The 288,358-nt window shown below is 41.1% G+C and overlaps 3 protein-coding genes, 3 non-coding genes and 2 pseudogenes across 26 annotated transcripts; 5 read left to right on the top strand and 3 right to left on the bottom strand.

The window, feature by feature from the left end:
* Positions 1-68,666: 68,666 nt before the first annotated feature.
* Positions 68,667-86,014, top strand: LOC140469170 (uncharacterized). Of its 4 annotated transcripts, XM_072565481.1 has the most exons (7): positions 68,668-68,728; positions 71,503-71,720; positions 72,250-72,320; positions 73,397-73,560; positions 74,451-74,607; positions 82,293-82,434; positions 85,597-86,014. In XM_072565481.1, the coding sequence occupies exons 3-7, from the start codon at positions 72,317-72,319 to the stop codon at positions 85,832-85,834; spliced, it is 705 nt and encodes a 234-aa protein (XP_072421582.1). In that variant the 5' UTR covers positions 68,668-68,728; positions 71,503-71,720; positions 72,250-72,316; the 3' UTR covers positions 85,835-86,014. The 4 variants fall into 4 exon arrangements, with proteins under 4 accessions (XP_072421583.1, XP_072421582.1, XP_072421584.1 ...); XM_072565482.1 differs by lacking the exon at positions 71,503-71,720 and having other exon boundaries at positions 68,667-68,728; XM_072565483.1 differs by lacking the exons at positions 71,503-71,720; positions 72,250-72,320 and having other exon boundaries at positions 68,670-68,728.
* A 2,251-nt stretch (positions 86,015-88,265) lies between these two features.
* On the bottom strand, positions 88,266-88,348 carry trnaa-ugc (transfer RNA alanine (anticodon UGC)). Its single transcript has one exon. It is a non-coding gene; the product is annotated as a tRNA-Ala (tRNA).
* A 4,400-nt stretch (positions 88,349-92,748) lies between these two features.
* trnar-ucg (transfer RNA arginine (anticodon UCG)) lies at positions 92,749-92,821 on the bottom strand. The gene has a single exon. It is a non-coding gene; the product is annotated as a tRNA-Arg (tRNA).
* Positions 92,822-97,202: 4,381 nt separating this feature from the next.
* On the top strand, positions 97,203-148,253 carry polg (polymerase (DNA directed), gamma). 15 transcript variants are annotated; one of them, XM_072565167.1, is made up of 24 exons: positions 97,203-97,221; positions 97,510-97,570; positions 100,680-101,290; positions 102,912-103,107; positions 106,599-106,766; positions 108,488-108,634; positions 112,213-112,292; positions 113,785-113,967; positions 114,578-114,720; positions 116,134-116,263; positions 116,735-116,959; positions 118,343-118,460; positions 120,700-120,775; positions 121,597-121,721; positions 126,447-126,607; positions 128,461-128,514; positions 130,595-130,712; positions 135,997-136,132; positions 140,025-140,271; positions 141,346-141,468; positions 142,883-143,051; positions 144,166-144,374; positions 144,951-145,111; positions 147,734-148,253. In XM_072565167.1, exons 3-24 carry the CDS (start codon positions 100,701-100,703, stop codon positions 147,802-147,804), a joined length of 3,630 nt encoding a protein of 1,209 aa, XP_072421268.1. In that variant the 5' UTR covers positions 97,203-97,221; positions 97,510-97,570; positions 100,680-100,700; the 3' UTR covers positions 147,805-148,253. The 15 variants fall into 15 exon arrangements, with proteins under 15 accessions (XP_072421268.1, XP_072421266.1, XP_072421265.1 ...); XM_072565165.1 differs by having other exon boundaries at positions 97,204-97,221; positions 100,677-101,290; XM_072565164.1 differs by having other exon boundaries at positions 97,205-97,221; positions 97,510-97,657; positions 100,677-101,290.
* fanci (FA complementation group I) lies at positions 148,006-214,249 on the bottom strand. Of its 4 annotated transcripts, none has more exons than XM_072565156.1 (39): positions 214,232-214,249; positions 210,325-210,416; positions 209,872-209,988; positions 209,128-209,200; positions 208,479-208,609; positions 207,057-207,210; positions 206,817-206,874; positions 206,177-206,218; positions 205,944-206,067; positions 205,608-205,693; positions 204,883-205,015; positions 203,728-203,820; positions 201,946-202,082; positions 200,793-200,973; positions 199,638-199,725; positions 198,849-198,979; positions 196,406-196,476; positions 194,435-194,549; positions 193,487-193,609; positions 192,974-193,042; positions 191,494-191,595; positions 188,093-188,278; positions 185,485-185,606; positions 181,121-181,285; positions 178,954-179,133; positions 178,332-178,498; positions 176,121-176,200; positions 175,828-175,944; positions 171,369-171,420; positions 170,723-170,850; positions 163,952-164,020; positions 163,036-163,132; positions 162,103-162,287; positions 160,322-160,378; positions 155,336-155,395; positions 153,163-153,252; positions 152,437-152,532; positions 150,186-150,308; positions 148,006-148,162 (listed from the first exon to the last, which is right to left on the bottom strand). In XM_072565156.1, the coding sequence occupies exons 3-39, from the start codon at positions 209,953-209,955 to the stop codon at positions 148,097-148,099; spliced, it is 4,035 nt and encodes a 1,344-aa protein (XP_072421257.1). In that variant the 5' UTR covers positions 209,956-209,988; positions 210,325-210,416; positions 214,232-214,249; the 3' UTR covers positions 148,006-148,096. The 4 variants fall into 4 exon arrangements, with proteins under 4 accessions (XP_072421257.1, XP_072421256.1, XP_072421259.1 ...); XM_072565155.1 differs by lacking the exon at positions 214,232-214,249 and adding an exon at positions 214,155-214,228; XM_072565158.1 differs by lacking the exon at positions 214,232-214,249 and adding an exon at positions 214,155-214,228 and having other exon boundaries at positions 163,036-163,129.
* Positions 214,250-215,186: 937 nt separating this feature from the next.
* On the top strand, positions 215,187-215,259 carry trnar-acg (transfer RNA arginine (anticodon ACG)). The gene has a single exon. It is a non-coding gene; the product is annotated as a tRNA-Arg (tRNA).
* A 23,138-nt stretch (positions 215,260-238,397) lies between these two features.
* On the top strand, positions 238,398-253,996 carry LOC140468997 (UDP-glucuronosyltransferase 2A2 pseudogene; annotated as a pseudogene).
* Positions 253,997-263,876: 9,880 nt separating this feature from the next.
* Positions 263,877-272,485, top strand: LOC140468996 (UDP-glucuronosyltransferase 1-2 pseudogene; annotated as a pseudogene).
* Positions 272,486-288,358: the final 15,873 nt, after the last annotated feature.

The raw sequence follows: 288,358 nt of genomic DNA, 5'->3' as shown, positions 1-288,358 counted from the left end.
TTCATGTAAACTTAGCAACATGCGATGTACACTCTTTTATTAATACACTGTGTTTGAAAATTATTATGTATATAAGAATAATGCAAAGGAAAAAAGTATATATTGACTGGGCTTCCTTCTGGTTAAAAGCTGCAGTTATAATTTTGTGGAAAGCCCAGCCTGCATGGAATTTCGAATAATGATTTCACATCTCCTGATTGTGCATTTTGATTGCAGTTTAATCCTAGTTTTACATCCACACAGTGATGCTCAGAACATTGTGTAGTGAAAACAGCTTCAATCAAGATAAACCTGAGCTCGCAGCAGCACAGAAAAATACAATCTTCTCCAGGCACTCCCTCTTTGGAAAGAATGTTTGAGATGGCAGTATTATACCCAAAATATTATACAATATAAATAAATAGATGCCACAAAACTGGATTAGATAACTAGACAGGGCATAAAAACCTCCTTCCTCACAACTCACATTATTTCTGTAATCACAGGTACAACGATTACCTCATTAACCTATTTTTAAAAAAGCACAAGACAATGACGTTGTTTTGAAATTTTGGCTCAAGCATTCGAGAGCAGGTGGTTTAAAAATAAATCTGAACATGTGTTTTGATTACGCCTGCAAAATCCTCCATTTCCTCTGCCGTATTCGCATGTCCTCAGCATTCTGTCACACAGCAAGCCAAGCCAGACATGTTACAAAGGAATGGGAGGGATGCACTGGACACAATCACTTGCTCTAGATTGAAAGTAAACTAACCACCTGAAATGTTCTTGATTACTTTAGGCGAAATGCTTAGAAGGGTACACCTTAATTAACCATTAATTGCAGAGCCCACAACTGATGCCATTTAACAAAAGATGTAGTCGCAGATCATGGTTTCATTAACGGTTGATTCACCATTTCGCAGAATTTATTTCAGCCTTGACACCATGAGAGAGAACACTATGATGACCTAAACATTTTCTCATGGCAATGAGATGGCCACAAAGGTTGAAATTCCATCTCGCTCTCAACCAACATTCACGATGCAACCACAGTACAACCAATGTCCTTGGAGAAACTTTTCCAGCCACCTGGTTGGTGTATGTGAATACTATGTGTTGTAAGATCATCATATCCCAGAGAGAGACACACACATGCACAATATTCACAAACATTCTAACAATAAGCAAAATTTGAGAAATAAAGAATTTCCATCTTTTTGCAATTGACATTTATTTTGTTCTAAGCTTTATTTTCTTGATTAAGCATCTATAACTGCAGAAACTGGAAGGTCGGGAACTAATTTTGCAATTAAATAACTTCAGATTTTTCATATGAGGAGGAAAAATATAATGAAGGAGTTGCAGTTGATGTCACATGTTCTGCTCTAACAGTCACAAAAAATCAAATGTTGGTATGGAAAAAGCCTGTAGCATTTACATAATCTTTATAACAGACTATGAAAGCACAGAGTCAGCAAGAGCATCAGCTGCTGTAAAAACCAACACTAACAGCTGCAATTAAGAATAATTATTCTTAATGATTACAGAGAACCAAACCGGAAGGTGTGCATTTACTGTAAGTCTCACTGCCCTTACATCCAGACCAACAAGATGCAAGGCTCACTGATGAAACAGAAGACGGGTCATGTCAAAAAAAAGCAGCAAAATGTACACCTATATTTCTTGGATTCAAGATCCCGCATTTAGCAGCTACATGCCAAAGCTCTGGACTTATGCTGACAGAAAGGGCTTTATTTAGAAACTATTTCTTCCCAAAAGATATTTGAATTTAGTTAAAACATCTACTTTGGACAACACAAGCTACATTTATTTCCTTTTGTGAATATTTGGCTGATTTTTAGTCAATCGCAGAATGTTCGTTAGAGAATATTTTAAAATATTTCTTTGTTTCTGACCTAGACCAATTTTTAAGCCACAATGTTTTGTTAAAAAAAATACTTCTATGGTAAGTACTGATATCAATATTGAATTGGCTGCCAATCTGTAAAAATTAGGGAATTTTGTCTATTCTTTTGCTGCTAAACAAAGACCATATTAAATTTCAAATCTAAATTTAAATTTTAAAATAAACATGATGAAGTTCAGAATGGTGTAACGTTAAATAAATGTTCGACAAGTACAAATGATGAGGGTGACAAAGGAGCTACTGTTGTTTTAATTGTTTGTTCACAATCTGCTCGCCAGCGGCAGTAAGCTCACTCCATGTAATTATGTTAATGTACGGTAGCTTGTCAGGATTTTGTTCATTAGAGGCAGTTGTTTAACTGCTTATATTTTTTTCATTATCTCTTTGATAATCTCCGTGTGATCAGGGCCGATGTTTACAGTCTTGAAACATGGATGATCGCCACAGCGTCCCAGTTTGCGCTGGGAACCCTCACAATCCAGGTTGCCAATCATGAGAATGTATTCTCTTTGTTTAATTTAGCTGTTTCAGCTTAAATTAATTCTCCCCTCCCACCGCAACACTCACATTGCGCACTCCCCCCCGACAACCAACCAACCAATCATGCACCCGTACCATTCTCATGGTTAAAAAAATCTGGTAAAATATTGAATAAATTCCATTTCTGAGAAATTGCAAGGTTTTTTTGTTTATTTACAGACATTTTCTCCACCTTCAAAATGAGTTTTTAAGTTTCTTCTTGATTGAGGCACAGGGGAAACATCTTAGGAGGAAATCAGACTCAATAAATCTGTCCATTTCTGCAAGCAAATGGGGACAAGATTTGGTTCAGGGCAGAATAATAAAAATCTCACAAATATGTCATTTGAAAACATCTTATTCGCATGTTCTTTGTGACAGCTCTGCATATCTACTCTGGGAGAGCAGCTGACATTTTAAATTGAAAGACAAGGTCTGTTCAACGTATAACAAGGTAGGGCTTTTAAAAATATAACTACAATAGACCCTCAAGATTTGTTCATATTCAGGGGGCATTTTGATATGCAAAAAAACAGAACATTAAAAATAAATTATCATTTATGAAATTAATATATTGATTTGTACTTAACTCTTGCAGAACCACATGAGAGTCTGGACAAATATAAACTCTTTCTCTTCAATGTTCCACATTAACTCAAAGAAATAAAGTTCATAAAGCTGGCATATTGGCTCAAATTTCTATTGGTATATAATTATTGTAACTACAAGAAGTATGTTGTTAGTGCTTCAAAACAGATTGGCCTGATTAATGGATATGCATGAGAAAATAACTCTTCTAAATGTTTAAAATTCAGCAGAATCTAAACTTCACCCTTAGAATAACTGTGTTGTGATCTCATGATTATAGTTAATTGTTTCTAGGTCTGATTCTTAACTGGAACCAGAGTCCTTCACTTCAATGCCTGAACTGTACAACTTGTTCATAATAATTATGTCAATGAAATTACAGATTAGCGCAAGATGAATATTCAATCTATCCAAAAGATGTTATAAAAAGCCATGGAGTTATATAGATTTAGTATCAATGCAGCAGAATATTCCACATATCCCTGAGCATTCACCCCTTGTATATTTCTCACTAGAAAGGCAATTGTGACTTGTGCAAAATAATTCTACAATAAGTCAGAAGTACACAGAAAAGATATGGGCCTCAGAACTTTAAAATTGGGTGAAAGTAAAAGTGGGACTGTTATATATCCATCTACATATAATATTTATTTGGCACAGTTTTAGTCACAAAAGAAGAGCAAAAGGATTATGATATGAAACAGGCATTTTTATGTTTATTTGGGGGCATGGAAATTCTGGAGAAACCAGGTTGTCCATGCATGGTAGGCCTGCAGAGACATGGTAGGCCTGCAGAGACAACACCTTACAAAACTGGGTTGTATTACATTGTTGATGAATTGTATAGCAACATGCGAATGCCCTTTCGTTATTCAGAACATTTTTTCCACTCCTGTAAGTCAACCACAATGGGATGGCACTTCTAATGCAAAATGATCTTTTTCTGCTAAGTAAGCATCATAAAAACCATCTCCCAACATATGCTTCACAAAATTGGAAACCTATTCTTTATTAATAAAAATCTTCCCAGATGATTCCTAGTCAATATTCAATTATCACATTCTTTCAAAAACAGTCTTACAAACCATACTAAATTACTGTTCAATTTTTAAAAATCTGAGATTGCTGTTATTTTTCAAGTAATGTACTTGACTCTGTTTTTCAAAGGCCCTGCTCTATTTATAAATTATTATATGAAATCATAAAAGAGCAGCAACACCAAAATATTAATGTCTGTAGTGCTGAATATCTTCTATTCATTCATCACAATTGCTCTCTGTACAGACAGTAGAAAGCTTGCTCGGCCCAAGGTTGTACATCATGACTTCTTCACAAACAGCATGTTTAGCCCTTATATCCAACATCAGGCTTGGTACAGGCAAACAGTCTCATATTTATTTCTAACTCTTTGCCACCAAAGAGAAATGTAGGTTAAAACATTACTTTCCTTTCCCTCAAATTTCAGATAGTTGAAAGTGGTGGCTCATTCTCCAAATGACCTCTTGCTTTCCCGCAAAACCCCAGTACACCTTCAAAGTGATCATTTTTACAGGCACTGTGTAGCATTATCAGCTAAATTACCTGCATTACAATTGTATCCAGTCCTCTTCCCATCCAATACCCACAACCACTCAGTGTCTGCATCCCAAGGTAATTAAAATAGAAAGGTATCTGAATTTCTGCTTTCAATTGTAATCCTGCTCTTCCCACAAGCAAATTGGGTAGGTGTGGGCATTGCATGAGGATAGGAATGCATCCAGTTGCAATGATCCTGCCATGGAATAACCTGTTGATGCTCAGATATGAAGAATGAACACCTGGGTGGTTCTGCAAACCAGATGATGCATGTGGGCCTGTGCTCCCAGCAACAGTCAACATCTTCAGAATAGGAGAAAGGAAGAAAATTGCAAGGAAAGGATGTACATTCGGCAGTGGGCAGTGACAAGCTGGACGTCTTATTCACAGTGATGAACAGGCAGCCATTGATTGTCAGAGTGTACAGTACATCTAGGACAGCGCCTTTCAGGTTTCAACTATAAATAAAATGGTGAGACTTCAGGGCATTAAATGGCATATATTTGTTAAAAACATTTTATGTGTGCATACTCTGGAGACAGGCTCCCCATGAGACAAAGTGCCATGACGTTGTTATGACAAGTTGCTAGGAATCTTATGACCCTTTAAGGCAGCAGTCACTGTTGACCTGGGTTGACTTGCTTCTAAAATATGCTACTCCCTGTACCAAAGCTTCAGTATGTAAATAGTTAATGATGACAAAATATCTATTTTAGTTACGTTCTTCAGAAGGTATATGAACATTCATTAGAAACATTAAACTTCAAAAATTTCAGAAAGGAAACATTCTTGAAAGGAGGAACACCAGGCATTAAAGAGGTAGGCTGGCCAAGTGGTCAGCCAATTTTCCTGATCCTGAACTCTTTCCCATGGCTCCAAGCTGAAGGTTGTGCAAGGAGACTACTGTGGTCTAATGCAATGATCCACATGTCTGATTGTCCTGCCAACCATCACCTTTTGGGCTCATTTACAAAGAGGTGACACCTGTGCCAGACCCCAGCAAATAGCTGAAGTCTAGAGAACATCAAAAAGCCAGCAGACAGTGGAGGATAGGGGAAAATCAGCATAAAATACCGTGTATTGTGAAAATCTTTGGGTACAGAAACAGTAAAAGAAAAACAGTTGAATAATTACTGTAAATAATCATAAAAATCTAAGAATTGCTGCAGTTTCATTTTCTGTTGCATTTCTGTTTTTCTTTGATTTTTATTCAAAAGTCCACTTTTAAAAATTCTATTTTACCTTAAAAAACCCCAATTATGTTATTTCTGTGCAATGCTGTTTTTACAATCACTTTAATGTATCAAATTAAGGTGGGAATGAACAAAAGTCAAAAATGTTTACACAGCACCAAATGATCTTATTCACTGCAATTGTACAGAACATGTTACTCAGCATCCATTGAGAAAAGAGATGGAAGAAGTCGGAAATAATGTTAATTAAATTAAAATTGAGGCCAGATTTTCTGCTTGAAGGAATACGAGAGACGGGATTGGGTTACTCGAGCTTCATTTATCGCTGCTTGCTTAGGTAATTAGTGTAATCAGAAAGTCGGGGGTGGGGAGAGGTATTAGTGGAGAGCGTGAATGTGTATTTGATAATTGCATTGCCTACCTTATGCCCACACTGAGTGGCGTTCCATCCATTTTAGACGCTGCAGGAATCCCCCCTCAAGATGGCTGCAGAGCAAAGAGCTCTCTGTACACAAAATGGCACCTGACTGGCCACTCAGGCTGGCATTCCCTTGCCTTCTGCCATGATGCTGTGCATGACTTACAGCGGCTGCTTCACATTTTCAGATATTCACAGTGCTGTCTCACCAGGGGAAAAAAGATCGCAGTCTTCAGAGAGGATTTCAAGGCTGATTTGTTTTTTTCATGTCGAAGGATGTGCTGGAAAATAGGAGCAATGATTCTGTTATTCTCTCAAGCATTCATGTCTTGCCCTAGCTCTGCTGAACTGCTGTTCTGTATCGCACTGATACACGGCCTCACTGGGAGGTGAGATTCTCAGGAATAGGCAGGGAAGGAGAATTAGAAAGAAGTGGGGGCCAAATGTCTCTTCATTCTGCAATCATACCACATAATACTTGTAAAGATTCAATAATAAATTTTGTTTCCTAATTAATAAATAAAACCAAACTCTGTGGGAAAATTCTTGAATCTGGGTCAGAAAATTGAGCTTGTGGAAGAAGGAAAAAGTGTTGATGATCGCAATTTTGTATAGAGAGTCACAAATATGTCTGAATGCAGATATATTTATCACTGCATATCACTGCTTGTTTGGGGTGGCATAGTGGCTCAGTGGTTAGTACTGCTGCCTCACAGTGCCAGGCACCTGGGTTCAAATCCAGCCTTAGGTGACTGTGTGGAGTTTGCACATTCTCCTGTTTCGGTGTGGGTTTCCTCCCACAGTCCAAAGGTATGGAGGTTAGGTGAATTGGCCATGCCAAATTGCTCATAGTGTTCATGGATGTGTAGGTTAGGTGTGTTAGTCAGGGGTAAATGTAGGGGAATGGGTCTGGTTGGGTTAATCTTCAGAGGGTCAGTGTGGACTTGTTGGGCCAAAGGGCCTGTTTCCACACTGTAGGGATTCTTTGTTATCTCATAGCAGAAATATGAAATTCATTGATTCATGATGTTTGACTAAGACTGCCATCATAATGTTTGAAAACATGTTGGTATTCATTTCCTCAAATTCCTTATTTTCCTCAACTCAGAGTTCTTGCTTTTGTGTGTTTCACCAGGTACCAAGGATTTTCTAATATATTACTCAGATGCTCTGTCTTGGTAGTCAGTGTGGAGAAAGTGAGGACTGCAGATGCTGGAGCTCAAAGTCGAGAGAGTAGTGCTGGACTCAAAACGTTGATTCTCCTGCTCCTCGGATGCTGCCTGATCTGCTTGGTGGTCAGTGTGAAAGGGTGGGGGAAAAGGACACCACAGCCAAGCATATATTTTAATATTCCAATGCTGCCCTATTGCCATTCTTCTTACTCTTCTCCCCTGCCACTGAACATCAGCACACCATCCCCTTCCCCACATTCCCGTACCCCACCATAGACAGCAGAGCCTAACATGGAACTCCTTGGTTAGACCTTCCCACCTCATTGCTTTTGTTAGCATCTTCAAAAATCTTCAATACACCTACTACTTTTACCCATCTTCACCTTTTGTTATTACCACCCAAATCGTCTTCTACAACAAGCAGCGAATGCTGGAGAAACTCAGGCTCTGGCAGCATCTGCGGGGAGAGAGAACTGGAGTTAATGTTTCCAGTCCATTATGACTCTTCTCCAGAATTCCTTCAGTCATGCCAGACTCAAAACATTAGCTGTGTTTCTCTCTCCTCAGATGTTGCCAGACGTCCTTCATATCTCCAGCATTCTCTGTGTTTATTTTAGATTTCCAAAATCTGCGGTATTTTGCTTTTACCTTCCTTCTGCACCAGCCCATCCTCATCAAAGCTGATTATCCACAATTGACTGACACACCTAACTTTTCCAATGGGAAGAATATTTGGGACGTTTGCTACATTGAAGTGCAAGTTGTTGAGTTTGATCTAAATCCTGTTCTCACATTTTTAATATGGGTTTTTCTGGCAGGAATCACCAGAGCAGGAAAGACTGGATGAGTTTTCTATGCTCTAACACAGCAGTCTTAGTCAAGCTCACAAATTCTTTGCCCCAAAAGCGTGTGACCCTTAAAGAAATAACCCACAGCAAAAATCAACTGCTCGTAAGAGCAGTAGAAGAAATAGGTTGCCTCAGATACTGTTATATATGGAATATGAAGGCACATGTCAATAGCATTCAGGGCTGAATTGGCATATGCATCAGCTGGATGAAAGCCATCCAAATTTAGATGGTTTATTCACCAGGAATCCTTGCACTCTGCCCCAGCCAGAACCTGCTAAATCAGGGGTTAGCGATGTTAGTTTCCTTATCGAAATGGCTCATATCAGACAGTGTATTTATAAACTGAGTGATAATATATTGGAGGAGGGTATTAGGGTAGAATGTGACTGGCATTGATATAATGGGTCAAGAGTGTGGTGCTGGATCCAAGGAGCAGGAGACCAGCACCACATTCTCGACTCGGATCTCCAGCATCTTCAGTCCTCACTTTCTCCTAATTGATATAATGGGCCATATTTTAGCATTCAGTAAAATTTGCTCACATGAAAGACCACAGACCTGAAACGTTTTCCTGTTCACAGACACTGCCTAACCTACTGAGCATTTCCAGCATATTCTGTTTTTATTTCAAAGTTCCAACTTATTACGTAATTTTTTGCTTTTGTTTAAAAAGTGATTGGAGAAGTACTGTTTTCACAACAGGCAAAAGTAAAAGTTTTATGCCTTCCCTCGACCAGTATTCTTTATTTTATTTATCTCAAAAACTATCTTTAATGGTACCACTTCCGAAGTGAGGGTGTAGTTTGTTACCTGATTCCCAGCACAGTCATGCAGAGGAATCCAAATGGCATTTAAACATTGTTTCCAGTCTTAGTGAACAGATGTTTAACATCGTTGTAATACATCCTTCTGTCTATTTGAACCATTTCAAGCAGGTTAATGTTGATTCAGAACAGTAGACAGAAGTATATCAACAAGTGTTAATAATACAAATATGAATTCCTGGTTGTTAGTTCATACAATAACAGGCTGTTAGATTGTTTCAATTATGACATGCAGTGAAAGAAACAACTTAATTGTCGCAGGTTCCATAATATATATATATATATATATATATATATATCGAAATTTCAGGAAAGGTATAATAATTACTTTCTGTTTTCTTGCCCACTGCATATTATGTCACACTCTATCTACTGCCAAGTGAAGTTGCCAGGACCCTATGAATATATTCTGAAAAGCCAGAATGTATGTTCAAGGGAATAGGCTGATTGAAACTTAGAATCAGGACTGGGGACATGTGAGAGAGTGTTCATGGGATAAATTTGTAATCAGGAGTGAGAGATGTGAGAGAATGAACTGAGTATTTTCTGGGAGATGGCTCAAGAGATTTTAAATCTTTGCAATTATCTACCCCAGAGAGCAGTGGAGACTCAAACATTGAGTTATGCATAAAGCAGGGATTGACAGGTTTCTAAATACCCATGATGGAAAGGGATCTGGGGGATAGTAAGGGAAAAAGGCATTGAAGTGAATGATGAGCCATGATTGTATTGAGTAGTAGTGCAGGCTCAATGAGCTGAATGGCCTACATCTGTTCTTACGTTTTTAAATGGTTTCAGAAAATTGGTCAGTATGAACTGGAATCATGTGTGAGGTGATTAGGAGCAAAACCCACCCTCACTTTTCTGATTTCTCTCTTTCACCACCCTCATGATTAGGTCAAGAGATTTGTTGACTTTTTGTTGGCTATTTGTTGAACCCCACCATCTGAATTTCTTACCTGATGTAATGCTAAGCGATGTTCTTGATGCTTATGTTCAAGGAACACTTCTGACACCCCAGCCAGTCCTTGCAAAGGTCTGTCAACAATGCCAAAGAAGCCTAAATCAGAGAGATAGGAAAAAGAATGCCAAACCAAATGGTGAGCTTCATATTTGTGAATGGAATTAGCTGAGAAGGGGAAATCTCTAACACTGATACATCGTGTAGACTTAAGGTCCAATGTTCTAACTACTTGGTCTAAGCACATTGCACTTGGCAGGCACTAGGCAGAAGTCAGCTGATTGCCTGTTCTTTGTTTTCCAATAAGGAAGGCAAGGTGAAGAGAAAGGGTGAGGAAGACTAACAGGGATTTTAAGAAATGGAAGTTCACCACCACCTTCTCAAGGGCAACTAGGGATAGGTAATAAATGCTTACTTAGTCACAAGTGAATAAAAGAAAAAGTGGCTTTGGACACAAACATGCATTGAATACTCAGAAGAAAGTGAGTTACAGACTCACAGAGTCTTAGCATCATAAAGCACAGAGACAGACTCTTCTGGCCAACAATGCTATGCCAAATATAATCCTAAAATAAACTTGTCCCACCTGTCTGCTCCTGGCTCTTATCGCTCCAAACCTTTTCTATTCATATACTTATCCAAATGTCTTTTAAACATTGTAATCATATCCACATTCACCACTTTCTCAGGAAATTCATTCCATACACGAACCACCCTCTGTCTAAGGAATTGCTCCTCATGCCTTTTATTCGTCTTTCTCCTCTCACAATAAAAATGCTCCCGCTACACTTGAAATCCCTTATCCTAGAGAAAGGACAACTATCAACAATCATCTCAGCACTTTGGGCAGAATTTTGGCAGAGAAGTAGCACCTATTTCAACAAGTCCTGACAAATCTATCCCAATAGTCACTGCATCAGAGATCAGATCAGCTTTCCTTCAAGTGAATCCAAGGAAAGTGATGGGACCAGACGGAGTATCATGCCGTGCACTCAGAGCTTGTGCAGATCAACTGGCAGAGATCTTCTCGACATCTTCAACCTCTCCCTGCAGCTGGCCACTGTTCCTGCCTGTTTCAAGAGGGCCAACATCATCCCTGTGCCTAAGAAGGCTCATGCAGCATGCCTCAATGACTACTGCCCAATGGACCTAACTTCGGTGGTCATGAAGTGCTTTGAAAGGCTGGTCATGGCATTAATCAACTCTAGCCTCCCACTACTCTTGACTCACTCCAATTTGCCTATCAGACCAATAGATCCACATCAGATGCCATATCACTTGCCCTTCACTCCTCCCTAGAACATCTTGATACCAAGAACAGCTGTGTAAGAACCCTATTCGTTGACTACAGTTCAGCCTTCAACACAATTATCCCCTCGAGACTGATTACTAAATCTTGGATTAAGCTCCACTCTCTGCAACTGGATCCTCAGTTTCCTGACACACAGGCCACAATCAGTGAAGACTGGGGACAATATTTCATTGTCACTAACACTCAACACTGGAGCCCACCCAGAGTGCGTACTCAGCCCCCTACTGCACTCACTGTACACCCATGACTGCATCGCCAAATACCAGACTAATGCCATTTACAATTTCGTTGATGACACCACTATAGTCAGTCAAATCTCAGATGGCAATGAAACAGACTACAGATGGGAGGTGCAAAACCTGGAAAAATGGTGCACCGGGAACAACCTAGCTCTCAATGTCAGCAAAACCAAAGAACTCATTATTGACTTTCAGCGGGATGTTACTCATGCCCCCTACACATTTACAGCACAGAGGTGGAACAAGTGGAGAGTGTCAAACTCCTGGGAGTGGTCATCCACAACAAGCTTTCTTGGACTTTTCATGTGGATACACTGGTTACAAAGGCCCAACAATGTCTCTTCTTCATCAGGCAACTGAGGAAATTTGGCATGACAGCGAATACCCTGGCCAACATTTATAGGTGCACCATCAAGAGCATTCTGTCTGGATGTATCACTACCTGGTATGGCAACTGTACCATTCAAGCTGGGACACGGCTACAGACAGCGGTGAACTCGGCCTGGACAATCACAAAAGCCAGCCTCCCATCTATAGAATCTATCTACCAGGCCTGCTGTCAAGGAAAGGCTGTCAGCATTTTCAAAGATCCATCCCACCCTGGCAATGTTTTTCTGCAATCTCTACCATTGGGGAACACATGCACCAGCTGGTTTAATAACAGTTTCTACCCTACTGTTGTTAGAATACTGAATGGACTCACAAATTCTTAACATTCGCCTGTACCTGTGTTTTTGTTTTTACTGCTGTTTACCTACTATTTACTATCTATATTACTTAACTCTGTGATCTGCCTGTATTGCTCACAAGACAAAGCTTTTCATTGTGCCTCGGTACACGTGACAATAAATTCAATCCAGTTCAAAATCATTAACTCTGTCGATACCGCTCATGATTTTATAACATTCTATAGGGTCACCAATGCTCCGGTGAAAAATGTTCCAGCCTAATCATCCTTTCTTTATAACTCAAGCCTTTCATATCCAGCTTTCATACCCAGTCAGCACCAAATATTCAAAACCCATTACATGCTGCAGGATTGGGAGAAAGGTATAGGTCTACCTTTGCAATACACATTCTCATATTTCAAGCTCTGGAGATTTTGACAGAGTTTTGGAGATAGATCTTTGATGTTGTGAAATTGGAATCTTTTTATTTCGATATAGTGGATCACATTACAGTAAAACACAGGATTTTACATTATGCCTATACTGGGTTCATGTAGAGGCTTCAGGTGACATGTGAACCATAGTCACCACATTGCAAGAGAAATTAGAGTACAATTAGTACAATGCACCTATTTTCTTTATGCATAAACCTATTCAGCATTTTCTTAACCCCCCCCAACTCCTTATTGAATATGCTGACTCTCAGTGGAATAAAATTTTGTTGGGTACTTTACATCATGCTCTAACTCATCCAATAGGCCATTCTACAGATGCTAGCCTAGACAATGACATGCATGCCAATTGTCAGCCTTTTATCGTTGACAGGTTCTGTGTAATGGGTACAGCTGGTGAGAGCTGCATATCCAGTTCTCCGAATCTGGCTTCTTTTGGTCCAATTCCTGTCCCCCTGGCATTGTCCATAATGCTAATGGAAGTGAGTTTGGATAATGTATGATATAGATAGAAATTGTCACAGAATCAGGTATTCATGCTGTATACAGGGGCTTATTTCCATTAGAACAGGACTAAAGGAGGGAACATCATATAGAAAATAAAGAGGAAGCAAGCTTGAAATGGATAATAATGTAGGGAAGTGAGAAAGTGGGAAATGAAAGAGTGAGAAGTGTGTAAGCATAAACCCTGATTGAGGGAGATTGAATGTCAACTGGGGAATTGCCATGGTTGGGGAAAGAGTGGTAGTGTCAGCGAAACGGAGGAAGAAAGTAAAGAGAAGCTGGTACAATAATGGAGAGGACAAAATAGAGAAGAACGCCATTATGAATTGAGGAGAGTTAGAGGAGAGAGAGTAGTTTGGAATATCTTCCATTGCTTTCCTTGGACAGAAAGTTAGATTGGTCTCAGCTGTCCTCCCCCACCAGAATGATTGCAATAGTCTTTTCCCCTTTTTCATTAATTATCCTTTAACTGGTCATCATTTCTGTCACATCAGGGACACCCAGAGTTAGGAAAGTGATACTGATGTAATTTCTGGATAGACATCAGCCATTATCACATTTGAAAAATAGTTAGAATGGCTTTGCGTAGGAGAGGTTTTGTCTCACAAATTTGATTACATTTTTTTCAGAAAGTAACAAAGATGATTGATAAGGGTAGAGCAGTGGATGTTGTCTATATACCTTAGAAAACATTTGACAAGGTCCCTATTGATAATCTTCTGGACCAGGCTAAGTCCTATGCAATTAATAATGAATTGCTAAGTTGGACACAAAATCAGCTTGGTCATAGAAAACAGAGGGTAGTTGTGGAGGGGTGTTTTTCTGACTGGAGGTCTGTAACCAGGGGTGTTCTGCAAGAATCAGTGCTGGGATCTCTGCAGATTGTAATTTAGATGAATGATTATTAAGTTTGCAGATGACACAAAAATCGGAGGAGTTGTGGACAGTGAGGGTAGTTATCAAAGGATACAGCAGGATATAGATCATCTGGAAAGTTGGGCAGAGAAATAACAGATGGAATTTAATTTCTTCCTCAGTTCCACTGACACTTCTATTCTTTCGGTAATAACAATGACTGCAGATGCTGGAAACCAGATTCTGGATTAGAGTGGTGCTGGAATAGCACAGCAGTTCAGGCAGCATCTGAGGAGCAGGAAAATTGACGTTTCAGGCAAAAGCCCTACATCAGGAATACAGGCAGAGTGCCTGAAGGGTGGAGAGATAAATGAGAGGAGGGTGGGGGTGGGAAGAAAGTAGCAGAGTACAATAGGTGAGTGGGGGTCAACCCACTTCATTCAAAGTTCATGCATATACACGTTTCACCCTTTTTCATTTCCAACTTTCTCATCTCCCTACATTATATTCATTTCCAGTCTGCTTCGTCTTTAGTTCTCTTGTAATGCTCACTCCTCATACCTGCTCCTACTGGGAATGAGCCCCCAAAAACATCATGCTGGCATGAATTCCCCTGATTCTGTGACAATTTCCATCCACATCATACATTATCCAGATTAATTTCCATTAGTAATCTTGTGAGTCAATGGATTTTGGGAGGTCAAATGCAAGAGGAAGGGCAAGTGTAAAGGGAAGAACCCTTAGGGGAATTGATATAAAGAAAGATCTTGGGGTGCAAGTTCATAGCTCCCTGGAAGTGGCAACACAAATGGATAAGGTGGTAAAGAAGGCAGATGGCATGCCTACCTTCATTGGTTGGGGAATTGATTATAAAAATTGGCAAAAACATGTTGCAGTTATATAAAACTTTAATTAAGCCACATTTGGAATATTGTGTGCAGTTCTGGTTGCCAAAATATAGAAAGGACATAGAGGCTTTAGAAAGGGTGCAGAAGAGGTTACCAACTTTGGAGTGTATTAACTAACCAACTTGGATTGTTTTCACTACAGCAACAGAGGCTGAGGGGTGATAGAAGTATATAAAATTATGAGAGGGATGGATAAGGTGGATCAGAGTATTTTCAAAGGGTGGAAATATCAAATACCAAGGGGCATAAGTTTAAAATGAGATGTGTGAGGCAAGTTTTTTTTGCACAGAGGGTAGTTGGTACCTGAAACGTTCTGCCAGGAGAGATGGTCAAATCAAATTCAATAGCAATGTTTAATAACTGTTTAGACAGACATATGACCAGGCAAGGAATCTAGGGGCACAGACATGTGCAGACAGATAGAATTAGTTTGGAATGGGACCATGGTGAGCACAGACATGGTGTGCGGAAGGGCCTATTCCTGTGTTGTACTGTTCTATGTTCTATGTATGCTTTATTTTACATTTGGCTGTTTATACTGTGCTTAAGTTATTATATAGGTTGTAGTTGTAGCTGGGCCATTCTGCAATGGTCAGTCCTTGAAGAAGATGGTCAGTTTTGCCAATCACCCCATCTGGCATTTATGATTAAGTGTTGGTAGATAGTTAGTATGACAGTAACAGTGCAATAGACCTAAATTTGATCCTATCCTCTGAGTCATTCTAAAACAGTCAGTTTCCGTATATAGACTAATGACATGCAGCTCTACTTTCTTTCCATTTCCTGTGATGCCACTGCTGCCTCAAAAATGTCACTCAGCTTCTGTAGATAAGGAGAAATTAGTTGCAATTAAATCCTGGAAAGGCCAAAGCAATGTGTTCTCCCACATTTTATATTGGAGCCACTGACTCCTTCTCTCTCCCTGACAAATATCTGAGACTGAACCAGACTGTTCACCAACTTGGTATCAGATTTGACCATGAGATAAAATTCTGTCCACATATGTGTGACATTGCTAAATCCACATGCTTCCATCTCTATAACATTGTCCAACTTGCCTCCTGCCTCAACTCATCTACTGAAGCCTCCATTCACACATGTTATCTCTAGGACTTGACTATGCAAACACACTCGTGATTGGCTTATTGCATTCCACTATCTATAACCCTGGTATCACTTAAAACCTTACTTCTCATGTCCTAACTTGGGCCAAGTCTCATTTGTTCATCACCCCTCTGCTGACTGACATTATGTGGCTCACAATCAACTATTATCTATATTATAAAATTCTCATTTTTGTTTTTAATCCTTCTAAGGCCTCTCCTCTCCTTTGGCCTGTGTTCTTATCCAGCCCTACAACACTCTAAGACATCAACATTCATCTAGTTCTAGGCTTTTGATTATTCCTATTTTAGTAATTTCACCATTGCTGGTCATACCTCTAGCTGTCAAAGCCATAATATTTGGAATTTCTTCCCTAAATCTCTCCATTTCTAATTACCTTTCCTCTTTTTTTAAAGGTGGTCCTTAAAACCTACCTCTTTTCCCAAACTTTTGATCACCTCCACCAATATCTTCTTACATAGTTCAGTGTCAGATTTTATTTGTAACCCTCCTGTGAAACACCATCTGTGTCCTTATGTTACATCAAAGGTGCTTTATACCTATGAGAATTGTTGACTCATTTACCACAAAAACACAAGCATTCTCATCAGGGATCTCTACATGGTAATTAAGAGTTGGAACACTGGTTAGGTTTTCCCTCCCTAACCAAAACTAATTGTATTGTGCCATTTAAGTTCACAGATTGAAATCAGTTAACTCATGTCAGAATAGTGGTGAACATGACACTTTCTGAATTGTGTTGGTGACTGAATAATTTTTTTTCAAAACCAACCCAACACAGACTGTTACATCTAAAGGCTTTCAGTGCATAGTCTCACACAGTTAACATGGCATCTGTTTCTACTGCAGAACATTCTACAATGTTGAAAATTCTACAGCTGATAAGAATACGTAGCCTGTTCCATTTGTTTTTTAAAAAACAGCCACATGCCATTTTTTACTAAATTTATTACTTTTAATAATTCACTAACAGTTGTCCCATTTTGTTGCTCATAAGTCAGATCATGAGCTGTTGTGTTAACTCAGCATGTAACACAAAATAGTCAAAAAGTTCCTTAAATCTGCTTCCACTGCATTGCTGTAATATCAAAAGAGCTAGGTAAAAACAATGACTGCAGATGCTGGAAACCAGATTCTGGATTAGTGGTGCTGGAAGAGCACAGCAGTTCAGGCAGCATCCGAGGAGCAGTAAAATCGACATTTCGGGCAAAAGCCCTTCATCAGGAATAAAGGCAGAGAGCCTGAAGCGTGGAGAGATAAGCAAGAGGAGGGTGGTCTTCCCACCCCCACCCTCCTCTAGCTTATCTCTCCACGCTTCAGGCTCTCTGCCTTTATTCCTGATGAAGGGCTTTTGCCCGAAACGTCGATTTTACTGCTCCTCGGATGCTGCCTGAACTGCTGTGCTCTTCCAGCACCACTATATCAAAAGAGCTGCAATGCAAAATCCTGCATACATATAGAGATAGTGACCTTGGTAGTTTTGGTCAAGTTACAGTAGCAGAGAGGAAGTTGATCATGGGAAACTCACCTCCGCGTATTGCTCTGCTTGTAAGATGCAACTGTCACTTTTTAAACATCTAATTATTGTTAAGTAAACACAGCCTGTAGTCAGAATTTACATTACACAGTGGGGGAAATTTGCTGATCGTCAAATGTTTTTGACTTTCAAGATACAGGTAAGTAGCACCTAGCATTAAGAAAGTTGTTTTCTTTTTCTTTCTAAAATTGTCTTGAATGCAAAATAAAGTGTGATGTAAGTGGCTAAAAATACACCTATTTACATACAAATAACAGATCTCCCAAGGCATTGTTCGGTGAGTCAGATAACACCCTGATACCAAGGGGCAAGATGACTGGGTGTGATGTAATAGAGGTGTTCACCTCTCCAGTGAAACAATTATCAAAAAAAACTGTCAGAGGTCCCCAAGACTAGGATTAGTGACTACTGTACTAGGTACTACAAAGAACTTGATGTGCCAAAACAGAACTTGCAAACCAAAAGATCTGTGAGTGTCTAACTTCCAAATGAGCACCCTCCCAGCTTTCAAAAATAACACACAAAAATAAGGAATAATTATTTTGTAGCAAATATTATTATTTGAGAATGAAACAAACCTTATACTCCATGTTTAAAATTGTTTCATATCAGAAGTTCGGAAGTACATAAATTTTAATTTAATCGTTTTTTTATTCCCAGTTTTGCTTCTTTATTGAGTATCTCCACAGCAGTAGCTTCCATATTTAAGTAGAATCTTTGTTATCTTTTAAAATTTATACTATCTGAGATAGGTAGGGCATTGTTTTAGTACTTAACAATAGGAACAATATATTAGTCTTAGTGAAAGTGCCACATAATCTTGTAAACTACTCCCAGGAATGAAGTTTCTTAGTTAAAAGGGAAGGTTACAACGGGAAGCTAGAGACTCATTCTCTTGAACTGAGGAGTCTGAGGGCAAAATGGGCAAGTATTCAAAAGGATAAAGAGAACAAACAAGAGAGGCACAAAATTAGCCATCGATATCTAAGTTAAAGACGAGTGAGTATAGCCTCAAGATAAGCTAATGAATAGGCAAGAAATAGAGGGACAAGGACTATGTGCAGGCAGATGGGATTAGTTTAGAATTGCATAGTCAGTGTAGTCATGGTGGGCCAAAGGACCTGTTTCTTGTGCTATGCTGTTCTATATTCTATCTTCCAAAGTATATGCAACAAAAGGAAGAGAGTAGAAGATATTTTCTCCAAAAAGTTACTATGTTCTGCCACAAATGATGATGGATATTAAAATCTTTCACAATTAATATCCCATTGTTTTCCCATTATTCTTTGCTCAAGCATTTCTAGTCAGTTTTCAACGCTGCTCATGAACCAGCACCATTCTTGGCAAAATCAACATCGTCGTGTATGATGGTGAGCATAACTCATTGCCTCTTTTCATCCCCCTTAATCATCTGCTGGTTTTAGAAACATGGATCATTCATGCTCCTCTGTAGCCATCCCCATTCTTGCTTCCATTCACACGCATCACAACCTAGGATACTATATCTCCTCCCATGACTTCTCTTTCAAGGCTCACAAGAGTCGTCCCTGGTTCATTGCAGGTTTAGAAGGAGCTTCCTCTCAGCAAAGCCAGACAAATATAAAATTCATCATCACCTCCAAAGTGTCCTTTTGGCCTTGAGTTAAGTGAGAAAAGAGTATTTGAGGATCAGGAACACAAACTTGGCTTAGGTCATGGTTTACCAGGCAGCAGCAATTCATCTGCTCCTAAATGCATGAAAGACTTGGATGACCAACTGCAGGCACCTCAAACTGGAGTAGGTACAGCAATGCTCTCACAAGATCCACCAAATCTGGTGGCAAGAAAATGGGTCCAAAACTGACATGCTCTCCCAAGCCAACAAGCCCATCACCAAAGCACCTTCATTACTCAAAGCCAGCTCTATTGGGCAGGACATATTGTGCATATACCTGATACAAGGCTCCCAAAACAACAGCTCAATTCACAACTTGGTAATTTTAGAGAACACCCAGGACAAATAGAAATGCTTGTGACCAAATGGAGAACATTCCTTCAGAAAGGATCACCTCATCAACAGACTTCATTAGGGACAGGAAGAGATTATGTCAAGGCATATGAGAGTGTGGACAAACCTTCAAATCACCCATCTACAATAATCTTAAAGACCACCTGCCTCACATGCACACATTGGACTTAACAATTAAATTTGACCCATCAAACTAGAGTGGAAACAAATCAACCTCAGTCCTGAGGAACCATCTACAAACAAGGTGACTTCAGGGTTCCAACCTTACCAATGTACTGGAAACATAAAGTCAGTTTTTGCACATATTATAAAATTTAGCACGACCTCTCCATCTCTCCTTTTGACTGTTCAGCAGTTGCCACAATCTGCAATTGTCTAGTTAGCCATTCACATTAATTTGGCTGCATTGGTGTCACTCTCACCTCTGGATCAGAAGGTCACGGATCTAAGCTCTGTTTCAGGATTCAAACACATTTACTGGCTTGATATTTGTATAGTATTGTATTTTCCACAATCATAACCTGATGTCTCATCTGCATACTTGGCAGATAATCTCACAATGCCAAATGGAGGAACAGCAGGGAGGTTTTCTAGTATCTGATACATATTACCCCTCCTTACCCTAAACCAGCAAAAATGGATTAACAAATAAAATATTATTTCATTTATTACTTTTGTGGAAATTGGTTATAACCTATGCCTCCATCGCAATGACAAAAACATTTCAAATATAATTCAAGGTCTTCAAAGAGATTTTAGGTGGAAGTTACCATTTAACAATTGAATTTATTGCTTTTAAAACCTGGTGAGCCAAAATAACCTACAGCCAAGGCCAGCAAACAAAAGTAGTTTGATTTCCCCAGTTTCCAGAGACAATTAAATACCTAACTCGACTACATTTACTCTCCCTGCTGTCACCTCTACCGAACCAAAAAATGTAGAACTTTAGCCTCCAACTCAATATCAGGCATCACTCCTTCCTCAAACCCATGTATTATCAAGAGACAAAAAAACTGCAGATGCTGGAAGCCAATGTAGACAGGCAGGAGGCTGGAAGAGCACAGCAAGCCAGGCAGCATTAGGAGGTGGCAAATTCCCAAGACATCGACCTCTCCACCTCCTGACACTGCCTGGCTTGCTGTGTTCTTCCAGCCTCCTGCCTATTTACCTTGTAGTATCAAGGCTGCTTTCCCCCAGGCCTGAAATGAGTCGCACCCATGTTGCTACCTCTCAGTTCTGTCAATGAAATCATTAACCATTCATTTATCATCTCAAGTCTGCCCTTCTCCAATATTCTCCTTGTAGGCTGCTCTCCTTCCACCCTCCACAAACAAAATAATTCAATCACCAGGTTTACTTTCTCACACAGTTCTTGCCAACTGCTGTTGGCTCTCTGTTCCCCAGGGGTTTTCATTCTCATTTTTACACCTTTCTCTGGTCTTGCCTCATCCTACCATGACAATATATTTCAATCGTGAGTCCCTAACCCCATCTTTGATGCCAGTTTTTCTCTCATTCACAGCTTTCTCCACTTTGTCCTTGGCTGGTCTTCAGCTGCAATGCCATTCCTCAACTGGAATTCCTTTCTGCCAGTGTATTCACCTTGTTATGTTCATATTCATCTTAAAAGGCCTCCAAAAGTCTTTTATGTTCATCTTGCTGAGGCTCTCTCTGCCCTTTTCTCTTCCAGTTTTGCCACTCATCACCCAAGACTTCTATCATGAGGAATGCTATAAAAATGCAAGTTTCTGTGGCTTTCATTAACTAGGATTGCTTGGGGAAAATCTAAAGGAACTTGCACTCTGTTTCAGTATCTGACCAAAGCATGAAGGAGATTTAATCTGCAATTAATCCTTGTAATCCTGAAGACCAACAGTAGGGAAGTAGTCAACTGCCTATACCAACTATCTCTTCCCTTGAGAAGATCACAAATCTACCTATTCAAAGAAGGGGACTGGTGCATACACACAAACATATTTACACGCAAGTGAATTAAGACACAAAATGCAAGCAGCCTACAGCAGAACCCAAATTAAATAGCTGTGGGACTTTTGGAAGAATAATTTTGGAAAGTCATTCATACCCTTTTTTTGTTTGGAAAATGACAATGTGTGTCACATCTCCAGAACATTCCAAACCGTTCAAGATGTAATTGGGAAAAAGGTAACTGGCAATTGTTCACTCTTCTTATCATTAACACTGTGACTTTAATTTCGGCTGATATCCATGTCAGCAAAATGAACATGCACTTTGCCTGACAATCCCATCTGCATGTAATCAATTTTCTGATTTTCAGTTATTGTCATAGAGTCATAGAGATGTACAGCACAGAAACAGACCCTTCAGTCCAACTCGTCCATGTCGACCAGATATTTGGGTGGCACGGTGGCACAGTGGCTAGCACTGCTGCCTCACAGCGCCAGAGACCTGTGTTCAATTCCCACCTCAGGCGACTGACTGTGTAGAGTTTGCATGTTCTCCCCGTGTCTGTGTGGGTTTCCTCCCACAGTCCAAAGATGTGCAGGTCAGGTGAATTGGCCATGCTAAATTGCCCGTAGTGTTAGGTAAGGGGTAAATGTAAGGGGTAAATGTAGGGGGTATGGGTGGGTTGCGCTTCGGCAGGGCGATGTGGACTTGTTGGACCGAAGGGCCTGTTTCCACACTGTAAGTAATCTAATATGCTAAACTAATCTGGTCCGATTTGCCAGCACTTGGTCCATATCTCCCTAAACCCTTCCTATTCATATACCCATCCAGATGCTTTTTAAATGCTGTTAATTGTACCAGCCTCCACCACTTCCGCTGGCAGTTCATTTCAATCACGTACCACCCCCTGTGTGAAAATGTTAGCTCCTTAGGTCCCTTATAAATTTTTCTCCTCTCATCCTAAACCTGTGCCCTCCAGTTCTGGACTCCCCCACCCCAGGGAAAAGACCTTGTGTATTTATCTTATCCATGCCCCTTATGATTTTATAAACCTCTATAAGGTCATCCCTCAGCCTCCGACGCTCCAGGGAAAACAGCCCAGCCTATTCAACCTCTCCCTGTAGCTCAAATCCTCCAACCTTGGCAACATCCTTGTAAATCTTTTCTGAAACCTTTCAAGTTTCACAACATCCTTCCTTGATGTCAATGGGAATCAACCAAAATACTCTTCTATAGTTTGAATCATATCTGACATGAAGGAAGATGGTTGTAGTCGTCGGAGGTCAATCATCTCAGCTCCAGAACACCTCTGCAGGTGTTCATCTGGATAGTGTCATGAACACAACCATCTTCAGTGCCCCATTAGTTACCTTCCCTTCATCAAAGGTCCACCAACTGCAAGGCACAAGTCAGGAATGTGATAGAATACTCCCCTGGATAACAGCCGCTCAAACAACACTCAAGAAGCTCGACAACATTCAGGACAAAGCAGCCAACTTGAGTGGCACCACATCCACAAGCATACACATTTTCCACCACCAATGCGCAGGAGTAGCGGTTTGTGTACAAGATGCACTGCAGAAATGCCGCAAGGCTCCTTAGACAGCACCTTCCAAACCCACAACTATTCCCATCTAGAAGGACAAGGGCAACAGGTACATGGGAACACCATCACCTGCAAATTCCCCTCCAAGTCACTTCCGCCCTGACTTGGAAATATATTGTCATTCCTTCCATGTTGCTGGCTTAAAACCCTGAACTCCCTCCCTAAAGGCATTGTGGGTCTACCTATAGGACATAAACAGTTACAGTTCAAAAAGACAGCTCACCAGCACCTTCTCAAAGGCAATTAGGAATGGGCGATATTTGCTGGCTCAGCCCCACCACCAGCATTCTGTGAATGAATAAAAAATGTTACAGGATGAATGAGGAAGCTGAAAGTAGCAGCAGTACAAAAGTAAACCTTTATATAGTTTGTCTAAAAAAATAAGAATTCCAATTTCCAGCACTCCAGAAACTAGAAATATCAGAAAACCATTCTAACTGGGAAATATGGACAAAGTAACTGAGCCTGCAATTTGCTTTTTGACAAAAAAAAATGAATACTGATGGTTTTCAGGTTTGAGTTTTTAAAATTTGATTTACTTATAAGACTTCCAGCTACATTGTACACCCACTGATTCAGCTGAGGTATCTGAAACATGAATTATTTGCAAACATACATGCTTTTTTAGTCGAGATCCAAATATACAGTGCAAGCCTGTCTGGTGGGAAAATATAATTAACGAGAAATTCAGTTACATACTTAATAAATGGACAGAGACTCTTGAGTTTTAAGCACGACTTGTCAGTCAGAGCTGGAGAAGTGTACACAATACCACTATTCAGTGCAGAGGCCTAGAGATTTTCAATTGAATTAAAACAGCACAAAGAAGCCAGATTTTCACAGCCTCCCCCCTTATTGATTATTAAAATCTCCTCACAGTACAGCATAGTGGAGAAAGAAACTAGTTATTGTGAAAGTAGTGGGTTGAAGTGTTAAGGGATGTGGGTAAAAACATTCTAATATTGCACTCTGGGCCTGATGGGGATTACAGGCCAGCATTGAGGGAGAAACAAAATGAGAATCTACAATGTTTGCACAGTGGGGTCACTCAATTTTAAGCCACTTTCTGAATCACAGAATAAAACAACATTGCAAATTTCCCCAAAGAAAATCCCTTTCTTCTTTTTCCCAAGGATTTTCCTCTCCTGTCCTGAAGACACTGACTAATGCCAGAGCACAGATCCATGGTTCCTCAATAGTAAGTATCCATTCTTAAACTGAGCACAGTAATTACCAGTGAGGTATTCATTAGCGTGGGGAGGGGGGGGGGGGGGGGGGGGGTGCTGCTGGACGTGGTGGTGGTGTGCGGGAAACAAGTGGATGAGAAAAAAAATCTGAGTTTGGCAGTGTTCACATTCAAATGCACTTTCCAGCAGAAGTCATTGAAAATGGATCACTGCCCCTGAAGCAGATTGTGATGTTTAGTTTTATGCTTTGCAATGGAAGTAGCTCAATGATTCAGTGCTACTATTTGTTTAAGCGCTTACTCACACTACTGGCTTCTGCTGCTTTTGTACGTGTTCCTGTCTCTCAGTAGCAACTTGGACAGTAAGATATGGAACAACGGGAACAGTGCATGAGTTTGTGTGGCTGATCTCAATTTCTACCATAATGAAATTTGTTCACTGCAGATAGATCCTGCAATGATGTCTTGCCAAAGACTGGTTTCTTCAGCTCCTCTCCTCTGTTGAAAGTAAGAGAATGATAAGGTTATACTTGAAGCATCATTCAGATGCTGCTGCTTTTGTAGTTACTTATCAGTGTTAATTTGGTGCAAGCTTCTTAAGGGGACACCTTTCTCAGAAAATAAAGTGATTTTGGCAAACCTTGCATTGCACAGGACACAAAAAGCATCCAAAAGCATTACCAACACACTTTGCACAGCGTTGTTGTGAGGAATGGAACACAAAGTATTTCTTCAATTCCAAAACACCAATTAAAATGTTGCTAGATACATTCACAATGTAGACTATGCTCTATTAGCATTAGATCAGAAGTCACATGACACCAGGTTATAGTCCAATGGGTTTACTTGAAATCATAAGCTTTCAGAGTGCAGCTCCTTCATCAGGCTCCTTCAACAGCAATGTGGTCATGACCAGACAATTTACGGTGGTTGGATAAATATTTGTCAAGACACTGGAGATGATCCCACCGCGCCCCCCCCCCCCCCCCCCCCTTTCTCCTTCTCTTCACCTGATGAAGGAGTAGCGCTCTGAAAGCTTGTGATTTCAAATAACCTGGTGTCATTTGACCTCTGACCTTGTCCACTCGAGTCCAACACCTGCACCTCCACATCATTAGACTTAGATCTGCAGTGAAAATGTACAGTGTTTGTGTTTCTCTTTAGTTTTATTTAAATTGAATATCAGGCAGGACTCTGTTAGAGTTAGAACAACATCTGTTTCTACCTCTCCAGGTCCTCTGAATCTTCTGATCCTCATCTTTCTCATTTCCAAATACCATCCACTGCCCTAGCTATTCACTGTATCACATCTCCAGCGCATTGCAATTAACATTTGAAAGCATAGGATAGGTAGACACTGTAAACGTCAACTGCTAAATCCCGAGATATATTGCTATTTAAACACCTATTCCCCCAATATCTACCCATGGCTATTTACAGGACATTCACAGTTTTTAAAAAAATGTTAGTCACAGGGTTCAGTGATGGCCTACTCATATACTGAATAGAAGAAGCATATTCAGAACCCAGATGTACAACTTCCAAAGCAACATAAATCACCACATTAGCAAATAAACTTCAAATAATTAAAAACCATTTAACATTTAAAATTAATATTTCAAATAAAGGATCTGCATGCCTACCAATCAATTAAGTCAGACAAAAAATAGACTATTGTCCACCTCACAAACATCCAAATTTATCAAGTCACTCTGCTTAAGTGAATTATGCAATTTATATGGTTAGTGTGATCTTGTACTTATTTTATCCAACATTATGGTTTACTCAGTGAATAACAAAAAAAAATCCAAATGAATGCTCTAATTCCATCCCTGGCCTTTGACACATTCGTGATTTCAGATATAATAATGCTTGTTCTAAGACTTTCTTTAGCGCCCATAGGCTACTGAGGTATATGTTAAAAAGTATCAGTCAAGTTCCTGTTATGCTGGTCAATGGCTCCCACAGTTATTCAACAGTCAGCTTGGTTTAGTCAGCATCACTTGGATCTTGTAGTCAGGAGGTTATGGGTTAAGCCCCACCCTAAGATATGAGCACATAATCTACACTGATACTACAGTGTTCTATTGAAGGAATGTTGAATAGAGGTATCACTCTCTATATAACATATTAAACTGAGGCCCTGCCTGCCTACTCCAATGATTCAAGGACACTGGAAAAGATCTCATAACAGAAGAATAGTAGAAAGAATGGTAGAGAATTCTCCTGATATTTTTGGTCAACATTCCTACCTCAAAACACTAAAAAAAAGCCTCAAGCACCATCCAAAAAGTACAAAGTTGTAATAACTAGTCATTGATCTTACTTGGTTCTTATGTGACAGTGCCATGCTGACGTTGTCTGCTGCACTTATCCACATAAAATGGAAGTAGTTCCTTCACTTCAAAGTAAATGATTGCACGCAAAGTGCTTGAGATAGTCCTGAGGGATTGATAAAGAAATACACAATGTAAGTCTTTCTTCTGTCTCTGCATGCATGTACACATGCATATGGGTGTTAGATGAGAACAGGAATGGACTTGGGTTCTATCAATATAATCTTGCCATGTAGATCCACAAATGAAGAATATTCATTTACATTTGGATAGCAACTGGATATGTGCAGCAAGATCCAAAGAAGATCAGCAGCTTCAGAAAAAAAGGAAAACGAAAGTTTAGAAAGAAAAGAATATTTGTTCTTTTGTCTTTCAGCTTGCAGTCTTCAACATATGGTTTAGGAAAGAAACATTGATGTATATGTAGACTTGGCTACTTTTTTTGTAACACTTGCAGCTATTAAAAAAATATTATTAGCTAACATGGTGAAATGGTGTTAATTCACAGGTACACTTGCCAGTAACTGCAGATAGAAACATGCAGATTTATTTTTAGGGTGTTCTGCTTTTAAATACTCAAAGCGACAGTGAGCAAAGTAAAACTCAAAACTAGATTTCACTGTTCTCAAGAGTTATCCAATTACATTTGAGGCAACGCTGTCATGTCATTTTCCTTCTTGTCCCATAAATAGGAAGAAACTACAGGGAAAGAAATTCTAGTCATCTAGTCAGGGATTATACACAAAGCTTTCATAGATTTGTAGTAATGCTTCACATAAAGTATTGTGACAAGTTGTGTGCATCTGGCCTTCCAAGAAAATTGATTTGGAGAGGGTTGAAAGAAGAGAGGCAGTGATGATTCTAGGATTCAGGCCTCTAAGTTATGAGGAATGACTCAGAACAAAATTTATCTTTTCATTGCAGAAAAATAAAAGCCTGGGTTAGAAAGGGATGTGGATGGTGCAATTTTGCCAAAGTTTATCGGGAGGCCTGAGTTGCTGATGAGAGAAAAAATATCTAGGATTTCCTTTAGTGATCACTATGTTTTGACTGCTGTTGGGCAGGGAATGTACAGCAATTGGGTGAGCACACATTCAGACTCAGTTACCACGTCTTCCAGTTTGCATTGATTTCAGATACTGATCATTTTTGGTTAGACTTGTAAGATGGTCATTTGCCTGAAGTATCAACAGAGGCTGGTAACTTCAACTAAAAGCAAAAGTATTCTTCTATATAAAATGAAGCATACAATTCTAAATGAGGTGAAGAATGTATGTGCATATATCATTGAAGGTAGCAGGACAGATTGACACCATGTTTAATAATCATATGGAATCCTAGGTTTATAAATAAGGACACAGAGTACAGAAGGAAACAGTTATGGTGAACTTTTATACACATTGGTTTTGATTCAACTGAAGAAATGTCTCCAGTTCTGGCCCTCAACATTAAGAAGGGCATGTAAGCATGGAAAGGATGCAGAAACAATTTACGAAAAAACTGTTCCAGGAGTGAGATGTTAAACACCAGAGATTAGGAGCTGGTTAGACATTGTCTGGGCATATACTTTTCTAGTCAGAGTTCTATTTCAAATTCTAAATCACAAAATCCCAATCCCACTCATTCATTTTTCTCCATATACAACTAGTTAGCAGTGCTGCCTCACAGTGCCAGGGACTTGGGTTTGATTATAACCTCAGCTGTCTGTATGTTCTCCCTATGTCTTCATGGGTTTTCATCAGGTGTTATAGTTTCTCCCCACAGTCCAAAGACTGTGCGGGTTATGTAAATTGGCCAATGCTAAACTGCCCCATAGTGTCCAGAAATATGCAGGCTAGGTGGATTAACCATGGTAAATGTGGAGTTACAGGAATGGAGGAGGATGGGTCTGGATGGGACGTTATTGGGAGGGTCGGTCCGACTTGATGGGCAAAATAGCTTTTATCTGCACTGTAGGAATTCTATTTCTATTTCAGTCAAGGGTTCACCCAATTATTTCTTAATTAACACACATCCATCATTTGTCACAAGAACAGAAAATGATGAAGAAACTCAGTACACTGGCAGCATCTGTGGAGAGAAAAACAGGAACATTTCAACTCCAGTAAGACTCTTCTTTAGAACTGTTTTGAAGAAAAGTCACATCAGACTCAAAATATTAACTTTATTTCTCTTTCCACAGATGCTGCCAGATCTGATGAGTTTCTCCAGTATTCAGCATATTTGTTTCATATTTCCAGCATTTACTCCATCATGCTTTTATTGAATCATCATTTTCTCCCTGGTTCAATTTGGCTAAAGGCCAGATCACACTAGATAACATAAGGGAACTCAGTCATGTAGATGGACTGGAGAAACTTGAGCTATTCTCCTTCAGAAAAGGAAGAGTAAGAGGAGATTTGGTGGAGTTTTAGATTAGATGAGATTAGATTAGATTCCCTACAGTGTGGAAACAGGCCTTTCAGCCCAACCTGTCCACACCAACCCTCCGAAGAGTAACCCACCCAGACCCATTTCCCTCTGACTAATGCACCTAATACTGTCGGCAATTTAGCACGGCCAATTCACCTGACCTGTACATCTTTGGACTTATTCAAAATAATGAGGAATCTAGACACAGTAGGCAGACAGAAACTGCTCCCACTAACAGTAGGGTCAAAATCCAGAGGATATTGATTTAAGATGAATGATAAAAGAACCAAAGGTAACAAAAGGAAAATCTTCATGCAATGTGTGGCTAAGATCTGGAAAGCATTGCCTGAGAGTATGGTGAAAGCTGACTTAGTGATGGCATTTAATATAAAATTCCTTGACTATCAGAAGAGAAAATATTGCCTGGATGAGGGGGAAAGGGAGTAATTGAGGTGCTCTCACAGATAGTCAGCATAGTCAGGAAGAGCTGACAGACCTTCTTCTGAGCTATAACAGGCATATAATTCTATATTCATTTAAGACATTGGCCAAAGAAAAACAGATTTTTATTCAGCAGAGATTTCTTTTTGAAAAACTCTTTTGAGTTGTGGGGAAAGGTAACAGCCAAAAATGAAAGCACTTTAAAACTGCTGTGATTGTTTTGCCTCAATGAAAGAAAAAAGTGACTCAAGACATGCTAATTTTGAAAAATTTGTTTCAGATTGTAAACAGACTGCCAGGAAACAATTTAATTGTTTTGAAAAGAAATTTCTGCTTGCTTAAGATGTCTCCCATTTGCTTTCAGTTCCTTGCACACTTTCTTCCCCTTTACCCCCTCTCACCTACTTCTTCCTATCCTGCAAGTTGTTGCCCTCACCTTGCTCCAACTCCCCAGTTGTATTGATTGGAGCCAGTATGAGAGGCCAACCATTTTGAACCAATTCAAATTGGAATATAAAGGGAAAAGGCAATCCTCAATCAATCCTTGTTTGATTCTCTTTGGAGGCAAGGAATGGCGACTTATATTTTACCCTAATTCTCACTTCACTTTCCACACATCCCACCCTCCACACAACTGTCCAAATAGGCAATCATAAGTTGGAAGATGTGAGAGCAAATTCCCTGCGGCAGTGTGACTGGCAAACTGGGAAACTTAGATTTTGATATCCAGTTGAAGGATCATGGGCCAAGACAGGCAACTTCAAGATAAAAGAGGCGACAAGTGAAGAAGAGGCTAATCAAACAAAAAATGGTTAGATGACAGTCTTCTTAACTTATAAATGCCTTTAGATCATCACAGGAAGGGCAAAAGAGATAAAGGGTTCAAGGATCCTAAGGTGCTAGGAAAGAGTAAACTAAAAAAGGAGAGAGATGGCGCTAAAAGTGTTCATTTCAGTGCAAAGAGGAAATAAACAGCGTGTTAGTCTAAATGTATAAGGAACTAGAAAGAAAAATCTGAGTAGCAATGACTATTTGGTAAAATAGAATAAAAAAGAAATTTGAGACAAACAGAGAAAAACAGACTTGAATTAAAGATACACATAGAAAGAGAAGCAAGAAAAGAAAGACAGTGAAAACTAAAGAAAATTATTCATTTGGTTGTGATTCAGCCATTCATCTAACCAGAAATTGCCATTATTGGATCAGTGGATCATCTTGAATCCTGCCTGATTTTATATATCAGTGAAGTCAATGTGATCCCATCAACTTTCCACCAAGTGAGCTGAGTTAAAATTATCCTCAGGGAAAAAGAGAAAAAGATTAGAGGTCAGTTGGATCTTAGGATGAAAATAACAAGAAAAAAATGCAATAGCACTATTTATGTCAAAATAATGTAAATTATGTCTCAATTAGTGGTTTACATTTCTGATACAGTCACTGTGTTAGGTTCTGCAGTCAAATTGTATACAACAAGGTCTTACAAACTGCAACAAGTTAAATAGGCTATTAGTTTAATTTTATTTGTATTCATTGAAACATAACTGTTGGACCAGGGCACTGAGAGGTCTTTAAATAGTAAACTAAGGTCTTTTATATGTATTTGAGAAGTTATATTAGTTTAGTTTAACATCTAAACTACAACTACCAGAAAACAATGTAAGGTATTCATTGTACTGAACTGGAATAGCAGCTGAGATTATGTGCTCAAATTCTGGAATAAAGCTTGAACCCACCATCTTCTAGCTCAAAACTAAAAGTACCACCTTGAAGCAGCCAAGCTGCCAATTGATAATTTAAGATTCAACTCACTTCAGGCAACTTAAAATATAGCCTGTGCAAAATGATGAATTATTGAACATTTTCATTGAAAAGAAGGGAGCACCATTTAAATTTGAAGATACCTTTCATGACTTTTTCTTATTTAGAACCATCTTTAATCTGGATCTGTTGATCATAGATTAGACCTGGTCATTCCCAACAGTTCTAATTTGATTCTTGGTCAGGAATCTCAAAAGTTTCTGTCATTTCCAATAAAAAGTTGACAGCTATTTTGAGTATTTATCTTTATATCTTTAGTCCAACACCAGGAAACAAAGATATTAATAGCTGGCATGAAGTTCCACCAAAATTAAATAGTATACTGTGAAAGCCTGTTGCCCAAATATCACATTAACACCTGAGTCCAGTTTTTTCCATTGTTAAGCACTATATTAGCCAAAAAAGAAATCTAACTAGCCATTGCTCATTATTTTACTTAGAAGGCAGTTATTGAAATTCACCTTGCATAACTTCACACAACGCAATGGATACAAAGCTGCCCATTCATGGTAGATATTTTAATCTAATTTGCTAGATGGGAAAATGCAAAGGACCAAGTGGAACAATTATTTCACATCCCATTCAATGAGAGAAAATCTAACTTTTCCTGCCAGTCAGATATCTGATTGAATTACACACTGTCCTAATTTTACTTTCCAATGAGGCCAACAAATCTTATCAGGCAGGACATAAAACTAACATTCCACCTGGTCATTAGGGGTTCTTTTCTGATGAGTAAGGTTAAGATTGGCATGGTGACTGGCATTTATGGCTCTCATTTGTAATGGGCAACCTCTGGAACTATTGCTCTTGCTATTTAAATGCACTTTACCACCTTTTTTAGAAACATCTCAAAACAATTTACAAATAGTAAATTACTTGTTGCAGTGCAATTATAATTTAGGCAAATTCAGTGGCCATTTTTCAAACAGTATTTTTTTTAACAATGCAGATTGAGAAACGTATCTTAGCCATAACTATCTTCTTCAAAGATTGCATAGAATCATTAGCCGTATGTCAAATAGTGTCTTTGATTCAGTTATACCTCAAGAGAATGAGCCTCCTGTGCAACACTCCCTTAGCACATATGAATGTATCAATCTGGATTAGGTGCTCATGTTCTACAGTAGGGTTTAACACACAGCTATCTGATTCAGAGACAAGAGAACCATCAGGTTGAGACTGTAGGTGGTTGGCATTATACTTCAATAAACAGGATCTTCAAACTCCATTTATTCACAATGCTCATTGTCAAGCAGTTTACAGCAGTTGAGGGAACAACAAAGTTGACATTCCCAATACCTTCACAATCACTCTGGCACTCTTCCTTACATATACTATTTATCTATATATCAGACACAATACCAACCTAACTATACATAGTCAAGTGAATCCAGGATATAGTCAGGCCTGATACTTCAATTCACACCTTCCCAGTTGGGTTGGAGTCTTAACATTCCCCAATCACAGGTCACCCTTCACCCTCACTTCCATTTTATGGAGGCCCATAAAAAAGTTATATTTTTATTGCTTTCTCTGTTTTACTGATAGGGGCAGATGTTTGCTACTCCCCCACATATTTCTGACCAAGCTTTAGGTCTGGCCTGAGATTAGGCCAACTTTACTTTGTTTCACTTTTTACAACTTTTTTTATTGCCTCAAACTGATGCACATCAGCATAACATTTATACCATCCTGCTTGCAATGTATATATTTAATTCAGTTCACCGATTCAATGAGGAATTACACTTGAGAAAATGAACAATGTGATCTTAGAGGTGAGGATGACAAAATAATTGAAATAAATTTCCCCAGACAGGGGTCAGCAAAGTGTGAAATATTTCAAAATGGCAAAACTATTATGAAAGCCCATTCATGGCATCCAAACTACTTGAGCATGCTTTAATTCCTAAGTTAGAAAATTGGTTATAATGTTGCCTGTTTAATAAATAAAAGTTTCCTAGTTGTTAAGGTGTCACATTGGACAGAGATATCTGATTCCTTTTTACCCTATGGTCAGGTAGTCAATCTTTGCTGGGAAGAACCAGACATCATTAGTTTTAGTCCCCGTGCAAGGAAATGCAAGAATATATAAAAAAAAAACACACACAGGCTGGATTCCTGCTCTTTATGATGTTATGTTAACAACTCTTCCATTCTGTCAAATGCATGCTTCTGAGCACTGGAAGTGGCTAGAAGTGAGGTCATACATGTTGCTGCACTCGACGCATATCTACAGTCATTAGGTACTTGAAAATTGCCAATTGGCTGAGGTATCACAGGGGAAGATGCACTCATGGTACAATAACACATTCAGTGTCAGCAGTAACAAAAGAGAACAGAAGAAATTAAATCTGATGGTTAAAAGGAAAAGTTTGAGGGCTAAAGGAGAAAAGATGTTTTAAAGGATTTTATAACATATTGAAATTTCTACTGACAGGCCTTTCCATAATTGACACAGGCCATATACAGCCAAGACTAAAGAGCCCTGCATTCTAATGAAAGTTAGCAATCTGTAAAGTTAACTTTGTTTCTGTCACGACAAATGCTACCTGACTTCTGAGGCATTTTTCCTGTATTTCCTGCTTTCGTTACAAAAAATAACACTGTAGTTACACATCTTATATGTTTTAACTTGAACTACTTGTAGTACGTTCTGTTAAAAATCATTTTAGGATTAACCAACTGAACACTTGAATGAATTTTTTCATGTCATCATGGTAAACACAACAGATTTCAATATTCACAATGAAATAAAGCTGCACTTGATACAGGTAGGAAAATTGAACAGACCAAAGTAGGCACTAAAGACAATAAAGCAAAATTAAGATGTTTAGACCAGCATGCACTGAGAACAAGCCGGTTGCAACAAATGCACTGGGCAGTTGCTTACTTTACTTTAATTTAATTTAATATTTTTTCAGCTCTATTTCAGAGACAGCATATCAAATTTCATGTCCCTTGTCCTCATGATAATTTAACTAAAATCAATCATCAAATCCACTTTTGTTCCAGCATTTGGTTTAAAAGATTGTCACATTGAACAGAAAAAGCACGACTCACTGTAAAAATAAACTGTTTCCAGGATTTTAAAAACTTTATTGTGAGAGAAATCACCAACATGCCTTTAGAACTGCTTAAAGCCCTACAAAGGTCAAAATATACTCTAGTTAAAAAAAATCTAGAAATGCACAGCTGGTGTCTCAGCATCTGAAAGAGGAAGAAGGGTGACAGTATGGGTAAGACTTCTCATCATAGCTTTTTCTTAATATCAGTGTTGCTTTTCTTTTTCAGAAACAAATTATTTGGCTGTGTACATAGTATTTTAAAAAGATGGTTATACATTACAGTACATATTCGAAGGTAACATCAGAAATAAGAGGAGTTGGCTATTCAGCCATTTGAACGCTGTCATCCAAAATGATCATGGCTGAACATCTAACTCACTTCCACCTTCCTGCAATATTCCTATACTCCTTAATATCTGAAATCAGTTTCTGTCTTGAATGTACTTGACAACCAAACATCTACAACTGTCCAATGCACAACCTATTATTCCAAGAAATGTCTCCCCAAAAATAGCAAACAGCTTATTCTGAGGCTGTGATCCCTATAAAATTGTTTAAAGCTAATTTTCCTATTCCATTCTTTAAGGGATGAGCTTTAATGAGCTATATTCCTATCCCTGCCCAAACTTAACATTTTCCAGCCAAGAGTGATGGCTCGTGATCACCAGTGAGAACCCGTCCTTGTAAAGCCAACTGAGATTAATTAGTTCAGTACTTTCCTGGTCTGACTATATCAATACTACACAATTATTCAAGTTAAACTATTTTACCAAATTAAATCTCAGCTGATACTCATAGAGGAAAGACTACCCAAATCTAAAGGCACTGAAATAATTATGTCAATTAATCAGTTTCTCAGAATTTGATATATTCAACATTCTGTTCCCACAGATGCAAATATTCAAAGTTTATTGAACTCCTTCACTTGAGTGAAGTAGGTAGTATGGGGACATTATTAAAAGGCAACAGGAATTTATAACAAATTCACAATGAAAGTTAACATTAAAATGCTTCACCTCAACACAAATCCCAACTGATTTAAGTCACACATTGCTCCTAAGATCTCAACAGCACCTTAATTTAACAGGGACTCTATTCTGTATAGACTAGGGTGATCATAAAATGATCCTTAATGAATAAACATCTGCATTACCTCTGTCCTAATTCAGTTCATTGGGGCTTAGCTGATATTTTTCAAATTAGCATCTGGCTTCTCATCTGCACCCATTTCCACTCAGGTTCAAACAAAACCAGAGAATAATTGGCACTGAACCCAATGTCCAGCATAAGAACCAACCTAAATCCACTAGCTTAAAAACAATCTATGCTGTAAAAGACTCCAAATTACAATCAACGGAAATTACAAGTTACAGTTAGAACATTTGGCCACCACAAACCAAAGGTAAAACCTAATTCCTCTGTGGTTCAGTTACATGAAATGTTATCAAGCAGGACCCACAGGGCAAATCCATGGTTGAGGTTATTTTCATAAACCAATATACAGCCCATCCAATTGAACAAGGTGAAAATAATGGAAACAAATTTTCATTTGGAATGATAATTTTAAACATATTTCAGTTGAAAGTCATTGGTTAAAAATAAAAATTCTGTCAACAGCAATTTACAACAATACATGCTGATTTTGCCAAGGCCATACCAGATGTGGTGAATTAAAACATACTCTAACAAACAATGGGACATTGAACTTTAAGTGAGATACGGGTACCTACAAAGTCAATTTATTTGACTCACAAAAGTATCACTTTGCGTCTCTTATTGATCATCAGGTCGCTTCTATGCTACTGATACAACTTTGGGATAAATAGATGGGAGGCTCGATGGGGTTTAGTTTCTGATGGTTTTGAATTGCATTCCCGAAGGACTAATTGAGAGGTATGGTCGAAGGCAGTTCGGGATCCGATTCCATCCGAACACTATTTTCCTGGGTCCTCACCAGAAAGTGTCTCAGACAAGCTTTCTGGCCGCACGACGGGTAAGACTCGCTTATGTCACTCAACGAACTTCAATGTAAACAGGACCATTTCCCAACCCTAGCCTTTGCTATGGAATCCGCATATCGGGTCGTTCGTTGCAGCATCAATTTAGCTGTACAAAAATAATTAGTCTCAAATTGAACATTGTCCAAGTCCTCTCTTAAGTGGGCCCATCGAAATCAGCCTGCATTCTGCGGGCAAAGAGGAAAACGTGGACGACAGGCCAAAATAAAGACTCGAGTGATGGATGAGCTTTTGAACCTTTGTCAAATTCCAAAATCAAATTTTGGACCAAGTGGAGTAAGCGATGTGACTGCCTGACCACATCAGCGGGAGAAATACTGACTGAAGCTAAATTAAATCAGACTCTGGTATAGTTCCCGCTCTGGAGCAAATTTGTTTAAAAGATTTTCCCCCATGGCTGGCCACCATGAGAATTACTAGCCCAAATTACACAAAAGAAAGTCCCTCTGGTAGATGTGAAACCAATGGGTGCGCATGCCGTAAGTTCTTTAACATTAAAAAAAATTCATAAGTGGTTTTGATTTTCTTTTACCACGGCCAGCTTACGTTAATGCCCTTATTTATTTTATTTTTCATTGTACCTCTTTTTAAATTAAAGTTACGTTTGTTATTACTGGAAATAGGTCAGAAGACTGTTTCTACCCTAAGACTCAGGCTTTATATTCTGTTGTAATATTAAACAATTGCGAAAAAAAACAAGAGCTTTCGCTTCTGCCACACAGACTAAGTCTCTCAGAAGCACTGATTGTGACAGAGAAGAGGTGATTATAGTACTCACAGGATTAGCTCAGACATTCGGTGACACTTTGAGGGGTGGGGGGAGAGAAAGGGAGACAGACAGAACCAGGGAGTGCTCGTCTGAAAGTGGACATCTCATTAGAATTCAGCACCATGTCACTGGCGGATCTGAACGGACAGCTCTCAATGTGGTCTGTCTCTGATGGAGATGCGACTGAGGGTCCCTGACAGCCCCCGCCTCCTTCGAAGTGAAAATAAAAGGAAAGTTGGCGTTATTTCTGCTCCACTTCATCGGTCCTGGATACCCAAAGGCCAGCAACAAACAGCTGTCACCACGGCCTGAAAAGTGACCAAATTATCGAGAACTTGACCTCTTAACGGGGCCAAACTTAAACCCAATCAGAAAGTCTGGAATGCTGAACTGCCTGCACATTCCGCGTCGGTTGGGTTGTGAGTGTAATCTAATAAAGGAATCTCTAATCTATTTAAACCAAAAGGCTGTCCCTCGTGAGGCCCTGGGAATTAAACCAATACTCCGAACCCTGGGATCGGTTCAACACAGTTTTAAGACCAATGCCCCCCCCCCCTCTTTGATTTGACAAATCGCAAAGGGTGGTAATAATTTTAACATTTTATCGCTGCTCGGTGTCTGCTGTGATGCTCCACACCGTTGCCCGCTTTCAAGCGTTTTTACAATGAAGGTTACGGAACTAGCGATGGGTCTCTGCAGCCGAGAGACTTAAAAAAATCAAGAGTTGCTCATTTTATGTAAAGGGAGATGATACTCACGTTGCTTCGCTGCCCGTGTTCCTTTTCTTGTCTCGAGTAACTGCGGTGTCTAATAGTTTTCTTCTCAGACCCTTCCTTTGCATTTTCTCATCTTGCAGTCGAGCTCTCTCTCTCTCTCCTCGAAGCTATGGAAGTGGTTTCTACTTTCGGTTATCTAGCTTTATGATGGATCAGCAATACTCATACAGCTAGATAACCAAAGACAGCAGCCAACTTCCGCCCCACATCCCAGGCGCTGGAAGGAGAGGTCAAGAGGATTTTTCTATCTGTCATCAAAGAAGGAAGAGAGAATGTCAGGTACAAACATCTGGCGGCTCCTCGTACCTCTCCGCTTGCGAACTCGGTTCTCTCCAGGTTTTGCCCTCAGGTTCGGGGGGGGGAGAGGAGGTGGTGGTGTAAGGAAGGGGGTTGGGAACGGGGGATGGGGGGAAACGTTAAGCAGGAACGGGGGCTCAGCAGATTTGCAGGCAGCTCGTGATCTAATCTGAATCTCCCACAGCCTGAGACAGCTCTCTCTCTCCCCCTCTGCCTCTCTCAGTCACACGCCAGATCCACCGCTATTCACATGCTAATTGGGTCTTTCGGCGATGACGACACCATCACGCCAGCCAATCCCCGTCTTCCGCTGGCCTCATTCAAATCACAAAGATTTCCCGCCTTTTTCTTCCGCTTTCAGAATCTGCAGCCATTCAAATGCTAAGGGACGACTGGGTTTTCGGGGCTCGAAGGTGGGTAGGTGTTTTGGGGGGGGGGCGGGGGAAACGAGCCCCGCAGACAAGAACGCAGCAAGCGTGACCACTCTTCAAATAGTAAGAATATATTGCAAACCAATAAGGAGGCCCCCGGGCCAGTGGTGGGAGATTTCAAACTTAATTCAGCCCCCAATTCACTTTAATCATGAAATGATTTTCAGTGTGTAAACGGGCAGGGGCAAAAGCTAAGTAAGACAGGTTGAAACCAAAATCAGCATACACTGACTAATTAGTCAAGCCATTAGTATGAATCTCCCTCCTCACTATATTATTATGCCGTTATGGAAAACAAAGTTGATTCATTTTTTTCGTGTTCAAAATTACCTGTAACTTATCTGATTTCAAGCAGCATCGGAATCCAACAAGGCACAGTGCTTATACTTGTAAAATATATGTTTCACTTTGTTGCTACGATTACAAATTATTCGCCTATTTTCCAAGGCGTGTAAAAACATCCAATCTTTACCTTGCAGTTAATTCAGCTTCGCCACTTCCTCCTGTGGCGGTAAAAGGTTCCAGAATGGGATTTGCAAATGGATTTTACTGGCAAATGAACAGGTTCATTATACACGTTCGACAATTAGAGAAGGAGGCTCGAATCCTCTCAAGAATCCCCAGAGCGTTGCTAAGAATGCGCTTCCTCAAAAATAAAATTCGCAAAACTACAGTATCAGACACTAGCCACATACACGGCGTTCATTTCCACCCAGTGCAACTGGCATGAACACCTTTTTTCAAAGTAAATCAGGTCTATTCATTAGCCAAGAAAAATAACGTCTATTATTTCAGTGGGAAGCAGGAACTGAAAACGTGAACACCTGGCGATTTCTGGATAGAATCCATTAGCCGCCAAAACGTTCAATATCACTCTGACTAAACTAATCAGATTCTAGTCCTGATTTACCTCCTGTAGGTTGCTGTGATTGTAACTACTCTCTCCTGTTTCCATAAAGAATGAGAAGTAAAATAAAAACAGGAGCATAGTAGGACTACTAAATGCACCAATAATGCATCTTTGTAATTCTTTCATAAAAAGCGTTTGCTCGCGGGTGAAGATATAGAATTACTGTTCAGAGAATTAACTCGTGTTAGAGTTGAATAATTCTGCGTTACAGACAGCAATGAACTGTTTTTGAACTTGGTGTGACGTGTAAGGAGTGAGAAGCGGGAAAGCGTTGCTGTTTAAATAATAATAAATTCGTAGATTAATGGAATAAAATATACTCCTTTGGATTGACAAGAGAATTATTTCGCCATTTTGTTCATAATCGATTTCAGGACTGGGGTTAACCTGAGATTATTGATTAGGTAATAGGAGAACAAGATTTTACCTCAGATGCTGACGACCGTGTAACGTCAATTGTGCTAAATATAGTTGGATAGTGTAAGGAATGGACTTGTCAATCTGGGTCACATCCTTCATAATGTCACATTTACCTGGAAAGTTGCATCTGGACCAATCAAGCGCACAATTAGGACAGGGAAGGGGTTTCTGAAATTCGAGTAGAGTTTGTGCAGAACTGCGATTGACAGATAACGCCAATTTCAACCAGATATATCTCAAGATATTGGTTTTACAGGTCTACATAATTGCGGAGAGGGGGCTATAGATGGTCAATCTTTAAGTATGATGTGCATGCTATGAAATGGAGCTTTCACCAGAAATTTATAGGAACATTGAATTGGCATAAGAATCAGCTGGTTAGAAAAAAAAAGAGCTTGTTTATCTTTTAATACGTGGGGTAGCACAGAAATCAACTGTTCTCATTTCCAGCAAAATCCTCACTCGCTTTTTAAAAATTCATTTGAATGTCTAACTTTATCTAGCACACCGCTTCAGTTTAGTTTTCCGATCGGAAATATCACACAAAACAAACAGAAAGATGTACCCAGTCATTAGCGTAAAACGATTTCGTGGAGAAGACAATAGGAAAGTGCCACTACATCTCGAAAATAAAAGTGCTAGGCGCTAGCTCCAGTTCCTGGTTTTGAACTTAATTTGTGGAAATTTGGCATTTTACATGATTTATAAAACAAATTCAAGTTATCCTAAAATTTAACAACAGAATCTCACCTTAATTTTCGTAAAAAGAGAGCGCCTATAAACTCTAACAGCGTTTCAGCTAATTGCTAGGCCCGGTATGACTCGTTTAACATTGGTTGGAGAATCAGTGACAATCTGCTCATAACAATGCTGTTTTGGATTTTATCTTTTCCTGAAATAAATCTTTCGCCTCAAGCCAACATTTTTATGATTATTACAAAGACGATATTACAATGTTATGGAAGTAAAACATGACGTTAAAAACATGACGTGCGCGGGAAAAGACCCAAAGAAAACTGCCCTACTCTCCCATCCATCTGACATTCCAGTATCAGTGAGTTATTCACCTGAACAAAAGTGTCCTACCATTTTGATAATCATACGTACTTTTCACATTCAGTGTCGTATTTTTGTATAAGTAAAACAATCCTAACAAGAGGATCATAGGCCCCTTCAAAATAAAAATTCAGTCTGTGTACCAGCATTTAATGAAAAAATACTTGAAATATGTATTTAGCGGATTGAACACGCGCTTTATATCACAGTGTTGTGTTCTGTTGATTCTTGAGGTGATTTGAGTCCTGATTTTAGACTTTTTGAGGCGTGGGGAGATTGCTGCTGAACAAATCAGAGAGTTTTGTTTCACAATAAGGGCAAGTGGAAATGAATCAATCTAATTTGTCTCCAACGTTTTGATGCAATACGATTCGAGATGGGGCAATACTTCCTCTGATTCCTGCGAAGACTATATATAGCAAGGTTTCCCATGGAAAACTGTTCGATGAATCAAAATGCATTTCTGCTCCTCAGCAATGCACAGTCCCCCTAAAAAATAAATCTATAGATGTAATATTTTATTCAATTCTTCCGACAATCTAAAAAGATTATTTTATTTGTCTTTCAATTTTAGATGGTTGTCAAGACTTCTATAACTGGGTTTGAGCAGTCTAGGTCATTTAGATAAAAGCCAAATCTTTCACCAAATGAGAATGGAGCAATTTAATCGCCATCAGATTGTTTTTATTTTTCGGCTATTCTTCGAGAATATACATTGAGAAACAGCTGAAAACAAATTTGTTTCGTTTTATATTTTTAAAAAAAGGTACATATAAGTCAATCAGGAAGGTATGGGACAACAGTGTGATCTAAAGCTGTGTTCTCCGAGAAGTAACAGCACCTCATGGTGAATTTCAGAGAACAAGGCCAATCCAATCTTAACCACAGCCAACATCCCTTTCAAAACAATATACACCCCTCGACAACCAAAATGACGAGAGTGGAACAAGGTTGGTTTTAGGTGATTTAAGTTTTCCATAAATGTGTACAACCTGAACAATGTCCTTTTACGTTTTTGCGTTTTAAAATCAAACAGCAGCGCGCTGATTGTCAACTATGTACCTGGATCAAGACTATGCCAGCGCTGACGTTCCATATTCAACTTTGAGTGTGCATGTTCAAAACCGTATTTTGTACTGCTTAAGCAGCAACTTTGAAATTCAATCTCTTTCGTCCGAATAAAAGGTAGTGGTGTCAACTGAGAATCGTTAGATAGTCAAATTAAAAACTATTTGATTAGTTGGCGCCTTTATAATCTTTGAGAACCACATTTGAGGGTTGAATACTCTTGGTTGTAATCCATTAGAAACAAAATGGCTGCTTCAAATAACTAGTTGTAATTACCTCGGTATTTCTATAACCATTCAGTGTTTTTTTTTAAATCGGGGCAGGGAGTTATTACAATTCTCGGGACCATTATCGTACTTCTCACAGCGGCTTCAGTTGCGTCTCTGGTGGTTTTTGTGAGTTTGTGATTCAACACGGATTCATTATTAAAAATCAACTGGGAATGTTTTTTGTTTGAATTGCAAGAGAAAAACCTGTCAGTAATACTGTGTGTCATGATGCAACGCTAACATGGATGTTGGTCCAAGCAGACATGCATTTCCAGCTGCTGTCGGCTGGAAAAAACGCGTAGACGTATCTAAGGGAAAGAAATAGAGATGGAAAATAGGAAGTATTGCGTTTATGTGTATAATAAAGGCGCCGATCAAAGAAAGAAAGGAGAAAAATGCACTGACTGTTGTTTTGCAATGCCCATATATAGCTGATCCCATCAGGCAACTATTAATTACATTGGTTGCAACGTTTTACATGGAATTCAAATCGCAATAAATCTGAAGACAGTAGTGTTACAAGTCAAGGCTGCTGTGCCAAATGCAGAATCAAGTCCACAGAAAGCTAATCATTTTCGATAGTCATTATTCAATGATTGGTTCAGCAGTGTAAAAATCTAGTCTCCTCACTTCCTATTCAAGACTTCCTGCCTATGCAGATGAACTGATATTATGTTAAATTAAATTTCTTGCATTACAACAGTAACTACACTGCAGAAGTATTTTCATTGGCTGTGTAGCCCTTTGGGGCGTCCTGGGGTTGTGAAGGGCTCTATGGAATTGCAAGCGTTTCTTTTAACATGGAGAGTAAAGTGGTTTCTTCAATTGAACCGAATATTGTACAACTAGACATTGTAGTTTCTGTTTAAAACAGAATTTTACATCAAGTAAATTATTTACAATTTATTCTGTTCAGAGATGGAATCGATTTGAAGAAAGAACAGTGTTCGGGCCATTTTGGGAACATTTTATCAATATTTTGGATGTGATATTGTGCCAGGTGAAGTGGCTGCTTGTTTTGTGAAAATTCGGGTACACTGTACAGTATGAATAAACGTGACGAGGCGTGTGTGTTTGTGTGTGTGTAAGCATGTGTAAGTGCATCCATAAAAATTGTGGTGAGAGTGTGCATGGACGTTTTAACTTCTGGGATGTATAAAGACCACCTCGATATTTGGAGACAAAGAGACACAGAGAAATTATATTCTAAGGCACGGGTGTATGAACTGTGTCTGCACAAGAATGCCTGTAAGTTTGTGTTTATCGATCTAAATCTGGAGAGAGCATTATAAGTACTCTTCTGTTATTGTAATTATTTCTAATAACAATTAGAATAAGAGTGAAATATTACACAAAACATTCTAACAGAAAGATAAATATCTTGCTTCAGCTGCCCTTGCAAACTCAAGGGTTATCATGCTATCGACGTTTCAAATAAATGTTATTTCTTTCAAAAGAGGAAGTTTTTAAAAATATATATGTATGAAAAATACGAGTATCACGTTTCACAGCGTCAGGTGTAAAAAGGATTAGCATTCCACGGGGTTAAATGTCATGGCGATTGACTTTTTTAAAGGATTGTTAGCAAATACCGACAGCAGGAGCGCAGGGTGTGTCCGGGCAGTTAATCTTGTCTTTTTAAAACATGTGACCTTAATTATTTACAAATATATCCGCAGATTTTGACTGTGAACACAACTCAACCTCTTAACCACTGGAAGAGAGAAGCGCAGCAAACAGAGGCACAGAAACACGGTTGAGGTACAGACCACGGTCTGCATTGGCTCCTCAATGACTGGGCTCTTATGAGTGCACTCCTTTTGTTGGTAGAGTCAGCATGGACTCCACGTTGTATTTTAACTTGAAATCTACATTTCTTGGCCGTTAGCCGTAAACTGGGAGGCTCTCTCACCCAGTTTACAGAGCACGGGGATTACGTTCTATGTGATTTCGTGCACATTTCAAATTTCTAATACAAGAAGGGCGTTGGATGGAGGAAGGAATGACTCTGTACTCAGGAGAGCCCCTCACAATTTAACACCGGCGATTGCAACAATAATCGCAGATACCTCGTGTTCAATACTCATTCATTAACAGACACTATCAGCATTCGGTGCCCTCGTTCTCCCCACCCCCCCAAAAAAGAAAAATATTTGCCTGCAGACCTGCTATTTTCGAACACACGTGTTACATTATTGAACCTTAGCCAATGACTCAGCTTTACAAACACATCAAGCGTCGGCTAATCAGTCTCCTGTTCACATCAGGGAAAGAAAATTAATCACGTTGGGAAGTAGGCACAGTCCCCATCGTACGTGAATTACGTCTGACGCACTTTGATAATTATTACAAGTTATTTTTAGTAAAACCTCAAGTAACCCCCGCTATTTCAATTCCCTCAGATTCTTCTTTTAATTAATGCAATGTATACTTGCCAAAGATCCTGCACTAACTAAATAAAAAAAGGCTTATCAGAAAATGGCACACAAATCGTCTTGTCAACAAAGACTGAGATAATAAGTGACACCTTTTTTTTCACCATGAACACCTCTTATTAACAAGTGTACCTAACCGTCTCTATCATCTCCAAATCTTAAATATAGGCGGCATGCAGCGAGGAATTCAGACTGCAATTCACTTCGAATTACAATTTAGGAGTGTGCGCGTTATGTGTCAAGTCGAGTTGTTTTAAAGATATTTGCGATGCATTCCCGTGATGTCGATATATTGCCCAGAAACTGTTGCAATACGGGGAAGGCTATCTGTTTGAGCAATGAGAAATGGCGACTGGGAATGAAAGGTCAAATCATTCTGAAAGATTCCATGGAAATGAACACCAAACAAACTGTAATTAACAGTTAGCCAAATCGAGCCACAGCCATTGTAAACTAGACTCGCGTTACACACACACACAAAAATCCAATTCTAATTGCGGCCGAATTTCAACTCTCCTTACAGCTCTCACGCACTTTCCTGGTCTGCAGAATAATCTTTTCTACATTTCACAATCTCCTCAGCTGAGGCTCTAAAGAGACGAATTGGACACATTGGCAAAATTGCCGATCTGTCCTAGGTCTTATTAATTTTTGGGAGGGGTTGGTGTGCGGGTTGGAGGGTATGTTGGTGAAGCGAGGGGAAGACCAACTCGGCGGTCGCTGGCTGAAAGGGGCAGCCAGCCGCTGGTGGGTTAGGGCCTGTCCACCGTCACTCAACCGGCGGCTGGCTGTCTCCCCATCCACCCCGTCCACTCCACCATCCCCTACCCCAACACCATCACCTACTCCCTCCCGTCCCGTCCCGTCCCGTCCCTCCCCGCAGCTGGTTATGTGAACGGGAGGAAGGAACATTGAAACAATGAAGACGTGTTCACCAACCTGGTTAACAGAGAGAGAAAAAAAAGGAGTATTCTAGTCGCTGACCAAAATCCGGCGAGTTTAACGCCGCTTCCTTGCCCAGTCGCACATTCAAACTTTAAACAGACCTCTTTCTGTTCTCTCTCTCTTTCTCTCTGGATATCTGCGGCGTACCTTCCCCACGTTGGCTCCAATTCAACCCCCAAAAACTTTAGATACAAAAATCTCAGGGAGATTCACACAGGGCTACTGGCGTGAGCAGGTGAATAGGGAACGTGGGCTTTTCAACGCGATTCAATTCTGAGACAAGACAGCAAGAGATACCGGGAGGGAGTGGGGGTTGCCTGACATGTTCATTAAAGGCAATGGGAGAGTGGGATTCCAAATGACAATGGGGAGGGGGGGGGGGAGGGGGAGTGAAGAAGAGGATTTGGGGAGGGAGTCTTTCTTCTCGGTTCTTGCATTCCCACCTCCCAAACCTCCCCCCCCCCCCCACCTCCCCGCCCCTTCCTTGTGCCTTACCTACCCATCGCTGGGTGATCCTGCCCGTTCCTCCCTCTCTCTTTCTCTCTGTCTCTGTCTCTGTCGGCGTCTCTCTCTAAAACCTGGACCAGCCGCAGCTTCTTCGTGCGCAGCCCCGCACTGACGTCAGGCGCAGCAGTAACCTCTAGACTGCAACCATCCAACATTGAAGGGAGGGAGGGAGGAGAGAGGGAGTGAGAGGAAGAGGGGGGAAAGGGTGGTGGTGGTGGTGGGGGTGGGGGGGGGCGGAGGGTGGGAGGTGGGATCTAACACAAGAGCAATCAATTCCCTCCAAATCCTTCTCACTAATTAGCCCCCTCTTCAACCCCTCCCTCCATTACTCCCACCCTCAACCCCCGCACGCACACACACTGTTCTAGCTCTGGACTGGTTTCCCTCCAGAATCCATTCACAAACCCCCAACACTGACCTGATCCTGCTCCCTTCCATAATAGGAGCCAGTCAACAGAATACAAGGCGGACAGAATGTATAGTCACCACCTGATCGACCAATTCCCCCCATTATTTCTCTCTGTCTCTCTCTCCCCTCCACATCCCACACCCCACCTCCCCCGCCCCCAATCCCCCTCGCTTTCTGTTACAATGAAATATTTCGCAGCGCAGGAGATTACCTTACGGTCCGCTGTTTGCTTCTGAAATAGCGTTAAGTTCAAATCCAAATCATTTGGGTCAATGGGGGTGGGGTGTGAGGGAGAATAAAAAGACCCCGATCGGCCGATATTTGAGCTGTTTGAGGACAGGGGGGAGGGCTTGCCTCGCGAATGTGGACACCTCCGACCTTTAGGGACCCAATGAGAGAGAAAATACCTGCAAACCGCAGGGGGAGAAAAGCTGTCACTTGAACTTGTTTTTTTCTCTCTCTCTCTAGTGTTTAATTGCACTTTGAAATCTAATGAGGAACGGAGTATAGAAGTGGGCTCAGAACAGAAGCAAAAAGCTCCCGTCCCTCCGTCTGCGATGTGTCGCCAGGGCGAAAGGTTGACACCTCCCGTGGTCCTTAAACGGGCAGAAGCAGCGGGGAAGACATCACCGCATGAACTTGCCAGCGGGAGAGGCCATCAATCTGATAGCAGACAACCCAAGTTCATTATCATCCGCCATCCTACCGTTTTAGCTCATTTCACATTCAGCTTCAGTCTCTCTCTCAATCTTTGCTCACGGACAGATTATAAAAACACCGCTATTCACTTGAATCGATATACCTCTTCACAAAAATGCACTTTTTAAAAGGGACGCTCCTTTAAACTATAAAAATATAAAAGCAAAACGACTCTTACCATCAGCATACAGTGACCCAGAACTTTCAGTTAATGTGTAGAAAACAATGAAATGTTGTCTTAGTCATCACCTTTCATACGTAGAAAAACCTCCATAATTCAGTCCCAAAATATTTTTGTTCATTTTCAGTTCCACCAAGAGATTTTCCCCGTTTTGTTTTTACATTTCGCTTCCAAACAATTCCTGAGACAATAAGTTTCCTGAGACTTGATTTCCCCCTAATTAATTTCAGTGTCCAACTTGTGCAGTTCCCTTGTCGCCAGTCCCGCGTTTCCTATTGAATTATATTCGCTTCGCTGCCCCTGAAATAACCACGCCAAGTCAACTCTGCCCCCAACATTTCCTCACAGCCCTCATTCGGGGAGGAGATACGGTGCTCAATTGCAATTTCTTTTTTCCCTCTCATTTCCCTTCGTCAGTGAAGCGGCTGAACGTGTTCTGAAACTCAACAACATCCAAATTCTTTGTTCCTGTCAAATCGGGGCATCCATTGTCCACCCTCTAAGCCAAAGACATCATTTTTTAGCAGCTTTTCAATAACCTCGACATCAATGCGTTCCGCACACTCCGCCGAACAAAATGATTCATGCACCAACCGATTCGGTGTGTGTGTGTGAGGGTGTGTGTGGGTGTGTGTGTGGGGGTGGGTGTGTGTGTGGGGGTGGGTGGGGGGGTGGGGGGGTGTGTGGGGGTGGGTGGGTGTGGGTGTGTGTGTGTGTGTGTATGTGTGTGTGAGTGAGGGTTTGTGGGTGTGGGTGTGTGAGTGAGGGTGTGTGTGAGTGAGGGGGTGTGGGTGTGAGTGTGGGTGTGTGTGGGTGTGGGTGTGGGTGTGTGTGGGTGTGAGTGAGGGTGTGTGAGTGAGGGTGTGTGAGTGAGGGTGTGTGGGTGTGGGTGTGTGTGAGTGAGGGTGTGTGTGTGTGAGTGAGGGTGTGTGGGTGTGAGTGTGGGTGTGTGAGGGTGTGGGTGTATGTGTGGGTGTGTGTGTGTGTGTGTGTGTGAGGGTGTGTGTGTGAGTGAGGGTGTGTGTGTGAGTGAGGGTGTGTGTGTGAGGGTGTGGGTGTGTGTGTGGGTGTGTGTGGGTATGAGTGTGTGAGAGAGAGAGAGACTGTGTGTGTGTATGTGTGTGTGAGAGAGAGAGAGACTGTGTGTGGGGGGTGGGGGTGGGGTGCATGTGCATATGAGTGTGGGCGTGTATCTATGTATGTGTGTGTGTCTATGGGGGGTGTCTATATATGTGCATGTTTGTCTATGTATGTATGTATGGGAGGCTGTCTATGTATATGTGGGGTGTGTCTATGCATGTGAGTGTGTGTGTGTATGTGTGTGGGGGTTGAGGCTCGGGTGCGTGTGCATATGAGTGTGCGTGTATATCTATGTATGTGTGTGTGTCTATGGGGGTGTCTATATATGTGCATGTTTGTCTATGTATGTGTGTATGGGAGGCTGTCTATGCTTATGCGGGGTGTGTCTATGCATGTGTGTGTGTATAGGAGGATGTGTGGGTATGGGGTTGTGTATATGTGTGTGGACATATTTGAGTGTGTCGGTCAGTGTGTGAAGGTCTGTGTGTATCGGGGGAGAGTCTGTGTGTGGGTGTGGGCTGAGGGTAGATGGGTGAATTTCTATATCATTTCACAATATTGGAATATTCGCAATTAAATCCGATTCGCATCACACCAGGTGCGCTCCCTTTCAGTTTACAAGTTCGGCGATTAAAGACAACATTCATAATAGTAATTCCATTTAAATAAATGCTTTCTCGTTCAATTCAACAAAAATCTTAGAAACACGCATTGCATTGCAGAGAAAGTGGACGGCGCTCCTGTTTAAGATCGCACCATTTTAATATAATTGCCCTCCCCAATTAACAACAAAAGTATTTTCTTCCTACTGCGCGCGTCGACTTCTTCGGAAGCAAAGTCGGAGTTTTTCTTACCTTGCTGACAGCACTCCCACCAACGTTGTGTATGTGTGTGTGTGTGTGTGTTAGGGGGGCGGGGAGAGAGAGAGAGAGAGAGAGCGAGAGAGAGCTGGTCCTCCTCGGTCTAATAGCCCCCTTCTCCTGGTGGCGGAGGTACGTTCATAATGAAGGAGTCTTTAACACACTCCCCCCTTCCCAATTCCTCCAGCGCCACCCCCCACCCCTCTCTCTCTCTCTCTCTCTCCCCAGTCTAGGGCTCTCCACGGGCTCCTGCTCGGAAACAGGGCTGGCGAGAGACTGAGGCGCGATGAGGGAGAACGAGAAGTGTCACCCAAGCATTTCTGAGTGTGCCACTGGGGACAAAGCCTGATCACGTCGCCTATACGTCACCTACAAAGTCCACCAACCCCTCGATTCCCCCCTTAATTCTGCGCAATTATTCCGGAGAAACTCACGCACTGATTGCAACAACGAATAGACACATAGAACTGATGCCAGATATTTTTTAAATTGGAATGGTTCAAATATTTACCGGGGAACCCAGTACTGCCAAATGAGACGTTGAGTCAACGTGAAAACGTACGTACGTTGCCAAGCGTTTATAGAGCAAAAGATTCTCATTGAAAAAAAAACTAGCATTTTCTCACTTGGTTTCTGTTACATCTTTTTTTTTAAAGAAAAATACATACAGTGTCGAATTATATTCACCACTTTGCAAATCGATCTGAAGTCTAGGTCTACCCGGAAGAAGACGGCGGTTCTCTGCCTCGTGTTGTCTTGCTCGGTCTGGGCTGTACAATATTTCTCTGAATAAAGGCATTTTACACAACCACACACGCAGAAACTGGAAAATAATTATTAATCCCAATAACTCCCGCGAAAAGTCACCAGCACGAGCGACCTCTCCCCCCCCCCCCCCCCCCCCAGCTCAGTTATCAATAAAATTTAACCTCCCACATATTTTAGGGAGGGTGAGGGCAGTCTTTCTGGACTTCACGCGCGAATATTCCATGCAATGCGTGTTTGCAACACGGAACATTATATCCGAAAGGTTAAACCGGCCATCACATAACGTTGACAGACAGACCTGGCGATTTATTCCAGATTCGTTGTGTTACTGTCCGCCCCGGCTAGTTCTAGGTTCTTTTCCAACTCGGTTCCAGATCTGAAGGTTATCTGCCAGAGAGCAAACTTCAGGTTTAACACGTTGCAAAGGCTAGTGTGAACTGTGTGGACGGGTGAGTGACCGAGGTGTGCGTGTCTGCATGGACCGAACAAGTGTCTCTCTACAAACTTAAGTGCGGTCTCCCCCCTCCATGAAAGAAGTTCAATTCCGACAGACAATCCGTATTTTGTAATATTCTTACCAGAGGAAGCGGACCACGGTAAATGTACGTCATATTTCCAGTTAGTTAGTGTCCACCCAGCAGCATCGAAAAACAAGGTCCCATGTTATTGAATGTCTAACACATCGGAAGCTGTGCTCTCGGATTTAAACCCCTCGCCTGTTCTCCTTTTCTGTCCGAACATGCGCTGCTTGTAAATGGATCTGCGTTAAATTGTCCTCTCCGCTAATCCTTCCGATCCGAATATTTTCACCCATCTGGGTTTCCTGACCGCCCCCCCCCCCCACTTCGTTATAATTTCATGGTTGGAGATTGTGGAATTTAAGAATGCACGCTGCGAGAGCGGGGACAGCTTTTACAAACGCGATGTAGTAAAAGGGTGTTGAAAGCGTGTGGGGAGTCTTAACACTGACCTAATCTGATGTGCTGAATACTCAAGATTTCAAATATTTATGAATTATGGCAAATATTTCCTTCGATTTACAATAGAGAATTAATAGACATGTTTGTAATCCACACGGTAATTACGTTTCATTTCAATAAAATATTCTGCACAGTTATTTTTATTTTAAATAGTTTTAATTTTAAGGAGTGTTCGGATTTCCAATAAGAGTTTAAGTTAATAAGATATTCCATTCACTTCATGAAAAGAAAATTTAGCCTATGTGACACTGTTGCAAAGATGCATCATATTTCGAATATATATTTATCAACCCCAGCCCTGATGTATTAGATATGTATTTGAAGTCCGCACCAGCTCGTCAGATTTACTTTATTGCATGAATCGTTAAAATAAAGCAGCCACATTAGTGTATAATGCAATAACTTTCAATTTCCTGACATCTAAATATCACACGAGCTGTGTAGCATAGAATTGATATCGTTCTGTATCCTGCACATATTCCAAACTCACCTCGAAGGTACAACTTAACGTTTAAAATATATTTTCAGGAATAATTTGCAAACTATTCTCAGGTTAAAATAGCAACTGAAAAATTATATTTCAGCAATTGGCTGTTTAGAGGAAGGATTGAGACAAACAGAAATATTTCCCAATTGTCTGTTTGCTGAGAACAGTCTTGTAAAACCTTTAGACGTAAACCGCCTTTGTCCTTTTATTTTTGAACCTCGCAATTCGACAGTTAATTCATCTTTAGGTGTGGATATTCTGCACAGAAAGTCTCCCACCCTTGCCCCCGGCCCTCACCCCTCCCGCACACATAGCGATAAACCACGTCCTCCGAGTCGCTTCTGCCAAAGTGCGGTCCCAACTCGCTGTGCAAGGGACAACGGTTAAGTTGTTATAATAAGGTCCTTGACCTCAGCCCCTGTTTTGTGCCTCTACTAGTATGGAATGTTTAAAGATGAATGGGAATCCACTCGCTTTGTTTACATTGTGTTATTTAAGGTCCTATAAACAGTCTTTATGACCATTGTTGTGGTTCTTAATTACAAACTTGTTAAGTTAAAATGATGGAGTGCTCTATCCCCTAGTTTCTCTCGTTGGTTCTTCACCCTATCCCACGGGATATTATCACTTCGAGTCCCACTTTGACATTTCAGTGTTGGCAGCTAGTTTTCTTTTCAAAACAGTAAACGATTTTAACAATTTGCTTGTTTTGGAGGGGGAAAAGTGGTGCATTTACAAATAGATAAAACATTTTAACCAAAAAAATGTTGCACTTTTATTTGGTCAAAAGAAGTTTTATTTATTTATGATTTATTTCCTTTATTCCGATAATTTGTGGAAATAATTCCAAAATAGTTAAAATAAAGTGTCAACCGCTATATCAAGGTATAATTCCCGAATAAAGGAAATTATTTGTTTCAAAATGGATTAAGCAGCTGGTGTAGACACAAGCAGAAAATATGTACAAGTTTCGTTCAGAACGGTGACTCTAAAAGTTACAATGCGAAAGAAAGAATGTTCAGGTCTTCTGACACAAGATGAAGAAGGCCATGTATGACAAAGAAACAAACAGGGAGGCAAGAGCACCATCATTAGCAATATTAAGAAAACTAAAAGTCACATGGAAGAAAAGCAGGGGAATAAGTTCATTAATGTCCACATTATCTTGGTAAAATATCCTGGTTTATTTTAAACAAATGTGATTATTTTATGCAATGTAGTGTGGGATTGTTGCAGAGAGAATGCGGTATTGTATTTTATAACAGTTTCGTCTAATTGTAGGTCAGTAAAACTTGGAGCAATTTAGCTAACTTGTTCTCGGACTTTCAATCCAACGCAAGAACAGCTGGACGAAGGGAGGGATGGAGTTGATAAACATATTTTAAATCTTTTCTTTTCAATAATTCCTTGATTTAAAAATAAGTGTCTTCGTTATAATGTAAGCTTTCTCTCCAGTTGTCACCTTAACATATTTTTTCTGTTTGTAGGGAAAATGTTTAAACATGGCATATTAGGAATGATTTTTATTTCTCTTTGATCATTTTCAAATAAAAAAGTGCAAAAATGTTCAACATTGTTCAACAAATGCAAACGGTAGTTTCTGGAGAATACTTAAAATTTATAATTGTTTGTGTACATAGAAATCTGAGAGATTTGCATGGATTTTGTTGATTCCAGTGCAGCTTCTTAAAATAAAATCACAGTTAAAATAAGATGGTGAGTGGGGGAGGGGTAAAATAATATAAAATGGAGACAGAATTTGTCAGTTTGTAGATTAGTGATAACAGGAATTATAATGCGTTTCGAGGTCGACGGCCCGAAAATGGTGGAGACGAGCAGCCCCTAGTGGAGAAAAATGTCACAACAGCAGTTCGGTTCAAGTGGGCTGTGAAGACCAAATCACTAATATAGGGAGCTCATTACAACATAACACAAAAGTTGCATTAAATTGCAGAATATTTCAAACCTATACCCTGTTACCAGGCGTTGCATTAACGACACACAACACATAAAATTGGGACAAGTCACAATTAATAATTGGATTAGTTTCTCATTGCAATCAAATGTCTGAAAATATAGGAAAATATCCGTGAATCCAAGATGGTTGGACATCAAAACTCAGGGATAAATTCTAGAGCAAAAGGTTACCTTATCCTAAAATGTACTGATTTTTTTTGCACCGAAAGTCTATGTTAATAAAACACTAAGTATGGCGTGCGTGAGGAGTGGTTGATGGTTACACAAGTGATTGGAAACAGTCTCTTACTGTAAATCATACAAAAATGTAAATATAAGATGCTTAAATTAATTCGAGACAGCTAGATCTATTTGGATCTTCTTGTAGTTTAATTTGATTTCTCAGCTATTCGGTGAATTTGAATCCTTCCGTAGAACACAAATAAACGATGCGGGATTAAGTGACATTGTTGCTTGATCATTTATTTAATATTTAATCATTGTTGATAGATTTGGTTCACAAATCAAGTTAAAATCAAAATCGTAAATCCCTGGATGGCGTTTGCGAGATAATTCAAGGGTTTGGAAATGACGGTGGATACAGATATACGCAGAGAATCATACTGTAGATATCTACAGCTAAATTTAAAATGAACTCTGTCGGTTCAAGCTCACAGGGGCTGTTATATAATATGACTGACGTGGTTCACAGGTAGTGAATCATACATACCCTGACGGAAGAAGTGATAAGGGGGAGATGGAAGTATTTTGAAACGTGTATATAAAAATCTGTTTTAGACTTCAGTTAATTTGAGGCACGACTGTGTGCTTTCAGGGGAGAGACTTGAAATAAAACTAGCGATTTCTGCATCGATTTAATGCAATTAGTATAACCACAGCAACTTCTGCTCAGATATAGCAGATTGAACATTAATAAACAAATTTAGAACATTGAAGATCTGTAGCTGAAAAGATTGTCGAAAGTTAACCTACAGCCTATAAATGAGCACTGTGTGCATGTGTTAGAAGGATATATTATTGCATTGTGTACGTGTATGCAGCTACATTGATGTGTTCACCTGATTTGTGTTTTGAAATAGATTCGCCATGTTAATCAATATTTTTATTAGAAAACATTGACGGTTTGTAATTTAGAGGTATATGTAATTCACTTATCAGTTAATAGGTGTTCAGCAATAATAAAAAAAACAGTTATTCTCTCTCTTTCTCACACTCACTTATCTATACTATTATATATTATAAACATATATAATATACGGTATGTAACATACATCTAAACGTCATGCATTATGTCTAATACACTAACATAATTTTAAAAAATCTTTATTGGAGCTTCTCGTCCTTATTCATTTTAAAGCTTGTTTTTATTTTGCAAAAAACAGCAAACACGAATTTTAAGTCCGTTATACATTTTGAAGAAAACTCGAGTCCTATCCAGCCTAGATTTAATACTTAGATGTACATAGAGCAGCAGATTCGTCTCTAGGTCCAAAGGAAATGGATCACCTCGAGCGCTCTACCTATAAATATTCAGATGTTCGCAATCAAACTGCTGAGTAGGACCTATTATAGTTTGTTAGAACGTGATAATCACTCGAGATAAGAAACAAATTCGTGTCAACAGAATGACTACTTTCAATAAATTCGCAGGGTCTTTCTGTGAAGGTTTCAGTCATTTTGTTGAAATAGTTGAGGCAGCTCTAGGTTATATTACTTGTTACATTGAATCGAATTGGAATCGATGCTTGTATCGATTTATTCATGGCTTGTACTTGAACAATGTCGATTTCAAAATCCAGCCAGGAATATCGATCCAAATCCGCGCTTTTTTGCAATGAGTAACCAATAATTGCATTCGACCATATATCACATGGATGTTGCATCAAGATTTTTTTTTGTTCAGGTGCTAGACATAGTTTATTTAAAGTGTTGAAACAGCTCTGAGAGACCATGCAGTAATTACTCCGCTTTCAACTTCACCTCCGAGAAATTTGTTATTAAATAGTTGATTTCTACAACATTTTCACATTGAGCTTTTTTTTTGTCTATTATACTTCAATGTTAGGCGCCAGGTAATGCCATTTCACAGTTAATAATATGCATCAGCTTCTGGTCAGGCTGCTAAAATGAATAGTTTGCGGACTAACTCTATTTTAGGTTCAATACAGAGTTGTTCATTGTTTGGCAGAATGCAGCACTTTATTGAGCAATATCTTAACATTTCAAAAATTAAACGATTCGAATTGAATCACGCGTTTAGTTAATTCTTGCAGAACAAATGCAGAGAGGTGCCCACTCAGGAAATGTCTGTTTATGACCATTAATCGAACAATAATTGGACGTTTTATCGGCTTAATTTAAGCAATTGTTGAGTATTGGGCATGCAAGTGTGTAGCATACGAACGATCATTTTTGGTTACTGGTTTTAATTCCTTCCACACAACCACCAAAAACATTAATTTGAGATGTGAAATTAATGGCTTTTGATTCAAGTTTAAAGTTTTGGCAAGAATACACAATCAGCAAGAACAGACAGGATACCTCGTTTACACCGTGAAAGGAGTTAGGGTTTATCCTTTAATGTTGCTCATATTTCGTTCTAGTTAACAATTCTTTCAAGTTCTCGATGTGCATGAGACCAGAAATTACACTGAAATCGAGGCACAAAGCTTCATGATGGAAAGAACGGTGTTGTAGGACTGAGCTAGAATATACTGACTGACCCAAGGATACACATAAATTGAAAGTAGTTGCTTCCATTCCAGGTTGAACTTGCAGCTATTTTAAAATCTACCCTTTGTGGAATAACTGTGAGACAGCGTGCTGCTACACGCTCCAAGTGTAAAACTGAATTTGTTCTCCACAAAACAGGCATTCATAGGGTGTTCATAATTTTGATGGGGAAATCTTGCAACGAGTGAGGCTAACACCAGTCATCGTGAGATTCTATTTGAGTATTTTGACCTGCGATACTTTTGAAATGATTGAACGCACTTCATTGAAAACATCACAAATGGTCTCCGCTTAGATTTTTCCTTAACAGAGATCCCTGTGATATTGCCAGTAAATCTCCCCTTTGCAATGAAGCATAAATCCTATGCAAGCCCCCTCGTCACACAATACTTCCATCCTGAAGGGTGTATTTGTAAAGGTCTACTCACACGCTTCGATTCTGACAACTAACAAATTCACCAGGTAAATAGAACAATCAAAAGCGAATATTTATTTGTTTTCAAGGAAAGCCAGACAGCACAAAAACTGAAATTCAGATACTGAGATATTTTGTTTTTTTTTAAGTATTTAATGCAACAAACCTCTGTCATAGTGTCACCAAAATGATTAAAATGGAATTTAATGCTGTCGCGGTATATGGTCATTTTCAGGCATTTGAGAATGACTGGACTTTCTTTTCTGATTTGCATGAACTGCTTTTCAGGTAAAATCTGGGAACCATCACCTCGTGTTGTGAACTGTATTGGACAGCCAACTGCATCAACTCCTGCTACACCGTGCGCCCATCTACCTGGGAATCACACATTGGAACATCTGATCGGATTTTTAAACACATTTTTACATCAGATTTCCTTTCTCCACATCCTGTGACAAGTGGAGTGTTTTGTGGAGAGGGGGAAAATCATTGCTGTAACGTGGTTAATGTGTATCAAGTGTTCCCCAGACCGACCGAGGGCTGAGCCATCGCAAAACTGCACAGCTTTGTTGTTTCTGACTGTGACCCCACAGAATGCCCCGTTAGAACCCTATCCCATCCGTCCTAAAGAATGAAATGGTTTTGACGGGCTGTGGGAGGAAATTCGCCGCTCTACCTGATTTTCCAAACATTAAAACGCCCACATTCTGTTGAGCAAATGTGTGATCATTTTTTAAAAAAAAATACATAATAAACGTGTAAGCGAAAGGGGAAGTGAAAAGAGAGAAGGGGATAATTATTCTGGATTGATACAAAGAAATAAAGCGAGTTACATTAATGCTGGGATTATAGGATCTTTTTTCATTGATCTTTTCTTGATTGTACATAATCTGGATTTTAGTTAAGTGGGTACTTAAAATCATTTTGTCACGTACGACACCATATGGCGCTATGCACACTGACATCACTCACACTAACCCGCTGCCCGTTTTTAAATTTTCTAATTAACCTGTTCGGCGATGTTACATCACTGGACTCGAACCCGGGTCTCTTAGCCCAAAGGTAGGGATGTCTGCTGCTGGTCTGGTTTGACCAGGTGTAAACAGACTTTGTCCCCCTTTGTTGAAACCCAGGTCTCTCTATCTCTCTCTCACTCACACACACACACACGGCACAATATTCCCCACCCTGGCGTTTCTCGGAGTCGACTAACGATTGGCGGTGAACGCGGGGCTACCTGAACAACATTGTTAGTTGCATCTTCCGAAAACGGCCATGTCTCGGCCACTTGGCAGACGATCTACCGGCTGGAGCGCCACCCGCACGGTACCTCACTGTTCCCCTTCCCACAAATGGAAAAGTGATCAGCGACTCCCCGAGGCGGCTGCAGATTGACTGTGTTGATCCTGTTGCGGACTTTAAGGTCGCAAAGTTAAACTCGCTCACAAAGTTGGCTCTGCAAAGCACTGTTCCGAAATGCTACTTTAACTGATCACATTGATCCCAGCGATCACGGTGACTGACCACTGACGACACCGATCATACAGAGCACAGTGATCATATTGATTGATCGCTTCTTACAGTGATCACATTAACTGACCACTGATCACCCGCGATCACATTGGTCAGATTAACTGGTCACTGACAACACAGACCAGACCAGTCACATGGACTGATCCTGATCACAAAGATCACACTGACGGATCACTGATCGCATAGATCACATCAACTGATCATAATAACTGATCATTGATCACACAAACCGATCACTGATCGCGTGAACTGATCACACTGACTGACCTGCCCTAGATCCTTAATAAAATAAACGATCTTCTCACTGCGCCCCCCCCAAAAAACAAAGTGCCAATTTTATTTTTATTCACAAATGAGCTGTTAGATTTCTGAACCCCATTAAAATAATGATAACAATTAACACGAATCTATTCACTGCATCATAATCTTGCCCACACATTCAAAGTCTCATTGATAAACCACAGCATCAGACTCAGGAATGAAACTAAATATTAACAACGCAGACATACACATACATTCTATTAAACTGCACACACCAACGCTGCCAAGCATCGACACAGAGATGGGAATACGTTTCTGGTCTGTGTTCCATCAGTTGCAAGAGTTTTTCTTTGAAAACAAAATGTTCCCAAAATGCTGTCAGGAAAAAGAAACGAGTTTCTCTGTTTGAGTTGGTCCCAGCAGCCAGCCTGCCCTTGCATCGGATTCTAGTATTTGTTAATCTGGATTGGTCCACATACTGGACCAGTCACTCTGATATACCGGTTCCCATACGGGCTGGGGGAGCTGGTAGCTTCAGTCATGTGCAATACCCAGGTCCGTCACCAACTTCTGCCTGAGCCCAAGTTATTTACCACGGGCTCGGCGCTCGTTCGGACTTTGCCCAAACGGCGGAGCCGCCTTTGTCCTCAACCCCTGGTTCTCAGACAAATGAATCGGTTGGTTTCCACGTTTTAGTCACGAATTTTCCTCTTGTTTTAAAAATTCAGTTTCAATACGACTGCTTTTAACAAAACAAACAACAAATCCCAATTTCCGCAGTAAAAGCAGGACAACTTGATTAGATTTACTCTTACAAACCTGTACACTTCAGAACACAATTGCTGCAAACTTTTAGTAACGTTGCATTTTTTTTACTGAAACGGGCTGCAGCACTCTAATTTTACACCAAAAGTAAATAAAATGAATGTGTGACTGATATTTGTTTACCAAACCTCCACAAAGTTGCAACAATAGAATTACAGGTGTGGATGAAAATCGGTCCCCCAGCTTGCAATGTACAACTTGCAAAATGCATGTATGTTTCTGAACTTTCAAACTTACTGCGGGCTACTTGTCTGTACTGCTCTCCTGTTGCCGCTGTGACTGGCCTGCACTTAGTGACTGAGCCGGGGCGGGGGTGTGGGGAGAATGCTGAGCCGCGGCTCATCGCCGCCATCTGCCGGGCGAGTATTGGAGCTGCAGGGAGGCGAACTGAGCCTTCCCTGAACACTCGAGAGGACGGAGACCCAAAGATGACAGCGAGAGTTTTAAGTGCTGTCGCTTCGCTGCTCCCACCACGGATTCGACAAGCGATTAAAACACAAGGATTTTCACAAAGCAAAAAGAACAGTCCCCCTCCAATCAAAGGCGCTTGACTGACGTTTTTGATTTCCCCATTCCGATGACATGCTGTTGAATGGAAGGATCTTTTAAATGGAGAATTATTTGATTGCTGGTGTGAACTGGTGTCATTAAGAACACCCTGACTCAAATAAGTAGGGTGTTATTTACAGCGGTGCCCATGTGAACAGAGTTCGATGCACAGTGTTCTGTGCACATCAATGTCAAAGTATTAAAAATAAGTTTTATTTCCCAGCAGATTTGCAGTTTTCCTTTTGCTTTAGAGTCAATGAATTTATGTGCACTTCCAACACCAGTCTCAAAATAAAAACAATTACATCTGTTTTGATTTTCCTTCGCTGCGCGAACCAAGACAACCCGAACTTAGTGCCCTTGTCATTAACATGTACATCCATTTCCCACAGAGATTACTCGAGCTCAGTTGGCTGGTTTGTGATGCAGACTAATGCCAACAACGTGGTTTCAGCTCCTTCATCGCTGAGGTTACCATGAAGGACTCTCCTTCTCAATCTCTCCCCTCGCCTGAAGTGTATGCTCCTATAGTCTACTCTGGATAAGGTTACTTTATCTACTAAGGGCAGATCAGGAGCAGGCACTCTGGCTGATTCCTCTCCTTACAAGCTCAGAAACGTTAAGTTCCCCCATTTGAGGTCTGTAGATTCAGCACAGGCCATGAATTAAATGTAGGATTTTAATCTTCCCGTTGTGTATCTTTTAGTTCCATACAGACTAATATTGCCACTGACTGAGACAAGAAAGGACTATCCACAAACAAGATGAAACATCTTGAGTTAAAAACCATTAATGATGACAAAATTTTGAGAATATTACATGATCACACTGAAGTTGTGATTATTCTTTCACAAGTGCAGTTCTAAAGGCACATGACAAAAAACAAGATTTCTTATGATTGATTTACACTTCAGTAAAACACTATTGTGTGTGTGACATTTCAAGAGTTTCTCAGATAAAATTCTAAAATATTTCTGGAAAGTGATGGGTGATAATTTTCTATTCCCAGCTTTTGCTTTTAATGTCCACAAAGGATGGAAATCACATCAATCAGCAGTGAGATTACTAGTAGATTAAAAGTAACATTACTCTCCAATTCCTCTCCAAAACCCTTGAAATGTTGTTGCCCAGCTCATATTGATCTGTTCCGTTTGAATCATGATTGACTATTCTTTTCACCCTACCTGCAACATGAGCACCTTGTTTGTCAATACCCCTGTATTTCACAACTGCAACCTCAGCACACCATGTTTTATTGTACCTTTCCATATCATTTCGTATGGTCCACATGCCAATTTCCTCTATTGCCTTTCTGTCTAATGGAAAAGGGCAAACGAATGGGACAGGTTGAACTGCTCTAACAGAGGGCTGGCATGACGGACCAAGTTGTAACCATTCCATTATTTCACTCTATATTTCATCTGTTGTGATAGTGTCCTTGTAAAATTTGAATCCTCTCTACCCCAACATAGCCAGTCTACCTCCCACAAAGGACTCTATTACCATGTCCATATATGTACCTCTCCAGTATTTCAGGAATCTAATCTCAGGCTGTCTCTCTTTCCCATTTGCATACTGACTGTCAGTGACACTTCCTGATGAAAGTCAGCATCATGTGTACAATGATGAATTTGAACAATGTCTCTCCATCATTCAGAACAGCGACTTTGATGGTAAACTGCCCAACTTAGGACGTAGATCAATCAAAATATCTTTTTTCTCAACATGCTTTCTGCTGACCTAACTGGTCCAAAATTCTACCATTCAGATTCTGTCTCATATATTCTAGGGACTAATCATTCCCTTTTTACTCATTCGGGGGATTGGGTGTCGCTGACTTGGCCCTATTTAGTGACGAACTATCTCCTTGAACCGTTACAGTCCATTTGGTGTAGACACACTCAGAATATCATCTGGAGGGCAATTCCAGGACTTTGACCCAACAACACTGAAGGAACAGTGATATATTTCCAAGTCTGGATGATGAGTGGCTTCAATGTGGTGATGTTCTCAAAATCAAAATCAATGTAGGGCCAAATTGAGGATTGCTAAATGAATAGGGATTGGAAAATATATTCAGTGTCGATATTTCCTCTCAATTCTTTTCATCTGTATATATCCAATCACATTTTGCAGTAAATGGAACACATTTTCTTCCAGACCTTTTACATGGACTATTCTTTGTGAATGCTGAGTGCACTATTAAAATAATTGTATGTGGGGGAGTGAGTTTTTCCTGCTCATCAGTTTGAGAGCATTGGACTGCAACACTTCTCTACTTTGGCATCCAATATTAGTATCAAAGACTTCTGTGTTAGGTCTAGCACAGTAAGATGCAGAGTACAGCACTCTGTATGTCAGAAGTGTGCTGGAAGGGAAGATCATTTTTAGCCCATTTTTATTTTGGAAGACTGAGGGGTGTTAGACAACTATCAGACACATAGGAAAGTAGAAGAAAATAATTGGACAAAAATTATTAGACACACTTAAGTGCCTTTCATATAATCGTGTATATTTAAAGCCATAAAACACGTACAACAATAGTCAATTGATGAACCTGCAGAGGCCAGGAGTTCAGGCCAATGTAAAAATCTTTGAAGGCCTATATTAGGCAGACTTGCAGGTTGCCTGAAATAAGTGCAGGTCTCACTTGTGAAAATGTAGAAATGCCCTGTCCATTTTCTCAATTTATGGTGTTTAAACTTGGATTGTCATTTCCAGACCTTTGTAGCCTAACCAAAGGTCCAAAGGACTCACCACAGTAACAGGTCAGAGGTTAAGAATCCTGCAGTTAATAACTGACCTCCTGACTCCCTAAAGCCTGACCACTAAAGCCTAAATCACAACTACAAGGCACAAGTCAGGAGTGTGAAAGAATACTCCCCACTTGCCTGGATGAGTTCGGCTCCAATAACACTCAAGAAGCTTGACACCATCTAGGACAAACTGGCCCACTTGACTGGCATCATATCCACAAGCATCCACTCCCTCCACCACTAACATTCAATAGCTGCACTGTGTGTACTATCTACAAGAAGCATTGCAGAAATTCACCAAAGATCATGGGACAGCACCTTCCAAACCCACAACCACTTCCATCTAGATGGATGAGGCCAGCAGATGGGAATGCCACCACTTGTAAGTTCTTCCCCAAGCCACTCACCAGCCTGCATTGGAAATATAAAAATGTCCCATCATTGTCGCTGGGTCAAAATCCTGTAATTCCCTTCCTAAAGGTATTGTGGATCAATCTACAGCAATTGGACTGCATTGGTTCAAAAAGGCTGCTCGCTAGCACATTCTCAAGAGTAACCAAGTTAATGGATGCAAGTTTGCTCGCTGAGCTGGAAGGTTCATTTTCAGATGTTTTGTCACCATACAGGTGACATCATCAGTGTGCCTCTGGTGAAGCACTGGTAGTATGGCCCACTTTTTATTTATATGTTTAGGTTTCCTTGGGTCATAAAAATTAATTTTAAAATTGCTCTTGGCTATGAGAAAACCAAAAATTATTTTGTATTTTGTAGAGTCAGAGGGAAGAAATGCACCACTTGGATTCATAAATTGTGGATTAGTGGTGCTGGAAGAGCACAGCAGTTCAGGCAGCATCCAGCGAGCGTGCTCTTCCAGCACCACTAATCCAGTATTTGATTTTCAGCATCTGCAGTCATTGTTTTTACCTTCATAAATTGTGGGGCTACTATTAATTAGGGCTTGATCACCTCCCGAATTTCTCTGTCTATTGAACTTACTGCTAAATCACAACATGAGTCAAATTTTTGAAGGTGTCATCAGATGAATGGTATCAGTATTTCTGTTTTACTTTTAGTGAAGCTTGGGGATGAGTTTGCTTCAGGCCACAGTCTATGCACCAACTCTATGCACTGCTGGAATCACATGAGTTTGGGATTTTAAAAGGTTTGCTTCTGTTTTAACGAAAGGACAGAGCTCGCAGAGAGTGAGACCGCATTTGTAGTATTTTGGTGCCTTTTTCAGATGATTCCGAATTAAATGGCTTTGAAATGCAATGGAGATAAATCAGTGAAAAGGGCCTTTGTTTTCAGGAGCGTTAAGACTGACTGTTGCCGAGAGGGTGGCCTGTGCAGCTTTATCAAAGATGTGCAACTCCATTGTGGCTTCTCTCACTGTACAAATGTTTCAGATGAGTCTCAACAGGTATCTTGTTCAGTTAAAAGGTTTTACACAATGACTGCATTTGAGAAAAAAAAACTCTGTAATATATCATGATGGAAGGAACTTTACTTTCTTTGGTTCAACTGTATGCTCTGTATTTATCACTCAACATGGTGATGCATGTACATCAGCTCTATTGTGACAGTATATGTCATTCTCACATGTTGCCACAATTGCACAGCTCCTCCTTAAGATTGCTGCAATGCATTAACACATACATGAGCTTGTTATCTCTCTCACCTCTTGTCTTCAACCTCTCTCTCACTTGAAATTGTTCCTAAAGATCACTTAAAGACCCAGTCTCAGGTGAGCTGCGTTTAATTTCTCTGCAATCTCACTTATCCCAGCTGAGGTGAATTGTAAGAGCTCATCACCTCTGTATTTGTTCTCTGCTTAACCTTTATTATCTCTCTCTCTATCTGATGACATGAAAAACTATGCTTTGGAAATGATCACAGTGAGTTCTTTGAGGATCAAAAACTAATTACCATTAAGTTAAAAACTAGGTAATCTTTTGTCAAAGTGAATAAAGACACCCCAGACACTCTGACTCAAACATTCCGGCTGCATTTCCTTAACACTTCTTCATTCATATCTCAGAGAATTGAATGTGACATTTTGAGTGGCAGCAAACTCTGACTGACAGGGACTGCACACTAGACATGTCATTTTTGTATTATAGATAGATAACGGCCCATTATTCCTATGAACCTTCCTATACTGTATCTCCCAGTCTCCAAATGCAGTCTTGCATCCTTGCTGTATTGAAATTAGAACTCTTCTCCAGCACAAACTCACACTGTCCCACAGACATCGAGCTACAAATTCTCTCTGGACAACTGGCAGACTTTTAGATCCTAAATAGGCATTAACTAATGATTGTTGCTTTGTTCACCTTGTCCTCTCTCCTACTCCTTTTTCTAACGCTGACACTGTCCTGCAGTTTGGGTTTTTTTCATGGTATACATAGAATCCAATATCCAGATCGTTAACTCCCTGATGCCTGGCATTACACTCAATACAATATATATAGCTTTTGTTAAAAGAAAGATCAAAAATATTTTTCCCCCGCACTGATCAGACTTTAACAGTGGTAAGGATTGTAATCAAAATAGGAACAATTATTTAACCAGGAAGTTCTAACCGTGATAGGGGATGCTGGGTGTGCCAGGAACAAAATTTCAAGTGTGACCGGGAGATCTTTTATTGTTTATTTTTCTAATGTCGCTGCTATCATTGAACCTATTCAGAAATACATTGCATATGCCAAAATGACAAGAAATACAATAAAAGATTTGGTATTTAAATAGGTGATTTGTCCTTGAACTCATTTTTGCTAGAACCATCATTGCTAAGAAATGGAAATGAAAACGCAGTGTCAGCAGAAAATATTTGCTGAGCAGATACAGCATGAGTTATATGCCTCTGCAAAATCTGTGAGTTACTTCAAACTTTCATAGAATCATTGAACAGTGTGGAAGCAGGTCGTTCAGTCCATCAAGTCCACATCAACCCTCTGAGGAACATCACATCCAGGCTGACCCTATCTCTGTAGCCCATCGCTAATCCACCTAATCGGCACTGTACACTATGGGCAATTTAGCATGGCCAGACCACCTAACCTGCACATCTTTGGACTGTGGGAGGAAACCGGAGCACCTGGAGAAAACCAATGCAGACACAGAGAGAGTGCACAAATTCTATAGATAGTTGCCCAAGGGTGGAATTGAACCTGTGTCCCTGGCATCATGAGACAGCTGTGCAAACCATTGTGCCACCAAAGAATTATGTTGCCAGTATAGAAACCATCACAGTCACACTGCACTTGTGCCCTGTGCCTTTCTAATAGCACACAGTGGGTGAAACCTTCACTCCAGCTAGTGAGACATCATTAACACTCAAAGGTTGAGACCTGATAGTATCACTCCAGAATCACCAACCATGCAGACTTGTCCTGTATTCTCCTGCAACTGAAGATTACTCACTTGGGACCACTGGCAAGCTCAAACCGAGGAGAAAAACACAGGCTCATTAGAAATGAGTTGATATTTTCAACTTTTTAACATGTCGTTTTATCAGTTATGTAAAGTTTGGAGATGGAGAATGCAGGGCATGGCATTTGGAAGCAAGATGTCATGTGGTGAAACTTCCTGGTATACGTTCAATTAGAGTTGGCAAGCATTGGTCAAACAGAACCCCAACTCTCATTAAAATGGCAGCTGCATGTTTAAAATGGCTCCTCCTACCAATCTCCCCAAAAGAGGGTCAAAGGTGAAAATCGTTGATTATTTCAGAGTTTTTTGGGGGAGGAAGAAGAATGCATCCCTGAGCTCCATGAAAAATCCCCATTCCACAAATGTTTGTGATTTTTTTTTGTTTAGAATTAGATTAGATTCTCTACAGTGTGGAAATGGGCCCTTCAGCCCAACCATTCCACACCGAGTAACCCACCCAGACCCATTTCTCTCTGACTAATGCTCCTAGCACTATGGGCAATTGAGCATGGCCAATTCACCTAACCTGCACATCTTTTGACTGTGGGAGGAAACCAGAGCACCTGGAAGAAACCCACACAGACACAGGGAAAATGTGCAAACTCACACAGGAATCAAACCCGGGTCCTTGTTGCTGTGAGGCAGCAGTGCTAACCACTGAGCCACCGTGCCGCGTGTTTCTGTGTGTCCCCACCTTTCATGGTTCTTTCCATGTTCAGTCTGATATTCAGTTGACATTGACTCCAAAGTCAGGCCAGGCACTGAAGTGGTCCAAGCCCATGATCACCATTTAGCCCAAGTCAAAGTCAACTCTACTCTGTAAAACCATCATTCAGGCAGTTTGAGCTTAATTTTTGTAGTATAATTTTTTAAAACCCATATCTCATATAATTGTGCTACATAATTCTCCTGGACCATTATTAAAATTAATCTGAGATATCTGAAGTAAAATTCATTCATGGTCCAGCATTTATGACCCATCCCCAAATTTCCTTGAGAAGGTGGCTGTGAGCTATCTTCTATCTATGATCATTTGGCATAGTTACACCCACAATGCTGTTAGGGAATGAGTTCCAGGATGTTGACCTAGTGATGCTGAAGCAACGGTGATATATTTCCAAGTCAGGAAACCTCCAGCTGGTTCTGTTCCCACTGATCTGCTATTCTTGTTTTTCCAGATTGTGGTGGTCATTGATATGGAAGATTCTCTCTAAGTAGCCCTAGTGAATTTCTGAAGTGTATCTTTTAGATGGTACATACTGCCGTTAATGTGCATTGGTGGTGGAGGGAGTGAATTATTATGGATTTAGTGCCAATCAAGTAGGTTGCTTCATCCAGAATGGTGTCAAGGTTCTTGAGTGTTGTTGGAACTGCACTCATTCAGGCAAGTAGAAAAAGTATTCCATCACACTTCTGACTTTTGCCTTGTGAATGGTGGACAGGCTTTGAGAAATCAGGAGATGAGTCACTAACTGCTGGATTCCCTAGTCTCTGGCCTGTTTTTGAAGTCATAATATTTAAATGGTTGGTCCAATTTAGTTTCCTGAATTCAGTGTTGGTTTAGCAATGATTGTGGATTATAGGTTGCTGTCAAATATGCATGCCCACTGAACAAGCATATTTGCTTTGCAAGACTGTGTCACATAATTTGCCTGGCTCAACTGACCCACATAAAGAGGCATCAGACGGATGACCAATCAAAAGATTGGTCAAAAAGGTAGGTGTTTAAACAGTGATTTAAGGGACGAGAATAGGCTTTGGGAAAAGACCATAGTTTAAAGCTTAAACAGCTGAAGCACAATGTCCAATGGAACTGCTTTGAAAAATAGGGGCATTCAGAGGTTAAAGTTGGAGGAACAGTAAGGAGGTAACAGCTATTGGCAGGTAAATTTAAGATTCATGTTTTACACAGAGAGTGATCAGTTGGTGGTAAATATGTCTGGTTTAGTAGTGGACACTAACATTCTGGGAATGGTTAACAAAAAAAGCTCCTTGGATGCTGCCAGAACTGTTGCCCTCTTCCAGCACCACTAATCCAGAATCTGGTTTCCAGCATCTGCAGTCATTGTTTTTACCTCCAAAAGTGAAACATTATGATGAGCGAACTGTAGATTCTTTTTGAATGTTGAGCTAGGATCAGTTGAATGGCCTCCTCTAGTAGTATCTTCCTCATCTTCCTGTTCTCTGGGCATGGTTTCTTACTCCTGCCTAAATGCAATCCTGCTGACATTGCACTATAATAAAACAAAGCTTTCAAAATCACCCTTTATCTACTTAAACTGAGCACTGTAAGTGAGCAGGTTAGGATGAGCAATGCTGGAACATTATTCATCCTGGACAAGATCCTTGCCAGCCAGGTAAATTTAGCAATGTTATGTATAGTCACCTAGCAACCAGCCATGTAAACACAGCCTACTCCATGGCTCAGAACACACCTTAATCGCAGACTGGTGGAATTTGCACAGATTAGTGTGAGTAATTCATCGAATTTTTTTTAAAAAAACAAGTTTTGTTTCGCGAGAAAGCATGCGACTAACTGAACAATACAAGTTAATTTTTAACCTGTAGTATGTTCTATGGTGCTGCTGTCAACACGGTGCTAGCAAGGAGTTTATTAAGTGTCCTCCGCAGCTCGTGTGCTGCTATACTTAGATCTGAGTCAAAGGTTTGTGAGTTCGACACCCCAACTGCAACGTGAACACAAATTCTAAGCTAACCTCCCAGTATTAGTACTGAAGGGGTTCTGCTCTGTCAGTGGTGTCTGCTTCAAAGACGAAATATTAAATTTAGGTCCCCGCTGCCCATTAAGTGAGTGCAAAAGAAATCAGGGGAGTTTTCACTGATGTGTTGGCTATGGTTTATGGCTCAACCAACACAGATTAATAAGAGTGAAACGCTGGAGCTTTGCAACAAAAAACAGAAAAACTCAGATCTGGGGGCATCTGTGCAGAGGGAAACACGGTTAGTATTTTGACTCAGAGAGGACTCTTTCTGGAACTCTGAGAAAGCGTCACTTCACACTCGAAACGTAAACTCGGTTCCTCTCTCCACAGATGGCGCCGGATCTGTCGAGTTTCTTTCGCATTTTCTGTCTTTATTTCATTTAAAGAGGTTACTTGGCCATTGTGGAACTGCTGCTTGTGGCATTTTGCTGTGTCAAAAAAAAAATAGGTTTTCTACATTGTAATGCTGCTCAAAAGTACTTCATTGGCCAAAAAGTAGCTCAGGGTGGCCAAAGGTCATGAAACATGAAAATGATTTTTTTAAAATTATTACACAAATGAACCCCAGCAGTGTTAGAAACAAGTGAGGAAAGGGCCCAGTATTCCTGTTTCTCAATGCCAGAAGACAGTGAAGCTTAACTGTGATATTCAGGACAAATGAAGAACTTACTGGCACCCAGTCTGGGACTGCATGAAAAATAGCATCATTCCTCAGCTATTTAGAACGCAGCTGAGATCTGCACAACTGTACCCCAGCAGAGAGTTGCCACCTCCTGGAGAAGTAATTGCAAAATAAATGCTAAGGTTTTGTAGTGTGTATAAATGAGGTGGCTGTACTGGCAGCTATTGATTTCTATTGGGCTTGCTTAATTCTGTATCGCCCGGATTTGCACTATGCAAAACTTACTGTGATGTCCCTATAAATTCTCGTGAGAAAGAAAGTCTGGAAATAAAGATCCCATCTGGCACCTTCATGGGACTTTGAGTCAAAGTTGAAACAATGCCAAATGGGTCTGTTCAGCTGAGAATGAGTTCATGCAAATGAGCTTGAGTAGATGCATAGAATGCTGTTGATTGGCCGACAAGTACTGTAAAACCCACAATAGAGGCCCAGTTTCACACAGTCACCAGGACCCTTCATTGTTCTATCCTGAAGCTGCTGCTGTGATGGGGGGATATCAAACAGTGACAACGAGACTCACAAGTCTCCAATAAAAATATTAAATGAACACGTTGTTTAACAGTAACACTAAACTCAATGCGGGAATTTATGGCCCCCGTCAGCCCATTATTATCCACCCTTGTATTTTGTTTCCCATTTTCTGAGTGCATAGATCCTGGTCTGACGAAATCCATGATACACTTGGGTTTTTCAGTTCATTAATGCCTAATTGAATTGATTTGGTTGAGTATGAGACTCCCTTGTTTGCATTTTCTGACTGGCAGGCCAGCTGAATGAATTGTTTCCATGTGTGGTATGAGAGTACGGTGCCACCAGTAGGCACACTGGGTACCATGGTTACGATGCAGCAGGCGTGCCAGCATGGTGACATAATTTTCAGTACCGGCGCCTACTGTTGCTGGGAGACTAAGAGCCAGGCTGTGAAATAATTTTTTTTCCCTTAAAAGAGTCTAAAGTATCTCGCTTAGAGTAGGCACAGAATGTCAAGTTGATGCCAAGCAAATTCAACTGATAGACAGACCTGAGACTTAGTCTGTCTCCATCTGCCTAATGTAATAGCACTGTTCATGCTATACTACAATTGAGGTTCCAACGCTCTTCAATCTAAATCTGTTTTACACAGACTGAATACGAATTTGAAACAAAACACATTCTCTATACTACCCCACTCCCTAAGGCTCCCAGGAGTGTGCTGATGACACAGAGGAAGATCCCATATTTGATCCCTAGAGTGTGCCAACCTCAACTGAGGAGACAGCTGGAGATCTATAATTGGTCTCAATCTCCCTGAACTAGGAAGGAAAATAACCAATGAAGGGTTGTATCCAGCTCCTTTTCACTGCACAGTTACAAAAGCCAGGTGAGGATGCCAAGTGAGGATTTGACAGGACTTGAATCAAACAGCATTGCCAGGCTTACATGTGAAGAATGGCCACTTGTCAGACATACATTTGGAATTATTAGGAAGGGTAATATCTTCAGAATAGGCAGTGAGAAATCTGAATGAGGAATATAGGTAATGCAGAACCTAATGACACTGCAGTAACTCAGAGGTGACTTTTCTTTTCTCAACATGTTCCAGAAACACAGCGGTTAACTGTTTCGACCACAATATTTTATTTACATTTACATGATGCTATGACAAGAAAACAGCAATAGAGCTCTCTCTCTCTACAATACCAGCTTGTTTATTCTATCTTCCCCAAGTATAGGCAAGGAACAAGTATCCAGTTCTGTTTCCGGGGAGCTTCAGTCCATGGGGTTAATCTCTCAGACCTAGGCTGAAAATGGCAATCTACTTCAGAATAAAATAAGTCTTTTTACTTTGCATTCTTTTCAGCGGAGACTTTGACGATGGGTGATGGTCATTCCCTGGCAGCTCAGACAACTGTAATTTTTCACATCACCTCGGAGTCCATACATTAAGAATCTCTGTGATGTGTTACCCCATTGAAAGCCTGACTCTGGTCTTCGTCCAATTTTAACTCATACTCCAATCGTGTACTGTCTGTTGATAGTAATCCAGCAGGAACCCTGTTCAATATTTCCCTCATTGAGGTAAGTTGCAATGCTTCCTACAACCATGAGGGCATCGCTGACAAGGATAGCTTTTATTGCCCATCTCTAATCACCCTTGAATGAGGAAGCTTTCTACATGATGTCAGTGGACAGTTAACAGTTAACCCCTGTCATGTATGGGTCAGGTAAAGATGGCAGATTTGCTTTTCTAAAAGGCAAGAGTGAATCAGGTGGGTTTTCACAATGATTGCTTATTATTTCATGGTCACCATAACTAAAAGTAGCTTTATATTCACTGTATTTAAACTTCACCAGTCACTATGATGGAATTTGAATTCATACCAAATTAAATTCATTAGCCTGGTTCTGGAATACCTGTCTGGTGACATTACCACTTAGCCACTCTCTATCCTTGCTACCCAGGGCCTTCACAGTTTGAGTGATATAGTCACATATTAACTTGATCAACGGGTAAACTGCATGTAACTAGCTGACAAATTGATTTCAGGAGCAGGAGCAGGAGCTGCAGAAAGTTAATTTTTCTCACATTCTTTTCTTTTCACAACAGTAATCAAAGCAGCAACTAAAATGAAGAAATTCTCTCCTGGTGGCTCTGTTTACACAGTTCAATAAATATGGGTAATTTTCACATTAATATATGCTGTTGAGATGGCAAATTCATTGTGACAATATGTTGGGCAGGCAGAGGATGTCAAAGTAACCCTAGGTGAGAAAATGGAACCCAAGCTACATCCTGAAATATAACCACAAAATCTCAAAAGATCTGCCGATCTACCTATCTACCTAGATCAGGATAGCAACAGTACAGTTATCTGTCCAACAGTTCTCTGTCCTTTTAATCCATTCTTCTGCCAGTTCCTTCTCCTATGCTCTTCTCTGTTGAAACAAAAGCAATATCTTGCTGGTAATTGAAGTAAGAAAGGAAAATGCTGGTAAATACTTAACAGGCAGTATCTGTGCAGAGAGAAGAAGTTAACATGCCAGGTTGATGATGTCGTTAGAAGATGTTTGAGATGAAAGTGTCTTGTCCCAGACCAATAACCCCGGTATTGAGGCAATAATCATGCACACTCTACACAAGATTCCTGAAACAAATGCTTCATCCTCACTGCTTGCGCTACAACACACTAATTGGAGAAGAAGCATCTACAAAGGCATCAACCCCTCTGAGTGCTACCAAGTGGAACATATGGAGGCCGAGTTTAAGCAGTGGAAAAAGCATACAGAATACAGAATGTCTCAGCCACCCACCTCATCAAACACCACTTGCCCCAGTCATGGAAGAGGCTGTGGTCCAGGATTGGACTATTCAGCCACTGCAGAAACCAGCACCCACTGGAGGACAAGTAAGTTATTCTCAACCACAAGGCACTGTCAAAAGAAGAAGTTAGAGATGATCAACCTTTCAAGTACTTACCAAGCCAGGGAATAGGGTACAGTGAAATAAGAAAAGGGAAAGATCTGTAATGGGGAGACAACAGTCAAGGGTGATGGTGCAAAGCAAAATCATGCCTCTCTACTTATCTGTTGCTTCTTAACTTGTTCTCTTATGATTGCTTAACGTCTTGTATCCAGAATATAACAAAGAAACTCTAATGACTGTCATAATTTGGTAAAAAAGAGAAACAAATCAAAGTGTTGGATTGTTGACAATATTTGCACCCCAACGTTAAATGAAAGTGTTTGAATCTCAGATTTCAGAACTAACCATGAAAATACACTGAACAAAGACTTTCATAGAGATGTGATTCGGGCAAATTATCCCTCAATTGTCGGCCACCTTCAGATGTCACCAGTGTTCTACAGACTTCTCCAAGAAAAAGGAATTCTGTCTGATCAGCAGATCCAAATAATCCAGGTAAAAAGGAGGAAATAATATATCTTAACATAAAGTGGAAATAGTGAACCAATGGAACCAGGCAACAGGTTCTAAAATTGACCGTTATGCCTCTAGACTTTTCGAATTTTAAATAAAATCAATAAGGCTTTCTATCATTGCAGTCACTTGAGCTGATACCAGCAGAAAATGTGATTAGATTTGGTGCTGATGTCACTCAAGAGAAGCTTTTTTTAAAATTCATTCACAGGATATGGGTGGCACTGTCAATACTCAATGACCTTGTGATGCAGTCTCCCTATCTATAAGACTTGGGCTCGAGTCCTGTCTGCCCTAACATGAGTCTCATTACATGCCCAAACAAGTTGGTTTTAAAAAAAACATTCATTGTCCATCCCCAAATTGCCTTTAAAGGTGTTGAGTTGCCTTCTTGAACCACCACAATCCTTAGGGTATAGGTACTCCCACAATGCTGTTAGGAAAGAGTTCCAGAATTTTGACACAGTGTCAGTGTCGGAATGGTGATTTAGTTTCAGGTCAGGTTAATGTGTGACTTGGGGTTGAACTTTCAGGTGTTGTGTTCCCATGTATCTGCTGCTCTTGTCCTTCTAAATGCTAGATGTTTAGAAGCTGTGGACACTCATTGTCTAGCCTCACAGAAGAAGGCTAACAACAAGACTGGGTAACTAAATAGCTGTGGAATAAACCCAAAATATATTAAGCAATTTTAAGAATACAGGAGAGAAATTTGAGTAAGGGAATCAGAAAGTTCACTAAAGTAAACAGAAGATTCATTTGGAAGAGGTGTAAATAAACAATGATTATTTTTTGCTGAAATGCAATCTAAGTTTCTGAATTTCATTGATTTACATTTTAAATTTCATATGGGGTTCCATCTCTTTTTCTTGCAGAAGGAAGGTAGCCAAGAGCTTAAAGTCGCAAAACTGCTTTCACTGTTGGAAGGAGAAGGAAGTTGGGTCTTAGAGCCATTCTCTGAGCTGCTGAATGAGACAGGCTATGTCCAGTTGGCCAAAGTCTTACATGGCACAGGATTAACCAAGTGCCTAGGTAAAGAAAACTAATACAAAGTGCAAGTGTTTTTATAGCAATTGTAATGAAGTCCACCAGGTGGACCTGACAGAATATGAATTCCCTGAATTGGGCTGTTAATCTGGTCCAATCAGGGAGCCCTGGCTGACAGATAAGAACAGGATCATAACTTGTCCCCTTTTGTTTGTTTGATTTATAGATAACATGACTAACTGAATTTGTGATTTAATGCAATATTTATGTTGAGCTGAATAAGTTGAAATTCCATGCCAATAATAAACTGTGGTATCATTTTTGCCCAAAAGTAATAGTTACCCGGATTATTTACATTGCTTACCAAATTGAATAATTTTGAGATGACGATTTCCTGATTGAGACAAACCTAGTCATCATGAAAATATGAATTATGAATAAAACCAGTAACATAACTTGACAAAAACTGGATCATCAGACATCCTGTTTATTCTGAGAGCTGGCTCTGAGGGAGCTGGATCTCCATGTGTTAATAAAGGGTGACTTGATGATGGGATACCAGCCTCTGTGGAGTTATTTCAGTGGCGATGAGAGTGGGATTAATAATATAATCATGAAAAAATCACATACTAGCTGAAGCCCAACTAGACTTCAAACAGGCACTAGAAATGGCTTTATCATTCGAAAATATGGCAATGAGAGCATATGAATTGCAGAGTATTCTGATGGAAGTAGATGACCTTGCCAGTCCAAATGAACGTGGGGGACACCAATTCAGTGAGAACAATTGCATTGCCTCACTCAGGCCATAACGGAGGAACCTGGGCTAGACTGAGAACCTATACCAGGGGACCTTTACAGATTAAATGTACAACTTTGGATCCGGCTTCTCCTGAGAAGTATCTGTTTCAGTTATCACTGATTAAAGCAAAAGGTTTGGGCCTAACCTTGATGGAGCAAAGTTGGTTGAGAAATATTAACCTGGCCTCTATCCTGGCACCTTTGCATGAATTCTTAAAAGAAAACAGGCAGCCTTGGAAATTGTCAAGTAACCAAGTCAAAGCTTTCAGAGAAATGAAGAAATAGCTATCATCATATGAAGGTGTTGGCACACTATGATCCCAAGTGAGAGCTGATATTGAGATGTGATGCCTCCCTGTATGGCATCGTGATAGCATTAGTTCATAGGTGGCCCAATCGAGTGGAACACCAAATAACCTATGCATCCAGCACATTGGCTAATGCAGAGCATAAATACACCCAGACAGAGAATGAAGGTTTGATGGTCATATTTGGAGTCAGGAGGTTCCACGAATACCTTTACAGATGTAAATTTGTAATAATAATGAACCACAAACGCCTAATACATCCACTTAAAGAGGACAAAGCGGTGCTGCCCATAGTTTCAGTCTAAATTCAGTGATGGGCTCTAATACTAAGTTCTGTATATAAGTTTGCTCGCTGAGCTGGAAAGTTCATTTTCAGACGTTTCGGCACCATACAAGGTAACATCATCAGTGAACCTCTGGTGAAGCACTAGTGTTAGTGACCTGTCTTCTATTTATGTGCTTAGGTTTCCTTGGGTTGGTGATGTCATTTCCTGTGGTGGTCAGTTTCTGTGGTGAAGTAAGTTCCTGTTATTTTTCTTAGAGAGTGGTAAATAGGGTCCAAATCGATGTGTTTGTTGATCGAGTTCTGGTTGGAATGCCATGCTTCTAGGAATTCTCATGCGTGTCTCTGTTTGACTTGTCTGAGGATGGACGTGTTGTCCCAGTCAAAGTGGTGTCTCTCCTCATCTATATGTAAGGATATAGTGAGAGTGGGTCATGTCTTTTTGTGGCTAGTTGATGTTCATGTCTCCTGGTGACTTGTTTTCTGCCTGTTTGCCCAATATGTCTGTATGGGGTCTTTCAAGTTCATTAGCTGCTGACTTAGTGTGTTGGTGGGTTTGTGGGCTACCATGATCCAAAGAGGGCTGAGTAGTCTGGCAGTCATTTCTGAGATGACAGCGACAAACTAAAAATGAAAAAAACTAGACCTGCAGAAAAAAACTAGACAAACTCACACAAAATAAACAACACAGAAGCATGGATTAAAAACAAAACTTAACAGACACTGAAAAAGCCAAAAGGATTAAATTATAACTTCTGAGCAGCATGAGAAACAATACTGAAAGACAACAAACTCACAGAAGGAACCCAGCAAACCATCAGACAGACAGTTGCACCAACATTAAGCAGGAAAAAGAAAGGAAACACACTCAATACACAAAAAAGGAAAGTACTAGAAGGACTCAAAAAAGATAAAAATATTGTCATCCTACCTGCAGACAAAGGACACTTGACTGTCATCTTAAACCAAAGAGACTACATTGAGAAAGCGAACACATTACTTGCAGATACCAATACTTACCAACAAGTGGCGATAGACCCGACCCCACAACTAGAGAACCAAATCACAACTCTACTCAAAAACCTTCAGAAATCTGGAGAATTAAACAAGACAGACTTCCAAAAAATGAAACCACATGGATCCAACACACCATGCTTCTATGGATTACCCAAAATTCACAAACCAGGAGCCCCCCTCAGACCAATAGTCTTGCTACCTGGAACACCAACATACACACTAGCCAAGGAGCTACACCGAAGACGAAAACACTTAGAAGACTCACGCCACTCCATTCACTCCACCCAAGAATTACTGGATACCAAAGACACCAAGATAGAAGAAGATGAAATAATGGTCTCCTTTGGCATAACAGTCCTGTTCATATCCATCAACATCACCCTGGCCAAGGAAACACTGACTACACTATTAGAAGAACCAAAGACACATGCACCAAACACCACCAACATCATCAGCAAGGGCAACATTGTCAAGCTAGTGGATGTATACCTTACCACCCACCTTACCATCAACAAAACCGACAGACAAACAGAACACTGAAGGGATCTCCGATATCAGGATTCTTTGCAGAGGCAGTAAAGCAGAGACTCGAACAAACAGCCCTGCCAATCTTCCAACCCAAACTTTGGGTCAGCTATGTGGATGACACCTTTGTCATCACAAAATGAAACAAATTAATGGAAACCTTCAAGACCATCAATAATACCCTTACTGGCATACAATTAGCTCAAGAAGAGGAAAACAACAAACTGCCATTCCTAGAGTCACAGTAGAACAAACAGTCAATGGGGAACTTCAAACCAGCATCTACAGGAAAACACCATGTACGGAACAAATACTGAACTATAGAAACAATCATCTCAACATCCACAAACTAGATTCCATTAGAACATTATTTCAATGAGGCACCACACACTGCAGCACAGAGGGACTCCAAAGAGCAATAGAAAATCACCAACACAGCGTATTAAAAAAAAGGTACCCAATGAACACAGTCCACCGATTTCTCAGCAACAAACCCAAACAGGCAGACAAAACCCTAGCCACTCTCCCCTACATCAAAGACATCTTGGAAATGACTGCCAGACTACTCAGACCTCTTGGCATCATGGTAGCCGACAAACCCACCAGTACACTAAAACAACAGCTAATGAACTTGAAAGATCCCATACAGACAACAAGCAAAACTAACTACAAAATACCTTGCAAGAACTGCAACAGACATGACATTGGACAAACAGGCAGAAAACTAGCCACCAGGATACGTGAACATCAAATAGCTACAAAAAGACATGACCCACTCTCACTAGGATCCTTACATGCAGATGAGGAAGGGCACCACTTCGACTGGACAACACATCCATCCTCAGGCAAGCCAAACAGAGACACACGCGAGAATTCATAGAAGCATAACATTCCAATTGGAACTCAAACTACAAACACATATCAACTTGGACCCTATTTCCCACTCACTGAGAACAGGAAATGACATCACCACAGGAACTGACATCATCACAGGAAATGGCACCACCAAGCCAAGGAAACCTAAACACAGATAGCAAGCAGATCACTAACACTGGGGCTTCACTGCAGGCTGAAGGGAAATAGAATGATTGTTCCAAGTAAAGGTCACTGCCAGATACTGGCTGAACTCCACGAGGGTCATCCAGGGGTTTCCAAACTGAAGATGTTGGCAAGACATTATGTCTGGTGGCCAGGATAGTAAGCAGACATAGACACATTAACACCTAACAATCATGTAATGACCCTCAAGGGCCTCTTTCCAACTTGGCTAAAGTTTCGCAACTACAAATAACAGGTGCATACCTGACACGTAAACCTGCGCAGGCTGCCTGTCAGCTGGAGGGAGGATCCCTCTGTCTGAACAATCTGGTCATGGACTAGAGGAAGGGATGCTGAGAACCTTCCCCACCTTTGCTTCCAAACCTCATGAACCCCTGCTCCACATACCCCCACTTCGTGATAGCCATTTGCTCTTCCTCTTATTTTATCACTGGGTTGCAGCTTTATTCGGGGATGCTGGGGGGTGTTGTAGCAGTAATAACCTCTGTGGTACAGCTGAGTGCTGGGTCTGCCAGCTTCTGATTGTCCCTCTCAGTGAGAGCTGCCAGCCATCAAAGGGTTGCTGATTGGGTGGTACATCGTCTGGTGTCTATTTGAGCACCTGATGGGCCTACCTTCTAAGAATGAGTGTTTGTATCTCAGTGCTTTTGCAGGCAGCATGCCTGACACCAATCCAACAAAGAAGACTCTGTTCTTAAGCTACCCATCTTCTTAGTGGAAGCCACTGAGTAGGCTACATCTACACCTGGAAAACATTAGAATGAAGAGCTGATAACACTTTTATACCAGTCACTTCAATTTCCCTGCAAAGTCCCAAAATTAGTATTCATGGAGTTGAAAACCTAGTTTGTTCCATGCAAGCTGATTCCATAACTCCCTCTGGTTACCTTTGGGCTTTTGTTGAAAATCGCATTTATCCTTTCAACCTTAACTAAACATTCAGCATATTTTTCATTGGCATATAATTCAGGCAGGCTGGCACAGAAATGCCAGTGTTTTAACCACTGAAAAATCTCTTAAAATATAATTCAATGGCATTACCATTGCTCAATACCCCACTCTCAACATTCGGAGGGTTACCATTGACCAGAAAAAGAAATGGCCAACTATTAAAATGCTGTGTTCACAAGAGCAGGTTTGAGGCTGGGGAGTCTGCAGCGAGTAAATCACCTCCTCACTCCTAAAGGCCTATCCACCATCCACAAGTCATAAGTCAGTGATGGAATATTTCCCACTTGCCATGATCAGTACAGCTCAAACAACTTTCAAGAAGCTTGACATTGATCAGCACGAAGCAGCCCATTTAATTGGTACCCCATCCACTACTTCAATGTTCACTCCCTCCACCACTGAATGTACTAGAAGCAGTGTGTACCATCTATATGATGCTCTGCAGTAACTCTTCAAAAGAACCTCCCAAACCTTTGACTTTTACCACTGAGAACGACAAAGGCAGCAGATGCATCGAAACACCACCACCTGTAAGTTCCTCTCCAAGGCACACAACTCCCTGGTTTGGAACTACAATTGCTGATCTTTCACTGTCACTGGGTGAAAATCCTTCTGGACAACACTCTGGATGTCCTGACACCATATGGATCTCAGCATTTCAAGACAGTTCACCATCATTTTCTCGAACCGAAGTTCGGAAATAAATACTGGGGTAGACTGCAGCAGCTATGTCCTGTGAACACATTTTTGTGCATAGATTAGTTATAATTGAAATTAAATTTTTATTGATTCTTCAATATATTAAAAGAAAGTTTTGCATTTATAAAGCATCTTGCATAGTACCAGAGGCTGTACCTCCAATTAACTACTTTGAAGTGAAATTACTGTCGTAATGCAACAGTCAATTCGCACACAGCAAGCTCTCACAACATCCACGCTACAGTGACAAGATAACTTTTTTCAAACCTTCTGATTAAAAGAGATAAACTGTTTAGTTAAATTCATTGAAGAGAATTTCCCTGTTCCTCAAAATAGTGTCATGAGATGTTTGCTCCAGTTTAATGTAGCACTTCTAACAGTGAAACAGCCCCTCAGTGCTATACTGGAGAATCAGTCTTCATCTTTTCCCTCAAGTACTGAACTGGGATTTGAACCTACAACCATTTGGTACAGGAGGGACAGCATCACCAACTGACCCATAATTGGAACATTAAGCAACATTTTGTGCTCAAATCTCCAGAGGGAGAACTGAACTCACAATCCACAAACAAAAAAATTATGAACAGAAATAGGGCATTCAGTCCCTTGATCCATTCAACAAGATCATGTCTGACCAGTCTGTGCTTCAAATTCCAATTTCCCATCTAACCCAATACCTGTTGTTTCCTTTCTTTAGGTCCCTCTACACCTTGGAATTCTGCAGTTATCCTCTACTTGAGCAATACACTGATTTAAAAAAAAATTCTTCCTGCCAAAAAGTGAAAAACTTCAAATTTTTCCTACATTATACTCTATCGGCCATATTTTTGCCTACACACTCAACATATCTCCAGGCTCATAAGGAAGAATGTTCCCATTGACAGGCAAGTCAGATGTTGAAATTTGTTACCAAATCGACAGCAGGCATTCCTAATTGCAATTGGTTCATGTTGATTAAAGGGCTGTATTTGCACTGCCTCTCCACCATTAGAAAATGTCAATCAATGGGTTTCAGTTGGATGAACACCTGTAGGAGAGTCACAAGATGCAAAATGTTGGAAATATGTCAAAAAGTGATGAAAGGATCTTGGAAACTGCTGTCAGCATCCACAACTGCAAGCTGTGACACATCTCCAGTTTGTAACAAGCTAATGAAACAACGTCCAGTTTAACTACAGCAACAGGATTTAACAGATGCGTGGAAGACAACTGAAGATTCTTAGTCTGTTAATTTTAGAAGGAAAGGATTGGTGAGGGAGGCAGAAGGTGAAAATTCGTGAGGCATTGAACTGATAACATACCCAGTATATTGCACATTATTTTGAGACAACTGTGTAGCAAGAATAAAGGATATAAAATGGTATTTAGTGTCCAGGGAAATAAGACAAATTCCAGAGCAGCATTGACTTCATTAATATATTTTCCAAACTAATGGAATCAGAGGAATCAGAGACCATTATTATATGGGTAAATATAGTAGCTATTTTACTCACAGCAGGTGCCACTTATAGCATTGAAGTGAATGATCAGTTAATCTATTTTTGATGGCATTTGTTGTGGGCGGCATGTTACACAGAACATTTCCCTGCCCTTTTCTTGCATAATGTAATAGGATTTGTAATATCTACCTGAATTAGCACAATAGAATTTTATCATTTTATACAAAAGCTAGTGCCTCCAACATTGCAGCATTCTTTCAGCGCTGCAGTAAAATGTCAACCTAGCTGGCATATGCTCAAGCCCTGGACTGGGTATTGAACCTACAACTGTTTGGTCCAGGGAATAATAGAACCAAAGGGAGTGGAGCTAACACCTAAACAGCAGGAAACATTCATGTCTGGGTAAACAAAAGATCACCAAGCACATGACTAAACATTTTCTAATGTCAATTTCTCCATCACCCATCCTGTCAATAACTCAAGAGTTGAACTCCCAGTCATTCCAAAAGGCAGAAGTCCATTTTTCTCAAACATTCTTGAAAATTCTACTCTCATATTTTGTCTATTTCCATAGATATTAATGACTATTATTTTCTATTGAGTTGGATGAAGAGAAATCTCAAATATAATTCTTGTGTGCATCCACAGCAAAGCAGGAAAATCATGGTAAGAAAAGCCAACTATGGAATCAAATGCAAACACTTGAGCAGGAACTAGAGAGGGGTTACATGGAAGAGTCGCTTACCCTCAAAAGAACACTTGAAGACATGAAGAGAGAATATTTACTGCGGTAACGTAACAGCATATTATTATAATTACACTTTAGTACAGATTTGATGATGTTAATGAACACCATTAAATATACTTCCAGTTAAAATTATTTATAACTGTTCAATTTTACAAATTCATAATAACATGTTTAAAGCAAAATTTAAATAATTCTGTTTAAAAAGATGTTGATCGCCAGCAGCATCCTTTAGAAATTAGGATGGAAAATGCTGGAAGTACTCAATAGTTCAGACAGTAACTGTTGTTTTCTTCAGTTATCAAGTTCTGGAAATAATCAATCCCTGCAGGATCGGATCCAATATAAATAGGAAAAGACTGTTAGGCCTATCAATCCTATCACAGACATTACTCCAGCTCCTTTCATTGGCAGTATCCTGACCTTTAACCAGTCTATCCTATCACTGAAAAATACCCTTGTTGCAAACCAGAAAGCCAGGTGTGAAGAATAGAACTGAAGCTAATCTTAAAACACTTTTATAAACATTTATTTATATAGAGACACACATTACAACCAGGTAAAAACAATGTCTGAAGATGCTGGAAACCAGATTCTGGATTAGTGGTGCTGGAAGAGCACAGCAGTTCAGGCAGCATCCGATGTTTCGGGCAAAAGCCCTTCATCAGGAATAAAGGCAGAGAGCCTGAAGGGTGGAGAGATAAGATAGAGGAGGGTGTGGGTGGGGAGAAAGTAGCATAGAGTACAATAGGTGAGTGGGGAGGGGATGAAGGCGATAGGTCAACGAGGAGGGTAGAGTGGATAGGTGGAAAAGAAGATAGGCAGGTAGGACAAGTCATGGGGACAGTTACTGAGCTGGAAGTTTAGAACTAGGGTGAGGTGGGGGAAGGGGAAATGAGGAAGCTGTTGAAGTCCACATTGATGCCCTGGGGTTGAAGTGTTCCGAGGTGGAAGATGAGGTGTTCTTCCTCCAGGCATCTGGTGGTGAGGGAGCAGCAGTGAAGGAGGCCCAGGACCTCCATGTCCTCGGCAGAGTGGGAGGGGGAGTTGAAATGTTGGGCCACAGGGCGGTGTGGTTGTTTGGTGTGGGTGTCCCAGAGATGTTCCCTAAAGCGCTTTGCTAGGAGGTGTGTCCAGTCTCCCCAATATAGAGGAGACCGTATTGGGAGCAACGGATACAATAAATGATATTGGTGGATGTGCAGGTAAAACTTTGATGGATGTGGAAGGCTCCTTTAGGGCCTTGGATGGAGGTGAGGTAGGAGGTGTGGGCACAGGTTTTGCAATTCCTGCGGTGGCGGGGGAAGGTGCCAGGATGGGAGGGTGGGTTGTAGGGGGGCGTGGACCTGACCAGGTAGTCACGGAGGGAACGGTCTTTGCGGAAGACGGAAAGGGGTGGGGAGGGAAATATATCTCTGGTGGTGGGGTCTTTTTGGAGGTGGCAGAAAAGTTGGCGGATAATTTGGTTTATGCGAGCTTGGTAGGGTGGAAGGTGAGCACCAGGGGCGTTCTGTCCTTGTTACGGTTGGAGGGGTGGGGTCTGAGGGCGGAGGTGCAGGATGTGGACGAGATGCGTTGGAGGGCATCTTTAACCACGTGGGAAGGGAAGTTGCGGTCTCTAAAGAAGGAGGCCATCTGGTGTATTCTGGGTGGAATTGGTCCTCCTGGGAGCAGATACGGCGGAAGCAGAGGAATTGGGAATACGGGATGGCATCTAAAGAAGGAGACCATCTCCAACTTCTAACCTCACCAACCATTATTTCCTACACAAATAAGTACAAGTGAATTCACAGTTAATATCCATCACCTAGATACAATTAAACACAGTTAGTATACAATTAACAATCCCTACCCTCCAATGATATACACTATCACTGACTCCATTCCAACCCTTTTAGTATTCTGCAAAAGTTGAACAAATGCCCTTTGTTCTGCAAAAAGTATCTATCAATCAAAACTCCTGAATGTGTCCCTAAGCTTGAATCCTGCATTCTCCATCCTTAGCTGGTTCCCTTCCGTGGCCCAACAATTCTGTCACATTCCACGTATCATTCAGTCATTTCTAATCACCAACAGCTTATTTTTCACTGATATTACATGATAAAATGCAGATTTGGGCATACAGTTATTTAATCCTGAAATGTATTCTGTAGTGCTCCGTGCTAAAATATATTCAAAAAGCAGAATTCTAACTTGTTCAAATAATTCTTTGAATTTAATTTTAGACATTTGGTCAATTCATAAATAAGCTGAGGGAGATTCTGATCTCAGCGTCAACTAAAGAAAGTAAATTCAGTTATGGATAGCAATACAACTTTACTAGTAATGACTTCAATTATTTTGCATTTACTTTTTCTTCCTTTTTTTCATGACTTTTCTGTAAGTGTGAATTATTGCAGAGATTTAGTTCCATGGCTATTCATTAATAGCCAGTCCCAAATCTATACTCAAATAGCTAATCCATATGTTTGTGCCTGGACTGTAAGCTCAGTTTTTCAAATCAGTGGAGAGTTAAATTGAATGGAGTGCAAAATAGGCAATTGACTTGAACTCGCTACAATTCTGCCATGCTGTTCTTTGAAAAAATCAACGTCAACTCCTATTAGGTTCCCATCCAACAATCAAACATGGACAGTAATATATATCGTAACATTTTAAAATGCTTCAAGCTGGTGACCTGGAACATTTTATGATCAAAATGTCATGCAGTGCTGTGAAAAAGACAACAGTTCTATATTGAGTTGATTACTTATAGAAATCTAACCCAGTCATGGACTCCTCTGCAGCCTCCAAGCAAACCTTGCACAACCTCACAACAACCCTGACCTTTACCCACTAAACCCATACCCCACCTCCACCTCACCAAAGGAGATTCTATGCCCATCCATTCTTGTTGGTCCTGGGTATCAGTCCTGTTAACACAGGACTTTAACAGTAGGAAATTATCATTTGCACCTTTCTTTTGGAGGTACCAAATTAATAAACATGACCCCTCATTCCATGAGCTTGCACATGAGCAAGACGTCCAATACCTTTGAGACTGTGCCCTACCAGGTAACAGCACTTGTAAAAATGGGAGAAATATTGCTCTTTGTGAGTGTGTATACACACGTGTGCATATATGGGTATGTGTGTTTGCAGAGGGATAGGGGGAGATCAGAAATAAATGTTGTTTAACAAAATTAACTTATATTTGATGACCCTTAGGCTGCAGGATTTGGAAAATGAATTTGTCTTCACTGAAAGGGAGCGGGATGTGGCCAGAAGGGAACGAAATATGGCCTTGCAGGAGAGAGAATTACTATTGAGAAAAAACAAGGAGCTGCTGAAAACATTAAAACGTGTGCGCCAATCCCTGGAACATCAGGAAAGCAAATGGCATGGAGCAGACCAGTCCAGTCAGGCACTGGCCTATATAGCACCCATGAGAAACAAGTGGAATTAATTTCCAATGGTCCCAGCAAAACATAATATTCAGTTTGTTTTTCCTTAGGTTCATACATTATTCATGTTCTTGCATGAAATCCTATTTGAAAGCAGAAACTCTCTCCTTTGGTATGTATCTAATCTGCATATATATTTTGTATACTGCTGAAATTTTTTGAGCATATTTCCTGATGCTCCTCTAAAGTACAATAAAAATCTCAGTTTGCTAATGTTTTGAAATGATGAGACTTGAATTGTATATTAGTATATAGTATGCACTGGCAGATCGACTGTGCTGCAGTTCCTGATGAGTAGAAATGGATATTATCCACTTGGACTTCCAGAAGGCCTTTGATAAGGTGCTGCACAAGAGGTAACTGAGTTAGATAAAAGTTCATGGTGTTAGAGGCAAGGTACTAGTGTGGATAGAAGCTTGGCTGTCTGGCAGAAGGCAGAGAGTGGGGATAAACAGATCCTTCTCAGGATGGCAGCGATGACTAGTGGTGTTCTGCAAGGGTCAGTGTTGGGACAATTTTTCACTTTATACATTAATGATCTCGATGAGGAAACGTAGGGTATTTTGGCTAAGTTTGCAGATGCTACAAAGATAAATGAAGGGACAGGCAGTATTGAGGAGACGGGAGCCTGCAGAAGGATTTAGACCAGGTTAGGAGAGTGGGCAAAGAAGTGGCAGATGGAATACAACATAGGAAAATGTGAGGTTATGCACTTTGGTAGGAAGAATAGAGGCATAGATTATTTTCTAAATGGGGAGAAAATTCAGAAATTTGAAGTGAAATAGGACTTGGGAGTCCTAATCCAGGATTCTCTGAAGGTTAACTTACAGGTTATGTCAGTAGTTAGGAAGGCAAATACAATGTTGGCATTTATTTCGAGAGGACTAGAATAAAAAAGCAGGGATGTACTTCTGAAGATTTATAAGGGCCTGGTCAGACCACATTTAGAATATTGTGAGCAATTCTGGGATCCATACCTCAGGAAGAATGAACTGGTCCTAGAGCAGGTCCAGAAGAAGTTCACAAGAATGATCCCAGAAATAAAAGGTTTAACATATGAGGAACATTTGAGGACTCTGGGCCTATACTCGATGGAGTTTAGAAGGATGAGGGGATCTAATTAAAACTTACAGAATACTGAAATACATGAATGGAGTGGACATTGGGAAGATGTCTCCATTAGCAAAAGAGATTAGGACTAGAGGCACAGCCTTAGAGTAAAGGGCAGACCCTTCAGAATGGAGATGAGGAGAAACTTCTTCAGCCAGAGAATGGTAAGTGTATGGAATTCATTGCCACAGAAGGCTGTGGAGGTCAGGTCATTGTGTACATTTAAAACAGAGATAGATAGATGATTGTTAAGGGATCAAAGGTTATGGGGAGAAGGCAGGAGAATGGGGTTGAAAAACATATCAGCCATAAATGAATGACACAGCAGACTCGATGGGCTGAATGGCCTAACTTCTGCTCCTATGTCTTATGCTCTTAAGCGTACACTACAGTGTTTGGTTGAAGTCTGAAAGGTGCATTAGTTTCAGGTTTACTCAAGATTGTTTACACACTATATGAATACTGGAGGTGGGTGAAATAAAGAAGTGAACAGGAATGGTCAGTAAATTAATACAGAATAACAACAAGGATTAAAACAAACATGAGCTGAAAAATGTGTTGCTGGAAAAGCAGGTCAGGCAGCATCCAAGGAGCAGGAGGATAGACGTTTCGGGCATAAACCCTTCTTCAGGAATGAGGAGGGTGTGCCAAGCAGGCTAAGATAAAAGGTAGGGAGGAGGGACTTGGGGGAGGGGCGTTGGGAATGCGATAGGTGGAAGGAGGTTAAGGTGAGGGTGATAGGCCGGAGACGGGATGGGGACGGAGAGGTTGGGAAGAAGATTGCAGGTTAGGAAGGTGGTGCTGATTCCGAGGGTTGGGACTGAAATAAGGTGGGGGGAGGGGAAATGAGGAAGCTGGAGAAATCTGCATTCATCCCTTGTGGTGGGAGGGTTCCTAGGCGGAAGATGAGGCGCTCTTCTTTCAGGCGTCGTGTTGCCATGGTCTGGTGATGGAGGAGGCCAAGGACCTGCATGTCCTTGGCGGAGTGATTAGATTAGATTACATTACATTTTGGAAACAGGCCCTTCAGCCCAACAAGTCCACACCGACCCGCCGAAGCACAACCCACCCATACCCCTACATTTACCCCTTACCTAACACTATGGGCAATTTAGCATGGCCAATTCACCTGACCTGCACATCTTTGGACTATGGGAGGAAACCGGAGCACCCGGAGGAAACCCACGCAGACACGGGGAGAACGTGCAAACTCCACAGTCAGTCGCCTGAGGCGGGAATTGAACCCGGATCTCCGGCACTGTGAGGCAGCAGTGCTAACCACTGTGCCACCCAAAAGGAATTAGCGACGTTTAAGAGTCTCGACACTGTGAGCAGGATTCAAACCTGCGCAGGGAGCCCCCATTGGATTTGCAAATCCAACGCCTTAACCTCTCAGCCATCACAGCAGCAGAGTGGGAGGGGGAGTTAAAGTGTTCCGCCACGGGGCGGTTGGGTTGGTTGGTGCGGGTGTCCTAGAGGTGTTCCCTGGGACACCCGCAAGTAGGCAGCCTGTCTCCCCAATGTAGAGAAGACCACATCAGGTGCAGCGAATGCAATAAATGATGTGTGGAAGTGCAGGTGAAATTGTGACGGATATGGAAGGATCCTCTGGGGCCTTGGAGGGAAGTGAGGGAGGAGGTGTGGGCACAAGTTTTGCATTTCTTGCGGTTGCAGGGGAAGGTGCCAGGAGTGAGGTTGGGTTGGTGGGGGGTGTGGACCTGACGAGGGAGTCGCGGAGGGAGTGGTCTTTCCGGACCACTGATAGGGGAGGGAAGGGAAATATATCCTTGGTGGTGGGGTTTGTTTGGAGGTGGCAGAAATGACGAAGGATGATACGATGTACCTGGATGTTGGTGGGGTAGTAGGTGAGACGATTCTCCTGCTCCTTGGATGCTGCCTGACCTGGTGCCCTTTTCCAGCAACACATTTTTCAGCTCTGATCTCCAGCATCTGCTGTCCTCACTTTCTCCTAGTTAAAACAAACATGCCTCTTTGTTATTTTGCTGTGATAAAAAAAAATTGGTGATGCACCACTTTGGCAACTTTCATTTTGGTGAGACGAATGAAGTTCTCACTGTCATCTCCATCTGGTCCATTTCCGACTCCTTCTCCTCTCTTCTCTTCCTCAACATCTGTTTTCATATCCTCTGCAAACCCACTGACCCCACTTGACTACACATCCTCACATCTTGCTTCCTGTAAAGATTCTTCCATTCTGCCAGCTCTTCCATTTCCGTCACAGCTGTTCTGATGATGCCATTTCGACAAGGTGGCCTCTATAAAGTCCATCCTCTTCCTCAACTGAGGATTCCCTATCACCCTAGTTAATGGGGCCCTCAGCTGGATCTGATGCATCGCCCACACTTCAGCCCTCACCCCCTCTCTTCCCTCCCACAACAGCAATAGGGTTCCCCTTGTCCTCATCTACCATCCCACCAGCATCCATATCCAGAGGATCATTTGCCACCATTTCTGCCACCAACAGCCATTTACTTCCTCCCTCATCAGTATCCAAGGACCCAAATGCATCTTCCACGTGAAGCAGCACTCCACCTTCACTGATTCTCCTGTCACAATGTGGTCTCCTGTACATTGTGGAAACAAAGCATAGACTACGTTACTGCTTCGCAGAACACCTATGTTTGTCCACAAAAAGGACCCTGAGCTTCCAGTGCCTGCCATTTCAACACCCCACCCTGTTCCCTGGCCAACATCTCTGTTTCAGGCTTGCTGAAGTGCTCCAGTGACGCTCAGTGCAAGCTGGAAGAACAGCACCTCATTTTCTGCTTGGGAGCGCTACAGCCTTCTGACATGGATATCGAGTTCAACAATTGACGTCTTGAGGCACCTTCTTCTATGTCCTTATCCCAACCCTCACACACCAGGTCTTGTTATCACATGTGGTCAAGATTAGAGTGGTGCTGGAAAAGCATAGTAGGTCAGGCAGCATCCGAGGAGCAGGAAAATCAACGTTTCAGGCAAAAGCCCTTCACTGGGATCTGTCAGATCCAGCTGGGAGCCCCATTCCTGATGAAGGGCATTTGCCTGAAACATCGAATCCAGCACCACTCTAACCTCCAGCATCTGCAGTACTCACCTCTGCCTTGTTATCTGCTATTACACACAACCCATTGTTTACCACTAATTGTCCCCACTAGAAGTTATTCATTCTCCCAGGCTGATTGTTATCCACTCCTTTCTCTGTCCAACTGTTCTCTCTCTTTGGATACTATCTCCACCTATCGCTTACTCCTGAATCTCTCCCACCACCATATCTTTCCTAGTTACCATCAGTTCTGAGAACCTAAAACTCAACTCTAAATTCTCTTTACAGATGCTGTCAGACCAGCTGAGCTTTTACAGTAATTTTTGTTTTTGTTGCTAATGAATGTCCTGTTACAGTCAAGTATGAGACAGCTGAAATTCCTGTTCCCTTTCCATTATGTCTGTAATCAGTCCATTTTTATAAAGGAAGCCTTGTGTGTTTCTTAATCCCTCAGTGTGCGGTCAGTTTGATTTACCTGCAGCAAAATTTTCATGCATATAAATGGAGAGGGTTATGTATTGACATGTCCCTCCCGAGAATCTAATGCAGAGCTGTTCACTCATCACTCACACACAGAGTTGAAGAAATGTTGATATTGCACTTTTATAAGCTACGAACAAAAGGATAATTTGTTAAACATACGATTGGTTCATCTCAATTCAAGCCTGGTGAAGAGTAGGTGTTTTTCCACTCATAAAGAATAGTTTGGTGGATTCAATAACCAAATTTATGCGACCACATCATTGCAAGATTCCCTCAAAGGGGTGGATTTTTCAACAGGGTCACTTAGTTAGTTAGATTTACCACCAGATCAGTCTTCTATGCTGGTGAACTTGAAAAGCAATAGTGTCGCAAGCTCCGGTCTTAAGATATAAATGTTGCTTGCTTTGCTGCTGCAACGTTTTCATGCTGTGTTGTTTGCAGACTGGCTGGTTTCTCCCTGTTTCCTGGAGTAATAAAGTTCATTATCTGTCATCCTTATTGGTTATAATTCCTACGGCAGGTAGAAAATTAAATTGTAAAGATGACATAAATAGCTTGCAAAGGGATATAGCTAAATGAGTGGGCAAAAAAAAGGTAAATGGAGTATAAATGCTGAAAATATGATTGTGTCTACTTTGTCAGGAAGAAAAGTACTATGTCATTTAAATGGATAAAGATTGCACTCAGAGGTACAGAGGCACCCCAGATACACTGTAAATGAATCAAAAGGTTAGTACACAGATAGAAGAAGACAAATAGAATGTTGCCAGTTATTACAAAGGGAATGGAATACAAACATAGGGACCTTTTGATATAGTTGGACAGAATATTGACAGAGGTATTTCTGAGTAGTGAGTATAGTTTTTTTCTCCTTATTTAAGAAAAGATCTATAGGACAACCTTGATTGTCCGAACAAGACGGGCGGGAGGTATCTTGTTCAGATAATTGATCGTTCGGATAATTGATCTGATCGTAAACAAGCAGTAATTTATAACTGCCGCTTATTCAACAATGCATGCCATAATGCCATTTATCTGATAACTGAATGCCTGAGTTGCCTAATACCGTTTTTACAGGACCTTGAGATCTTGTTTGAACAATCCAAAATTTGGATAATTGACGCTCAGATAATCGAGGTTGCCCTGTAGATGCATTGATAGCAATTTGGAGAAGATTCCCTCAAAGAGATGGGGCTCCTCTCTTATGAGGCACGTTTGATCAGACTGAACTAATTTCAATGGAGTTTAGAAATGTGAGACATAATCTCGTTGCAATATTTAAGATTCTGAACAGACTTCACAGGGTGGATGCTAAAAGATTGTTTCCCCTTTCGGGAGAGACTAGAACTAGGGGACACAGCTTAAAAATAAGGAGTCTCTTATTTAAGGTGGGAGATAAGGTAGTTTTTTTTTCTCTCTTAGAGGGTCACAAGCCCTTGGAACTCTCTTCTCCAAAGAGAAGTAGATGTGGGTTCATTGACGATTTTTAGGGCAGACATCATTGGATACTTTCCCAATGGGGGAGTCAATGGCTGTCAAGGACAGGTAGGAAAGTAGAGTTGAGGCCACAATCAGATCATCCAAGATAGATTTGGATGGAGAAGCAGGCTAGTGGCTGAGTCACATACTCATGTTGCTAATTTGTGTGCACACATGTATTGGCCTCAATAATAGTACGTGGACCTATAAAGCCAACATGAAATGCCATGGAATTCATTGCCACAGAAGGCTGTGGAGGCCAGGTCATTGAGTGTAGTTAAGACTAAGATAGATAGGTTCTTGAATATCAAGGGGATCAACAGTTATGGGGAGAAAGCAGGAGAATGGGGTTGAGAAACTTTACAGCCATGATTGAATGGGGGAGAGGACTCGAAGGGCTGAATGGCGTAATTTCTGCTCCTCTACCTTATGACTTTCATGATAAGTCCTCAGACCTACGTCAGCTTCTTTAGTCAACACAATGAATGTTGTGTGTAGTAGGTTGTCAGAAATAGAATGTCACCATCTAAATAACAATGATAATAAAACCATAATAACTTTCAACAAAGGCGGTGAATGTATATTTGAAAATGACACCATGTTTGGGAAAAAGCAGGCTCGAGCACTAAAAGGTAAGAGAAAAATGCAAAAATCTCAAGATTTTAGCCTATTCTGACGAAAGTGTGGGGGGGGGGGGGTGCACCATTTTAATAAGTTAATCTTGACACTGGGACATATGACTCAGGATTTTGAAAATAGAACAGTCCTGAACCAAATCGAAATAAAAATGAAAAGCTTCGACCGCGGCAGGACTCGAACCTGCAATCTTCTGATCCGAAGTCAGACGCCTTATCCATTAGGCCACGCGGCCGACAAATAGGTCAGTGGCAGTAGCTTAGAAAAGCATTCAGACAAGTGATTCACACACCCTACTCTGTACTGGAGTCTCTCTTTACATTCATTGAGGCATGATTTGACATTTGGGTTCTCACTGGAATGTTGCCAATTAACAACAGTTACTATATTTATAATTATTTAATTTGCTGGGATGAAAACAGGGCCCCACACCGCCGCTTGCAGGAACCCGACTTCAGTACACAAAGCTCATCACGGGGAACCATTCCTCCACGTGTAGCGTCCCCTCGAGGAACCTATCCTCAGTACAAGAGTCGCTTGGGGAGCCAGTCCTCCACGCGCAGTACCACCTGGCGGAAGCCACCCTCAGTGCTCGACTTGCAGTCCCTTTTAGGGGCCATTCCTCCACGCGCAGCGCCACCTGAGGTATGTTCGTTCCACTGCAAACGATCTGCATCGAAGAGAGTGGCAGTGACAGTGTGCACCGCAATCTGCAAAGTTCAGTGCAGAAATTCGCCAAGGCACTTTCAACAGCACCCTCCAAGCCTTCGGCCATATAAAAGCCAAAGGAATACCCCTACCTGCAAAATCTAATCACTGTCACTGGGTAAAGATCATGGAACACCCTCCTTTCCACAACTATGGCTGTACCTACACAAGGTGGACATGGTCTTGCCAGTGACAATTCGTGAACAGAGTTTTCATTAAAGAAAGGAACCTAACGGCAGAGAACACTTCCTATAACCTGATTCCAGATTCATTTTGCTGCCTGAAATGCCGGTTGACCAAACAGACCAGGAAGTCTGCTAATTCAATCTCAGATCTGTGTTGGGGGAAACTGTTCTAAGCCAATGGTGGTATGGTGCACTGATTGAGTCTGAGTGCTGTTGAATTAGAGAGGCAACAATCAGCTGGGGTTCCTGGTCCTGTTGCCATCCTGAATCCCATTGCAAAATGTACATGTAGATATGAATTGATTTGATTCATTATTGTCACAGACACCTAGATACAGTGAAAAGTTTTGCTGTACAGGCAGATCATATGTACATAAGTGCATTAGGGTAATAGAACAGAGCGAGGAATACAATGTTAAGGCTGCAGAGAAGGTGCACAAAGAGTGAGGTCAGTATTAAGTGTGAAATTTGAGATGTTCATTCAGATATGAAGAGATACTGTGATCTGGTGTGATAAATAAAAATATCACTGATAAAATATAACTGGCCTGAAATATCTTAGCTGTGGTCCTGAAGACGTCCCCTCTGCAAACTGTGACAGTACAACTAAGACATCAACTTCGACTGACAAAGTGGAAGAGTGCGTGGGTATGTCTTATGCATAAAAAATAGGGCAAATCTAGCACAAAGTTCTATCAGCTTTCTCTAAGTCTTTAGGTAGGTGGATATAACAAGGGACACATACTCATCAATAACATGTTCAATAATACTCAGTTTGGATTTTGTCAGAACCTCACTGATGAATACCCCATCACAGTATTGTCACAGATGTGAAAGAAATGAATGGAGGCCAGAGGAGAGGTAAGAGTAGCTGCCCTTGACATAAATACAACAACATATTCAGTGGAGCATCAAGCAAGTTAGCAAAAATGAAGTATGGGTGCAATGGTTATGGATGGGGTAGGGGAGAGGTTGGAGGAGGTGTTTTTGCGATGGACAGGGAAAACTTTCTTGGGCAGAAGTGTTAACTGACAAAGGAAGATGGTTGTAGTTGACAGAAGTCCAGTATTTCACTGCTTCAGTTCTTCCTTCCTCAATCCATCCCATCCAGGTATTTTAACAATAATATTCTTTCTTTGTTTCTTTTGTAATGTTGACAAAGCAGCAGTCATTGATAATTCCAGTGTTCCAGCCAATTTTCTGTAATGAATCAGCATGTACAAGCCTACAACAGCTTCTTGGAGATCAGTGACTACAGAGGCTGAACTGGACTAGACTTATCAACGTTGCAGCTACAAGAGTAGAGAAAAGACTGGATATCTCTGCTGTATTGAACTTTCTAACCCCTAGTGACTCCCCACTACTTACAAACTGCAAGTCACGACTGTGGTGCTACTCACTCGTCATTTGAGTAGGCGCAGCCACTGCAACACTGTCTAAATTTAAAACATCCTGTGCATAACAGCCCACTTGATCATTGTCCTGGTTACTGGATTCACTTTCTAATACCTCTGATGCTTGGTATATGACCCACACTGTTGCAGTTCATTAGGGCTAGTTCAGCAATATCTCCCATCATCAAATGACTCAATATCCTTGAATTCTCTACAGCAAATTGAAATTTACATGGATGATGGGAAACCAACAAAGCATGGAATAGTTAAATCATGATTAATAGTTTCAGGGGCAGATAAATTGGGATATGGACAAAGGTTAGTGACATTGCAAAGGCAAAGGTAAGCAGACTTTGCATTATTTTTTGGAAGCATATGTTTTTGGAACATATCAGTTAAGATTCAAATAGAGATGGAAAAGTCACAAACAGCTTGATTCAACCTGTCTCAATGACCGAGGAGGATGGTGGTGGGGAGGTCTGAATGAGAGGTGGTTAATGCTGTTTCACCAAATCCCGTAAAGTCCTATTCGGCCTGCTTTAACTGCCCTTATAAAGTGTCACCTTATCATAAGCTGTGTCAGCAATCCACCATGAACAGGTTGTGAGTCCATCTGCACCCCCTCCCCAGACCCCTAGCATAGCTGCATAAAATAATGAGGGAAAGGATTGGGTAAGGGAAGCAGGCTGCTGGGCCTCTTTTTAGTTTCCATCTCTCTGCACTTTGGTCCCAGTGAGTCCCCAGCATCTTGCCATTTGATTTGAAAGATTTTACTTCTTTGAATAAAATAAATACTTTGCATTTGTATTGAACCTTTTCATAACCCGAAGATGTCACAAGGCACTTCAAAGACAGTGATTACTAGTGTAAGGTAGAAAATGAGTTTATGCTTCTTCACCAGGTGGCAATAAAGTATGGAATAAAATCAGTGAGCCAGTGACATTACCCCCCACCCCCCAACCTTTACCTTCAAATAAACAAAAGCATGGTAAAGAGACAAACTCAGTTAACACTGAAAACAAAACTATGCTGGAGGTCACAGCAGGTCAGGCAGCATTTATGGAGAGAAAGCAAGCTAATGTTTCAAGTCCCTAGATGACCCTAATAATCTAGACCCAAAACATTAGCTTGTTCTCTCTCCATGGATGCGGCCTGACCCACTGATAGAGCCATAGAGATGTGCAGCACGGAAACAGACCCTTCAGTCCAACTTGTCCGTGCTGACCAGGTATCCAAAATTAATCTAGTCACATAGATTAATTGCTTCCTATTCATATATCCATCCAGATGCATTTTAAATGTTGTATTTGTACCAGGCTCCACCCCTTCCCGTGGCAGCTCATTACATACATGCACCACCCTCTCTGTGAAAAAGTTGCCCCTTAGGTCCCTTTTAAATTTGCCAGCATTTTTTTGATTTCCATCAATTTTTTTGGGTTTTCAGTACAGATTCCAGTATCTGCAGCAATTTGCTCCAAAACTCAGTTAACAGTTTAGCGATTCATCAAGTTCATTCTATATCTGAAATATTAATCTATTTTTAAGTTAAAAATCACAAAACACTAGGCCAAAACACCGTCCAACAGGTTTATTTGGAAGTACTAGCTTTCAGAGTGCTGCTCCTTCACCAGGTGGTTGTGGAGTATAATATTGTAAGACACAGAATTTCTAGCAAAAGTTTACAGTTTGATGCAACTGAAATTATATATTGAAAAAGACCTGGATTGTTCGTTAAGTCTCTCATCTTTTAGAATGACCATGTTGGTTTCAGTTCTTTCATATGTAAATCCATCTCCAAATCATAATCTGTTTTTGTTTCACATTTACAATCTGGTTTTAACATCGTAAAAAGGATTCACAATTAACTCGGAATGAATAGAACAAGATTAAAATGTAATTTTGCGCAAGAGACATGAACATTATTTAGAAAATTCCAGGGGTGACTATATTCTTTGCACAAGCAGAGTTGATGCTATCTCCATAACCCTACACAAATTTGAATTGATGATTTACACATGAAAGAAGTGAAACTATCACTGTATTCTAACAGATGAAAGGCTTAACATACAATCAATTTTTCAATGTATAATTTCAGTTACATCACACTGCAAATTTTTGCTATAAATTCTGCGTTACGATTGAGCCCTCCACTATCACCTGATTAAGGAGCGTCGCTCCGAAAGCTGGTGTGCTTCCAATTAAACCTGTTGGACTATAACCTGGTGTTGTGTGATTTTTAACCAAGTTTGAATTGTATGCTTCACAGTCCCGTAGATGGCGGTGTAGTGAGAGGCTCTTAATGCTACATCCGAGGCCATCTCTGCCTTTTCTCCTCTGCACTCAGGCTGGTCAGTGTGTTTTGATTGTGCATGTGTTTACATGGCTGCAGTTTAGTTATAGACAGGTATCATTGACTGAGTTTCACATGAACACACTCAAAAGAGTCAGGAATCGGGGTCAGGGCCTGATTGGAAACACATGAAGCAAGATTTTATTCTGCTGAGTTATATATAGTTTAAACCAAGTGAGGATCACAATTTGGTCTGTACATTAGTAACACTGTGCTAAAAATAACTCGGTTTATAGTGAACTGAATGCATTTTAAAAAAATAATTAATTCCCAACTTGTATTTCAGGGACTGGCGAAAGCAGTGGAACTTCACAGCTGCAAGTTGCAGTTGTCCAGGATTCAGATGTGTACGTTTTGCTCCCGCGGGGATGTAGCTAAAGTTCGGGGTTCCAGCTAACTCAGAAGAGGCAGACTCAGCCAGACTTCACCCACGTGTAACATCTCTGCCAAAATGCTAACATGAGTTGTGGGATAAGTATGGACAGAGTGGGCTAGGAGTGACGGGGTTTGGCAGTGGATACAGGATCTCGGGAAAGGGAAGCAGGATTAAAGAGGAGCAAGTGAGGGATCAAATCCTGGGTTCTCCTGGTGCTAACTAAACGCTTTTCAAGCCTCGTTACGAAACACGTCCACCAACTGCCCATGAGTCATACACGGGGAATGAGGCTTTTCTTTTAGTCAACAGCTATGTTTGGTGTTTAGTTTTACATTTTGGAAACTTTTTAGGGCACTTCAAAATAGGGCCTTGTTTAGTCCAAAAATGTTGTTGGTCATGTTAAGTATGTTGAGAGTTTTAACTGAATCTGAGATATGTGAGACTGGGCAGAGTTTGATTAAAACCGATTGAATGTTCCTGTTTATTAAATCTGTCATCACACCAGGCAACCTCATGAAACATGATTAGGGCTTTCTTTGCTGGATCAGCCTGTTAACATATTTCTTTTTGTCCCTGTCTCCTTCTATCATACATCATTCGCAGTTATGAGGGCTTGCAGAGGACCAGATTAGTGACAGCTTGAAGGCATCTAAAGTTGAATCACCCTACCCTACTTCTGCTGAGGAATCTGTTCAATGTTTGTGTTCCACCAGTGTCTGATGGGAATTCCTAGGTGGAGAATGGCATAGTGTTTGTCCCTGCCCTGATTATTACAAGGATTAACAGCAGAGGAGTGGAGTTTGCACTGTGGTCTTTAAGTGAGCTGTCAGATCAGCACAGTGCTATTATTAATTTATCATTGATATTTTTTAATTTGAACATTGCTGGGAAAAAAAGAGACAGGTTTCCAAAGTTTCTCATCTTGTACTTGCCAGGACAAATGCAAGAATGCCAAATTTCAAAAAGTTTACACTGCAAGTGAAAAGGATGTTGATTAATTCATGATTCTACTATTAGATTAAGTTAGATTCCCTACAGTATGGAAACAGGCCCTTCTGCCCAATAAGTCCACACTGACCCTCTGAAGAGTAACCTACCCACACCCATTCCCCTTCCCTATATTTATTCCTGACTAATGCATCTAACATTATTGGCAATTTAGCATGGCCAGTTCACCTGACCTGCACATCTTTGGATTGTGGGAGGAAACCGGAGCACCTGGAGGAAACCCACGCAGACACTGGGAGAATGTGCAAACTCCACACAGACAGTCGCCTGAGGTGGGAATTAAAGTGGGGTCCCTGGTGCTGTGAGGCAGCAGAGCTAACCACTGAGCCACCATGCTGCCCCCTGAGTCACCGTGTCTCCCCCATGTAAATATAACTTTACATTTGGGCAACACATGTTAAACAGCGTTGAGTGTGCTAATATGTAAACAATCAAACTTAAAATAACCAATGAGTCTTCAAAGGCTCATTTACGCTTACAAGAAGCAACTGACATAGGGACCTGTTCTGTGCAAAAGCATGGAGTCTATATTTGCTTGTTGTTTTTCTCATGGCAATGTCTCTCCAATCCAGAGACAATTTGCCAACAAATCAGCACCCTTTCCTCCTGCAGCATAAATTGTCATTTTGAAAATAGTTTAAATTTTGTCACATTCTTGTATTTCTGTGAATGAATTCACAGAAGATGTAAAGCTTAGGTATAGACTCTTGTTTCATAAATATTTTTAATTGTACTGTTGCTGTTTCATGATTTTTGAGAAGCTTTGTGGCTCAGGTTGAGGTTCACGTATGTTTGCTCGCTGAGCTGGAATGTTTGTTTTCAGACATTTCATCACCATGCTAGATAACACCATCCGTGATCCTCCAGTGAAGTGCTGGTGTTCTGTCCCACTTTTGGTTTGCGTGTCTTGGTCTCTTAATGTGGGTGATATCGTTTCTGGTTCCTTTTCTCAGAGTTTGGTAAATGGGGTCCATATTGATGTGTTTATTGATGGAGTTCCAGGTTGAATGCCAGCTCTTCAGGAATTCCCTGCATGACTCTCTTTGGCCTGACCTAATATGTATGTGTTGTCCCAGTAGAAGTGGTGTCCTTCTTTGTCTGTATGTAAGGATAATAATGGTAGCGGGTCGTGTCTTTTGGCGGCTATTTGGTGATCGTGTATCCTTGTGGCTAGTTTTCTGTCTGTCCAATATAGTGTTTGTTACAGTCCTTGTATGGTATTTTGTAAATAACAACATTCATTGTATTGGTTGTTAGTATAAGGTTCTTTAGGTTCATCGGTAGCTGTTTCAGTGTGTTGGTAGGTTTGTGGACTACCATGATGCTAGAGTAGTCTGGTAGTCATCTCCAAGATGTCTTTGTAATGTGGCTAGAGTTTCTGGGTGTGTTGTGTCTACTTGTTTGTGGTCGTTGCTTAAGAATCACTAGTGTCCTTACGTACAGAAGAAGAAGGACACCACTTTGACTGGGACAACACATCCATCCTAGGACAGGATAAACAGAGACTCTTATGGGAATTCCTAGAGACCTGGTATTCAAATCAGAACTCCATCAATAAACGCAATGATTTGGACCCCACTTACCAACCTATGAGGAAAAAAAACTGGAAATGATATCACCCACCTTAAGAGACAAGACACACAAATAGAAAGCGAGATAGAACATCAGCGCTTCACTGGACGTTCACTAATGATGTTACCTAGCACGATGATAAAACATCTGAAAACAAACCTGCCAGTTTGGTGAGCAAACTCACAATCTGTTGCTGCTCCATTTAACAGTAACTGAGTGGGTGTGGCAATAAGTCAGTTAGAGACAAAAAAAGCAGCAGATGCTGGAATCCAACGTAGACAAACCGGTGGATGGACGAACACAGCAAGCCAGGGAGCATAAGGGGTGGAGAAGTCAGTGTTTCAAATATGGCCCTTCTTAAGGTGGGGTAATAAAACTGTCAGGGTAGTAACGAGAGCAATTTTTAAATCATTTTCTGGTTTTATTTTGCTTTTTTTCTTCTCTTCCTTTGAAAATGGAATGTGTAAAGAGTGAAAATCTTCCAAATTCTTGCACAGTAGGAATGATACAAGACGGATAGAATGAACCATCTTGTATTGAAGAGGACGTCTCTGGCAATTTTACTCCCAAAATGGAGGGTTTCACCATCAAGATGGGCCAACACCTGTGCTGCACACAACACCCCAAAAGAATGTTCCAGTCACGAGAAAACACAGACCCGTATGAATCCATTAAATATTCAGATGCTGTCCAGTGGTCTCCATCAGCAGATCTTTGGAGATATCCAGGTTGAGTACTCTGAGGAGGCGGTCCAGAAGAGCATTGAACACCTCAAGTCTCATGACCTCTGGAACCAGGAAATCTCCGTCCTGCCCGATGTGGAACTGCAGCTGCCTAAGCTGTATGGCAGCAACATTGACGAACATTTTCGTACCCTTGCTCAGAAGCAAAACCTCCCCTACTTGGAGGCTGCCAATGATCTTGTGCAGTGTGACCTCCCTGAAATGCCTACAGAGTGGACCTGGGCAGTTGGTTGGACAAAGTATGATCTGGATGGACAAACAAAGCCTGTGGACTTTCCTGATGAGAAGGCACTGGTGTTTGATGTGGAAGTATGCACTTCAGAGAGCCAGTGTCCAACATTGGCTGTAGCCGTATCTCCAACTGCTTGGTAAGAACTTAAAATTGCATTCTCTTATCAATGTTTATGCTCCCTAGTATAAATATATTTCTACATATAAATACCAGGATAACATCACTAGTTAGAGACAAAATGAAGCTCCCTTAACCACCAGACTTGGACCTGCTTCATCTCATGACCATTTGCAGTTTCATTGTGATCTTGGTGTGTACTTTCTTTGCAAAGTGAAGCAGTGGCTATCTGGAGTTAGTCTGAAACTTCCCCAAGTTATTTCACATGGCATTCTTACAATCAATAAAGACTATTTTAATTCTTATCAATTAAGCTTGATGAAATGTAAGAATTAGTAAATTAATTGTCCGTCCACAGTCTCACCCTCTTCTTTGGGACCCTTTTCAGGAAAGAGTGTCATGCATGGTTCCTGCTAGACATTGACCAGTATCTGAAACTGGATGGGTTATCATATTCAGAAGTCTGCAGTAGTCAATTGCTGACACTCATTGTCCCCCTCTTATCCTTGCCAGAGGATAATGCTGTCATTAAGCTATAGCTTTATATAATTAACAGTGCAACTTAAACTGTGTGAGGTTCCAGACTCTCTCCTGGGTGACTGGCTACTTACCACCGAAGCGTTTTCACAATGTCTTGGCTGTTTTATACAGCTTTCTGCTGTCCACCTTCTGAGCCGTTATTCTTCTAGCATATTGGTTCCTTCCACCTCATCTGCTGTACCCATTCTTCCTGCGTTTAGTTGAGGGGTCACCCACACCACACCAGACAAAGCTGACGGACCCTTACCTTGCTTTGAATGGCTACCATAAGAATGTAAGAAATAGGCGCAGGTCCCTTGAGCCTGCTCTACCATTCAATAACATCATGGCTGATCCTTTCGTGGACTCAGCTTCACTTATCCACCTGCTCGCCATAACCCTTGACTCCTTTACTGTTCAAATATCTTTTGCCTTAAAAACATTCAATGAGGTCGCCTCAACTGCTTCACGGGGCAGAGAATTCCACAGATTCACAATCCTTTGGGTGAAGAAGTTTCTCCTCAACTCAGTCCTCAATCTGCTTCCCCTTATTTTGAGGCTATGCCCCCTGGTTCTAGTTTTGCCTGTTAGTGGAAACAACATAGATTCAGGGATGTTATCTATTCCCTACATAATTTTATATGTTTCTATAAGATTCCCCCTTCATTCTTCTAAATTTCAATGAGTAGACTGGGACTATACTCAATCTGTCTTCATAAGCCAATTCTCTCAATTCCAGAATCAACTAATGAACCTACTTTGCACCCCCTATAGTGCCGGTACATACTTGCTCAAGAACCCTGAGGGATCCTTGAAGGCTGATGCAGGGGTGTGCAACAAACCACTTTAAGCGCTGTAGAATTGTGGACACTGGTTTCCCTTACCTGTTCCCATTTTGATTGGGTGCACATGTTGGCAGGGAATCGAGTGTACCAGCTCTCATGTACATCTCCTGTATATTTCTTGTAATTGAAGAAAGTGGATGTTATGGATTGTGTATGGTTTTGAATTACAGCACGCCTCCTTAGTGGAGGAGAAAGTAAAGCCTCAGTTATAATGTCTCCTGTACAAAGTGGTCTTGTGTTCAGATTGGATTCTGCATTAGTCTTACCTTTCCTCAGGTACTCCTGGTGCAGTAAGCGCCTCATTGAGAAGCGTTACACATGGTCCAGTCAACTGACCCTGACCGACCTAGTTCCCCTGGAGACAACTGCAAACTCCACGCGTCCACCAAAAGGTGAATGGCCAGAGAGATTGGTCATTGGCCACAATGTCAGCTATGACAGAGCAAGGGTCAAGGAACAGTACTTTATGAAGGTGGGTCAGCCCGTTAATAAATCTTGTTTGCTAAATTTCTAGTGTTATTGGCGTCCTCAGAGTGAAATGTTAATTGTAAAAGATACTGGCAGGATTCTTGCTACTGAAACGTATCTTAAATGGGCGAAATAGGATGCCCGAATAAATAAGATCCCAGGTTTGACGTTGGATGCTCCTAAGCTGTCAGGCTGTGGACCTCGATATTTTATTGATCTCACCTGCCCTAGCCCAAAGAAGGTTAAAACCATCATCCTGTCTTGCTGATCCTGATTACAACGTGGATCACGTGAACATGGGATTGGTGGTAATACACTAATGTGGAGCGAGAATTGGTTGATAGATCATGAACAGAAGGTTGGAATAAGTAGGCTGTACTCTGAGTGGCAGATGGTGTCTAGCCGTGTACAGCAAGGACCAATACTTGGGTCCTGGCTGTTCATGATATGCATGTAACGATTTGGATCAGGCAACCAAATGTAATATTTTCACGTTTGCTGACAGCTCAAAACTAGGTGGAGTTGTGAGGGGGATGCAAGGAGGTTTTAGTGTGATCAAGACAAGTTGAGTGTGTAGATAAACAAATGGCTCATGCAATATATTATGAATAAAGGTGAAGTTTTTTGGTGTGAAAATAAACAAAATGGCAGAGTCTGATTGAAATGGAGCTATATTGGCAAATGTGGACATACAAAGGGATCTGGGGTCTGTGTATACCAGTCAATGAAAATAGACAGGTAGGTGCATCAAGCTATAAGGAAGACAAATGAGAGGTTATCCTTTGTTACGAGAGGATTTGAGTTCAGAAATAGGGATGCTTCCCTGCAATTTTACGGGGACTTGGTGATACAATCTGGACAAAGGAACGGAAGACTCTTTTTTTTTTAAGTTTACACATGTCACAAAGATAGATGGAGGGGCAGGGAGGCTGCAGAAGGATTTGGGCAAGTTAGGAGAGTGGGCAAAGAAGTGACAGATGGAATACAATATCGGAAAGTGTAAGATTATGCATTTTGTTAGAATAGAGGTGTGCATTATTTTCTGAACGGAAAACTTCACAAATCTGAAGCTCAAGGGACATGGGAGTCTGAGTTCAGGATTCTCTTAAGGTTAATATGCCGGTTCAGTTGGCAGTTATACAAAATGCAATGTTAGCATTCATTTTGAGAGGGCTAGAATACACAAGCAGGGGTCTGTAACGTAATAATACTGTGGTTCTGTTATTGCATGTCTCTGGAATAGGTGAGATTTAAACCTAGGCCTCCTGGCCCAGAGGTAGGCTCACTGCCACTATGCCCCAAGAAGCCTATATTTCTGTGTGTCAGGTGAGGCAGGCATCAGGATAAGCTGTGATGCCCCTTACAGTTAAATATCTTGTCTAAATACATTTAAAAAACAATCACATGTACGAGCTTCCACAGAATTGTAAGACACAGGCAAAATGCAGGTGTCTGAAATCTTAAATACAAAACTGTGGATACATTCAATCAGTTTGGAAGCATCTGAAATGGCCATTCATCTGAAACATCATGATTCATTACTTTGAAAAGAATTCATGTTGTTAGAAAGTGGGTGGGGAAAGTTGGTAGGAAAATTATTTTTTAAAAATGCCCAAAATGGAAAGGAAGTATGGAATGAAAGATTATGTCCCTGTTACTGGTTGATCTCCTGTGGTATGAGAGTCAAGATTAAAATAGTGCTGGAAAAGCACTGCAGGTCAGGCAGCATCAGAGGAGCAGGAAAGTCAACGTTTCGGGCCAAAGCCCTTCATCAGGAGTCAATCCTGATGAAGGGCTTTTTCCCAAAATGTCGATTTTTTTTTTTTCCTGCTCCTCTGATGCTGCCTGACCTGCGGTGCTTTTCCAGCACTACTTTAATCTTGACTTGAATCCCCAGCATCTGCAGTACCCACGTTCGCCTCCCGTGGCATTACACAGGGACAGTCAAGAGAGGAGTGTTGGATGACATGGAGGGTGGGTTATAATTGAATCAGAGCACATGAATATATCTTAGTTGTATGTTAAAACTATCACCTCCATCCTTTTTTCTATAACAGTTTGATTTTTGTATGGTTGCTTACAATTAAATTGAAAAACTTACCACAGTCTTGGAAATGTATGGTTGGAAGAAACAGGTTTCATTTTCTATTGACTGAGAAACTTAAATACATTGATTGCCACTTGCTAGAGAGTAGAAGTACAGCAAACTTTTTATTAACCAGTACTTGTGGGACCAAGAATGTACTGATTGATCAAATTCTAGTTGATAAAGAGGTCCACATAATCAAAGTAAAAGCATGTCTGAGGTAATTGAAACATAATGTAGGGGGTAAACACACCACTGTTATAGAGTCATAGAGACGTACAGCATGAAACAGACGTTTCAATCCTATGCCAAACAAAACCCAAATTAAATTTGTCCCATCTGCCTGCTCCTGCCCTGTGTCCCTCCAAACCTTTCCTATTCATGTACTGTACTTATATTATGTCTTTTTAAACATTGTAATCGTGCCCACTTACACCACTTGCTCAGGAAGTTAATTCCATGCGCGAACCATCCCGTATATAAAAAAAATGCCCCTCATGTTTTTTTTTAAATCTCTCTCCTTTCACCTTAAAAATGTCCCCCCTTGTCTTGAAATCCTCTATCCTCAGGAAAGAAGAAATGCTGACCATTAACCCTATCTATACCCCTCATGGTTTATTTACAACATAAATCACTTTAATAATAACTTATTCGCAGAGAGCCTTCTCACTTGCACCCTCAACTGAATACTCAGACATTACGATGATACAGTAAGCATTCAGTATTCGGGTATACATATTGTTGCTGGTGTATTGAGAGTGCCATTAGGTGCCTGTTAAAACAAAGTTTGTTACACCTTAAGAAGTTTGTATCAGCAACTTTGTCATCAAAAAAGTGTAAATTGGAATTTGTTTTGAGCACCTCTTGATTTAGACATGTGACACTGTTTTGCAATTATGGAATCCATTAGATGTAGGTTTAGTAAAAATTTAATATTTGATCTTTCAGTTGAAATAGGAGTATCAAAAAATGTGGAATATTTACAGTTCAGAAACTGGCCATTGGCCCAGCATTCAGGCTCCACATCAACTTCCCCCCTACTGCTCTTCATCCAGCCTGTCAGCTCCTTTCTCATGCATACATTTATCCAATTTCCTCCTAAATAGATCAATGTTGATTTGAACTACCTTTGGTAACAAGTTGCTCTCTGAAACTAATCCCTGCGGAAAAAAAAACCTGTTTCTTTGGAATTCTCCATTGGTTTTATTAGTGACTATCTAGCATTTATGGCCCCTAACCATTAAACTGAGAGAATCTCCTCACACTCAAGCACTTTTCTTTTATATTGTGTTTTGTTTTTTTTTTCACTAGCTCCCTCCATTGCTTCCTGGTCACTTCCTGCTCTTTGTGTGACTGTAATCCTGATTTGATTGCCCTCAAAATGTGAACTGTAATGGCTGTGTCTGCAGGGAACAGGGCTTCGCTTTCTGGACACGATGAGCTTGCACATGGCTATTTCTGGTCTGACCGGCTTCCAGCGCAGCCTTTGGATGGCGAGTAAAAAGGGGAAGAGGAGGGGTCTGGAAGAAGTAAAGCAGCACATCAAACGGACAACCAACAAATCGAGAAATGTAGGGGTGAGCACTACAAAATAACTGTATATTGTTTGACTTTAAAATTGAAGGCAAAAATAATCAAAAGTTGGGTACAATAGATAAAGGAAATAATGTTAAACTTGAAAGGGTTCAGAAAAGTTTTACCAGGATGTTGCCACGGTTGGAGGATTTGAGCTATAGGGAGAGGCTGAATAGGCTGGGACTGTTTTCCCTGAAGTGTCGGAGGCCATTGGGTGTCCTTATAAAGATTTGTAAAATCATGAGGGGCATGGATAGGATAAATAGACAAGGTCTTTTCCCTGGGGTGGGGGAGTCCAAAACTAGAGGGCAGAGGTTTAGAGTGAGAGGAGAAATATTTAAAAGAGACTAAAGGGGCAGCTTTTTCACCACAGAGGGTGGTGTGTAAGGAATGAACTACCAGAGGAGGTGGTGGAGGCTGGTACAATTACAACATTTAAAAGGCATCTGGCTGTGTACATGGAAGGGTTTAGAGGGATATGCTTCACATGCTGGCAAATGGGACAAGATTGCTTTAGGGCATCTGGTCAGCATAGACAAGTTAGACAGGAGGGTCTGTTTCTGTGCTGTACACCTCTGTGACTCTCTAACTCTGATGCCTAGTGCTATATCAAAAACTGAACATTGGGCAGACAGCTTTAATGTCCAAGAATATTTAGATCCTCCTGTATCTTCCAGGTGACACAGCTCCCTTCTGTAGAATGTCCTGTTTTTTTCAACTTTGTATCTTTATTGAGGGGTAATTAGGTATGTTTCTGCACTTTATACAGGTACATTCTTTTTTAGATGTATTTACTTTGTACTATTCTCTCTTTATCCAAATGTAAATGTAAAAATAAAGTTGACGACCCCATACTGAATTATGGAGCTACTCTCATTAGAGAGAGAGAGATAACTGGTGGTGGTTTAATCTGACAGTCACCATGCCTTAGGTGAGAGAAGATATTGAGAAGAAGTGCTCTTCATTGTAACCTCAGCTATTGCAGGAACTGAACCCATGCTGCATTGCAAACTAAACATCCAGCCAGCTGAGCTAACCACTTCCCGAGGGCAGGTATATACCTGTTTCAAACTACTGTTGCCACAGCCTCTTGGTGAAAGTAACAGGAGCCACTCGTGATGCCCTTTGATACCTCCACTCCCTTATCCCCTCCTCACGGGATGGCGTTTAGAATGAACTTGGACTATGTGCTGTGCTCTGTGGCATTGAACATCCCAGGATTTATGTGGATGGTACGTTCAGATTAGGCAGTAATTTAACAGAAATCCGTGGGAGCTGGGTAGAGAACACATCATGAGATCATTGCAAGCTCCATTTCTGCAGCCCTTAAGAGGATCCTCAGGAGGAATATCAAGGCAATACTTTGGTCTGAAGGTCCATAAACAGCACTTTATCATGGCAATTTCTTTATGATTTTTGTTAAGTGGCCTTCATGAGGTGAGACAACTTCAGGATCTTTATAACTGCATAGTATTTTTGCTCACAAGTTGGAGAGAAGGACGTAAATGAATATTGATATGGAATCTATACCATCTCAGTCATGCTCGCAATGCATGAACAACCAAAACGAAATATATAAATGCGCCTTGGACGTCCTGATTCATTGACATCCATTAATCCTGTGTGTATTCAGCCCCTGTTATTACTTGCCACAAAGTTTGGTGCATTTAATAATCAAGGATTGGGTTGAAGTTTGCTCAACATTGTACCACTGTTGTTGCAGGTTGGAGCCTGGGACTGGGTGAACATCAGCAGCATCAATAACCTCCCTGATGTCCATGCACTCTATGTGGGAGGCAAACCTCTTGAGAAGGAGGCTCGTGAGCTTTTCGTCAAAGGCACAATGAAAGATATTCGGGAGAACTTCCAGGTTTAACAATAGTCTATTGATTACTGTCTTTCTCTGTAGCAGAACATGTATCTTAACAAATGATCCAAACTATTACAATTTTGAAATTATAAATTAATTTATGAATGCCATTAATTAAAAAATATCATTCTTGTTTTCCGAACCCTTCATGGCCTCAATTGTTCCTATTGCTGTAATCTCCTTCAGCCATCCAAAGTCCTTAAGGGAAGGCAATCAGGCATCCATACCTGGTCTATCCTACATATGACTTCAAACATAGAACGCTGTGGTTGACTAATCACTGCCCTCTGTAATGGCTGAGCAAACCATGCAGTTTAAGGGCAAATAGAGTTGGGCGCAAATATTTGCCTTGTCAGTGACTCCTGTAGTTCAAAACAAAATGAAGGCAATTCCACTTGTGACACCCTGAGCATCCCTAATTTTAATTTGAACAATTTGTTGCCTTGCCCTCTGCCAAGGCCTTTATTAAACTCTGGAATTCCTCTCTGTCTCCCTTTTTTGCTTTAAGACTCCGTAAGATCTACCTCTCTCATCAAATTTTCAGGTATTACTACTGTCCGATAATGCACCTGTGAAATCTCTGCGGGCTTTTTACTGCATTAAAAGTGCTTTGTAAATTCAACATTTTAAAAAATCTATTCATGTGGGCGTTGCTGGCTGGCATTTATCACCTGTCCCTAATTGCCCTTGAGAAGGTGATGTTGAGCTGTCTTCTTGAACTACTGCAGTCCACCTGCTGTGGGATGACCCACAATGCCATTAGGGAGGGAATTCCAGGATTTTGATCCAGCTTGGAGGGGAGCTCAAAGGTGGTGGTGCTTCCAAAAATCTGCTGCCCTTGTCCTTCTAGATGGAAGTAGTTGTGGAATTGGAAGGTGCTATCTGAGGACCTTTGGTGAATGTCAGTTGTGCATCTTGTAGATAGTACACACTACTGCTACTGAGCGTCACTGGTGGAAGGAGTGGATGCTTGAACCAAAATCTTCTGACATTTATTGACGTATGCCTACATTGTTAGAAACCATCTTTTCTATGTCAGTCTTCACTAGCTTTGCTTTTGTTGCCATATTTAAAATGGTGATAAAAGACTTAAATATAAAACTTGTTTATTGAGGTAATTTCACTCTGGCAATCCACTCAATCCTGACTGCTGTATCTCTCCATTGGACTGACAAAGGAAAGGTATTGTCTTGCATTCCACAAGCGATTTCTTTGAAAACAACAGCAGGTCACAGTTTCAGAATGGCCTACAAGCTCACATCATGCTGTCAATTGGGATTCTGTGATGCTACCTGATGACCATTAAGATACCTATAGTCACCAAATGTTCTCCCATATGATGCAGGGAAAGCCATTGATAAAGGAGATAAAGATGGCTTGTGCTGAGGATATACCCTAAGGAACTTGTGTAGGGATGTCCTCTGACAGAGATGTTTAAGCTCCACCAATTACAACCATCATCCTTTGTGCTAGATATGAGAGTTGTCCGCCAAATCCCACTTATATAGGTGCTCCTTGATGCTGTACTCTACCAAAATGCTACCTTCATGTCAAAAGTAGTCACTTATGTGTCAACTCTGGAGTTCAACTCTTTTGTTTACGAATGGATCAAGCAATAATGAGGTCAGAAGCTTGGTGATTCTACCAAAACCCAAACTGATCATCAGAAAGCAGGTTATTTCTGAGCATGTGCTGGTGCTGCTTGCTAGCACAATCCTTGACCTCTCTTACTTCGCTGATGATTGAGAGCAGACTGATAGAGCTGTAATTGATTTGACCATTTTCTTTGGACAGGGTATAGCTAGCCAAGTTTCCACATCAGTGTTGTAGCTGTGGTGGAACGACTTAGTCAGGATGCTATCAATTCTGGAACACGGATCTTCGATGCTATTGCCAGAATTTAATCGGGGCCCAAAGTCTCTACACTATTCAGTGCCTCCAGCCATTTCTTACTGTCACATGGAGTGAATCATATTTACTGAAGACTGACATCTGTGATGCTGGGGACCTCAGGAGAAGGTAGAGATGGATCATCCACCTTTCATGTCTGGCTCAAGATGGAAACAACTGCTGTCAGCCTAGTCTTTTGCAATGAGTGTCCTGGGCTGTTCCACCATTGGAGATATTTGTGGTGCCATTCCTCCTGTTAATTGTTAAATTTTCCATCACCTTTCACTGCTTGATGTTGCAGAACTTAAGTATAATTCATTGGCAGTGGAGTTAGCCTTATCGCGTGTTGCTTACGCTGTTTGGCTCACATGTCGTTCTGTAATGTAGCTTCACCATAACCTGAGCCTGTAGCTTCCTAGGAGACGGTGTGGTTTGCAGATGCTGGAGATCAGAGTTGAGAGTGTGTTGCTGGAAAAGCAGCAGGTCAGGCAGCATCTGAAGAGCAGGCAAATCAACTTTTCGGGCTAGAGCCCTTCATCAGGAATGGGCCTCACCCTCATTCCTGATGAAGGGTCCCACCTAAAACGCAGATTTTCCTGCTCCACGGATACTGCCTGACCTACTGTGCTTTTCCAGCAACACACTCTCAGCCCTGTAGTTTCCTAGTCCTGTGACATTACCACTGCCACTGCATTGAGAAATTGATTACTTTTAATCATAAACCTAAAATCCCCATGGCAGAAAATAGATTCTCAATTGGTGGTGCTTTCCAAGATTCTGTTTTATTTTAAACAAAGCTTTTCAGATCAAAATCTGCCTTGGGGAAACTATAGGAGAAAGTGAGGACTGGAGATCAGAGCTTAAAAATTTGTCGCTGGAAAAGCGCAGCAGGTCAGGCAGCATCAAAGGAGAAGGAGAATCGAAGTTTCGGGCATAAGTCCGTCTTCAGGAATCAAGGGCTGAAGAAGGGCTTATGCCCGAAACGTCGATTCTCCTGTTCCTTTGATGCTGCCTGACCTGCTGCGCTTTTCCAGCAACACATTTTTAAGCTTGGGAAACTATAATCAATAACAAAGCATTGTAACTAATGCTTTGTTAACTTGGCTCAGCAAATGACATTCTCTTCTGAGTCCAAAGCTTGTGAATTGGCACTCCCATTCCTAGATATAATGTAGGGTGGCACTTCATTTCAGTGCTGAAGGAGTGCTGCACTGTCTGAGCTGCTGCCCTCCAAATGCAAACTTAGGTGTTGTTTACCTATTCAGATCGATATTTAATAATCTTTAGCATTAAGAACAGAGGCTTCTACCAGCATTTTGGCCAATGTTCCTTCTTCAGTTATTTAGGCAATAATTGTTTTTTTTGTTAATTGTTGATTCTTGTTATGTGCATCTTTGTCACATTTGCCTCTGTAATAAAAGTCGCTGTATTCCATCATAATCAATTGAAGTGCTTTGTCTGCGATGTCATAAAATTATTATATGTCTTAATCTATGTTTGAATCCCTAGCTTAAGTGTCCCACGTTCTCTGCTAAAACAGGCTGTCTAGAACAGTGAGTTCTTATATGAAGTGTTGAGGAACAAGAACATAGGCAACCAATTTATCTTTTACTGGAATTGCTTTGCTTTTAAAATCTAATTTTGTATTTGAGGTTCCAGTGTAATTTTGTCCTATTCACTGATGGCAGGAGCTGATGCGATACTGTGCCAATGATGTTAAAGCTACTTACGAGGTGTTTTGTGAGGAGCTTCCTCTGTTTCTAGAAAGGTGAGTCACCTTTTGTGAGTGACTGCCTGTTATTGTTCTTGTTTCTCTCTTTGATCGCTGAAATAGAATAAGCCAGCTACAGAACAAAAGACAATAGTATCACCCTACATCTCCATGCAACACCGGTTAAAAAAGTGTTGTTACAAAGAATAGTAAAAGCATTGCCTAACAGGGGACAAAGACGCACATGCACACTTACATCCTGGATTTAATTCCCAGTCAGCCCCAACTGATTTCCATAGGATTTTGAGAGATGCATTTCATTGCACTGTCCCTCCGAACTTTGGAAGGGGAAATTTTGGCGAGCAGTCCTGCTCCCAAACACCACCATCCAGGGACTCACTGCTCGAACCTCCTTTATAATTGCTTGCAAGTGCATGGTGATGATTCCCTTCTCCTATTGCTGAATAAATAATGAGTGCCTGCTGTTGCAGATCACCTTTGATTGGGAGGGGGTGGTCAAATTGAGGTTATAGTACTGTACCCTTGAGAATGTTGAAGATAAATTATCATGGATGCATGGGCTGCTGCCGAATGAATATGGAAAGAGGGCCCTGTCTACCTCGAATGTTACTATCTATTAGAGAAGCTGTCCCTCTCTAACACAGCTTGCCATTCAGATGATTTGATAATATAGACAAGATAGTTGCTATTCCCTTACTATGCACTGAAGAGTTATTTTTCATTTACACGTGGGACATGAGTGTAACAGCGGACCAGCAGTTAGTGCCCATCTCTGATGGTTGAGGGTTTACCAGGTCATTTCCGAGAACAGTTAAAGGTCAACTGTATTGCTGTGAGCCTGGAGTCACATGTAGGCCAGACCAGGTGAGGATGTCAGATTTTCTTCATGAAGGATATTAGCAAGCCAGGTGGGTTTTTCTGACAATTGGCAATGGTTTCATAATCATAAGTGGATTCTTAATTCCAGATTTTTTTTTTCTTGTTGCTTCGTTGAATTCAAATTCCACAATCTGCCGTGGCAGGATTCAAACCTGGGTACCCAGAACATTAGCTGAGTTTCTGAATTAATAGCTGAAAATGTGTTGCTGGAAAAGCGCAGCAGGTCAGGCAGCATCCAAGGAACAGGAGAATCGGCGTTTCAGGCATAAGCCCTTCTTCAGGAATCCTGAAGAAGGGCTTATGCCCGAAACGTCGATTCTCCTGTTCCTTGATGCTGCCTGACCTGCTGCGCTTTTCCAGCAACACATTTTCAGCTCTGATCTCCAGCATCTGCAGTCCTCACTTTCTCCTTTCTGAATTAATAGTCTAGCGATAATACCACTAGGCCAGTGTCTCCCTGCATTCGTAGTTCATGCACTTATTCCTGTTCTCGGATATTTCCTTGGCAAGCCAGTTAACAGATAAATAAAAACATGAGCTACAGATGTCAATAGCTAGAGCTCCAGTGAAGGTCATTGGTTACTTCCTGGGTAGGGAACTCACTCTGTGCCACCCAGAGCGCTAACTGTGCCTTCTCCTTCCTGGTTAGGTGCCCACACCCAGTGACCCTTTCTGGCATGCTAGAAATGGGACAGTGCTACCTTCCTGTCAACCACAACTGGAAGAGATACCTGGATGAGGCACAGGGTACGTATGAAGAGCTGCAACGGGAGATGAAGCAGTCCCTCATGAACCTGGCCAATGATGCCTGTCAACTCCTGTACAATGAAAGGTGTGTAAGTTTAATTTTAGAATTTGCTAGGTAGTGAGACTTAATGTAGCGCTGAACGTTTAGTTTAGACTGATAGTTTGGTCCATCAGCGAGGGAGGGTTGTATTATTGGAAGTGTCAGATTTGGGATGAGCTGTTCAGCTGAGTCTCTTCCTACCTGTGCAGGTGGACATAGAGGTCCCTCGGTACCATTTAATAAGAAATCTGGAAGTGAGCTCACCCCATCTACTGGCCATTTGTTCCTCCCTCAATCAATGTAACCAGCAGCAGTCATTGCACTTCAAAGCCTGCTTTGAGATGTAGAATCAAGCTTAACCTGCAACCCTCTAAGAACATTAAATATCACCATTTTGACTTGTCTGCATTTCCTTTATATTTACCAGCTCCTAGCTCATTGCTTCCAAGTGTCAGGATCACTAGTGACTGTGGTTTCACGAGAAATCAAAGATGGACATTTCACTCTGGGGCCAGAGACAGCATATTGTTCAGAGTGGGATTCCTTGAAGGAACAGAGCAAAGTGACCCTTTCCTGTTGCTGTGTTTATATGGTTGATGGGTAAGGCAAGTCTGGTAGTCATTATGTACCTGTACTATGTCTTCCTGATTTTCAGATACAAAGATGACCCCTGGTTGTGGGACCTAGAATGGGGTACCCAAGAATTTAAACAGAAGAAGAACACTAAGAAAAAGAAAAAAGAGCTGGTCAGCACCAGTGAAGTTGCAAATTCCAGCATAATGTCAGAGTTTGAGGAAGGTCAGATTATTTTTTTTTAAGTCACTGTTTGCGCTTGTATATGATTGGTTCTTGTCTGCTACCTGAACCCAATTATTAAAGTTACTAAATTAGAGGCTCGAGAGCCAACATTTTCAGTGTACAGCCCATCTTGATGAGGATTTAGATAGTAACTGTGTTTGGAGGTTCTTGTCTGCTTCTCTACTTGAAAAGACTCAAACAGAATGAGGATGTCCAATCAGATTTCTCAACATTTCAGTGCAAAAGTTAAACTTTTTATCCTATGATATTATAAATGAACACCAGTGCCATACTCGTAACAACACTGCATGAATCTTTAAGATATTTTACCCAGGCATTTTTTTCCTAAATGGCCATCTGAAACCTTGTCTTTTCAAAGTGAAGCACTTAAACAAAGTGAGGAAATGTTCTTGTTATGTGTAGGATCCCAGTGCACTGCTCTATACACAATTTCCCTGCAAACTCTGACGTTGAAATGAAGACGCTTCACACCATCTCCTCTTGCTCTTTCCCAGGGTCATTAAACTACACTAACGCATTGTAATCATAATATTCCTGTTCTCCTGTGATCTAAAGACTTTTAAAACCCAAGTTTGGAGTCCAATTCCATGTCACCTTCTTTGTTGCAGCATGACCTAAGTGCCAACATAAATTAGGCATCAGGTTTTTAGTCACTAGTCCTAATATCTCCAATTTAATTTCAAATTCAATTTTTGTCCTACTATCCTCCTGTGAAGCTCCTTGGAATGCCTCATCTTGTTAAAAGGCATTGCTTAGGTACTGATTGTCATTATTGAATCGTGGAATAATTCATTTGAGTAAAGCAGCACTTTAACTAGAGTCATTTGTGTTTTCAGTTGATGTTAGTGAAGATTTGTTCATCCCTCAGCTCTCTACCTTTCTATTCATTGTTGTACACCTCCACTTGTGTCATTCACTGACTAGATATGGTAAAAAGAGTCTGTTATGGGTTGCTATTTGATTTGTGTTGGGTTAGACCTTTGTTACCCAATCCCCATGTGTTAGAGAGCCATGGGTTTAAGTTCCATTCCAGTGACCTTAGCACACCATCGTATCACAGTCTTTCAGATGTGACGCCAAAGGATAGATCTGGCCCCTCAGGTGACTATTTGAAGGAGAAGAAGGGATTTCCTCCGATGTGTATTCTTCAAACAAATCTTCAAAAAGGTTGTTTGTTTGATTGCGACCTCATTGATCTCAATGGGATTTTGCAGTGCCCAAATTTGCCATCACATTTCTTTCCAGCTGTGAGTAAACAATGTAAGTCCCCAGTGAAATACGGTATAAATGCAAGTTTGATCTTCCTAATGAAGCATATGTGAACACCTATTCCTCACTGGTAGTTTAGGTATTAAAATCAGACTTTGTCTGATGTTTTTAATCTTCTTACAGATCTGGGGCCTCCCTCTGAAGAAAAAGAGGAGGAGATGAAGGCTGCCAAAAGTAGAGCCCTTCTGAATGATCTGCATCAGACAGTCAGTCTTCTCCCAAAGAGAAGACAGCATTTACCAGGCCATCCAGAGTTAGTACATTTGAAAACAAGTTTCTGTTCAATGGCTTTGCTAATGACTCAGTGACCACCTGGAAGATTGAAAGTTGAATTTAATTCTGTGCTAGTTGAGCTACTGTCATTAGTATACATGTCCCTGGGTTATTGTGTGTGTGTGTGTGTGTGTGTGTGTGTGTGTGTGTTTGTGTGTGTGTGTGTGTGTGTTAGACAAGGTGCTACTTAGCTATAACGTCCAATGATACTAATTTCTCAAGACTTGCACACAAAGAATGACCATTTGAGGAAAGCAACACACCATTATTACGCCCCATAACCTTGTAACCCAGCTTCAGCGAGCTTTGAAAATTAGGTTGAAGATTGAATTTAGTCAGAATTGAGCCTAGCAGCCCAGTTAGCTAAGGAATCCAGACGTGAGGTTGCATAGGAAACTACTGATAGAGACTTGTGAACTATTGAATCCATTTCCTTGCTGTGCTCCTGTAGATGGTATCGGAAACTGTGCCTGAAGTGGAATGATCCACATTGGCTGCCAGGGCCCAGTCTCATCAGTCTCCAGATGAGGGTCACTCCAAAGCTGATGCGTTTGACCTGGGATGGATTTCCACTGCACTATTCAGAGAGCCATGGGTGGGGCTATCTGGTCCCAGGAAGAAAGGATAATCTACTAACTAACCCCAGTGACATAGATTCACCTTCTTGCCCATATAGGTAAGGAAATTTTATCCATCAAAGTCTGTAAGCAATTTTCTTTCTGATTGTAGTATGCCAATGCAAGTGAAATGACTTTTATTTCCTGGTTATACTGAAACCAGTTTCCTGATTGATTGGCAGTTCAAGCCAGTATGATATTGGGTTAAACTGAGTAAAATAATCCATTTCCAATCTCCTGAACTAACTGATTAAAATGGCCTTGAGATAGTTAGGGCACTTATTCATGATGAGCATTGTAATAACTCCAATCTCTGCTCATAATGATCCCTACGAAGAGGGATATGTGAAGACACTGAACAGTTTATCCTAATTACAGTCTTAAAAAGTCCATCAGATGCATCTCATCTCAGGTATGCCTTTGTTACCTCTGAGCTTGAGTATTCCGTGTGGCCGACTTCACAATTTCCATCCTTCATAAAACTTACATTTGTCCAAAGTTCTGCTGCCTATAACTACAGCCTGCACTAAGGCTCAGATTCACGTGTTCTCAGTTGAACAATGACCTCTCCCCTCCCATCTCTCTTAACCTTCTGTAAACAGGATTCATGATGGTGCCGATATTGGGTGACACTTCATAAGCTCTCTACAGCCGATCTTATTCTCAAGTTTACTTACAACGTTCTGCACTTATAAACCTCAATTCTAAGTCTGTAAAAATACTGCCCCCCCACCACCACCCCCCCCTCCCTCCATGCAGCCATAACCTTGTATGCCTTGGTCTGTCTAAACACCCTACGATCTATTTGTCCTTGTATGTCACAGTCTGCTGTACTGTACACAAAATAAAACTTTTCACTATACACTGTACACATGAAAATAATAAATCGAATCTACTCAAATGCTGTGCCCCTTTTCATTCTTGTCTTGCATGTATCCCTTGGTTTATTTGTTTCATTATTTAATGGCTGTGCCTTCAACTGCCTAGGCATGAACTCTGGAATTCCTCCCCTAAAACTCTCCAATTATCTAACTCTTTTTTTTTTCCTGCTTCTTTAAATATCTCCTTAAATGATGGCCAAACAGTTGAATAAGAGCTAACGGTTCTAACAGCTCCTTATATGGCAGTTAAGGTTTTGTTTGTTAACAGCCCCACATAGAACTTTGGGGTGGCTTATTACAATAAAGATGCTATGTAAATGCAGGATTTTGCTGTGGGGTATCATATTCATACATCAACTTTACGTCTTTCAACACCACCCCATCACACCATCAGCACCTCCGTGACGAAGAGTCCTAACCAGAATGTCAATGTCAGTTATGTTCTTATGACTGCTCATGGATGTGCTGTGTGTTTCCAACATTGTTGTATTACAAACATCCAACAGTGGCGATGTACAGAGGGTATTCTTTCTATTTTGGCTTTTGCTATTTCTTTGGCAGAACCATTGAGATGGTGCACCAGGAACATTGCAAAAAGAAATCACAAGGACAAACCGATCAATCAGAGGTGTCAGTCAGCAATGATTGCATGCTGACAGAGAATACGATGTGGGAAATGGTGAGAGTTGGGTAAAGTTGCTTTCGTTTTAGAATTAAATCGCCCTTTCTATTGCATACCATATGAACATACAGAAATGTCAGACAAGAAATGACCATCTGGCCTGACCTACATTGTTGTGATATTTAGTGAGTGCCATTCCAAGGTATATGTATCATTGGATATGAAGTTGAGGTAAATTTGAGGTGTACAGCTGGTAAAGTCTGATTGATTGAAATTGAATGGCATACTCCTATTCATCTGTAGTCTCCTGTGAAAGTTAATAAGGTAGATCAAAGACCTTGAAACTATTTGGAACCTTCATTGTGAAATGTTCCACATTTCATACGCAAAATCAAGACTGCACATATGTTCTGGTTGAAACAGGTCAGGTTTGAGCGGAATTCCATGTTATAATCAATCTTGATTCAGACAACAATAAGTATTTCATAATCAGTTTGTGTTACTGCACTCAGCATAGAACAAATCAGAAATTACAAAAGCAAAATACTTCTGATGCTGGTACCATGACACAGGAGTAATGGTAATAGAGCCCTTTGTGATAAAACGCTAAAAAAAAATGCTACAGTCATGTGATCATGCAACTACAAAAGTCTAACTGCCTAGTAAGTCTTATCTGAACTGCTTTCAATGCCAATATATCTTTCCACCGAAATGGTTTCTATAACATCCAACCCTAAATCATTTCATGCTATTTTATTTATTCATCTTGTACTAACAAAGCTACCTCATTAAAGCTAACTTCCCTTGCTATCTGTTCTTCCAAAAGAAAATTTAGTTCCCAGCTTTGATCTCCTTTATAACAATGTCTCCATAATGGCTATGAGATCGTACCCATTAACCTTAATTTGTGCTGTTAATTCAGTTTTGTTCTGCAAACTACGCGCAATTATGTATGAGCTATTAAATTTGTCTTTGCACCATTTTTCTCTCCCTCTGAACTCATTTATTGATGTTGTTTGTATGCTTGTACACTCTGTCCCTTTTTTGAGTACCACTATCAAAATAGTTGCCCTGTCATGCCACCATATCCTTTTGCTTTATAAACCTATGTATCGCCCTCCCAAACCCTTCCTACCTTCATTAGTCTATTGCTGTAGAATTTGATTCACTAGAACATTGCTCCCAGACTTTCATGAGTACAAGTTTCACTCTTTTTTTCTATCTGTACTGTCTTGTTAATAACTTTATCACTTTATCTTTCTGAGGAATCTTGAGTAACAACTTGTCACAGACTAACGATTAATTTGTTTAAACAAAAGCTTTAACTGTCCATCTCGTTTAACTTGTCTATTACAAATTGAAAAGGAGTGGGGGGGGGGGGTGAACAACACAAGTTATAGTAATCTAAAGTTTAAAGATCATATGATGGACGTGCCTGATAATTTGCTGTTTGACATCCTCCATCTGAAATCTGAAACAACAGAAAATGCTGGAAATATTCACTGTTTCAGGCAGCATCTGTGAATTGCAAAACTGTGTTAATATTTTAGAAATTTGTGTTGCAACTGCTTTAAAAAAATCAATTTGGGTTTCAACTCCTGATGATCAATGATGGAAAGTGCATGTGTGGACCTTAAATTGGCATTGATGATACTTTTAATAAGTACTGAAGTAACAACAGCTTACATTTATACAGCAGTTGTAAATAAACCAAGGTGCTTAAAACATGGAACCATCAAGGTAGCTATTAAGATAGGACACCAAAAGCTTGGTCCAAGGGCTGGGATTTAACAAGCCTCATAAAAGAGATGGAGAGGTTTGGGGCAAGAATTCCCAGGCATCTAAAAGCAGAATGAACAATGTTGACCAATTAAAATCAGGAACGCACAGTAGTTAGGAAGATGAGAATTGTGAATTGTAGGGCTGGAGGTGAATACAGAGATAAGGAGGACGGAAGCTATTTAGGAAATTGAAAACAGGAGCGAGAATTTTAAAATAAAAGTATTGTTAGACCACGAGCCGCCATCGATCAGGGCTGTCGATCAAACCTGTCCCAGAGATGATGCTCTCAAATGTAAAAACCCTGTCATGTTTTACTCATCCATCCATGCCTGAGAAATAGCAGCTTGGAACAAGGTAGCAAAAGGAGGATCAATGTTAGTAGGATCGTACTCCAACAAGAGTGAGTATTCCACAGGCAAAGGGAGGAGGTCAAACAGCAAATTGGTTTTGTATAGGAATGTGAGTAGCAGAATTCGTAGGATTTTTTTGTGATAACTTTCTTCATTGCCACCAGGTGGAGGAGCTGAGTCACTTGGAGACTGAACATGAAACTGATTATGGTAATGGCGGTATGAAGAATTCTGCACAGGTGAATGCCTGCTCCTCTTTAAAAGTATTGAACTTTTCTCTGCTTCTGCTTCTTCTGTGATGTGTTTAGAATGAATAAATTACTCCATCATCTGCTATTACCTCACCTGATTGATACAAAAGATTCCAACTGCCTGCCTGAGTAGATGTAAATCTTTCTTAGTGTGCTTCTGCTTGCCAAATGTGGACTGCAGGATCAGACAGACTCCACTGTACCTGTTCACTTGTTTACCTATCATGACGTTTTGTTTTATTCATTCAAGGGATGTGGGTGTTGCTGGCTGGGCCAGCACTTATTACCCATCCCTAAGTTTTGAGTCAACCACATTGCTGTGGTCTGGAGCCACATGTAGTCCAGACGAGATAAGGATAATAGTTTCCATCCCTAAAGGACATGAGTGAGTCAGATGAATTTTTTCAACAATCTGTAATGGATTCACGGTCATAATTAGATTCTAAATTCCAAATTTTTATTGAATTCAAATTTCACCATCTGTCGTGACAGGATTCGAACCCCAGTCTCCACAATATAACTTGTGTCTCCAGAGTAGTGGTAATAATCCAGCAATAATACCACTTGCCCTTCCCTGTGTTATGGGTTTTAAAAATCGTAACTTTGTTAATGCTAAGACATCATGACACCCTCAACAGGTTCCTAACACTGCTTGCTTTTAACCCCTGCAGAAAAAAATACTGTGTCCAAATGATCAGGTGGTATTCAGACTGTTGCCCTGCGTTGTAAATTGTCATGGTTACTGACTTATTCCACAGAATCAGTTGATTTAATTCCTAGTTATTTAGAATGTTATTACTTTCCTTTTGGATCAAAACTGGGAGATACAGCCGTCAGAATTTCTTGAGGACAGCTGTTGCTCGTATCACCATGGAAACGGTCCGTATAATGAGGTCAATGTGCCTGGATGCTGGTTTTTCAGACTTCCACACAAGGTTTGTTATTTTTCCTTCCTGATCTGATAGTTTTACTTTGTGTGATTTTTTAAAAAAATGTTTTGATGCTGTTTGGCTATGGGTCAACCTGATGACACTAACCCAGCTTTTCTCTCCTCATCTCAATAGACAATAGGTGCAGGAGTAGGCCATTCTACCCTCCGAGCCTGCACCACCATTCAATATGATCATGGCTGCTCATCCTTGATCAATATCCTGTTCCTGCCTTATCTCCATAACCCTTGATTCCACTATCCTTGAGAGCTCTATCCAACTCTTTCTTAAATGAATCCAGAGGCTGGGCCTCCACTGCCCTCTGGGGCAGAGCATTCCACACAGCCACCACTCTCTGGGTGAAGAAGTTTCTCCTCATCTCTGTCCTAAATGGTCTACCCCGTATTTCTAAGCTGTGTCCTCTGGTTCGGCACTCACCCATCAGTGGAAACATGTTTCCTGCCTCCAGAGTGTCCAATCCTTTATTAATCTTATGTCTCAATCCGATCCCCTTTCAGTCTTCTAAACTCAAGGGTATACAAGCCCAGTCGCTCCAGTCTATCAGCGTAAAATAGTCCTGCCAGTCCTGGAATTGACCTCATGAACCTACGCTGCATTCCCTCAATAGCCAGAATGTCTTTCCTCAAATTTGGAGACCAGAACTGCACACAATACTCCAGGTGTGGTCTCACCAGGGCCCTGTACAGCTGCAGAAGAACCTCTTTGCTTCTATACTCAATCCCTCTTGTTACGAAGGCCAGCATGCTATTAGCCTTCTTCACTACCTGCTGTACCTGCATGCTTACCTTCATTGACTGGTGTACAAGAACACACAGATCTCTTTGTACTGCCCCTTTACCTAAATTGATTCCATTTAGGTAGTAATCTGCCTTCCTGTTCTTGCCACCAAAGTGGATAACCGTACATTTATCCACATTAAACTGCATCTGCCATGCATCTGACCACTCACCTAACCTGTCCAGGTTACCCTGTAATCTCCTAACATCCTCCTCACATTTCAGCCTGCCACCCAGCTTAGTATCATCAGCAAATTTGCTAATGTTATTACTAATACTATCTTCTATATCATTAATATATATTGTAAAAAGCTCCGGTACCCCACTGGTCACTGCCTGCCATTCCGAAATGGAGCCGTTTATCACTACTGTTTGTTTCCTGTCAGCCAATTAACTTTCACTCCAAATTAGTACTTTGCCCCCAGTACCATGTGCCCTAATTTTGCTCACTGACCTCCTATGTGGGACTTTATCAAAAGCTTTCTGAAAGTCCAGGTACACTACATCTATTGGATCTCCCTCGTTCATCTTCAGAGTTACATCCTCAAAAAATTCCAGAAGATTAGTCAAGCATGATTTCCCCTTCATAAATCCATGCTGACTCTGACCTCTCCTGTTACTACTACTACTGTCGTAATTTCATCCTTTATAATAAATTCCAGCATCTGTCCCACCACTGAGGTCAGACTAACTGGTCTATAATTTCCTGCTTTCTCTCTCCCACCTTTCTTAAAAAGTGGTACAACATTAGCCACCCTCCAATCCGCAGGAACTGATCCCGAATCTATCGAACCCTGGAAAATAATCACCAACGCATCCGCGATTTCTCGAGCCGCCTCCTTCAGTACCCTGGGATGTAGACCATCAGGCCCTGGGGACTTATCAACCTTCAGACCTAACAGTCTCTCCAACACCAATTCCTGGCAAATATAAATTCCCTTCAGTTCAGGTCTTTCAGCCACTGTTACTTCAGGGAGATTGCTTGTGTCTTCCCCAGTGAACACAGGTCTGAAGTACCAATTCAATTCTTCTGCCATTTCTTTGCTCCCCGTAATATATTCCCCTGTTTCTGTCTTCAAGGGCCCAATTTTAGTCTTAACCATTTTTTTGCCTTTCACATACCTAAAAAAAAGCTTTTACTATCCTCCTTTATATTATTGGCCAGTTTACCTTCGTACCTCATTTTTTCTCTGCGTATTTCCTTCTTAGTAATCCTCTGTTGTTCTTTAAAAGCTTCCCAGTCCACCGTTTTCCCACTTATCTTTGCTATGTTATACTTTTTCTCTTTTAACTTTATATGTTTCTTAACTTCCCTCGTCAGCCATGGTCACCCATGCCTCCTTCTAGGATCTTTCTTCCTTTTGGAATGAACTGATCCTGCATCTTCTGCATTATACACAGAAATATCTGCCATTGTTCCTCCACTGTCATCCCTGCTAAGGTATTGCATCATTGAACTTTGGCCAGCTCCTCCCTCATAGCTCCATAGTTCCCTTTATTCAACAGAAATATTGTCACTTCCTGATGGTAATGGCTCTTGGCAGCTTCCCATACCACATGGACAAGCCTCCTTTAATACCTCACACAACTCATTAGTGGATATTAGCAACTGCATTTGGATGGTGTTAATAACTAAGGGGAAACACACAATGTGATTCACAGGGGTCTAATCAAATGATGGAGTTTGGGCCAAAATGCAAGACATAGTGTCAAAAGTTTAATGAGAGAGGGGATTTTAAGGAAGACAGGCAGAGGAAGAGAGGTTCTAGAAGGGAATTCCAGAACAAAGCTCTTGGGTGGCTGAACTCAAAGCCACTAATTGGGAAAAGGAAAGAAGACACCCAAGAGACCTGAATCAAAAGAACAAGTTACTTGGGGATGAGTTGTACTAGTGCGTAGTGTGAGGCCAGACCATAAGGTATTAGAGTACCTGATTAGTGATAGAGTCATACAGCACGGAAACAGACCATTTCGGTCCAACTAGTCTATGCTGACCAAGTTTCCCAAAATAAACTAGTCACGCTTGCCTGCGTTTGGCCCATATCCCTCTAAACCTTTCCTATTCATGTACCAAATGTCTTTTAAATGGTGCAACTGTTCCTGCATCCACCACTTTTACTAGCAGTTCATTCCACATAGAAACCACCCTCTGTATGAAAAAGTTGCACATTAGGTCCCCTTTAAATCTTTCTCATCTCACCTTAAAATATGCTTCCTGGTTTTGAACTCACCCATCATAGGGAAAAGACCTTTTGCTACTTACCTTTATCTATGCCCCTTATGATTTTATAAACCTCAGTAAGGTCACTCCTCAATCCCCTACACACTTGTGAAAAATGGCCCAGCTTATTAGTATAATTCAAATCTCCAGTCCCAGCAATACCCTGGTAAATCTTTTCTGGATCCTCTCCGGTTTAATAATACCCTTCCTTTGGCAAGACAACCAGAACTGCATGTAGTACTCCAGAAGAGGTCTTACCAATGCCCTGTACAACCTCGATATGATGTCCCAGTTCCTATAATCAGTGGTCCGAACAATGAAGGCAAGCGTGCTAAACATCTTCTTAACCACTGTGTCTAACTGTGATGCAACTTGCAAAGAACTGTGTACCCGAACCCTCGGGTCTCTTTGTTCGACAATGCTACCCAGGGCCCTACTGTTACAAGTCCTGCCCTTGTTTGTTTTATCAAAATGCAATACCTTACATTTGTCCAAATTAAACTCCATTTGCCAACCCTCAGCCCATTGGCTCAATTGATCAAGATCCATTTGTAATCTTGGGTAACCTTCTTCACTGTCAACTATGCCACCAATTTAGGTGTCACCTGCAAACCTACTAATCATGCCTCTTAAATCCTCATTCAATAGTTCATGTAAATGACAAGGAAGGGTGTACCCAGTACTGATCGCTGTGGAACACCACTGGTCACAGGCCTCCACTCCGAAAAACAGCCCTCCACCACCACCACTGTCTCCTAATGTCAAGCCAGTTTTGTATCCAATTGTATCCTGAATCCCATGTGATCTAACTTTATGAATTAGTCTACCATGCGGAACCTGTCAAAGGCTTTACTAAAGTCCATGGAGACAATGTCTACCGATCTGCTCTCATCAATCTTTTTGGTTGCATCCTCAAAAAACTCAGTCAAGTTTCTGGCAGATTGCAAAGGAGCAGTGGTGGATGGAGTGATCAAGATGAGGAGGAGATTAGCAGCTCAGATATTCACCAATTAGGAATGTTGGACAAGGGAAATGAGAAGTGAAATTTTTGGGAACCAGAAGTATACAAATTGGCATGGTATTGTTGCGACAACAGTCAGGGCAAAGTTTATATGCGCTTACGCAACCCCACTTGAGATGCTGTGCCAAGCTTTGTATTTATTGAGTTTACTTCATTGCCTTCGGGGAAATATGATGATGTGCCACCAGCTAAAATACAATTGATTGGCTTGTGTGGCCGTTTCAGGGGGTGTTTAGGAGTTAACCACATTGATGGAGTGTCTGGAATCATGTAAAGCCGAGACCTGGTGAGGGCAACAGGTTTTCTTTCCTGTAGGACACTAATCATCCAGGTGAGTTTTTCTGACAATCCAGCAGTTTCAAATTCGCCATCATCAATACTAACCATTACTCCTAGACTTATTTAATTGAATTTTAACAAAATGGGATGCCCTGATGGGATTTGAACTCTTGTCTCCGAGTCATTAGCCGGGGCTCTGGATTACTAGTCCAGTAACATAACCACTATACAATGATACCACCGTTGAACTGGGCATGTGGATTGGGATGTTAACAGTGTTGTCGCAATGGTTTTCCATAATTTCTGGAAATCAAACGTGTGACTCTGATCTTTAGTTAACAGTTTCCCCGTATTGGCATTGAAATAGGTGGGGTAATATAATTGAACCTGCTTTCTTCCTCTGTCTATATCAGGACGGGAATCAGAACAATGTTGGGAGCCCCTTTGCGAAGGATTTCCTCTCTAAGATGGAAGATGGTACATTGCAGGCTGGCACCAATGCAACAAGTGCAACCAGAGCACTGGAAATCAATAAGATGATTTCATTCTGGAGGAACGCTCAAAAAAGAATCAGGTGATGGGTGATGGGTGATTCCCTCTCTCATTTCATAAAATCCCTACAGTGTGGAAACAGGCCATTTGGCCAAACAAGTCTGCACCGACCATCCAAAGAATAACCCAGCCAGACCCATTCCCCTACCCTATTACTCTACATTTACCCTGACGAATGTATCTAACCCATACATCCCTGCACACTATGGGCAATTTAGCATAGCCAACTCAGTAACCTGCACATCTTTGGATTGTGGGAGGAAACTGGAGCACCTGGAGGAAGTCCATGCAGACACTGGGAGAATGTTCAAACTCCACACAGACAGTCACCTAAAGCTGGAATCGAACCTGTGTCCCTGGCATTGTGAGGCAGCAGTACTAAAGACTGAGCCACTGTGCCTCCTGAACTTACATTGACTCATTTGAACTAGGAGCCAGAACCTTTTGGCCCTTGGAGCCCATTGTGCCATTTGATAAGATCATGTCTGATCTAACTGTGGCCTCAACTCTTTTTTTTTATATTCCCCCTGTCTACCTCATTACCCCTTGACTCTTCTGCCAACAAAGAATTATTCTAACTCTTAAATAAATTCAATGACCCTGTCTCCACCATTGCCTGAGAACAGCATTCCACAGTCAAATGACCCTCTTGAGAGGGGAAAAAACTTCTCATTCACGTCTTAAGTTGGAGACTTTAATTTTAATCTCTGTCCTCTAGTCCAATGATTCCCCATAAGAGGAATCATTCTGTCAGCATCCACCCTGCCATATCCCCTCGGGATTTTATATGTTCCAATAAGATTACCTCTCATTCAACTAACTCCAATGGATCCAGCCTCAACCTTTTCCTCATAAGATAACCCCTCATTCCAGGAAAAACTGAGTGAATAATTCTGATCACACGCAGTTTCTTGCAAATGGTCTCTGAACTGTTTGTACTCAGTAAACTGAGTGTTGTCATGGCCTGGGAGTAGAACACTACACTCTATGTCAATATCAAGCAAATCAGATCTGGTGCAACACAATGCTGTCTGTATTATGATCCATAATATCCTTCCAGATTATTCCATTTTAGGCAGTCAATAGGAATAGTTGGTCTTGAATTTGGGACATTTTCTTTCCTGTGAATTAGGTATCCAAGATATCTGGACTCCTCCGGGCAATGGAACATTCCGATTTTTTTTTTTGTTTGTTTTTATTTTTTTTTGTCACTCCGCTATTGGTGTGTCCTAAAGTCTGGACTTTCTTTCCTCCACCTCCCTGACTCTTCCACCTTTTTCTTTTTTAAGGTACTCGTTAAAATCCAGTATTGGTCATCTGGCCTAGCATCTCCTTATGTGGTTCAGTGCTTTGTTCTATATGCTGCATGTAAAATGCCTTTGGATGTTTTATTGTGTTAGCGGTGCTATATAAATATCAGATGTTATTGAATGGACATGACTGAGCATCAGAGAATAGCGTCTTGCCTCAGCCGAGATTGTCAGAAGGAACAGTCCCTTCCTTTTGTCAACAATTATTCCCCCCTACTGGCAAGGTAGTAATACAGCAACATTGCCATAATGCATGGATGAGAAAACACACTACTGGGTAGGGATTCTTCATTTCACTGCAATTGCTAACAGTATTCAAAAAGACAATGGCATTGTTAATGCCCACCCTCACAGAGGATGACCTGTTTTCAAAATCCGTACGAACCTGCTTGGCCCACAACCTTAGACATCATGTTCTTTAACGTGACAGTAATTCTATGATATGTGTGGCTTCTAAACCTGATTGCAGTTGATATCAACAGTAGTATCATCAGTCTGAGTATGTTGACTGCAGGAGGTCATTGAGCTGTGTAATAAAATAACACCAATTTGCTTCCTTCTGCAGTTCTCAGATTGTTCTGATGCTGAGGAAAAGTGAGCTACCTCGAACAGTCACAAGGTGTGTTTGCAAGTCTGTGGGTATTTCCATTTGTTGTTTAGTTCACCCTTCTACCTGATATTGCCTCTTGCAGGAGTCTGATGACTTAACTGGGCTCTATTCAAATGCCTGTTCTTTATTTGTGAACTTAGAGATTGAATGTGGACCAGCTCTTTACTGGGAAAGTCACTCACAGTTAACTCAGATTTGTCTCCACCTGATGTTGTCATTCTGGTATCTTCAAAGCAGGGATTGATGGATGGATGGATGGTGCTAAGCTAAGGTTGCTGCCCATAGCGAATGAAAATAAATTATCTGGAAAATTTACTTGGACTGAATATACTGGGAAATGGACCCTCATGGACAAAGTTGATGCTCTGCTTTATTAGTAACTTCTTAGGGCTATTTTTTAGTAGTCACTGAATGGATGTGGGAGTCACTGGCTGGGTCAGCACTTTTGCTTATCCCTAGTTCAGAGATTGGTGGTGAGCTGCCTTTTTGAACAGCTGTAATCTTTTGGCGTTGGCACTCCCCACAATGCTGTTAGGAAAGGAGTTCCTTGGAAGGGTACTTGCAGGTAGTGTTGTTTCAATGTATCTGCTGCCTCTGTCCTTCTAGATGGCAGTGGAAGTTTGGAAAATGCTGTCAAAACAAACTTGGTGAGTTTCTGCAGTGCATCCTGTAGATGGTACACACTGCTGTTACTGTGCATTGTTAGAACATAGAACATAGAACAATACAGCACAGAACAGGCCCTTCGGCCCACGATGTTGTGCCGAACTTCTATCCTAGATTAAGCACCCATCCGTGTACCTATCCAAATGCCGCTTAAAGGTCGCCAATGATTCTGACTCTACCACTCCCACGGGCAGCGCATTCTATGCCCCCACCACTCTCTGGGTAAAGAACCCACCCCTGACATCTCCCCTATACCTTCCACCCTTCACCTTAAATTTATGTCCCCTTGTAACACTCTGTTGTACCTGGGGGAAAAGTTTCTGACTGTCTACTCTATCTATTCCTCTGATCATCTTATAAACCTCTATCAAGTCACCCCTCATCCTTCACCGTTCCAACGAGAAAAGGCGGAGAACTCTCAACCTATCCTCGTACGACCTACACTCCATTCCAGGCAACATCCTGGTAAATCTTCTCTGCACCCTCTCCAAAGCTTCCACATCTTTCCTAAAGTGAGGCGACCAGAACTGCACACAGTACTCCAACTGTGGCCTAACCAAAGTCCTGTACAGCTGCAACATCACTTCACGACTCTTGAATTCAATCCCCCTGCTAATGAACGATAATACACCATAGGCCTTCTTACAAACTCTATCCACCTGAGTGGCAACTTTCAAAGATCTATGTACATAGACCCCAAGATCCCTCTGTTCCTCCACCTGACTAAGAACCCTACCATTAACCCTGTATTCCGCATTCTTATTTGCTCTTCCAAAATGGACAACCTCACACTTGGCAGGGTTGAATTCCATCTGCCACTCCTCAGCCCAGCTCTGCATCATATCTAAGTCCCTTTGCAAACGACAAATGCCCTCCTCACTGTCCACAACTCCACCTATCTTCGTATCATCTGCGAATTTACTGACCCACCCTTCGACTCCCTCATCCAAGTCATTAATGAATTGTTGGTGGGCAGAGTGTATATTTGTGGATGTGATGTCATACAGGCAGGATGCTTGTCCTGTATGTTGTCAGACTTCTTGTTTTATTAGAGCTGCACTCATCCAGGCAACTGGGTAGTCTTTCATCATAACCCTGATGTACCTTGTGAATGGTGGGCAGGATTTGGGGAGACAGAAAGTGGGTTAGTTGCTGCTGGATTCCTGGCCATTGTATTTAAATGGCTAGTCCAGTTCACTTTCTGGACAATGGTAACTCCCAAGATATTGATAATGGGACAATTCAATGATAATGCCATCGTATATGAATAGGTAACGGTTGGATCCTGTCTTGTTGGAGATGATCATTACTTGACAGTTGTGTGATGCAAATGTTACTTTGCATTTGTCAGCCGAAGTTTGATATTAAACAGTATTAGATTATTAGCTATGTCCTGCTAAATGTTTCACTTCCACAATTGCAGGCATCCTTCATATGATGAAGAAAATGATTATGGAGCTATTTTGCCACAAGTCATTACAGCTGGCACAGTGACCAGACGGGCGGTTGAACCGACCTGGCTAACTGCCAGCAATGCACGGGTAAGTGACGCTGACAGAGAATATTAGGACAGCAGACAGTTTCTATAACCACAGCCTTTCATTCCTTACAGATGTCATCTGCAGTGGTTTGAGAAGTCGGTGCAGTAGGAACGTTACTTTGTGTCGAACTGTGCTAGAGGAATGCGTGACTGTACTTCTTAACATGTCGGATTTGGCTCAGTTGGTAGTACGCTCACTACAAGAGAGACAAGGTTCCAGGTACAAGTACCACTCCAGAATCTGAGTGCAACAATCAAGGCTGATACTCAAATAACAGTACTGAGAGGATGTTGCACTTGCTGAGGTGGTCCCATCTCCCTCCTTGTGTGAACACAATAATATACAATTATACAGCACAGGGACAGGTCCATCGGCCCACCAAGCCAGCTCCAGTTCCTCATTTTTGTTTAGACCCATGCGCAGTGTCTATCCCTCTAGCCTCCTGTTCATCTGTCTATCAAGATACTACTTAAATGTTGCTAACATGCCTACTTTCATCACCTTCACTGGTAGTACATTCCAAACACCCACCACCTTCTGTGTGAAAACTTTTCCCCACACTTCTCCCCTCACCATGAACCTGTGCCTCTTGTAAATGACCTTTCCACTCTGAGGGAGAAAGCCTCTGACTATTCACTCTGTCTCTGCCTGTCATATTTTTGTAGACCTCTATCATGTCACCCTTCAGCTGCTATCTTTTCAGTGAAAACAATGAGTTTATCCAACCTTCCAGACCAGGCAACATGCTGGTAAACCTTCCCTGCACCCTCTCCAAAACATCCACATCCTTCTGGTAGTGTCGCAACCAGAACTGCGTGCAATATTCTAAAGGTGGCTTAACTAAAGTTTTGTAGAGCTGTAATATAACTTGCCAACTTTTGTATTTGATTCCCTGGTTGATGAAGGCAAGCCTACTGTATGTCTTCTTGACCACCTTATCCATCTGCGTTGCCACTTTCAGGGATATGTGGACCTGTATGCCCAGATCCCTCAGTATATCAATGCTGCGAAGGGTTCTGCATTTATTCTGTAATTTGCAACTGAATTTGATTTTTCAAAATGCATCACCTTCCCTTTGTCCAGATTAAACTCCATCTGCCATTGCCCTGCCCAAATCTGCAATTTATCTATATCCCGCTCCATTCTTTGACACTCCTCACTATCTGCAACTCTGCCAATTTTGGTGGCACCTGCAAACTTACTAATCAGATCACCTGCATTTCCTCCAGATCATTTACATATATTACAAACAAGAAAGGCCCTAGCACTGATCCCTGTGGAACATCACTAGTTACTGATCTTCATTCTGAAAAGTACTCTTAAAGATCTCATACTTCTGCTTTGAAGACTAGGAAAGCTATCCCTGGTGTCCTGGCCAATATTTATCCTTCACTCATCATCACAAAAAAACTATTTAAAATAGTTTATGTTGACATTATCGGTTTACTGTTTGCAGGAGTTCGTTGTGCATGAAACATTTGCAAATTGGAAGTTGATTAAAAGTGGTACAGTGAGAATTCTGAGCCAGCGTGTTCCCCGAGAGTGAAGAGCAAGGGCAGCAAATCCAGGGAGAACCCTGGATGTCAAGAGACAGTGAGAGTTTGAGAAAGAAAAAGAAGGAAATGTGTTAGGGGCAGTGTATTATAAACAGGAGAGGACCTTCAAAGGTAGGGTGTGTAGGGGGTGCTTAAAATAAATTAGGAGGACCCAGAAGGGTCACAAATTATCTTTGACAGATAAGATTAAGGAAAATCCCCCAAGACATTCCTATTTACAGTAAGAGTATGACTGTGGAATGAGTGGTGTCACTTAGAGATCAAAAGGGTATTTGTATATGCAGCCAGAGGACATGGGTGAGGGGTTAAATGAATGTTTCTCATCCGTATTCACAAAGGAAAAGGACGTTATTGTCAGGAATTTCATTTGGGAGGATGAGGTTCTAAAACATGTTAAAGAGGAGGTATTAGATGTTTTAGTGGGCGTAAAGGTGCATAAATCACCTGGGCCTGATGAGATATATCTCAGACTGCTATGGGTGGCAAGGGAAGAGATTGCTGGGGCTCTAGTAGAGATATTTAATTTTTGGCTGGCCGCACGTGAAGTGCTAGATGACCGGAGGTTGACTGATGTGGTTCCTTTGTTCAAGAAGGGAAGCAGGGCTATGCCAGGTAATTGTAGTCTGATGTTGAGAGTGTGGTGCTGGAAAAGCATACCAGGTTCAGCAGCATCCGAAAAGCAGGCAAATTGACGTTTCGGGCAAAAACCCTTCAATTAAGGGCTTTTGCCCAAAACGTCAATTTTCCTGCTCCTCGGATGCTGCCTGATCTGCTGTGCTTTTCCAACACCACAATCTCGACTCTAAACTCCAGCATCTGCAGTCCTCACTTTCGCAGTCTGATGTCAGCAGTAGGGAAATCAGTGGAGAAACATTCTGAGGGACAAGATTAATCAACACTTGGAAAGGCAGAAATTGATTAGGGATAGTCAGCATGGATTTGTTAGAGATCCTGTCTGACTAATTTTTAATTGAGTTTTTAAAAAAAATGTGACTAAATATATTGAGGGTATTGCTGCTTACATAGACTTCAGTAAGACCTTTGACAATGTTCCATGTGGAAGGCTGATCCATGAAGTAAGAGCCCATGGGATCCAAAGCAAGTTGGCAAACTGGATCCAAAATTGACTTTTAATAAGGAGGCAAAGGGGGATGGTGGAGAGTTGTTTTTGTAGCTGGTAGTGTCTGACTAGTCATGTACCATGGGAATTGGTGCTGGGATCCTTGCCCTTTGTTATGTACATTAACCTCTTGAATGTGAATGTAGAAGGTATAATTAGTAAATTGCAGATTTGGTGGTGGTGTTAATGTGGAGGATGGGTCTCAGGATACAGTCTGATATTGATTAGTTGATAAATTGGGCAGAGCAATGGTAAATGGAATGTAATCCCGATAAGTGTGAGGCAATGCATTTTGGGAGGTCTAATAAGGGAAGAATATACACAATGAATAATAGGTCCATGGGAATAACTGAGGAACAAAGGGATCTTTGTGTACACGTCCTTATCCCTCGAGGTGTCAGCACAGGTAAACAGGTGGTGAAGAAGGCATGTGGGATTCTTGCTTTCATTAGCTGGGGTGTAGAATACAGCAGCAAGGAGGTCTTGTTGGGACGTTATAAAAGGTTGATTTAGCTACAATGCTGTGTGCAGCTGTGGTCACCACACTATTGGAAGAATGTGATTGTACTGGAGGAAGTGCAGATGAGATTCACCAGGATGTTGCCTCTGATGAAAAGTCTGTTATGAAGGGAGAATGGATAGGTGGGGTTTATTTTCCTTGGAGCACAGAGGGCTGAGGGGGATCTGAGAGGCGTAGACCAAGTAGATCGTGATAATCCTTTCCCCTTGGCAAATCTATCCAAAACCAGAGAGCACAAGTTTAAAGTGAGGAATAAGTGGTTTAGAGGAGATCTGAGGATTTTTCTTTCTCCCAGTGGGTGGTAGAAATAAAAAAAACACCTTTTTAGAATAGTTTTATTTCATAAAGATTTGCTAAAGATTTCATAAAGATATGTTATCACCTCTCAAACCATCTTACATAGTATAAATTATTAGAAGTCATCATTGTCTTGCCAGACCATTAGGGTGGTGGAGTGAAGGTACACTCAACAATTAACAAGTATCCAATATAACACTTAGATTACCAAGGCATAGTAGGCAATAGACCAAGGGCAAGTAAATGGGATTAGTGTACGTTTGGTGTTTGCTGGTCAGTATAGACATGCTGGGCTGATGGGCCTGTTTCTGTAGAGTACGATTGTATGATTGGCTACCATAGTTCCTATACAAAAGGCAATAACAGTTCAGAAGTACTTCCTGAACTGTAAAGCACTTTGTGATATCTGGTAATTGTGAGAAGTGCTATTAAAATCTTTATTTCTTTTTAATTGGTATTAACAGCCCAACCAAAAATCCTGAAGAATTAATGCATACTGAATATTATAAGATGCTGTAAAGAAGGCCACAGTTCCTATATTGTTCAGCAGGATGTTAATGTTTGGTGCTGGTCCTGACCAGGGTCAGATGTGTCCCTGCAACTGGGCATTATACAAGCTCTTAATGCTGAGTCAACCTCAGAATTAATGTATAAGCATCAAATTTTGCTCAGAAAACGCAAACTGTTCGTGAGACACAATTTCCCATGCCAAAAGGTCAGTTTTCAAGTGGACCAGGACACTATAGACATGGGAAAATGGTAACATTGTGCAAAAATGTAAAACTGACAAATGCAATCGACAGCCCCCTTTACACCTCAGCCAGTTGTCATTTCTGTTCACATCAGTAGGAATGCCAGATTGGTCACATGCAAAGCTGACATCTGATTTTTAAATTTTTTTTTGTTCCATGCCACCATGTGCAGCTTGCATTTATCCTGCGCATTTAACCTTGTAAATGGCGCAAGCAACATAACAGGAGCAATTCTCCAACAAAATTAAATATAAGTAGGTACAAAGACAAGTAGTTCAGGGAAAGCTGATGGAATTCCATAAATCTGTAAAAGAGAGAGGCTTTAAGGAACATCGTCAAAGAGGAGAGAGGGAGAGCAGGCCAGAGATGTTTATGGAAGAGGTAGTAAAGAGTTTAGGATCAAAACGGTTGAAAACTTAGCCACCATTGGTGGGACAGTTAAAATAGGGGATGCAGAAGATTCCAGAGTTGAAGAAGCACAGAGTCTCTTTGGATTTGGAAGAGGTCAGAGAGATAGAGAGGGGAGAGGCCATGCAGGGATTTGAAAAGAACTTTGGTCACATTCAATTCTGAAATGTTCAATCACCAGTGCAAGTTGGTGAACATAGGATGATGGATGAGTTGGCTGACTTAGGGACAGCAGAGATTTGAATGAGCTCACATTTAAGGATGGGTCAAATTAACAAAGGTTGATTTCAGTGTAAAAATCAGAAAAACCTAAATATGTAGATGTTATTGGAAGTGTGCGCTTGTGGGGTGTGTGGTATAGGGCGGGGGAATGGATAGGAATGTATTGGCATCATTGCCAGAACGTTTTATATCCACATAAGATCATCAGTTGATTTTAATTTTTCTCCTTTTCTCCTTATAGCACCCCATCAGCTAACCTCATACGTTCAGGATGTAATTTCCTAGTCCACACAACACATTATTACCCAGGGCAACGTGTTTGGTTATGGAGTTGTCATTGTGGGAGCTACTGTTTTCTTGTTAACCGAACAAAGAATATAAATGGATTGTGATCATTTCTCTCTCTCAGACCGATCGTGTGGGTAGTGAACTAAAGGCAATGGTTCAGGTACCACCAGGGTACCACCTGGTCGGAGCAGATGTTGACTCACAAGAGCTGTGGATTGCTGCCATTCTTGGAGAAGCCCATTTTGCGAGAATACATGGTAAGCTGGTAAAGTGGAAAGGTGGGCATTTGCAGACTCATGGAAACACAAATCTTAATGTGGGCTAATCATAAGTTTCAGGGATTGATCTAACTTATACAATTTACATATCAAAAGAGCAATCCCAATTGTCTTTCACTTTGCATAAACTTCACAAACAAATGGCTTTTCAGCCTATCTCAGAAGTCATAATTAATAATTTACATTTTTCCATTTTATACAGGTGGTATCAGATGAAACAATAGTGCTTGATACAAAGTAGATGATGGGTCTCTGGTCTTCCATGCACTTTTGCTCCTTTTGTTCCATCACTAGTATCACCATCCTTCAGGATTCTCTGGAAGTCTTTCCCTAAACCATTCCATCAATCCTATTCTCTCTCTCTCTTTTTAAAACCCTGTGGTTTCTCCAGTATAGAAAAAAGAATATAGGAGCTGGAATAGATAGTTCAATCCATTGAGCCCATACCGCTATTGATATGATCATGGTTGATCCTGTATCTCAACGCCTACCCTCGCTTTGTACCTGTAATCCTTGACACCTTTAGCTGCTAGACATTTCTTTATTTCTTAAATATATTAATTGACTTCGAGTCATAGAGATGTACAGCATGGAAACAGACCCTTCCGTCCAACTCATCCATGCCGATCAGATATCCCAACCCAGTCTAGTCCCACTTGCCAGCACTTGCCCCATATCTCTCCAAACCCTTCCTATTCAGATACCCATCCAGATGCCTTTCAAATGCTGTAACAGCCTCTACCCCTTCCTCTGGTAGCTCATTCCATAAATGTGCTATCCTCTGTGTGAAAAAGTTGCCCCTTAGGTCTCTTCTATATCTTTCCCCTCTCACCATAAACTTATGCCGTCTAGTTCTGGACTCCCTCACCCCAGGGAAAAGACTTTGTCTATTTATTATGGTAGAAAATTCTGCAGGTTCACCATCATCTGATTGAAGAAATTTCTGCACATTCTGAAATGACCTACCATATATTCTGAGCTCATAATCCCTCACTCTGGATCCATTGGCCATGGGAAACATGCATCCAGTCTTGTCAGAATTTTATATTTCAATATGATCCCCTCTCATTCTTCTAAACACCAGTGAATACAGACAGGTTTGACACAATCTCTCCTCATATAATTGTAGCAATTGGAACAATGTCAGCCAGATGGATCTCCTAGAATATGACTTCTCTGGGCTGTTAACCTGGTCCAAATAGGGAGTCCAGGCTGATGGATAGATATAAACAGAAGTGACAGGGGTTCTGATCACCTTAGGAGCCAGCTCTGTGCTAGCTGGGTCAATGTCATGTACCGTGTACGTGTAAATAAATGGTGACTTGGTGAGGAGATACTGGCCTTCATGGAGTTATATTAATGATAAATCTGCTAACCCAGGAATCCATCTAGAGAACCTTCATTGCACTTCCTCCATGGAAAGTCTACCTTTCTCAGACAAGGAGACCAAATCTGTGCACGGTATTTTAGGTGTGCTCTGACCAAAGCCCTGTCCAACTGCAACTCACTTACTTTCAGTGGCTTGTGTACAAGGATTTTGTACATCAAAATTTCTCAAATATGACTGTTCAATAATACTCTGACATTGTTCTTGTCCAAGTTATATTGCATCAATTGTGCATTTCTCACTTAACGTGCCTAAATTATCTTGAAGGCTATTTACATCCCCTCACCAGTCAAAGCCCCATTCAGCTTTTTGTCATCAGCAAACATAAAAATAATATATTCCCTCATCTAAATTGTTGATATACATAGTGAATAGCCCAAGCATTGTTCCATGCGGTATCTCACTTGTTGCTGCCTTTCACTCATCATTCCTACTCTGTTTCTTGTATGCTAACCAATTCTCAATCCATGTCATTATATTCTCCCCAATCCCATGTGCTTTTATTTTGCACACTAATGTGGAATTTCATCGAAAGCTTTCTCAGAAATCCAACTACATCGCATGCCCTGGTTTTCCCTCTTCTATTCTTGAAAACTCCAGTAGTTTTGTCAAACGTAATTTTGTTTTCATAAATCCATGTTCATTTTGTGTCATTCTGTTGGTATTTTCTAAGTATTTAATTTTCTGATTTTTGTTACAATAGAATTCAGTATTTGTCCTAATACTGATGTTCGCTAACTCGTCAGCAATATCCTGTTTCCTACCTTTTTTTTGAATAGTAGGCTTACATTTGCCACCCTTCAATATGTCAGCATTGTTCTAGAATCTATAGAATTGTGGAAAATGACAACCAATGCATCCAGTATATCCAAGGTTACCACCTTTTTAATACTGTGGGATGTAGATTATCGGGCTTTGGTGCTTTTATTAGCTTTTACTAGTTTCTCCTTCAGTTCCTCCTTCCCTATGCCCTTCGTTTCCCGAGCATTTCTGGGTAGCTTATTGTATCTTGTTGAGTTCGCTGTTGAGCTGTACAATAACAGGATTGTAACAATTATTCCCTTGTCATTAGAGCTGGATATTTAGTGTCTTCACATATATGCTGCTTCAATCACTTACTCCATGGGCAACCAATCAAAGTTGTATTTATTTAATTAATTTAATGTAGGAAAAATACCAAAAATGCTTAACGAGAGTAATCAGGCAAAACTTGACAAAAGAAAAATTAACCACATACTTGGTTGTACAGGACCAAATACAAATAGTAAGGTGATTTATTTCAGTGGTGTGTAATATATAAGCACCCTGATTCAACACTACACAATAAAAAGAAACAAAATGCACTTCTTTGCATTGTGAACTTCCTTATGTGATTTTAAAAAGAAGCCTTCTAACTTTACTTCAGCATTTGTAATTACTTAGTGACATTCTTTACTGATCTTTACTAATTTACAGCATAACCGACAGAATTCTGTTTAAAAATATTGTTTCGCTATATCCCTGTGTTTGTTTTATCCTTGTTTGTTTACAGCTGAAATGGCAAGCTGGCAGATCTCCTTGTCAAGTGTTCAGGAACAGAGCTATGCCACAGTACCTATAATAGAGTAATTATTGATTACTGTGATGTCTTAATAAATAGCAGTTTGTTTAGTCTTTGAGGAATACAGTGTCTATTAACCACCTTTCATTCAGCTGTCTTTTGTTCTGCATGAGTTGAACAGCCTTTTGAAATTGACAGAATAAAGTGGGAAGTTGAACCTTGGCAATAATACATATCAGGGCCAGTGTAATCAAATCTGAATTAACTTCTGGAAGCTCCCTAGGGTTTAACAAGAACAATAGTCGATCTATGTAGTCTACATATTGTGACAACACTATTGCTGACTAGAATGGAGAGTCAATCATGCCTGCTAGTTGCATTCTGCAGTAGAAATCATTGTTTTATCAGATGTTGCAGTTTCAGCCATTGATTCTGTTCATGGTATTTTGTAGAAATCTGGAAATACTGATTATTAAATTATTTTGTGAGATATGAGCATGACTGGAAAGGTCAGCATTTGTTACCCATCCTCCGTTGCCCTCCAGAATGTGCTGGTGAGCTGCTGCCTTGAACTTCTGTAGTTCACTTGGTGTAGGTACATGCACAGTACTCTATTGCACTGTTTGAACAGCCTCCACTTGTGGCATATATAGACTTGGTTTGCTTTGCAGTTCGCTGAGTAAATAATCTTCTCAGTACTGCCTCGAGTTCCACAGTATGTTCATGTAATTGGTTGATGCAGCGGTGTCAATGGAAAGCATTTTGTAAGTTTCCTTCTGCTGTGCCAGGATATGATGGGAGATTGTTCTTCAGTGGGGGGGGGACACAGTTATTTGTCTCTCTATCTCTTAAGTCTGATGTAGTTAGTAAACCATTCAGATTGATGATTTTTTTGTTTTACCTTTTGGCTATAACTCATGTCTTGTGCATCTCTCTCCTGTCAGGCTGCACTGCGTTTGGCTGGATGACGCTTCAGGGGAAAAAGAGCAATGGTACAGATCTACACAGCAAGACAGCTGTCACTGTGGGAATCAGTCGGGAACATGCCAAGGTTTTCAATTACGGACGGATATATGGTGCTGGGCAGCCATTCGCAGAGAGGCTCCTCATGCAGTTTAATCACCGTCTCACGCCTCAGGAAGCTGAAGAGAAAGCACGGCAGATGTACGCAGTGACTAAGGGCATCCGGAGGTGAGCTCGCTCGCACCCTCTCTCTTCCTATCCTTTGCACTCTGACTCATCCTTTGTGACAAATAACCTGGTTACAGTAAAGCTTTTTCAGCCTTAGATGGTGCCGGGAGGGATGAGACTAAAACATTTATGGCAGCACCAGGCACACTCTCTGGACTGCCGTTGTGTGGACTTGATGTTTTGCATTTCTCAGACCAGCTCTTTTCTAATTGCTTCTCCCATTCATGGTAATTTTGTGAGAGATTCCATGGTGCAACCACACACATTTTTCTTTCATTTAAGATCCTGATTGCCATATCAGGTTTTTGTGGTCTGCCTGGGTGTCACATTAAATGAGACTAACGATTTTAAAAAAACTCTTAGTAAGTGAACAGTTAAATAAATAAGAAGTGAATCCGCATTGAACTAAACTAATTACTTTTCAGGAATACTGTTTTCCTAAATTGTATTTCCTTAAGTGTTTAATATTCTGCCTGCACCTCATCCACGTGGCCCTGAGGGTTTAAATCATGAATGTCAGTAGCTTGTCCATACTTCAAAAGTATGTGCACTGAATGAGGAAGGCTGTGCAGTGCAATGGACAGAATAAATGGTTTCAGGAGATGATTAGATGCATTTCCAGTGAAAAGGAGAGTGTGAAAAACTGATTTTCTAAGCAAAAACAATTAGCATTTATATAGCACCCATTCACAATCACCAAGTACTTTGCAGCTAATTAAACATTTTTGAAATCTCATCGGTGTTGGGATTTAGAAAATGCAGGAGTTTATTTGTATTCTTCACAAACAAGTAAATAATAATGCCCAGATAAAGTGTGTTTTTTTTAAAACATTGATTTAAAAATCATGTGGCACATTGATTAAGGATAAACATAGGCTAGGCACAAGCTTCGTGGAAGCAAATAAAAGTATATTGCAATTTTCCTCCTGTTTAATAAACTGATAACTGCATGTGAGGAACCAGCCCTTAACGCCCAATGGATTACTAGAACTTTTCATTATACTAATATTTAAGAGTAGAAACTGAAGCAACTGACTTGAAGTGAGTTTCATGTGGTGCTTTGCTTCAAAATAGGTGTGTGCTTTCAGAAGATGGGAAGTGGCTTGTGAAGGAGCTTGGGATCTCTGTGGCAAGAGCAGAAAATGGAACTGTGTCTACTTCAGATGTTCGGAGAATCCAAAGAGAGGCAGCAAAAAGGTCAGTGTGATTCTGGAAATTGGTAAACAGTACGTAGCAAGCTAAACAAGATGTACATGTAAACACCTCTTTATTATCTATGCATTAGGAGGGATGCAGACAGTCCATGGTTTCCATTTACTGTCTAGTCCACCTCATTTTCCTCTAAGGACTCCAGCAGACTGTTGACTAGACGGTTTCTGATCTTCATGGGATTCAATACCCTTATTGTTCTCCGTCAGTAGAATGATGTTAGAAGGCACTAAAGTGTTTGAAATTAATATTAAACATAAAAGCAGTGCTAGTAATAGTGAGTGAAAGCAATGGTGCACCAATTAGAGGAATCTCCTATCTCTGTGTTATGGATTTGAGTGGGCTCCAGACAAATAAGTTAATACCCTAGATACTTCCATACCCATGTGAACATAATCAGTTTGTGTTGGATACTTATTCATGGCAGGGGTTATGCTTCTCTAATTAACATGAACAAAAGTATTGACCTATAAAACCAGGCAACGTGAGGAAATTAAGTTACTTCAAGTGTATCTAAAGAAGTTGAACAACTCTTTGTCAGTAGAAGTTGGCTTTTGCCTCCAGGCAATATCTGTAAATATTGAAGGTTAAAGTGGCTGAGCACAGCAGAACCTGATCAACAGGCAGCATCACAGAATGTTGGGATGGAGGTTTGCTTGTTCCGTGGCAGTGAATCTCAGGTGCTTCGGTGGGAAGTGACCTTGGGAGACAAGTTTGCAAGAACATGAAAAATTGTTCTATCTACCCCACAAACCAGTGAAGACACACTGACTTTAGAGGAATCGCAGGGTAAATACCAAGGGGGTCTAGATTAGAGTGGTGCTGGAAAAGCACAGCAGGTTAGGCAGCATCCAAGGAGCAGGAAAATCGACATTTCGGGCAAAAGCCCCTCATGAGTCTCTTTTAAGGTCAGGGTGGAATGTTGGTGAAGTTGATGAACTGCTTAACCTCCTCGTGGGAGCACAGGGTGACAAAGTAGTTGTCAATTTCTGGTCTGTGCTACTTTACCTTGTGCCTTGGAGCTGAGAGATAGCAGGGAGGTTCGCAAGAATTCTTACTGCTGATTGTTACCTCCTGTTGGTCTCCAGCGATTGGAGACTAGCCTTGAAGGAGATGTTATTAGGCTCCGCTACAATGATGCTTTAATTAGAAAGTTGGTCTAGCTCATGTGAGAAGTTATGCAGTGAGAAATTGGGGTTGCATCATAACAAACGAATTCCTTTTTAAGGTGGAAGAAATATCCACTAAAATAAAATTGGACCAGGTTCATCTGGAGGCTGTGAAGAAAGCATGGTGTAAATATAACTTTTTTTTATTTCTCTGTTTATACTCATTACTGCACTACATTCAATTGGAATCATTCAACTCTAGTGAAGAATTTCCTTTCGCTTGGACTGTATAGGTCTAATGGTGCCAAGTGGAGAGTTGTGAAGCAGAGGGTCTGGAGTGGGGGCACAGAGTCAGAAATGTTCAACAAACTGGAAAGTATTGCCACATTCCAATCCCCCCGAACCCCGGTGTTGGGCTGCTGTATTAGCAGAGCTCTGGAACCAGGTGCTGTAGGACATGAGGTACTACTGACTCTTCTAATATGATTTCTCATTTGCATTTCAAGAATGTTTATTGTAGCAAAATCAAAAAGATAATAAAGTCCAAATGGCATTTTTGTAGGGACTGCATTAAACTGGCTGATATGGGAGTTATTGAAATGCAACAACCTCAACTATATACCGTGGGTGACATGGTGTCTCAGTGGTTAGCACTGCTGCCTCACAGCGCCAGGGACCCATGCTCAATTCCAGGCTCAGGCGACTCTCTGTCTGTGTGGAGTTTGCACATTCTCCCTTCGTCTGCGTGGGTTTCCTCTGGGTACTTTTGGATTCCTTCCACAATCAAAAGATGTGCAAGTTAGGTGAATTGACCATACTAAATTGCCCGTAGTATTCACGGGTGTGTACATTAGGTGCATTGTTAAGGGGTAAATGTCGAGTAGTAAAATAGGGGAATGGGTCTGGGTGTGGACTTGATGGGCCAAAGGGCCTGTTTCCACACTGTAGGGCTTCTATATATTCATGTACAACTGGAATTCCGAAATAAAAACAGAAAATGCAGATCAGGCAGCATCTATGGAGAGGAAAAGCTTTAATGTTTCCAGTGTTTGACTTTTTGTCTGATAGCCTCTCTCTACAGATAATGTATAACCTGCATTTCAAATATTTTCTGTTTTTATTCCATATCTATGCAATCTTGGGGTTATATGTCATTGTGCATTTATTGCTAAGTCAAACTCTCAATTTATGACTATTGAATGATGCAAAATTTCACGAATGCAAAGCAAAAATAGTTTAAATTAGAAAATGTAAAATCTGTGACTTTTCCCTTCTATCTGATTCAATGAAAATTTGAGTATTTTAGACTGTCTATTCGGTGATCTACTTTGTTGTTTTGGAGTCGTACATTTCTGTGTGTCTATTCAAAATGTAAGTAATTAATTGTTCTTTTTGCAAAGAACAGTGGTTGCTGACCTGAGAGTTATTCAGACCTAACAGCTGTTCAACAGAGATCCATAGTGTGTAGAGGATGAGAAGAAAAAAATCCATTTTAAAAGTTTTAACCATATGCCCTACCAGCATATGAAACCAACTGCGCCCACCTTAATGTTCCATCATTCCTTTCCCTCTACAGTTCATGACCAGTCGTGTGAACTGGGTGGTGCAGAGTTCGGCTGTGGATTACCTCCACCTCATGTTGGTGTCCATGAGATGGCTGTTTGAGGAGTTCAATATTGATGGTAGATTTTGTATCAGCATTCATGATGAGGTCCGATACTTAGTGAATAGTGAAGACCGATATCGAGCTGCACTGGCACTGCAGATTACTAATCTGCTAACGCGGTAAGAGACTTGCTTTTCCTTCTAGATCTAACTTTCTTTTTTTTTCTCAGATTGCTAACTTTGAATTCAGGCAGCTATTCATCAAGCAAAATTAAACGGGTATTTTTGTCAAACACTGCCCAGTGTGGAATTGAGAAACAACTCGAAGTCTCAAATTAAGTTTTATTCCTGTGCATTGTATAATTTACTCTATAATAGGGAGAATATGGGTTTGGGAACTATGTCACATTTCCTGCTTCTATCTGTTACACCATGATCACCTGCTTAAAAAAGAACAAATGAGGACACAAGCATTAAGCCTCCTACTGTCAATTGCTTCCTACCATGTAGTCTATATTGAAGTATGAAGAATTGACACTTGACAAATATGCAAGTTGCCAATGTTCATGAAGCTGCACCTCAGACGTCAGCATTTTCAGAACAACAATTTGAAAAATATTCAGAGAACCTTATTGTAGTGATCAGTGGAAAGACTGTTTGTTTGTTTTTGATCTGAATGATGGACTTCAATCATACTGTATGAAAATTTGGAAGATGACCTGTGCTAACAATTAACCTTTTTTTCCCCATTTCAAGCTGCATGTTTGCCTACAAACTAGAGATGCAGGATCTCCCACAGTCTGTAGCATTCTTTAGTGCAGTGGATGTTGACCAATGCTTGAGAAAGGAGGTGACGATGGATTGTCAAACTCCATCAAATATTTCTGGGCTGCAAAGACGATATGGTATCCCAGAAGGTAAAGTTGTTAGCTGTATGATAAATTGTGAACTTTGAGCTCCAACCTGAAAAACTGAATTGAAATGAAATGAAGAGTTAATGCTGGAAACTTGAGGAAAAACAATAGAAATTCACAGGAAAGCATAAAAAAAATTAATGTTTGCAATATCCTATACAATTATTTTATTGCTATTGGGCAAGGCAAGAATTTCTCAATCATAAATACTGCCCATGCAGATAAATTTACAAATTTGCTTAAATTTTACATTTTAACTGCGCAGAATCTGCAATAACCCATGATCCTTAAAAGCAAAGCAGAGAGGCCATGATTAATAAATGGGACCATCACAGGTCAGCTTGTGTCATGGCGATACCTCCTCCTGAATAACCATTAAATTTAATATTCTAATTTCTGTTAGAAAACCTTTTTTAAAAGTGTATTGTCAGATTGGAGTACTTTCTCACTTTTCCAGTTACACTTCAGCAACTGTCCAGTACTGTATATTTCTTGGTGCCTAATTTGTCAGTAGATAAACTAGCCTAACAATGAAACATTTTTGGTTCTTTGTTCACCTCAATACTGAGGTCCAAATCTACCAAACAATACACAGCAGTTGTGAAATGACACTTCTAAACATCAACCATAGGTGTTCAATGTTAGTGATCTTCAGAACTAAACCATTTTGAAGTAATCTAGCTGACTTTTTTCCCAGAACATGAATTGGGGTGGCACGATAGCTCCATGGTTAGCATTACTGCCTCCCAGCATCAGGGTCCCAGGCTCGATTCCCGCCACAGGCGACTCTGTGTGGAGTTTGCACATTCTCCCCATATCTGCACAGGTTTCCTCTGGGTGCTCCGGTTTCCTCCCACGGTCCAAAGGTGTGCAAGTCAGGTGAATTGGCCATGCTAAATTGCCCATAGTGTTAGGTGCATCATTGAGGGAAATGGGTCTGGGTGGGTTACTCCTCAGAGGGTCGATGTGGACTGGTTGGGCCAACGGGCATGTTTCCACACTCGGGAGTCTAATCTAAAAAACATTTAACAAAACATATATTTTCAAATGAGGAAATAACAAAGGAGGGGTGAAACAAGAGGACTGCTGTCAGCTAAAGCTGAACTGTTGTGCATTAGTTACCAGGAAAGAGTATTTACATTGTGTAAATAGTTGAGAAGAAATTAGTTATTCTCTGGGAAAAAAAAGACAAGCATTCTTAGGTCTGGTAGGCTTCTTTTGAGTTGCTAAAATTTCTTCTCTTGTGTAATCATTTGACGTGATGTGAGCTTTGACTAACTCATCAACACTCTGCTCTCAATACTTACAGCCCCTTAGGTTGAAAATGTCACACTTCCATGTGCCAGACAAATGAACAAATTGGTTTGTCTGTCGGAGGCTTGCAGTTCCTCTGGTCTACAGTGTACAAAAGAATTGACAGAGAGGCTTGCATGAACGGCACAGTACCAGATGTTAATTAATTATCAGCTTTTACTCTTTGCTTTAAAAGATTAATGTGGTACCACTTTAGTCATTATCTTCTGAAGCTTACAAAATATACATCTGTGTTTTCTGGCACCATCTGCAAAACAAAAATGAATCTTATAAAAAGTTCTGCATGCTGGCAAATGGCCCATTTAACACTGTGACTGCCTCTCACAGGATGGCGTTTGTCAGGTTCTCAAGCAGTGAATTTGATATGGACTACAACCAAATTCAATCTTAATACCCCCACCCAAGATGATAGCTATCCCTAATATGTGATTATCTATCAAACTACCTAGAACTGGAGGGCCACAGTTGGCATCTGGGATAGGACGACGACAGACAGGATCACAGCAATGATGTCCCTTCTGTCTTGCCCATCCAAGTTGAACAGCTTTTTAACATTGATTAGGTTGATACAAAGGACAGCATTATGGTGAATCAGCAATGGGTGCTGATAATGTCTTAAAATCCTTGTCATCAATACATTAACAGACAGTGACTTCAAATTTCTAACTGAAAAACTGAATGCTGAACATAATGTTAACAAACAAGTCTTTTTTTAATTGGTGCTGCTACTGCAACTAACAATGTGCTTTTCAACACTTTTTATTAATAATGATCTTGAATGAACCATGACTATGGTAAGATCTGAAGCAAACTAAAGGATGTGTCAATTAGGGTCATCATTCCATATAGCTATCCTGTGCCCTTTTGGAAGTATGTGGAGTGACTGAGTTGGGTCAGTTGTCAAAATGCTTGTTGACAGTCTAAGATGTTAGTAATACTTGAGAAGCTGTACCCCTCTCAGCAGGTAACAGTGCCTTTAGCAGATCTTGTGGGTGCATATAAAGGATCTGTCCTGTAGCTGTTAACACCATAACCCTAACACTCCAGCCAATGCAAAAAGTTGTTCAAAATAACATTTTTTTTTTGTAAAACCAAGGAAGGTCACATTCAGAGTCCTACCACATGAATGATCTTGGAAACTAGTTTTCCTGATCTGGATAAATTCCAGTATACTTGGTCTGAACATGCTCATTAATGAAACACAATACCTATCAGTTGGGAAAGTAAGAATTAAAATTGTCACTATTTTAATAATTATGCATTTTTCAGTTTTCACAAGCTTTTCATAATTTCTATTTATTGTTCCTTCAGGAGAAGCACTGGATATTTATCAAATTATTGAAAAAACAAATGGATCTCTTGACAAAAGGAAACAAACATAAAACAGAGAAGCAACATATCGAGACAACATAAGGGAAGCAACAACTACCCAATTATCAAGTCTTGTTCATGAATGTTTTATCTCCTTTGTGCGCAAGTTGTACAAATTGATGGAACTTCATGGGAACATCAAGAAAGTCCCATAAAATCAGGATGGAAAGTAATTTATATAAGCTGCACCGAAGGCCTGGAGAAGGAGGATTACATTTTGAATAGATAAGATCCTGCAATGTGTGTAAATTCAGATGGATGTGTACATTTATTGGACGTGGACTTGCCTTTGCTGTTACAATTTCATCTTTTTCTTTTTTTCTTCTTTGGTTCTCTGTTTTCTTGGTTTTCATCCATACCAACACTTGACTAGAGAATGTGAGTAAAAAAAGTTCTGGTGTATTAATTGTACAACATACAAACCTTTTATTTAAATATATTTGCTTCATTTAACACAGAATTTCAGTAATGTTGCAAGACTACTTATCTCTTTCCTGTGCTGTAATTACTGTAATTCCAGCAGTATGAGATGTGGACAACCACTTGGCAAATCAACATGATCATTTCCTTGTGATTATTCATGGGTCAGGGATTAACACCATTGGGTAGAAGTAATAACTGGGTGTATTTAAAGTCTCTTAGGATGAGAATGCTACTTAGCACAGCTTTCGCTATAATTGTGTGCTCCACACGCATTGCAGACACTCCTTATTACCTTTCGCCAATCAGAAGGGAGTTGACTTGCTTTACTCTAAGCGTAGAGTTCAGATTCCTTTTCACTCCGACTGAGTGGAATTCCTGATAGTAATACAAAATCCTCTTTATGGTTTAATCACTTTCGATGGAACCATCTGCACTTTCTTGTACTAAAAAGGTTAAGAATCACTCTGACTACAATAGATGGTGTGATACTTAAAGCATGTTTACAGAATTTCCTTTTAGGACACATTTAATATCCAACCATAGACATCCACATCTAACCCTCAATTCAATTAAACTTTATATCGATTAGGATAGACAACATTAACTTTATTTGCATGTTGGCTAGTCAACATGTTAGTGAGAGGCTGTTGGAAGTAAAATTGTTCCTTATGTTTAAAATAGGCCTGTGCTCTTGATGTCATTAAATATGAAAGTTATTTAATAGGAATAAATATCATAGCATGGAGGGTTTCCGTGCCCGAAATCAGCCGATTCCATCATGTGCTTGGCCTCTATTAACTGATGTCCCAGATGGGATTCATTTACCCTTTCTTTGACCATAAGACATAGGAGTGGAAGTAAGGCCATTTGGCCCATCGAGTCCACTCCGCTATTCAATCATGGTTGATGGGCATTTCAACTCCACTTACCCGCATTCTCCCCGTAACCCTTAATTCCTCGAGACAATAAGAATCTATCAATCTCCGCCATGAAGACATTTAGCGTCCCGCCCTTCACTGCACTCTGCGGCAATGAATTCCACAGGCCCACCACTCTCTGGCTGAAGAAATGTCTCCGCATTTCTGTTCTGAATTGACCCCCTCTAATTTTAAGACTGTGTCCACAGGTCCTAGTCTCCTCACCTAACGGAAACAATTTCCTAGCGTCCACCCTTTCCAAGCCATGTATTATCTTGTACGTCTCTATTAAGTCTCCCCTTAATCTTCTAAACTCCAATGAATACAATCCCAGGATCCTCAGCCGTTCCTCATATGTTAGACCAACCATTCCAGGGATCATCTGTGTGAATCTCTGCTGGACACGTTCCAGTGCCAGTATGTCCTTCCTGAGGTGTGGGACCAAAACTGGACACAGTACTCCAAATGGGGCCGAACCAGAGCTTTATAAAGTTTGCTCCCCAACCCCCCCCCAAAAAAACAGTACCATTATAATTCTCTCAACTCCCATAAAAGAAAAGACCACAGTTCTTGTACTTCCTTCTACATGGGGTGAATAGTGGACAAAGATGTATTCACATCAAAATTAACGCAATGTGAGAATTGCAGGTGCAGGTTTGTACCTCCCTCAGCGTTGCTAATTACAGCAATTGAGGGCAATCCACAAACAAAACACGATGTGGTGACATGTAGTCCAGAGATATGGATACTGATGGTAGAGACTGCAACTTTATTTCCATCACACAGCTAACTAGGAATTAGCTCTTATTGCCTACCATTGGCATGTTGGAAAGATTTGCAGGTTGCCGATCAAGCTGTTTGATGGTTCTTTGAACAGATAGTCCCTGGCCATCAACCCTACAATAACGATGCGAACCCTGACCTTCTGGTCAAGAGAGAGATATTACCCACTGCACCTCCACTTGAGACTACTACCTTCAATAAAATATGGATGAGTATTGCTGAAGTAATAAAACCTCACAACATAAATGAAAGTACTTTTCCAACTTTACCTGCTCATTTGCTTCATCCTGAATTTCCTCTGCTTCCTGTTCCTGGAGTGCTGCATCCAAAGTGGCTGCATTAATTCGAAAATCCCTTGATGTACTGAGCTTCATGTACTGCATCAAATTCACCTATGAGGAAATAAGCCTTGCTAGATTGACAACGCGCAGAACACCATCTATTGCAGATTTATAAAAATAACTGAAGTAAAAGGTGAACACAAATTAAATTGCAGAACCAGATACAGAGAAGCACAGATTCAAAGTAATTAAAAACCATATTAGAAGATATTATTATAAATTCTTATCTCAGGATAACCAATATGCAGAATAAACTAGGAAGGACAGTAAAGCCATGTAGTCACATAAGTAACTGGCTAGCCACCGAGGGTGGGGAAACAGGCAAAAACAAATTCTGCTTTCTGGGAATGAATGGCTGGGAGGGATGAAATGGCCTTCAGTAGCATCTCATTTGAAAACAAATAACCGGCTTAACTAATTAAGCTGTATTTGAATTGTAAAATATATTTACCTGGGACATGTTGCACTAGGTATCAAGTGGAAAATCTAGATTTGTAAGTTTCTCAATATTTTGGAAAACTGAAAGTATTCAATGAGTAGCAGAAAAAGCTATTCTGACTTGGATGTAAATATCAGGATTTTTCCCAAATTTTCCATAATTTAATGACCGTTATCTGATGCACAGTTCACAGGTTTGGTGAGTTAAAAGAAAGGATATTACTGCCTGTGAAAGGTTATAGAAGAAAGCAACACATTTCAGACATATAATTGATGAGATGTCCAGGAAGTTACATTTCTTTAAAACATAAAAATTGTTTCCAAGATAAAAAGATAAGAAACTTTACATCTTCATTTACAAGATAAACCGAGCTGTAGAATAAGTTACCTGGAATGATTACAGAAATGAGCAAATGCGATCAAGGTAAGACAATTTTTTTTGTGTTTCTGGAGGAACAAAGGATTGAAGGGTAAAGGCAAATGATGTGTTAAGAATTGATCTGTATTTGGAAATTGGAGTCCATTTAAAAGTTATTTGCTGTGTAGCATGAGATCTTGTAATGGATGTTACAGCAGTTAGTTGGCTTTCACAAATAAACAATTTCTATTAAACAAGACAAAAGGAAGGTGACAAAACCAAGGACATGATGTTTCATTAGGTGACATCAAAGAACTATATAGTGGTTAATGTACCCTCTTATAAATGCAACGTTTAGGAAAATAAAGTTTTGTTCCCAAAATGAATGGAGACTAACCTTTATATGAAAGCAGACAAGGAGAAATTTTTATCCTGACACTGTGAGCAGTTGTCCCCGTCCACTGACCAGGAAAATTCAAATAGGTGACAGACAGTGTAAACTATCATTGCCTAGGAGTAGAGTATGTGAACAAACGTAACAGAATTGGGGGCTGTCATTATCAGAAAGTGGTCTTCAGATGGGAAATGAAACAGAAGTGATTGAGAGGTGAAGATCCAGGGAAGAGTTCTTTAACATATCATTTAGAGAGCAGAATGTCGCATTCACAACTTTAATGAGTGTGCCAATTTATCCTCTGGAATCAGGGAACCATCCTCAATTGCCATGGGTAGTATATATTTCTTCTCTAATTAATTAACGTAATATCTAATTCATGGCTTAACAAATTTTATCTGAAAATTTCTCATGAATAGCTGATTGCCTATATTAAAGGGCGGCATGGTGGCTCAGTGGTTAGCACTGCTGCCTCATAGTGCCAGGGTCCCAGATTCGATTCCAGCCTTGGGCGAATGTCTGTGTAGAGTTTGCACATTCTCCCCGTGTCTGTATGGGTTTCCTCCGGGTGCTCTGGTTTCCTCCCACAGTCCAAAGATGTGCAGGTCAGGTGAACTAGCCATGCTAAATTGCCCATAGTGTTAGGTGCATTTAGTCAGAGGGAAATGAGTCTGAGTGGGTTACTCTTTGGAGGATCGGTGTGGACTTGTTGGGCCGAAGGGCCTGATTCCACACAGTAGAGAATCGAATCAAAGAGAGGATTATGGTCTTAAACACCCAAAATTGAAAGAGAAAGGGAGATAGCTTCTTGGCTCTTTTTCTTACTTGTAACTCACAATACAGGCATCATTGATAGGATTGGAAAGGAGATAAACTAATTTTGTTTCCTTTGGTGTCTTCAGTTTCCTTTCATTCTGACTAAAAGAAAGTAAAAAACTACTCAAATTGATGCTATTTCCCCTTCCAGATATAGGAGAGCAGCCACTTACCTTTGATTTCTTGGTTAGGTGAATCAGAAATTTCTCATACTGCTCAATGGAGAATATCAGGTTGGGTATTGGCTTGGTTTCACGAAGCACTCGGGCCTGTATATGGAACAGTAGAAATGTAAACTGTTGTAAACTGTTTAAGGAATTAAGGGCTACGGGGAGAGTGCGGGTAAATGGAGTTCAAATGCCCATTAATCATGATTAAATGGCAGAGTGGACTCAATGGGTCGAATGGCCTTACTTCCACTCCCATGTCTTATGATCTTATGGTTTTCAGCTAAAATGACCGCGTGCAGCAACTCAATGTTGCACGATGACGATTACACCACATCCTTTGAATGCTTATAAGTCGCAAGTTTATTTTACAGTGAGATTATTACAATCATATTTTGTAAATGGAAAAATCCCTCAAGCCAGAACGGAATTATTCTGTGGAAGCACTGTCATGTGCTCCTTAGAAGAAGTGCCAGTGCCACAGTACAGAGATTGAGGGTCAGTTGGCAGGATGGCCTATTACAGTGCAGAGTGATGCAAAGCATAAGCTCAATTCCAACACAGGCTGAGGTTACCATGAGGGACTTTTGCTCTTTGAGTCATGGTGACCTTCAGCTGAAACCACCCTGTTCTCTAATGAGAAAGCAGCTCTATGGTTTGGCAGCACTAAGGTGATTTTACCTTCATTTTGACAAAGCTAGACTATGTTTCATGTTCAATGAGTTCATGTACCGTTGCTGCAGTGATGGCTGCCATCTCCTTCTTCTTGTCTTTTTTCTTTTCTGGTCCTCCTCCAAAGTTCGCCGTCTCACTCTGAATATTCTGTTCAGAAAGCTCAGATTTAGAATGGCTGACAACTTGTCGCTTCCCCTGCCCAGCCCCAAAACTAACAAAATACTCCCAAAGTTACAAAAGCTATAAACTAATGCTAAATTATTAGAAGTTGAGGTAGCAGGGTACTTGGAAAACTTCAAGGTAATCAGGCAGGGTCAACACTGTTTTGTCAAAGGGAAATCCAAGTTTAACCAATCTGTTGGAGTTGAAGTAACATGTTGTGGATAAAATTAAATCAGTGCATGTACTGTACTTGGATTTCCTGAAGATTTTGATAAAGTGCCACATCAAAGATTATTGCAGAAAATAAGAGCTCATAATGTCCAGGTTAGCATATTGGCATGGATAGAGATTGACTGGTTAACAAGAAACAGACAGAAGGCATGAATGGATTATTTTCAGATTGACAAGATAAAACAAGATTGGTGCAGAAAACTTTACTGTTTATAATTTATTCAAATGACTTGGATGAAGGGACCAAAGGAGTGGTTACCAAATTTGCTGCGACACAAAGATAGCTAGGAAAGAAGGTTGTGAAGAGGGCATAAGGAATCTACAGGCGAATGTGGATACAGTACTTTTAAGTGAGCAGGCAAATGGAGAATAATGTGGGAAAATGTGAAATTGCCTATTTTGACAGGAAGAATCAAAAAGAAGTATATTATCTAACTAGAGGTTGCAGAGGTCTAGGATCCAGAGAGACCTGGGTGTCCTTGTATGTATCCAGGTACAGCAAGTAATTAGGAAACCTAACAAAATGCTATCATCACAAGAGTAATTGAATATTAAAAAGTGAGGTTATGCTTCAGCTATACAGAGCACTGGAGGACTACGTCTTGAGTACTAAGCACATTCTTTAAGGAAAGGTGTGTTGAAAGCAGTTCAGACAAGGTTGCCAGACTAAGATCAAGAATGAGCAGGTTATCTTATGAGGAACGGTTGGAACAGGTTAGGCTTATATGTGCTGGAGTGCAGACAATAAAGAGGTGACTTGATTAAAACTTACAGGATTCTGAGTCTTGAAAGAGTACTTGAGGAGAGGATGTATCCTGTTTTGAACAAATCAAGAACTAGCAGTAACCGATGAAAAATCAAGTGTGACCCACTTGAAACAGATAAGGAGTGAAAAGCTTTGTCTCGGGAGTCATGAGTCATTGAAACTCCCTTCCTGAAAATGGGGTGAAACCAGAGTCGAAGGATCTTTTTTTAAGGCAGAGGTGGATAGATCCTTCTGAAGCGAGTGGGTGAAAGTTTATTATGGGTTGGTAAAATGCATACTTGAGGTCACTATCACATCAGCCATGATCATATTGAATGGCAGAATAGGAAGAAGGGGCTAATTAGTCTACCCCGTTCCTTGTTTAGATGTTTGTAAATCTTAGCAGTTTGAAAGTTTTTGGGGGTATACTTGAAACAACAAATTCACAATTAAATTACAGATCATTTTCAATAATAACTTTTAAAGAAGGCTAAAAGAGCCCACAATTTGATCACATGTTTATGCAACTAAATAATTTATTTACATTAAATGGGCTATATGAGCCCAGAGTAAATTGCATGGTGTGCCAACAAAATGTTGAGTGGATTTCAAATTAAATCCTAGTCCCATCCCAAGTTAATCAAGATATCGAGCATCACAGCTTGTCTTAGATTGCAGAAACACCAGCCTGAATTCATGCTTCCATTTACTAGTCTGAGTCTTACTTGCACGTACATGTATATGCATCAGGTGACAGCACGATTTATTTGGTGATGATGTCATTCTCCTCCCTCAAACCCTCAAAAATCTACTGATTTGGGTGAGGTATTGGAAGGCAATTAGTGCCCACAGAATCATGTAGTGTTGAGACTGGCAAAATATATTTGTTGTTATTTCTGTAGATGGCTAACACAAAAAAAGCTGCCTGATTTATGTGATATAACCATCTGCAACATTACTGAATATACAATAATAATGATGTCGAAAAACCAAGACTTGGCTCCTGCAACAAATATCAAATTGCATCTTAAAATGTGCAGGAGAACCATAACAAAAAACATAAATGAATAGTAAAAATAAATTGGTACATACCTGAACATAGGTTATGAAAGCATAGCACTGTGAGGTCAGGTGTGATCCTGAAAGTTTAACCTAAATGTAAGAGATTAAATATTTCAATTCTAAAATGATTATATAAGGTACTATACATCAAGTACCACAAAGGTACAGTATGAAAACTTCAACACATAACATGTGACGGAAGGATGTAGATTTGCTCTCACCTGCTGCAATGTTCTGATGATACAGGAGGTGCCAAGCTCTATACCACAGAAATTTCTGTTGCGTGGGACATGGTTGCTCTCATATCACTACACTGAGATCAGGAGCTGAGCAACACATGATGCTTTGTTGCTTAAACCTATGGTCTAGTGGCACTGGCAGAACCTGAAAGCAGGTCATCCATCAGCAGAACATGATGTATGAATTGTCGGGTGGTTCCACATAATTTTTACAGCAATCCTCATTACCCTTCTTAACAGCCTAAAGATCAATCTACATCAATTTTTCTTTTGATTATGCCCTCAAAGTGCTTGCAGACTTTTTCCTCCATTAAAGGTGCTATATTAATGCACTCTCTTGAATGCAGAATGTCTTAGATGGCAGGCTAGCAGATTGTAGCTGCAATTTCCCACTGGACAAAAACCCAGTAGTACCTGCACTGTCCTTTCTTCATTGGAGTGAAGAAGGATGAGAGGTGACTTGATACAAGTGTACAAGATGATGAGATGCAATAGATAATTGATAGCCAGAGACTTTTTCCCAGGATGGAAATGGCTATCACGAGGGGGCATAGTTTTAATGTGACTGGAGGAAGGTTTAGGGGACATGACAGAGGTAAGTTCTTTACACAGAGTGGTGGGTGCGTGGAATGCACTGCCAGCAGTGGTAGTAGAGTCAAACACATTGGCGGCATGTAAGTGGCTCTTGGATAGGCACATGGATGATAGTAAAATGTAGAGTATGTAGGTTAGTTTGATCTTAGAGTAGGATAAAAGGTCGGCACAACATAGAGGGCTAATGTTGAGAGTGTGCTGCTGGAAAAGCACAGCAGGTCAGGCAGCATCTGAGGAGCAGGAGAATCGTCATTTCAGGGAAAATCTTTTCATCAGGAATGAGGCTGATGCCCAGTGCTGTGCTTTACTCTTCTATGTTCTAAAAGACAGGTAACAAAGAATGCAAAACTCCAATAACTGTTTCCCCACAAGGGTCAAAATCCTAGGACATCCTTAATCGCTTCCTAATTTATCACTAGTGGAAGGCTAGGGTCAAACTGTCCAATATTTCTTCTGGCTGAGAAATGGTGAAGAGCTGGAGTGAGAGGGATACATTAGTGAAAATAGAAAGCTGACTCCATCCAGTGACTCTGGATAAATAGAACTGGTGTGTAACAGGAAAGTGTCAAATTTAAGGTGTGGTTTATGCTGAGTTAATGGACAATAAAAGATTAAATAAAAGGATTCTAATTGGCCTCAGTAGCGGTGAAGATGAATCAGCTAGAAATCTGAGTGGTATTTGCTGATCCAATAATTGGTACATGATAATCGTGTGCCTACACTTTAAGTAAGGATGTAATTAGGTAAAGACTATTATTTCCTCCAAGGTTTGATAGCCAACAGGCACAGCTCAAGAACAGATAAAAAGAATGGACAGTGTAGTTAGGAAGGTGTTTAGCACGCTTGTCTTCATTGCTCAGGCCACTGAGTATAGGAGTTGGGATATCATGTTAAAGTTGTATAAGATGTTGGTAAGGCAACTTCTGGAGTACTGTGTACAGATCTGTTTGCCTTGCTAAAGGAAGGATATTATTAAACTGGAAAAGGTTAAGAAAACATTTACAAGGATGTTGCCGCGACTGGAGGGTTTGAGTTCTAAGAAGAGGCTGGATAGACTGGGACTATTTTTCACTGGATCATAAGAGGTTGAGGGGTGACCTTACAGAAGTTTATAAAATCACAAGGGGCATAGATAGTGAAAAGGAAGTATCTTTCCCCAAGGGTAGGGGAGTTCAAAACTAGATAGCATAGTCTTAAGATGAGAGGAGAAAGATTAGAGAGGGACCTGAGGGGAACTTTTTCACACAGAGGATAGTTCGTTTGTGGAATGAACAGTCAGACAAAGTGGTAGATGCAGATACAGTTACAACAATGAAAAGACATTTGGACAAGTATATGAATAGGAAAGGCTTAGAGGGACGTGGGCCAAATGCAGGCAAGTGGGATTAGTTCAGTTTGGGAAACTTTGTCGGCATGGATAAATTGGACCCAAGTGTCTATTTCAGTGCTGTATGACTCTATGACTTGGATGAGATACTGAAATGCTGCTGTGTCCATGAAAATCAAATCACTATTTTCATGAATGAACAAGAATTGATGCAAAGCGTATTGTTTTAAACCATTCCCCCAGTGAGCCTGGAAAACTATTAAAACATTGATTTGCTGCCCCCTTCTGGTACTGCTACTTGTGAAAAGACTGCACTATCTGAAGCTACCAGCAATTGAAACTGACAGCGACCACACTGATGTCCTTTGCCCAATAAATCATCTGGGAATCAGATGGCTTGGAATATGAGGAAAGTCATAGGAAATACAAAGAGGAAATATGAACAAAATATCTGCAAGAGATAGCAATGTGAGAAGTAGTGGTTTAAAGGGAAGTGTGGATCTGATAAACACAGGTACAGGCAAAGCTTGTAAAAAAAAAATGACAGGCTTGTAAATTAATACCTTTTAACTTGGTTCCCTAGTAAAGAAAGAACAAAATACAACTACTATAGGGAAATATAAAAATAATACGTGAGAACGTGGTGGATTTAATTTAAAAATATTTGGATATGAAAAGACATGGGGAAGTGAAGGAATTTCAGATGTTTTGGTCAGAACAGTCCAAAGATCTTTCAAGTTCAGGATTTGTGCTCATGAATTGGAAACTGCAAATATCACACCTTTACTTAGGAAATGAGAAAGAGCCAACAGATCTAGTGCTTTAACATGTGGACAAATTATTGGAGTTTACTATCAGGAAAAAAATGATTCAGTGGGTGAACAAATCTGAATTGTTCCAAGAGTGTAATGTGTGGATTTGTAACAGAAAAATCAAATCTGAATAATCTAGTTGAACTTTGACATAGATAAGGTAAATAAAGGAGTGATTATGGATTAATAGTACTGGAAAAACTCAGGCAGTCTGATACCATCTGTGGAGGAAGAAGCAGAGTTTTTGTTCAAGTTCAATATGACTTCTTTAGACCTGAAGTGCTTATGTATGTTCTGCATTACGTACGATTAGAAGGCATTTATTTGACACACACGATCATAAAAAAATGAGAAACCATGTACTTTGAAATAATCCTGCACATGAAATGGTAATTTGTTGGGAGCTAGGAGATAGTGATTAGGAATAAAAGGAATGTTCTCGGAACATAGCCTTGAGATATGTATTGAATTTTCAACTTTTCATCATAGATATTAGTGACTTGGATGATGGAAGGGAGGTGTATATCCAAGCATACAAATAGGAGGCATGGTAAATTATGTAGAAAGAAATGGTGAGTTAGAATCATAGGCTACGTATTGTGGGGAGAACTACCAGATGAAACTCAATATGCAGCATCTACTTTGAACCTGCAGAAGTGAAATGCATATGTTTTCAGGATGAGGAGAGACTAGGAACTGGAGAGAAACAAAAGGGATTTAGGCTTGCATTTATACTACCAATTTCAAGTAGATCTAGCAACTTAAAATGGGCATCAATGAGGCGCCGTGGGCCCCTAGCAGCAGAAATGCATTCAACCACACAATCTGTAACCTCATGGTCTTGCATGTCCCCCACTCTGCTATTACCATCATGTTGGGGATCAACCCTGGTTCAATAAAGATTGGAGGAGGACATGCCAAGAGCAGCATCAAGTATGCCTAAAAATAGTGTGCCAACCTGATTAAGTAGCAGGACTACTTGCTCGCCAAACAGTGTGCAACGGACAGAGTTAAGTGATCCCACGTGCAACAGTTCGGAGCTCTGAAGTCATATCCCATTATGTCATGAATCATGGAAGATATTAAACAATTCACTGGAGGAGGATAGAGCTTCGTAAAATGTGCCTGGCCGCAATAAAGATGGAACATAGCACATCAGCACAATACACAAGATAAGGTAAACATATTCAGCCAGAAGTACCAAGTAGATGATGCTCTTGGCTTCCTCCCAAGGTAGTCAAGGCTTCCTCCTAAGGTAGTCAAAGGTAGATACAGAGAAACTATTTGTTCTGTTTAAAGAATTCAGAACAAGTGAGCAGAATCTTGAGGTGATAGCTAGGCCAATCAGAAATGAAATCAGGAAGAATGTTTCAAACGAAGGGGTGTTAAGAGGGATCTAGAATTCTTGCAACCCCGATAAAAACTATAAACTAAAAACACCAATTGAAATGTTTAATAAAGAGGTCAATAAATAGTAAACGTTTTTTTAACCGGCACCTATGGGACATTAGCATGTCAATTAATAAAATATTCCAGTTGATCAAGATAGTCAATAAAATATCCACACATTCAATGTAAAAACACACACTAAATAATAGAAACATTATACACGGGCATACACACCAATTATACTTTATTTTTAGCATAAATCACTTGAATAATAAGCAACTATGCTTTGAATAAAACTTACCAGCAGAAAGTCTTCTCACTCGCACTCTCAGCTGACTACTCAGACGTAGTTGAAATCGGTGACAGTAAGCTAAATTTCTAGTATTTCAGGTATAAACGTTTTGCCAGTTTATTGAGAGTGCTGTTATTAGATGCCCCTAAAATCAAGTTTGCTATACATTTTTGATTGGTGATGGTGTCAGGGGATATAGAGTAAAAGCAGGCAAATAGAGTTGGATTACAGGTCAATCAGGAGCTAACATAATGATTGAACATGCTAGAGCAGTTGAATGGCCTCCACTCATTTCAAAGCAATGATCTTATTCAGAAATCTTAATCTGAAACATACACCTTATATCAAGAGTTTAATACCTACCAGTTTCTCAAATCTTGCAGGAAGATGTGCCACATGACCTGTGTAACCTTGGATATACTGGGCAGGAATACAAAACATATGAGATATTAGGGAATCTTATATGTGGGAAGAAAGGAGCATTTTCTCATTTAGTCAGGATGTTTGGTTCCTCCTAGCAGACAGGATCTCCCGATACTTTACATTACAGATTAGATAACAGCGTGGAAACAGGCCCTTCGGCCCAACAAGTCCACACAGACCCGCCGAAGCGCAACCCACCCATACCCCCACATTTACCCCTTACCTAACATTATGGGAAATTTAGCATGGCCAATTCACCTGACCTGCACATCTTTGGACTGTGGGAGGAAACCGGAGCACCCGGAGGAAACCCACGCAGACACAGGGAGAACGTGCCTGAGGCGGGTCTGAGGCGGGAATTGAACCCAGGTCTCTGGCACTGTGAGGCAGCAGTGCTAACCACTGTGCCACTGTGCCGCCCAACACTTAAAAGAAAACTATTGAAGTATTACTATAAAAGCAAGGGTGCTCTGCCTGGTCCTTTTCACAATTCACATAATCCCCATTAGATTGATAAATTGATACGTGAAGGAGGAAGAAACCATCTTAGCATTTTATCCTCCTTCATACCAATTGCCTAAGAAACATTCAAAAAAAGGAAACTGATTGTTTCCTGATTTAGCACTGGGTGCTAACCAGCAGTATAATCAGTTTGGATCCTGAAACTGGGATTGAACAATGTCACAAGGTTATGCTTTTGTTGGTCGAATTCATTCTAATTGCTTTGGTATAAGAATTGTTAACTGTTCACCTAAAAAGGCAGAAAGTGAGGACTGCAGATGCTGGAGATCAGAGCTGAAAATGTGTTGCTGGAAAAGTGCAGCAGGTCAGGCAGCATCCAAGGAGCAGGAGAATCGACGTTTCAGGCATGAGCCCTTCTTCATTCCTGAAGAAGGGGTTATGCCCGAAACGTCGATTCTCCTGCTCCTTGGATGCTGCCTGACCTGCTGCGCTTTTCCAGCAACACATTTTCAGCACCTATAAAGGCACCACGTTTATTACAATTATCTCAAAGAACAGCCCTGTTGCTGTAATGTTACTAGTCATTCAGAGATCTAGCATAATATTATGGAACCATGACAAATTTTATTAATTAATAGATTTAAATAATCAATCAAAACATGTAAACCTAAACACAGTAATGGTGATAGTGACTGTCATAAGAATCCATCTGATTCACTAAATTGCTATATTTATCTGGTCTGTCACACATGTGACTCCAAAGCTACATTAAAATAGCTGACCACTCATTGCCCTCTGAAATGGTCTGGAAAGCAACTGCATTGTAGTTAACTGCTGCAGAAAACCGTGACTGCTACTGTTTTCAAAGGTGCTCACCACTACCTTGTCAAGAACAGTTAAGGATGGGCAACAAATGTTGGCCTTGCCGATATACACAACCCATGAAAGAATAAGAAAAAACTTATTCTTAAATATTAATTATCCTTCTGTTTCCTTTGTTCTCCCAGCCTCCGCCGCCATGACTGGTAAATAAAGCAGCAAATTTAAGTTAGGGTCATTCAGTGGTGACTTCAACTTTCAATTTCACCCCTTTTTAACGCCACTATTCCATACAATATTAAGCACAAACCAGAAGGAAATTCACCCATAAAAGTTGAATATATTGTTTATAATAGTTCTGTCACACTGTAATTGTGATTCCAGTATATTTTATTCCGGAATGGTCAGAATTAAGCAACAGCAGAGCTCTGCATACTTACGTATTTCACCAACGAGGTGAGAATGCTGTACATTTTAGCGAGCTCTTTCAAGAGAATGTCCACACAGCTTCCAGCTGGAATGGAAGTTTGGATCAGCTCATGGAAAGCAGTCAACAGGGTGCCCAGTTGAAGGACAATAGCTTTCTCTGCAGGCTCTCTTGTCATTGACATTTGAGAGTTGTCATCTAGAATGAAGAACAAATGTAATATTTAAAACGAGCGGCACGTTGCTGACAGTTCTGAGTTGCACCCTTGAAGCCTTCTTGATAACTAAAGACAGTCCTCATCTGTTTTGTAGTCACCTCCATTTCACAGTCAATTAACACTGAAAGACTTATTTCATTCAAACTAGTGTGGCAGCAAGGCTCAAGGGTATGAGGACAGACTAGAGGAGTTAACTGTTCAATCAGCTAACGTCGGGGCAGCAATTTAGATTGGAGTTTGGACAAGGCTAGATTGGAGGGGCACAAGGGGACATGAAAATAATAATCTGGATGACAGTGGATGAAGTTAAAGAAGTATATGTAGTATAAGTCAATGCCTCCTGGAACAAAGATGAGAAAAGAAAATAGGCAAAGTGTTGGAGAAAAACATTTTTCCTTAGTTGTGAATATTTCCCTTTGAGGTCATAGTTGTTAGAAAACCAGGTAAATGATCATCCCTCTAAACTATTAGTGAAAACAAGTAGTTAGAGCAATGAGACAACTGCAATTGTTCTTCCAAGTATTGCAAGTATTTCACTTTCAGGACTAATCTGAGTCCAGATATAATAGTTCCTTCAACTGATAAATTAAAAGGGACGAAACTAAAACCTGATGTTATATGGCTTGTTGGCCTGAGCAACTTTGAGTACTGCCCTACTGACTCTCTGACACATTGTGCAGTTACTCACTGCTGATATACAATTATCTATTCTTCCATCCTTTCACCTACCTGTCAGTTCTTTGTCAGAGCCCAGCTGGCCCTTCAGTTTTGTGATCAGCCAGTCTACTTCTTCCAGAACTTTCTCTGCTTGGCTCAAAATCAGCTGCTACAAAAGAAAACAAAATGTCACTGTAGCAACTATTGGATTCTGTAAGGAAGTATTCTCTTTGTAGAATGGATCAATCATACCATCATAAAACTCATCAGAACATGCGTATTAACAAAATCTGACGCTCATTTAGCAAAGTAATTTCTTCTTCTTCTTCTTGACCATATGGATTTTATTAAACGTCAAACGTGAGAAAAAAATATTGATTCTGTGCTGTTCCTCATCAAACATGAAAGTTCCCCTCATAGTCAGATAGCATCTTGATTTGGACATGTATTGCCATCTGTCGTCAACATCATGGAATTTCCCTCCCAATACTGTTGTGGATACACAATGATTGCAACACTTCAAGCTGATTCCTACAAGCTCAACATAGACAATACATACATTCATTCTAACATCACCAACATCCCAAGTATATTTTGTTTTCGAAGGTAACTTGAAACATCACTGCTGTAGTCAGGCAGCCTTCTCAACCGACTAACTGGGAGAAATCAAAATACTCACAAAGCTGTTTGAAAAATATCAGTACTACAAACCAACTCTCTAGGACGTAAGGCAATGTCCATCCTGTGCCCCAAGAAATTTTTTTCTAAGCCACTCTAATTTTGCTATCTCTTTAAGCAGACCTGTACAACAAGTCTGCTTAATCATCTTCTTCATCTCTCTCTCACGGTTCTTCACTTTTCATTCAGTTTTCTCTTGATCTCTTGTATTACCCTAAACTGTTCATGCAAACAGTTCTACATAATTGCAAGTAATGTTTGCATCAAAAAGTGGAGTCAGTTTTCTAAGGGCCTTGTACAAAGTGCTTACCACCACAGTTGGAGCTGCAGTCCTTGAGTTCACCATGGCAAAATGAGATTGCTCCTCTATTTCAACGTCCTTCAGAAAGCAAGAAAGCAAAATGATTATTCCACTGTAAACAACAAAGTACCCAGTATAGGACAGGAACCAGTGAAGCGTGAATAATGCAGAATATATGGTGAGATCAGTATTCTGCATATTGTGTGGTAGCACCATAAACAGATACAGGAAGATTTCCTGTTTTATATTTCTAATAAAATCGTACAACATGTTCACAAAATGCACTAGCATTCTCATTAGAAATTCGATCTAGAAAATCATTTCAATTCATTGACCTCTGGGGGAGGGTGACAGAACCTGCTGTCAGGAGATGAGATACACAGATAAGACATGAGACTACACCCATTTATACTTCTGAGGAAGAAACAGGTCAGATTGCAAAATAGCATTTTCTATAGATAAGGCTATTTGTTTATTTCTAAAATATCTCCAAGAAATAAATGATTCAGATCATATGATAAGACCTTGAGGAAATGGGATTCATCACTTTTTCCTCCTCAATTCCAATAATCAGACACAAACATGTTAAAATCTAACAGAACCTGTTCTGAAAAATGTTACTCGACCCACAATATTAACTCTGCCTTCTCCCTATGGATGCTGCCACATCTGCTGCGTTTCCCTAGCAATGTTTGGTTTTATTTCTGATTTCAAACATCTGCAGTTCTTTGGCTCTTTTAAATTCAAATCAGAACACATTGTTTATGGAAAATGAAAAAGACTATTGAATAAGTACATACCTAGTTGGTTAAACAATCCATAAGCAGCTGGTTTCTAGGTGTTTTCAAGCAATAGCATGATGGATAGAAATTTGTCACACGAGCCTGAATTAATATGGAATTTGTTTGGTAACATTCAGGGTCATGAATGTATTTCCTCTTCTTGGAAAAATTACACAGTGGGTATGTTACAGAATATGTGCAGTACTGGAACAAATCATTCCAGCACCTAGTCCATGCCAGTGTTTATATTTATTAAGCAAGTCCGAAACTATCCAGTACTCAGTCCTCCAAATCAGGTTAAATCTACTGTTTATGTTTACAAGTTCTCTGCTTTTCAATTCTATTCCACTGGACATAGAGGTTTGGGCATCATTTGCTCTTTTTTAAAAGCAGCCTTATTAATCAGAATCACTACTTGTACCATTTTGTATAACTCTAGCCCAAATCCCGCTACTCCTCTGGCATTCACTCAGTCACTTTTTTGCCAAACAACTTGTGGCCTTCTTATTCTTCCTAACAAAGTGTACCACTTCACACCTATGAATGAATTTCCAATCACAAGCTCATGCTGTCTTTTAATGTCGTTTTTTAATTTTGTCACAGTCCTCCTCTGTATTAACTCTAACCCACAATTTACTGTTGTGTGCAAATTTTGAAATTTGAAACTGTACTTCTGATTTCAGAGCCCAAATCATTTGTGTAAACAATAAGTCACAGTTACCTGAACAAAAAATCTTATGGAAATAACACTTCCACTTTTTCAAATCTGAGTAAATTTCTTAAGCTCTATTGTTTTTCTAGTCTTTTAGGCAGCTTGGTATCCATTCTGCTGCTTGTCTGCTTTTGAAAACCCAAATATACCTACTACATGACCCTTTATCTGTTCAATTATTAGTTCAAAGAATGCAACAAGGTTAGGCACAATCTTTTTCTGAAATCGTGTTGATAGTTCTTGATCATAATATTTCAGCTGCTGGATATTTTTTCTATTCTATTTTTGATTGAGGATTCCACTATTTTCCATATCACTGGTGTTACACTAACTGGTATATACTAATTCTAACGTCCTTCTAAAAACAGGACTACCATTAACAGTCTACCATTGCTATTGCATTATTCCCTTTATGACTAAAGTTCTATATATAGACATAATCGGGATTCTGCTTTCTCTTCTCTAACTCTCTTAACATGCATAGATGCAATCCATCAAGCCAAGCAGTTATAGCTTCTCCAAGTTTTAATATAATCTCCTCATTCTATCTGAAAAATTTTCTTTTTTTTTGAACTCTTCTAATATCATGCCCACAATGATAAATTGTGGTTAAGGAATTACTGAATATTTCTGCCATTTTGCTGTCATCTGTAAGTTTACCATGTTCACACATTAATGATCTTATCTCTACCTTGATTTTTCTTTAAATGTATATGTGTATGCAGAATGCATTACTATTTATTTTTGGATTCCATGATATAAACATTTTCATTACCTGACTTCTAATTCAGCAGAAAAACCACAGTAAAAACAATATGTGAATAAAGTCAGACACATGTAAATTGAAGTGAATGATAGAAACCTGAAGGTTATAAAACCTTGGATTCATGTTGACAATTTGAAAATCTACGATCCAAACACCAATGTTCAAATTTTCTTGATGAAAGTAAGTTTCTCTACAGTTTTTGTAGCTTTTTGAAAACACAGTACATTCTTGCTTTAAGGTGACATAGCTTACGATCAGCAGACACAATCACACTTTCATTAGCCATACATTGATCAAGTCATAGAGATGTACAGCATGGAAACAGACCCTTCGGTCCAACCTGTCCATGCCGACTAGGTATCCCAACCCAATCTAGTCCCACCTGCCAGCACCCGGCCCATATCCTCCAAACCCTTCCTATTCATATGCCCATCCAAATGCCTCTTAAATGTTGCAATTGTACCAGCCTTCACCACTTCCTCTGGCAGTTCATTCCATACACGTACCACTCTCTGTGAGAAAAAGTTGCCTTGTAGATCTCTTTTATATCTTTCCCCTCTCACCCTAAACCTATACCCTCTAGTTCTGGACCCCCCAATCCCAGGGAAAAGATTTTGCTTATTTACCCTAGCCATGCCCCTCATAATTTTGTAAACCTTTATAAGTCTGAAAAACAACCCTCCACCACCACCTATCTTTGAGCCAGTTCTGTATCCAAATGGCTAGTTCTCCCTGTATTCCGTGAGATCTAACCTTGCTAATCAGTCTCCTGAGGGGAACCCTGTCGAATGCCTTACTAAAATTCATACAGATCACATCTACCACTCTGCCCTCATCAATCCTCTCTGTTACTTCTTCAAAAAACTCAATCAAGTTTGTGAGACATGATTTCCAAGAGAAGCCAAGTTGTTCAGAAAAAAATCAACTTTAATACTTTAATAATTTCAGTTCTAAAATTTTTTTCCCCCCCAAACACTTCTCGCAAAAAGCTGAAATTCCTTTGATGCAGTTTGAAAAATGCATTCATTCATGAGAGGTGGGCATTGCTTATCGGTCTGCATTTGTTGCCCAACCTAAATTGCACTTGACAAGGTACCTTTTTCCACATATGGAGTCAGCTATTACGAGGGGGCATAGCTTTAAATTAAGGGGTGGGAGGTATAGGACAGATGTTAGGGGTAGATTCTTTACTCAGCGAGTCGTGAGTTCATGGAATGCCCTGCCAGTAGCAGTGGTGGACTCTCCCTCTTTATGGGCATTTAAACGGGCATTGGATAGGCATATGGAGGATAGTGGGCTAGTGTAGGTTAGGTGGGCTTGGATTGGCGCAACATGGAGGGCCAAAGGGCCTGTACTGCGCTGTATTTTTTCCATGTAACAGTGAGCCACACTCCTGAACTGCAACAACCTATGTGGCATTGGTACACCCACAGAGCCAGTAGGAGGGAGTTTGATACAACAATCCTAAAGGAATAGATCAAGTCAAGGTGATGAGTAGCTTGGACAGCAACCTGCGGATAGCAGTAAAAGAACATCTCCAGATAGTTCTCCTACACCACTGTAGGTGCATTCCAGCAAAACCTCGCTTAATAGAAATGATGAGGCCAATGGAAACACGGGGTTAGGGGCAGACCAGCAAGATTTATCACTCACGATTGCTCAAACATCAACCAGAAGTCAAATGCAAAGTATAGCACAGCCTGAATGAAGGTTGAAATCATATTTATTAACAAAACAAAAAGTAAATTTAACATAGTACATTTAAAAAATGTAAGAAAGCTGCTCTCTGTACAGTATCTCACACAGAAAGCTGCTGTCATTAGTTGATATCAGCACATGCGCCGAACGGCAAGAACATCGGCACATGTGCTGAACGAAGAGCACATACCAATTCCTGCTGGAATTAAGCGTTAAGCGTTCTCCAAAATATCGTTCCTTAATTCTTCAGCAATGTTATAGCCAAAATGCACCGCCAGAATGCGCGTTATCCCAGGACTACCTGTATTATCCCTGACTCGGAGATGCCAGTGTTGGAAAGGGGTGTACAAAGTTAAAAATCACACAACACCAGGTTAAAGTCCAACAGGTTTATTTGGAAGCACTAGCTTTTGGAGTGCTGCTCCTTCATCATATCATTGTGGATTATACTCCACAGTATAATGAAGAAGAAGCAGCACTCCGAAAGCTAGTGCCTCCAAAGAAACTTGTTGGACTATAACCTGGTGTTGTGTGATTTGTAACTTTGTATTACCTTGTTCTTCTAGGTGATAGTGGTTGTGGATTTGGAAGGTGTGAAGGAGTGTTGACAAGTTGCTGCAGTGCACACTGCTGCCACCGTGCATCAGTAGTGAAAGAAGAAAATGTTTAAGGTGGTGGATTACATGTCAATAATGCAGGCTGCTTTGATCTCGATGGTATTGAGCTTGAGTATTGTTGAAACTGCATTCATCCTGGGAAGCAGACAGTATTCAATTACATTCCTGACTTGTGCTCTATAGATGGGGGACAGGTCTTTGAAGAATCGCGAGGGGAGTTATTTACTGTAGACTTTCCCAGCATCTGATCTTCTGTTGTAGCTACAATATTTATCTGGTCAGTCTAGATAAGTTTTTGATCAATGTTAATCTCCAGGATGCTAACAAAAGGGGATTCAGCAATGGCAAAATCATTGAATGTCAGAAAGAGATGGATCGATTCAATATTGTTGGAAACGGTCATTGCCTGCCACTTATGTGGCACAGATCTATCATTTAACAGCTCAAGCTTGTGTCCCGGCCCTATTCCATATGAACACAGGCTACTTCATTATGAAGTAACACATACAAACAGTATTGAACAAACATCAGCAAACTTCTGACCTTATGATGGAAGGATGGTCACTGATGAAGCAGCTGAATATTCATAGAATTCCTACAGTGTGGAAACAGGCCATTTAGCCCAACAAATCCACATCAACCCTCTGAAGAATAACCCACCCAGGTCCAATCCCCAAGCCCATTACTCTACATCTAACCCCAACTAATGCACCTAACATACACATTCCTAAACACTATGGGCAATTTAGCATTGTCAATTCACCTAATCTGCAGATGGGAGAAAATCAGAGCACCCGGAGGAAACCCATGCAGATACGGGGAGAATGTGCAAACTCCACACAGACAGTGCCCAAGGCTGAAGTCGAGCCCGGGTCCCTGATACAGTGAGGCAGCAGTACTAACCACTGAGTCACTGGGCCATAGTATCCTGAAGATCTTTGGGCTCTTGCGGTGTAGTGGTAGTGTCCCCATCTCTTAGCCATGAGGCCTGGGTTCAAGCCCTAGCTACTCCAGAGGTGTGTAATAACATCTCTGAATAGACTGATCAGAAAATATTGATCCTGAAGATCTTCTGTAGTGATGCCCTTAGATTGAGGTGATTGACCTCAAACAACCACAGCTATTTCCTTTTATGCTAGGTATGTCTTCAACAAGTGGAGAGCTTTCTCACTGCTCCCCATTGATTTTTGTTTTGACCAGGCTCCTTGGTGCCATACGTGGTCAAATGTTACCTTGATGTCTAGCCTACCTTGAGTTCAATTCTTTTGACCATGCTGTTGGAATATTTTCAGGAGTTTTGCAGTACCTAATGTTTTCAAGCCTTTCTGGATTGGTTGGCATCTGTGATACAGGGGACCTCAGAAAGAGGCCAAGATGAGTAATCCATTTGGTATTTGCAGTGATGTGAAGGGGATTTTTGTGAAGCCTTCTCCATTGGTTAGTTATTTAATTGTTTCCCACCGATTATGATCAGATGTGGCAGACTTGCAAATTACAGACATAAAGATTCCTGCTGTATACAGCCTGAGTGAGAGTGTAGCTGGAATATTGCACTGTTTGGCCTCCTTATCTAAGGAAAAACATATTTGCCTGAGAGGAAGTGCAATAGAGGAAGTTAATACTTAGATGCCATTCATTAACAGCCTCTTTTACTGTGGTCTTTTAGCTGAAACTCAGATGTACCACTGCTAAGTTCCTGATGAAAACAAACAAGGCAATTAATAAGTCAGATATTGGAGCTAGACAGAACACTGATAGCAAAACCCAAAACTAAAAATCACGTATCTAATCAAAAGCTGTGGACTAAGAGTGATGGGTTGCAAAACATGGATTGCTCTCATACAACTGCATTCTCTGAATCAACAGATTACTTGGTTATTTATTTGCTAGATTTTTGGTAGAACTGACTAACAGTTTGATGTCAGAATTAAATCTTAATATAAACCAAACTACTGGATGCATTATAAATGGTTTTATAATCTGAAAGATTCCTTTCTGCTTTCCAGCAGGCTGTTCTTAATAGTAAAGGCCATGGAATAACCAATTTCAAAGAGATACAACTAGATATGATATAAAGTCAGCAAGCTCCAGCAGCATATCAAGCCCAAAACAGTACTGATTATACTTATTGCACTGAATGAAGAACAGCCCAATTGGGGCAAATGCTTTTGTTATGTTCTATGCTTCTTCACATAGGAGTCTTACCTGATCAATATCCCCTAGGCGACAGTGGACATCTCGAGACATCTCTTGCAGCAAACCCACTGGACTTTTGCGCAGCACATGCAGACTAAACATCATACTCATCAACCCTTTACAGAAATGTACATCCTCTGTGGAGGCAAGAACATGTTCATACAGTTTTATACCAACATCCACTAAAAGATGTGATCAGAAAAACATCTGAAGGCAGCAGAAAGTTTTAGAAATAGAACTGATAACTTGTCTTATGCGAGGCTAATTTTGGGGACTGTATCTTTTGTAATCATTATAGATAACATACTTGCAAGTCCAATATGCATCTAATAATGACTAACAGAACATAGCCATATTGTTCTCTTAATTAGTCACAAACTTGAAATATTCTGAACTTATCAATAAATAGCTTTTACCTTTGTTTTGCCAATGCCAGAAAAAGCCTTTGTAAATCTAATTTTAAAGATGCACATTTAATGGACAACATACCTAGGGTAATTTTTGACAAGTTCACTTAGGGATCTGCTGCAAGGTCAAAATTGAAACATTACATGTTTCTCTTTGGAATTCTGATGGGCCCATCTCTCTTTTCTAGCATTTTTAATTTCATCTCAAAATATTGTGAATCTTAGGTCTGTGCCTGAAGTGCCCTTACCTAGATTATTTTCCTTGCAGATCTTTACAGTCCATGTTAACATTTGGCCAAACTACGAACAAAACAGAAAACAGCTTAATGGTAGATCAAATCATACACAGATGATTATCAGCACTTGATGTTTCACCTCAAATTATGATAGGAAATATATACTTTGAATTGCAAATAAAGCATTTAATTGAAATAAAAAAATGTTTTTACCTTTTCAATACCAATATGATAAAACTAACAGCCTGCCAAAGAAAACTGACATTGTCATAGCAACATATTTAGTGTACAGAAAGGGATATAATCAGTGCTCCTATTCCAAGAATATCTCTATCGTGACTACTTTTGCGAAATTGTTCACTGTGTCATTATGCTGACTATGTTTCTTAAGTACCTGTCTGCTTTCCCAAGTTACTTTCTTCACTGTATCTTAGCAGAATAGCTTTTTTTTTATTGGAGCAATACCACTGCAATTTTCTACACAAAGGAGTAAGACAGCTTAGGGGGAAAGTTTCAAAACTACAGTACATTACACTCTCTGCTAATTAACAACATATCAAACATTACCAAAGTGATCAACAGGACTGAACCTTACAGGAATCTGAACAATATCTGCTATGAAGAGAGGCCTGGTAGAATTTGATGAGTCCAGAGAGGGCTTTCACAACATTGGGAGCAACTCACTGCATTTTAAATTAAGTTTTGACGTTGAGACAAAATTCCTGCTTGGCAGCAGAGAACTTCCTTTCAATAAGGTTTAGAGCTTGCTAACTTTCTAATCTTACTAACTGCAAATCTCATGTTATTAACGTGCAGTTTTCTATCCTACTATCCACTGCAAGCAAACTAGATGTTGATAGATCTCGATATAGAAGTCAGGTTCCTAGCAACTCCAACTCACCATTTGCTCCAAAGGTTCTCCATGTTGGATACCAGACAGTAACATTGCCAATTTAATACAAAATTGGCTTGATGGTAGGAGACAGAAGGTGGTGGTGGAGGGTTTTTTCAGACTGGAGGCCTATGGCCAGCAGTGTTTCACAGCGATCAGTGCTGGGTCCACTTTTGTTTGTCATTTATATTAACGACTTGGAGAAAACTTAGGAGGCATGGTTAGTAAATCTGCAGATGACAGAAAAATTGGTGGTATAGTCGATACTGAAGGTTATCTGAGATTACAAAGGGATCTTGATCAATTAAACAATGGTCTGAGGAATGGCAGATGGATAAATGCAAGGAATTGCATTTTGGTAAAACGAACAAGGGCAGGACTTTTACAGTGATTGGCCCCCGGGCAGTATTGTCGAACAGAGAGATCTAGGGGATCAGGTTTATAGTTCTTTGAAAGTTGCGTCACAAGTAGATAGGATGATTAAGAAGGCACTTAGCACACTTGCCTTCATTGCTCAGACCACTGAGTATGTTGAGGTTGTAGAGGACGTTGGTGAGGCCACTTTGGAGTACTGTCTAGTTCTGGTCACCCTGTTTTAGGGAGGATATTATTAAATTGGAGAGATTTCAGAAAAGATTTACAAGGATGTTGCTGGGACTGGAGTGTTTGAGTTATAAGGACAGGCTGAGAGATTTTCCACTAGAGAGTAAAAGATTGAGGAGTGACCTTATAAACGTTTATAAAATCATGAAGGACATAGAAAAGGTGAATAGCAAAGGTTCTTTCCCTCGAGTGGGGGTGTTCAAAAGCAGGGGACATATTTTTAAGGTGAGAGGAGAAAGATTTAAAAGGGACCTAAGCGGCAACTTTTTCACACAGAGTGTTGTTCAAATGTGGAATGAATTGCCAGAAGAAGTGGTTGATGCAGATCCAGTTACAACAGGTCAAAGAGATTTGACAGGTACATGAATAGGAAATGTTTAGAGGGATGTGAGTCAAACGTGGACAAGTGGGACTAGTTTAGTTTGGGAAACTTGATTGGCATGGACTACTTAGACCAAAGGATCTGTTTCCATGCTGCATGATTCCAGGACTCTATCTCAAAGTATGATACATCGGCATCAGCGAAATGCAAGTCACATCAATGAACACTGGTACATCACAAGTATCAGTCTCTAAGAACCCTTACGGCACACTTTCAACATACTTTTGCACTTCAGTGCTGCACCTTGTGCTGCAATGACAATTATCACTGTAATGTTGCAGCGAGGACATTTTGTGGTCTGGGACATGCACCCAGCATTTGAACTGAGTCGACTGCATTTCCAGGCTGTCCACTTATTCTCTTGGTGTTCATTTACTTTGAGAGTACCAATTGCTCACAGCATCCCTGCTTTGATTTACAAGGTCAAGCCAGTTGTGGGTATATGAGAGATAACTTGTTGAAAATAGACTGAGAAATGAGACTGAAGGAAGGCACTGTGGGAATTCAGGAAATTGTCAGGTTTGTCAGCAGGCTTCAGCCAAGTCAGGGAAATAATCCTCAATCAGGGGATCCCAATGCAGCAAGTCAAGAAAAGCCTCTGACACCAGTTCAGGGGCTTGGACACAGTCAGTCAGCTCTCGGGATAGTCAGAATCAGAGTTTTTCATCATAAAGTGTTGGAGAGCCAAATATCGACTGCCCACTGCATGCCTTTACTCTTTCTGTCCTACTGTGGGCTTTTGTCCTCCTGGAATGAAATAAAAAGAGACAGGTACAAGGTAGATGAAAGCGAGTGGCACAGCTGTTACTTTTGATGCATGTGCAAAGTGTCCCAAGCAAGTGAGGAGGCAGCGCAAAGGGCATGTGGAGTTAGTGATGTCGGCAGATGGGGTGAGTGACAGTGACGGAGGGAAAATGTTGCAGGCAATAGCGAGTGATAGAGCACGAGCCTTAATGGGAGATGAGTTGAGTAGCAGAGATTGAGTGAGTGTGAGATATTGAAAAGAAGACGGTGTCTCTTAGCTGGCAGAATAGAAAAGGTCATCAATCTCTTTCCTGTATTGCTGTATATAGTTCTAGGTGGCTAGATTGCACTGACTTTGGTCGCTACCTTGGACTAGGCTGCCATGGTCACATGTTGTGACATCCTCTACCTGTCTGCCTCTGCACGACCATATTCACTAGGACCTCCATCTCCCTGTCCACAAAGTGGGGCCTCAATTTTCCCTTCTCTGCACTGCAGGACAACTCCAGGCTAACAGTGTTTGTGTGGGTACACAATGACTTTTTAAAAATAGCTCTGCAAACAGGGCTGTCAGGCTATCCTGGGATTTCCCAGCATTAGTGAATAGTGCCAGCTATAGTGAGTGGTAAAATGGAGCTCAAATTGGATGCTATAGGGGTGGGGTAGGTTTGGTAAGCTGCAGTGAGAGAACTTTCCAGGCCTCAAAGAAAGAAACCCTCCAGGAAACTCAACAAAACTGACACTTAGCCAAAAAAAGCACAAGATTCAGTTCCCAGTCTTCTGAACTGAGGGCAGTGTGATAATTCTAGAAACCTATAAGAATGCAGGACAATAAAGACATCTTGCAAACAGACAAGCAGTTTTTCTTTCCTCTCAGTTTCAAATTACACTTTCCCCTTCTGATGTGCATAGAACACCAAGTTTGAAGTAAGGTGGTTTGTATTAAATAATCGGTTATTTTTTAATAAAGTGAGTAGCAAATGCTGCTTTTACATGTTTTACTTATTACTTAATAGATAATAAAGGCTGCACACAAGTTGAACATTATGACTCAAGAGCTTACCAATCTTTATTGGTTCTACATAAAGTCTGACCTGACCATAGGACAGCTCTCTCTTAGACAGGTGATGGTTTAACCTAAGAGTCACCCAGCCTCAGGCAAGGGGAAAGGATGAGAGGACAGTCCGTCATAGTAATCTCAGTTGAAGTGGGAATTGAATCCATGCTGTTGGCATCACAAATCAGCTGTCCAGTTAACTGAGCTAACTGATACTCTCATGCACAAACAAAACTCTTTGATTTTCTTTATCTGCATAGGACCTTTTCTGCAGAACATGTAATGATTGCAACTTCTGGAAAATATGTAAAACATAATTTATCTCACTAGATTAAGCTGTGATCATTCATCACTGGCACAAAGAGTTCAAATCCAGAGTGATAAGAGGGAAACCTCTTCATCTGCTACATATCTCAAATAAAATGTTTTTGGAGCAATCTCGGTGCTCTCATAGGCTTGGAACCGCAGCACAAACTGTTCTTAATCACCACCTGCCCTTAACAGAACAAAATTACAGAGCATATATTAAGCTAGCTGCTGTGGGAGATGGAAAAGCATTACATGTTTGCAGGAGTGATCATTCTTTTGATGCTGGTGATGAGAATGTTGGGAGTTAATTCTTCCTGCAGCTGCTGGACTCTTGGAACGAGAACATTCATTCCTTTGTAGTAACATCTCTTACCTTGTTGCTCATAGAACAATTAATAAAAAATAGAACTTTTTTTGTGACTTTTACTCATTGCATTATACTGGTGAAAAAGTAGAAAAAGCTATCAGGTTAATGTTTACGTACTTGTTCAGATGTGGGTTCTAATAGCCGAGAGAGTGTTGACAGTATGCTCACTAAAAGCTGTGCTTCCTTGCTGTTAAAATCTTCTTCATCCCCACTCAGTTGTGTCATAAGGGATCTCTGACAGCAAATGGATCAGAACAAACATCTCTTAATGTGAACAATAGAGGAGTACTACATGCACATAATCAGAAACATAAAACATATTTCTTGTAGACTGCTGCATGCATTCAGTTAATGATATTGAAAGACCATCAGCTCTGTTTTAAAAGCAGTACCAAGCATAAGAAACTTACCTGGAACTGTCTGATGTGGAAAGCTGCTTTCTCTGTAACATTGATGTCCTCCTGTTCTCCTTCCCCATCACTCACCACATCTAAAAATAAAACACACAAAATATTTTCCACCATTTTTCTCTTCTGAAGAGTTAGCATTTCCACAGGCACCTTTCCATATTAGGCAGTCTTCAAAGAATCTTATGGATGCATCAAGTACTCACAGATCAGTTAGTTTTGGTAAGCTGCAAAGTAACAATGATTCCCCCAAATCTCCCAGGAGAAGTAGGGTTCAGGTTGGATAAAAAGTAAAACTATTCATCTCTCTTCGATCAAGTAGGTTGACTGCAGGACAGTTCCCTCCACATTGCTCCAATAGCATGCTTCAGTCTCAAGCACAGAAGAACCCCTGCCCTGCACTGCATTCTTGCTCATTAAAGGGAGACTCAATTTAGCCTTGTACCAATTGGTAGTTGGACCCCATCCTTGCTTCTTCTGTTTTTTTTAAAATTCCTGCCCGTATCCCACACCATTTCTAATTATCCAACCTTAGTTTATACAAAATGAGCTCCAATTTTCTTTTTTCTCTGAGAGAAGAAAGGATACTGCAAGAAGAAGTAAAGGCAAATATCAACTTGTTCTGGATAGTGGCTTAAAATCAGTGTTTCCTTTCACATCAGTGGCTAGTCAAAGAATTTTGGGGTTAAGTGTGAGAAGAGAAGGAAAGGAAAAATATATCAAACCAACACAATTGTTCCAATGTTCTTACATATTAGAAATCACAAAGCTTTATGTGCATGAAAGGCATTTCAAATGGGACTGTTAAAGATTAGCAATCAACAACAAAATTGAATAAATTGAGGCAGATGTTTTTTCAGCAATTTTGTTTATGGTCTAATTTTTAAAGTGGCTCAAATACACAGACAATGAAATTCATATTTGTGCTATTTCTGGGTTATTGAAATTATATTCTCAACAATTACCGAATTGAGAATAGTACGGAAGTGTTTGCGACAGCCGTAACTGGCACTTTTGACCAGAATTCAAAGTGAAGTTTCCTTTCTCACATAACCAAGTTTTAGTTCATAACCAAAAGACACAGGAGGAGAATTAAGCAATTCAGCCCAACAAGCTTGCTCCACCATTCAAGCATGGCCAATATGGTTCTCAATCGCATTCTGCTGCCTTCTCCCCTTACTTATCAAGAACCTATCCATCTCTGACTGAAAGACACTCAATGTTTTAGCCTCCACAGCCTCTGCGGCAATGTGTTCTGGCTGAAGAAATTTCTCCTCAACCCAGCTCTAAAGAGTTGCCCCTTTACCTGATGCTATGCTGTCAGGTCTGAGTCTTTCCTACTAGTGGAAACATCTTTTTCACATCTATTCTATCCAGGCCTCTCAGTATTTTATAGGTTTATTTAATGGGACACATGGCCCAATGAAATTGGTAAAAATAGGCCACCAAACAGGTAATTTAGGAACAGGAAAACATTACACATTTACAAGCACTTCTATGGAATCACCGTAAACAACTACAGTGTATTTACAACTTTAAAAGAAGGCAGGAGAGCTAGACAAAAAGAACGAACTCACACTTATGCAGAATCTTGTATGAATCAAATTTCACAAGGTATTAACCTAACAAATTATTCTGAAATGCTGTCACTATAGCCATTCTGAGAACAAGAACCCAAAAACAGCAATTAGATTAATAATCTGTTGAGCATTTTCGATAGTGTTAAGTGTTGGTTGAGGGACGAAACTGATCAAGACAATTCCCTGATCTTCTTTCTTTTTAATGTAGCCACGGAATTTTCTTGACTATCTGCTGTGTTGACAGTGTTTTGATTTAACATTTTATAAAACACAGTATTGCACAGAAGTGTTATTTCGATTATATGATCGAATATAGTGTAGATGTATAAGTTTCTAGTACAGAGGAGAGACCATTTTCAATTGAACCAAGTGAAAAATACAACACTTTTGAATTAATCGAAGCTGAATGCTGATGTTTCAGACATTTTAACATTAATGAGCCATTTCATAAATGAAATATTAAGCATATTCCACTGGGATACAACATTAAAAGAACCTGACTGGATGTTGAAGGCTCATGACATTCTAATTTGGGTGATTCAATCAGTCTCACTCAATGTTTGAAAGCTGTAATCCGTGTGCAACCTATGATATTCTCCTCACATGTCAAGCAACTTAAATCATGCCAACTAACCTACTGCACTGAAGAACTGTGAGATCTTGTTCTGATATCTGTGCTGCACCATGTTAAATATGCGTAGTAATCCCTCCAGACACAGTAACGAAATAGTCCTTCCTTTCTCTTTCTTTCCAGATTCCTCCACTGCTGACGGGATCGAAGTGTATCTCCAAAGCAGAACACTGGAAAACAACAAATAGATGTTGGCGATGATACGAGTTGCTTTAGTGCTCAACAAACAAAATTTTTAAATTTGCTTGTATCAGCTATGAATTTATAGAATCGATTACCTAGTAGACAATGAAAAGTATATTTAATTCTCAATAAGATCAGAAAGTGCAAGAATTACATAACATGCCTAGCAGCATTTAGGAGAGAAAAATAAGTACATTTTAGATGCAATCCTCAAATGGAATCTACCACAGCAAAACCTCTTTTCCCTTCCAAATGTTAGCTGAACTGCTGTGCGCTTGCTGGATTCTCTGTTTTTATTTGAGACTTGTAATATCCATTGCTTTTCCTGTCTTTAATACTGGTAGAAATTAAAGAATTTTGACAAGATAATTCTAATATTTTGAAATACTTAATACATTATGATGTGATATGTTTTTATAAATGTACGAATATGTTGTCTTACCGAGTGATCTCACATAGATACTTGAATATTTTCTCAGCATTTTGGCCATCTGGTCCATCTGTCTGCCCTGTCTCCTCAAGTTGTTGTATTTTCTGCAAGGCCACACTTACTGCATAACGCATAAATTCATTACTTGAACGCAGCACAGACAAGCTCTCTTCATGGCTCTGAGCATTATCCCTTAAAGGAGTGAGGAATAGGTAATCACTTCTTTTAGAAAATTATAACACATTTTGTCAATTCAAACTTTTATGACCGACATTCATAGATTTTAAAGATAGAAGTATCAAGGGATTTGTGGCAAAGACAGGTTCTTGGAGTTGACACACAGATCAGCCATTATCTATCTGAAAGATGAAACATAGTTGTGGGGCTGATTAAATAAACCCTGTACCAATTTTGCAGACTTTTGTCAAAGATTGGTAGATATCATAAACACCGAAAGAAGTTTTGAGATGAAAAACAAAAACAGATTAATTTCTGATGCTCCAGCACTATCCTTACAGACCCTTGCAATGCTACAAATGACCTTCACACCTTTGAGTAGTACTGCGAGAAAATATAGTTAGCCCAGATTCCTCTTTCTGATCACCAGTAAACAGTGAAAGCTGGAAACTGAACACATGATGCCAATCAAATATTGGATCTGTCTGTAATCCCCTCCATTGATGAGCAGATTTACTATCTCAGCTCACAAAATACAAATGGTCATTTAAGCAAAGTTCAAGAGGGCTAATGCACTTGTAAATCCCGACAAAGGCCACAGCCTTTGGGACATGAAAGGAAGCTGATTGGAATAACCTGGAATACTTACAGCTCTTCAAATTTATAAATTGCAATGAGAAAGAGTCAAGTTGCTGTGTACACACAGATTATCCTTTCCTTTCAGCAACTTGCTGAGAGAAACAATAGCTTTATTAACTATTTTTCTAAAGAAGTGAATGACATATTTCAATTGAAAAGAAAATTGTCCTGCTAGCACAAGAACCAGGGAGCTGGGACAGCAGTGAAATATTTGGAGATAAAAGCCTTTTCATATCAAATACAGTAAGCTGCACTCAGAGGCATCTTCACATTTTCTAAATATAGGCAACAAAATCGTGACTTGTAGGATTTTAACAAAATGGGAGTTAAAAAAATGATACAGATGCATTTGCAGTAATATGAATAAAAATGGTGGACATGTACAGATTGAATAGCATCCAAAAGAAAGACACATTTTCAGGTTGAGCTCTCCTATTATATTTTCTTCTTCTGAAATGCTAATGAACCTGATATGCATCTTCAATGTTTTCAGATTTCCAACTTTCCTTTTTTCCCCCCTAAATTATTCTTCAGCGTCAGAATTTCTACACCAGTATATTGATTAAGATTTGCCTTTCAATCAAAAATAACATAATTGAGATTTTTTTCAAAGCACACATAGACTACGTTTATGGACACCACTGCATCAGTTCCAAATATCCAGGTTTCACAAAGCGAGTAACAGCATCAAAATAACTGCTAAATTTAGTAGTCAATGGCAAGTTCACTTAATTGCAACAACAACTAACACCATTAATGCTGTACCAAATTTTTTAAAAGTGGAGATGCTTCTTACTTGCACTAGAAACAGGGACAGAAGAACTCAACAAAAATGCTTATAATTTGCTACTTCTAAAAAAAACCATGAAATTTGTGTATTTTCTGGTAGTCTTACCTGTTAAACTACGTAACAGACAATTCACTTAAAAAATTTGGGGAGGCTGTGATACGGTGATGATAGCACTGGACCATAATCCAGAATGCCAGACTATTATTCCGAGGACATGGGTGGAAATGCCACCACGGCAAATAGTAAAACTTGAATTCAATTAAAAACTTGGGATATAAAAAAGCTCCTAAAGGCGACCACTTCGACTGTCATAAATAAAACTCAGCTGGTTCCTTAATGTCTTTTAGGGAAGGAACTTTGCTTGCCTTACCTGGTTTGACTTACATGTGACACCAGACCCACAACAGCGTAGTGGGCTCTTAACTGCTGCCTGACCAATTAGTATGTGCAATAAATGTTGATCTTGCCAATCACAACCAAATGCCATGAATAAATTTTAAAAAGCTACATTTGTGAAGCACACCAAGATACTTCTAATGGTAGGGTTCAAATCAGCAGGCAAGTCTTTAATACCTGAAAAGTGCAGTCAGTAAGCAGGAGACAAAACTGAAGCTGAGAAGACTCCTGGCAGTTTTATTTGATGAGGGTGACTTGCCTTTCCCAGATTTCTCTTTCAATAGATCTGAAAGCTTGTGGTAACGGTTGAAAAGGCTTATGATGTTTTCAAATTGATTCAGGCTACAAAAGGATGGAAATAATTTCAATCTTTTCCCATATTAAACATAATTTACGAGTTAAACAATTTAAAATACCCAAGAAGGGATTATACAAGAGGTTTGGGAGACAATAAAGCTTTAAATGTTTACTCAGACAACACAGAAAGAAGAAATATTCTTCCTTGTCAGACATGCTAAAAGTTTGCTCCTCTGCAATTTTACTGTAAAGTATAGTTGGTGTAAACAGATATGAATCAATTGTTAAAGGGTACAACTGTAGAATTGCCTGAGCTAGTGTATAAGATAAACAGAGAGAAATCAACCAACTACCATACTGCAGAATCATAATGCCACATTTTAATAAGGAGGATCTCAATTCCATTTTCCTGTAATCCTTTCCCGAAGTAGAAAATAGGGCCCCTCAAAGATTAGATTTCTTACAGTATGGAGACATGCCCTTCGGTCCACACCGACCATCTGAAGGGTAACCCACCCAGACTCATTCCCCCTGAATGATGCACCTAACACAATGGGCAATTTAGCATGGCCAATTCACCTGACCTGTACATCTTTGGATTGTGGGAGGAAACCGGAGCACCCGGGGGAAACCCATGCAGACACGCGGAGAAGGTGCAAACTCCACAGTCACCCAAGGCGGGAATTGTCCCTGGCGCTGTGAGGCAGCAGTGCTAACCGCTGAGCCACTGTGGCACCCGTAAGATCAGCAAGGTGGCCTTTATGTAGAGCTGCAGGAGATGGGGGAGATACTAAACGAGTATTTTGCATCAGTGTTTTCTGTGGAAAAGGATACAAAAGATATAGAATGTAGGGAAATATATGGTGACATCTTGAAAAATGCCCATATTTCAGACGAGGACGTGCTGGATGTCTTGAAATGTAGAAAAGTGGATAAATCCCTAGGACCTGATTAGGTGTACCCTAGAACTCTGTGGGAAGCTGGGGAAGTGACTGTCGGGCCCCTTGCTGAGATATTTATATCATTGATCGTAACAGGTGAGGTGCCGGAAGACTGGAGGTTGGCTAATGTGGTGCCACTGTTTAAGGGCGGTAAGGACAAGCCAAGGAATTATAGACCAGTGAGCTGAACATCGGTGGTGGGCAAGTTCTTGGAGGGAATCCTGTATTTGGAACGGCAAGGACCGATTAGGGATAGTTAACATGGCTTTGTGCGTGGGAAATCACGTCTCACAAACATGATTGAGTTTTTTGAAGAAGTAACAAAGACGATTGATGAGGACAGAGCAGTGGATGTGATCTATCTGGACTTCAGTAAGGCCAATCAAGTCTACACTGACTCTCTGAAGAGCAACCCACCCAGACTCCACCGGCCTACATTTATCCCTGACTAATGTACCTAACATTATGGGCAACTTAGCATGGCCAATTCACCTAACTTGCACATCTTTGAACTGTGGGAGGAAACCGGAGCACCGGGAGGAAACACCTGGAGAATATGCAAGCTCCACACAGACAGTCGTCAGAGGCAGGAATTGAACCTGGGTCCCTGGCGCTGTGAGGCAGCAGTGCTAACCACTCAGCCACCGTGCTGCTCCCCAAGGGAATATCTACCATGTGGAAGCAAAGTCTAGATCAGAGTGGTGCTAGAAAAGCACAGCAAGTCACGGTGGCACAGTGGTTAGCACTGCTGCCTCACAGCGCCAGAGACCTGGGTTCAATTCCTGCCTCAGGCGACTGACTGTGTGGAGTTTGCACATTCTCCCCGTGTCTGCGTGGGTTTCCTCCGGGTGCTCCGGTTTCCTCCCACAGTCCAAAGATGTGCAGGTTAGGTGAATTGGCCATGCTAAATTGCCCGTAGTGTTAGGTAAGGGGTAGATGTAGGGGTATGGGTGGGTTGCGCTTCGGCGGGGCGGTGTGGACTTGTTGGGCCGAAGGGCCTGTTTCCACACTGTAAGTAATCTAATCTAAAGTCAGGCAGCATCTGAGGAGAAGGAAAAATCAACGTTTTGGACAAAAGCTCTTCATCAGGAATAGAGGCAGGGTGCCTGCAGAGTGGAGAGCTCTCATTTATCTCTCCACTTTGCAGGCACCCTGCCTCTATTCCTGAGGAAGGGCTTTTGCCCGAAACGTCGATTTTCCTTCTCCTTGAATGCTGCCTGACCTGCTGTGCTTTTCCAGCACCACTCTAATCTAGACTCTGGTTTCCAGCATCTGCAGTCCTTGTTTTTATTATGTGGAAGCAGGCCATTCAGCCCAACAATTCCACATCAACTCTCCAATGAGCTTCCCACCCAGGCTCAGTGCCCCTACCTTATTTCTATAACCCTGCATTTCCCATGACTAATCCACCTAACCTGTACACTGGGCAATTTAGTATGACCAATCCACCTAACCTGCACATCTTTGGACTGCGGGAGGAAATCCACGCAGACACAGAGAGAACATGCAAAGTCCACACAGACAGCCACCAGAGGCTGGAATTGAACCTGGGTCCCTGGTGCTGTGAGGCAGCAGTGCTAACCACTGAGCCATTGTCTGGCCAAATTGAGGCATCAGCAGGCTTTTGGAAAATTAATTGGTGGCATGTAAGCATCTCTGGCAATACCAGCATTTGTTGCCCACTTGAACTTCTGCCGTCCTTGTGTTTTATGCATCAAACAGTGTTTTTAGGTGGAGGAGTTTCACAACTTTGACCCAACCCCTTTCTGACTACCATAGCTAAGCTTAACTTTACTCTCACTTATAAGATATCAATGAATTGTGTAAACCATAAACAGTTTCCCCATCCTTAGCTTGCAGATGTTGGGGCCCATCACCACCAATTCTGAGCGGCAGACTCATTAAAAACAGACCAATAAACAAATCTGGTACCTTTCTACTCTAAACAGCTCAGTATCATGTCATAGATAATATTTACTAATGGAGACTTTCAGAACATTCTGATGATACACAAATTATTTAAAAGACCAAACAACAGAAAGCTACATGCTGATTTGTAGGATTAAGGAACAATCTACTATCAAAGTATTTCACAGAATATAGAAGCATGGTGTGTTATGTTAGAAAAGTATAAATCGTTAGTTAGGCCACAACTAGAGTATTGCTGACAATTCTGAGCAGTGCATTACAAGAAGGGTGTGATTATTCTAAAGTGGGAACAGAGGAGATTTACAAAGATTAGGCCAGCAATGAATAATCTTAGTTATGAGGCAAGATTGAACATGTTGGGACTTTTTTTTTGAACACAGAGAGCAGAAGAGAGATTTAAATTAGGTGTATAAAATAATGAAGAACCTAGAATGAGTGGATTGCAGAAAGGTGAATGACTGGGCCATATGTTAAGTTATTTGAGGGAGAATTAAAGGAGAAATAAAAAAAAATTATCCACAGCCTAGTGAGGGTCTGGAACTCTGTCTGGAAGGGTGGTAGTGGCAGAAAGCATAAATGCATTTTGAAAATTATTCTGATATGCATCTGAGTGTTGCAACCTACCGACTACAAACTAAGAGCTGGGAAGTCAGATCTTTTTGGCTAGAGCGGACATGTTATGCTAAATCTCCTTAAATGTTGTCACTTTTTTCTCTGCAAATACAGACTTAAACACTTGTACATTGTACAAAACATACAAAAAAATTCTGTAATGTGTACTTTTACCGTTTAATTGCTATATAATCTGGTCAAAATTTATAAAATGACACATTTGTATTCATGCTTCACAAAATTTCTCAACTTATCAAATAATCTTAAGACCTTCATCCTTATTTTGCAGAAAGCAAACCGAACACAAATGTTCATGCATAGGACCCAAAACAATCTTAGGAACAGAAAAAGATCATTAGGCCCAATATAAAGCAGTCCCTTTCATAGAACTCACCGTACTTCTCAATCCCTCCTCTCTAGATGCAAAACTCTGTGCCATCTGAAGTTCCATTTCAGGACTTGACAAATCAACTTAGGTTGAAATTTCATTGCACTGCTCAGGCAGTATTGCATTCTTAGTGTTACCTTTGGGAGAAATGGTAAGCCATTGCTCACTCACTCCCTCCACTCCACTAGTTCAGGTTTTTTCTCCCGGAGTGATGTACCAAAGGTGATGTACATCAATTGGTTATTCAAGGGATTCTAAAATTTGCAAAACATCTGTCACCTTTGTCTACAGCTTCTATATTTCAAACTAATTAACTGTATGGTAGCACTATATTATACTTTTCAGAAATACAGGAGAGTATTTAAGTACAGTACCTGTAGTTGCTAGTTATGAAATTATGCTCCATCAAAACTTCATAGACTCCCAATACCAGGGCAGCATAGATGTTATTTTTAATGCCAACATTGGACATTAGTGAAAAATCTGCTGATTTATCCTAAAAATGGGAAAATAAAAAACATTTGTTGATATTTTGCACAAGAAATTACAGGCAAAATTAAAACATATAGAACTGGAAGCATTCTCCAAAAATTATTAGAAAATTGGTTTGGAAATAGGAGATTATGAAATGGAATAGGCATTCTCAGATTGGATGGAGTGACAATGGTAGTCCCTATCTCTACATGTGACCAAGATTTAATAACAAAATCATGCATATCTAAGGTTGCAGATGAAAAAAGCTCAGGAACAAGAAGTAGAAGAGAAATTAGAAATGAATATACATAAATGTCAGCTGCATCAACGTGACAAAGCATAGTGGTGGGGTGGGAAGAAGAAGAGGAGGAGAGTGGTAGAGTGGTAAGGAAAGGAGTTTCAGGACTTTAACACTGTCACAGAGAAGGCAAGGAGATATAGTTCTAAGTCAGGATGATGTGTGGCTTGAATAGGAACTTGCAGCTGGTGTTGTTCCTTTATAGCTGCTGCCCTTATCCTTCTAAGTGGTAGACACCATGGGTTTGGAAGGTGAAGTTGAATGAACCATGGAAGGTTGTTGCAATGCAACTTATAGATGGTACACACTGCTGTTTCTATGCATTATTGATTGAGGGAGTGAATGTTTAAGGTGTTGGATGATGTCAAGTACCTGCTTTGCCTTGGGTAATGTTCTACTTCTCAAGTGCTGTTAGGACTGCCGTCAGGACAAACAAGTGGTCAGTATTCCATCACACACCTGATTTGTACCTTGTAGAGGGTGGACAGGCTTTGGGGAGTCGGGCGTGGAGTTCCTCACTGCAGAATTCCTTGCATCAAAAGCAAGCTTGTACTGTCATTGAATTGAAACAATCAAAGGCTAATGGGAGGTACAGACTTTGAAGAGGCATTGCTACTGGAATGACAGACAAGATCTCAAATTGAAAACGTGTTCAGTTTTGGATGTCTTGGCACAGAAAGATTCAGACCTTGAAGAAAGGGCAGTATTGATTTTTTTGATATTTTAACAGGAAATTAGGGACTGAGTTATATTGGGAGACTGAATAAATACAGATAATATTTCCTGGAGGTGACGAGGTTAACCAGTGTTTGATCAAAATAATTAAAATATTAAGTTGAACCGACAGTGCACATAGGAAACAACTCTTCTCTACTTTGGGAATCCAGAACAACCTTAAAATTTGAACTGCACCAGAAGTGAATTCTGGAGCCTTACTGCACTGTACTTTGTAGACAAAACTTTAATGAAGTGCTTAAAATAGAAGTTGATAATTCATAGGTATTTATGACATAAAGTATATATTTTGCAATATACATCTGGGAAGTAAGGGACATAAAATGAGAGAGAATTGGCATTAAAAAGGCAGTTGTCAGGGTTAATGATTGAGTTGTCTACTCCTGTTCAGATTTATATATAGGTAGCATTGATCGGCTGCTCATCAGAAGTCACAGCATGAACTGGAAATTTACCAGATAATATTTATCTGTATGGATAAATGTAAATGGGTCAAATAATGTTTGCTTTGGAAACTGAATTTTTGTTTGAAAAAGGAGCTTTATTAAATAAAGAAGAATGAAGGGAGATCAAATTGAAGTATTCAAGATGATAAAAAGATGTGAAGCTGCTGCTTCCTTTTGTGGGTCATTCTAGGTGATAGTCTTAGGATAAGGGGCAGCAAATCTAAAATAGAGTTGAGGAGGAACTACTTCTCCCAAAGAGTTTTGATTCTCTGGAATTCATTACTCCAGAGTGCGGTGGATGCTGGAACTGTGAGTAAATTCAAGGAGGAGTTAGACAGAGTTTTAATTGGTAATGGGTTGAAGGGATATGGAGAGAAGGCAAGAAAATGGGGGTGAGGAGCACATCTGGCGAAAGTGAGGATTGCAGGCGCTGGAGATTAGAGTCAAGATTAGAGTAGTGCTGGAAAACTACAGCAGGTCAGACAGCATCCGAGGAGCAGGAAAATTGACATTTCGGGCAAAAGCCCTTCATCTAGAGTAGCATATCAGCCATAATTGAATGGCGGAGCAGACTCAATGGCCAAATGATCCTATATCTTGTGAACTTATGAATAAATGTATGTAGAAAGTATAATAGGGGTTCCCTCAATTGATCCACTGGCACATCAATGCATAACAAACCTGTGTAAATCAACTAACTTCAAGGTTCATTTTTGTTTTGCTTCACTCTGAATTAGATTGTACATTCACAAATCTAGACTTCGAACAATTGGAAAACGTTGATCCAGATTATAAAATGCATCTCATAATTGCTACAATTTGATGGTCCATCAAGATATCTGATCAAACACAGGTTCAACAGAAACTGATTTAAAATAGGGTGAAATGGGAAGTTAATGATATTCTACATAATCTAACTGCACATTTCAAGCAAGAAATTCAGCCCAAATAACTGTTACAAATATTCAAGGTAATGAAGAGGAACCAAATGAAATGTGAACGCAGTGCACTAAAACTTGTAAACGTTACCAGTTCAAAGTCTTCCAGTTCACTCTTAATCATTCTTCGTGTGATTGAATCCAGTTGTTCCTCCAAGTCATGTTGAAAACTATCTTCATCATCATCATCATCATCAATATCATTGTCACGGCGACGGTGTGATAAGGACTGTTTATACCAGGCCAAGCAATTCTGGATACAAGACAGAAGATGCGCCTTTTCCCAAAAGGAAAATATAAGAATTGGTTAACTACTGGGTGACAGGAAATGAACCAAATCTTTAAAAAATACATTTGAATTTAATTTAAAAACTCCACGTCACATTTTTCAGGAAAATACCAATTATATGCTTAAAAGAGAACTAATGAAAAGTTATAATACAAAAATCGATGGAGAAACTCAGCAGGCCTGGCAGCATTTATGGACAAAAGTTACATTTCAGGTCTAGTGACCCTTCTTCATTTCATTTAGAATAGAATAACTTTTATTGTCACCTGCACTCAAATGTGTGCAGTGAAAAGTTTGATATGTCGCCTCTTTGCGCCATCTTAAATACAGGGTCTTTCAGTGTTGTTACTGAATTGCAATAGATAAAAAAGGCTAGCATGAGAATACAGAGTTTAAAAAGTCCAGAATGATAATAAAAAGTGTCTTTAAAGTACTCAAGTTATAGTCCTCCTTTCACTCCATACCTGTTAGTTTTCAGTCCTCCTTTCACTCCATGCCTGCTAGTTTTCAGTCCTCCTTTCACTCCATACCTGTTAGTTTTCAGTCCTCCTTTCACTCCATACCTGCTAGTTTTCAGAATATGAGGCCTTGTTGTCTCTATGCACTGTCCTCCATGACTCACTCCCCTGGCCAGCCCACGCTCGCTCTGCACCTGTTTCAGGCTCTAGACCACAACTTGCTTCCGGGACTCAGCTCGCGATCACTGTGCTCCGTGCCTCTGGCCTGCGACTCACTTCCAGGACTCAGCCCGCGATCACAGTGCTCTGCGTCTGGCCTGCTACTCACTTCCAGGACTCAGCCCGCGATCACAGTGCTCTGCGTCTGGCCTGCTACTCACTACCGGGACTCAGCCCACGATCACTGTGCTCTGCCTTTGGCCCGTGACTCAGCCCACGATCACTGTGCTCCGCGCCTCTGGCCTGCGACTCACTTCCAGGACTCAGCCCGCGATCACAGTGCTCTGCGTCTGGCCTGCTACTCACTACCGGGACTCAGCCCACGATCACTGTGCTCTGCCTCTGGCCCATGATCCAGCCCACGATCACTGTGCTCTGCCTCTGGCCCATGATCCAGCCCACGATCACTGTGATCCACCTTTGACCTGCGACTCATCTCCCGCGCCAAGCTGGACTCAGACTCCATTCTCCATGTCCTCCAGCTGCCGAACTTAAGAAATTAAAATTGGGGCAGAGTCAGAAGAAATACTGCAGCTCGACGGAAAAAATGAGAAAAGGAACTGGCGATCAGGGGAGCTCCAGTTGGAGAGTCATACTCTGCCGTCATCTTAATGTGAAAAGCAGCGACTGTTTTTCAGACAAACATTAAAGCTCATTTGCTGGTAGCAAAGTTTCAAGGACTGCATTTAAATGTTAATCAACTAATCTCTTCAATAGTACTCTTTGAGGAAGAAATAACAAAGGACATTCGATTCGTTTTCAAACTTCAATGGGATGTTAAACTTCAACCTAAGCAAGATCAACAACGGGGTTACCATTGACAAGAAACTGAACTCGATTAGGTATATAAATACTTTGGCCACAAGAGTAGGTCAGAGGCTAAGAATCCTGCAGCGAGTAACTCACCCCCTGACTCTCCAGAGACTGTTCAGCATCTACAAAGCACAAGTCAAGTCTGTGCGCAAACAAGACCCCAACCTTCCTGTAGTCAGTCATTTTAACTGTGTCTTGCTCGCATGCCCGTCCTCAGCATGCTGCAGTGTTCCAGTGAATCCCAGAGCAAACTGGAAGAACAACATCTCATCTCCAGGCTAGGCACTTTACAGTCTTCTGGACTTAATGTTGAGCTCAACACCTTCAAATTATGAACTTAACTCCCATTTTACCCCTTTCTTTTAGCTTTAGTTGTTACATTCTCTGTCACTATATCCATCCCACAATACCCAACCCCCAATCCTCCACCCCAGTGGCACTGTCTACTCTTTCAAGTCTGTCAGGCAGCATCTGAGGAGCAGGAGAGTCGACCTTTCCAGTATAAGCTCTTCATCAGGAATGTGGGGCTGGAAAAGCACAGCGGGTCAGGCAGCACCTGAGGAGCAGGAGAGTCGACATTACGAGCATAACCTCTTCATCAGGAATGCTCCTTGGATGCTGCCTGACCAGCTGTGCTTTTCCAGCCCCACATTCCTGATGAAGAGCTTATACTGGAAACGTCGACTCTCCTGCTTCTCAGATGCTGCCTGTGCTTTTCCAGGGCCACACTTTTTGACTCTGATATCCAGCATCTGCAGTCCTCACTTTCTCCTGCTCTTTCAAGTTTGGCAGTTCGACACACCATTGGATAAAAGCAAATTACTGCAGATGCTGGAATCTGAAACCAAAAGAGAAAATGCTGGAAAATTTCAGAAGGTCTAGCAGCATCTGTAAGGACAGAAAAGAGCTGACATTTCGAGTCTAACTGACCCTTTGTCAAAGCCCTGCCAGCTGGAACAAGCAGAAAATGCTTCAATTTGCTACATAACCAAGAGTGATAATGTAATACTCTCTCATTAAAGCATGAGGGAAGCCAGCCTAAATTAATGTCGAAACACAAAGCACATACCTCTTGAATTACAGTCCTGCCAACTGACCCTACAAACGTGAAAAATCGTGACTACTGTACAAGACACTTTCCTACAGTACATACTTAAATGAGTACACTCACTTGTTTCTTTTTCTTTCTGTACCTGTCATCAAGTTTCTTGGTTGGATATAAATATAATGCCTTAGGTGCTGTCTCATTAAACAAGCAACCAATGGTTCAATTTTCACATGTAAGATTTGACAGCCAGCAGAAAATGATTGAACCCAGGTTACTTAGCAATGGGCTCAGCCATGTGTTGCCTTCAACAGGCATCTCCACATGCCTTTTACAACTGGGGATGAATGGTGGTGAGTCACTGGATCAGGAGCAAATATCCTGTTAAATTCCTCTTTTCTCTACTTCAGGAAAACAGAGGTCAGCTGTAGCAACCTTACCACTTTCAACTGAGGCCAGCAGACTTGGACTGAGAGCAGATCTTGGGACCTTCCAGATATATATGGCTCATCCTACACAGAGGTTAACTTAGCTCATGCATCAGATTAGCATTTTACTCAACCTTAGGGTACAAAATCACGCAAATCTTCACAGTCCAACAAAGCCATTTCTCAATGCATCAGTAAAATACATAAATTCTTAAGTTTAATCCTAAATGATTTGATTACCAGGGGCTCCTGGAGATAGATCTGGCTTCCCTGAGTAGTAATACATCCTTCCAGCTTGAGAGGTGGTAGTAGGTCCTCCTCCACTTCATAAAATCGTTTTAGCTGAGGAACGATCAGAAATGTTATAGCAGTACATGTTAGTTTTTAGGTAATGATTGATGTCATGTTACCCTATCATTTAGTAATCAAGATAACGGTTGAATGCAAAGGCAGCATTGTATGCAATTGAATATGGAACATTTTCAAATGTGCTAGAGTGCCTACAATTTGAAACTGTAACTGGAGAGACCTGTGGTTGGTGTGAGAAATGGAGAATTAAATACCATTAGTGCAACAATAGGCATTTTTGGATGTTGGAACAATCTATAATGAGAGCTGTCACACACATCTCATCCATGTTTCATCTGAGCTGGGAGTATTTAATGAAAGTGTAGGAGGATTTCTACTCTGCATCCAGCCCAGCTGCACCTTAATATTGTGCACCTGATCTGGAAACTTCTCCAATTCCCAGCATTGCTTTCTTTCATTTATAAGTGGTCTAGTTATAATTGACACCAGCGCACACTATTATGTCCCAACATGGACTTTGTTTTTAATTGCACATCCCCAGAGTAATGTGCCCTAAGAAAGATACTAACCAAATATTACTGGGATATTAGGAGGAAGAGGAGGAAGCCAATTTAATTCTTGAAATTAAGCAACATTAAAGGGGTGCTTCAGATTTATACCTTGAAAAGTGGTAGAGAAAATGGACAAAGCAGTGTAGCAGCTTGCTATGCCTTTGCTTCTATAAATTCTGGCAGAGCCTGCAGAAACAAGGATGCTTAACATTTATATATCAGTGATTATGCCTCAGCTGGAGAACTGTACTGGGCATCACACATTCTCAAAAGAATGCCCAGGCCTTAAAAAGGACAATCAAGGGATTTATCAGTGACATCAAGGATGAAGGGTTTCACAGAGAGACAAAAGAAGTTGGAAATAAGGAAGGCTGAGAATGAATGAACAGTGTTAGAGAGTCACCGAATGAGGCCATTCAGTCCATCAGCAGGAAAAGTACACGTAAATGAAAAACTGTTTTCACCAGTAGAAGAGCTGATAACCAGAAAATTCACATTTAAGATCAGTGTTAAAGCTATAACAAGGGTAATGAGAGTTATTTTTTAATGTGGTGCATTATAATGATTTTGAATGCATCATCTCAAAAGGAGAGTGCATATGACATCAGTATTTACTTTGAAAAAGGAATTGATATATGTTCAATATATAATATGTGAAAAAGAACAATATGCAGTACTTATGGTGAAAGATCAAGGAGTAGGGATACCTGGCAAGTTCTTTTAAAATTTCAGCACATGTACAGTGGTCTATATGGACTACATCTCTTGAAGAGAAACATATCTTTTAAAAATTTAACCAACTAATTTGTCCAATGCATTATCTTGTCAAAACTATTATTTATCTACATCCTGACACTGACCTGTGAAAGCAGTGTTTGTAAGATGGTATGTGCCAGCTGTGAATTTCGACGCAGAACATCAAACAAGCCCTATTAAAAATAGTAGAGGGAACCAGTTAAGCAAACTATGAAACATCAACTTTTTAGCCTGGTCAAAGACAGAATTAAAGTAATGACAGAAATAGTCAGTAACAACTATCAACAATTCTCCTAGATGAACGTAATGTTCACAAAGTACCCAGCACAGAGAGCACAATTTTCTTTGATGATCAGTCCCCTTTCAAAGATGAAAGAAATAGGAAATCACAGTCTCTTAACTACAGTCCCATAAAAAAAGTGAGAATTGAATCAGTTAGTTCCAATTTCCCATGCTACTTGAAATTTAACAAAGCTTTTATGCTGACATAAAAAGTGAAGAGGAAAATGTGATGCTCAATAAGAAAACTTCTCTTTAGAAGTATTGGTAGTGAGTGCTAACTGTAGTTATAGAGATCAAATTTGACATACTACAAGAATAGCTTTTAACGTCAATACCTCATAGAGCATGAGCCTAACATCAACTTGCTGGCTAAGACAGCGCCTCAGGCTGCCTAAGATCTCCAAACAAAGCGCTTCATTAGCAGAGGCATTGTAACGCATATGCACATCCACTTGTACCTGAACAATGACAACATAAAAAAAATAATATTTTAGTATTGCTCCCAACTTAAAAAAGATCAGATTATCTTCACACTTGGTCCCAGACTTAATTATTTTAATAAAACAATGAAGTCAACCTAAATGATAATCTCAGTCCATTCCTCAATGGCAACTAGCCTGCAGACCTCAATACTTTACAGACTATTGACCAAGTGGGCGGCACGGTGGCACAGTGGTTAACACTGTTGCCTCACAGCGCCAGAGACCCAGGTTCAATTCCCGCCTCAGGCAACTGACTGTATGGAATTTGCACATTCTCCCCGTGTCTGCATGGGTTTCCTCCAGGTTCCTCCCACAGTCCAAACAAAGATGTGCAGGTTAGGTGAATTGGCCATGCTAAATTGCCCCTAGTATTAGGTGAAGGGATGAAATGTAGGGGAATGGGTCTGGGTGGGTTGCGCTTCGGCAGGTCGGTGTGGACTTGTTGACTGAAGGGCCTGTTTCCACATTGTAAGTAATCTAACCTAAAAAAAACAGCCACAGTTTGGAATAATTCCACTAGATGGCAGGCTAATTCTTAAATTCAACTGACTCCTTAGCTCAAAGTGTTTGAGGGTTCACATGTTGTGCACAAATACAGATCCACTTTCAGGTTTAAGTTTTCTTTTAAGGAAAGCTGCTCATTACGAACAGCATATTAACCAGCTTCTATTGGACCAGATTTTAAGAAATCAAATTTAAAACTAAGACAAGATACCTAACCCCCTAATAAGGGGTTGGAATATATAATTTGACAAAATTTACAATAGATATAATTGAAAAGAATGAATACAGGTGAGATACCTGACTGGCCGTGAGAGCTTGCGTGCACTGACTGGAAGCCAGACTGCCCAATACTTTAAAATTCTTCAACAGCAACAGAAAGCCAGCCACTGCTGACTTTCGGGAGTCCAAGTGGCTGAATAAAATCAGAAGAAAGTATAGATGAACATGAACAGTACTGTAAATACGCCAGATCAAAGCTTCAAATGTGTTGTGGTTTGTCCAGTGAAATAAGCCTTTTTTAAAAAAATGTTGTGCCCTCTCAATTGCACTTTCATTTTAGCTTGATTAATGGTGTAACTTTCCCCCCTATCCCCACACAGTCATAAAGCATCAATAAGCTGCCATGATGCAGTGATTTGCAGATGTTTGGAAGGTGCTAACCGGGTCCACAATAAATCCTACGAAGAAGTCAGAAGTGATGAGCGTTAAGGTCACATTGATCAGACAGTGACTGGCAAGGTTGTGAACTAGAGGACTTCCATGACCAGTTCGCTCTTGTCTGTGATGATCTGTGTGGAGAATCAGTCACTTGGCACTGGTAGCTGTATTTTTGGAAAACTCAACATGGAGGGTATTGCCTTTGAATTCTTCCTTGTTCCTCTCCTGTGCCCTCCTCATGCCTAAGATTCTACTCTTCCACGACAGCATGTTACTCCTCATTGCCACTGGGCCAAAAACTAGATAGTCTCATGGTCCCATTGCCAACAGCTTCCTTTTCAAATGGGCAAATGACTGCTCAACTGCCCTAGTATAGAAGCAAAATACCTTAGACGCTGGAAACCAGAAATAAACACAGAAAATGCTTGAGAAACTCAGCAGGTTTGGCAGCATCAATAGAGAGAGAAATACAGAGTTAACATTTCAAGTCTAATATTTGTTCCCTGCTCTGGCATGAAAGGAAAACCATCTCCAAACCCTTTTCTTATACACCATGGCTGACAGCAACGTACTGTGGTAAACAGGGAATGGTGTCAGGAAATTAGTACGCCAACTGGCATAACTACTTTGGAGCCCCATCCCAGTGGAATCTGAAAACATTCTCCAATATTAGCAGTTCCAGTTCAGGTAAGGCAGTTGCAAAATTAACTTCCCTGGTCTGAACTCAGCCACCGTTTCAAAATACCAAGCCTATTGCAGAAGTATGGCATCTAACCCTTTCCGATCAAGCTCCCTCACTTTGGTTTGAATGATAATCTGTAGCATTTGAGCTAACTGAGAGAGTTGGGCCAATGCCACAAGCAACCAGGATCAAGACAGTCCAAAGATTTTCACACACTACTAGTGCAATTAACATTCAAATACAAAAGTACAGTTGGATCTGACCAACCCCATTTCCCTCCTTGATCGTTAATTACATTGTGTTTAATAGAGTCATAAGAACTGTTTGCTAATGTCATTTACAGTTTGAAAACTTGACTTGAGTTCCGTTGGAGGTAACAGTTTAGTTCCTGCTCCTGATTGCTGTAGGTTTACCATTACAAGAATAAAGCGAGGACAGATTTGGGTTCAGCTGTGATGGCCTGCAGTCCGCAGGCTTGGTAATAACACTCTCAAAAGTCAACCTATACACAATGAATGATGACTTGGAGAGTTTCCAAATGTTTATTGAAATCCATAAAATAATCTGATCAAGGATCAGTTGTGAGGAAGGGTCACTGGACCCGAAATGTTAACTTGGATTCTTCTTCACAGATGCTGAGTTTTTCTAGCAATTTCTGTTTTTGTTTCTGATTAAGGATCAATTCTTTTAGCAGGGAATAAAAGGTGAAATGTGTGAAATAAATAAGTCCAGACTATTAAAAATCTGCCATTTAACTCACAGTAACCTCCCAAAGTGATTCAAATCCCTTGAAATGGTTGCTACCTAACAAGTTACATTAAGGCAACATTAGTTTGCTAAACTAACAAGAAATAGCTTCAAAAAGTGCAATAGAACCTAACACTTTTGTATATTTCTATTGAGAATAAAAAATCATTAAGAGAGTTCACCTGGAAAACATGGCTTTCCTCAGAACCAGAATTAACGAATCTTTCATGGACATACTGACTTTCAGCAGTGGCTTAAAAACAAAAACCATGGTAACTTATTAAAATATCTACAGGGAAATATGCAAACGCAATTTTAAAGCACTTGAATAATGTTGGGCTTCACATCACATTAATCTTTGGCTCAAATTTAGGCTGTCCCACTGATTGAGTTTCGTATTTTGTCACGGTCCCAGATCAAACCAACAAATCACGTATCTATCTGATTAGAGACCAGCAAACCTTTAATTTTAAAGGAGGCAAAATGTGTAATCCAAAGTATTTAATAGGAGAACAAAGACACAAGATTCCATGGTTTGAAGAAATAATATACTTTACAACAGTAATACCATCTATAATACATGTATAACTTATTTCTAACACCCATAATTAATATGTGGTAAACATGAACAAACTGTGAACAAACGACCCACAGATCACATCAAATGGCAAATGCAATCAGGATATATCCCACAGATTTGTCAGCAACTCCCTCAGATGCTAATGCTATGTTAATACTGCTGGGTCATCAAATCTCTGTTCTAGTTGATCACTCTCCTGTCTTGGGCCCATGCATCCCTAGACTCAGAAAACCACAATCTAGTACTTAATGACAATCACAACTCCAGCATTTCATCAACAGTTATCTTCACCAATTAAGAATTGTCCCTGGGGTTTTCCCTGAGCTCTAATCTTGCTCAGTTTATGATTTATTGATGTTTTACTTACTAACTTACTTACTCACATCTGGGCTTGTGGCAAAATTAGAATAACTATCTCAAAACAAGTCAACAGGGCAGCACAGTGGCTCAGTGTTTAGCATTGCTGCCTCACATCACCACGGACACAGGTTCAATTCCAGCCTCTCACGAATGTCTGTGTGGAGTTTGCAGATTCTCCCCGTCTGCATGAGTTTACTAAAGGTGCCCCAGTTTCCTCCCACAGTCCAAAGATGTGCAGGTTAGGCGGATTGGCCATGCTAAATTGCCTGTAGTGTCCAGGGATGTGTACAGGCAAGGTGCATTAGCCATGGGAAATGCAGGGTCCCAGGGATGGGGTGTGTCTAGGTGGGATGCTCTTTGGAGGGTGGTGTGAACTTGGTGGGCCAAATGGCCTCTTTCCATACTGTAGAGATTCGATGATTCAGCAACTGACTGACGTAGTGATACACACAGAATCATACCTTACAGATAACGTCCCAGATACTGCCATCACCATCCCTGGATATGTACTGTCCCACTGGCAGGCCAGACCAGGCACAGTAGTATACAATCAGGAGTGAGTTGCCCTGGGATTTGTCAAATTGACTTTCGACCTTGTAATGAATCATGGTTTCAGATTAAACACGGACAAGGAAACCCCCTGGTGATTACCAAGTACTGTCCTCCCTCAGCTGATGAATCAGTACTCCTCCATGTTGAACAACACTTGGAGGAAGCGTTGAGGATGGCAAGTGCACAAAATATACTCCAGGTTGGGGAGTTCAGCGTCCATCACCACGAATAGCTCGGCAGGAGCACTACTGATCAAACTGGTCAGACCCTAAAGGACATAGCACAGGACAGGGTTTGGGACAAAGGGTGAGGGAACCAACAAGAGGGAAAAACATACTTGACCTCATCCTTACCAAGCTGCCAGCTACAGATGCATCTGTCCATGCCAGTACTGGTAGGAGTGACCACTGCATAGCCCTTGTGAAGAACAAGTCACATTGAGGACACCCTCAATCATGTTGTGTGGCACTATCACCATGCTAATTGAACAAATCTAAAGACTCAAGACTGGGCATCTATGAGGGGCCGTGGGCCATCAACAGCAGCAGAATTGCACTCCAGCACAATCTACAAACCTCATGGCCTGGCACATCCCCAACTCAACCATTGCCAGCAAGCCAAGGGATCAAGTCTGGTTCAAAAGAGTGCAGGACAGCATGCCAGGAACAGCACCAGGTACACCTAAAAATGAATTGTCAACCTGGTTAAGGTCCTGTACAGGATTACTTGCATGCCAAACAGCATAAACAGCAAATGATAGGCAGAGCTAAGAAATCCAACAACCAACTGATCAAATTTAGGCTGTACAGTCTTGACACATCCAATTGTGAAATGTCATGGACAATTAAACTACTCATTGGAGGAGGCTCCACATATATCCTCATCCTCAGTGATGGAAGAGACTAATACTCAGGATAATGCTGAAGTAGCAATCTTCAGCCAGAAGTGCCAAATGGATGATCCATCTTGGTCCCCTCCAGTGATCCCCAGCATGACAGATGCAAGTCTTCAGCCAATTCTATTCACTTCATGTTTTAAATCATGACTAGAAAATTACACAGACTTTATAGAAACAATTCACAGTTTCACAGTATTAGAAAGGCTGACAAAACAGATGGAACAAAACATTTTACCTGCACTGCCTTTAGTAGTCCCTGGACTGTGCTAAGTGGCAAGTAGGACAAGTGGTCAAATGCCTCTATCACCTTGGAGGAAGAGTCCAGGAGAATGAGGGGAGCAGAGATTACAATATCAGATAGCAAGTCTGAGAAAAGATAAGAAAATAAAGATTACATTTGTTCAAGGAAGTCTCCATATTGCAACCAGATTGGAAAAACAAACTATTAATAGGCAATCTGTACATCCAGGTAAAAACAATGACTGCAGATGCTGAAAACCAAATACTGGATTAGTGGTGCTGGAAGAGCACAGCAGTTCAGGCAGCATCCAACGAGCAGCAAAATCAACGTTTCGGGCAAAAGCCCTTCGATGATGAAGGGCTTTTGCCCGAAACGTTGATTTCGCTGCTCGTTGGATGCTGCCTGAACTGCTGTGCTCTTCCAACACCACTAATCCAGTAATCTGTACATCCAGATCAGCCACCTCCTAAGCAAAATTTAAAAATAATTTGAGTTGGAGATAACTTTATGGAATTAACAGATTAATTATGCAGAATGCCAGTGAAACCCAGATTAGCAATGTACTCTCAAATGCTGCGAAGAGTTCAAAGGAAAATATATACCCAACATGCAAATGTAAAATTCAACTTGGACAGGGTCAAATCCTATCCCATGTGAAAATTCCATTGCACGATGATAGCAACCTGCAGTTAAATTTCTGAGACCAACAAGCTTTACACTCCAGCCCACTGTTGTGAGAGTCATCCCTTCATTCTCAGAGGCTTAAATGTCACATCTACTTGCCTATGTAATGATTGATTGGTGATGTGCTCTTTGTCACCACCCTGTTCAGAACTTGCTCGAGGATTTCACTCCTAATTGGCTCATGTACCTGGATCAAGAATAATTTTTGAAGAATATATTTTTACAAAAAAAAATTCTACTTTCAATCACCCGCACCTAACACCGGGGTATTCAAAATGAGGGTGGGAAATGAGTAAAGTCAGAGCACTTAAAGTAAAACATGTTAGAAAGCACCATACTTAGGATCAGATATTATAGTGTTAATGTTGTGCCTATTTAAGTTGGTCAGGTGGAGGTTAAAGATTCAGTGGCAATACTTGGAGAACAAGAATGTTCTCCCAATGCCCTCAGAAACATTTCTCCCTCAACCAACAACACTATTGTAAAAGCAGATTAGATAAGAGGAACATAGGAATAGGAGGTTATTTATCCTCTGCCATTCAATGAGGTTACAGCTGATAGGACATTGCATAAATCCATCTTTTCCCAAATCCCTTAAGACTTCTGGTTAACAAAAATTATTAATGCCAGTTTTAAACAATTTACCTAACATCAATTGCCATTTGTGGAAGAGAGTTTCATAATTTAACTTTTGAAGTTTGGCTCTAATTCTTAGACTATGCCCCTTAGTCCCAGGTTCACCAACAAGTAGAAATAATTTTTCTCGATATACTGTATCTGTTCGAATAACTTGAAAGCTTTGATCAAATTGCCCCTTAACTTTCTAGATTTCAGGAAATACAACCAATATTTGCTTAATTCCTCCTGTTACTTTAATTCAGAGAGTCCACAAATTATTCTGATAAATCCACACTGTACTCTCTCTCCAAGGTTAATAGATGCTTCATAAAGTGTGATGCCCAGAGCGACCCCAGTCCGTCAAGTGTGGTTAACAAGGATTTTGTATAACTGAAGCATAATTTCTTGTCCTCTTGACACAAATACTAACAATCCATCAGTCCTTCTAATTATTTTCGGTATCTGTTCACAACATTTTCATGTTTTAAACTTTCCACCATTTGGAAATCACCTGTTGTTCTGATTCTTTCTGTGCAAAGTGTTTATTTTGACCATATAAATAAAACTCAAAGTAATTCACGCCATGAAGATATTTTCAAAAGACAGAGCACAATAAACCATATTTCATACACTCACTTTGAATGTTTCAAGAAGAATCTTGGCTCCCAATCTACAAGTCTGTTGAGATGGAGTTTTTCCTGCACTTGGGTTAGTCTCAGCAACTTTCCCAAATGGACCAGCCTTTGGTCCAAAAGAATCCATGAATATAAATCCCAACTGTACCAGAGATTGGGTAACATGGTCCCACCCAAAGACACTGCAAAGCAAACAAGGGAATGTAATTTAGCGAATGTAATTTATTTAAATCAAAAGCTAATAAGAACATAAGAACTAGGAGCAGGAGTAGGCTATCTGGCTCTACAAGCCTACTCCACCATTCAATAAGATCATGGCTGATCTTTTCATTGCCTCAGCTCCACTTACCTGCCCTCTCACTGTAACCCCTAATTCCTCTACTGTTCAAAATATTATCTTAGTTTTAAAATCATTTATTGAGGATGCCTCAACAACTTCACTGGACAGGGAATTCCATAGATTCACAACCCTCTGGGTGAAGAACTTCCTGCTCAATTCAATCCTAAATCTGCTCCCCCAAGTTTTGAGGCTATGCCTTCTTATACTAGCTTCATTCGCTGTTGGAAACATCCTCTCTAATTCTGTCTTATCTGTACCCTTAATAATTTTATATGTTGCTATGAGATCCCCCTTCATTCTTTTAAATTCTAATGAATAATATCCCAGTCTACTCAGTCTCTCGTCATAAGCTAACTCCCTCAACTCTGGCACCAACCTAGTGGATGTCCTCTGCACCCCTCTAGTGCCAGTACTTCCTTTCTCAAAGTGTTCATTCTGCAAAACTGCATGCAATACTCCAGATCTCATTCAAATTTTGAGTTTCTAGACACTTTAACAGCCTAGTCACTTGCATTATAACTAAAAATAGTGATTTAAAGCCACCAGAATGGAGAGTTCATTATTTGTCATTCTATTATCAATTTTTAAAAAATGAATAGTAAAATGTTCTACCACTTACATTATTAAATACAGCTGGTTAGGCAGACATTTCTGTATGGTAATTCAATGCACCACTTTTGATTTTAAAAAATGTTTAAAAACAACATCTTATTAGATTAGGAGTACAGTACCTGAAATTCCCCTGTTAAAAGTAAAATGATGGCTCATGTCAGCAGCCTTCCAAAAGCTTTAAGTCGAAAAAATAAATATAAACCTGTTTGACACGGTCTCCAAAATCATTTCAGACACATTGCATTGAGCAGGGATCAAATCCTGGAGGAATTTTGAATTTTGCTGAAACTGTCCATCTTTAAAACTTTTTATAATCGCCGTTTTTAGAAAGTCGAACACCTGAAACAATAATTAATCCAAAATCATCAAAAGAATTCAGATCTGGAAATTTCAATTTAACGTTCAACTATCTTTCTTTCATTCATGTAGGCAACATAATCTGAGATCAATAAAATAAAAGCAATGATCATGACAATTATTACATCTTTAAATTTGGTCGCTGGGACAAATAACCACAAACTCTGACAAGACACAGACCTAAAAGAAAGATGGGTTACTATTTCAGGGGAACTTTCTTTTGAAGATCAATGTCCAGGCAAGAGAAGAACTCCTTTTGTATTTGGCGTATTTCCAGCATTTTTAATTATAAATAAAACTTTGTTTTAAAGCACTGCAAGAAACTGCAGTTCTAATATAAGTGAGCAGAAATACTGCTATCAGAAATTTGCTATCAGATGTTCTTTTCTAATTTTGTAAAACTGCACAAGGGCATATTCACAAATTCAGCTGGTCCCCCAGAAATCACAGACCTCTACCCTAAGCACACAACCAAATTTGATGTTTCCTAACATATTAACATGTGTGGCATGAGTGCAGATATATGCCCTATGGGACTGAATACAGATAAACTCACTCCCAGATATCCCCATCATAGGCACAAACATCATGGATTACTTGTGAACTGCCTTAATCACCCATTTAAGTAGGGATGGATTCAAACCTAAATCTCAAGAAGGAAAGAGCCAAATGCTAACTCACTAAATCACTTGGACTCACACACAAAAAACAGCAGATTGAGGAAGACTGCTGTAAATTACAATCCTGAACGAAGCATTTACATCTGTATAACTGTTCTTCACTATTTGGTCTTATTGAACAAGTACTTACCAAAAATCCCTCAGACACAAGAACTACCTCACATAATGATCAGTGAAGGCAAAGGACATCACACCAAAAGCTAAAAATTTAAGCAAGGTGGAACTAATGATCAAATTAAAGGTTGTAATTTAAGTGTTTAAGACAGCTTGAAGAGCAAACTCCAGCTGAAGGTTTAACTTGAACACAGCTGCAGGTACGTCTAAGACATGCAGAATTTAGATGATCCAGGGTTTGGATTAATAAGTAGAAACTGGGGTAAAAGGCATAAATTGTTGAGGCAGAATTCTGCGAGTTAGTGAGGCAAATCAGGGCAAGACATATATTTAATGGTAAGGTCCTGGCAATGTTGTAGAACAAAGAGACCTCGGAGTGCAGTTCATAGTGCCTCAAAAGTGGAGTCACAGGTAGATAGGATAGTGAAGGCGGCGTTTAAAGGGATTTTAAATATTTAAAAGGCATCTGGATGGGTATATGAATAGGAAGGGTTTAGAGGGATATGGGCCAAATGCTGGCAAGTGGGACTAGATTTATTTAGAATATCTGGTCGGCATGGATTAGTTGGACTGAAGGGTCTGTTTCTATGCTGTACATCTCTATGACTCTACCATGTTGGAAAATTCATTATTATATAAAATTTACTCATGAGAGTTAAAATCTGAGCAAGATCATCTCCACTTGAGTAATAAACAATATTCTTCATATCACTAATCTAATACACTGAGTCTGATGACTTGATGATTCAATGTAAACAATCTTGCCAGTCAACTCCCACCCAACTCTATTTGGAGATTCTAAATGAAATAAAGTGATGGAAGAATAAACATACCTGCTCCTCAAATCGATGTATCCTAGCTACAGACAGCATCAATGCAATGTTAAAAGAGCAGAGAACCCGGCTGGTATCTCCTTGTTGGCCAGCCTAGACAAATGGCAAATATAGGATACTTTAAGATTTTGATAATCAGTTTTAGTTATACTAAATTATGAATGGTACTTTTGAAATAAAATGTGTTTCTCTGAGCACTTTCTACCTGATACATTGTTTCCCCACCCAACAGTGGGCAATACTGGCACCTGGATGATCAATTTGGAAGAAACAAGACCTTAGTGATGTGACTGTCTCCAGCCCCTCCCAATTTCATTATCCGATTGAGAGACAATAATGTTGCTGCACTTGGCAGGGTTCACAAAGGAAATACAACAAAGAAAATCATCTAAAACTGCAGCTATCCTCACTGTAAGACACCAAGCATTAACATGCCAATACAACCCAAGTGCAATCTTCTGACAAATTACATTATTTAGATTTAAAAATTGAAATGGCACAACCAGAGTTAATTTCTCCTTCAATAAATTTAATGCTTAAATTCACAGGCAATTATTTTAAAAAGCTTTTAATTCATTCAGAATGTTTTGCAATATTTTATAAACATCAGTGATAAACATCAGTGGTTTATCAAGGTGTAATAAGATTATTAATTTGATTATTAAGAGCAATGGAACAGGTGCTTTCAGAAACCATGTCTCCATTGCATAGAATTATGTGCACTTTTGACTGAAGTAGAATATAATCCTGTATCTGAGAAAACCATTCTGACCAACAAAAAAACTTAGCACACGTTTGATTTTTAAAAAAGCTGCCTTGCAAGTTCTCCATTTGCCTCTCAAATATCTGAAGTTTTAAACAGGTTACTCTTTACTCATTTCTTCTTCCCAGTAATCTTCAATATTGAAAAGATACTGCAGTGCATAAAATTAACCTTTCCCAGAATTTCATAATTGCTAATTGCCCGACATCAATTTTCCCTTTTGCTTTTAATCTAAAGGTGTTTAAAAACCATTACCAGCATCTCAAAGATACTTTCATCCCTTTGACTCTTCCCCATCTCTTTTGTATGTCTGGCAGAACAATCTTTTACCTAGGTTTCTTGGTAAGACAAAAGGCAAAATGTGCTGACAGAAACTGGACACTCCATCACACCTTTAGATACTTGATGAGTTCACGGCCTAGATCATGGTCCAGTTTGATAGCAAACACGATATGAAGAATGACTGTTCCTTCTACATGACAAAGCTGGTCCTGTGGCACTGTTACAGCCTCCAACTCCATGGACCTTTAAAATGAAAACAAAAGTACACTTCTGTGCAAAAATAAAAGTGATAACATAGCCTGGGTAAACAGCAAACTTGCAATCTCTGCCATAATTTTAAGCAGAGGGAAGCAGGGTGCATATTTGGGTGAGGTGGTAAGACAAGGGATATTCACGATCTGAACACACCCATAATTAGATTAGATTACATTACAGTGTGGAAACAGGCCCTTCGGCCCAACAAGTCCACACTGACCCGCCGAAGCGCAACCCACCCATACCCCTACATTTACCCCTTACCTAACACTATGGGCAATTTAGCATGGCCAATTCACTTGACCCAGCACATCTCTGGACTGTGGGAGGAAACCGGAGCACCCGGAGGAAACCCACGCAGACACGTGGAGAACGTGCAAACTCCACACAGACAGTTGCCTGAGGCAGGAATTGAACCCGGGTCTCTGGCGCTGTGAGGCAGCAGTGCTAACCACTGTGCCACCGTGCCGTCCAAAACTGTGCCATGCAAGAACATCAATCAGATAAGGTCAGGAACAGATTCCAATGGAATACCTTTTTGCTATTTTAAATAAGCTAGCACACAAGAGTGACAACTCACTCAGTTCCTGTCTGTTCTTCTTTCTGCAACTGATCCTGTTGATGGAAGAATGTTGTGATCCCTTCTAAAAGAGTTTTCTTACAACCCTATAAAATAAAAGAACAAATCACAAAGTAAAGAGTTGGACAATTTACCTGCAATCGTTATCATACAAGTGAATAACAACAATGCTTTCTCAACAATATTTAGCCAGACTACATTTATTAACATCTCAAGCATCACTTTGAAGCATTGCTACACAGTGCTTGACTTTTTACCCTGAAGAAAGTAAGTTTCCCAAAATGGTAAAATTTTGCTGTAAATCAGCATGCCAATATTGTTTTTTTTTCATCCTACCTTAGCGGAGAGAAGAAGCAACTGATAGACAAGTGGAGGCAGTTCCTGCAAGTCCAACTTGGGCAACATTCTCAGCACTTTCATCATAACAAACTGAAGTTCCTCTATACTGAGTGGGACATCCCTTTGGGAAGGAGAACAAACAAGGACACACGGATTTAATTTTTAGCTACAGAAATTCATTTTGGTAAAATGTTGCTTTTTAGTCATTGAACTGATAGAAATAAATTTACCTAAACATTGATGTGAGGTGAATGACACATTTTGGATCCCATCTGGAAAATAAAAGAAAGCATTTAAAAACAGAAATAAAATTATGTTCCTAGAAGTACAGAGCAGGCTCAATACACATGTAGAATAATTTACTGTAGAATGAGTTTCAAATGGCATTCCTAGCCTGAGTAAAGTCAGCTGATCCTGGCCCAAGCAACATTTAGGGGGCACTAAAACTGGCCTCAGCACCCTGAATTAAGGAGTTCTGATGCCATTACTGATTGGTTTGCAGTAAACCCCGGATTGAAAGAGTTTTGCAGATGTCGGAGAGGAAAGAATCAGACCTCCATCATTTGACAGCTTGCCCTAAATGAACTCTCTCATGCACACATTAAGACAAATTAATTGGACAGCTTAATAGATGGGTGCTGGCATCCATGGAACAGTTCTCCACATTATGTCAAAATTTTAGAAGACATAGGAAGGAGAAGAACATTGCAACTGAATTTTCCAACAAGTAATCTTAAATTACAAGGAACTTCTCCAGTTCCTTGTATATTCTTATGTTGCTAATTGCTTCTTGATCGAATTTCCAATTTCCTAAAGTATTGCTATCTAATGGTATGTTACTTTGGATTACTCACACATGATGCTACTTGCCTGCTGGAACACAGTGTGTTGATTAGTTGCTTCTTGTATTCTTCTCCATTCAAGTGACCTAGCAAATAAAAGGAGAATAAAAATATGTAAAATTATACATAACAGATGGCTAAAATCCCTTAGAAATATACTACCTACATGATAGGGCTTCTTGGGTAAGTTCAAAAAATGGAGAAGACGCATATACACCAATAAATATTTAATATTTGCTGTTCAGTATATTTTTCAAACTTTCCTCACCGCCACCATAATTCAGGCTTTCTTGGGAGGCCAGAACAGTAAGTATTGTAGGAAAAAGATCCAGTGATTTGCCATTGATAATGCTTCCTCCCTTGATAGCATCCACATACAGGCTTGCCAATTCAGCTAAAGTAGCTCCAGGGAGTTGATGTGCCTAAAAAGAAGACCTCAGACTTCAGAGTGCATAAAGTCTACAGATCACATTAGATTTTGCAAATTATGTATGCCCTGATACCCACAATCTCACATTGTTAACTCTTTATATAAACACTTTATAGTCACAAGAACAGGCCGTTTCGGTGAAAAATTATTTAACATAATACTGTACTATACCCAGTAATAAGGCAACATGGAGGTAATAAATGTTAAGAGCTTCTTTACTAGCATTTAAGTATAATATTGCTACTACTATTTCAGTGGAGTCACTTGATGAGTACAATGGATGCCAAGCCAATCTTCCATCTTGCAAACTTGTTAAACTGCCATTTATCTGTTAACCCTTTGCCTCACCAGATACAACCCATGTATCATCATTGTCTTTTCAGACCAACATCAGCTCTAAATCCTCTAATGACTCCCCTTTAAAACTTTTACCCTTGTTCTAAATTCCTTCATGCCCTCTTTACAGAAAACTTTGATAGCTTATGGACTCCAATGCTTCCTTACATAATGATATTCAGAACAGACAAAAAAGTAACAACAACATCAATATAACAATCTAAAAGTAAAATCAGAATTGAATGCAAATACAAACATTTTTTGGGACAACATGAGATCATTATGGTTGATGAATTTCTAAACCACCTAGTTTTCTCATCACATCATCTTCTCTCACTAGAAAAGTGCACTGATTTTCTCTAAAATCATTATGCTTTGTTTACTTTACCAATGGACTAACTATAACTCTACCATACTTTCATTGTCACAATTCTACTTGATTCCTCCATTTGTAAACTGTATGTTTTGTTATTTTAACAAATCACGACTCGTGAATAAATACTTTGTTGATCATAATCTTATATAAACTCAAAAACATCAACTGGAACATCACAAAGTTTTTTTCTTATTTTCACAGAAAACAAATTCCATTTCATTAATGTTCTCAAATTATTGCCAGTGCGAAAAATGGATATTCTTATATTCTGTACAAATTTTCAGGGATTAATAGCAAGTGCAGCTGCAGAAGCAGAATCTTAATCTGAAAACATGACTACATTTAGAACATAAAATACCTTATCCTTAAATGACAGATAACTGCTTTTAGCATTAAAATATTTTGTTCAGTGAACCTGCTTCCGGGCTGGAGAGTGGTGAGGGACCTGGGGCTAGAGAGCAAACAAGCATGTCTGAATGCAGATAATCCAACTATCATTAAATGTTTTGTTAGAGAGATGCTCATCATCTATTTATTTCATAGTTTACCTCAAGCATCAGCAAACCAATCATGTCTGTTGCCACATCTGATTGTAGATCTCCTGATTCAACTAATTGCATGCAATGTTTGTAAACAAAAAGCCTCAGACAAACTCCTTCATTTGAAACACATGGGGAACCTATAAAGGCAAAACAAAAGGACAAGATATACTATATCAACACTCAACTCTCTGAATTTACTGGTTAACAGGTAGGGGATCAAATACTGCAGAGAGATCGCATAGCACTGTTTTAACTCCAGGATATGGCTTCAAATTTAGTCTTCTTTCAGTGTTGTTTGTAGTTTGCATATTATGGTTTAGAATTCGATAACTAACTCACGGTAGGACTCATATACAGTTAGATTAGGGCTAATTACAATAAATACATTTCTTTCATTTATTTTCTACCCATTAAGTGTATATATTGGCCTGAAGTCAGTAGGTGCCATTTTCAGTTGACTTCAAAACTATATTACAACAATTACATTGCTGAAAAATAAAAAAAATACTTTCTTTCCATAAGCCATAAACTGATCAATATGCACTTGTTCCAATTAAATACAAGGTGATGGGATGAGGGATGGAATGCATTAAACTGTTGCATTCCCTGAAGTTGGAATTTGATAAACAAATATTGTTTATTATTGAGCACCAACCTTTAAAAATAGCTCTCATCAGCATTCCAATCTCCTTCCCTTTCAAAGCATAACGTGTTATCAGGGCACCAACCTGTAACAAAAGTAATATTCAAATTATAATGTCACACTGTTAACTAATTAAACGCAAAGTAAAACATGGGTCAGAGTATATACACAAGCCTGAATTTGATATAAGCATCTCATTCACAAAATTACACTTGTGTACAAATTACTTTTCTATAAACAATTAACCCCTTTTCAAATAAACACCAATAGGAATTGCAGTTGGAACTTTTTTTTACACGTATACTGGATTGCCTGTGAAAAGCCCTCAAAAGTTTTCAGAATCTGGAGGAGATAGTGCTCATAAGAGACGTGACTGAAGTAGTCATTAAAGTACTTGCTCAATAATATTCAAACTTGTTTTTTGAAACAGGTGAAAATATTCTGAAATGAAACCATAAAATGTTGAAAATACTCAGCAAGTCAGGTAGAAGAGAAAGCAAGGTTAATGTTTGGGTCTCTGACCTGTCTCCACAGGTGTAAACCCTACTACTTAATGCCAGCATTATCTGTTTTTAGTTCAGACTTCCAGTATTTTATTTTGGACAATATCATAATGCATGTATCTTTTAAGTTAATATTTTTGAATGTAATGTATCATAAACATTTTATTTAAACTTCAAAGTGTCTTGTTGAAACAGTTATATTTTAACATTATATTATAATGCTGCATTATATAAGGCAAAGAAAGTTGCTCACCTCCTGTTCTTTCATGTGCTGCAGTAACTGCAGCAATCCTTGACAATCCTCAGCTGCTGCCAAATCCAAAATTTTCTGATCCATCTTGGCTCATATAAAAGTAACACGAAATGCTACCTACAAAGAAAAGCTACTTCAGTGTTTAATGGAAATATGTGCATTTAATACAATGCCTCCATACACCCCTCAAAAAAAACACCAGGACACCACATAAAATGAACTACTACAGAACGAATCCAGAAACAAAATAAAATGAACAGAAAATGCTGGAAATGTGCAGCAATTCTGGTAGCATCTATCTTTTTCTCTCTACAGATGCTATCAGACCAGCTGAATACTTCCAGCATTTTGATTTTATTTTTGATTTCCAAAATTCACAGCGAATAACTAAATCTTGCAGTGTGACCGAATATATATGAGATTTGATGGGTTCAATTGAAAATGTTAACCTACCTTTTCAATGCTGGTTCACCAGCCTAGATTTTCTATTTTTATGTCAGACTTCTAGAGTTAAATGTTGAGTCAAAATCATCAGATGGTCAACCCTAAAACCAGAGACATTGATTTAAAGATAACTGGCAAAGGAAGCAACAATGACATGAGGGAAAACATTTTTTTTAAACAGAACATGTTTTAAGATCTGAAATGATATTCTTAAAAGTATATTAAAGGCAGATTCAATTTAGGCTTTCAAAAGAGAATTTTGGAGTTACAGGGAAAAGACAGGTGAGTTTGACTGGGAGAATTGCTATTACAAGGAGCTGATATGGACACAATGGATGCTGGAAGTGACATCCTTTTGTGCTGTGAACAGCATATAATTACATGACAGAATTTAATACACAAGATTTTAGACAGGGGAAGGGGAAAAGGAACTTCCTGTCACAATGAGGGGAGGGCAGAAACCTGACAGTGCTATCTTCGTGATTAGAAGGAATTCATTTTGTCAGTGACGGAAAGTCACTCTGATAGAGACTGTGGAATAAAGAGGGAAATCACCCACACAGGGATAGTTCTATAACAGTTTACCATTTTGTATGACTAGAGCCTTACAAAATTGGAACAACCAAATATGCTGTATTTTAAAGGGGCTGTCCATTTGTTTTGCTGTTTGTCCTGAGACCCTGAAGAGACTCCCTTTGTTTGGGATACATTACCTTGGAGTTTCAGATTGCTTAATGGAGTGGGAGTGCAGCATTGCAGACATGATAATGTGATGACACCATGCAGTAAATTAGAATTGTGTATTGCCTTAGCCTCCAACCCTCCCCAGTTCTGAAGGCCAAGAGAACTGGCGACCAATAACCAGGCAGAAAAACAAAATGCAAAAAAACTCAACAGGTTTAGAAGCATCTGTGCAGTTAGAAACAGAGTTAACGTACAGCCCAGTTTTCGCAAGCAGAGTCATACTGTACTTGAAATATTACCTGTTCCTGTGTTCACAGGTGCTGCCAAACATGATTTTGTCCAGCACTTTCTGTTTTTACTTCTGATTCCAGTATTCCACAGTGCTCATAAAATAACCAAACTCCAGAGATCTAGAGAGCCTGCTATGCTGAGGGTGGATGGAGCCACCAGCCCTGATGTGAAGACCTGTGATTTGTCTCCGCCCATGACCAGAACTTTACCACCCACTCACCTATCAATATATCTCATAATTTTATAGATAGATAGTCATAACACAGCTTAACGGAAGGATGTTGTGAAACTCGAAAGATTTACAAGGATATTACCAGGATTGGAGGATTTGAGCGATAGGGAGAGGTTAAATAGGCTAGGGCTGTTTTCCCTGGAGCATTGGAGGCTGAGGGGTGACCTTATAGAGCTTTATAAAATCATGAGGGGCATGGATAGGGTAAATAGACCCTCTTTTCACTGAGGTGGGGAGAGTCCAGAGTAGAGGGCATAGGTTTAGGGTGAGAGGGGAAAGATATAAAAGAGACATAAGGGGCAACTTTTTCACAGAGAGGGTGTTGCATGTGTGGAACGGGCTGCCAGAGGAAGTCGTGGAGGCTCGTGCAATTGCAACGTTTAAAAGGCATCTGGATGGGTACATGAATAGGAAGGGTTTGGAGGGATATGGGGACAGGTGCTGGTAGGTAGGACTAGATTGGGTTGGGATATCTGGTTGGCATGGACGGGTTGGACCAAATGGTAAGTTTCTGTGCTGTACATCTCTATGACTCTATAAACAGCATAAGAAAAGACACTGCCGTCCATTGTGTGTGTGTGTGTGGTGGTTCATCAACCATCTATCTCATGAGATGGTGATGGCTTAGTCGTATTATTGCAAGGCCATTAATCGAGAGATCCAGATCTCGGAACCTGGGTTCAATTGAGATGACAGAATTTGAATTAGAATCATAAAGTCATAGAGATGTACAGCAAGAAAACAGACTCTTCTGTCCAACTCGTCTATGCTGACCAGATTTCCCAACCTAATCTTGTCCCACCTGCCAGCACACGGCCCATATCCCTCCAAACACTTCTTATTCATATACCCATCCAGATGCCTTTTAAATACTGCAATTGTACTAGCCTCCATCACTTCCTCTGGCAGCCCATTCCACACATGCATCACCCTCTGCATGAAAAAGTTGCCCCTTAGGTCTCATTTATATCCTTCCCCTCTCACCCTAAACCTACGCTCTCTGATTCTGGACTCCACACCCCAGGGAAGAGACCTTTTCTGTTTACCCTATCCATGTCCCTCATGATTTTATAAACCCCTATAAGTTTACCTCTCAGCCGCCGACGCTCTAGGGAAAACAGCCCTAGCCTATTCAGTCTTTCCCTATAGCTCAAATCCTCTAACCCTGGCAACATCCTCGTGAATCCTCTCTGAACCCTTTCAAGTTTCACAACATCCTTCCGATAGGAAGGAGACCAGAACTGCACATAATAATTCAAAAGCAGCCTAACCAATGTCCTGTACAGCTGCAACATGACCTCCCAACTCGTGTACTCAATAATCTGACCAATAAAGGAAAGCATACCAAACGCTTTCTTCACTATCCTATCTACCTGCAACTCTACTTTCAAGGAGCTATGAATCTGCACTCCAAGGTCTCTTTGTTCAACAACAATCCCTAGGACCTTACCATTAAATGTACAAGTTCTGCTAAGGTTTGCTTTCCCAAAATGCAGCATCTCACATTTATCTAAATAAAACTCCATCTGCCACTCCTCAGCCGATTGGCTCATCTAATTAAGAAGGTAAAAACTGGATTAGTGGTGCTGGAAGAGCACAGCAGTTCAGGCAGCATCCAACGAGCAGCGAAATCAACGTTTCAGGCAAAAGCCCCTAATTAAGATCCCATTGTAATCCAAGGTAACCTTCTTGGCTGTCCACTACACCTCCAATTTTAAATTTCTTTTAAAACCTGGAATTAAGAGCTTTAGTTTAAAACCATGAAAACGTTGTTGATTGTCAAAAAAAAACTCATCTGGTTCACTAATGTGGGTGACATTTTGAGATGTTATTTCACAGGTCTCTCAGTCCAGGGGTCTGGACACTATCACTGCACCACATGAGGGCCCATCAAAACCTGGTGTTCTCAGGCAGTCGCCCATCACATACGAACCAGGCCTGAATCACACACTTTGATTTCTCACCACAGATGCTGTCAGACCTGCTGAGATTTTCCAGCAATTTCTCTTTTTGTTTACAAGTTTGCTTAGTTTCCAAGATCAGACATGATCGGTTGTTTTAATGTGGCCACAGACTGTGGTCAACTCTAAACTGCCCGCTGAATCAGCTTAGCAAGCTACTCAACTGTCACCAATTGTCACTTTTTAAAAGGCAAGTAGAATTGGGCAATAAATGCTGGCTAGCCAACATTGCCCGCATCCCATGAGTGAATAAAGAAACAAAATCTGACCCTATTTTTCAGCACTTGGGCCTGTCACCTTGTGTGCTTTTGTGTCTTGTAATCAGTTCAAAGAATGATAAAGATCTACAGTACAGCACAGAGAAAAAAAAGTGTCTGAGCAAATTAGAAACCATCACCTAACAACTCTAACCCAGCATTCTTTATAATTATATGGTGCTTCTTGTAAATAAATGTCCAATGTCTTTTTCTCATAGAAGCTAGTCTCATCGTGTATTATGTAGTGGACATGGCTTTCAGCAACACACACCAAGGTTAATGTCTAACCTCAGGCTGGCAGGGCACTACTGATAATCAGTAGGACCGTGCTGCCAGGCTCACGGTGTAGGGTCTGACCGCCCATGTACAGTAGTCGCTCCCTCTGCCCCAGCCTCCCCCTCAGTATTTACCTACCCCCGGTGCTGCAGCTCACAACAGCGCCATCACACCTCCCGCGCAAATAATCCGGCCATCCCATTGGCCGCGTTTACCCAGCACCGCCCTATCATTGGTCCGGGCTGAAACCAATTGTTGAAAGCCGAACCAGAGCCGCACCACATCATTGGCCCAAACCTCAAGCCGTTCTGCAATACAATTGGTCAATTGGAATCTGCCTGTGCATTGGTCTAGATGAAGTCAGGGTAGCAATACAAATGGACAATAAGGATTTGATTTATCATTGGTTTCGGTGAAGCCAACACAATTAGACAACGTGGGATAGCCATTTCATTGGTTAAAACGGAACCTAATGTGGTAATATAATTGGACAACGGTGTTCTGCCTTTTTATTGGTTGAAACAGGGACAATACGCCGAGACTATTGGGCAAAGACGCTTTCGCTTTTTTATTGGTTAAAACGGAAGGCCATGTGACGATACGATTAGATAAGGAGGTTCTGCCCTTTCATTGGTCACTAGGGCCCAATCACAATTCAGCGATTTACCCTGTAGCCTTCTGATTGGTTAATCTCACACACCTCCCCACCTCGCTGCTCGGATCGAGAAGAAGCCTTTTTAAATAAAATGGCGGCTGAAGCCAGTAATGGGGGGAGGGATTTATTGGAGCCTAGCAATACATGAGGTGATTCTTTCCCCACTCCATTTTTACCACACTTCCGCGTTGAAAATGAATCGCAGCAGAAAGATAAATGGGGACAAACCCTTTCTCTGGGAGTTTTGATCGAATTGCAGGTTTCTCAGGGTGAATAAAAAAAACAATATTTATCACCGCAACAGGGTGTAAATACCGAACCTTTAACTGGCCTTTTAACTCTACTTGATGAAAAAAAATGATGTGGAGGAGCCGGAGTTGGACCGGCGTGGACAAAGTTAAAAATCACGCATCACCCGATCATAAATAAACCTGTTTCAAATAAAATTATTGGACGGAAATAACGACATTGTTTCCTGTAGCTTCCTCAAATGAAATGCGCTGCCTTGTTCCTGTGGGCCAGTGGCGCAATGGATAACGCGTCTGACTACGGATCAGAAGATTCTAGGTTCGACTCCTGGCTGGCTCGTGTTTTTGTTTTGTCTTCGTACAAATATCATAAGATTAGATTAGATTAGTTTAGATTACTTACAGTGTGGAAACTGTATAAATTATTTTGTTTTTAATGATCCTAAATACATAACATTCACAACTCAGAGATTATTCCAATTGTACTTTTGGTTACAGCAAATAAACAATTATTTTTGCAGCCCATTCATTGCAATTTCTGCTGAATGCAAATTTATTCTATTTCCAGAGCTTTAGCTGTTAGGCCTGGGCATTTAACTGTCACTAAATTGATATTCACAGAATTGTTACAGTGTAAAAAGAGGGCCACTCAGCCCATCGTGCCTGTGCCAGTTTGCCAAATGAGGATCTCAGGTGCTCCATTCTCCTGCCCTCTCTTTGTAAACCTGCACATGAGATGAAGCAAAAGTTGGCAGATGGAGTAAAATGTGAAGCTGAAAACCGAAAGAACTGCAGATGCTGTCAAGCAGAAACAAAAACAGAAGTTGTCAGAAAAGCTTAGCAGGTCTGGCAACAGTTTTAACATTTCAGGTCTGGTGACCCTTCCTCAGATCATGACCCTAAACGTTAAACCTGATTTTTTTTTTCACAATTGCAGTCAGATTTGTTGAGCTTTTCCAACAACCTCCGTGTTTCCGTGTTTAAAATGTGAAGTTGTTCATTTCAGAAGGGAGAACAAAAAAATGGTATTTAAATGAAGGAAAACTGCAGAAAGCAAAGGGTTTTTGTGGGTCATCATCAGCAATCGCTAATGAGTATGATTGCCTACCTAGGAAATTCCGTGTCACTCATATTGGATTTGTGTCCTTGTGTGGCTGATGAGCCCGATCCTAGAGCCACACCTCCGATCACACATTTAGCAGATGTTTCAGGAAGGTGGAATTGGACCTTGGCCTTGAGATTATTGACATTCCTTTCTCCAGTTCATTTTCTGTATATCCTCTTGATGACAGGTATAGAAACATAGAAGATAAGAGCAGAAAGAGTCCATTCGACCCTTCGAGCCTGCTCTGCCATTCATTTCAATTATGGCACTTTGATCCCATTTGCCCCAAGTGCAATATCTAACCACCCCTTGAATGCATTCAATGTTTTGGCATCAACTACCTCCCACCACTTGTGTGAAGAAATGTCTTCTCATCTCAATTCTAAATGGTCCACCCCAAAACCTCAGACTGTGACCCCTGGTTCTGGAGGTATTTTTGAAAAATTGTGACCCTTCATACTCCCTTTGTGTTTCCTTCAAATTGATTTAATCTGAATGAGGGTTCACATGCGTTGACATCTATGTTGTATGTCTTGAGGGAAGCTTTCAGTGAGTATTTGAAATAATTCCTTTGTCCTCCTCCCATTTAACTTCCTTCCTTGAGCTAAGTGAAGAAGATTTGATTCAGCAGTTGGAAATCAGGCACCCTAAGCATGTGACTGGCTCAGCAGAGTTGGTTTTAGGTTATCATTGCCTCGATGCTGGTGCTATTAACTCCTTCAAGGACGTGTGTTAATAAACCTGTTCTCCCAGCTAATGTGAAGAATCAGTCTCAAACATATTAAGGGTACTTCTCAAAGGTGTTGAGGTGATGCCTATGTGTAGTCCATGTTTTGGAGCCATATAGAAGAGTTGGAAGGATGACTGCCTTATACATAAGGATCTTTGTAGACTCTCATCCTTAGATGTCCAAAGGCAGAGTTCACAGATTTGATGTGATGTTGAATCTCTGCATTGATGTCAGCCTTAGATGATGGTTAGCTTCCCAGGTAAGGAAATTATCCATGTTTAGGAGGATATTGCCATTGATCTCAACATGAACTCAACCTGGGACAGGTTGGTAAAGAATTTGAGTCTTATTGAGGTTAAGGCTGAGACCAATTCTTCGGTATGCTTCTGCAAAGGCTTGACGATTCACTTCCAAGAAGGCCGACATGACGTTGTTGTCACTGAAGTTCCACAAGTGAAGTTGGTGTTGTTTCCTCCTCAGATCTTAACCAGCTGAGGGTTAAGCGTTTGTGATCCATTCCATAGACAATGTCAACACTACTGGAAAGTTGGTTCTTGACCAGATGAAGAGTGGTGGTAATGAAGATAGACAAAAGGGCAGGGGCAATGACACATCCCTACTTGAGCACTGTCTTGAGCTCAGAAGATTCTGTAATAATACCAATGATGAGGACTGTTGCTAATAACTTGCCATGAAGTAGTCAGAGAACATTGATGAAGTTCACTGGGTAGCTTTTGACAGGGTCTTCCATAGCAATTCCCAATTGAATGAGTCAAAAACCTTGATCAGATTGATGAAGGCTCTGAAGAATGGTTGGTGCTTTTCCTGGCATTTCTCTTGGAGTTGCCCAGCAATGAAAATCATGTCCATAATTCCATGGTTTGGTCGGAAGCTACACGCTTTCTGGAAGGATTTCCTCAGAGTGAGAGACAGCACCCAATAAGATTTTGGGCAATGATCTTGGGAGATTTCTTGGTAGTTCCTACAGTACATGGCAGCATCCCTGAGATTGGCAGGCACTTCTTTCTAGCAGATTTTCAGTAAGAGTTAATGGACATGGCGGGTAAGCTCAGTTTCGTCAAGCTTGAAAATCTCCACCGGATTCCCATCTACTCCTTTGGCTTTTCCATTCTTTATGTGTCTAATGGCGGCTTCAACATCCTAATCAAAAGCAAGCATCTTAATACTGAACCCTGCAGAGTCACGCTGGAAACAGCCTTTTAATTACAAAAACAGCCACCAACCATTGTCTTTTTCCTTCCATCTACTGAGCCAATTGTGGATTCGACTTGCCACTTTCATATAGTTCCTGTGTTTGGACTTTTCTGTCTATTTGGCCATTGGAGACTTTGTCAAGAAGCAGAGGCAGGAGAAATTATCATGGGTGGGTGTGGGGTGGGGAAATGGCAGTGGCACTGAACTAACGTTTTGTGCCTGTTTTCACAGCACGACACAAATTACATGAAATATCCAGGGGGCAAAACAAATGAGGATGTTATGGTAATAAATAGCAGCACAGCAAATGTATGAGAAAACCTTAAAGGATAAATAGTGTTATGAACCAGGTCAGACCCCTCGCCCCCTCAAAACATTTCAAGAAAGTAGTCCAGATCCAAACTGTGCTAGTTTTAAGCAGATATTGAGTGGATATTCCAGGAGAGATGCAGCTGGTCAAACCATTTAGTTTTAAACAAAACAATTTATTTACAAGATTACCAAATGAAATGCAAATAAAAGAGAACAGAATACCTAATAACTTAACCTATCTGAAAATCCAACACATTATCCCAACTCAGTGATGCTGTACCAAACTTCTGCAACAATCCCCACAAACATCCCTCAGCAAAAAAGGTAAATCAAATACAGGCTCTTACAGGAGAGAGAGAAATGGCAGAGGTACTCAACATGGAACACCTTCTTCCATGCAACTGTTTCTTGGATCAGCAGCCTCACTGACTGCCTGCTTTCAACAAACAGCCAGACTGCTAAAACCAAACCAAATCAAACCAGAGAGAAGCTGAGCTGGCAGAACTGGCCACTCCTCTTCATTGTACAAGTGTCTTTTCAAAAAACTTGAAAGCATTCTCAAGTAGGTCAACTCCAGACATTTCGGAGTCTATCTTTACGACCTCCTGAAAAAAAAACAGTACAACTTAACCTTGTTAAAGGAGCAGAATCATCACAATTGTCATTATATCCCTAGGACTAAGAGTGATGCTTCTACATTTAGAGTCATAGAGATATGCAACATGGAAACAGACCGTTTGGTCCAACTCGTCCATGCCGATTAGATATCCTAAACTAATCTAGTCCTATTTGCTGGCACTTGACCCATATCCTTCTAAACCCTTCCTATTCATATACCCATCGACATGCCTATTAAATGCTGTAATTGTATCAGCCTCCATCACTTCTTCTGGCAGCTCATTCCATGCACACACCACCCTCTGTCTGAAAAGGTTGCCCCTTAGGTGCCTTTATATCTTTCTCCTCTCACCGTAAACCCATGCCCTCTAGTTCTGGACTCCCACAACCCACGTAAAATACTTTGTCTATTTATCCTACCTTTGAGACCGTTCTGTATCCAATTGGCTCGTTCTCTCTGTATCCCATAAGATCTAACTATACTCCCATGGGAAACCTTGTTGAACCCCTTACTGAAGTCCATATAGATCACTACTACTGCTCTGCCCTCATCAATCCTCTTTGTTACTTCTTCAAAAAACTCAATCAAGTTTTATGAGACATGATTTCCCACATACAAATCCATGCTGACTATCCCTAATCAGTCCTTGCCTTTCCAAATACATGTACATCCTGTCCCTCAGGATTCCCTCCAACAACTTGCCCACCACTGAGGTCAAGTTCACTGGTCTATAGTTCCCTGGCTTGTCCTTACCACCTTTATTAAATAGTGGCACCACGTTAGCCAACCTCCAGTCTTCCGGCATCTCACCTGTGACTAACAATGATACAAATATCTCAGCAAGGGGCCCAGTAATCACTTCCCTAGTTTTCCAGAGTTCTAACATACACCTGATTAGATCCTGGGAATTTATCCACCTTTATGTGTTTCAAGACATCCAGCACTTGTTGCTTTGTAATATGGACATTTTTGAAGATCTATTTCCCCACATTCTATATATTCCATAACCTTCCCCACAGTAAACACTGTTGCGAAATACTCATTTAGTATCTCCCCCATCTTCTGCGGCTGTATACATGGGCTGCCTTGCTGATCTTTGAGGGGCCCTAATCTCTCTTCTTTCTCTCTTGTGGGAATCTAGGCAATGTGGGGGACAGTAATTAGACATGGTTAAGAAAGCAATTCCTGAGGGAGACATTGATTATATATACAACAGATTAGTTCTACAATGCTAATTATAGAATAATTCCAGGGCAGGAAGAGGCCATTTCGCCTATCGAGTCTGCACAGACCCGCCAAGAAGCATCTCACTTAAACCAGTATTTATCATCCTGGACACTACTGGACAATTTAGCACAGCCAATCCACCTATCCTTTGATAAAACCTGAAGGAACTGCGGATGTTGTAAATCAGAAACAAAAACAGAAACAAAAATTGCTGGAAAAGCTCAGCAGGTCTGACAGCATCTTTGAAGAGAATTTAGAGTTAACATTTTGGGTCGAGTCACCCCTCTGATGAACCAAAACATTAACTCTGATTTTGCCACCTGGCATTTGGACGGTGGGAGGAAACAGCACCCGGTACAGACAGAACCCAACTGAAATTCACACAGATGTCACCCAAGGCTGGAATTGAATCCAGGTCCTGTGAAACAGCAATACTAACCGCTGAATCACCATACCACCCAATGCTGTAAAGTCTTTTTCAGGTTTAAGTATTATGAGTCAGCCCCTGAGAAATATTTTTGTTGCAGGTAAGAATTAACTATTCAGCCAGTGTCATTACTGAGTACTTCAAGATGAGGAGAAACAAAGCATTAGGTAATATACAAGTCATTACTCCACTTCTCATACCAACCATACTTGCATTCTTTGAGGAAGATTACAAATATTGTATTCGTTTGTAAAGAATGTTGTGTTGTATATGCTTGGTCATAAAGCTTTGCTTTCAGACAACTGTGCTTACATCATAGAATGGGAGAAAGTGAGGACTGCAGATGCTGGAGATCAGAGCTGAAAATGTGTTGCTGGAAAAGCGCAGCAGGTCAGGCAGCATCCAAGAAGCAGGAGAATCGACGTTTCGGGTATGAGCCCTTCTTCAGGAATGAGGAAGGTGTGCTAAGCAGACTAAGATAAAAGGTAGGAAGGAGGGACTTGGGGGAGAGGCTTTGGAAATGCGATAGGTAGAAGGAGGTTAAGGTGAGGGTGATAAGGTGAGGGTGATAGGCCGAATTGGGGGTGGGGGCGGAGAGGTCAGGAAGAAGATTGCAGGTTAGGAAGGTGGTGCTGAATTCGAGGGTTGGGACTGAGACAAGGTGGGGGGAGGGGAAATGAGGAAACTGGAGAAATCTGAGTTCATCCCTTGTGGTTAGAGGGTTCCTAGGCGGAAGATGAGGCGCTCTTCCTCCAGCCGTTGTGTTGCTATGGTCTGGCGATAGAGGAGTCCAAGGACCTGCATGTCCTTGGTGGAGTGGGAGGGGGAGTTGAAATGTCGAGCCACGGGGTGGTTGGGTTGGTTGGTCCGGGTGTCCCAGAGGTGTTCTCTGAAACATTCCGCAAGTAGGCGGCCTATCTCCCCAATATAGAGGAGGCCACATCAGGTGCAGCGGATGCAGTAAATGATGTGTGTGGAGGTGCAGGTGAATTTGTGACAGATATGGAAGGATCCCTTGGGGCCTTGGAGGGAAGTAAGGGGGGAGGTGTGGGCGCAGGTTTTGCATTTCTTGCGGATGCAGGGGAAGGTGCTGGGAGTGGAGGTTGGGTTGGTGGGGGGTGTGGACGTGACGAGGGAGAAACGGAGGGAGTGGTCTTTTTGGAACGCTGATAGGGGAGGGGAGGGGAGGGAAATATATCCCTGGTGGTGGGGTCCGTTTGGAGGTGGCGGAAATGACGATGGATGATACGATGTATATGGAGGTTGGGGTGGTAGATGAGGACCAGTGGGGTTCTGTCCTGGTGGCGATTGGAGGAGTGGGGCTCAAGGGCAGAGGAGTGGGAAGTGGAGAAGATGAGGTGGAAAGCATCGTTGACCACATCTGGGGGGAAATTGTGGCCTTTGAAGAAGGAGGCCATCTGGGTTGTACGGTATTGGAACTGGTCCTCCTGGGAGCAGATGCAGTGGAGACGAAAGAATTGGGAATATGGGATGGCGTTTTTACAGGGGACAGAGTGGGAGGAGGTGTAGTCTAGGTAGCTGTGGGAGTCGGTCGGTTTACAGTAAATGTCCGTGTTGATTCGGTCGCCCGAGATAGAAATGGAGAGATCGAGGAAGGGGAGGATGGAGTCTGAGATGGTCCAGGTAAATTTGAGGTCGGGGTGGAAGGTGTTAGTAAAGTGTATGAACTGTTCAACCTCCTCGTGGGAGCACGAGGCAGCGCCGATATCATAGAATCCCTACAGAGTGGAAACAGGCCACATGGCCCAACGAGTCTACACACTGACCCTCCGAAGGCTAATTTACCCAGACCCATTCCCCTACCGCATTACTCTACATATATCCGTGACTAATGTACCTAACCTACACATCCCTGAACATTATGGCAATTTAGCATGGCCAATTCACCTAAACTGGACATCTTTGGAATGTGGGAGGAAACTGGAACATCTGGAGGATATAGGGAGAATGTGGAAACTCCACACAGACAGTTGCCCAAGGCTGGAATCAAACTGCACTGTGAGGCAGCAGTACTAATGACTGAGCCACCATGCCGCTTGGAATCACTTCGGGCTCATTTGATCAACATCCAGGGGATAACATGCATCACCTTTCTCTGGGACAGATTCAAAGCTGAGTAATAAAAGATAAGGATTCTAACTCTCCCTTTTACTGGGCTTCCGATGGAGTAATATAGGTGATTACATAATGAGAATATAAAGCTACTGAAGTGTCTTCAGCAGATTAGTTGACAACATGGTTGCAAAATGCTAGTAGATTTCCTGTATGTCATGGTGGCAACAATTAGTTGTTAGTCGGCAACAACTTCCAATTCAGGTCAAAGTGGTTTTCGACAATTAACTTTAATACACATTGACTAGTGGCAGCATTTTTCTATGGATCACATTAAACTGCAACAATTTTGGAAAAAAGACTGGCTCCTCTGAGTTATCAGTTCTGACTGTCTTCCATCAAAAAGGCATTTACGATTGTTTAATTGCACATGTGAACTTTAGGCTCTGTTCTAATTTCTGAGTGTTCTGACAGCACTCTAACCTTTGAAGGGAACAGTTAGCAATTTTTGTACTATTCAGCCATTCTAAGCTTTCACTCCTTCAATTATTTGCAACATGCTTTATTGTACTTTATGTGTCAACCTTTAGCGTATACTGGATATTTTCTTATCAATTCACTTTTTAAACTATCGTTATCATTCATTAACACACTGTGGGTGTTTATTGCCCATTCCTAGATTGTCCTTGAATAAATGCAGTACTTATGACGAGTAAATCAACACAACTGAATAACATGATAAGCATTTCAGAGCACATATAAGAATGAACCGTGTTGTTGTGGGTCATGGAGTCACTAACGGGCCCAGGCTCAGATTGAGGGTAGCAGTTTCCTTTTCTGAGAGGTATCAGTGGTCCTTGCTGATGAAGGGCTTTTGCCTGAAACGTCGATTTCGCTGCTCGTTGGATGCTGCCTGAACTGCTGTGCTCTTCCAGCACCACTAATCCAGTATTTGGTTTTCAGCATCTGCAGTCATTGTTTTTACCCTATCAAACAACATAATACGTTTCTAATTCTCAGTGTGGAAGAAGAGTCATTTTCTACTCAAAACATTAGCAATATTTTTCCTTCCACAGATGCTGACAGACTAGTTGAGATTGTCAACCACTTATTATTTGAAGTTCAAATCTCCAGCAGCCACAGCACTTTGTTTTTATTTCTGTCTAAATTGATAGCTTGCTTCTTTCTGAAGATGTATTTCTCTAAGGTGTTCACTGTTCCCCATTTAAGGTGTAACATTCCAAGTGCCCATGAAGTTGACCTCCTTCAACTGTTCATCATGTGAGAAGAGTAAACTTTCTTCATATAGGGAAACATAATAAAATATAGCAAATACAGCAAAGATTAATGATACAAATTATTTCTTCTTGCAGTTAACTTCTCCAGAATTGTTGCAATTTCCCTTAATGTAGAACCCTCAAGAAACTGCTTACACTTAGCCCTTAAAGTTCTGTGGTTCCTTGAACAGGGCCTCACAAGGTGGTTGTATATTTGACATTGATAATTTTCATGAATGTCTCCACAGTGCAGCAAATCACATGATCATGTTGTGGCATTGCAATCTTTGCAATCATTGTCCAAATATTCATAATGCTTACGCTTTTTCAATTGCATATGTGAAATTTAGGCAAATGTAAGTAAAACTTACTTCATATCCCTTCATCATTCATTTTATTGCATTATCATCTCTCATTCTTTCCTGCCTTGCTGTATGTTGTTATGCCCCACAGTACAGAATCTGATTTAATTTTTGATGTGTGTTGCAGAATGTGACATTTAAAAAAATATAAAACTTTTCAGATTTATTCTGAAGAAGGGTAACTGGACCAAAAACGTTAACTATGATTTACAGTCATAGTGTTGTACAGCATGAAAACAGACCCTTCAGTCCAACTTGTCCATGTCAATCAGATATCCTAAATTAATATGGTCCCATTTGCCAACATTTGGTCCATATCCCTGTAAACCCTTCTTATTCAAATACCCATCCAGATACCTATTAAATGTTGTAATTGTATTTGCCTCAACCATTTGCCCTGGCAGTTCATTCCATATCCACACCACCCTCTGCTTGAAAAAGTTGCTCCTTAGGTCCCTTTTAAATCTTTCCCCTCTCACCCTAAACCTATGTCCTCTTGTTTTGATCTTCCTGGGAAACAGACATTGCCTATTCACCCTATCCATGCCCTTCATGATTTTATAAACCTCTATAGGGTCACCCCTCAGCTCTGACCTTTCTGGGAAAAGCCTATATAGCATCTCCCTATAGTTCAATCTCTCCAACCCCAGCAACATCCTTGTAAATCTTTTCTGAACCCTTTCAAGTTTCACAACATCTATCCTGTAGCAGGGAGACCAGAATTGAATGCAGTATTCAAAAAGTGGCCTAACCAAGTCCTATATAGCAGCAACATGATCTCCCAACTGCTATACTCAGTTGCACATCTGGAGCATTGTGTACAGTTTTGGTCCCCTTATTTAAGGAAAGATATTATTTCATTGGAGATAGTTCAGAGAAGGCATTGTCTCAGAGCTGAGGGGAAGCTCTTCTTTTCTCAATGTGTTGAGAGTCTTTGGCAGTCCTTGATACAGAGAGATGTGGTGCAGAGACCTTGTTGTATTTAAGGCTGATATAGATAGATTTTTGATTGATAAAAGAATCAAAGGTTATCGGAAAAGGGCAGGAAAGTGGATGTGAGGAATGTGGGATGAGCCATGATCCTGTTACATAGTGGAGCAGATGTGAGGGACCAAATGACCTAATCTTGTTCCTATTTCTCATGATTCTTATTGTTCCTTTTAAAGTAATAGTCTAATTGCATATTGAATGCTTTGATTAAGTCAGTCTCTGCCACGCATTCAGACAATGTATTCTCGACCCTAACCCTGCACAGTTTAAAAATTAATTTTTCCACATTTTACTTTTGCTTCCAGTGCTAAGTACTCTAAATCTGTGCTTCTTTACCTCCATTCTTTCACGAATGGGACCATTTACTCCCCATTTAGTCTATCCAAAGCTCTCATGATTTTTAGTACTACAAGCAGAACTTCCACTCAATTCATCTTCTCTACAGTGAACAGTCTAAGCTTCTCCAATCTATCATAATCAATAATCCTTCTCCCTGGAATCACTCTCACAAACCTTTTCTGCGCTTTCTTCATAGCATCCTTTCTAAAGTACAATGGCCAGAATTGGATGCAATGTTCTAAATGAAGCCAAAATAGTGTTTTATATATGAAAGACAGACTCCCTTGCTCTTGCACTCAATGTCTGTATTAGACTAGATTCCCTACAGTGTGGAAACAGGCCCTTCGGGCCAACAAGTCCACACCGACCCTCTAAAGGGCAACCCAGCCAGACCCATTCCCCTACCCCACATTATGTGGCAATTTAGCATAGCAATTCACCTGACCTGCACATCTTTGGATTGTGGGGGGAAACTGAAGCACCCAGAGGAAACCCACACAGACACGGGGAGAATGTGCAAAGTCCACACAGTCACCCAAGGTGGGAATCGAACCCTCGTCCCTGGTGCTGTGAGGTAGCAGTGCTGACCACTGAGCCACAATGCCACCCCTAAGAATTCTAAGATTCTGTAAAGTATACAGTATATACAGTACAAAGTACATTTGCTTGTTCAACCTGTTCTGCCACATTTAGTGATTTATGCACATTTATAACCATGTCCCTCTGCTCCAGCACCAGAGTAGTACTTATTTTTATATTGTCTCTCCATGCTTGCTTGACAAATTAAATCACCTCACTCTTCTCCACATTGAATGTCACCTGCTACTTATCCGTCCACTCCACAAACTTGTCTGTTCTTTTGAAGTTATACACATGCTCGTGCAGAGTTGACAATGATTCCGTGTGCCCAAAGTAGCATTTCTGAACTTTTTTGCAACAATAGTGATGGCATTGAACTTATTTTGTTAATGTTTAATGGATCAATCCATACGGTCAAGCTATGTTTGATTAATTTTCAATTCATTTACAATACAGCTACTGACAACATTCGTGATATAATAGACAGAATAATGCTTAGCAAAGGATATTTAGGTTAGTAAAGCAATTACTTCATGATTCTGAGTTTTGAAACTTACAAATTAAACTTTCTTGTTATAAAATCCAGAACTTCCATATTCTTCTCCAAACATTATTACAAATTTAGTTTGCTTCTGTCCTAGTTATTTCAACTTTGCACTGCCCCCGGTGCATTGTCTTCATCCTAACATTGAAAGCGATGCCTACAACCATCTAACCCATAAAATCTGGAATCCACACTTCCTTATAACTGTTGAGTTGTGTAAACTTTAAGTCACTCCTTATCCCAACAAATATCAGTGTTTTGTTTCAATTGTTGTAGCACCGCAGACCTTGGACCTTAGATTTCTCGATTTCAAAATTATGTTCAGGGGTTATAGACCAGAAAGTACTTTGCAGTTCATCCAACCAGTTTCAAAGATAAATGACCTATCAGTCATAGAATAGCTCATTTATCTAATTATGTGTCAACATTGTATAAACAACTTAATTCCATTGTCTCCCTGGGAAAATTCCATATATTCAATCTCATTACATTAAATAATTTAATCTAAATCACATATGTACCTTCATTCTTCTAAATTTGAGCCTGTAATGCCACGTTTGCTAGGGATCCTGGCAAACTCAATTCATGCATTATCATAGACATTTTGAAAACTTGAGGATTCTGCTTCTGCTTTTGTTGCACTGGAGTCACATTCTAATAACATTTTTCTGTTAGTATTTAAATGGATAGTGGCAGTGCTAGCTAAATCAGGCTGAAATAGTAATGCTGATAATTATAATTTATACAAGCATACAGGCAAGGAACTGGAATAGACCATTCAGCCCTTTGAGCTTGCTGATCAGGGTTGATCTGATTTTAACCTCAGCTCTGCATTTTGGCATACCACTGATAATCTTTGTAATCAAGAGTCTATATGTCTCTGCCATAACAACATTTAAAGATGCTGCATCCACTGTCTTTTGAGGAGGAGAAAGAATCAAAATCCTGTGAGAGAAAATACTTTTTCTCATCTCTGCTTTAAATGGGCAACCACTCATTTTTAATTCAACATCTGCCCAGTCAAGTCCCCTAAGGATCTTTTATGTTTCAATTACATCACTTCTGACTCTTCTAAATTCCAGGGAATATAGGCCTGGCCTGTCTCGCCTTTTCTCATAAGTCAAACGACTCAATCCAGCTATTAGTCTATTGAATCTGCTCTGGACTACTTCAAATGCATTAACATCTCTGTGTAAGCACAGTGACCAGTACTGTACACAGTCTTACCAATGCCCCCTGTCTAACTAAAACCTAACCTCCTGACTTTTATAATCAATTCTCCTCTCAATAAAACATAATATTCTATTAGTATTTCCTGATTACTTGCTGGATCTGCATACTAAACCTCTGCAATTCATGCACAAGTAAACTTAGATCTTTCTGCATCCTTTCTATTCTTTCTGCCAAAATGGACAATTTTACCCATTCCCACATTTAACTCCATTTGCCAGATCTTTGCCTATTGACATAACCTAAATATATTCTTTTGTAGGCTCCTTATGTCCTCTTCACAGCTCACTTTCCTGCCTGGCTTTGTGTCATCAGCTAATTTAGCTACCATACCTTTGGTCCCTGCATTCAAATCACTGACATGAATTGTAAAGTGTTGGGGCCCTAACACATGTCCCTGGGACACACCACTTGTAACATCTTGCCATGCTGAGAAAGACACATTTATTGCTACAATCTGCTTCCTGTTAGTCAGTCAATCTTCTATCCATGACAATATGTTACCACCAACACCATGAGCTTTTATTTTCCACAATAATCTTTGATGGGACACCTTATCAAATGTTTTCTGTAAATCTAAGTACAGTACATCCACTGATTCTCCTTTATCCACAGCAAACATTACTTTTTAAAGAACTCTAATAAATTAGTTAAACATGATTTCCTTTTGACAAAACCATGTTGGTGTTGCCTGATTACCTTAAACTCATCCAAGTGCTCTGTTGTAATGTCTTTACTAATTGTTTCTCACATTTTTCCCTGCCAGATATTAAGCTAATTGGCCTGTAGTTTCCTGTTTTCCACCTCCCTGTCTTTTTGATTAAAAGATATTAGATATTTTCCCATCTAAGAGATTTTGCCCCAAAACTATTGAGTTTTGGTAAATTAAAACCAACACATCAAATATTTCACTGGTTATTTCTTTTAAGATCCTAGGATGAAATCTATCAGTACCGGGGGATGTTTCATCGAATTACTTAGTACTACTTTCTTGGTAATTGTAACTTTCTGGAGTTTTTGAGTCATAGAGATCGACAGCACAAAAAAAAGGGTCTTTGATCTATTCCATTCATGCCAGTCAACAACAACCACCTAACTATTCCATCTTATTTTCAGCACTTGGCCCATACTCTTGTATGCTTTCTTAAACGTTATGAGGGTTTTCTGCCTCTGTCATCCTTACAGGGAATGAGCTTCAGATTCCCACCACCCTCTGGGTGAAAAACATTTTCCTCAGATCTCCTCTAAACCTTCTGCCCCTTCCCTTAAATCTATTCTTCTGTTTGTTGATCTCTTAATGAAGAGGAAAACTCTCATTCTGTCTACCCTATCTGTGCCCCTCAAAAATTTAAACATCTCAACCATGAACCCACTGAATCTTTTCTGCTCGAAGGAGAACACCCAAAATTGTTGAATTTCTCTTCATAAATGAAACTCTCCAGTCAAGGTAACATCCTGGTAAACCTCCTCTGCACCCACTCTAGTGATATCACACCCTTCCTATAACGTGGATTCCAGAACTGAACAAAATATTTAAATGTGGCCTAAATGCTTTTTTATACAGTTTTAACTTAACCTCCATGCTCGTAAACTCTACACCCTTGCCTAATAAAGACAAGTATAAAGCCACTTTATCCACTAGGAGAAAGTGAGGACTGCAGATGCTGGAGATCAGAGCTGAAAATGTGTTGCTGGAAAAGCGCAGCAGGTCAGGCAGCATCCAAGGAGCAGGAGAATTGACGTTTCGGGCATGAGCCCTTCTTCAGGAATGAGGAAGGTGTGCCAAGCAGGCTAAGATAAAGGGTAGGGAGGAGGGACTTGAGGGAGGGCCTTTGGAAATGCGATAGGTGGAAGGAGGTAAAGGTGAGGGTGATAGGCTGGAGTGGGGGTGGAGGCAGAGAGGACAAGAAGAAGATTGCAGGTTAGGAACGGGGTGCTGAGTTTGGGGGTTGGGACTGAGACAAGTTGAGGGGAGAGGAAATGAGGAAACTGGAGAAATCTGAGTTCATCCCTTGTGGTTGGAGAGTTCCTAGGCGGAAGATGAGGCGCTCTTCCTCCAGCCGTCGTGTTCCTATGATCTGGTGATGGAGGAGTCCAAGGACCTGCATGTCCTTGGTAGAGTGGGAGGCGGAATTGAAGTGTCGAGCCACGGGGTTGTTGGGTTGGTTGGTCCGGGTGTCCCAGAGGTGTTCTCTGAAATGTTCCACAAGTAGGTGGCCTGTCTCCCCAATATAGAAGAGGCCACATCGAGTGCAGCTGATGCAGTAAATGATGTGTGTGGAGGTGCAGGTGAATTTGTGGTGGGTATAGAAGGATCCCTTGGGGCCTTGGAGGGAAGTAAGGGGGGAGGTGTGGGCGCAGGTTTTGCATTTCTTGTGGTTGCAGGGGAAGGTGCCGGGAGTGGAGGTTGGGTTGGTGGGGGTGTGGACCTGACGAGGGAGTCATGGAGGGAGTGGTCTTTTCAGAACACTGATAGGGGAAGGGAGGGAAATATATCCCTGTGGTGGGGTCTGTTTGGAGGTGGCGGAAATGACGATGGATGATACGATGTATATGGAGGTTGGTGGGGTGGTAGGTGAGAACCAGTGGGGTTCTGTCCTGGTGGCGATTGGAGGGGCGGGGCTCAAGGGCGGAGGAGCAGGAAGTGGAGGAGATGCGGTGGAAAGCATCGTCGACCAAGTCTGGGGGGAAATTGCGGTCTTTGAAGAAGGAGGCCATCTGGATTGCACAGTATTGGAACTGGTCCTCCTGGGAGCAGATGCGGCGGAGACGAAGGAATTGGGAATATGGGATGGCGTTTTTACAGGGGGCAGGGTGGGAGGAGGTGTGGTCTAGGTAGCTGTGGGAGTCGGTCGGTTTATAGTAAATGTCCGTGTTGATTCGGTCACCCGAGATAGAAATGGAGAGGACTAGGAAGGAGAGGGAGGAGTCTGAGACGGTCCAGGTAAATTTGAGGTCAGGGTGGAAGATGTTGGTAAAGTGTATGAACTGTTCAACCTCCTCGTAGGAGCACGAGGCAGCGCCGATACAGTCATCGATGTAGCGGAGGAAAAGGTGGGGTGTGGTGCCAGTGTAGCTGCGGAAGATGGACTGTTCCACATATCCTTTGAAGAGGCAGGCATAGCTGAGTCCTTTGGTTTGGAAGAAGTGGGAGGATTGGAAAGAGAAGTTGTTCAGAGTGAGGACCAGTTCAATCAGTCGAAGGAGGGTGTCAGTGGAAGGGTACTGGTTGGTACGGCGGGAAAGGAAGAAGTGGAGGGCTTTGAGTCCTTCGTGATGGGGGATGGAGGTGTACAGGGACTGGACTGGATGTCCATGGTGAAGATAAGGCGTTTTGGACGGGGGAAGCGAAAATTATGGAGGAGTTGGAGGGCGTGGATGGTGTCCCGAATGTAGTTGGGGAGTTCTTGGACTAAAGGGGACAGGGCCTTGTCAAGGTATGCAGAGATGAGTTCGGTGGGGCAGGAGCAGGCTGAGACAATGGATCGGCCGGGGCAGTCAGGTTTGTGGATTTTGGGCAGGAGGTAGAAACGGGCGGTGTGGGGTTGTGGGACTATGAGGTTGGAGGTGGTGGATGGGAGATCCCCTGAGATGATGAGGTTATGAATGGTCTGGGAGATGATGGTTTGGTGGTGGGAAGTGGGGTCATGGTCAAGGGGGCAGTAGGAGGAGGTGTCCGCGAGCTGGCGTTTAGCCTCAGCGGTGTAAAGGTCGGTGCGCCAAACTGCTACCACGCCTCCCTTGTCTGCCGGTTTGGTAGTGAGGTTGGTGTTGGAACGGAGGGAGTGGAGGGCTGCACGTTCCGAGAGTGAGAGGTTGGAGTGGGTGAGAGGGGTGGAGAAGTTGAGGCGGTTAATGTCGCAGCGGCAGTTGGCTGTGAAGAGATTGAGGGCAGGTAAGAGGCCAGCACGCGGTGTCCAGGTGGATGGGGTGTTTTGGAGGCGGGAGAAGGGGTCGTCAGAGGGTGGGCGAGAATCCTGGTTGAAGAAGTAGGCACGGAGGCGAAGGCGGCAGAAGAATTCTTTGATGTCTCGCCGCGTGTTGAACTCATTAATCCGAGAGCATAGGGGAATGAAGGTGAGGCCTCTGCCGAGGACTGATCTTTCATCCGCAGAGAGGGGGAGGTCTGGAGGGATTGTGAAAACACGGCAGGGCTGGGAGCTAGGACTTGGTGTGGGGCTGGAGCTGGGAGTAGGGGCAGGGTTAGGTGTTGGGGCGGGAACGGAGATCGGGGCGGGGGTGGGGTTAGGCGTGCGAACGGAGATCGGCGTGGGGGCGGGGTTAGGCGAGGGGGCAGGAATCGGGGCAGGGACAGAGATTGGGGCTGGGGTGGGGTTCAGCGTGGGGATGGAGATCGGCGGGGGGGGCGGGGTTAGGCGTGGTGATGGAGATCGGCGTGGGGGCAGGGTTAGGCGTGGTGACGGAGATCGGCATGGGGACGGAGACGCATGCAGCGTGTTTGTTGTGCAGATGAGTGATGTCACTGGGGGCGGAAGTGGCTGTGGTGATGGCAACCCAGGAGGCGGAAGTGGCTGTGGTGACAGCAGAAACGGTGTTGTTCCCTCCTTCGACTGATTGAACTGGTCCTCACTCTGAACAACTTGTCTTTCCAATCCTCCCACTTCCTCCAAACCAAAGGAGTAGCCATGGGCACCTGCATGGGTCACAGTATGCCTGCCTCTTCGTAGGATATGTGGAACATTCCATCTTGCGCAGCTACACTGGTACAACACCCCAGCTTTTCCTCCACTACGTCGGTGACTGTATCGGCGCTGCCTCGTGTTCCCACGAGAAGGTTGAACAGTTCATACACTTTACCAACAGCTTCCACCCCGACCTCAAATTTACCTGTACCCTCCCCTTCCTCGACCTCTCCATTTCTATCTCGGGCGACCGAATCAACATGGACATTTACTGTAAACCGACCGACTCTCACAGCTACCTAGATTACACCTCCTCCCACCCTGCCCCCTGTAAAAACACCATCCCATATTCCCAATTCCTTCGTCTCCGCCGCATCTGCTCCCAGGAGGACCAGTTCCAATACTGTACAACCCAGATGGCCTCCTTTTTCAAAGGCCGCAATTTCCCCCCAGACGTGATCGACGATGCTCTCCACCACATCTCCTCCACTTCCCGCTCCTCCGCCCTTGAACCCCGCCCCTCCAATTGCCACCAGGACAGAACCCCACTGGTCCTCACCTACCATCCGTATCATCCGTCGTCATTTCCGCCACCTCCAAACGGACCCCACCACCAGGGATATATTTCCCTCCCCTCCCCTATCAATGTTCTGAAAAGACCACTCCCTCTGTGACTCCCTCGTCAGGTCCACACCCCCCACCAACACAACCTCCACTCCCGGCACCTTCCCCCGCAACCGCAAGAAATGCAAAACTTGTGCCCACACCTCCTCCCTTATTTCCCTCCAAGGCCCCAAGGGATCCTTCCATATCCGCCACAAATTCACCTGCACCTCCACACACATCATTTACTGCATCAGTTGCACTCGATGTGGCCTCTTCTATATTGGGGAGATAGGCCACCTACTTGCGGAATGTTTCAGAGAACACCTCTGGGACACCCGGACCAACCAACCCAACCACCCGTGGTTCAACACTTCAACTCCCCCTCCCACTCCACCAAGGACATGCAGGTCCTTGGACTCCTCCATTGCCAGACCATAGCAACACGACGGCTGGAGGAAGAGTGCCTCATCTTCAGCCTAGGAACCCTCCAACCACAAGGGATGAACTCAGATTTCTCCAGTTTCCTCATTTCCCCTCCCCCCACCTTGTCTCAGTCCCAACCCTCGAACTCAGCACCACCTCCCTAACCTGCAATCTTCTTCCTGACCTCTCCGCCCCCACCCCCACTCCAGACTATCACCCTCACCTTTACCTCCTTCCACCTATCACATTTCCAACGCCCCTCCCCCAAGCCCCTCCTTCCTACCTTTTATCTTAGTCTGCTTAGCACACTTTCCTCATTCCTGAAGAAGGGCTCATGCCCGAAACGTCGATTCTCCTGCTCCTTGGATGCTGCCTGACCTGCTGCGCTTTTTCAGCAACACATTTTCAGCACTTTATCCACTACTCCTGATTCCCAAAAGGACTGGTATTCATAAACACGAAGGTCTACCATTCATCTTGTACAGCCTTGCCTTGCTTGTCCTACCCAAGTGTATCACCTCACATTTATCCTTCCTCCCTTTCAATTCCAGATTTACAACTATTTCTGGGGTGTTACTTGTATTCTCTTTAGAAAAGACAGATGCAAATATCAGTTCACTTTGTCTGCTGTTGCTTTATCGTCCATTACTAATTCCTCAGACTTATTTTCCGAAGGACCAACAGATACTTTATTAACTCTTTATTCACTATAAATGGAAATAATCTAAAGATGGGTCTTGAAGATTTCTCAACATGGTTGGGATGTGATTATTTCCTTTGGCAACTTTTCCACTGCAGGATTTAAGAAAGGTCGTTCATACATTGTCTTAGAAACAATTTTTTTTGGCATTTATCTGAAGGTTATCTCATATTTTGTCATTACCTGAGGGCATCAAGTACTTGTTTCTGTCAATTCCAACCAATCTATTCGTATTTTAAAAAAGCATGGTATGTCTGTTGTTCACCCTTCTTTCAAATCTTTGATCAAGTGTGACACTAGTATATTCCCCATACCGATTCACATAGAATCAAACAATATAATTTCTTACATTTATCTCCCACTGTATAAGGATCCCACAAACACCTTGCTTACTCAAAGATTAAAGAAAGAACTGCAGATGCTTGAAATAAGAAACAAAAACAAAAATTGCTGAAGAAACTCAGCAGATCTGACAGCATCTGTGGAGAGAAAGTCGAGTTAATGCTTTGATTACAGAGAGCCTTCTTCAGAACACTTCTCTGCTTTCTCTCCACAGACTTGCTATTTTTCTCCAACAATTTCAGTTTTTATTTGCATACTTCAAGTTTGGATGAACAAATGTTTGATAAAATTCCTCCTCAGAAATGCAAAAACCCTGTTGCTTTGGATATCATCGCCAAATTAACCAATCTTGGATTTCTAATCCATAAATGTTAGTTTTTGTCTGTATTGCCTTCAATGTCTAAAAAACCTTGTTGCAGTATCTTAACCAGAATATTGTATTTTGGGTACAACAGTGAATTGAACCGACTCAGACTATGTTCTGGGAGTTTGTGCTCTATTCCTCCCAATGTATGGTTAATATAATTTCCAATTGTCTGATTAGATGAATTTTCTTCCACTTCCCTTCATATAGCCAGAAAACAGCTGAGCTTTGTTTTGTGTATGTTCGTCTACTACCAGCTAATCTTCTTCTCTCAACACCAATCTCTTCCCTTCCATTATTCCAAGTCATGGAATCATAGAGATGTACAACATGAAAATTGACCCTTTGATCCAACTCGTCCATACCAACCAGATATCCTAAATTAATCCAGATCATATGGGCCAGCATTTGGTGCATATCTCTCTAATCATAACTTTACTATTCATATACCCATCCAGATGCCTTTTAAATGTTGTAATTGTACCAAACCCCACCACTTCCTCTGTAAGGTCATTCCATAGTTGCACCAACATCTGCATGAAAAAGTTGTCCCTTAGGTCCCTTTGAAATGTTTCCCCACTCACCTTCAATCTATTCCCTCTACATTTAGACTCTCCTACCCTAGGAAAAAATGCCTTGCCTATTCACTCTAGCTATGCCCCTTATGATTTTATAAACTTCTAGAAGGTCACCCCTAAGCCTCCAAATTTTCAGGGAAAATAGCCCCAGCTTATTCAATCTCTCCCTATAGCTCAAACTCTCCAATCCTGGCAACATCCTTGCAAATCTTTTCTAAACCCGTCGAAGTTTCACAAAACATCTTTTCTATAGTAGGGAGACCAAAACTGAATGCAATATTCCAAAAGAAGCCAAGACAATGGTCTGTACAGCTACAACAGATGGAGGGAGATTTTTAGTATGAATGCAGTTTTGCACTTAAATAGCTATTGTAAAATGGTACTGGCAAAGTTGGAAGAGCAGCTAGCAATGGGAAGCTATTGGAATGGTTTTTAGGGTGAAATGAACATCTGAAAAGTTTTTAAAAACTATAGCACTGCTACCTCATAGCACCTTTTTCGATTCCAGCCTCGGGCGACTGTCTGTGTGGAGTTTGCACATTCTCCCCATGTCTGCGTGGGTTTCCTCCGGCTGCTCCGGTTTCCTCCCACAGTCCAAAGATGTGCAGGTCAGGTGAATTGGCCATGCTAAATTGCCCATCATTTTCAGTGCATTAGTCAGAGGGAAATGACTCTGGGTGGGTTACTCTTCGGAGGGTCGGTGTGGACTTGTTGGCCCGAAGTGCCTGTTTCCACACTGTAGGGAATCCAATCTAATCTAAAATCTAGTAAGGACTGTAGATGCTGAAAATCAGAAACAAAACCAGAAATTTCTAGAAAAGGTCAGCAGGTCTGGCAGCATTTGTGAAGAAGAATCAGAGTTAGTGTCGGGTCCAGTGACCCTTCATCAGAAAAACTTGTATATTTTTTAAAATGACAAATTCAGCAACATAAATCAGAAATTTAATCAGATTCTGCATGTGAGGTGTAACAGCATACAACAAAGTTAGAAATCACACAACACCAGGTTATAGTGCAAGCATTAGCTCTCGGACTGCTGCTCCTTCATCAGGCAGTTGTGGAGCAGGACCAAAAGACACAGAATTTATAGCAAAAGATCACAGTGTCACATAACTGAAATTGTATATTGAACAAACCAAGATTGTTGCATTTCAGTTGCGTGACATTGTAATCTTCTGCTATAAATTCTATGTCTTATGGTCCTGCTCCACAACCACCTGATGAGGAAGCAGCGCTCCGAAAGCTAGTGCTTCCAAATAAACCTGTTGGACTATAACCCGTTGTTGTGTAATTTTCAGCTTTATCCACACCAGTCCAACACTGACTCCTCCACATCAACATAAAACAAGGCAGAAAAGAATGACAGATGATAATGCAATAAAATGAATAATGGAAGAGTATATCAAGTAAGTTTTGCCTGAAGTTCACAATTATAATTGAAAAATCATAAACAATTGAAAAAGCGTAAATATTATGGACAGTAACTGCAAAGATTGCAATGCTACAATATGATCATGTGAATTGCTGAATTGTGGAGCCATTCATGAAAATGATGAATGTCGAATATACAACTACCTTGTGAGGCTCTGTTCAAGGAACCTTAGAACTTTAAGGGCTAAGTGTGAGCAATTTCTTAAAGCTTCTACATCAAGGCAAATTGCAACATTTCTGAAAAAGTTGATCACAAAAAGAAATAAATTGTACCATTAATCTTTGCTGTATTTTCTTTATTATGCTTTCCTCATACGAAGATATTTTTCTCTTCTCAGAAGAAGAGCAGTGAAGGAAGTCAACCCCAGTGTTAGACACCTTAAAGTTACACCTTAAAGGGAACTGTGAACATCTTATACAAATACCTTCAGAAAGAAATGAGCTATCAATTTAGCAGAAACAAAACAAAGTACTGTGGTTGTTGAAGATCTGAACTCAAAATATTATGTGGCTGAAAATCTCAGCAGGTTTGGCAACATCTGTGCAGAGAGAAATATAGCTAATGTTTTGAGTAGGAAAATGGTTCTTCTTTAGTACTCAGGAGAAGTACTGAGGAGGAGAACCTGATGGGTTTTATGTTGTTTGATAGGACCACTAATACCTCTCAGAAAAGGAAACCTGCTAGTCTTAGTCTGAGCCCGGCCCATTAGGTATTCCACGACCCACAACAACACGGTTCATTCTTAACTGTCCTCTGAAATGTCTGCCATGTCATTCAGTTGTGGTTGATTTACTCGTCATAAATACTGCATTTGTTCAAGGGCAATCTAGGAATGGGCAATAAACATCCACAGTGTGTTAATGAATGATAAGGATATTTTTTAAAAGTGAATTGATAAGAAAATATCTTGGTATAATCTAAAGGTTGACTCATAAAGTACAATAAAACATGTTGCAAATAATTGAAGGTGTGAAAGCTTAGAATGGCTGAATAGTACAAAAATTACTAACTGTTCCTTTCAAAGGTTAGAGCGCTGTCAGAACACTCAGAAGTTAGAACAGAGCCTAAAGTTCACATGTGCAATTAAACAACCCGTAAATGCCTTTTTGATGGAAAACAGTCAGAACTGATAACACCTTGGAGCCAGTTTTTTTTTCCAAAATTGTTGCTGTTTAATGTGATCCACAGAAAAATGCTGTCACTAGTCAATGTGTATTGAAGTTAATTGTTGAAAACCACTTTGACTTGAATTAGAAGATTTTGTTACCGACTAACAACTGATTGTTGTCACCATGACGTGCAGGAAATCTACTAGCATTTTGCAACTTTGTTGTCAACTAATCTGCTGCAGGCACTTCAGTGAGCTTTATATTTTCATTATTCCATCAGAAGCCCAGTAAATAGGAGGTGAGGCAGTGAGTAGAATCTTGTTCTTTTATTACTCACATGGAGGTTTGAATCTGGTCCATAAAAATATGATGCATGTTACCCCCTGGATGTTGATTAAAAGAAACCTAACTAACATAAGCGTTGTTGTCTGAAAGCAAAGGTTTAAGGCCAAGCATATGCAGCACAACATTCTGTACAAACCAGTATAATATTTGTAGTCTTCCTCACAGAGTACAAGTATTGTTGACTTGAGAAGTGGAGTAATGACATGTATATTATCTAATGCTTTGTTTCACCTCATCTTGAGGTGCTCAAGAATGACACTGGCTGAATAGTTATTTCCCCAGCAAAGATATTTTTGAGGGGCTGATTTATAGTGTATATTTAAACCTGAAAAAGGCTTTATGTCATTGGCTAGTATGGTGGCTCAGTGGTTAGCACTGCTGCCAAACCATCTGAGACTGGGGTTCAGTTTCAGCCTTGAGTTACTGCCTGTGTGGAATTTGCACATTCACCCTGCGTCTGTGGTGGTTTCTGCCAGATGCTCTGTTTCCTTCCATAGTCCTAAACTGTGCAGGCTAGGTGGATTGGCCATGCAAAATTGCCGCATGGTGTCCAGAGATGGGCAGGCTAGCTAGGTTAGCCGTGGAAAATGTTGGGTTTGGATGCTCTTTGGAAGGTCTGTACAGACTCAACGGGCCAAATGGCCTCTTTCTGCACTGTAAGGATTCTATGATTTGCAACATAATCTAATTTGTTCCTCAAATAACCATTGTCTCATTCAGACATAGATTTCTGACTATGTCAAATTACTCTCCTCTGCATTGCTTACATTCCCACTAAATGTGGAAGCATCACTCTTAGTCCTGGGTATATAATGGCTATTTATCCTTTAAGATTTTTTTCATACATTTGCTGTGCTATTGTTTATTACCATAACATCCTCACTTGTTTTAGCCCCTGGATATTTTGTGTAATTTGTGTCTTCTCCTGTGAAGACTGGCACAAAATATTAGTTCAGTACCACGGCCATTTCCTCACCTCCCCCTCCCCCCCACCCCCCCCCCCCCCCCCCCCCCCCCCCGCCCCACCCCCGCCCATGATACTTTCTCCCATCTCTGTTCTGAGGTACTTGACAAAGTCTCCCATGGCCAACTGGACAGAAAACTACAAACACATGGGAGCTGGATGAAAGTGGCAAGTCGGATCCTGTAATTGGTTCAAGGGCAGGAAGGCACAAGATTGATGGCTGTTTTTGTAATTAACAGGCTGTTTCCAGTCTGACTCTGAAGGGTTCGGTAACCAGACACTTGCTTTTAATTAAGACCCCTTTTTGTTTTTGAAAAAGTACTTGGAGATGCACTTGAAGTACCCAAACTTACAAGGCTACAACAAAGACCTGGAAGATAAGATGAGGCTGTTCAGATGATATAGATGAATGACCTTTTACTGTTCCATAAAAATTGTATGTTCCTACTGTGTTCACTCTGATGTACATTACAAAAAGACACCATCACGTGTTCTGTGAGGATCTATGCCCTGAAGTAGGGAAACATTTTGCGTAATATATTTAAAGTGATAAAATAATTAAACCGTAACTCTTGATCAGAACAGTCATTCACTCTTTCTCACCTTGACATTCTTGTGAACTTGTTTTTACTGCTACTGTTGAACAGATAAAAGATAAAGGTTAGGTATCAAGTGCAGATGAGTTATTTTCATGATGTTAAAATAATATGCATCAAAGCTATCCTGGGGGATGGGGTGGCTACCTAATCAGGAGAAAGTAAGGACTGCAGATGCTGGAGATCAGAATCAAGAGTGTGTTGCTGGAAAAGCACAGCCGGTCAGGCAGCATATGAGGAGCAGGAGAATCACTGTTTCGGGCAAGAGCCCTTAATCAGGAAGGTTTCTTGACCAAAACTTCAATTCTCCTGCTCCTTGGGTGCTGCCTGACCTGTTGTGCTTTTCCAACCCCACTCACAACTCTGGCTACCTAATCAGGACATTTGTCACCACAGATAGTGCAAAATCATGAATGGAATAAAGGCCAGTACATTTGATCCTGAAAGGTGCCAATCTACTTCAGGATCCCTACAGCGTGGAAGCAAGCCATTCAACCTATTGGGGTTCTCACCGACCCTCTGAAGACCATCCCATCCAGACTCACCCCGTACCCTACCCCTGTGACCCTGCATTTCCCATGGCCAATCCACCTAGCCTGCACATCCCTGGACACTGTGGGCAATTTAGTATGGCCAATCCACCTAACCTGCACATCTTTGGACTGAGGGAGGAAACTGGAGCACCTAGAACAAACCCAGACAGACACAGGGAGAATGTGCAAATTTCATGCACATTGGATTGAATCTGGGTCCCTGACGCAGTGAGGCGACAGTGCTAACCACTGGGCCATTGTGCCACCCCTAGAAGGATGAGATATCTCAAAAGTTATTTTGCTTATCAAATAAATGAGTAATGGGGGACATGAATTTCAGTGTCAGTTTAATGCCAGCTATGTTAGAGGTATGTACTATTGCAGAACATAGCAAACAGCATATCCCTTCAGCTGTTCATAACAATCAAGATGCTGAACACACAAAATCGGCCTGTGCTTGCAAAACTCACATCACTATGTCAAATATTAGAGTGATTCTGTGATTGAGAAACTCTTACTATGTAAACCTGAATGTGCAAAGAAGTATGTGTACAACGAATTTAGGATTTTTTTGTTTCAAAAATATACTTTATTCATAAAAATCTATGTGCATACATACATTGTCACAAAAGCAATTTGGTTCTATACAGTTGCAGTCCAAATAATCAGACAAAACATTGGACTTTAACTCTATTCAAAAAACCCAAAGACCTCTCTTCCACACACTATACTAATATTTAAATATATTTGAGACACTGGGAGGGTCCAATAACTGAATGGACACCCATTTATCTTCAGCAGGAAGACCTCAGACAGTGGTCTTTCCCACTTTGCCTCGGCAGCAGCTGCCCCAAGCTTTAGTGAGTCCCTCAGCACATATGTGCCAGTCTGCAACATCCAGTCAGGGTCAATTCCTCCCTCTGGAAGACCAACAAGGCCACCAAAGAGCATCATTTGCGAACTGATGGTCGTCCAGGCACAGTCGATGTTTGTTTCGGTGTGCCTCCTGGGGAACAGACTGTAGAGCGCAGAGTCCCACGTCACAGAGCTGCCCAGGATAAACCTTGTCAAAAACCACTGCATCTTTCTCCAGACTCTCTTTGCAAAGGCACAGTCCAGCAGGAGGTGTGTGACAGTCTCTATCCTACCCCTCCGCAGCTGCTTTGAGGGCTGTGTGCAGTGGTGCAGAGAGCCCAGGCATTCATGAAGGATCTCACGGGCAGTCCCCATCTCACCACCAGCTAAGCGATGTCTTGGTGCTCTTTCGAAAGTTCTGGTGATAACGCATTCTGCCAAATGACTTTGACAGTCTGCTCAGGGAACCACCTGACAGAATTCACCCTCTCATATTCCCTCAGGGTCTCAAGGATGATATGTGCTGACCACTTCCTGATGCATTGTGGTCAAAGGTGTTTTCGATGGCATATTTTTCTATGAAGGACAGGTGATATGGAATAGCCCAACTTCTTGGAGTGTTTTACAGCAATGAGGCCGGTCCATCCTTAGCAACACCAGGGACAGGTAGAACCTCAGTGCATAGTGACATCTGATATTTGTGTACCAAGGGTCTACACACAGCTTGATGCAGCTGCACAAAAGATGGCCATCAGGATGAGGGCAATGTTGGGTATGTTCTTCTTCCCTTAAGCACAGTTTTGTATATGGAGTCCTTGCAGACACAGACTATCTTAGACCTCCAAATGAAATGGAAAATGGCTTGGGTTACTGAAACAATGCAACTTTGGGGAATGAGCCATACCTGCACAATGTACAACAGAAAGAGTGTCTCACACCTGATAATCAGGTTTTTACCCACAATGGAGAGGGAGCAGTGCTTCCAAAACACCAGTTTTTCTTTTGCGACGCGTTCGTCCCAAGATTTTGAGCGTGCCCCTGTCCTTTCGAAGTATATACCCAGCACCTTCAGGTAATCTGTCCTGAGGGTGAAGGGGATGATGGATTGATTGGCCCAGTTCCCAAAAAACATGGCCTCACTCTTGCTTCAATTTACTTTGGCTCACGAAGCCAGTTTGAACTGGTTGTAGATGCTCATGAGTCTGTGCACTGACAGCAGGTCTGAGCAGAAAACAACAAAGTCATCCATGTACTGGGAGGCTTTGACCTGGAGGCTTCCATTGCTTGGAAAAGCCACCTCTCTTGGATGTGCATCCTTCCTGATGGACTCTGAAAAAAGCTCTTTCCAACTCATAAACAAGACAGGAGAGAGTTGGCACCTCTGACTGACTCCAGACCTGATCAGCTTTCTGATTCCCATCCATTGATTGAGACTGCACTACAATGTTGGTATAGAGCAATCGGGTCCAACTGCAGATTTCCCTCCCGAAAGCCCATTTTGGAGAGTGCGTCCCACATGTCGGTGTGCAATATCCTGTCAAAGGCCTTCTCCTGGTCCAGGCTGATGGGGCAGATGTCCACCCCCTGTTCTGCATGTAGGCAATCATATCCCTGAGGAACACGAGGCTCTCTGGTATCATCCTGCCCAGTATAGCACTGGTTTGGTTGGGGTGAATCACCAATCCCACAGCAGACCTGATCTGGTTGGCAATGACCTTAGACAGAATTTTGTAGTCTGCATTCATCAATGATAATGGTCGCCGATTTCTAATTTCCTTCCTCTCCCCCTTCTGCTTGTAGATGGGGTGACAGAAGACAGGAATGACTGGGAGGCTGCATTGTTTGGAGGCCCATGTCATACAGTCTGGCATAAAGGATTTGCTGATCCTCATGATGTCAGACTGGGATGATGCTACCAAGCCATCTTTATCGTTCAGGCTGCTAAGCACAGAGCTCTCCTTGTGCACCTTCTGGAAGAAGAAACATGAGCACATCTTGTCCTGCTCCACGGTACAGATCCTGGACCAGAAGATTATCTTGGTGGCCTCCGAGGCAAAGAGCGAAGCTTGCTGGTTCTTCACATTCTGGAGATTCTCCATGACATCAACCCCCACAGTCTGCAGCAGGATGAGGCTCTGCATGGCTTTCTGGTGTTTGGACAAGTTTGCCTGCCTCTTTCTTGCCTTCTGAATATCTTTGCTGATAAAGAACGTTTGTTCCCTTTGACTGATTCCTTTGACTCAGTCTGCTGGAGACTGAAAGGTGGGCTTCAGGCTGTGTAATCCCATTTGAGCTCCCCAGTGTTTTCTGGGATCAATAGTTTCACGTTCAGCTTCCATGTTCCCTCATCGTCCTGTTGGTCATCCTGTAGATGAAAGGCAGCCAGCAGGAGGCAATAGTCAGAGAAGAATTCTGCTGCAGACTGTTGGGGGCGGGGTTGACTTCAGTGAATCTGCTCGAGAACATGCAGGACTCAAACAGGAAATCTATCTTTGAGCAGATAGACCTGTCTAGTTGTGACGAGGTGTATCTAGAATTGTTAGTCACACTCACAATGTGGCACTACATCTTTTAATTCACAGTGCCCTAGTCTATGCAGACATATGCACACATATTGTGCTTTTTCAACAAAAAATGAGTGACCACAATTCTGCAGTTCATTTCTTAGGAAATGCCTTGAACAGAGCCAGTCTGCTTTAAAATTTAAATCCTGCTTTCTCGTCAGCTGGTGTGAGTATTAATTCTCCATGGCAACATCACTAACAATATAGTTCATTTGCCAACCAATCAGCACTCTCATCTCATACAATACAAATGTTGTTTTTCCTTTATTCTGGTATTTTCTGATGTATTATGAAATGACTATAAAGGCAGATTATATTATTAAACAGAGAATTGCCAATTAATTATTAATCAGCTAAAAGTAGTCGGTTCAGTTGGCATTGATTAACATAACAGGAAGTTAAGCTAGTTATTGACATATTAGAGTTATTTTTTACTCTTGCGTGGGACAGGCACATCGCTTGCAAGCCTGAGGAACTGACAAGACTACAGGGATCAGGTAGGAGAATAGAGTTAAGAAACAGATCAAACAATTAAATGGCAGAACAGACTTGATAGGCTGAGTAGCTTAATTCTGCTCCTACATTTTATTTGTTGTCAACTCCAAACTACCCTTTTTGGACAGTGCAGAGGGCAGTTAAAAGTCACTTACATCCAGCAGCTTAGCTGAACAACTCCCAAACTGACGTGACAGAGCTAAACACATTCTGATGCTACTCCTCCTTCCCAAAGTGTTGAAGAGCCTCAATACCTCTGTGAAGCCAAGCCATGCATATACATACTGTAGTCTACTGCTGGCAATAGAATTAACATTCATCACTCACAAGGTTACAAACAGACCCTGTGCCAGAATGGAGAATGTGCTTAAAACCTTTTATGGAAGTCCCCTTCTAACAATCAAAAGAAAAACACTGTAGTTGTTAGAAATTTGTCAGTGCTGAGGGTGGGGAGAAAACGCTGCAGTTCTAACCACACTTGCGGAGTCAGAAGTAGAGTTAACGTTTCAGATTCTGATGAAAAGTCACAGTTCACTCTAGTTTTTAAAAAAATCTCTCTTGCGTCAGATACTGCGTGACCTGCTGGCCATTTCAAATAGTTTCTGTTTGTGTTGGCTTGCTTATCACAGCAATTTAATTAAAAACACAATAATTCAGAAGGACTAGGAATAATCATATCAAACAGAACTAAGCAAGAGTAGGGTTATCACTTGAGTCATGCTAGGGCAGAACAACTTGTAATTCGAGGAACAATAAATCAAATGTTCAGAACTACAAAATCAGTTAGACCTTGTCCTTTTGCCCTCATAAACTGAACAGTTATTTTCTCCAAGTATCTTGAAACACTGACAACGCAAAAACTTTTCCGCTGCTCAATGGCAAGTAAAAGGTAGCAGCATTTTATGTTTAATTTTTCCATTTACTGCAGAACAGGCGTGGACAGTTGGCTCCCATTCAGCCACACATCTGTTGTTCGAGGTTCAAAACTAAGCAGGAATTTAAAGGCAGCCTATCTCGCCCTTACAATCAGAAACAGAGTCAAATTCTGGACTAATTTGCTCACTGTGTTCCAAACAAAGGACACGAGTCATAGTCTTACATCTGATTCAATGTGTTTTTTTAATAAAGTAAACCAATAACTTTGTGCATTTCATTTTCCAAAAAGATGGTGACGGACTGGGACAGAATATTCGAGGAATGCATTGACAAAAAAAAAAGCCTCATTCCTGATGAAGGGTTTATGCCTGAAACGTTGATTCTCCTGCTCCTCAGATGCTGCCTGACCTGCTGTGCTTTTCCAGCCCCACACTCTCAACTCTAATCTCCAGCATGTGCAGTCCTCACTTTCTCCTGAAAAAATGTTCTTGTGAACCGACCTACTCCCACTAAAATTTGATTTGAGTTGAGATAGTGAGATGGATATTAAAGTTTCTTTTTTTATATATCATACTCTATTCGTGGTCGAAGTAGAAGGCTATATGAGGAGAAAAATATCTTGGACCTTGCCAAATGACCCACATTCCGTGAGGAGGAACAGAGAAATTCGCTAAAGGATCACTGAAACCACTCAGTTACCAGGCTAATAGTCAGTTGAGCTCATACTGCTCACCGCCAGATCCAGTTAATCCACTTCAAGCTCTAACGTAAAAAGGCAAAATACTGTAGGTGTTGGAAATCGGAAAGAAAAATTAAAATTGTTCGAGAAACTCAGTAGGTCTGGCAGTGTCTGCAGAAAGAGAAACAGTTTGGAGTTCAGTGTGACACTTTGGCTGTTCTAGAACGGCTGAATTTCTCTCTAGCACTTTGTTTTTATTCCAAAAACTAATGGGTGCTCCTCCAGCTGCTCAGAGGATCATACTGAAATGCAAAGGGTATTCTTCTCCCCCTACTTATCTATTCTCTATGACACATTGTATTTTAACGCACTCTCTCCCACCTTCGCCATGATCATTTCTAACAGTAACTGCACAAAGCTCATCTTTGTCATGATGATGGGCAGAACATCTGATTGGCTACCCTATATAGCTTCCCTCCTCTCAGGAACCTAGTAGGTCAAACTGTCTCCACAGCTTCCTCTGCCCCATTCCTGATCTCACATTTCTTTTGTAGTTTCTCTCCTCTCTACATTTATGCTCATCTCACCCGTGAAATCCATTTGTACCAACTCACATGACTCTATTCCCATGAACTACTGACCACCCAATTTCCTCTCCTGCTTCCCACATTAGTTGATATTTTTAATGTCCCCTCTTCAACTCTACCATCATTGCCCCTCTCTTTAAATACAATCTTGTTGCTCCTGCTTTTGCGGACTTAGCAACGCATCCCAAATTTCCTTTTCCTCTCCAAAGTTTTTAAGAGCTGGTCAGTTCCGAAATCCTTGCCCATTTTGCTTGGAAACCTAACCTTGAATCTGATCAAAAGAGGTTGTTGGCCCCCACCACTACCACAAATTGGGTTTTATCGATGTCATAAATGACATTTTGTGTAACTGCAGTAACGGTAAACTTACCTTCCCTGCACTTCTCAACTAGTTCACTATCTTTGACACACTTGGTCACACCATCCTTCTCCAGTGCATCTCCACTGTTGCCCAGTTGGGTCAGACTACTGCATTCCATTCTTATCATCTCAACCTAAGGTATTAATAATGAGCTTCTTTTTGAGCTCTCACAACTGTTTCAAATACAGGGAGTGCAGAAGAAACACAGGAGGTCAAGACACGTCTATTGTGAGAAAATAGAGTTAATATTTGGAGTCCAGTGATCCGTAAGGCCAGAAGATATAGGATCAGAATTAGGCTATACAGCCTAATGAATCTGCTCTGCCACTTGATCAGAGCTGGTAGGTTTCTCAACCCCCATTCTTCTGCCTTCTCCTCATAACCCTTGACCAAGAACTTATCCATCTCAGTCTTAAATACAATGGCTTGGCCTCCACAGCCTTCTGTGGCAATGAGTTCCACAGATTAACCACCCTCTGGCTGAAGACATTCCCCCTCACCTTCATTCTAAAGGGTTGTCCCTTCACTCTGAGGGCTGTGTCCTCAGGTCCTGGTCTCTCCTACTAATGGAAACATCTTTTCCATGTCCAGTCCATCCAAGCCTCTCAATATACTGAAAACAACTGATGTTAGAGATCACAATGTGTCAGACAGCATCCACGGAGAGAGAGCCTTTTCTCTGTCGATGCTGTCTGACCCACTGTGATCCCCAGCATTGATTGTTTTCAGTACAGATTCCAGCATCTGCAGTAATTTTCTCCTCCTGTCCTTCTAACAAAAGTGAGTAAAGACCCAGAACTCAACCACTTCTCATATGACAAGACCTTCATTCCTGGCATCATTCTTGTAAACCTCCTCTGGACCCTCTCCAGCACAAGCACATCCTTCCTAAGATATGAAGCCGAAACTGCTCACAATGCTCAAAATGCAGTCTGACCACAGCCTTATATAGTCTCAGCAATACATCTCTACTCTTGTATCCTAGTCTTCTTGAAGTGAATGCTAACAATGCATTTGCCTTCTTAACTGCCAACTGAATGTTAATCTTAAAATAATCCTGCACCAGGACTCCTTTGAGAGCCTAGGATTCCCAAGTCCCTTTGAGCTTCAGATTTCTGAATTATTTCCCCATTTAGGAAAATAGTCTACATCTACACCTCTATTCTTCACACAAAAGTGCATAACCTTATACTTTCCTGCATTGTATTCCATCTGCCACTTCTTTGCCCACTCTCCTAGTCTATCCAAGTTTTTCTGCAACCTCCCTTCCTCCTTAACATTACCTGACCTTCCACCTGTCTTTGCACCAACTGCAAACTCAGCAACAATGCCCTCAGTTCCTTTGTCCGCATCATTAACATATATCATGAATATTCATTGTCCCAACACTGATCCCTAGAGAACTCCATTAATCACTGGCTACCATTCTGAAAAAGACCCCTTCATCCCATGCTCTGCCTTCTATCAGTCAGCCAACCCTCTGACCATGCCAGTACCTTGCCTCTAACACCATGGGCTCATATCTTATTTGGCTGCCTCCTGTTTAGTACCTTGTCAAAATCCTCCCAAAAATCCAAATAAATCATGTCCACTGGCTCTCCTTTGCATAACTTGCTTATAACCTCCTCAAAGAATTCTAACAGATTTGTCAGGTGTGACTTTCCCCTGATGAAGCTGTGCTGGCTCAGCCCTATTTTACCATGCTCATCCAAGTACTGTGGACTCTAAAATCTTACCAATGACTGAGGTCAGGCTAACTGGAGTATAGATTATTTCTTCTGTCTCCCTTCTTTCTTAAAGAAGGGTGTTACATTAGCCATTTTCCAGTCCTCTGGCTCCTCTCTGACTTCAATGACCCATTAGAACACCCACACTGTTTCCTCTGGTGTCCCCAGGGACCTGTCCTTGGCTCCTTCCTGGTTCCTATCTACATGTGGTTCCATGGCAACAATATCTCAATCCACAGCTTGAATTTGTCTGATGCCACTGACATGACCTAGTTCTACTTAACTACTACACTACTTCCAATTCCTCCACTGTTGCTAAATGATCAAACTATTTTGTCTGCTATCTAATACATGATAATTAGAAAATTCCATCAATTATATATTAGGAAGACCAAAGCCATAGAATTCATGCCCCTCCTTTGCATCTGACTGGGGCTGAATAATTCGGCCCACATTCTTGTTTTCATATTTGAGATGAACATCTAATCAGATTTCATTCCAACATTAAGACAGCGATCTGCTATTCAATGCTGGAACCCTTATCCACCTCTTTGTTATTGGCTCAATCTTTCTGAGGCAACTGTAGCCAGCCTTCTGAATTCTTCACATTCTTGTTGTCATATTTGAGATGAACATCTAATCAGATTTCGTGCCAACTTTAAGACAGCCGATCTGCTATTCTATGCTGGAACTCTCATCCACCTCTTTGTTATCAGCTCAATTTTTCTGAGGCACCTCGAGCCAGCTTTCTGCATTTCACCTTCCATAAACTTGAGGTCATCCAAAACTCCAGTGACAATGTCCTTATTCTCACCAAGTCCCATTTACCCATCACCTTTATATGCACTGCTTAAGTAAATAAGCAATGCCTCAATTTTATAATTCTCATTCGTTTTTGTTAAGCTCCACCCTCTCTCACCGATCTCCTCCAATCCCACATTCTTAGCACTTACATTATTCTGGTTTTGAACACTCTCAATTTTAATTGCCCCAACATTGTTGGCTGTATCCGTAGCCTGTGGAGAAAGTGAGGACTGCGGATGCTGGAGAGTCAGAGTCAAAAAGTGTGGCGCTGGAAAAGCACAATAAGTCGGGTAGCATCCGAGGAGCAGGAGAGTCGCCATTTCGGACATCAGGAATGATGAAGGGCTTATGCCTGACACATCGACTCTCCTGCTCCTCAGATGCTGCCTGATCTGCTGTGCTTTTCCAGTGCCACATTTTTCGACTATGTATCTACAGCCTGCCTAAGCACTAACTTCTGGCATTCTCTCCCTCAACTGTTTACCGCTCTTTGCTCCTTTAAGTAACTTCTGAAAGTCTATCTCTTTAACCATCTACTCTAATAACAGCAAGTGTGACTCAGTATCGAATCTTAGCTTTATAGCACTCCTTTGGACAATGTATTATTGTATTGATAACTGGAAAACAAATTGTTGGGGTTGTTGATGAAACTTGCTAAACTTGTGTCACAAGCTGCAAACTCAACAGAATTAAAAGCCGAAAGAACTACGGATGCTGTAAATCAGAAACAAAAACAGCAATTGCTGGAAAAGCTCAGCAGTTCAGGCAGCATCTGTGGAGAGAAATCAGAGTTCACATTTAAGGTTGAATGACCTTTCCTCAGAATTCATTGGTATGGAATTAAGAATTCTGATCTAACATCTGAAAACTGTCACAAATCTAACTTTGTCTAAGCAGAATATTGTATAGATATTAAAAGAGTGGAAGCTGCAGAAATGTCACTCTGAAAATTTACTTTGTATCACAAATTCCTCTATTTAATTCTCTCACAGGACCTGGATATCAGTCTTTCTCAATATGGAGTGTTCCAGGTGGAAAAATAAATTACTGGCTACAAGTATTCTTACCATCATCATTCTGTTTTGTCCTGTTACCCATGGAATTGATATTTTGGTTGTTCCTGTTGATGGAAGTCATTGGATTAATATGAGAATATTAACAGAAGAACTGAAACTTCATGGACACAATATCACTGTGCTTCATTACTCCACAGCTTGGTACATAAAGGAGATGTCTGATGTATATCAGTCTGTAATGATTCAACTACGAGAATGCCTTAGCCAAAAAGAAATGGAAAGTTTGGTACAAACATATCTACAAAAGACTTTGAATGTCTTAAAGAATGGCTGGACACCATGGGCCTTTGTTCAGCTACGATATCAGCTTTGGTGCACTTTGTATTCATACCATCGTTGTGCTACAGAGCTTGCCACTGCAATTTTTAATAACGAAGCTGTTATGAGGCAACTTGAAGATGCTAAGTTTGACTTACTACTTACTGATCCTGCTTTTGGTATAGGTCCAATGCTTGCTTACTATTTAAAAATTCCTTTGGTGTACAATGTTCGATGGTTCACTAGTGGGGAAGCTCATTTCCTCTCTGCCCCATCACCACTTTCATACATCCCAGTCCCTGGATCACAATATACAAGCAAAATGAGTTTTCTGCAAAGAATGCAAAATGTATTTCAAAATCTTCTTCAGTTAGCAGCTTCAATGTTTGTCATTCAGCCAATTTATAATGAACTCTGCCATCGCTATCTGGGCCCAGACACAGACATTGAGACTGTTCTCCTAAAGGCAGATGTATGGCTGATGAGAGTAGATTTTATATTTGAATTCCCAAGACCCACCATGCCAAATATTGTTTATGTTGGAGGATTCCAGTGTAAACCATCCAAACCTCTAGAGGCAGAGTATGAGGAGTTTGTCCAGTCCTCAGGGGAATATGGGATTATTGTCATGTCAATGGGGACCATTGTGAGCTCTTTGCCAATGCATGTTACAATGCAAATAGCAGAGGCTCTTGCTCAAGTACCTCAGAAGGTTATCTGGAGACATGATGGAAAAATTCCTCCCAACATTGGAAATAATACCCTACTAGCAAAATGGATCCCTCAGAATGATCTACTTGGACATCCCAAAACACGAGCCTTCATTTGCCATGGTGGCACCAATGGAGTTTATGAAGCCATCTATCACGGGGTGCCAGTAGTTGGCATACCTCTGCTTTTTGACCAGTTTGATAATTTACTCAGACTTGAAACCCGAGGTGCTGCAAAAGTGATTAATGTCGCAAACATGCAGTCAACACAACTATTGCAGGCACTTAATGAGGTTGTATATAACATCTCTTATCGGGAGAACATGCAGAAACTCTCTGCTCTCCACAGAGACCAACCTGAGTCTCCAATGGACAGAGCTATTTTCTGGATTGAATATGTTGCCCGACACAAAGGGGCAGCACATTTGCGTTCAGAATCTTACCGACTCCCCTGGTACGTTTACTATTGTGTAGATGTGATGATCTTCCTGGTGTCTTTGTTCCTCATGGTTACAGGGCTGACAGTTGTCCTGTTGAAGAAACTTTGTAGCATTGTTTGGAAGAGTAAACTAAAAATTCAGTAATGTTGAGTCTTTCAGACTGGAAGAGGAGCTTTGAATTTTTCCAATTTTAAAATCAGAGAGTTTAAATGCAGAAAGCAAATGATTAGCATTAGAATTTGGCAGTGTATCAGCCTATAATAGTCCTTTTGTGCAGATATGGACATGGAAATGCAATACTTAAATTTTACAGAGAAGAGCAACATGTATTTCCACATATGTACAATTAACCATCACATTCATTCACAAGTGTTGAAGAATATAGATGAAAATATAGAACATTAGATTAGATTAGATTACTTACAGTGTGGAAACAGGCCCTTCGGCCCAACAAGTCCACACCGCCCCACCGAAGCGTAACCCACCCATACCCCTACATCTACCCCTTACCTAACACTATGGGCAATTTAGCATGGCCAATTCACCTGGCCTGCACATCTTTGGACTGTGGGAGGAAACCGGAGCACCCGGAGGAAACCCACGCAGACACGGGGAGAACGTGCAAACTCCACACAGTCAGTCGCCTGAGGCGGGAATTGAACCCGGGTCTCAGGCGCTGTGAGGCAGCAGTGCTAACCACTGTGCCACCGTGCCGCCCACTTGGAATCATTAACAGTGCCAGCCACTTCCCCATCTCACCTGTTTTCAAAATCTCACCATTTCCACTCCAACTCATTGTCAGCTTGTTGGGACCTTTGGTTTCTTATACCACATATAAGAACAGGAAAGCAGATTACTACCTAAATGGGATCAATTTAGGTAAAGGGGCAGTATAGAGATCTGGGTGTTCTTGTACACCAGACAATGTAGGTAAGCATGCAGGTACAGAAGGTAGTGAAGAAGGCTAATAGCATGCTGGCCTTCATTACAAGAGGGATTGAGTATAGAAGCAAAGAGGTTATTCTGCAGCTGTACAGGACCCTGGTGAGACCACACCTGGAGTACTGTGTGCAGTTCTGGTCTCCAAATTTGAGGAAAGACATTCTGGCTATTGAGGGAGTGCAGCGTAGGTTCACGAGGTCAATTCTTGGAATGGCGGGACTACCTTACACTGAAAGACTGGAGCAACTGGGCTTGTATACCCTTGAGTTTAGGAGACTGAGAGGGGATCTGATTGAGACATATAAGATTATTAAAGGATTGGACATTCTGGAGGCAGGAAATATGTTTCCGCTGATGGGTGAGTGCCGAACCAGAGGACACAGCTTAAAAATACGGGGTAGACCATTTAGGACAGAGATGAGGAGAAACTTCTTCACCCAGAGAGTGGTGGCTGTGTGGAATGCTCTGCCCCAGAGGGCAGAGGAGGCCTAGTCTCTGGATTCATTTAAGAAAGAATTGGATAGAGCTCTCAAAGATAGTGGAATCAAGGGTTATGGAGATAAGGCAGGAACAGGATACTGACTAAGGATGATCAGCCATGATCATATTGAATGGTGGTGCAGGCTCGAGGGGCAGACTGGCCTACTCCTGCACCTATTGTCTATTGTCTATTGTCACATGTTCCTTTAGTTTTAATGTTGTTCAGGCAAGTTATTGAGCCATACAGCATCATGAGAAATGCTTCCTCAATAGCTGCATGGTTCATTTGGTGTTTACTGGCTTGATATTTCCTTGTTGGTCAGTTCTAGATATCCTTACTACCCTAATACTGGTAATGGTAGTCATCGAAATTAATAAAGAATTGTTGCAGCATGATTTTGTTTTTCTGTCTTTCATGATTGTAGCATATAGAGGTTAACTTTTCCACACATGTATCCTAATGTTTCCATTGTATCTTAGAAATGTTACAGCACAGAGAGAAGCCATTCGTTCATTTGTGTCTGTGCTGATTGAATAAACTTGCCGTCCATTCTAATTACATTTACTAGCACTTGACCTGTGGTCTTGTAATTTACAGTGCTTCAGGTGCAGATCCAGGTTCCTTCTCAATAAGGTGATAGTTTCCACATCACCTTTCAAACTGGGCATTAAATTCCAGCCACCCACAACTCTCTGGGTAAGAGGCTTACCTTATGTCTCCTCTAGTCCTTCTACCAGTCACAGTAAATCTGTGCCCCCCTGGTAATTGACCTCTCTGTTCATGGAAACTGGTTCTACTGTGTTGATTCAATACAAGCCTCTCATCATTTTGGTACACCTCAATAAAGTTACTCCTCAGCTTCCTTATCATTCCTCATAGCTGCAGTTTTAAACTCCAACAATATCCTTGTACATCTCCTCTACATTGGCTCTGGAGAAATTACGTACTTCCTGTGGTGTGGGAATCAGATTTGTACTCAATATGCCAGCTGTGGCCTAACCAGTGTCTCATATATTTCCAGCATTACATCCTTGCCGTTGTCAGCAATATGTTGTTCAATGAAGGAAAGTAACTCATGTACCTTTGTTATTGTCTGACTTTGATGGTGTAATTTGGACCGGTTTAAGACAATTCGGCTTTGGGGAATGCACAAACAGCTACAACATACAATAAAGGATGTAATTCTGCTGCCGTAACTGTGATTGATGCAGTCAGAGTGCAGAAGTGATATGAGAAGGCAAGGTCGAGAGAATGGTTGTGCATATGGGATAAGGGAGCTTGTACCAAGGGAGAGATTAAGGAGGGCAGTAAATTCCGAGGAGAAAGAGCATGGTGAATTGAGATAGAAATTGAAGTCACTCATTGAAGATGGCAAGTTACAATGTAAGAGAACAAGGGAGAAAATTAGTGAAACTATCTCAGTGAGCAATTTGACGTGGTCTTTCAGGGCAACATCAATATTTATAGGTGAGGTGAGGAGGTGTTGTGAGGTGGGATGTAGAATATACGAACAGAAAGCAGCAGGAGAATAGTGGGACAGACCAAGGTGTAATTTAGTGATAAAAACCACATCATCAGCAGCCTATTGTGATTTGTGGGTAGTAACCAGATTGTGAATGGGTATCTTCTTGAGTACATTCACAAGTTGATTTGTACGCAAATTGGAATACAATGCAGAACACCATAAAGTAGCTTCTTGTAAGTATAGGAAATGTTCGTATATCAGGTCTTCAAAACTATACCTGTATCTGGGGTTGTGCTCATAGGAGTGAGCATTGAAAAGTCAGGCGTTTGTAAATAGAGGCCTCCTTGTATGGTGGAAGGCTTAATCAGGCAAAAGTGTTTCATTATGGAAAACTGGGACATAACACATCAGCCAAGTTTCTGAACTAGATGTTCTTCATGTGGATGTTTCCTTTCCTGGGGGAGCCTACAACCCTGAGGAGGACTGTTGGAACCGGATCATTGTAGGCCTGTTAGACAATGCCAACAGAGGCACAGGCTTAAGCAAATCAGTTAAACTGGGAAGACAACAAGGGAATGGGTAGATTAAGGAATGCTGAAGGGTTGATCTGTGGATTTTGGGGAAATCTAAACTTTTCAGGAAATGGATCTGTCACCAGCTCTCACCCAACAAATAATATTTATCCCAGCAGAACTCAATTTTTCCATTAAGAATTGTCAGAATGGATTAATTTAAAAATTATCTTTACTTACAGTTTTATAACAAATGAAATATTGGTCTTAGATAGAATGTAAACCACAATGAATCCTGAAATCCAGTTGGCCATGTGATTTTCTTTTGGTTCTAAGTCAGGTGAACCAAACATGACCATTTAAATGAACCGAGAACACAAAAATGCTGGAGATCACAGAGGATCAAGCAGCATCCATGGAGAGAAAGCACGCTAATGTTTTGAGTCTAGATGATTCTTCATCAGAGCTCCAGCATTTTTTATTTTCTGTACAGATTCCAGCATCTGCAATAATTTGTTCCTCACATGACCATTTAGATCATATATGCCAGGGATGGAACACTGCGGTATATAATGGCCCAAACTCCTTTTATGACGATACTATGGCTTTAGGAGATGTATTTTGTACCTTTTCTTTAATGAAGAAACATTGAGACAGAGTTCTGAAGCAGTCTGCTCCAAAGCCATTAAACTAAATCGCTTGTGAGGCCTTGTTTCTTTTTAAAGTTGGAACAATAGAAGCCATATAAATCAAAAGCCCACAGAACCAGGATTTATTTTAGTTTTAGTTTTCAGTAGCAGTTGCTGCTGGAGTCTTGAAGTTGGACATGGAAGCTGTTTTTCCTCTCTCTGTTACAGCTAAAAGCTGGGGTTCTCTTCCTGCTGCTAGATTTGCAATCTATTTTACTGAATTTGACTTTGCCAAGGGGGTGTTTATGGGATTTTAATGTATTGGAACAGTTACTGTTTAGTAGTTAAAAAATCTATTATTCTGTTAAATTTTCCAAGAATTAAGCTATTCCGATTCTTTTGTTGTATTTTAACTATAGTGTATGAATAAAGTATATATTGCTTCAAGGCTGGTAGTTTGACCAACCAAATTGCATCTGGAAAGGAACGTCTGGCACTTGCCTTTAAAACAAGAAAAGGTAAGGGTCCAGGCTATCTTCTTCATGTATTTTAAGGGGCTTTGGCCTGGTCCATAACACTTTCTGCTAAATACAAACTTCCTGGCTTGAACCAAAATGTCCTGGCCTAAATTTTTAACCTTACTCAGTAAAAACAACTGCCTGCATTTCTGTGAAATCAATTTTAAATAAATGACGGAATAAGGGCATCCACAACAATTCCAATTGCCACTGGTTGAACTTCAAAAATATTCACTTTCATTTCCACTGGCGCCCTCGACTATTTTGAGAATGATCTTAAAACCAAATGTTAATCCCAACATGGAGACTGATGAAACCTGAATCCAAAAATTGATCAAAACAATATTAAATTAGCTCCTGACTTTAGCCTGAACTAGAACATCTCACCCTTAATCTGATCCCATATTAATATAAACCATCTCTGGTCCCTACTCTAAATGGTAATACTATTGGGGATCCACACACTACATTCGATTGGGTAGTAATATCTGAATTCCTCTCGGTGTCACGAGTATGTGAGGGTAGGAATAGGAGGAGACCAGATGAATGCGTGGCTGAGGAGCTATTGCAGGGGAGAAGGATTCACATTTTTGGATCATTGGAATCTCTTCTGGGGTACAAATGACCTGTATGAGAAAGATAGATTGCACCTGAACTAAAACATTTTATTCTAATTTGATCCCATATTAATGCAACCCAGCTCTGGGTTCCTGCTCTAAATGGTAATACTGTTAGGGATCCACACACTATATGCGATCGATTGTAATAGGGGACTCTTTAGTCAGAAGCACAGAAAGATATTATTGCGACCGACAGCAAGACATCAGAATGTATTGCCTCCATGGTGCCAGGATCAAGGACATCTCAGAGAGGGTACAGAATATTCTCAAAGGGGAAAAGGATTAGCAGGAGGTTGTTGTATACATTGGAACTAACAACATAGGAAGAGAAAAGGATGAGAATCTGAGGAGAGAATATAGGAGGTTAAGCAGGAATTTAAACTGAAGGTCCTTTAGGGTAGTAATATCTGGATTCCTTCCAGTGTCACGAGCAAGTGAGGGTAGGAATAGGAGGAGAGCAGATGAATGCATGGCTGGTGCAAGGGAGAAGGATTCACATTTTTGGATCATTGGAATCTCTTCTTGGTATAAATGGCCTGCCTGTATGAGACAAACTCATACTCATTAATTGGAAGGGGACTAATATACAGATGGGGAGAATTGCTAGAGCTGCTCTGGAAGATTTAAACTGACAAGGTCAATGGTGTGGGGGCAAGGTGGCTTAGTACCCAGGGAGATGGTGAGAAAAGAGATCAAGCTGAGACTGATACAGTTGAGAAAAGAAGCAGTCAAACAATCAGCGCAGGCTGGAATAAAGCAGGGAATGAGGTAGGACCAATAAACTGCATTTAAAGTCATAGTCATAGAGATGTTCAGCATCAAAACAGACTCTTCGGTCCAACTCAATCTAGTCCCACCTGGCAGCACCCGGCCCATATCCCTCCAAACCCTTCCTATTCATATACCCATCCAGATGCCTTTTAAATGTTGCAATTGTACTAGCCTCCACCACTTCCTCTGGCAGCTCATTCCATTTATGTACCACGCTCTGCATGAAAAAGTTGCCCCTTAGGTCTCTTTTACATCTTTCCCCTCTCACCCTAAACCTATTCCTCTAGTTCTGGATTCCCCCATTCCAGGGAAAAGACTTTATCTATTTATCCTATCCCTGCCCCTCATGATTTTATAAATCTCTATAAAGTCACCCCTCAGCCTCCGATGCTTCAGGGAAAACAACTCCAGACTGTTCAGCCTCTCCCTATAGCTCAAGTCCTCCAACCCTGGCAACATCCTTGTAAAGCTTTTCGGAACCCTTTCAAATTTCATAACATCTTTCTGATAGGAAGGAGACCATAATTGCAATATTCCAACAGTGGCCTAACCAATGTCCTGTACAACCACAACATGACGTCCCAACTCCTGTACTTAGTACTCTGACCAATAAGGGAAAGCATACCAAATGCCTTCTTCACTATCCTATCTACCTGCGACTCCACTTTCAAGGAGCTATGAACCGACACTCCAAGGTCTCTTTGTTCAGCAACACTCCCTCGGACCTTATTTCAATGCAAGAGGCCGAACAGGTAAGGCAGATGAACTCAAGGCATGGTTGGGAACATGGGACTCGGATAATTCAGAAATTACCGAGGCATGGCCCAGGGATGGACAGAACTGACAGCTTAATGTTCCAGGGCAAACATACTGTAGGGAGGACAGCAAAGGGGGCAAGACAGGAGGGGGAGTGGCATTTTTAATTCAGGATAACATTACGGCAGTACTTGGGGAGGATATTACTAGGAATATGTCCAGGGAGGTTATTTGGGTGGAACTGAGAAGTAAGAAAGGGGTGATCATCATATTGGGATTGTACTACAGATCTCCCAAATAGTCAGTGGAAAATTGAGAAACAAATTTGTAAGGAGATTTCAGGTATCTGTAAAAATAATAGGGTAGTTACTGTGGGTGATTTTAACTTTCCGAACATGGACTGCCATGGTGTTAAAACCTTGGATGGAGAGGAATTTGTTAAGAGTGTCCAAGAAAACTTTCTGATTCAGTATGTACGTGCACCTACTAGAGAAGGTGCAAACCTTGACCTTACTCTTGGGAAATGAGGCAGGGCAGGTGACTGAGGTGTCAGTGGGGAAGCACTTTGGGGCCAGTGACCATAATTCTATTAGCCTTAAAATAAGTATTGGAAAAGGATAGACCGGATCACTTGGATACAGAACTGGCTCAAAAGTGGTTTACAGGGATATGGGCCAAGTGCTGACAAATAAGACTAGATTAGTTTACGGTATCTGATTAACTTGGATGAGTTTGACCGAAGGGGCTGTTTCGATGCTGTGCATCTTTATGACTCGATGACTCTATGTGACTTCCACTCCTTGTTTTCTTTGAATTTTATTTGAACTGACCAAGCTCTTGAAGATTCATATTTTTAATGCATCAGACAAATAAAAAGAGGGACAGAGACGGAAAACTAAATTAGAAGTTCATTGCTAACAAGGAAGAGGAAAGCAGCAAATAATTCAAAGCACATAAAAGCAAAAATGCATGGTGAAACAACACATTTGGTCTTTGTATTTGGTAGGGAGCAAGGTTACATGAGATCAATTAGTGCAGTGTGGTTTGTTTCTTGTCAACTAACTCCCTTGTTTGGGAATCGGGAAATCCAGCACTTTCTCCATTAGACACAATGCAGCTTAGTTATTTCTTTAAAGCACATTGCTAATCTCATTAACAGTTGAAAAACTGACTCCTACAAGTCTGTCATCAAGCTCTGATACTAATTAATGTACCCACCTTTAGCATTTTTCTCACAAAGATGCCCTATTGCAATTAAGAAATCTCATCTGATCTTACCCAAACTAACATTTCCCCTCTCTTATTAATATAATGTGGAGGAGTAGAAAGGTATTTAAAAAAATCTCCATTACATACAATGTTCCTCAGAGTGCTGATTCCGCTGCATCCTATGACCCATGGACAGTGCCATGAGCTGTCATATGCGCACATTCGATTCCACTCTGCAGCAACATCAACTCTATCTCTCTATCCCCACTTTCACTTCATCTTTCATTTCACCCATTGCTTCAACAAAATAATTCCTCTCTTTCTTTCGGCATTAAGCTCTTGCAAGCTCCAGCAACTTATGGACTCCAATACCTCTGCAGAACACCTCTGGCCTGTGTGCAAGCATGACCCTGACACTCCCATAGCTGGACTCCGACACTTGTCCTGAGCCATCCTCCCCTTTCCACTCAAGGACCTCATCCCTTCCCATCACTCACAGCTGATCCCTTGCCATCCCTTAGCAGCCACCCCTTCCCAGCCCTCATATACCATCTCTTCCTGTCCCACTGAGGCCACTGCCCTCAACCCCAGCAGTTGTCGTATTTTCACCACACCTCCTGACCTTCCCCTCTCTGAGGCTGAATGTGCTGTCCTCAGCAAAGGACTCAGCTTCATTCCTCTAAAACCCCCACCTTAATGAATTTCAGGCTTGCCATGATGCTGAACTGTTTTCCACCACCTCTGCCTCTGAACTCACTTCTTTACACCCTTCACCTTCCTCCAGTATTCACCCTGCCCTTGGACTCCTTCCTCTGGTTTCTTACCTGCCCTCAATTATTTCATTGAAAACTGTCAGTGACATCAGCTGTCTCAATTTCTCTGCTCCTCTCACCCACTTGAACTTGTCCCCTTCTGAAATTGCTGCACTTCACTTTGTCAATCCAATCCTAACTTTGTCATCAATACTGCCAACAAAGGGTGGTGCTGTTGCAGTCTGGTCTTTACCTTGCAAATGTTCAACACCAGTTCTTGGACACTTATTACCTCCCTGGGGCCATAATCACACATCTGAACATCAAGCCATTGTTGCCAGGACTGTCACTAACCTCATTACCCATTGCCTCTGACCTTTTAAACTCCCAACCCCTGACAGCCCACTTCTACCTCCTTCCGAAAATCCACAATCCAGTCTGTCCTGGCAGGCTTATCATATCTGCTTGTTCCTGAACATTTTTCCTTCTATCTTGACTCCATCCTCTCTCCGTTTGTCAGACCCTGCCTACTTACATACTGCGATTCCTCTGACCCCCTCCAACATACAGACAATTTCCAGTTCCCTGGCCCTTATTGCCTCCTCTTCACCACAGATGTCTAATCCCCCGATACCTCCATACCCCATCAGGATGGTCTAAACAATCCTCATCCACCACCACTCTCCTCCACTTGGCTGAACTTGTTCTTTCACTGAACAATTTCTCCTATAATTCCTCTCACTTCTCCAAATCAAAGGAATGGCTATGGGCACCAGCATGGGCCTCAATTATGTCTGCCTTTTAATGGAGTATGTGGAACAACCTTTGATGCAGTCATAGAGTCATAGAGATGTACAGCGTGGAAACAGACTCTTCAGTCCAACCCGTCCATGCCGACCAGATATCCCAACCCAATCTAGTCCCACCTGCCAGCACCCGGCCCATATCCCTCCAAACCCTTCCTATTCATATACCCATCCAAATGCCTCTTAAATGTTGCAATTGTACTAGCCTCCACCACTTGCTCTGGCATCTCATTCCATTTCCGCACCACCCTCTGTGTGAAAAGTTGCCCCTTAGGTCTCTTTTATATCTTCCCCTCTCACCCTAAACCTATGCCCGCTAGTTCTGAACTCCCCGACCCCAGCAAAAGGACTTTGCCTATTTACCCTATCTGTGCCCCTCATAATTTTGTAAACCTCTATATGGTCACCCCTCAGCCTCTGACGGTCCAGGGAAAACAGCCCCAGCCTGTTCAGCCTCTCCCTGTAGCTCAAATCCTCCAACCCTGGCAACATCCTTATAAATCTTTTCTGAACTTTTTCAAGTTTCACAACATCTTTCCGATAGGAAGGAGACCAGAATTATACCAATATTCCAACAGTGGCCTAACCAAAGTCCTGTGCAGCCGCAACATGACCTCCCAACTCCTGTACTCAATACTCTGACTAATAAAGGAAAGCATACCAAATGCATTCTTCACTATCCTATCTACCTGCGACTCCACTTTCAAGGAGCTATGAACCTGCAATCCAAGGTCTCTTTGTTCAGCAACACTCCCTAGGACCTTAGCAGTAAGTGTATAAGTCCAACACTTAACTTTTTTCTCAGTCCATTGACAACTGTTTTGGTGCCACTTTATGTTCCCATTGGAGCTTGAAAGATTTGTTAATTATGCGTCCAATTTCCACCCATGTATAACTTTCACGTGGTTAATCTCTGATATTTCCCTTCCTTTTCATGACCTCTCTGTCTCCATTTTGGGGAATAAATTGTCCACTGCTATCCAATACAAAACTACTGATTCCTACAGCTACCTTTACTACAGCTCTTCACACCCCACAACCTGTAAGGATCCCATCCCATTTTCCCAGTTCCTTTGCTTATGTCATGTCTGCTTGGATGATGACATCTTCCAAAACAGCATTGCTGACATGGCTTCCCTCTTCCATAACAATGATTTCCCACCCACTATGGTTGACAGCGTCCTCAACCACATCCAACCTATCACCTGTGCTTCCACCCTTGCCCCTTCCTATCACTCACCAACAATGCGATTGGGTCCCCCTTGTCTTCACTTTTGATCCCAACAGTTTCCACATTCAAAGGATCATTCTCTGCCATTTCAGCCAACTCCTGCAGAATGCCACCACTAAACACATCTTCCTTTCACTTGCCTGTGTGCATTTTGCCGGGACCTTTCTCTCTGGAACACCCCAATCCATTCCTCAATGACCACCAACACCATGCACCCCTTTCCCATGGTACCTTCCCATGTAATTGCACAAAGTGCAGCACTTTCCCTTTCAACTGTTCCCTGTTAAGGGCCTAATCAATTTTTCCAGGTGAAGCACCATTTCACCTGTACTCCTACAATCTGATCCATTACATTTGCTGCACCCAATTGTGGTCTACTGTACATAGGACAAACCAAATGCAGACCGAGTGACTGCTTTGTACCTCCTGTGCAAACATGACCCCAACCTTCCTGCAGCTGGTCATTTTAACACAGCGTCCTGCTCGCACACCCACATGTCTGTCCTTGGCATGCTGTAACGCTCCAGTGAATCACAGAGCAAACTGGAGGAACAAAATCTCATTTTCAGACTAGGCACTTTACACCCTTCTAGATGTAATACTGAGTTCAACACCTTCAGATTGTGAACTCGCTCTCATGTCTTCCCTTTCTTTTAGCTTTACTTTTGCATTCCCTGTCACCATGCCTCTCTCCCATCTGCCGACTCCAATGGGACTATCTGTACTTTACAGTTTGACACTTGGATAGATTATTGTTATGCCATTCTCACAATCCGATCACTTAACCAGCACTCCACCCCCAACTCTACTGCATAAATACTGTCCCCTCCAAGCTTCATGTCAACTCTGATGATGAGACATTTAGACTCGAAATGCTAGCTTGCTTTCTCTCTCCCTGAATGCTGCCCGACCCGTTGTGATTTCAGTATTTTGTTTTCAGTATTTGAGAAGTTTGTCCTTGTTCTAAGCTGTATTGGTACTTTCATGAAAATAAACTATGTAGGAATTCAGACTCCATAGTTTAATTCTAAAGGCAGTGATGACTTAATGAAAATAGTCCTTTTGAATTTATATGTTGCCCATGGTAAAACAAAGGTCATTTCAAAGTAGGTAGAGTAGTTTATACAATGATTAATATTACACAATCATGAATTCACTTTGACTTTGGACGGAACAGTTAGATTAAAATCCTCCACTCCTATGTTAGTTGATACTTCAGCTGCTGGTAATACAACACTTAATGCAGTGCGTGATTTGTTCAGTAAGTGAAAAATTATAATTTCATGGCAAATATATTTTGCAAGTGACAAGTTAAAAGTAATCTTTCAGGTAAAGTGAATGGATAGGTTGGGGTTAGATTTGCAGCAGTGATTATGCTCTTTATAATGGTGCAAACATGCTAATGATAGCCTTCCAAAATTCTCTACATCCAGGAACTGCACCTTTGGATTGAAAAATATTATAGGAAGATTTAAGGAAGATGAGAGAGGAGTACCAGTGGTATATATGAGGAAAGTATAATTGAAAGTTACTGGGATCTATAGTAAAGAAGACAGTTTCTGACATCTTGTTAACTTGCAACTGATCAAAAAGAATAAGCAAGGATTTCTAAAGGATTAGTTAGTATTGACAATCTGATTGAATTATTTTTTAGTTGTGATGAAAACAGTGGACAGGCAAGAATCCATATATGGCTATTTGAGGCACTTTAGAAAATCATGAGCTTAATTAGTAGTTTATGAAATGGAAAGTAAATCATTATCATGTTTCAAAAGCAACAGGAGACAGCGAATGAATAGGGTGAATAGCCAAGATCGTTTCCCCCGGGTAGGGGAGTCCAAAACCAGAGGGCATAGGTTTAAGATGAGAAGGGACAGATTTAAAAGAGACCTAAGGGGCAACTTCTTCATGAGCAGGATGGTGCACTTATGGAATGAGCTGCCACAGGAGGTGCTGGAGGCTGGTACCATAACAACAGTTAAAAGGCATCTATATGGGTAGATGAATAGAAAGGGTTTAGAGAGATATGGGCCAAAAGCTGGCAAATGGGACTAGATCAGTTTAGGATATCGTCAGCATTGACAAGTTGGACTGAAGGGTCTGTTTCTGTGTTGTATAATTCTATGTCTCTATGAGTCGATAATCGTGAAAGTGGATAGATTTTCAAATTAGTAGATGTGACCAATGATGCAGGGTGTCTGTTGTGGTATCTTAATAGTTCATCATATTTCTTAATGATTTAGCACGTAAGAGAGAAAGGCAGACATCCAAATTTGCTGATGACACAAAAATAAGTGGCATTGTGAAAACCGTGCATGGAAATTTTCAAAAGTTAAATGTTAACAGATTAAATAAATAACCAAACTGTGGCAAATAGATTTTTTCACAAGCAAATGTGAGGATTCCTGGATCTAGGAAAAGTAGATCAAGGACTTTCTAACTGGTCAATACTTCAAGATAGTTGGTATCCAAAGAGATCAAGATGCCTGGGTACATTGATAACAACAACTATGTGCAATTCTGTCTTTAACATCATTAACTTCTTAAGTCACATTGCAAGAATGATCAAAGTTTCACATTGAGTCACTTTTGTGGATATCAAGATGAGATGGTGGTGGGTGTCACAAAGAAAAAGGGGAGATTTAAAAATGCTTTTCAAAAGAATTTAAGATGGAGACACTACTCAACTGGGAGTCAATGTAGGACGGCAAGCACAGGGGAGGTAGGTGAGCAGGATTTTGTATGCGTTCAAAAACAGACAATAGAGATTTGCATGACCTGAAATTTGGAAAAGGCATATCTTTAAAATTCTAAATTAAGAACAAACTAAAATTAAAATAAAACTTTAAGATGTCATAGACAAGAATGAAAAATAATTAAAAACATTAATGTTGGTATTTGTATCTGGAGAAACGGAATAGAGGGGGAGAAGAAGTTTTGCTACAACAGTACAAATTACCTGGTTGTCTGCATTCAGTTTTGGGCACCACATCTTCAGAAGGACATAGTGGCTTTGATTGAAATATAGCATGTATTTACCATATGATCATAAGATCTAGATCAGCCCATTGAATGGGCCCATTGACCCAGAATGATACCTGAATTCGAGGGGTCAAATTGCAATTGAAGATTACGTAGACCAATGTCTGTGTCCTCCGGGAGTTAAATGCCTCAAGTAAAATTTGATGAACATTTAAAAAATTATATTAATGAGTAATTTTAAAAATTTGGAGGTTGCCCTTTCAGGATTGAGATAGAGGTTTTCTTTTCTTTCAGAGAATTGTATGACTTTGGAGCTGTTGGTGGAGGGGGTTGGCAGAGGTGTTGTCATTTAATATTTTTAAGTCAGAGTTGCATAGATTGTTGTTAAGCAGGGGGATCAAGGGTTATCAGATTGGTGGGGGGGGGTAATATGGAATTTGAAACACAAGCAGATCAGCCATGATCTTATAGAATGGTGAAGTCGGCTTAATAAAGCAAAAAGTCTACTTCTGCCTCTATTTCATATGTTTCTCTGTTTGTTGTATATGAACTAATTGAAAACAGAGAGTTAGGCTAAGGGATCCTTTTGAAGATGATAATCTATAACTAGTGAAGTTTCACTGTGATTAGTGCTGGGGACATAGTTATTATAATATATCTTAATAACTTGGATGTTGGAAGTGATGGCACTGTTGCCAAGGTGACACAAACATAGATGGGAAGGGAAGTAGTGAGGATGGCTCAGAGAGTCGAACAGAGGGATATGGACAGATTAGATGAGTGAGCAAAACCTTGTCAATTGGAATGCAACATGGGAAAATGTGAAGCACTTTGACAGAAAGAATAGATGCCTTGAATACTATTTAGATGTGTAAAGATTGCAGAAAGCTGCAGTACAGAGGGATTTGGGGGTCGTCATGTACAAATCACAACAAGAAAAGAATGAATATCCAAACTGAGCAGACAATGGGATAAAAAAATGGACTGTTAGCCTTTATTCCAAAGAGAATGAAGTATGAAGTATAAAAATAGGGTGGTCTTGCTAAAATTGTATCCAAAGCACTGGTCAGACCACACCTGGAATACAGTGAAGAGCTTTGTTCCATTTACCAAAGGAAATATATACTAAAATTGGAGGCAGTCCAGAGAAGGTTCACTGGGCTGATTCTAATTATGGAGGGATTTTCTTACAAGGAAGGTTGAGTAGGTTTGTCTTGCACTCATTGTACTTTCGAAGAATGAAGGGTGATCTTATTGAAACATATAATATTCTTAAGAGACTAGACAGGGTAGGCATGGAGAGGTTGTTTCCAATACGTGAGACTCTAGGACCAGAGGATATAATCTCAGAGTAATGGGGCCACCACTTCATACACAGATGTCTTGGAATTTTGCCTATGAGAGAATATTGAATCCATAGTAATTTTTACTACAAAGGGCTCTTGTGATTGGGCTGAGAAGGACAGAATTTTTAAATTCAGTAATGGTTGCAAAGGCTATGAGGGAAGGAAAGATAGTTAATATGAAGATATTCAGATCAGCCATGATCTAATTGAGTGGCAGAGCAGACTGGATGGGCAGAATGGCTTTCCTTCGTTTCTGCATCTGATGCTAATATAAGGTTGACAGAGAAAAGCTATTTTTGTTGGTTGGCGACTTGAAGACGAGAGGGGAAAGTAATTCAAATGCTTTCAGGAATCAAATTATGAAATATTCCTCTGCATAAAGCAGTTGATACTAATCATTTTAAAATGAGGATTGATTGTCATTTGTCAACCAAAGGAATGAACACATTGAAGTAAGGTTGCGTATAGGATTTTGGGCTTCGGGTAGATTGCATTAGAGGTTGGAGTTTGAGTGATTATCAAATGACTAACTCCTGTTGGAATGTGGTAAAAACAATAACTGCAGATGCTGGAAACCAAATACTGGATTAGTGGTGCTGGAAGAGCACAGCAGTTCAGGCAGCATCCAATGAGCAGCGAAATCAACGTTTCGGGCAAAAGCCCTTCATCAGGAATAAAGGCAGTGAGCCTGAAGCGTGGAGAGATAAGCTAGAGGAGGGTGGGGGTGGGGAGAGAGTAGCATAGAGTACAATGGGTGAGTGGGGGAGGAGATGAAGGTGATAGGTCAAGGAGGAGAGGGTGGAGTGGATAGGTGGAAAAGGAGATAGGCAAGTCGGACAAGTCCAGACAAGTCAAGGAGACAGTGCTGAGCTGGAAGTTTGAAACTAGGATGAGGTGGGGGAAGGGGAAATGAGGAAGCTGTTGAAGTCCACATTGATGCCCTGGGGTTGAAGTGTTCCGAGGCAGAAGATGAGGCGTTCTTCCTCCAGGCGTCTGGTGGTGAGGGAGCGGCGGTGAAGGAGGCCCAGGACCTCCATGTCCTCGGCAGAATGGGAGGGGGAGTTGAAATGTTGGGCCACGGGGCGGTTTGGTTGATTGGTGCGGGTGTCTCGGTGATGTTCCCTAAAGCGCTCTGCTAGGAGGCACCCAGTCTCCCAAATGTAGAGGAGACCAATCGGGAGCAACGGACACAATAAATGATATTAGTGGATGTGCAGGTAAATCTTTGATGGATGTGGAAGGCTCCTTTAGGGACTTGGATAGAGGTGAGGGAGGAGGTGTGGGCACAGGTTTTACAGTTTCTGCGGTGGCAGGGGAAAGTGCCAGGATGGGAGGGTGGGTCGTAGGGGGGTGTGGACCTGACCAGCAGTCACGGAGGGAACGGTCTTTGCGGAAGGCGGAAAGGGGTGGGGAGGGAAATATATCCCTGGTGGTGGGGTCTTTTTGGAGGTGGCAGAAGTGTCGGCGGATGATTTGGTTTATGCGAAGGTTTGTAGGGTGGAAGGTGAGCACCAGGGGCGTTCTGTCCTTGTTACGGTTGGAGGGGTGGGGTCTGAGGGCGGAGGTGCAGGATGTGGACAAGATGCGTTGGAGGGCATCGTTAACCATGTGGGAAGGGAAATTGCGGTCTCTAAAGAAGGAGGCCATCTGGTGTGTTCTATGGTGGAACTGGTCCTCCTGGGAGCAGATAGGGTGGAGGCAGAGAAATTGGGAATACGGGATGGCATTTTTGCAAGAGGTAGGGTGGGAAGAGGTGTAATCCAGGTAGCTGTGGGAGTCGGTGGGTTTGTAAAAAATGTCAGTGTCAAGTCAGTCGTCACTAATGGAATGGAGAGGTCCAGGAAGGGGAGCGAGGTGTCAGAGATGGTCCAGGTAAATTTAAGGTCAGGGTGGAATGTGTTGGTGAAGTTGATGAATTGCTCAACCTCCTCGCGGGAGCACGAGGTGGCGCCAATGCAGTCATCAATGTAGCGGCGGAAGAGGTGGGGAGTGGTGCTGGTGTAATTACGGAAGATCAACTGCTCTACATAGCCAACAAAGAGACAGGCATAGCTGGGGCCCATACGTGTGCCCATGGCTATGCCTTTGGTCTGGAGGAAGTGGGAGGATTCAAAGGAGAAATTGTTAAGGGTGAGGACCAGTTCGGCCAAACGAAAGAGAGTGTCAGTGGAAGGGTACTGTTGGGGACGTCTGGAGAGGAAAAAACAGAGGGCTTGGAGGCCCTGGTCATGGTGGATGGAGGTGTAGAGGGATTGGATATCCATGGTGAAGATGAGGCGTTGGGGGCCGGGGAAACGGAAGTCTTGGAGGAGGTGGAGGGCATGGGTGGTGTCTCGAACGTATGTGGGGAGTTTCTGGACTAGGGGGGATAGGACAGTGTCGAGGTAGGTAGAGATGAGTTCAGTGGGGCAGGAGCATGCTGAGACAATGGGTCGGCCAGGGTGGTCAGGCTTATGGATCTTGGGAAGGAGGTAGAACCAGGCAGTGCGGGGTTCCCGGACTATAATTCCCATTCTTGTCACGTGAGGTCAAACCTTATATCCATGCAGGATTGCACAGAATAGGAAGTCACCAAAGTGGAGCAGACAAGATCACCAAAGGTGGAACTTTAGTCCCCAGCTCTTCCATTGTGCTGGAATTTGCTGTTGATTCACACACTGTTTTTCTGTCCTTGAACTTTCTACCCCTGCAGCATTGTGCTGGAAAACGTTGGTCCCTGATGCTTTGGAGAACTTGCTGTTCCCTGATCTTGCATTGGGGCTGGATGCTCTTTGCTCCTCAACTGCAAATCCATCACAATCTAATCTATGGCATCCCAAGTTGGATTTCAAAGATGTCGTTCAGCCAGAGATCACACTTCATTAAAGCAATAAAATATTAATGCATATTTACATTTAAAAAATCATTTTTTGGAACTATGGAAGAACAGGATTTTTTTAATATGGTGAAAACATAAATATTACAATTTGGGAGACTTTGGGGGTCTTTGTACACAAATCATAAAATAAATTAACTTACAGCCACAACAAGCAATTCAGCAAATGACATATTATACTTTGTTGGAAGGGAAGTGGAGTATAAGAATAAGGAAAATTTGCTGCCGTTGTAATATTACTTTGGAGAGAACACACACCTGTTTAGTTCAGGTCCTTCTACCTAAGGAAATGTATACTTGCTTTTGAGGGCACACAGCACAGGGTCATTACTTCAGAGAAGTGGTTGGCCACTTATTATTCAGATGAAGTTAGGGTTTTTCATCCGGAAGTATGAATCTTAGGAATTCTCTATCGCACAGTGTCTTGATTTTCAGTCATCAAGAATGATTAAGATTGAAGTCAATAGATTTTTGGGCACTTAAGAATCAAGGGAACTAGTGGGAAAGTCGAGTTGACAGGTTTCATCCATCTAATTGAAAGACAGAGGTTCATGGGGCATTCTCATCTATCTCTGCTCCCATTTATTATGTTAATTTTCCTAAATTTATGTTGTATTTATTCTCAATTTTTCAACAGAATCTGGATGCGATTTAATCTCAGTATGGAGTGTCTTGAATGGAAAAGTAGGTTCCAGGTCGCATACGCTCTGAGTATCATTATCATTCTATCGTGTCCGATTAATGAAGGTGCTAATATTTTGGTTGTACCTATCGAGGGTAGTCACTGGGTCAATATGCGAATTCTAATCGAAGAGCTGAAACTTCAGGGGCACGATATTAGTGTGCTGTTTTTCTCAACATCTTGGTATATCAAAGAAAGGCCGGATCTATATCAATCCATTGTGGTGCAAATGCAAGGATTCCTTACCCAAAGTTCAAATGAAGAATTTATAGGACAATTTGTACAAAATACGTTAGAAGCCGTGGCAAATGAATCAACATTATGGACTTTTGTGAAGTTCCAATATTATATTTCAACATTTCTGCAAACGTGTCATCGCTGGGCTCGAGAATTTAACATTGCAGTTTTCGAAAACAAAACTTTGCTAAAACAACTTGAAAGTGCAAACTTTGACTTAATACTCACTGATCCCTTTTTTGCAACAGGTGCAATGCTGGCATATTACTTAAAACTCCCCATGATATATAATGTCCGTTCGCTTAGCAGTGGTGAAGCTCATTTGCTAATCGCCCCATCACCACAGTCCTACGTCCCAATCCTTGGCTCACGACTGACAGATAAAATGAGTTTTCTCCAAAGAACACAAAACGTCATCATAGGTCTTGTTCAACAACTGATTACAGACTTTATTACTTATCCAATTTACAATGATCTCTGCCATCGCTATCTGGGCCCAGACACAGACATTAAGACTATTCTTTCAAGGGCAGATGTGTGGCTGATAAGAGTTGATTTTACATTTGAATTCCCAAGACCTACCATGCCCAATATTGTTTACATTGGAGGATTCCAGTGTAAACCATCTAAACCACTGGAGACAGACTTTGAAGCATTTGTCCAGTCCTCAGGGGAACATGGGATTATTGTCATGTCAATGGGGACCATTGTCAGCTCATTGCCAATGCACATTACAATGCAAATAGCAGAGGCAATTGCTCAAATGCCTCAGAAGGTTATCTGGAGATATGATGGAAAAACCCCTCCCAACATTGGAAATAATACACTACTGGCAAAATGGATCCCTCAGAATGATCTACTTGGGCATCCCAAAACACGAGCCTTCATTTGCCATGGTGGCACCAATGGAGTTTATGAAGCCATCTATTATGGGGTGCCAGTAGTTGGAATACCTCTGCTTTTTGACCAGTTTGATAATTTACTCAGACTTGAAACCCGAGGTGCAGCAAAAGTCATTAGCCCCACAACCATGCAGTCAACAGATCTATTGCAGGCACTTAATGAGGTTATATATAACACATCTTATCGGGAGAGCATGCAGAAACTCTCTGCTCTCCACAGAGACCAACCCGAGTCTCCAATGGAGAGAGCTATTTTCTGGATTGAGTATGTTGCGCGACACAAAGGGGCAGCACATTTGCGCTCAGAGTCTTACCGACTCCCCTGGTATGCTTACTATTGTGTAGATGTGATGATCTTTCTGTTGTCTTTATTCATCATGACTGCTGTGCTGACAGTCCTACTATTGAAGAAAGTTTGTAAAATTGGCTGGAAGAGAAAGCAAAAAATTCACTGAATTTTATGCTTTGAATTGGGCAAGGGGCATTCCTGTCTAGATATTATACGTTTTAATACTTTTGGGAAAATACTACATGATTGGCAAACATGTTAGACAACAGCAGCAAAATTCTGTACTTACGTCACACACTGTGTGAAGAACACAATATTTGAATATTATTCAAAATTTATTCTCACATGAGTTGACCTGTAGTCAAAAATACGAACGTGAAATGTCTGAGGTGCCCTGAGAGGGTTTGCATGGAGAAGTCCTTTCCTGGATATAAGTTTGCTGGCTGAGCTAGAAGGTTCATTTTCAAACATTTCATCACTATACTAGGTAACATCATCAGTGAGCCTCTGGTGAAGCACAGGTGTTATGTCCCACTTTCTATCTGTGTGTTTAGGTTTCCTTGGGTTGGTGATGTCAGTTCCTGTGTTGGTGGTGCCCTTTCCTGTGTTGGTGGTGTAATTTCCTGTTCTTTTTCTCAGAGGGTGATGGATGGGATCCAAATCAATGTGTTTGTTGACAGAGTTCTGGTTGGAATGCCATGCTTCTAGGAATTCTTGCCCGTGTCTCTGTTTGTCTTATCCTAGGATGGATGTGTTGTCCCAGTCAAAGTGGTGTCCTCCCTCATCTGTATGTAAGGATACTAGTGAGAGTGGGTCATGTCCTTTTGTGGCTAGAACTCACAGAAGAAACCCAGCAAACCATCAGACAGAGCATTGTACCAACATTAAGCAGGAAAAAGGAAAGAAACACATTTAATACACAAGAAAGGAAAGCACTAGAAGGACTCAAAGAAGATAAAAAACATTGCTTTCCTACCTGCAGACAAAGGATGCTTGACAGTCATTTTAAACCAAACAGCTTACATTGAGAAAGTGAACGTACTGCTTGCAGATACTGACACTTGCAAACAGGTAGCGATAGATTTGACCCCACAACTAGAGAACTAAATCACAGCCCTACTGAAAAAACTTCAGATATCTGGAGAATTAAACAAGGCAGACCTCCAAAAAATGAAACCAGATGGATCCAACACGCCATGTTTCTACAGAATACCCAAAATTCACAAACCAGAAGCCCCCCTCAGACCCATAGTTTCACTACCTGGAACACCAATGTACAGATTAGCCAAGCAGCTACACCAAAGACTAAAGCACTTAGAAGACTCATGCCACTCCACTCGCTCCACCAAAAAAAATTCTGAACACCATAGGCTCTTCTATCCACCAAGATAGAAGAGGATGAAATAATGGTCTCCTTTGGTGTAACAGCCCTGTTCACATCCATCAACATCAACCTGGCCAAAGAAACACTGACTACATTATTAGAAGAACCAAAGACACCTATACCAAACACCACCAACTTCATCAGCAAGGACAACATCGTCAAGCTAGTGGACCTATACCTTACCACCCACTTCACTTTCAATAACAAAACCTACAGACAAACCAATGGAACACCAAATGGATCTCCAATATAAGGGTTCTTTGCAGAGGCAGTAATGCAGAGACTCGAGCAAACAGCTCTGCCAACCATCCAACCTAAACTTTGAGTCTGCTGTATAGATGACACTTTTGTCATCACTAAATGAAACAAATTAGAGGAAACGTTCAAGACCATCAATAATATCCTTATTGGCAAAAAATTCACAAAAGAGAAGGAAAACAACAACAAACTGCCATTTTTAGATGTCACAGTAGAGCGAACAGTCAATGGGGAACTTCAAACTAGCGTCTACAGGAAAACAACACATACAGACCAAATATTGTACTACAGAAGCAATCATCCCAGCACCCACACGAAGCTGCATTATAACATTATTCCAATGAGCCACCACAGTCTGCAGCTCAGAGGAACTACGAAGAGCAGAGGAAAACCAGTGTATTCAAAAAGAACGTGCACCCAATGAAGACAGTCCGCCAATTTCTCAGCAACAAACCCAAATAATCAGACAAAACATGTCCTGAAACCCTAGCTACTCTCCCCTACCTCAAAGACATCTTGGAAATGACTGCCAGACTACTCAGAACTCTTGGCATCATGGTAGCCCACAAACCCACCAACACACTAAAACAGCAGCTAATGAACTTGAAAGGCCCGATACAAACAGCAAGCAAAACGAACATCATTTACAAAATACAAGAACTGTAACAAACACTACATTGGACCAACAGGCAGAAAACTAGCCACCAGGACAAACAAACATCAACTAGCCACAAAAAGACATGATCCACCCTCACTAGTATGCTTACATACAGATGAGGAAGGACACCACTTTGACTGGGACAACACATTCACCCTAGGACAAGCCAAACAGAGAGTCACACACGAGAATTCCTAGAAACATGGCTTTCCAACCAGAACTCTATCAACAAACATATCAATTTGGATCCCATCCACCACCCTCTGAGAAAATGAACAGGAAATGACATCAACGACACAGGAAATGACATTCCCAACCCAAGGAAACCTAAACACATAAATAGAAAGTGGGACATAATACTAGCACTTCACTGAAGGCTCACTGATGATATTACCTAGTATGGTGATGGAATGTCTGAAAATGAACCTTCTAGCTCAGCAAGCAAACTTACATCAAGAACATCAACCTGAGCTCTAAAGTCTTCTCAAGTTCTTACCCCCTAAGTTCATTCACTCCTGTCTGGGCAGTCAAAAATGTTTGTGAGATTAACTGTATCCAATGGGGCATGTGAGGAATTGAGTTGATGACATTGCTGTAATGTTGCAGTTTACTAACCAATAGACTATGGTTAGTTACATGTCCTGGTGATATTATTCAAATCCAGCAACAGCTTCTGGAGTAATTCCCAATATTTTTAATTGAGTATCAATACCATGAAACCATCTTTGATTTGCACAATAATTCATATGATATCCCTTCAGGAAGGAAATGTGACATAAGCTGATGTGGCAGGGGGATGGGAACCAAATGAGGAGTTTGGTGGACAGGAAGGAAGTGGTAACTAAAGCCTGTAAGGAACCAAATAATGAAGTTAGCGTGAGTAAGGGGAAGAGTAGGCAGGAAATGGAGGATGAATGCAGAGGGACTTGTGGTCTAAGGTGCATTTGTTTAAATGCAAGAAGTATAATAGGTAAGGCAGATAACTTAGGTTTTGATTAGTGCCTGGGAGTATGATGATATTGTTATTACTGACATTTGGTTGGGGGAAGGGCATGATTGACAACTAAACATCCCAGGATATTGATGCTTCAGGCATGATGGAGAGGGAGGTAAAAGGGGTAGAAGATTACATTATTGGTTAAAAGAAATATCACAGCTGTGGTGAAGAAGGGCACTATGGAAGACTCGACTAGTGAGGCAATACGGGCAGAGCTCAGAAAGAGTGCGGTAACAATGTTGGGATTGTACTACAGGCCTCCCAACAATGAACATGAGATAGAGGGACAAATATGGAGAGAGATCAGAGAAAGATGTGGGAGCAACAAGGTAGTGGTGATAGGAGATTTTAATTTTCCCAACATAGGCGGGATTCACTTAGTGTTAGAGGTCTGGATGGAGCAGAATTTGTGAGGAGCATCCAGGAGGGTTTTCTAGAGCAATATGTAAGTAGTCCAATTTGGGAAGGAGCCATACTGGACTTGGTGTTAGGAAATGAGCCTGGCCAGGTGGGGGTTGAAGTTTCAGTGGGGGATTACTTTGGGAATAGTGATCACAATTACAAACGTTTTGGAATATTCATGGACAAAGAGGAGAGTGGTGCTAAAGGAAGTGTGCTAAATTAGGGGAAGGCCGGCTATACCAAAATTTGGCAGGAGCTGGGAGCAGCTGTTTGAAGGGTGATCCACATTCGAGGGCGGCACGGTGGTACAGTGGTTAGCACTGCTGCCTCACAGCGCCAGAGACCTGGGTTCAATTCCCGCCTCAGGCGACTGACTGTGTGGAGTTTGCACGTTCTCCCCGTGTCTGCGTGGGTTTCCTCTGGGTGCTCCAGTTTCTTCCCACAGTCCAAAGACGTGCAGGTCAGGTGAATTGGCCATGCTAAATTGCCCGTAGTGTTAGGTAAGGGGTAAATGTAGGGGTATGGGTGGGTTGCGGGTCGGTGTGGATTTGTTGGGCCGAAGGGCCTGTTTCCACACTGTAATGTAATCTGTAATCTGATATGTGGGAGGATTTTAAAGAGAGGTTGATTAGAGTTCAGGAGAGACATGTTCCTGTGAAAATAAGGGATAGAAATGGCAAGATTAGGGAGCCATGGATGACAGGTGAAATTGTGAGACTAGCTAATAGGAAAAAAGATGTGTATATAAGATCTAGGTGACTGAAGACAGATGAGGCTTTGGAAGAATATTGGGAATGTAGGACCAATCTGAAATGAGGACTTCAGAGGCTAAAAGGCGTCATGAGGTATCCTTAGTGAGCAGGGTTGAGGAAAACCCCAAAGCCTTTTACTTATATATAAGGAGCAAGAAGGTAACAAGGGAAAACGTTGGCCCACTCAAGGATAAAAGAGGAAAGATATGTGTGGAGTCAGAGAAAATGGGTGAGATTCTTAATGAGTACTTTGCATCAGTATTCACCGAGGAGAAAGATATGGTGGATGTTGAGGTTAGGGATAGATTTTTAATTACTCTAGGTCAAGTCCGCATAAGGTGAGAGGAAGTGTTATGTGTTCTAAGGGATAGGATATATATCTATTGGGAAGAAAGTGGGCTTATCAGTGATAGGCAGTATGGTTTTGTGCAGGGAAGGTCAAGTCTTACGAGCCTAATAGAATTCTTTGAAGTGGTGACAAAGTTGATTGATGTGGGAAAGGATGTAGATGTCATATACAGGGACTTTAGTAAGGCATTTGATAAAGTTCCCCATGAAAGGCTGATGAAGAAGGTGAAATCGCATGGTGTCTAAGGTGATCTAGCTAGATGGATAGAGGACTGGTTGGGCAACAGGAGACAGAGAGTAGTAGTGGAAGGGAGCTTCTCAAAATGAAGATCTGTGACCGGTGATGTCCCACAAAGTGTAGGATGCTTCATTAGCAAGTTTGCAGATGATACTAAAATTGGTGGAGTAGCAGATAGTGCATGTCAGTGGACTGGGGTCAGTCAGGGGACTGTCAGTGCATGCAGCAGAATATAGGTAGATTGGAGAGCTGGGCAGAGAAATGGCAGATGGAATTCAATCCAGATAAATGAGACATGATGCATTTTGGAAGATGCAATTCAAGATCGAACTATACAATAAATGGAAAAGTCCTGGGGAAAATTGATGTCCAGAGAGATCTGGCTGTTCAGGCCCATTGTTCCCTGAAAGTGGCAATGCAAGTCAGTAGAGTGGTCAAGCAGGCATACGGCATGCTTTCCTTCATCAGACAGGGTATTGAGTACAAGAGGTCATGTTTCAGTTGTATAAGACTCTGGTTCAGCCACGTTTGGAATACTGCGTACAGTTCTGGTTGCCACATTACCAAAATGGATGCGGATGCTTTCGAGAGGGTGCAGAGGAGGTTCATCAGGATGTTGCCTAGTATGGAGGGTGCTTGCTATGAGGAGAGGTTGAGTAGATTAGGATTATTTTCATTGGAAAGTAGGAGGTTGAGGGGGAACCTGTTTGAGGCCTGCAAAATCATGAGAGGTTTGGACAGGGTGGATAGCAAGCAACTTTTTCCAGAGTGGAGGACTCAATTATTGGGGTTAAGAGTTCAAAGTGAAAGGGGAAAAGTTTAGGGGAAATATATGTGGAAAGTTCTTCACGCAGAGGGTGGTGGGTGCCTGGAATGTGTTACCAGCAGAGGTGGTAGTGACAGGAACAATAGCATCATTTAAGATGTATCAAGACAGATACATGAATGGGCAGGGAGCAAAGGGATACAGATCCTTAGAAAATAGGAGGCAGATTTAGATCGAGGATCTGGATCAGTGCAGGCTTGAAGGGCCAAACGGCCTGTTCCTGTGCTGTAAAGTTATTTGTTTGTCATTCCTTATTCTTTGAAATCTGCCATCCCTACTAGACTGGCCTATATGTGACCCCCGAACTGCAGAAAAGTAATTGACTCTTAACTATATTCTGAAATGGTCTAGCAAGCTATTCAGTCCAAGGACAACTGGGGATGAGCAATAAATAATGGCCTTGTTGGTTACATATCCCATGAAATAATAAATTAATTACATTGTTTATGTAGGTCATAGAGTTGAAGCTAAATTTTGATTATGGAAAGGTAATAATGTAAAATAGGCGCAATCAGCTGGCTTCAATTACACTGCTGTGGGCTCCACATAGTGCTAGATCTTTAGTTATCAAAAATGCCGTTGAAATGTATAAAGCTGTTGGGCAAAACAAAGCCATGAACAATTCCGTTGAGGTTTGGAAGGAGACAAAGTGTTAATTTTCAGAATCATGTGTCCTCCCATTCACTGCTGCAAAAGACAAAGAATATTCTGCATTTAGCATCAGTTTCTCATTATTGGTTAGAACTGACACTCAGCTGATAATGGTTGAACAGGAGTCCAACAAGAATAGATTACTTTTGCTGTCTCTGATTATAAGATGCCATTATAAAATCACATGATTATTAAGAAAGCATTCTGTATAATTTGACTGACTTCTTAACTTTTTTGTACATGTATCATTGGGCATTGCTTGTGTAATTAACTAGCTATCACTGCATTTGGTAGTCCAAATAAGCCAGATTTATGCAGAACATTCTCCTCTAATAAAGACCTGCTTGTTTCCTTGATATCTTTCACATTTAAAAAATTCTCTAGTTTATGACTGTCTCAATAAGTTTATAATTTTGCAAGCCTGCAGACTGTTCTTACTGAAGTCAAAGATAGTGAGGTGAGATTAGTACCAACTGAGCTATGGTCAGAGTGAGAAAGAAGGGGACAGAGATTTCATGTGATACTTCATTGTGGAGAAAAGAAAACAACCCAAGTGTTATCCTTCCATTTCAGGATGATCCTAGAATAGTGAGCAGTTTGTCAAAGGAAAGAATGACCTGATAGCTAGCAATGTATATCATTCAGCTAGTTCTGGTAATGAACATTGTTTGGTATTAGGTTCTGTGCCTGGATACCTTGGGTATATGAAAGACATGTGATGGCCACACCAGGAGAAATGATTGAGAGAGACTATGTTGGTGACAAGGGCATCAAGGATGGTAGTGAGTGCACTGATGAACAGATTGGTGGTTGCAAAAATGCCATGATGGTTAGAGGGCGAATGGCATGACAGAATTTGAAAGGGATTGTAATAATCATCAAATGCATGCTTGAATGCTTGATTGAACCTCCCTCCACCGCATTTCCAAGCAGTGCTTTCCAGACCCTAACAGACACCTTTGGGCCTAAATGAGGTTGCACTGGAGAGAGTGTGAGAGTTCTCTCACCTTGCATTTGCTCCTTATGCAAACCACTTTAAAAGTTGTGCCCTCTGACTTTTCATCTGTTTGCGAACAGGAACAGTTTCTCTTCATCCACTTTGTCTAGATCCCTCATGATTTTTAAACCTTCAATCAAATCTTCTCTTCACTACCTTCTCTCCAAGAAAAACATTCCCAACTTCTCCAATTCTTCCTTGTGACTGAAATGGCCTGTCCCTTTAATCATTTAAGTGACTTTTGGATAGGCACAGGGTCGATAGTAAAATGAAGGGTACGTAGATTAGTTTGATCTTAGAGGCGGATAAAAGGTCGGCACAACATTGAAGGCTGAAGGACCTGTACTGTACTCTTCTATGTTCTATTGTCGTAAACCTCTTTGCACTCTCTCCTGTGCAACCTCATTAAAGCCCAAAGGTGTCTGGTAGAAATGCCACTTCCAATTTTCTGCTCTTTCTTTCAAGAATCTGGACTAGTAAATCAGAGCGGGTAGTTGGCGGCTGTCACTTGCTACATGCTGGACATCATCCACTTGCTTCTTCTCAATAACCTTCCTGCATGATCCATGACCATCATCCTCTTCAACCCTCATGTACATACATTAGCATTGGCAAACCAACAGCCTCATGACATTGCCATGCCTGCACTCTGATCTATTCAAGCACCACTTCAGCCCTTCAGAACTTCAACACTTTGGAACTCAGGGACAGCTAACACTTGCATATTTCTACCCAGTCCTGTGTACGTAGGGGTATACACACATCCCATGCATCTATGCAGGATACATCTCCTGGCTCTTAGCTGCTTTCTTCATGCTGACTTACCTATTTAGAAGCTGCCAGCTCCTCTCTATTTCACATTGCTTTCCTTTCCTCTGGTCCGTGCTTTAAAAATAGAGGCTGGTCCAGCACAGTTTGAGGGGCATCTTCTGGCTTGTAGCATCTGAAATGGTGTGCAACTGGACCATAAAACATGTTGCCTGTGCATGAATTCTGGAAGGTCCCCAATTAGAGACAAGCATATCCACCACATGCCATTCCCCAAAAAAGCTTCTTAAGTGCCCAGTTCCATACATAATGAGGTGAAGAGCAGTAGATTGCATGAGAAAAGTTCTGCTGAGCCATGGCAGACCATGGATCTCGCTTGACTATAAAATATTTTAAATAGTAGCTTGGTAGTGCAGAGCTTGACTATTGCTGAAGAAAGTTGTGGTGCTGGAAAAGCGCAGCAGGCCAGGCAGCATCCGAGGAGCAGGAGAATCGATGTTTCAGGCATGAGCCCTTCTTCAGGAATGAGGCTGGTGTGCCAAGCGGGCTGAGATAAAAGGTAGTGGGGGGGGGGGGGGGGTGGAATTTGGGGGAGGGGCGCTGGGAATACGATAGATGGAAGGAGGTGAGGGTGAAGGCCGGAGAGGGGGTGGGGGCAGAGGGGTCGGGAAGAAGATTGCAGGTCAAGAGAGGGTACTAAATCCGGGGGTTGGGACTGAGATAAGGTGGGGTGAGGGGAAATGAGGAAGCTGGAGAAATCTACATTCATCCCGTGTGGTTGGAGGGTTCCTAGGTGGAAGTTGAGGCGCTCTTCCTCCAGGTGTCGTGTGGCTAGGGTCTGGCGATGGAGGAGGCCAAGGACTTGCATGTCCTTGGCAGAGTGGGAGGGGGAGTTAAAGTATTCAGCCACGGGGCGGTTGGGTTGGTTGGTGCGGGTTTCCCAGAGGTGTTCCCTGAAACATTCCGCAAGTAGGCGGCCTGTCTCCCCAATATAGAGGAGACCACATCAGGTGCAGTGGATGCAGTAAATGATGTGTGTGGAGGTGCAGGTGAATTCGCGATGGATATGGAAGGATCCATTGGGGCCTTGGAGGGAGGTGAGGGTGCAAGTTTTGCACTTCTTGCGGTTGCAGGGGAAGGTGCTGGGAGCGGAGGTTGGGTTGGTGGGGGTGTGTGGACCTGACGAGGGAGTCGCGGAAGGAGTGGTCTCTCCGGAACGCTGATAGGGGTGGGGAGGGAAATATATCCCTGGTGGTGGGGTCTGTTTGGAGGTGGCGGAAATGACGGAGGATGATACAATTATCTGGAGGTTGGTAGGATGGAAGGTGAGGACCTGTGGGGTTCTGTCCTGGTGGCGATTGGAGGGGCGGGGTTCAAGGGCGGAGGTGCGGGAAGTGGAGGAGATGCGGTGGAGAGCATCGTCGACCACATCGGAGGGGAAATTGAGGTCTTTGGAGAAGGAGGCCTTTTGGGTTGTTCGGTGGTGGAATTGGTCTTCCTTGGAGCAGATCCGGTGGAGGCGAAGGAATTGGGAATATGGGATGGCATTTTTACAGGGGGCAGGGTGGGAGGAGGTGTAATCTAGGTAGCTGTGGGAGTCGGCCAGTTTGTAGTAAATGTCTGCGTTGAGTCGGTCGCCCGAGAGAGAAATGGAGAGTTCTAGGAACGGGAAGGAAGAGTCTGAGACTGTCCAGGTAAATTTGAGGTCGGGGTGGAAGGTGTTAGTAAAGTGGATGAACTGTTCAACCTCCTCATGGGAACACAAGGTAGCGCCAATACAATCATCGATGTAGCGAAGGAAAAGGTGGGGGGTGGTGCCAGTGTAGCTGCGGAAGATGGACTGTTCCACATATCCGACGAAGAGGCAGGCATAGCTGGGGCCCATGCGGGTGCCCATGGCTACTCCTTTGGTTTGGAGGAAGTGGGAGGATTGGAAGGAGAAGTTGTTAAGAGTGAGGACCAGTTCAGTCAGTCAAAGGAGGGTGTCAGTGGAAGGGTACTGGTTGGGTTGGCGGGAGAGGAAGAAGCGGAGGGCTTGGAGGCCTTCGTGATGGCGGATGGAAGTGTATAGGGACTGGATGTCCGTCGTGAAGATAAGGCGTTGGGGGCCGGGCAAGCGAAAATCAAGGAGGAGGTGAAGGGCTTGGGTGGTGTCCTGAACGTAGGTGGGGAGTTCTTGGACTAAGGGGGACAGGACAGTGTCGAGGTATGCAGAGATATTGCTGAAGAAAGACCAATTTTGTTGAAGCTTTTCATCTTGCGCTGAAAAGGTCAAGCTTGGTTTCTTCTTTGTTATCTCAATTTATTTTGCACAATAAACTTTTATTGTTGAAACTGGATCTGCCGCATTGCGAGTTTGTCTTTCAGTGAAAGAACAACTTGTTTATAAAATATGATCTACTAAGCCAGATTTCAGGCTGGAATTTCATTTGATCAGTAGTATCATCAGCTGAGATCATAATTTGTTGTCAAACCCAGGGCATAGCTTTGTCTCCTGAGATATATGTTTCAACAGCAAACCCAAGTGTCCAGCCCAACTCCCTCCTACAAAAATATCAAATTATCAAATGAGCAAATGCTAAACAAGTTTGGATTCTACTCACCGGAGTTGGAAGAGTGAGAAGTGACATCATCAGAACATATGGGATTCCTAAAAGGCTTGACAGAGTAAATGCTGAAAGGATGCTTCCCTTATGGGCAAGTCTGGGACCCGAGTGTATAGTCTCATATAATAAACAGCCGCCAACTTAAGTCTGAGGAATTTTCATCTCAATAGGTTGTGACTCTTTGTATTTCCTTGCCACAGTGAGCTGTGGGGCAGAGTCCTTGTGTATATTTATGGTCGAGATAGATTCATGATCAGTAGGGGTATTAAGGGTTTTGGGCAAAGGGTAGGAAAGTGGTTATGAGGAATGTTACCCGGTCAGCCATGATCCTATTGAATGGTGGAGCAGCTTTGATGGGCCATATGGCCTACTCTGTTTCTACTTCTTGTGGCCTTTTCCAGTTGAATAATTTTAACCATTCTTACCCTAAATTAGCTTTTCACCTCTCTCATTGAAGTCAAAGGAATACACACTTCAAATGTTTACTTGTCTGAAAATGCATTGTGATTTTCCATGACAAAATTCAGAAGCAATTCTAAAGGCAATGAGGAAACAGAGGAAACATTTTCTTTGAATGCACACGTTTCCCATGGCAACAGAAAGGTCATTGCTCAACATGAACAGGAGATCATCTGGGGATTACTATTACATAATAAGAAACTATTTTAGATGTTTGGACCTGCCAGTAGTATTAATTTACTGTATTCTTTATTTTAGTTGAAATCTGTTGCTGGGAATACAAGGCCAACTGCAGAGCATAATTAATGCTTTATCAGTAAATAAAAAGTCACAATTCCTTGGCAAGGAGTTTTGTAAACTACAAGTTAAAATTAATCTGATAAACATTCCCAGGCCAGATATGCTGAGATGCTTTCAGCTAATTAAAACTTTCCATCCAAACTTACTCTAAAGATGTGAAGTTCTCTTGACTCAGGAACTATTTTCCTGGAATAGAAAACTGCACACAACTCAACTGTTATGAAAGGACAAATAGAAACAAGGAAATTAAAGGTCTGAGGCCTGACAGTCATTGTTGTGAGATTCCTCTAATTTATATTTCGAAATAAGTGGCTGAACAATGTGACAAAAGTGTTGCTATTTTTGTCATGTGTTCGATCTTGCTGCTCCCTGCTCATCAGTTACAAGTTCAATATATACATATAGATTAGGAGCAGGAGCTCAATTCAATGTTCTTGCCTACCCCCCAATAACTCTTGTTAGTCAAGAATCTATCTTGGGAAAGGATGGCCCGAGGCATGGTACATCAGTGATCCAAGCAGACCATACGACAATGGTTGTGTGGTGTCCACTCATCCATCGTCATGTTGCCTCCCAGTCAGGGAACACTTCAGCAGGTCAAGGACATTCAGCCTCCGATCATTGGCTAAGTGTCGTCCAATGCAGCCTTCCGGATACACACCAATGCAGAATTGCCAAGCATAAACTGACAGCCAAGTTCCACACCCATGAGGACCCCCTCAACTGTGACCAGATTTGGATTATATATTACTTTGGTTAGACCCTTGTCAAGCGACTGATACCTGTCATGTTATCCAGCCATCTGGCTTCTCTCGCACCATTTTATTTTTGATTTTTTGTAATTATCTCTCCGCCTTAATTAATTGGGTCATCGGTCATCCCTTCACTTGTTGTTCAGCTATTGACACTCTACTCACACTGTTTCATATTTTTGATCACCTGTAAAGACTTGTTATGCAACATAACATTCCTGTCGACATTACACTCACACTGTTTGTATTTATCTGTTGACATTCTTAACTACCTGCGATTATCTTGCCATTATCTCTCTGCCTACATATCCAGTGCCAGTACACTTCCTTCCAGTTCACCTGGTAAATGAGCAGTGCTCTGAAAGCTTGTGATTTCAAACAAACCTGTTGGAGTGTAACCTGGTGCCATGTGACTTCTGACTTTTGTCTACCCCAGCCCAACACTGGCACCTCCACATCAAGAATCTAGCTACCTCTGCCTTAAAAATATCAATGACTCGACCGCCAATGCAATCAGAGCAAGAGAGATCCAAGGACTGAAGATCTTCTGAGAGAAAAAGTTCTTCATTTCCATCTTAAAAGAGAGATGTCTTATTTTTTAAATATGTCATATAGCTCTAGTCTTTTTCCGGGAGGGGTAATATCCTTTCAACATTCATCACATCAAGCTGAATATCGGAGTGCATCAGGGAAAATTAACAAACAGTGAAATTCACAACTAATCTTGGAGGAACTGTTGGGTGAAGCACAGAATCAGATAAGTTAATTGTTGTGTTAAGTCTGTCCAAGAGAAAGGCTGCAGTAGTAAGTATAGTGGATTCTTTCTTGATTATATGTTTTTGGAGATAAGTCTCTTGATTAAACTTAAAATATAAGCCATATAATTAATAGCAATAGCTATTAATTTAACCTGGGGCAGTGTTTGTAGAGAAATAAGACAGTGTTATTTTCTGGGTCTGTAGATTGTTAAGGAGCAAAAATGGCCTTTGCAGTGATGTGTACTTCTTGTCAGATGTGGGAGTTTAAAGAGAGTTTAAGGGTTACTGCAGATTATATCTGCCATAAATGCTGATGGATGAGAATCTTATCAGATCGAGTGGATTGGTTGGAGAGACAGATAGAAGCGATGAGGAATTTGCAACAGCAACAGTATGTGATGGATGGCAGTTATAGGAAGGGGGGAAAGTCTCAGATACAGTCACATAGATGGGTTAACTCCAGGAAGGGTAAGAGAGGTAGGCACCTAGGGCAGGAGTCTTTTGTGGATATACCCATTTCAAACAGGTATGCTGTTTTGGAAAATGTAGTGGGTGATGGATTCTCAGGGGAACATAGCATGAACAGCCAAGTTTCTGGTAGTGAGACTGGCTCTAAGGCAACGAGGGGTACATCGGCTTCCAAGAGATCAATTGTGTGACAGGATTCTGTAGTCCAAGGTACAGACAGACGTTTCTGTGGCCAGCAGAGAAAAAGCAGAATGGTGTGTTGTTTCCCTGGTGCCAGGATCAAGGATGTCTCAAGAGGGTGCAGAATGTTCTCACGGGGGAGAGGGACCAGTAGGAGGTCATTGTCTACATTGGAACCAATGGCATAGGAAGGGAAAGAGTTGAGATTCTGAAGGGAGATTACAGAGAGTCAGGCAGAAATTTAAAAAGGAGGTCTTCAAGGGTAGCAATATCTGGATTACTCCCAGTGCTATGAGCTAGTGAGGGCAGGAATAGGAGGATAGAGCAGATGAATGCGTGGCTGAGGAGCTGGTGTATGGGAGAAGGATTCACAGTTTTGGATCATTGGAATCTCTTTTGGGGTAGAAGTGACCTGTACAAGAAAGATGGATTGCACCTAAATTGGAAGGGGACTAATATACTGGCAGGGAAATTTGCTAGAGCTGCTTGGGAGGATTTAAACTACTAAGGTGACGGGGGGGAACCCAGGGAGATAGTGAGGAAAGAGATTGATCTGAGACGGGTACAGCTGAGAACAGAAGTGAGTCAAACAGTCAGGGCAGGCAGGGACAAGGTAGGACTAATAAATTAAACTGCATTTATTTCAATGCAAGAGGCCTAACAGAGAAGGCAGATGAACTCATGGCATGGTTAGGAATATGGGGCTGGGATATCATAGCAATTACAGAAACATGGCTCAGAGATGGGCAGGACTGGCAGCTTAATGCTCCAGGATACAAATGCTACAGGAAGGATAGAAAGGAAGGCAAGAGAAGAGGGGGAGTGGCACTTTTGATAAGGGATAGCATTACAGCTGTGCTGAGGGATGATATTCCTGGAAATACATCCAGGGAAGTTATTTGGGTGGAACTGAGACATAAGAAAGGGATGATCACCTTTATATTATAGACCCCCCAATAGTCAGAGGGAAATTGAGAAACAAACTTGTAAGGAGATCTCAGCTATCTGTAAGAATAATAGGGTAGTTATGGTAGGGGATTTTAACTTTCCAAACATCGAGTGGGACTGCCATAGTGTTAAAGGTTTAGATGGAGAAGAATTTCTTAAGTGTGTACAAGACAATTTTCTGATTCAGTATGTGGATGTACCGACTAGAGAAGGTGCAAAACTTGACCTACTCTTGGGAAATAAGGCAGGGCAGGTGACTGAGGTGTCAGTGGGGGAGCACTTTGGGGCCAGCGACCATAATTCTATTTGTTTTAAAATAGTGATGGAAAAGGATAGACCAGATCTAAAAGTTGAAGTTCTAAATTGGAGAAAGGCCAATTTTGACGGTATTAGGCAAGAACTTTTGAAGGCTGATTGGAGGCAGATGTTCGCAGGTAAAGGGACGGCTGGAAAATGGGAAGCCATCAGAAATGAGATAACAAGAATCCAGAGAAAGTATGTTCCTGTCAGGGTGAAAGGGAAGGCTGGTAGGTATAGAGAATGCTGGATGACTAAAGAAATTGAGGGTTTGGTTAAGAAAAAGAAGGAATCATATGTCAGGTATAGACAGGATAGATTGAGTGAATCCTTAGAAGAGTACAAAGGAAGTAGGAGTATATTTAAGAGGGAAATCAGGAGGGCAAATAGAATTAAGGAGAATCCAAAGGGTTTTTACAAATATATTAAGGACAAAAGGGTAACTAGAGAGAGAATAGGGCCCCTCAAAGATCAGCAAGGAGGCCTTTGTGTGGAGCCACAGAAAATGGGGAAGATACTAAATGAGTATTTTGCATCAGTATTTACTGTGGAAAAGGATATGGAAGATATGGACTGTAGGGAAATAGATGGTGACACCTTGCAAAATGTCCAGACTACAGAGGACGAAGTGCTGGGTGTCTTGAAACAGTTAAAGGTGGATAAATCTCCAGGACCTGATCAGGTGTACCCAAGAACTCTGTGGGAAGCTAGAGAAGCGATTGCTGGGCCTCTTGCTGAGATATTTGTATCATCGATAGTCACAGGTGAGGTGCCAGAAGACTGGGGGTTGGCAAACGTGGTGCCACTGTTTAAGAAGGGCGGTAAAGACAAGCCAGGGAACTATAGACTGGTGAGCCTGACCTCGGTGGTGGGCAAGTTGTTGGAGGGAATCCTGAGGGACAGGACATACATGTATTTGGAAAGGCAAGGACTGATTAGGGATAGTCAACATGGCTTTTTGCGTGGGGAATCGTGTCTCACAAACTTGATTGAGTTTTTTGAAGAGGTAACAAAGAAGATTGATAAGGGCAGAGCAGTAGATGTGATCTATATAGACTTCAATAAGGCGTTCGACAAGGAGACTGATTAGCAAGGTTAGATATCATGGAATACAGGGAGAACTAGCCATTTGGATACAGAACTGGCTCAAAGGTAGAAGACAGAGGGTGGTTGTGGAGGGTTGTTTTTCAGACTTGAGGCCTGTGACCAGTGGAGTGCCACAAGGATCGGTGCTGCGTCCTCTACTTTTTGTCATTTACATAAATGATTTGGATGTGAGTATAAGAGGTAC

Source organism: Chiloscyllium punctatum, chromosome 48 (genome assembly GCF_047496795.1).
Source record: "Chiloscyllium punctatum isolate Juve2018m chromosome 48, sChiPun1.3, whole genome shotgun sequence".
Taxonomy (NCBI): Eukaryota; Metazoa; Chordata; class Chondrichthyes; order Orectolobiformes; family Hemiscylliidae; genus Chiloscyllium; species Chiloscyllium punctatum.
The sequence above is the reverse complement of the archived record's forward strand: the minus strand, read 5'-3'. Positions and strand labels throughout refer to the sequence as shown.

Coding starts and splice junctions, on each gene's coding strand:
- polg (XM_072565167.1), top strand. CDS start 100,701: ATGAACCATCTTGTATTGAAGAGGACGTCTCTGGCAATTTTACTCCCA. Junction 106,767..108,487: donor ACAAATCGAGAAATGTAGGG/GTGAGCACTACA, acceptor CTGTTGTTGCAG/GTTGGAGCCTGGGACTGGGT. Junction 112,293..113,784: donor CTTCCTCTGTTTCTAGAAAG/GTGAGTCACCTT, acceptor CTTCCTGGTTAG/GTGCCCACACCCAGTGACCC.
- LOC140469170 (XM_072565480.1), top strand. CDS start 72,892: ATGGAGGCCGAGTTTAAGCAGTGGAAAAAGCATACAGAATACAGAATG. Junction 73,049..73,396: donor CAGCACCCACTGGAGGACAA/GTAAGTTATTCT, acceptor TTTGAATCTCAG/ATTTCAGAACTAACCATGAA. Junction 74,608..82,292: donor AGGATTAACCAAGTGCCTAG/GTAAAGAAAACT, acceptor GTGCATCCACAG/CAAAGCAGGAAAATCATGGT.
- fanci (XM_072565156.1), bottom strand. CDS start 209,955: ATGGATCAGAAAATTTTGGATTTGGCAGCAGCTGAGGATTGTCAAGGA. Junction 196,477..198,848: donor GACTACTAAAGGCAGTGCAG/GTAAAATGTTTT, acceptor TTTGTTTTTAAG/CCACTGCTGAAAGTCAGTAT. Junction 171,421..175,827: donor TAGAACCCACATCTGAACAA/GTACGTAAACAT, acceptor TTTTGTTCGTAG/TTTGGCCAAATGTTAACATG.